The sequence below is a fragment of the Gigantopelta aegis genome, chromosome 3 (genome assembly GCF_016097555.1).
Source record: "Gigantopelta aegis isolate Gae_Host chromosome 3, Gae_host_genome, whole genome shotgun sequence".
Taxonomy (NCBI): domain Eukaryota; kingdom Metazoa; phylum Mollusca; class Gastropoda; order Neomphalida; family Peltospiridae; genus Gigantopelta; species Gigantopelta aegis.
The window spans coordinates 91,899,296-92,187,653 of NC_054701.1; the positions used below are offsets into that span (position 1 = coordinate 91,899,296).

The 288,358-nt window shown below is 38.3% G+C and overlaps 9 protein-coding genes across 13 annotated transcripts in view; 3 read left to right on the top strand and 6 right to left on the bottom strand.

The window, feature by feature from the left end:
* Nucleotides 1–63,446, bottom strand: part of LOC121369343 (E3 ubiquitin-protein ligase ZNRF3-like) — a 66,420-nt gene extending 2,974 nt beyond the window's left edge. The window contains exons 1-9 of the mRNA XM_041494342.1: nucleotides 63,007–63,446; nucleotides 29,755–29,880; nucleotides 12,072–12,146; nucleotides 10,777–10,926; nucleotides 9,813–9,899; nucleotides 9,209–9,235; nucleotides 1,069–1,239; nucleotides 771–873; nucleotides 1–445 (exon numbers count right to left, since the gene is read on the bottom strand). The exon at nucleotides 1–445 is cut by the window's left edge and continues 1,412 nt beyond it. Of these exons, the coding sequence (XP_041350276.1) occupies nucleotides 1–445; nucleotides 771–873; nucleotides 1,069–1,239; nucleotides 9,209–9,235; nucleotides 9,813–9,899; nucleotides 10,777–10,926; nucleotides 12,072–12,146; nucleotides 29,755–29,880; nucleotides 63,007–63,198 (1,376 nt within the window). The 5' untranslated portion in view covers nucleotides 63,199–63,446. The remainder of the gene's footprint in view (nucleotides 446–770; nucleotides 874–1,068; nucleotides 1,240–9,208; nucleotides 9,236–9,812; nucleotides 9,900–10,776; nucleotides 10,927–12,071; nucleotides 12,147–29,754; nucleotides 29,881–63,006) is intronic.
* A 20,398-nt stretch (nucleotides 63,447–83,844) lies between these two features.
* On the bottom strand, nucleotides 83,845–142,365 carry LOC121369344 (notchless protein homolog 1-like). Of its 2 annotated transcripts, none has more exons than XM_041494343.1 (13): nucleotides 142,237–142,365; nucleotides 135,044–135,197; nucleotides 132,298–132,518; nucleotides 127,274–127,353; nucleotides 125,980–126,154; nucleotides 125,273–125,309; nucleotides 123,048–123,203; nucleotides 118,994–119,129; nucleotides 107,461–107,507; nucleotides 100,343–100,545; nucleotides 97,757–97,916; nucleotides 94,710–94,780; nucleotides 83,845–84,093 (listed from the first exon to the last, which is right to left on the bottom strand). In XM_041494343.1, the coding sequence occupies exons 1-13, from the start codon at nucleotides 142,284–142,286 to the stop codon at nucleotides 84,081–84,083; spliced, it is 1,503 nt and encodes a 500-aa protein (XP_041350277.1). In that variant the 5' UTR covers nucleotides 142,287–142,365; the 3' UTR covers nucleotides 83,845–84,080. The 2 variants fall into 2 exon arrangements, with proteins under 2 accessions (XP_041350277.1, XP_041350278.1); XM_041494344.1 differs by lacking the exon at nucleotides 142,237–142,365 and adding an exon at nucleotides 139,395–139,519.
* Nucleotides 142,259–156,004, top strand: LOC121369345. Of its 3 annotated transcripts, XM_041494347.1 has the most exons (5): nucleotides 142,259–142,384; nucleotides 145,939–147,419; nucleotides 150,475–150,560; nucleotides 153,388–153,589; nucleotides 155,817–156,004. In XM_041494347.1, exon 2 carries the CDS (start codon nucleotides 145,960–145,962, stop codon nucleotides 147,415–147,417), a length of 1,458 nt encoding a protein of 485 aa, XP_041350281.1. In that variant the 5' UTR covers nucleotides 142,259–142,384; nucleotides 145,939–145,959; the 3' UTR covers nucleotides 147,418–147,419; nucleotides 150,475–150,560; nucleotides 153,388–153,589; nucleotides 155,817–156,004. The 3 variants fall into 3 exon arrangements, with proteins under 3 accessions (XP_041350281.1, XP_041350279.1, XP_041350280.1); XM_041494345.1 differs by lacking the exon at nucleotides 150,475–150,560; XM_041494346.1 differs by lacking the exons at nucleotides 142,259–142,384; nucleotides 150,475–150,560 and adding an exon at nucleotides 142,393–142,413.
* Nucleotides 153,100–155,930, top strand: LOC121368935 (galectin-3-like). The gene is made up of 3 exons (XM_041493699.1): nucleotides 153,100–153,179; nucleotides 153,388–153,589; nucleotides 155,817–155,930. Exons 1-3 carry the CDS (start codon nucleotides 153,100–153,102, stop codon nucleotides 155,928–155,930), a joined length of 396 nt encoding a protein of 131 aa, XP_041349633.1.
* A 20,108-nt stretch (nucleotides 156,005–176,112) lies between the features above and the next one.
* On the bottom strand, nucleotides 176,113–185,511 carry LOC121369346 (60S ribosomal protein L23a-like). The gene is made up of 5 exons (XM_041494349.1): nucleotides 185,356–185,511; nucleotides 179,447–179,645; nucleotides 178,643–178,819; nucleotides 177,957–178,026; nucleotides 176,113–176,155 (listed from the first exon to the last, which is right to left on the bottom strand). Exons 1-5 carry the CDS (start codon nucleotides 185,384–185,386, stop codon nucleotides 176,141–176,143), a joined length of 492 nt encoding a protein of 163 aa, XP_041350283.1. The 5' UTR covers nucleotides 185,387–185,511; the 3' UTR covers nucleotides 176,113–176,140.
* Nucleotides 185,512–188,738: 3,227 nt separating this feature from the next.
* Nucleotides 188,739–210,183, top strand: LOC121369347 (ras-related protein Rab-34-like). 2 transcript variants are annotated; one of them, XM_041494350.1, is made up of 9 exons: nucleotides 188,739–189,316; nucleotides 198,353–198,481; nucleotides 199,048–199,139; nucleotides 199,714–199,779; nucleotides 201,368–201,469; nucleotides 203,297–203,361; nucleotides 203,965–204,183; nucleotides 204,550–204,663; nucleotides 205,721–210,183. In XM_041494350.1, the coding sequence occupies exons 2-9, from the start codon at nucleotides 198,416–198,418 to the stop codon at nucleotides 205,786–205,788; spliced, it is 792 nt and encodes a 263-aa protein (XP_041350284.1). In that variant the 5' UTR covers nucleotides 188,739–189,316; nucleotides 198,353–198,415; the 3' UTR covers nucleotides 205,789–210,183. The 2 variants fall into 2 exon arrangements, with proteins under 2 accessions (XP_041350284.1, XP_041350285.1); XM_041494351.1 differs by lacking the exon at nucleotides 188,739–189,316 and adding an exon at nucleotides 190,278–190,296.
* A 3,954-nt stretch (nucleotides 210,184–214,137) lies between these two features.
* On the bottom strand, nucleotides 214,138–236,153 carry LOC121369348. The gene is made up of 11 exons (XM_041494352.1): nucleotides 235,763–236,153; nucleotides 225,541–225,666; nucleotides 224,207–224,350; nucleotides 223,358–223,540; nucleotides 221,509–221,712; nucleotides 218,413–218,577; nucleotides 217,657–217,723; nucleotides 217,111–217,423; nucleotides 216,426–216,543; nucleotides 215,270–215,355; nucleotides 214,138–214,449 (listed from the first exon to the last, which is right to left on the bottom strand). Exons 4-11 carry the CDS (start codon nucleotides 223,470–223,472, stop codon nucleotides 214,411–214,413), a joined length of 1,107 nt encoding a protein of 368 aa, XP_041350286.1. The 5' UTR covers nucleotides 223,473–223,540; nucleotides 224,207–224,350; nucleotides 225,541–225,666; nucleotides 235,763–236,153; the 3' UTR covers nucleotides 214,138–214,410.
* Nucleotides 230,757–231,922, bottom strand: LOC121368936. Its single transcript, XM_041493700.1, has 2 exons — nucleotides 231,723–231,922; nucleotides 230,757–231,123 (listed from the first exon to the last, which is right to left on the bottom strand). Exons 1-2 carry the CDS (start codon nucleotides 231,920–231,922, stop codon nucleotides 230,757–230,759), a joined length of 567 nt encoding a protein of 188 aa, XP_041349634.1.
* Nucleotides 236,154–237,866: 1,713 nt separating the features above from the next.
* LOC121368938 (notch homolog 2 N-terminal-like protein C) lies at nucleotides 237,867–244,380 on the bottom strand. Its single transcript, XM_041493701.1, has 7 exons — nucleotides 244,197–244,380; nucleotides 243,695–243,808; nucleotides 242,115–242,222; nucleotides 240,932–241,042; nucleotides 240,473–240,598; nucleotides 238,749–238,874; nucleotides 237,867–238,021 (listed from the first exon to the last, which is right to left on the bottom strand). Exons 1-7 carry the CDS (start codon nucleotides 244,378–244,380, stop codon nucleotides 237,867–237,869), a joined length of 924 nt encoding a protein of 307 aa, XP_041349635.1.
* Between the last annotated feature and the right edge of the window lie 43,978 nt (nucleotides 244,381–288,358).

A 288,358-nucleotide genomic window follows, 5' to 3' on the forward strand; every position in this document is an offset into this window, starting at 1 on the left:
CATCGCGTTGTCTCCTCATATATGTTGGAGGGTGCGGCTTGAGAAAGCTGCTGCTGCGAGAATCCCGAGTGCATGTATGAGTTTACGGGTCGATGTAGAAACACGGACCGCGTCACGTTGTGTTCACAGTCCACGTTCTGGTAGTATTGGTCCGTGAGGGGTGGGCGACATGCGGAGCTGGAAATCTCCCTCAGGCAAGAGCTACATGAGGAGGGAGATGACCCAACCGTTCCCTGGCATGAGGGACATGTTTCTATCACAGGACCATGGAAATGCATTGAAGAATAGTCTCCGTGGGAACAAGGAATGGACAGGTAACTCCCATGAGTGCTCTGTCCACCACCAGGTGGCAGCACAGAATATCCTGTGGCTTGTTGCTGCACTGCTGGGCTTCTGTTTGTATTCCTTTCAAGTGGAGTGCTGCTTGCAGGTATTTCAATCTGAGCTGGAATAAATAAAATAATAGCCATTTAGTAATGTTGTTTTACATTTAAAACCAAATTAGCCATCCAAAACTAATACCAATTGGCAGGATATAACTCTAATCTTAACCTTGGGAGTTTCGGCTACTGCTGTCCAGTGTGCTATCTCAACAGGCAAAGTTAAACCTTTTAAACAAGTGAATGACCATTTAGTAACAAACAGTAATCTCTAATAACCTATGGTTATTTAGAGCAGCACATACTGGAAATTATTAGAACTACATGTATAGAGTATTAAAATAACAAATATATTACAAAACTTTTTTGTTTTTCTAAAGATGGTCTTACCTGTTATATTCACCTTACACAGAGGACATGTTCCCTTGGAAACCAGCCAAGGGTCGACACACACCCTGTGGAACTCATGGTTACATGGCAAGACTCGCAGAATCTGAAATAAAATACACTCAGATTAAAATAAAATACACTCAGATTAAGAAAATCAATACAGTACTATAATACGATGATAATGAAAAACATTGTGATCAGTAAAACAGTGATTAGGAGTAATCATGATAAATACTAGACATTTGGTCTCAAATATTTTGTGCCATGGAGACTGATAATGAGAGGTGTATGAGTTTACCTGGCCCTCGTTGTAGCCCTCGAGACATATTGCACAACTCTCCGACACAGAACTGTGGTGACTCAGCTCTGAGGTGGATGTGTGGAGGTGGTGGTGTTTAGACATAGCTGACATGTACTTTCTCGTCTCCAGCTTCGATATCGCATTCTTTGCTAGATTGGACACCGACAACTAAAAACAAATAACATATATAAAATAAATTCAAAAACATTACATTCCATTGGAGATGTTGTTAAAGATGGAATAAAACAAACAGTGATAAAATGTGGCAAGTTCCCTCTGAAAACTAGGTCAATATATCTAACATTTGTCATTGAATAGCCAGGGATTAATTAATCAACTTGCTCCTGTGGTGTCATCTTATTTTCATCCAGTTACAATTCCAATGCACTACTTGATGTGGGATATCCATAGTTTTAGATGTTTTATTACACATATATGACCCAGGAAAGAAGCAAGTAGCTATCATGAGACCAGAGCATGTTATCCAGTGTTTGTTTTGTTTAACGACACCACTAGAGCACATTGATTTATTAATCATCAGCTATTGGATGTCAAACATTTGGTAATTTTGACATATAGTCTTAAGAGTGGAAACCCGCTACATTTTTCCATTAGCAGCAAGGATCTTTTATATGCACATACCACAGCTTTTGACCAATCAGTTTAATGGATCACTAAAGGTGGTTCGATCATGTGATGTAAGCACTTCAGGCGAGCACTCAACTGACTGGGCTAAATCCCACCCCTGGTGAAGACTGCCGCATACATGCATTATGTGAAAACCACTACCTTGGTGTTCATCAGCAGTGTGTACCAGAGAAAAAACCACTACCTTGGTGTTCAGCAGCAGTGTGTACCAGAGAAAAAAACACTACCTTGGTGTTCAACAACAGTGTGTACAAGAGAAAAAACCACTACCTTGGTGTTCAGCAGCAGTGTGTACAAGAGAAAAAACCACTACCTTGGTGTTCAGCAGCAGTGTGTACCAGAGAAAAAACCACTACCTTGGTGTTCAGCAGCAGTGCGTACAAGAGAAAAAACCACTACCTTGGTGTTCAACAGCAGTGCGTACAAGAGAAAAACCCACTACCTTGGTGTTCAACAGCAGTGTGTACCAGAGAAAAACCCACTACCTTGGTGTTCAGCAGCAGTGTGTACCAGAGAAAAAACCACTACCCTGGTGTTCAACAGCAGTGTGCACCAGAGAGAAAACCACTACCTTGGTGTTCAACAGCAGTGTGCACCAGAGAAAAAAAACACTACCTTGGTGTTCAACAGCAGTGTGCACAAGAGAAAACCACTACCTTGGTGTTCAACAGCAGTGTGCACAAGAGAAAACCACTACCCTGGTGTTCAACAGCAGTGTGCACCAGAGAGAAAACCACTACCTTGGTGTTCAACAGCAGTGTGCACCAGAGAAAAAAAACACTACCCTGGTGTTCAACAGCAGTGTGCACCAGAGAAAAAACCCACTACCCTGGTGTTCAACAGCAGTGTGCATAAGAGAAAAAACACTACCTTGGTGTTCAACAGCAGTGTGTACAAGAGAAAAAAACACTACCTTGGTGTTCAGCAGCAGTGCGTACAAGAGAAAAAACCACTACCTTGGTGTTCAACAGCAGTGCATACAAGAGAAAAAAACACTACCTTGGTGTTCAACAGCAGTGCGTACAAGAGAAAAAACCACTACCTTGGTGTTCAGCAACAGTGTGTACAAGAGAAAAAACCACTACCTTGGTGTTCAGCAGCAGTGTGTACCAGAGAAAAAACCACTACCTTGGTGTTCAACAGCAGTGCGTACAAGAGAAAAAACCACTACCTTGGTGTTCAGCAGCAGTGCGTACAAGAGAAAAAACCACTACCTTGGTGTTCAGCAGCAGTGCGTACAAGAGAAAAAACCACTACCTTGGTGTTCAACAGCAGTGTGTACAAGAGAAAAACCACTACCTTGGTGTTCAACAGCAGTGTGTACAAGAGAAAAAACCACTACCTTGGTGTTCAACAGCAGTGTGCACAAGAGAAAAAACCACTACCTTGGTGTTCAGCAGCAGTGCGTACAAGAGAAAAAACCACTACCTTGGTGTTCAACAGCAGTGTGTACAAGAGAAAAACCACTACCTTGGTGTTCAACAGCAGTGTGTACAAGAGAAAAAAACAAACACTTGACTGCTTTTGTGTAGACGAGAAAAATCAAACCTTTTCATGAACAAACAGAACACTGGTTCAGAAAGTTTTAGCATGCATGTGCTTAATCTGTATTCATTTGCTAACAATATATATCCATTATGCATGTAATGTGTTTACAAATATATGTATTTTAAAAAAGCAAGGTTTTATTTTCATGCTTGACCTGGAGCCAATTTCACTAAACATCATAAATTTACGTTTACGTGTAAAACTTACACCTGTCGTACGTCTACCTCTACGTCTACGTCTACCACTACGTGTACGTCTACCTCTACGTGTACGTTTACTCCATTTCACGAAGCCGGTCGTAGAAATACTACTAACTTACTTTGCACGTAAATCTACGTCTGTTTTCTTTTGCAGCTCATTTAGCATAAATTTGACATCTAAAGCCAATTATTAATAAATCAATGTGCTCTAGTACTGTCGTTCAACAAAACAAACTTATAACTTTTAAAAGAAAGAACGAATAAACTTGATAAAGTTTGGAAACCACCGTTTCCGGTATACCAACACAATGGTTGTACTGTACCAAATAAATTCGTATAGGCGACAAATTTAACCTATGTAGTTAAAAACACTATATTATGGGTCAATTCCCTATATTTGCTTTGGGAGTGTGTTTGTGTGTGTGTGTGGGGGGTGGGGGGTGGGGGGTGGGGGGCGCACTGATGGATCGGGTACAAACTCTATATCAGATTTTGGGTTACAATGGTAAAAATTAATCTGATAAAAAAAAGTCTCACAAGTGTGTGTGTGTGGGGGGGGGGGGGGGGGGTGGAGACGTACCCCCAGGCCCCTTCCGGTTCCTACTAGCCTGATTTGGACAAGTCGATATGCACTTTATAAAAAATAAATATAAAAATTATGGTAATTTCAATTCATGTTTTCCAACAAAGTAGTAGATATACTGCAAAAAGGGTCTGCATTTTTAAAACAGGCATGTCCACCCCATGGGTCCGCAACTCCAATGTTCCCAAGTCATAAACGAGTTTATTATTTGTGTAGGCAAAATGCAAGATGACGTTTGGGTGCAGTGGTCTAGCGTGGGTTGCCAGCGCCCGGGGCAAGGCAAGTATTGCGCCCCCTAACCAGTGCACCGTTAGCACTCCCAGAGTCCCTTCCACCAGTCCAGAATTTTGCGCCCAGGGCAATCGCTACGCCACTGTTCGGGTGTATTTTGGGTGGGTTTCTTTTTTTGTTTTCATCCCAATCAAAATAATAGTCAGTTGACCAAGCAGTCATTTGTGCATGGATATATCTTTTATTTCTAAATTGTAGAGAAAATATGATGTTGAATTTTAAAAAGATGAAAGTAAAACATGGTATAGTGCGTCAAATATAAGTTTTAAAATAATACATTTGATAGCAGGGGCGGATCTAGACATTTGTAAAGGGGAGAGGGTGTCACAGAATTGTAATAGGAGCAAGTTGAGTTTGTGCAAGGCAAATGAGCCGAGGTCCGAAATATTCATAATGAAGACAAGAAGAGACGCATTTTCAGGACAGTTTACCACACCCCCATGTCCAGACCACAGTACAGCCCTGCGTTTAATGGAAGCTGGTACAGGCAATAGGTACTGGGGAAAAATATCGTCTGGGTTTTTTTGCTGCATACATTTGCGTCTTAATAGAACACTGTCAGCCTATTTGAAATTAAAAAACAAAATTGCTTTTGTTTAACAATACCACTAAAACACATTGATTTATTATGTCAAACATTTGGTAATTCTGACAAGTAGTTGTTAGAGGAAACCCGCTTCCTAATGCAGCAAGGGATCTTTTATATCCGCTTTCTCACAGACAGGAAAGCACATACCACTGCCTTTGACCAGCTGTGAATGCAATGGTTGGAACCAGAAAAAAAAAATCAGTTGAATGGATCCACCAAGGTGGTTCAATCCTGTGACACTGGTACCTCAACCGACTGAGTTAAATCCCGCCCTAAGTGGATCAAATGATACAGGTAACAAAACTGACTATCACTGGATTAATAAAGGGAGTTAATTTGTTAAACACTTTACAAAAACCATAAGTATGACCATTTTATGAATTATCGAAGTGAATGTAGCAATTTATGTGTGCCACTAGTTGTGGCCGAGGGCATTGTTAGATTTACGTCTAACTTTTACACGTTTACACTTCTTTGTGAAATGCTCTTCAGTCGTAGATTTACGTTTACGTGCAAAACGTAGCTTATGATGTTTAGTGAAATTGGCTCCTGACCGTTAACACTTTACCCCTAGTTCCATGGACTGGCCTGAATATCAAATGTCTAAAATTTTAGCCTAGTGGTAAAGCACTCACTTCATGCACGGTCTGTCTAGGATCAATCCCAGTCAGTGGGTCCATTGGGCTATTTCTTGTTCAGGCCAGTGCACTACAACTGGTATATCATAGGCCGTAGTATGTGCTATCCTGTCTGTGGGAAAATGCATATAAAAGATCCCTTGCTACTAATGGAAAAATGTAGCAGGTATCCACTCTAAAACTATGTCAGTTATCAAATGTCTGACATCCACCAGCCGATGATTAATTAATCAATGTGTTCTGGTGGAGTTGTTAAACAAAACAAACTTTAACAGTCTGCACCATGAGCCAAATGAAGGTGAGCTGAAGATCACTCTCATGGAATGGTGCTAGGCGAGAAATCTCATGAACTTTACAACTTTAACAGTCTGCACCATGAGCCAAATGAAGGTGAGCTGAAGATCACTCTCATGGAATGGTGCTAGGCGAGAAATCTCATGAACTTTCAAACTTTAACAGTCTGCACCATGAGCCAAGTGAAGGTGAGCTGAAGATCACTCATGGAATGGTGCTAGGCGAGAAATCTCATGAACTTTCAAACTTTAACAGTCTGCACCATTAGCCAAGTGAAGGTGAGCTGAAGATCACTCTCATGGAATGGTGCTAGGCGAGAAATCTCATGAACTTTCAAACTTTAACAGTCTACACCATGAGCCAAGTGAAGGTGAGCTGAAGATCACTCTCATGGAATGGTGCTAAGCGAGAAATCTCATGAACTTTCAAACTTTAACAGTCTGCACCATGAGCCAAATGAAGGTGAGCTGAAGATCACTCTCATGGAATGGTGCTAGGCGAGAAATCTCATGAAGTTTCAAACTTTAACAGTCTGCACCATGAGCCAAATGAAGGTGAGCTGAAGATTACTCTCATGGAATGGTGCCAGGCGAGAAATCTCATGAACTTTCAAACTTTAACAGTCTCTATGAGCCAAATGAAGGTGAGCTGAAGATCACTCTCATGGAATGGTGCTAGGCGAGAAATCTCATGAACTTTCAAACTTTAACAGTCTGCACCATGAGCCAAATGAAGGTGTGTTGAAGATCACTCTCATGGAATGGTGTTAGGCGAGAAATCTCATGAACTTTCAAACTTTAACAGTCTGCACCATGAGCCAAATGAAGGTGTGCTGAAAATCACTCATGGAATGGTGCTAGGCGAGAAATCTCATGAACTTTCAAACTTTAACAGTCTGCACCATGAGCCAAGTGAAGGTGAGCTGAAGATCACTCTCATGGAATGGTGCTAGGCGAGAAATCTCATGAACTTTCAAACTTTAACAGTCTGCACCATGAGCCAAGTGAAGGTGAGCTGAAGATCACTCATGGAATGGTGCTAGGCGAGAAATCTCATGAACTTTCAAACTTTAACAGTCTGCACCATGAGCCAAGTGAAGGTGAGCTGAAGATCACTCATGGAATGGTGCTAGGCGAGAAATCTCATGAACTTTCAAACTTTAACAGTCTGCACCATGAGCCAAGTGAAGGTGAGCTGAAGATCACTCTCATGGAATGGTGCTAGGCGAGAAATCTCATGAACTTTCAAACTTTAACAGTCTACACCATGAGCCAAGTGAAGGTGAGCTGAAGATCACTCTCATGGAATGGTGCTAAGCGAGAAATCTCATGAACTTTCAAACTTTAACAGTCTACACCATGAGCCAAGTGAAGGTGAGCTGAAGATCACTCTCATGGAATGGTGCTAGGCGAGAAATCTCATGAACTTTCAAACTTTAACAGTCTGCACCATGAGCCAAATGAAGGTGAGCTGAAGATTACTCTCATGGAATGGTGCCAGGCGAGAAATCTCATGAACTTTCAAACTTTAACCGTCTCTATGAGCCAAATGAAGGTGAGCTGAAGATCACTCTCATGGAATGGTGCTAGGTGAGAAATCTCATGAACTTTCAAACTTTAACAGTCTGCACCATGAGCCAAATGAAGGTGAGCTGAAGATCACTCTCATGGAATGGTGCTAGGCGAGAAATCTCATGAACTTTCAGACTTTAACAGTCTGCACCATGAGCCAAATGAAGGTGAGCTGAAGATCACTCTCATGGCATGGTGCTAGGCGAGAAATCTCATGAACTTTCAAACTTTAACAGTCTGCATCATGAGCCAAATGAAGGTGAGCTGAAGATCACTCTCATGGAATGGTGCTAGGCGAGAAATCTCATGAACTTTCAAACTTTAACAGTCTGCACCATGAGCCAAATAAAGGTGAGCTGAAGATCACTCTCATGGAATGGTGCCAGGCGAGAAATCTCATGAACTTTCAAACTTTAACAGTCTGCACCATGAGCCAAATGAAGGTGAGCTGAAGATCACTCTCATGGAATGGTGCTAGGCGAGAAATCTCATGAACTTTCAAACTTTAACAGTCTGCACCATGAGCCAAATGAAGGTGTGTTGAAGATCACTCATGGAATGGTGCTAGGCGAGAAATCTCATGAACTTTCAAACTTTAACAGTCTGCACCATGAGCCAAATGAAGGTGAGCTGAAGATCACTCTCATGGAATGGTGCTAGGCGAGAAATCTCATGAACTTTCAAACTTTAACAGTCTGCACCATGAGCCAAATGAAGGTGAGCTGAAGATCACTCTCATGGAATGGTGCTAGGCGAGAAATCTCATGAACTTTCAAACTTTAAAAGTCTGCACCATGAGCCAAATAAAGGTGAGCTGAAGATCACTCTCATGGAATGGTGCTAGGTGAGAAATCTCATGAACTTTCAAACTTTAACAGTCTGCACCATGAGCCAAATGAAGGTGAGCTGAAGATCACTCTCATGGAATGGTGCTAGGCGAGAAATCTCATGAACTTTCAGACTTTAACAGTCTGCACCATGAGCCAAATGAAGGTGAGCTGAAGATCACTCTCATGGCATGGTGCTAGGCGAGAAATCTCATGAACTTTCAAACTTTAACAGTCTGCACCATGAGCCAAATGAAGGTGAGCTGAAGATCACTCTCATGGAATGGTGCTAGGCGAGATCTTCCACTCACCCAAAATGTTCGGGGTGGGATATAGCCAGTGGTAAAGTGCTCGCTTGATGCACGGTCGATCAACGATCGATTCCCATCAGTGGACCTATTAGGTTATTTCTCATTTGAGCCAGTGCTCCACAACTGGTGTAACAAAGGCCATGGTATGTACTATCCTGTCTATTGGATGGTGCATATAAAAGATCCCTTGTTGCTAATCGAAAAAAGTAGCACATGAAGTGGCAACAGCGGGTTTCCTCTCACAATATTTGTGTGGTTCTTAACAATATGTAGATACCATATAAATGTAAATAAAATTTGTCGAGTGCATCGTTAAATAAAACATTTCCTTCATTTCTTAAATGTTCCCGGAGAGTGTGGAAGTGACTTGCTTTATAAACATCACATCTTATACACCCAGACAGAACTTAAATGTTCAAGGAGAGTGTGGAAGTGACTTGCTTTATAAACATCACATCTTATACACCCAGACAGAACTTAAATGTTCCCGGAGAGTGTGGAAGTGACTTGCTTTATAAACATCACATCTTATACACCCAGACAGAACTTAAATACCAGCAGCCATTCTGCAGAAATGGCTAGGATTTGTTAGTCTGCCATTTGGTATTTTATTTTGATTATTCAAATTAATTCTCACCTGTCGATTTCTACTTCGCCACTTCACCTGAAACACACACAAAATTGGATGACATTATTATGAAGATGAACGACCAAATAAGTTCAGTAAAGTATATTTGTTTCCTGACAGGAATGGACTTTGTTTACAGTAAACCCTCTAACAGAAAACAAATTAACCACTGTCCAACCATTAAAATGCTTAGGTAAACTTCAATCAATACAGATTAACAATTAGATGAAAGAGTCAAATGTCATCTAATATACTGAAATGAAATCTAGGAATCACTTCAATAAACTGAAATCTGAATCAGCTGGGTCCAAGTTCATACGGTTTTAGATTCCAGACTCCAGTGTTTAATGACATCACATGCATGCAATTTGTATGGCATTGCCATCATGTTGAAATCTCAAGTCCTCATTAAAGATTTAAGTTTAGACTTCTTAAATATGTTGGTCTAAAAGAAGTCATCATCTACCTGTGGTTTCAAATGTGGATAACACCATTAGACATGAATATAACATTATTTTTCATTGTCCATCCATGGAGAGAGAATATGTTAGCATGTTAAAACTACCTTTAACTGTGAAAAAAAATAGAGAGTAAAATAATGTTGAAATTTTACCTTCAATATTACGAAGACACAGATCAAACAAAATAGTATAAAGACTGCAACAAAAATACCCATGTTGAAATATTCCTTCCGACTAATCTGAAAAAATAAATTAAAAGAAAAAACCCCATTTAAAGCAAATAATAAACAATTCAATATACATACAGATATTTCAAAACATTTAAAGCAAATAATAAACAATTCAATACACATACAGATATTTCAAAACATTTAAAGCAAATAATAAACAATTCAATACACATACAGATATTTCAAAACATTTAAAGCAAATAATAAACAATTCAATACACATACAGATATTTCAAAACATTTAAAGCGAATAATAAACAATTCAATACACATACAGATATTTCAAAACATTTAAAGCAAATAATAAACAATTCAATACACATACAGATATTTCAAAACATTTAAAGCAAATAATAAACAATTCAATACACATACAGATATTTCAAAACATTTTATCTATTGTAATTTACTTTTAATTCTTTTTTTTTAAACCAGGCTTTATATGAAGCAATCTTCTAAGCTGTACTGTTTTCACCAGTTAAGTAATCATGTGCAGCAAACCAGAATAGTTTCAAACAGAAAACGGATCTTGTGGTAGGTAGTAAATACATATCACATAGTGATAATTCATGTGTAGAAGATTGATTTAAAGAAATCCTATTAGCTACTCCATGGTGATGCCAAAGTCACACCAACCAATGAAATGAACACTGTAAATAAATTGTAATTAGAAAACACGTAATGTTTTAAACCTGATTTTTGCAATGTGTAAGAAATATAATTCTCTACACTTGTGCCTATGAGATACCATTTATCTAGTCACTTGTGTAAAAGCTCATTGGATTCCTTTTGAAACCACTCGTAAAATAAATGGTACCAAAGAGCCACTCACATAGTATTTTCTGTGAATGCAGCATGGAGTTTATGGAAGTGAATATCTTCTTACCTCAACATTATCCTGAGAGTTTTCCTGTGGACTATAAATAATACGTATCCGAGCTTCTTTCTGTGTGTTGACGATCTTCATCAGCTTGGCAGCATCCCGACCTCGGATGATAACAACGGGTCTTCCAAGAGAATCCATCGCATCCGACAACTACGGAGTGACACGTGTAGTTAGAGATATTACTACAAACAGCTTGCAATCCATCAATATATATCAACACGGAATAAGACAATATGGTCAATTGATCTCAAAACATCAAATATTTTAGGGCTGTCTATTCATTTGGTCTCAGATTCAGCTGAAATGTGGTGCTAATTTTTCGGTCATCCACATGAATAAACCCGAAATTTGGACTCTATACTTCATGTAGATGACAAGACGAAAAGTTTTTGTTTTGTTTAATGACACCACTAGAGCACATTGATTTATTAAGCATCAGCTATTGGATGTCAATCATTTGGTAATTTTGAGGAAACCTACATTTTTCCATTAGTTTTTTTATATGCCACAGACAGGATAGCACATATCACAACCTTTGATATAGCAGTTGTGCACTGGCTGGAATGAGAAATAGTCCAATGGGCCATCGACGATGGGAAGCACTCAACAACTGAACTACATCCCACTGAGTACGACAATAGGATCAATCCATCCGAAAACATCAAATATTTTAGGGTTGCCTATTCCTATTCATTTGGTATCAGATTCACTTGAAATTTGGTGCTAATATTCCTGTCATTCACATGAATAAACTTGAAATCTGGGCTCTGCACTTCATGTAGATGACAGGTGGAATATTTGGAACAAATTTCAAGTGAATGTGAAACCGAAGTGTGTGGGGCATTTCTTGTTTTGAAATGGACTGACACAATCGTGAAAATTATTACAATAACTCTGAAGATAAATGGTATTTAATGGCCACTCATGTAGTATTCTTTGTGTGACAGACATTCTGAAGTGACCATCCCAGCCCATGGTCATAGCATGCGAGGAGTGAAGATTTGACAGGTGGCTCGTCATGGACTAGAGAAAGAAACCAGAAGCTGTAAGGTAGTAAGAATGGGAGAGGAGGATGAGGAATGGACATCAGTGGAGAGAGAACAAGATATAGTGGAATCATCATCATTTTACAAATATCACTGAAACAAAGATTAACGTTTAAAATTTAGAATGTGGTGTGACTGAAATAACCGTTTCACCATTGAAGCAGGTAGAATCGTGATTATTACTTTTGTATATAAGCAAAGATTAATATTTGCAAAATGCTGAAGATGGAGCTACTGAAATGACTTTACCATTGTAGCAGCATGCAGGTTGTCTGAGATGTCGAACACAACCGCGGTGGCGCCTCGCTGCACAGCACGTCTTGCCTGGAAGAGAGAATTTCTTATTAATAATTATAGGATATTAAATAGGCTTCCATTTCGTATATTTATGTTACAAGCTTTAGTGCGTGACAATGAACATTATTTCACAAAGGTCATAAACATGATACAAAATGGTAGTGAGTTTAATATCCTATTTATTACCTATAATCTATCTTAATTAATACCATTCCTGTAAGGTGGTAATGCATGAATTGATGACGTCATTGTGTGATGTCGAAGTGTTATGTCCCACTTAACGTTCTAGTGGGACGTATCATTTTGATACCTACTAAGATATTTTTAACCATATGGGCAATGATACACACAATGTCACCTGTATTCTGGGTCTGTACTTTCAGAAATTTAAAGTTCAGATTCTTCAAAACAACGAAAACTTTATTAAAGCCTCAGTCTAATCTTTAACATTTATAATCAAAGGGCTGTACACCAGGTTGTTTGGGCGTTTTAATATGCAGAATAAATAAATAAAAATTCTTTTAATCATTTGTTTTCACATTTCTATGAATAATTATAGATACACGTGTAATTATACAGATATATACTCAAACTGTCTGTAGTTTCTTACAAACATGTTGGCATTTTATGATAATACGGGTAAACACTCACCAATGGCAGACAAACATTGTTAAATAACGCAAGTGTGTGGGAACCATATGAAGATAGGTACGAGTCTATATTCATAATCGAGCCATTTAGGAGCCATTAATTAGAACAGCAGTGTGTACACTATCAAATAAACGTAAATGGGAGACCACTGGCCAAAGCTTCAGAGACTTTTGTCTTTACACCAAAGGGAAATCTTACTGTACTAAGTACAAGAGAATAGACATGGGGTTGGGAATAAAACCTACAAATCCATCAAAGGAGATTGGTCCGGCAACCCACTGCATCTCAGGCAGGCATTCCACCCTGAGCTACATCCTACCCCAGAGATACTTAAGTGTGTTCAAACTAACAAATTCTTTCGGCATGTTTGGAAATATATAAATCAACACCAACATTGCTTAAGTTGATCAACACCATCTATTTATAGTAATATAATTATTAATATTATGAGTTTTCTTACATGACCACCGTGGATGTTTCAGTGTACATCTGAAGTGTGACCTGCATAGAATAACCATGACAAATTTCATGTTCATATATTACAATTTGCCTGATTCCCCATTAAAACATTCCATGTTCTGCCCTAATAATTTGAATAAATATGCACCATTTGCACAGGAGACTATAAATAAAAGACACAGCCAAACAATACAGCCTGGTTAAAACAATCTATCAATTACATCAAACTAAACCATCAAGCCATTGAGACCCAGTCAAAGCTGACAGCACTCAGACGAGGGGAGGTAACTTGACCTTGTTTTAGTGTGTGATCAAAGAGAATTATTCATTTAATGGGTGTCCACGTTTAAACAAGCCCCGGCACTCTTTTATCGACAGTTCCCGGGACACACACTGGCTGTGCACTGAATCGGCAGATCAACAGCTATTTTGGTGAACAATAAACACGGCCTGCGTGTATTGTCACTGTATTAAAGTGGGCCCTCTTGTCTGTCCAAACACAATACACATTCTGCGGTTTCCCGTGTGCTCCGTAAATACAGCAAGCTCAGGTTGTTCCATTGAGTCGCCGGGCTCCGATAGTGGGCTTTTATACAGGGATACAAACCTGTGTGCTTAACCCTTATCTTGGTCATCTTAATAGCATGTGTGCTTGCCGTACAGAGAGGCCAAACAACCTCTCAAAATATTAGCTAATAGCCCCACTGACAACGAGTGTGTGTGTAAGCGGTGCATACCACGCATATCTGTGTGCTACATGGTGTTGTCGTGGTATAGTACTTGCTCACTCACTAATTCACTCATTCAGCAACCGTTGAGATGTGTGTACAGTTTCACTCATTAAGAAAGCCATGGTAACATTGTCATAACCCAATCAAGTCAAACTTAACACAAGACTTTAGGGCAACCCCTGCAATCAACAAAATGTCCACAGCAAAAAAACCCAACATCATGGAATTGAAAACAAATTGAATATAGTCCAAGGCAATGAGAATTAAAAACTGCATGGCAAATTTCCATGTCACTGCCAACTGCTGTGACCAACTGCAGGGGTTGTAGGGTATGTCTTTGAGACACAAAATTATCTGCGAGTTATTATGTAAGGAAATAAGTTTGCAACTTGGGACTGGGAAGTAAATAATAAAGCACTGATTGTTTAAAACCAACTACTTGCACAGAAGTGTATCTACATGAATGTAACTAGTGACATTACTAAACATATATATGTTTATATTCATCAAGCTGTTATTGTGATACAAGCAGTTGTTTACTGTTAGTCTAACAGTGTGTGTTATTGAAGGACATGTTCCGTTATGATGATGGAATGTTAGAAATGGACTCGTTATTATTTCACCTTGTTTTAATCCTGTAAGTACCACTCTCAACACGGTTCAGTAGTGGACATATTTCTACAAGTTTATTCCACTACACCTATTCCCATCATTCTATAACAATAATTTTTGTAAATAACTTCACTTTGGTTTGACATAAAAAGAAAATTAATAGTGTTTTGGAAATAACAAATACTATTTGTATGTGCAAATCAATCGGCTCAGAAATAAATAACTTGTAGTAAATTCCACAGTATGAAAAAAGGCATTCGCTGTGGAACGGACAGTAGTTTTTCATTTCTTACATCACCTTCATTATATATATCATTTTCTACCTACTGTTTTCCTACTAGGTTTATTATATACTCATAACCTTCAATGACCTACTGTTACCACTATACCTACTAGTTTTACTATACCCATAACCTTCAATACACTGACATATACCACTACACCTACTAGTTTTACTATACCCATAACCTTTAATACACTGACATATACCACTACACCTACTAGTTTTAGTACTTTTACTATACCCATAACCTTCAATACACCGACATGTACCACTACACCTACTAGTTTTAGTACTTTTACTATACCCATAACCTTCAATACACTGACATATACCACTACACCTACTAGTTTTACTATACCCATAACCTTCAATGACCTACTGTTACCACTACACCTACTAGTTTTACTATACCCATAACCTTCAATACACTGACATATACCACTACACCTACTAGTTTTACTATACCCATAACCTTCAATACACCGACATGTACCACTAAACCTACTAGTTTTACTATACCCATAACCTTCAATACACTGACATATACCACTACACCTACTAGTTTTACTATACCCATAACCTTCAATGACCTACTGTTACCACTATACCTACTAGTTTTACTATACCCATAACCTTCAATACACTGACATATACCACTACACCTACTAGTTTTACTATACCCATAACCTTCAATACACCCACATGTACCACTAAACCTACTAGTTTTACTATACCCATAACCTTCAATACACTGACATATACCACTACACCTACTAGTTTTACTATACCCATAACCTTCAATACACCCACATGTACCACTAAACCTACTAGTTTTACTATACCCATAACCTTCAATACACCGACATGTACCACTACACCTACTAGTTTTACTATACCCATAACCTTCAATACACCGACATGTACCACTACACCTACTAGTTTTACTATACCCATAACCTTCAATACACCCACATGTACCACTACACCTACTAGTTTTACTATACCCATAACCTTCAATACACTGACATATACCACTAAACCTACTAGTTTTACTATACCCATAACCTTCAATGACCTACTGTTACCACTATACCTACTAGTTTTACTATACCCATAACCTTCAATACACTGACATATACCACTACACCTACTAGTTTTACTATACCCATAACCTTCAATACACCCACATGTACCACTAAACCTACTAGTTTTACTATACCCATAACCTTCAATACACCGACATGTACCACTACACCTACTAGTTTTACTATACCCATAACCTTCAATACACCGACATGTACCACTACACCTACTAGTTTTACTATACCCATAACCTTCAATACACCGACATGTACCACTACACCTACTAGTTTTACTATACCCATAACCTTCAATACACCCACATGTACCACTACACCTACTAGTTTTACTATACCCATAACCTTCAATACACCGACATGTACCACTACACCTACTAGTTTTACTATACCCATAACCTTCAATACACCGACATGTACCACTACACCTACTAGTTTTACTATACCCATAACCTTCAATACACCCACATGTACTACTACACCTACTAGTTTTACTATACCCATAACCTTCAATGACTTACTGTTACCACTACACCTACTAGTTTTACTATACCCATAACCTTCAATACACCGACATGTACTACTACACCTACTAGTTTTACTATACCCATAACCTTCAATACACCGACATGTACTACTACACCTACTAGTTTTACTATACCCATAACCTTCAATACACCGACATGTACCACTACACCTACTAGTTTTACTATACCCATAACCTTCAATACACCGACATGTACCACTAAACCTACTAGTTTTACTATACCCATAACCTTCAATGACCTACTGTTACCACTATACCTACTAGTTTTACTATACCCATAACCTTCAATACACTGACATATACCACTACACCTACTAGTTTTACTATACCCATAACCTTCAATGACCTACTGTTACCACTATACCTACTAGTTTTACTATACCCATAACCTTCAATGACCTACTGTTACCACTACACCTACTAGTTTTACTATACCCATAACCTTCAATGACCTACTGTTACCACTAAACCTACTAGTTTTACTATACCCATAACCTTCAATGACCTACTGTTACCACTAAACCTACTAGTTTTACTATACCCATAACCTTCAATGACCTACTGTTACCACTAAACCTACTAGTTTTACTATACCCATAACCTTCAATGACCTACTGTTACCACTAAACCTACTAGTTTTACTATACCCATAACCTTCAATGACCTACTGTTACCACTATACCTACTAGTTTTACTATACCCATAACCTTCAATGACCTACTGTTACCACTATACCTACTAGTTTTACTATACCCATAACCTTCAATACACTGACATATACCACTACACCTACTAGTTTTACTATACCCATAACCTTCAATACACCCACATGTACCACTACACCTACTAGTTTTACTATACCCATAACCTTCAATACACCGACATGTACCACTAAACCTACTAGTTTTAGTACTTTTACTATACCCATAACCTTCAATACACCGACATGTACCACTAAACCTACTAGTTTTACTATACCCATAACCTTCAATACACCCACATGTACCACTACACCTACTAGTTTTACTATACCCATAACCTTCAATACACCCACATGTACCACTACACCTACTAGTTTTACTATACCCATAACCTTCAATACACCGACATGTACCACTACACCTACTAGTTTTACTATACCCATAACCTTCAATACACCGACATGTACCACTAAACCTACTAGTTTTACTATACCCATAACCTTCAATACACCGACATGTACTACTACACCTACTAGTTTTACTATACCCATAACCTTCAATACACCGACATGTACTACTACACCTACTAGTTTTACTATACCCATAACCTTCAATACACCGACATGTACTACTACACCTACTAGTTTTACTATACCCATAACCTTCAATACACCGACATGTACCACTACACCTACTAGTTTTACTATACCCATAACCTTCAATACACCGACATGTACCACTAAACCTACTAGTTTTACTATACCCATAACCTTCAATGACCTACTGTTACCACTATACCTACTAGTTTTACTATACCCATAACCTTCAATACACTGACATATACCACTACACCTACTAGTTTTACTATACCCATAACCTTCAATACACCGACATGTACCACTAAACCTACTAGTTTTACTATACCCATAACCTTCAATACACTGACATATACCACTACACCTACTAGTTTTACTATACCCATAACCTTCAATACACCCACATGTACCACTAAACCTACTAGTTTTACTATACCCATAACCTTCAATACACCCACATGTACCACTACACCTACTAGTTTTACTATACCCATAACCTTCAATACACCCACATGTACCACTACACCTACTAGTTTTACTATACCCATAACCTTCAATACACCCACATGTACCACTACACCTACTAGTTTTACTATACCCATAACCTTCAATACACCGACATGTACCACTACACCTACTAGTTTTACTATACCCATAACCTTCAATACACCGACATGTACCACTACACCTACTAGTTTTACTATACCTATAACCTTCAATACACCGACATGTACTACTACACCTACTAGTTTTACTATACCCATAACCTTCAATACACCGACATGTACTACTACACCTACTAGTTTTACTATACCCATAACCTTCAATACACCGACATGTACCACTACACCTACTAGTTTTACTATACCCATAACCTTCAATACACCGACATGTACCACTAAACCTACTAGTTTTACTATACCCATAACCTTCAATGACCTACTGTTACCACTATACCTACTAGTTTTACTATACCCATAACCTTCAATACACTGACATATACCACTACACCTACTAGTTTTACTATACCCATAACCTTCAATACACCGACATGTACCACTAAACCTACTAGTTTTACTATACCCATAACCTTCAATACACTGACATATACCACTACACTTACTAGTTTTACTATACCCATAACCTTCAATACACCCACATGTACCACTAAACCTACTAGTTTTACTATACCCATAACCTTCAATACACCGACATGTACCACTACACCTACTAGTTTTACTATACCCATAACCTTCAATACACCCACATGTACCACTACACCTACTAGTTTTACTATACCCATAACCTTCAATACACCCACATGTACCACTACACCTACTAGTTTTACTATACCCATAACCTTCAATACACTGACATATACCACTAAACCTACTAGTTTTACTATACCCATAACCTTCAATACACCGACATGTACCACTACACCTACTAGTTTTACTATACCCATAACCTTCAATACACCCACATGTACCACTACACCTACTAGTTTTACTATACCCATAACCTTCAATACACTGACATATACCACTAAACCTACTAGTTTTACTATACCCATAACCTTCAATACACCGACATGTACCACTACACCTACTAGTTTTACTATACCCATAACCTTCAATACACCGACATGTACCACTAAACCTACTAGTTTTACTATACCCATAACCTTCAATACACCGACATGTACCACTAAACCTACTAGTTTTAGTACTTTTACTATACCCATAACCTTCAATACACTGACATATACCACTATACCTACTAGTTTTACTATACCCATAACCTTCAATACACCGACATGTACCACTACACCTACTAGTTTTAGTACTTTTACTATACCCATAACCTTCAATACACTGACATATACCACTACACCTACTAGTTTTACTATACCCATAACCTTCAATACACCGACATGTACCACTACACCTACTAGTTTTACAATACCCATAACCTTCAATACACCGACATGTACCACTAAACCTACTAGTTTTACTATACCCATAACCTTCAATACACCGACATGTACCACTAAACCTACTAGTTTTACTATACCCATAACCTTCAATACACCGACATGTACCACTACATCTACTAGTTTTACTATACCCATAACCTTCAATACACCGACATGTACCACTAAACCTACTAGTTTTACTATACCCATAACCTTCAATACACCGACATGTACCACTAAACCTACTAGTTTTACTATACCCATAACCTTCAATACACCGACATGTACCACTACATCTACTAGTTTTACTATACCCATAACCTTCAATGACCTACTGTTACCACTATACCTACTAGTTTTACTATACCCATAACCTTCAATACACTGACATGTACTACTACACCTACTAGTTTTACTATACCCATAACCTTCAATACACTGACATGTACCACTAAACCTACTAGTTTGACTATACCCATAACCTTCAATACACTGACATGTACTACTACACCTACTAGTTTTACTATACCCATAACCTTCAATACACTGACATGTACCACTAAACCTACTAGTTTTACTATACCCATAACCTTCAATACACTGACATGTACTACTACACCTACTAGTTTTACTATACCCATAACCTTCAATACACCGACATGTACCACTAAACCTACTAGTTTTACTATACCCATAACCTTCAATACACCGACATATACCACTACACATACTAGTTTTACTATACCCATAACCTTCAGTGACCTACAGTTACCACTATACCTACTAGTTTTACTATTTACTGTTTTCATTAAACCACTTTTCTCAATATACACACTATTTTCACTATACCTAATGTTTTAAAAAATATACCCACCATTTTTACCACACATTAGCGATATTTCTAGTGAATTGAAAATTGATTAGCAATTACTGTTTAGTGTTTTTTTAAAGGTGTAGTGATAACTGAAACTAACTTGTGTATACTGGACAAAATGTTCCCTGCACCCACCACCTTCAATATACCCTATGGTCTCACCATATCCTACTTTGTTTCAGTGTATCCACCATTTTGATTATATACCTGCTAGTTTCCCCACATCTACCACTTCATTTTGACAACACAAACTGTTTTCACTACAGCATCAAAAACAATTTTCTTACAGCAAGCAGCATTCCTGGGACATGATGCAGCTATGTTCATTACAAGAAGATCAAAGTGACGGTTTTGTCATAAATTATCAAGTTGCCTCTTTGATTACACATCTCACTCGGCACACATAACTTAACAAGTGTGTGGTACGCTCGATATGCAACGGCCACCGCGATCAAAGCAACGCGTGCAGTATGAGAGTAGATAAAAGCAGCAGCCAAGCTGGCCACTGACAGGGTACCAAAACTAACTAATGTAACGTGTACCATGGTAAACTTCACTGTGATTCATCACCACAGCACAAGTCAAATAACATTAGCAGGGATTGGGGGCTGACCCAATATTTAACTGGAACCTACTGACAGAAATACTCTTAAAACTATGGTGCATTAACAAAATATATTTTACTGGTGGAATATATAGCAGTATTTCATATACAAGGTGTTAATGAATAGTAAACCATCAAACCATCATACAAGAGTTGCCATCATCAGCAATTATTTGTCACATTGTTTTTCTAAAAACCTAATGGTACATCTCTTCAAGGTCTTATCCATACAGAACTGGAGTGTCACACCTCTTACTAAACACTAAATATGACACCTGTCCTGGGCTCACGTTAAAGTTTGTTTTGTTTGATAATACCACTAAAACACATTGATTAATTAATCATCGGCTATTGGATGTCAAACATTTGGTAATTCTGACAAGTAGTCATCTGAGGAAACCCTCTACACATTTCCTAATGCAGCAAAGGATGTTTTAGATGCATTTTCCGACAGACAGGAAAGTACATACCATGGCCTTTGATCAGTTGTGGTGCACTGGTTGGAATGAGAGAAAAAACAAATCAGTTGAATGGTGGACCCATCCAAGGTGGTTCAATGCTGTGATGCAAGCACCTCAACCAAATGAGCCAAATCCCACCCCACTACCACCAAGATTTTAACTTCACTTGAAAATAAGCTATCAATATCACCATCATCATCATTGTCACCACCACCACCAAGATTTCAACTTCACTTGAAAATAAGCTGTCAATAACACCATCATCATCATCATCATCATCATCATCATCATCATCACCAACACCACCACCAAGATTTCAACTCATCTTTTTATTACAGCATTTAGAAATGTTGTTAAAAACTCCCTACTTGGAACATGTACTCATTTACACTTATTTTCTGTACATTACAATGGGAGACACAAGGAAGACAGCATTGGCAGGTTTAGTGTATGGTTTAGTGTACAGAACTTCTACATGAATGTATGGAAAAATTACAGTTTATTAGTTTAACGACTCCACTAGAGCATATTAATTGGCTATCGGATGTCAAACATTTGGTAATTGTAAGATGTAGTCTACTGAGGAAGCCACAACAGTTTTGTCAAGGGATCTTTTACTTGCACCTTCCCACAAGTTTGGAACAGATCCAAACCTCAAAATATCTTTCACTTAATGTGTAGAAAATAGAAATTATCTTAATAAAAGCTAAAGGTTATAGTGGAAAATAGTTATCGTTCTGACCATTCAGCAGTAGTTTTAAATATAAAGTTAATTCAAATAAAAAACCGTCCAGGACTTTGGAAGTTTAATAATTCATTACTTAGAGATACAGAATATTGTAAGATGGTAAAAGAAACCATATCAAAAATAATACGGCAGTATGCCGTCCCTATATATAATTATGAAATCTTAGATTCTATACCAAAAGATGAAATTCAGTTTTCCATAGATAGTCAACTTTTCTTGGAAATGTTACTGATGGAAATAAGAGGCAAAACTATATCATTTTCAGTTTTTAAGAAAAAAAATCGTGATGAACTGGAAACAAAATTATGTGATGAAATTAAATTATTAGAAGATGAAAAGATGATTGATTTAGAACAGATTGAATCTAAAAAGTTTGAATTACAAAAGCTAAAAAAACAAAAAATTAAAGGACATTATATAAGGTCAAGAACAAAATGGATTGAAGAGGGCGAAAAACCAACAAAATATTTTTGTAATTTAGAATCTAGAAACTATTTTAGTAAACTAATTTCGAAAATAAAACTAGAAAATGGAACAATAGTTAAAGATCAGGAAGAAATCCTAAAAGAAACTAAAGCTTTTTACCAAAACCTCTACTCAACTCCACCCGGACAAAATGATAATGATATTATGGAAACACTTGCAAATTATAATTTTAATATCCTGACAAATGAAGATGCAGAAACATTAGAGGGGGAAATAATACACTCGGAAGTATTAACGTGTCTTAAAAATATGAAAAATGATAAGAGTCCTGGTTCGGATGGGTTTACTGCCGAATTTTTCAAATTGTGCTGAATAGATCTTGGTCATTTTATTGTTCAATCTATCAATTACAGTTATGCTAAGAACGAAATGTCTAATGTTCAAAAATTAGGAATCATAACATGTATCCCGAAACCAAACAAACCTAAAGAATTTCAAAAAAACTGGCGATCAATAACTCTCCTAAACTGTACATATAAACTGGCTTCAGGTTGTATTGCAAATCGAATAAAAAGGGTTCTTGATAAAATAATAGACTCAGACCAAACAGGCTTTATTAAAGGAAGGTACATTGGTGAAAACATTAGATTAATTTATGATATTATGCATTATACCGAAGAACAAGATATTCCTGGTTTACTATTATTAATCGATTTCGAAAAAGCTTTTGATTCAATATCGTGGTCATTTATCAATAAAGCCTTAGACATTTTTAACTTCAAAACATCAATGAAAGCCTGGATTAAAACACTATATAGTACAGAGTTCGACAAATCCACTAGCCCGACGCCCGTGGCTAGTGGTTTTTAAGTTCGGGCTAGTGAGAAACGCAAAACCACTAATTCTACCACTCTAATGACATGCGTGTTTTGATTGGTTAGACATGTCACGTGGTAGTTAATCTCGCACATGTGTTTTAGGCTAAGAACTTGGAAATCGCCAATCGCGACGACAGGTTAATCTCAATCAAGTAAACCCCAGTCATGCTTTGAATTTCAGTGTTTGTTTTATTTACCTATTGTTTTATAATTTAACATTTCGCTGACATGTGGTTATCAGCAATCAGGAAAACAATTTATTTTAATGGTAACCGCATATGCAATGACTCGGCTTGGCCTATTACGTATAGCGGTTTGAATAATATGTCACAGCTGCCGATACAAGAGAATACCTTTTTTGTTCATCAATTAACAACGGATTAGATGTCGCCGTTATATTCTTTTGATATCGGTCTGACACGGGATAATGCCCTGTATTTGAGCAATTGGCATCACCGTTCCTGGCGACATAAATAGAAGGCCCTAAATATATAGCCAACTACCAAATACACTGAACCATCTGTCGTACCTTAATTTAAATTTAATTATTTTGATAGTGGGTTTAGATACCAACCAAGAGTTTGCTCAATTATTTTTCGCCGGGGAAGACGGGACAATGACGATGGATCTCACTTGACAAAAGACCAAACGTACGACACGACAAAAAACTGAAAGTTACAACATGATTTAAGTGTTTGTTTTAGTTTACTGTTATACTCGTAAATGTGTAATGTTACAACAATTATATAAAAATCCAGTTATAACTGATCAGGAATTTGGGCTAGTGCTTTATCTTGGTGGGCTAGTGGTTTTCACAAACCCACTAGCCCTGTGGCTAGTGACTTTTCAAAATATTTGTCATACTCTGTAGTAACTCGGTATCTAGAGTAATTCAGAATGGATTTCTTTCAGAGCCATTTAAACTAGAAAGGGGCTATAGACAAGGCGATCCTTTGTCTCCTTATATATTTATTTTATGTGCTGAAATCCTCGCTATCATAGTAAACAACTCCAATAATATAAAAGGTATCACTATAGATGGTGAAAAATATTTAATATCGCAGTATGCAGACGACACAAGTTTTATTTTAGACGGCTCTCCTGCGTCCCTGCAGGGTGTTCCATCTATCCTAGATTATTATGCACAAATATCTGGCCTAAAAATTAACTACACCAAATCAAAAGCTATTTGGATAGGTAGCAAGAAATTTTCAAATGAAGTTTACCATCACACTCGATGGAAACTAGAATGGGGCAGTACACAGTTTAACCTTCTCGGTATTAACTTTTCCATTAACCTAGAAGAAATTATTGATTTAAATTATAATCTCAAGATTATCGAAATACAAAAATTAATGAAGCTATGGTCTATCAGAAAACTTACTGTTTTAGGAAGAATTACAGTCCTGAAAACGTTAATAGTTCCTAAACTAACATACCTACTGAAAACATTACCAAATCCAAGCGAACGTTTGCTAAAACATATAAATACATTATTTTTCCAATTTATTTGGAATAGCGGCCGTGAACAACTGAAAAGAAAGTTAATAATGCAAGACTATAAAAATGGTGGCATCAAAATGATAAACATAAATAATTTTATGACCGCTTTGAAAAGTTCGTGGATCCGATGGATATTTTTAAATAACTCAAAATGGACTATTTTGTTCGAAGCTTCTACAAATATATCAACACGTGATTTAATTATATATGGCGACTATTTTCTATACTGTAAAAAAAGTTCAACAAAAAATACATTTTGGAGAGACACATTGGTTAGTTGGTTAAGGATACAAGAAAAACAAATTCCAGTAAACGTAGATGATATTCTCCAGATCAATATTTGGTTCAACAGTAAAATATGTATAGATAAAAAGCCATTTATACTAAAACAATATAGCTCAAAAGGTATTATCTTTATTAACGATTTGTTGAAAGAAAAAGGAGACTTTCTAACATACGAACAGTTCATAGAGAAATACGACATAATTACCAATTTTCTGGAATATGCTTCATTGGTCAGTGCTATAAAATCATTCATTTACAACCTAGATAATTTAAATGATGACGTTTTTATAGCATTACAAAATCCTGTTCTTCCATATAACTTAAAGGTTTTGTTCAAAGATCAGAAAGGTTGCAAACATATATATGATTTACTGAACACTCAAACCACCATTCCAAAATCACAAATAAAATATTCTAAGGAAGGATATATCTATGATATATATGATTGGGAAAAATATTACATTCTACCCTTTAGATCTATCTGTCAAAAGCACAACATTATCTTGGTTTCAGTATAAAATCATACACCGAATTCTTACAACTAACAAATTTCTAAATATGATTAATTATATTGATTCCAATGCCTGTAGTTTTTGCAACAAATCACCTGAAACCATACAACACCTTCTATTTGAATGTAGTTTAGTACATTCTCTGTGGAAAGCAATAGAAGAATGGATAAGAAATGAAACTGGAATTAATATCACTCTAAGCAGAGACATAGTTATGTTAGGCATGATCAACAACGAAAAAGGTGATTTTGTAAATTGGCTGACTATCAACATAAAATATTATATTTACAGTATGAAAATACAAAAAAGAAATTTACATGTCAATGCCACGAAAAATATTCTACAAAATAATTTTGAAATAGAAAAATATATTTATTACAAAAATTGCAACTATGAAGAATTTTATAAGCAATGGACACCCTATAAAACACTCTTTGAAAGAATGTTTTAATAAAAAATAATGCTTTGAAAGTTCACTTGGAAATAGAGTACTAATTAAAATGTCATTCTCTAATACTCTCTCAATATCCCCACAACTTCTTTATACTCATCTACTGCTCTCTCTCTCTCTCTCTCTCTCTCTCTCTCTCTCTCTCTCTCTCTCTCTCTCTCTCTCTCTCTCTCTCTCTCTCTCTCTCTCTCTCTCTCTCTCTCTCTCTCTCTCTCCCCCTCCCTCCGTCCCCCCCCTTTCCGTCTTATAAATACCACAGAAAGCATTAACATATTTAAATAGCATATTTTGTTTAGATACTATTGTTTAAATATGTACTTTGTAAGGCAGTGACCACGGCTCCCCAACCTGTTCACTGTCTATGTTCTGGGGGCAATAAATCTTTTAAAATAAAAAAATAAAAAAATAAAAATAAATAATAATAATAATAATAATAATAAAAAAATAAAAAAAAAAATAAAAAAGCTAGAGATCCCATTTTTCTAGATATATGGCCATTTATCAGGGATTACAATGACCTTGCATTAAAAAACAAAAACAAATCTGGAAAACGTAAAAGGGTCTTGAAAAACAAGAGACATATTATGAGCTGTTCATCAATGATGAAATCTCACTAGTTTTTAAATGTAGACGCATAGCACAAGTTCTTTATTAAAGAATAAGAAATGCTAAGTTTCCTGGTGACATTTCAAAAACCTGGCAGCTTTTAGACAGTGATAAAGTTTCACTTCAAAGAACTGGAGGAGGGGAGAACATAATGAGTGTTTTATTTGACCTGTGGTGACCATCATAGCATGTTGACCAGGTAGTGCAGTAAACTCTGGGGCAATGAGCGGCTACATCGTGATGGAGTGTACTGGGGCAGCAACAAGACGTAACTAATTTAAAGTCTCCGTCACACAGATACACACCGACGGTCAGTGGCCGGAGAGACACCTGGTTGCTGTGGTGACGTAGTAATCCACCTACAACATGATGTCCGATTCACGCGGCTCAGCACACTGCTAAAGACGTACAGGTGACCTACCAGTAATATGTAGGCAATTTTCTAAACGAAACAAAACTAATCATTTTGAATATTCGAAGTATTTTGTAAATATGTAAACCAAAACATTTTTTAGCAGTAAACCCATTTAATATTGTTGAAATGGCATGTTTTCGTAGATTCCTATTAACATCATTTAGCAGGAGCCCAGGGGGAGAGGGAAGGAGCACCCATAAATAAGGGAAAGAAGTACCCTTTAAGTTTAAAGGTGCCATTTTTGTCCACCAGCCCTGAATTATTTTAACAGCACTCATTATTATGTTTAGCTACATATATACTACTCAAAAGAATTTAAGGGTCAAAAATTTATAACCAAATAAGTTTCAGAGTGTATTACATTGATGATGTAAACTACACCAAAAATTTAATTTATTGTTCCATATTTACAAAAAACCACAAATAAACGTCACTGTATACAAGAAAGTCACATGACATGCTGTCAAAGTTGAAGGTTGTCAAAGATGGATTTTACACATTAGAACATTCGTTTAATAGTGTGTGAATCCACCCCTGGTGCGAATACACTCGACACATCGTTGCCTCATGCTGTTGATCAGATGTCTGAAGAACTCTTGGGGAATGGCCTGCCACTCTGCCATAAGAAGTTGACCCAGATCATGAAGGTTGGCCGGAGGAGCATGGTTATCCCGAACTCTCCTGCCTAATTCGTCCCAGGCGTTCTCTATTGGGGCCAAGTCAGGCGAATATGCTGGCCAATCCATCCTGGCGATACCTTGTTGTCTGAGAAAGTCCGTTACCACCCTGGCGCGGTGGGGTCTGGCATTGTCATCCTGCAGAACTTCCCCGCCGCCAATCTGCTGAAGGCCTGGGAGAACCAACGGCCGGATAATCTTATTCAGATAGCGGATTCCATTCAGATTGCCATCCACCACATAGAGGGGGGTCCTGTGGTGGATAGAGATGCCGCACCACACCATGACGCTGCCACCACCGAACCGGTGACGTTGTCTAACGTTAACGTCAGCTAAGCGCTCCCCAGGACGTCTGTAGACACGAACCCGACCGTCGTTGAACTGGAAACTAAACCTGGACTCATCAGTGAACATCACTCGACCCCACTGAACACATTGCCACTGCAGATGAAGTGTGCACCAGTGACGTCTTGCCGTTCTGTGACGTGGTAGGAGTGGTGGTCGAACAGCCTGGCGATGGCAGCGTAGATTATTGGCTCTCAGACGATTGCGTATGGTTTGATCAGACACTCGAGTTCCAGTCGCAGTCCGCAGATTGTCACGTAATCGGCGTGCAGTGGTTGTGCGTTGACGTAGAGCCATATTGGTGATGTAGCGGTCCTCTCTATTTGTAGTGCTTCGGGGTCTTCCTGAACGTGGACGATTTCGAACAGAATTCGTTGCTTGGTACCGTTGCCACAGTCGGCCAACGACACTCTGACTGACACCAAGTCTCAGAGCAATATTTCTTTGCGTATTGCCATCCTGAAGCCAAGCAATAGCCCTTCCTCGATCTTCGATAGTCAGTTGACGATGTACCATTGTCGAATTTGGAGTGTGCACCGTACACGAACGCAAGCTCCAATTCTACGGAAATTCAGCATTGGGAACATGGAATACACATGCAAAGCGTGCAAATGAAGCGCTTTGTGAAAAAGCAAGTTATGGGCACTTAGCAGACCTTTCGCTTTCACCCTAATTTACGTGCAAATGTAAGCATGTTTTTGCCATTAGAACTAGTCGACAGTGTCAATGACAGTGGATTTTAATTCATTTATGGGTTGCTTAGACCCACTTTCGTCAAAATGGAACAATACCATGCGTGACATTATGGTCTAGCTAATATAATTGACATTCAGAAAATAATGTCGAAAATATCGTCTGACCCTTAAATTCTTTTGAGTAGTATAGATACATCATACAGTCTTGATTACACAGCAGTGTTAGACAAATGTCTGATAAAGTCCCAAGCCCTCACAGAAGCCTTTGCTAGTGTCCTATGTGCATTGTAGTAATACAGATGAACATATCCACTAGCTCAGACCAAAATCTCACTGGCCGGGACCGATAGCTGGTGGATTTGTCGAACCCTGCAGCGTAATGCTACAAATATTGCAGATCAAATCCATTCTACTTTGTGAAAATAATTGTACACAGTGTTAGTTGAAATGTGATAAAAATCTGAACAAATGACAAGTGTGAGATTGAAGAAGACGACATGTACCTTTCCAAACACGGACAGACAGGGCTCCGGTTCAAGGTCGGGTCGCTCGAGTTTAACCACTCCAACCCAGCCGTAGTCGTACAGCTCATCGTAGTCGTTGTTATTGCACAGACCAAGAGGGTGAAGCTGAAACAAAACACACTTGTTTAATTCAAACATACATGATGTAGGTGATTATAACTGTGGTATTTGACATGTATGTACATGATAATAAATAACAAATATGCTAAAGGCCCATCTAAATACTATCTGCATGTAGTATACATGCACATACACATTACGGAAAAGGCCCAAGCACCCCCTACCATTGGTTAATTTATGTATCAACACATCCAAACTATTTTACATTAATATTATGCGTTCCCTCTACTTACAGGTACACCTAACATGTATATCACATATTATGCAGCATACAAAACAGGCCAGTATTATTAGGCTGAATTGGGAGATGTGAGTTACATACACTGACCAATGAATGAATGAATCAATGAATGAATGAATGCTTAACGACACCCCAACACAAAAATACACATCGGCTATTGGGTGTCTCAAATGGTAAGTATATGAACATATTATTTATATATATTTATGTAAAACCACACTGACCAATGAAAAAAATCTGGGGGAGGGGGTTTGTGTGTTTTTTGGTGGGGAGTGTATAGAAAAAGTTATACTCATACTCATACTCATATTAATAATTATTGATACAGAAGTTAGTGTGGGTTTAAAAGCTTAATGATTTGTTTTTATATGAGTTTTAATTATTCATTATAGAGTTACACCCAGTTCATTGGTCTCCTTGGACCCAGAAGGACTACAAGTGATTATAATTGCATAATCATTGTAAAGTCTTAACAAAGTATTATATATAGAGGATTCGTCATGAGTATTTTTTAATATGGAAAATATCAACCAAGTCTATGTTAATCGGTATTTGTCGAGGCTCTGCCGAGACAAATACCGATTAAGTAGACGAGGTTGATATTTTAAATATTAAAAAACATGAGTAGCGAATTCTATTTATTCTATAACACTTCTAAAATAACATTTTAATTAAACATTTTTAGAAAATCACAGTACTAAAGTCGCCACCATTGATAATATGACGTCATCACGATTAGCACAGATTAGTTTGACGTCACGCATTTTAAACAAATCTTTGAAAACATTACGCTCAGGTACACGGGTCTTGTTGGCTTGTAAGCAAATGACCCATCCACTGCAACACATTACCTAGAGATCTTGCAAATTTGCATACCATTATTAATCGGGTTAATAAAGTAAATTATCACATGGGTTTATGACATGGATATCATTGGTAAGTTATAGGATAAATTTACATTATTACACATTTATTCATCAGGACAAATATTTTAACTCTTTTTTTTTTTTTTTTTTTTTTTTTTTTTACAATGTTATAGTTTCAATAAATATACAGTGCTGTCCGGTGTATCGGCGCACATAAGCATTCAAGGATCATTTTCTATGTGAACACTGTGAAATACTTAATAAAATGTGTCTCTCACCAACGAAGAAGTGCATAATCTGAAATGCACTACAGATTGTTTTATGTCTGTAGTATATACTACTCAAAAGAATTTAAGGGTCAGACGGTATTTTCGACATTATTTTCTGAATGTCAATTATATTAGCTAGACCATAATGTCACGCATGGTATTGTTCCATTTTGACGAAAGTGGGTCTAAAGCAACCCATAAATGAATTACAATCCACTGTCATTGACACTGTCGACTAGTTCTAATGGCGAAAACATGCTTACATTTGCATGTAAATTAGGGTGAAAGCGAAAGGTCTGCTAAGTGCCCATAACTTGCTTTTTCACAAAGCGCTTCATTTGCACGCTTTGCATGTGTATTCCATGTTCCCAATGCTGAATTTCCGTATAATTGGAGCTTACATTCGTGTACGGTGCACACTCCAAATTCGACAATGGTACGACTTCAACTGACTATCGAAGATCGAGGAAGGGCTATTGCTTGGCTTCAGGATGGCAATACACAAAGAAATGTTGCTCTGAGACTTGGTGTCAGTCAGAGTGTCGTTGGCCGACTGTGGCAACGGTACCAAGCAATGAATTCTGTTTGAAATCATCCACGTTCGGGAAGACCCCGAAGCACTACAAATAGAGAGGACCGCTACATCACCAATATGGCTCTACGTCAACGCACAACCACTGCACGCCGATTACGTGACAATCTGCGGACTGTGACTGGAACTGTGTCTGATCAAACCATACGCAATCGTCTGAGAGCCAATAATCTATGCTGCCGTCGCCAGGCTGTTCGACCACCACTCCTACCACGTCACAGAACGGCCAGACGTCACTGGTGCACGCTTCATCTGCGGTGGCAACGTGTTCAGTGGGGTCGAGTGATGTTCACTGATGAGTCCAGGTTTAGTCTCCAGTTCAACGACGGTCGGGTTCGTGTCTACAGACGTCCTGGGGAGCGCTTCGCTGACGTTAACGTTAGACGTCACCGGTTCGGTGGTGGCAGCGTCATGGTGTGGGGCAGCATCTCTATCCACAACAGGACCCCCCTCTATGTGATGGATGGCAATCTGAATGGAATCCGCTATCTGAATGAGATTATCCGGCCGTTGGTTTTCCCAGGCCTTCAGCAGATTGGCGGCGGGGCAGTTCTGCAGGATGACAATGCCAGACCCCACCGCGCCAGGGTGGTAACAGACTTTCTCAGACAACAAGGTATCGCCAGGATGGATTGGCCAGCATATTCGCCTGACTTGGCCCCAATAGAGAGCGCCTGGGACGAATTAGGCAGGAGAGTTCGGGATAACCATGCCCCTCCGGCCAACCTTCATGATCTGGGTCAACTTCTTATGGCAGAGTGGCAGGCCATTCCCCAAGAGTTCTTCAGACGTCTGATCAACAGCATGAGGCAACGATGTGCCGAGTGTATTCGCGCCAGGGGTGGATTCACACACTATTAAACGAATGTTCTAATGTGTAAAATCCATGTTTGACAACCTTCAACTTTGACAGCATGTCATGTGACTTTCTTGTATACAGTGACGTTTATTTGTGGTTTTTTGTAAATATGGAACAATAAATAAAAATGTTGGTGTAGTTTACATCATCAATCTAATACACTCTGAAACTTATTTGGTTATAAATTTTTGACCCTTAAATTCTTTTGAGTAGTATAAATAAACATTTTAAAATGGTGCATAAATATAGGCACCCCCTTGTATCCAAGCGCAGTAGATGTGGATCGTTGACTCCGCTATTTATAGACCGCCCATGACCTCACTTTTAGCCCATAAATGCTACACTATTGTCCCAGAATTATTTTAGTACATTTTTGTTTTGTCTTGTTAAAAATATTACCGGTACTATGAAAATGAACGATCACACATGACCCATCTCAAGATCAGTTTCGGAATCGTTTTCTTGAGTGGCACAGTACTGCAGATGCACACATGTTCATTGTCATGCATGGCTAAGATGCCTACATGAATTTTATTTTTTCTCGGGTAGATTGTGCACACACGTGGATCTTATTTCGCTTTTATTTTTTTATAACAATGCAACAATTGTGAACTGGAATGACTGTCAATTAAGGTGTAAAATTTTCGTTTTATTTGCATTTGTTTACGTTTTCCTTTTCAGTTTAAATAAAAATAACAAAACAAAAATAATTACATTTATACTGTTTACTATCATTTTAAAAATGCGGGAAAGGTGTTTTTAGACTGGTTTTAATATTCTTAATATCAATAAGGCTGACCTACTTCGCGTTTATATACACAAAACCAGGTGAATGATTTATTTTGAAATTATGATATAATTATTGATAATTCTTTTTTCTTTTTTTAAATTGCACCCATAACAATAAATATGTTGATACTTGATTAACCATTGAAAAAGGAATTGAACTTTAATTTGTTAAAAACACCGACACGGTGACAACTTCCTAAGCATACTTAAGCAAAATACTAAGTGCGCCGAATCACCGGACGCGCCGATACACCGGACACGGTTGTATGTTAAAAACTAACAATGAATTTATGGCTGAAAAACAAATCTGCTTCACTACCGCAGCTGTCTCCAAATCAAGTCGGTAACACAGCAAACAATTTGTTTTAAACATTAGCCTTGCTGGAATGCCATAATTGTTTAAAATAATATCGAATGTAAAACATTTACAATGAACGTTAAGTGATATTATCCATTTGAGTGCTGGGTATAGACTCATAAAAGCGCTATCAATGGAAAGGGAGTTATTGTATACAAACGGACCGGTGAACCCACAATGCACCCAAGCACCTGGGCAGCCCGTCGTTCATTCCCACATTCGGTGGATGCAGGCACAGGTAATCAACTAGTCGTAACCGCTATACACGTACCTGTTTTCACTGGGACCCACTGTTACCGGCGCTGGGCCAGCTTTAACACAATAAAGATTAAACTCAGAATTAATAAAGTTAATAACCAGTTGAATGTTTCGGTTTACACTGTACATGGCGATTCACTGAACCAGTACGCGATGCACCATTGCATGGACGGCTGTAAATCACGCAATTACATTCAAAAGTGTTTTTGTTGTTTGGGGTTGGCTTTTTTTTGCCCATCAGTGACGTGACACTGAAACTACATCTAAATGGGTTAGCTAGGGTTTCGGTGAATTCCTCACCGTTCAATGATAAGTTGATATGCACAAAGGTTAAGCGACTCTGTGGCTTTGAACAAAGCGTGCATGGCTGACATGTTGAATGTTTTACAGGTAAATTATACTTTGATGTTCTGTTTGGGTCGGGGGTCACACGATAGAAACTGCAGGTGTTTAAGCAAGGACGTGGTGTGCCAAGTACAACTGGTGTTGGCTGGCTAAAATAATTGTCACACCAAGAAATGTATGATTTGTAGGTTAAGTCCAAGGCCATAAAACAAATTACAAGTACTTGTAAATGGCTTTATTGGCAAAAGGAAAAAAAAACTTATTAAAAAGCGGTCATGTCCAGGACAGTGGGTTCACAGTTAGATGATTACAGTTAGTTAAATATAAGTTGGTATAGTGGATTAACGGTTAGTTAAATATAAGTGGGTATAGTGGATTAACGGTTAGATGGTTACGGTTAGTTAAATATAAGTGGGTGGATTAACGGTTAGATGGTTACGGTTAGTTAAATATAAGTGGGTGGATTAACGGTTAGATGGTTACGGTTAGTTAAATATAAGTGGGTGGATTAACGGTTAGATGGTTACAGTTAGTTAAATATAAGTGGGTGGATTAACGGTTAGATGGTTACAGTTAGTTAAATATAAGTGGGTATAGTGGATTAACGGTTAGATGGTTACAATTAGTTAAATATAAGTGGGTATAGTGGATTAACGGTTAGATGGTTACAGTTAGTTAAATATAAGTGGGTATAGTGGATTTGGACCATTCAGCAATTATGTAACACAAAATTTAGCATTTTTTATTTCTCCAACTCCCCCCCCCCCCCCATCCCTGCCACAAAAAAAAAAGTAGAAACATTTGGGCAAACTGAGCTTGCCTGAAACAGTTTCACCATATATTTTCATCATTCTACTTACAATGTGTGTTGTAATTCAAGTAAAAATGAGTAGCGATTTATTTGGAACACTGTAAATAGCCAAGCCTCAAATTTGACAAATTAAAGAGCAAGGCCATTGGGAATACTACTCGGAGTAGACTCTTGGAGATTTTTGGAGGATATTATGGTCAGAAGACAGGGCAACAAGGGAAACTTCAACAAATGTCTTAATACATGTATAACACATCAGCATCTATTCAAAATAAGAAGTGTGAACCGTTTCGTGTTCTCATAATAAAACAACTTACTGGAGATGTGTTTGAGTATGGCGACTAATTATTAAAATGCAAACTAAGGCATGGCCAGTTTGGCCATAAGACTCTTTTTAGTTTTCAGGGCATTGGACCATATGACTTGGGCACTGCTGCCATTTGCCACATGGCCACCATTAAATTCGATTCCTAATATAGCTGTTTGGTCGTGAATAAATGACTGTTATCCAGATTCAGGAATTTTCATTTAATTCTGCCAAAAACCAACCTCCCCCTCACAAAAATGGAAGCACCTATACCTATGTAAATGACTGGCTTGTGGTGGAGACTATGTTGACCAAGCAGTAAGGTGAGTGAGTACCAATGTACCAGCCGGCTGCAGTCATCAATAAAGAAGAATGTGTCCTCACTAGGGTAAACACTGCCTGGACTCCATGTCACGCACAGGACACACACACAGTGGCCCACGTACTGACAGATCACAGCACCACAGCCTAGCCACATACACACACAGTGGCCCACGTACTGACAGATCACAGCCTAGCCACACACACACATACACACACAGTGGCCCACATACTGACAGATCACAGCACCACAGCCTAGCCACATACACACACAGTGGCCCATGTACTGACAGATCACAGCACCACAGCCTAGCCACATACACACACAGTGGCCCACGTGCTGACAGATCACAGCACCACAGCCTAGCCACACACACACACAGTGGCCCACGTACTGACAGATCACAGCACCACAGCCTAGCTACACACACACACAGTGGCCCACGTACTGACAGATCACAGCACCACAGCCTAGCATTAACACAACCAAGTTACATGTACAGTACCTCAACTTAGCTGTGCCCATATACATACACTCTTTACAGTAACAACCAAACCACAAATGTTCTGATGCCAAAAGGTTACCATGTGACAATAAAGTCAAGAATGTTTGTTTTGATACCAGAAGGTTACCATATGACATTTTTGTCCTGCTTACAAGGAGGTTACCATATGACAATAAAGTTAAAAATGCTTGATATGACACTAGAAGGTCACCACGTGACAATGAAGTCAAGAATGGTTGTTCTGAGACCAGAAGTTTACAACGTGACAATGAAGTCAAAAATGGTTGTCCTGCTTACAAGGAGGTTACCATATGACAATAAAGTCAAGAATGGTTGATATGACACTAGAAGGTCACCACATGACAATGAAGTCAAGAATGGTTGTTCTGAGACCAGAAGGTTACCACGTGACAATGAAGTCAAGAATGGTTGTTCTGCTTACAAGGGGGCTACCATATGACAATAAAGTAAAAAATGCTTGATATGACACTAGAAGGTCACCACAAGCATCACATCTAGTAAATATAATTGGAATTATAAATTTGATACATGTGTCATAACCTACAAATGTATATGTTACTGGTGACAGTACATATTTGCACTAACCTGTAAATAGTTTGCCAGACACTATATTTATTTCACTGCCTGTATTTTGCAATAACCTGTAAATGGTTTACCGGATATGCTTATTTCAATGACTGTATTTTGCACTAACCTGTAAATGGTTTACCAGATATTATGTTTATTTTGAAAACTGCCTGTATTTTGCAGTAACCTGTAAATGGTTTACCAGACATTATGTTAATTTCAAAACCTGTATTTTGAGTAACCTGTAAATGGTTTGCCAGACATTATGTTATTTCAAAACCTGTATGTTGCACTAACCTGTAAATGGTTTGCCAGACATTATGTTATTTCAAAACCTGTATGTTGCACTAACCTGTAAATGGTTTGCCAGACATTATGTTACTTTCAAAACCTGTATGTTGCACTAACCTGTAAATGGTTTACCAGACATTATGTTCTTTCAAAACCTGTATGTTGCACTAACCTGTAAATGGTTTACCAGACATTATGTTACTTTCAAAACCTGTATGTTGCACTAACCTGTAAATGGTTTACCAGACATTATGTTACTTTCAAAACCTGTATGTTGCACTAACCTGTAAATGGTTTATCATACATTATGTTACTTTCAAAACCTGTATGTTGCACTAACCTGTAAATGGTTTATCAGACATTATGTTACTTTCAAAACCTGTATGTTGCACTAACCTGTAAATGGTTTACCAGACATTATGTTACTTTCAAAACCTGTATGTTGCACTAACCTGTAAATGGTTTACCAGACATTATGTTACTTTCAATGACTATTTTGCAGTAACCTGTAAATGGTTTTACCAGACAATATCTTTATTGTGATGCCTATAAACAAGTCATAACTTATAGGTTACCAGGTCTGTATTTTATGGCAGTATGTACATGGGTTGCCAGAAACAATGCTTACTTTAATGCCTGAAGACGCTAAGGTATGCACAATGCCATGCCTACTGAAAGATCAACAACCTGGTAGGTTAAGTGCACCAAGTCCCCCCCCCCCCCCCCCCCCCACCCAACCCACAGCCCTGCCAGGAGCTGAGAGAGAAGAGATAATGACCAGTGAGCAGGTTAAATCCCTGGCACATCAAAGCGGACTTAATCTGTGACGTGGAATTACTAGCACACTCATATTACAAGTGTAAACTGCTCTATGGGCTGTACAACAGCACATCAATCACCCACAGCCCATCTCAAACAATGAGAGAACACAGACTGATGGGACAAGTGGCGCAGTGAGCAGATTACACCGCAGTATTAAACACGCAACTTCTCTCATCAGAGAGTACGGCTTATAAACTCAGAGAGTCATGCAGCACAGAAGTGGTGAACTGAGACTATAAAGTGTCCATGTACATATGATTCTAAAGGTTTTGTATTTGAAATCACATTGTCGCCAAATCTGTAAAGAAAACAATTAAAATAGCATAGGCACATGTAGATAGTATACTCAGTATGTGAAGGATGAACATTTGACCAAAATATATATTTGTCTAAACTTAGCAACTGAATCTGAACTGAAAATACTAGCATGATTTTAGGTCAACAGTATGATGTGGATTTACAAACATTAAAAGTTTAAAGTTTGTTTTGTTTAATAACACCACTAAAGCACATCGATTAGTCACCAGCTATTGGATGTCAAACATTAAAAGTTTAAAGTTTGTTTTGTTTAATAACACCACTAAAGCACATCGATTAGTCACCAGCTATTGGATGTCAAACATTTGGTAACTCTGACATAGAGTCTTAGAGAGGAAACCCACTGCATTTTCAATTTAATTTAGTAGCAAGGGATCTTTTATATGCACATTCCCACAAATGGGAAAGCACATACAACAGCCTTTGACCAGCTGTGCTGCACTGATTGGAACAAGAAAAAACCCAACCAGTTAAATGGATCCACCGAGGTGGTTCGATCCTATGACGCAAGCACCTCAGGCGAACACTCAACTGACTGATCATCTAAATCCTGCCCTCTTACAAACATTATTATGTACATGTTCACGAATATGCTAACTGTACTTTAAATCATAAACTATTAGCAATCTTAAAACTTAGCAAAATCCAAAAATGTGACATATTAATGAAATAAAACATTAGTGAGGTCAGCGTATCAGACATTAAAACAAAAATTATGCTCAAGATGTAGGGTCGATGTGTGGATATATTTCTTCTTCTTTTTTTTTCTTTTTTTCTTTTTTTTATATTATGCAGCTTTCAGACATTTTCTGATATACAGTATTTGAAATGAGGTTACAATGTGCTCTTAAATATAGATCCTAGAGTGTCTTTGAATCTGAAATGGGGCTTCAAATTCTGTTATGGTTTAATTCTCTGTCATCAAATTAACATACACGTAACTAGTGAAATATATTTCTGAGAAAGCTAATTCTGTAATAATAAAGCATGTTCAACAAGGCTATAATTATTTTGTTGTGCTTTCTTTCCTGAAGATGTCAATTTGGCCCACACACTTTAAAACTAACATTGCCAAACTGCTAACAATAAGTTTGTCCAATTGAACCTAGATTTAATCTGAGAATAAAACTTTTAACTCTACATTCAATATTTAGAAATGTTTACTTGGGCTAAAACAAAGGAAATTATAGACACAAATATTCAAGGTCAATTTGTTCACCTAGTATATCTAGCTATATAGTCTGTGCATGGAAAAGTACTGTACACAGATCTGTGGTGATGTTAACATTCTCAGGCCATGTTAAGTTGTGTGGATGTTACATTATGTGTACTTTTAAGTTCTGTGGCTGTGTTACTTTCTGTGTACTGTTGAGTTATGTGACTTTTAAATTCTGTGGTAATGTTACGCTCTATGGCTTAATTCTATTTCTGTGGCTCTGTTAAGTTATATGTTGTAATTTGTTAAATTCTGAGAGTGTAAGTTATGTGAAAATGTTATATTCTGTGGTTGAATTAAATTATGTGATAATGTTATGTTCTGTGGCCATGTTAAGTTTTATGGTAATGTTGTGTGGCAGTATGTTCTGTGATACTGTTGACTTATAAAACAAATGACACAGTAGCATAGCTCTTCCCACAGGCAGTGCCTACACCATGTGGCTGGATACGCGAAGAATGGGCACAACAATATCAGTTTCTCCTGGCTCACAGGTTATGAATAAGAGCGGAGTAAATGTGATCAGTGGCCAAGATATCGGTTACTGCTTCAAAGAGACCCACAAAGCAACAGCACCTCATTATCACACGAGTTATCTCATTGGTGTCTGCCGACCAGCCCACCGTAGCTGGAGAAATAATTCATTTGATTTTATTTCTAACCATGGCGTGAGACCTGAGACTATGCAGCATGTAGATAATAATACACATTTATATATATATATATATATATACCTGAGCAGGTGTAGCTGTTGTTAAAGGAATGACATGGGACCTATGTTAAAGGCATACAGTACAAATGTACACATAAATAAAGCCTAACTAGGGGTGTACATTTAGTTTGAGGGAAAGTTAATGAATGTTTGTTTTAATGACATCTCAGCACTTTTTAAACAAAGGATATGTGGCGTCTAAAATAAGATTACTGTGACACTTGGTGTAGAATATTTTACAACAAGAGTGAGTTAAAGTTTGTTTTGTTTTACAACACCACACGAGCATATTGATTTATTAATCATTGGCTATTGGATGTCAAATATAATTTGGTAATTTTGACATATAGTTTTAGAGATGAAACCTGTTACATTTTTCCATTAGTAGCAAGGGATCTGTAATATGCACCATCCCACAGACAGGACAGCACACACCACAGCCATTGTTGTGCACTGGCTGGAATGAAAAATAGCCCGATGGGCCCACCTAGTGTGGGGACTGATTTTAGACGGACTGCACATAAAATGAGCACATTACAATTGGGCTACATCCCATCCCTAACAGTAGAAAGAAATGTTTTATTTAACGACGCACTCAACACATTTTATTTACGGTTATATGGCTTCAGACATATGGTTAAGGACCACACAGATTTTGAGATAAAACCCGCTGTCACCACTACATGGGCTACTCTTTCTGATTAGCAGCAAGGGATCTTTTATTTGCACTTCCCACAGGCAGGATAGCACAAACCATGGCCTTTGTTGAACCAGTTATGGATCACTGGTCAGTGATAGTGGTTTACACCTACCCATTGAGCCTTGCGGAGCCCTCACTCAGGGTTTGGAGTCGGTATCTGGATTAAAAAGCCCATGCCTCGACTGGGATCCAAACCCAGTACCTACAAGCCTGTAGACCGATGGCCTAACCATGACACTACCAAGGCCGGTCCTTAACAGTAGAAAGCGGATGTCGGGTGACGTCATCTATGAAAAGAGCTGAGTTTTTACTCTTCATTGACAACAAAAAACAAAAAAACTTTGACAATTAGTTGGACCAATATATTTTACTTTTAAACGTCATCACCTTATTTCTGGGTTATTAGTAGAATGAACAGACAGGGTACTGCTAATACAATACATGTCTCCTAGTTTTGTAATTCCTTAGCTCAAATGCCATCCATGTAACTATAAAAATGGATAAATCGCCTTGAAAATCAAACGTAAAATCTGTTAGAAAAATTTGAAAAGCTATAAAAAGTCTGGAAAAAATATGTGTGACAGACAGACAGAAGGATGGAGACAAAACCGATACTGCCCTCTGGTAGGTAGGGGACTTATTAATTAATAGGTGGATGAACTAACGAATGAACGAAGAACGAACGAACAAGCATTCAGAGAATACTGCTAAAGCAATACTGATACATGTCCCCTATCGACCCCAACAAATGTTTATATCTCCTACGTTCAAGGGCCATAACTCTGTCAAAAATGGGTAAATGGCCATGAAAGTCAAACTTGATCTGTAACGGTACATGATCGAGCTATACACAATGTGAGAGCAATATCTCAAGACATTATAAAAAGAAAACATCCAGAAAACTACATGTATAAGTGGGACAGACACACAGACACACAGACAGACAGACAGAGATGAAACCTGTAGTCTTCACTAGTTGGACTGGCAGGGGACTAATGAGATCAGGAACCTTTTAATGCTTTGGAACAAGCCCTTCCTTGAATAAGCCATTTAAACTCAACCAACCTTGTCTGGCACAAAAGATCGGGAGCATCAAAGCTGCTAGAACTAACCACAGTTATTTCTTTGTACCGTTATCTCAGTGTTATCATCCCATAACCCTACCGATAAACACAGAGATATATACAACAAGACTCAAAGATAAATACATTTCTCAACAGATATCGCCGATCAATAATAATACACAGCATTGTGCATAGTAGAAAATAGTGCAAATCTGTCTATACATAGTACAGACCTGTGAGCAGCTAGTGTCTTCTAGTTGTCACTAGTCTACAGCTATGTGGGGTCACCATCTTCTAGTTGTCACGAGTCTACAGCTATGTGGGGCCACCCTCTTCTAGTTGTCACTAGCCTACAGCTATGTGGGGTCACCTTCTTCTAGTTGCCACTAGTCTACAGCTATGTGGGGCCACCCTCTTCTAGTTGTCACTAGTCTACAGCTATGTGGGGTTACCATCTTCTAGTTGTCACTAGTCTACAGCTATGTGGGATCATCCTCTTCTAGTTGTCACTAGTCTACAGCTATGTGGAGACACCCTCTTTTAGTTGCCACTAGTCTAGTTATGTGGGGCCACCCTAGTCTAGTTGCCACTAGTCTACAGCTATGTGGAGACACCCTTTTTAGTTGTCACTAGTCTACAGCTATCTGGGGTCACCCTCTTTTTTTTGCCACTAGTCTACAGTTATGTGGGGCCACCCTAGTCTAGTTGCCACTAGTCTACAGCTATGTGGAGACACCTTCTTTTAGTTGCCACTAGTCTACAGCTATGTGGTGGGACCACCCTCTTCTAGTTATCACTAGTCTACAGTTATGTGGGGTCACCCTCTTTTAGTTGTCACTAGTCTACAGTTATGTGGGGCCACCCTCTTCTAGTTGTCACTAGTCTACAGCTATGTGGGATCACCCTCTTCTAGTTGTCACTAGTCTACAGCTATGTGGGGTCACCATCTTCTAGTTTTCACTAGTCTACAGCTATGTGGGGTCACCATCTTCTAGTTTTCACTAGTCTACAGTCATGTGGGGCCACTCTCTTCTAGTTTTCACTAGTCTACAGTTATGTGGGGCCACCCTCTTCTAGTTGTCACTAGTCTACAGTTATGTGGGGTCACCATCTTCTAGTTGTCACTAGTCTACAGTTATGTGGGGCCACCCTCTTCTAGTTTTCACTAGTCTACAGCTATGTGGGGTCACCATCTTCTAGTTGTCTCTAGTCTACAGTCATGTGGGGCCACTCTCTTCTAGTTTTCACTAGTCTACAGTTATGTGGGGCCACCCTCTTCTAGTTGTCACTAGTCTACAGTTATGTGGGGTCACCATCTTCTAGTTGTCACTAGTCTACAGCTATGCAGGGTCACCATCTTCTAGTTTTCACTAGTCTACAGTCATGTGGGGCCACTCTCTTCTAGTTTTCACTAGTCTACAGTTATGTGGGGCCACCCTCTTCTAGTTGTCACTAGTCTACAGTTATGTGGGGTCACCATCTTCTAGTTGTCACTAGTCTACAGTTATGTGGGGCCACCCTCTTCTAGTTTTCACTAGTCTACAGCTATGTGGGGTCACCATCTTCTAGTTGTCACTAGTCTACAGTCATGTGGGGCCACTCTCTTCTAGTTTTCACTAGTCTACAGTTATGTGGGGCCACCCTCTTCTAGTTGTCACTAGTCTACAGTTATGTGGGGTCACCATCTTCTAGTTGTCACTAGTCTACAGCTATGCAGGGTCACCCTCTTCTAGTTGTCACTAGTCTACAGCTATGTGGGGTCACCCTCTTCTAGTTGTCACTAGTCTACAGCTATGTGGGGTCACCATCTTCTAGTTTTCACTAGTCTACAGTTATGTGGGGTCACCCTCTTCTAGTTGTCACTAGTCTACAGCTATGTGGGGTCACCATCTTCTAGTTGTCACTAGTCTACAGTTATGTGGGGCCACTCTCTTCTAGTTTTCACTAGTCTACAGTTATGTGGGGCCACTCTCTTCTAGTTTTCACTAGTCTACAGTTATGTGGGGCCACCCTCTTCTAGTTGTCACTAGTCTACAGCTATGTGGGGTCACCATCTTCTAGTTTTCACTAGTCTACAGTTATGTGGGGCCACTCTCTTCTAGTTGTCACTAGTCTACAGTTATGTGGGGCCACCCTCTTCTAGTTGTCACTAGTCTATAGGCCACCATCTTTCAACTGTCAATATAGCTGTATGGGACCATCATCTTTTAACTGTTGGTAGTATTCAGTTAAGTGGGGCAAACACTTTTTTTACCATAAAAAATACAACTATTTATAGTGCTAAAAAGTCCATATATACAAGTGTGTGTAAACTTGTGAAGTTAACAAAAAGAAGAGAGCTAAAAATAAGACAAACCCTGAAAGGAATGCACTGATGCACAAAGAACATATATCATTCAGCACTGTATCTACTGCAAGCAGCTGATCAAATGATTGCCAGTTGTTTGATGGTGTCAGTGAATGTACTCTGTGCACAATAACACCATCCTCCATTCAGAGCAGATTCAGTTACGAAGAATGTGTAAAGTAAACATGTTATCCAAACAGTTATTTTATCAACTTATTCCATGCCTTCATGAATGTGCAGGGTGGGCTACAGCAACAAGGGTGAGAGGAAGCGATGATAAGGGGTGGGTGTGTAGTAATTTGTTCATTGACAAGCTGTGGACGTTCAGCGGTTTCATTGACAGTCCGATAGTCACGGTGCGCCGATACACATGATGGCATAAGATGAAAAGCCAACAGAATATTAGATAAGTTACAGGATTAACCTTTCACTGTAACAGAGAAACCACACAGCTGAAAGGCAGATGATTCACATACATCTGTGTGTGTGTGTGTGTGTGTGTATCCAGATGTGAAACTCAAAAACACAGCAATAAAGTTAGAGGTACTCGTAATAATATATATCTGTTCTTTCATGCATGCCGCCATCAACAAATACTATACATGATTCACAAAATTCTAACTGGCCTCTCTAATCAAATCAAAAATATTTGTAGCTACAGAACTCTTTAAGACCAATATTACAGAGTACACTAAATGAAACTGATATCATCAATTTTATTAAAGATAAGATGCAAATAGAAAAATACATACATACAGAATTCGACGACAATTGGGAACCATGGTTAAAAGTTCTAGAAGAGGTCACAATGCAGACACTTAATACTTTTGTTATGTGTATAATTTTAAGTATGATGCCAGTTTGAAGTATATCTATAACTTCATTTTAAGTTTTCTCTTTTCAATCTTCTTTTTATTTCCACTTCTGTCACTGCTCCTTTTTTATATATTAGTATATTGTTTGCTATGTACTTTGTAAGGTAGTGAATTCAGGGCCCCAACCCTTACACTATCATAACATATTTCTGGGGCAATAAACTATTTATTAAAAAAATTATAATAATAAAAAAAAAATATATATATTAACACACAGGCAGGAATCTACAATGTTTTAATGGGGAGAGGTACCTAACAATAAAGTACCACACTACCATACTTTGGATGTATTGATAGACCAAACTCAAAGGCAAAATAAGTTACTCATCTAAAAAAAATGGGAACCCCCATTTAAATCTGTCTAGGTAGGTATTAGGTTTATGGTTATTTTGACATCAAGATAATGTAATATAAGGATACCTGCTGCCATCACAAGCTATTCTGACAGAACTGCAGCAAGAAATCCTTTATCACAGGCGTATAAATATATAAAATCCATCACTGATGCTACAAAGTGGGATCACATGCCCCCACCCCCCACCCCACCCACCCCCTCCCCCTTTCCTATGCCATAGTTTATATGTACTTTTCCATAGACAAAACAGCATATACCATAATGTTAAATATAGCTGTCATGGAGTACTGATTTGATGCATGCAAATCCTGGATCCACCAAGAATGATCTTGAAAACCTACGGTTCTACCACTGAACTACATTCCCAAGGGTTAAATCTCAAAGGAACAACATGACACAACTACACTGCTACTGGCTTTAGGAATTAGAGGTGCTCAGTGCCATTATATACAGATGCCCCTCATAAAACCCTTCTAAAGCTCCACCCTTTATAAAAACCCTATATACAGATGCCCCTCATAAAACCTTATATACAGATGCACCTCATAAAACCCTTCTAAATTTCCGCCCCTCATAAAACCTTATATACAGATACCCCTCATATAACCCTTCTAAACCTCCACCCTTTATAAAAACCCTATATACAGATGCCCCTCATAAAACCCTTCTAAACCTCCACCCTTTATAAAAACCCTATATACAGATTCCCCTCATAAAACCCTTCTAAACCTCCACCCTTTATAAAAACCCTATATATAGATTCCCCTCATAAAACCTTATATACAGATGCCCCTCATAAAACCTTATATACAGATGCACCTCATAAAACCCTTCTAAATTTCCGCCCCTCATAAAACCTTATATACAGATGCCCCTCATATAACCCTTCTAAACCTCCACCCTTTATAAAAACCCTATATACAGATGCCCCTCATAAAACCCTTCTAAACTTCTGCCCTTTATAAAAACCCTATATACAGATGCCCCTCATAAAACCCTTCTAAACCTCCACCCTTTATAAAAACCCTATATACAGATGCCCCTTACAAAACACTAAATGTAAACATCCACCCCCTATAAAACCCTATATACAGATGCCCCTTACAAAACCCTAAATGTAAACATCCACCCCTATAAAACCCTATATACAGATGCCCCTTACAAAACCCTAAAAGTAAACATCCACCCCCTATAAAACCCTATATACAGATGCCCCTTACAAAACCCTAAATGTAAACATCCACCCCCTATAAAACCCTATATACAGATGCCCCTCATAAAACCCTTCTAAACTTCTGCCCTTTATAAAAACCCTATATACAGATGCCCCTCATAAAACCCTTCTAAACCTCCACCCTTTATAAAAACCCTATATACAGATTCCCCTCATAAAACCCTTCTAAACCTCCACCCTTTATAAAAACCCTATATACAGATGCCCCTTACAAAACCCTAAAAGTAAACATCCACCCCCTATAAAACCCTATATACAGATGCCCCTTACAAAACCCTAAATGTAAACATCCACCCCCTATAAAACCCTATATACAGATGCCCCTCATAAAACCCTTCTAAACTTCTGCCCTTTATAAAAACCCTATATACAGATGCCCCTCATAAAACCCTTCTAAACCTCCACCCTTTATAAAAACCCTATATACAGATGCCCCTCATAAAACCCTTCTAAACCTCCACCCTTTATAAAAACCCTATATACAGATGCCCCTCATAAAATCCTTCTAAACCTCCACCCTTTATAAAAACCCTATATACAGATGCCCCTCATAAAACCCTTCTAAACCTCCACCCTTTATAAAAACCCTATATACAGATGCCCCTCATAAAACCCTTCTAAACCTCCACCCTTTATAAAAACCCTATATACAGATGCCCCTTACAAAACCCTAAATGTAAACATCCACCCCCTATAAAACCCTATATACAGATGCCCCTTATAAAACACTTCTAAACAGCCACCTCTTAAAAAACCAGTCTATGCTAATACAAAACTCACGATATTACATTCATAGATTTCATCTGTATGATTACATGCATTTATTTTCATCAAAAGGTTACAGAGTATACAACCAGCGGCAGTTGTACCCATACATTTTCAAAATTGGCTATAAAACGTCATTACTTGTAGGTAAAGATTCACAACTCTGGCAGAATGGCTTACACCTACCCTACAACCCCATCTGTAGCATGACTGGTTTCTGAAATAGCCACCCCACACTCACCCCACTGTGTAGCAGGTTTCTGAAATAGCCACCCCACATTCACCCTACTGTGTAGCATGACAGGTTGCACCTCACATTCACCCCACTGTGTAGCATGACAGGTTGCACCTCACATTCACCCCACTGTGTAGCAGGACAGGTTTCTGAAATAGCCACCTCACATTCACCCCACTGTGTAGCATGACAGGTTTCTGAAATAGCCACCCCACATTCACCCCACTGTAGCATGACAGGTTTCTGAAATAGCCATCCCACATTCACCCCACTGTAGCACGACAGGTTTCTGAAATAGCCACCCCATATTCACCCCACTGTGTAGCAGGACAGGTTTCTGAAATAGCCACCCCACATTCACCCCACTGTAGCACGACAGGTTTCTGAAATAGCCACCCCACATTCACCCCACTGTGTAGCACGACAGGTTTCTGAAATAGCCACCTCATATTCACCCCACTGTAGCACGACAGGTTTCTGAAATAGCCACCTCACATTCACCCCACTGTGTAGATTGACTGGTTTCTGAAATAGCCACCTCACATTCACCCCACTGTGTAGCACGACAGGTTTCTGAAATAGCCATCCCACACTCACCCCACTGTGTAGCATGACTGGTTTCTGAAATAGCCACCTCACATTCACCCCACTGTGTAGCACGACAGGTTTCTGAAATAGCCACCTCACATTCACCCCACTGTGTAGCAGGACAGGTTTCTGAAATAGCCACCTCACATTCACCCCACTGTGTAGCATGACTGGTTTCTGAAATAGCCACCTCACATTCACCCCACTGTGTAGATTGACTGGTTTCTGAAATAGCCACCTCACACTCACCCCACTGTGTAGATTGACTGGTTTCTGAAATAGCCACCTCACATTCACCCCACTGTGTAGCATGACTGGTTTCTGAAATAGCCACCCCACTGTGTAGCATGACTGGTTTCTGAAATAGCCATCCCACATTCACCCCACTGTGTAGCACGACAGGTTTCTGAAATAGCCATCCCATAGCCACCCCACATTCACCCCACTGTGTAGCACGACAGGTTTCTGAAATAGCCACCTCACATTCACCCTACTGTAGCAGGACAGGTTTCTGAAATAGCCACCCCACACTCACCCCACAGTGTAGCAGGACAGGTTTCTGAAATAGCCACCCCACATTCACCCCACTGTGTAGCATGACTGGTTTCTGGAATAGCCATCCCACATTCACACCACTGTGTAGCACGACAGGTTTCTGAAATAGCCATCCCATAGCCACCCCACTGTGTAGCAGGACAGGTTTCTGGAATAGCCATCCCACATTCACACCACTGTGTAGCATGACTGGTTTCTGAAATAGCCACCCCACTGTGTAGCATGACTGGTTTCTGAAATAGCCATCCCACATTCACCCCACTGTGTAGCACGACAGGTTTCTGAAATAGCCATCCCATAGCCACCCCACTGTGTAGCACGACAGGTTTCTGAAATAGCCATCCCACATTCACCCCACTGTGTAACATGCCTGGTTTCTGAAATAGCCATCCCACATTTACCCCACCGTGTAGACTGACAGGCATTCACCCCACTGTGTAGAATGACAAATTTGTGAATCAGTCACCCCACACTTTAGAATGACAGTTTTTAAAATCAAACTTACCTTCTTGACATATGCTGTCCAAACTGTTACTTCTAGATGATGTAAGCCATTCCAAATGCTCGTAATAACAGATAAACCAAGATGAAAAAAAAATCTTTTAAAGAACTTCCAAATATAATATAAGACATGCAACTAATAGATGTTTTGAAGATCTAGGTCACCACTTTTTTTAAAATCCATTTTTATTTTCCACATCGCATTTCTTTTGTCACTTGGAAATTTTTATTTTTTTAAATTTTAAAACCACCCATCCATTTTCATTAAGCCACACATTAATTAATGCATTACCTGTATTACGTTATTAGCCAACATGAAGGTTTTATTATTATTAAGATATATACAGAGCCGGTTTATCTTAGTAGCACTTGTAGCACGTGCTACGGGCCCCATGCTTCAGGGGACCCCGCGGTGAGGTGTACATTTATTTTACTCAGGTCATTTTTTCCTCTCCCCAAGGGGGTTACAAAATATTATATCCTGGGAATGGGGACTCACTGTTATTTGTGTAAGAGGCCCCGCGGATCCTTAAACTGGCTCTGTATATATATCACTAGTTTATGTGTACAAAATGAAAGAAAAAGAATGTTTAATAACACATGTGACACTTATTTCATTTTAATGACAGTTGATCTAGGGTGCGTTATACATCCCAACACCACCACATAGACTACTATAGCGGAGTTCTTATTTTAATTAAATTCACATAAGCTACGTTGTTCATTTGTTGATTACTGGAAACAGAGTACAGTACAGAGGTACTTCTCTTCTAGTTCCCAAACATGAGGTTTGTTTTGGTTGTGGTCTTTATTCCATTAGGGAGCAGTACATAGCCATGTGGTAAAGTACCCTACTGATGCGCAGTCAGTTTTGGATTGATCCCTGTCGGTGGGCCCAGCCAGCATGCCATGGTTTGTATATCAAAAGCTGTGGTATTTGCTGTCTTGTCTGTGGGGTGGTGCATATAAAATATCCCTTGCTACTAATGGAGAAATGTAGCGGGTTTCCTTTCTATGACTACAAGTAAGAATTACCAAATGTTTGACATCCAATAGCTGATGATAAATAAATAAATGTGCTCTAGTGATGTCGTTAAACAAACAAACTTCTTTTATTATTCCATAAGATCTAAAAATTAAAAAGATATATAGCATACCATTTTTAATTATTTTTTTAACAAAGAGAACACTATAGATTTAATTTCCCTAAAGGATAAATTGTAATATGCATTTGTATTATTGTTGGTTAGTTACTGCCAACTGATGACGTGATGGTCAATCACAAATGTTTGTCTAATTCACAACACTATAGATTATACAACAAGATATCTCCTGTATGTATTATTGTTGGTTAGTTACTGCCAACTGATGACGTGATGGTCAATCACAAATGTTTGTCTAATTCACAACACTATAGATTATACAACAAGATATCTCCTGTATGTATTATTGTTGGTTAGTTACTGCCAACTGATGACGTGATGGTCAATCACAAATGTTTGTCTAATTCACAACACTATAGATTATACAACAAGATATCTCCTGTATGTATTTTCCTACAGATGACACAGCACATGCCAAGGACTCTGATAAATACCTCGACCCAGCCAGTGCACCACAACTGGTATACAAAAGGCTGTGGTATGTGCTATCCTGTCTATGGGATGGTGCATATAAAAGATCCCTTGCTGCTAATCGAAAAGAGTAGCCCCAGTGATGTCATTAAAAATAAAAATAGCAGGTGAAAATCAAATTATAGGTGGCCATTAATCAACAAAAAGTCGACGAGCATTGTTTATTGGAAGTTCAATTAATGACATCCCTGAGCCCATGAAGTGGCGACAGGGAGTTTCCTCCCTCAATATGTGTGTGGTCCTTAACCATATGTCTGACGCCATATAACTGTAAATAAAATGTGTTGAGTGCACCATTAAATAAAAGATTTCCTTCCTGATATATACCAGTTGTAAAGCATTGGTTGGCATAGGAAATAACTGATGCATAACAACATGTAAACCTGGTACCACACAAATAAAAATGTGATCAGACAATTTAATCCTGCTCCATATATTTGATAAATAAATCTGTATGATAACATATACTTAAATAAGTTGTCTTTTCACAGGATCACAGCAGGCTAAAACCTGCCATGTTGAATGTTTTATTGTACACAATTTAGCAAAACATCTATTATACACAGAAAGCAAAACACAGATTTATATGTGTGGGAAGAAATTAAACATGAACACAAACAGATCCATTACAACTTCAAACGGAATACAACTCAATTGAGACTGTAAAACACATCCGCTAAAAAAAAAGCAGCAACAACACTTAAAGACACATTGAAAGCATCAGAGCAGAACAATATCAAATTGTCTATGAAGATAAAACTATACAAGTGTTGGCAAAGAAAATTAAATATTTACAACATTCAACTGAGCGGGACTATTTGGGCACCTGGTAAATGGAATGGGCCAGTCAAGTGTGTGGGTATGGCTTTGACAAGCAGTGGCCCATACCGAGAGGAGAGTCAATGGCGGACCATTAGAGTGAGAGTCTAACAAGAGTGCTGGCATCACCAACTCAATGCCTGTACGCAGCATTAACTACCACTTTATAGAGAGGGCCCATCAAAAAGAACACGGTAAATGACGATCAAAAGAATCAAGTCAGAATGGAGATGAGAACGCTGATAAAGTCGGTACAAAATGGAGAGATAATTTACAAATACTTACGAGTTCAAAGAGAAATAATCTGTCTACACTTCACACATGGGGAACGAGGACGGTGGTTGGAGCTACACACAGAGCTTAGTGAAACGATGATACCACGATACTGCTATCCTGATCACCAATCAAAGGTTTCTCTTACACACATGCATATTCATACACACGCATAGCATATTCACACAGGAATATAAGAAGTTATTTCAAGGTTGGAATACAGCCGTTTTTGGTGTATTAAATTGGTCTTAATAAGGGGTTTGTTTAATCAATTTTCCAGTAATAGAGAAGGAAAAGCAATATCTTTGGTCTCATAATATAGATGCATCTCTCAATCCACCCCCCATATACCTGGGTATGGACCTGGTAAACATACACACCAGGATTCCCTTTTACAAACTATCTTAGCACTGAAATCATCGTAAGTGCTGAACTTCCTTATACACTTAATTAAAGAAGGTGATTTTAGTGCTACGATCCAATCATAAAATGGGGTCCAGGGCCTAATTCACAGTGCTCCCATTGGTTTTCATAAGCAACATCACATCATTTAAAGTTGAAAGTATTTTTGTGTTGGACCCTGAGATCGCAAAGTTAGTTTTGTTTAACAACACCACTGGAGCACATTGATTAATTAATCATCAGCTAATGGATGTCAAACATTTGGTAATTCTGACTCGAAGTCATCAGAGGAAACCCACATTTTTTTTAATGCAGCAAGGGATCTTTTATAAGCACATTCCCACAGACAGGAAAACACATACAACGGCCTTTGTCCAGTTGTGGTACACTGGTTCTGAGATCGTAAAGATGCAAGAGTTTAGAGAATTAGGCCCCAGGCTAACAAGATGAGATACATGCATGGAGAGTCTTTGATACACTGTTCTTCATAAATCACAAATTAATGCTGAAACACTTGCAATGTTCAGGTAAAAAAAAAGTAAAATCCCCGGGTAATGAAGTCTGAACAACATATGGCCTGATGACATCAACGACACATGGCCTGATGACATCAACGACACATGGCCTGATGACATCAACGACACATGGCCTGATGACATCAACGACACATGGCCTGATGACATCAACGACACATGGCCTGATGACATCAACAACATATGGCCTGATGACATCAACAGGCATTAAAGGTGCAGACCCTAGTTTCAACTCGTAAACATGGACACTAAGTTTAGTTAATCTACAAAGCTGCAAGACACTTGAATAAAGTTACAACAGAGTGAAACAAGAGTCTGTGGCGTTAAAACTGGAAAATATCCTTAAAAAATAGACTAGAACTTGAATCAATAACCGCTATTTCTCAGACGCATGTGTATTTTTAAAAATATGAAAAATGCACTTTGTGATATTTGAAACAACAGGATGACCAGAAACACTTCGGTTCTTCGGAAATAGATAATCTAAACAATAAAATATAAGTAATGTTTGATTTTAGTGATCATAAACGGCTCTAATAGTGAAAAATATGCTGTAGTGTTTAAAAACTAGTGTATGTCTCTTTAATACACAGCAGGATTAAACACAGTTAGTTTGTTTGTTTGTTTAACGACACCACTAGAGCACACTGATTTATTAATCATCGACTATTGGATGTCAAACATTTGGTAATTTTGACATATACAAATGTAGTCTTAGAGACGAAACCCGCTTTTCCCCCATTAGTAGCAAGGGATCTTTTATATGCACCATCCCACAAGCAGGATAGCACATACCACGACCTTTGATATACCAGTCGTGGTGCACTGGCTGTGATGAGAAATAGTCCAATGGACCCACTGACGGGGATTGATCCTAAATGACTGCACATCAGGCATGCGCTTTACCACTGATTCCTAAACACAGATACTACAAAAATATAATTCTTGCAAGATTGTAATTACATGTGCACTATATAGTTGTTCATACAGGTCTGTGCCTATTTACAAATGATATTTCTTGTGATTAAAAGTAATTAATTTTTTAAGTTAAAAAATTATGTAAATGAATAATGTCTTATATACATAATTAATTTACACCTAAATTAAATTCTTAATACTTGTTCAAGTCTTTGTAATGCACATGATAAAAAGAAATATGGGATCACATCAACAGTAAGTTGGCAAACTTGTGCCCAATCCTTTCGTTATTTATAAAATAAAACATGTTTTTAATCAACCAACACTAACAACAAAACTCTCATCAGAAAATGTCAGAAAGTCATGGAGAACAAGACGTAGCCCAGTGGTAAAGCGCTCGCTTGATGCACTTTTGGTTTGGGATCGATCCCAGTCAGTGTATCCACTGGGCTGTTTCTCGCACCAGCCAGTGCACTATGACTGGTATGTCGATGGGATGGTGCATATAAAAGATCCCTTGCTACTAATGGAAAAATGTAGGAGGTTTCCTCTCTAAGACTATAAGTCAAAATTACCAAATGTTTAACACCCAATAATCGATGATTAATAAATCAATGTGCTCCAGTGGTGTCGTTAAACAAAACAAACTTTAACCGTATTATTGACATTCAGTCCCACATCACATCTTTTATTTTATATAGACATTATGATGCTAATATTAGTGATTGAAATTTGGCCAACAATAACACGTTCCCGTATTTGTTTATAGTCCAGAATATTCAATATTTAACTTAAAATAGTTAATTTACCTTCATCTTAAAACCTACATTTTAACACTTTTAGGGTGGTGATAATACCAAAACTCACTAGAAAGTACTAACACTATTTAAATTATTTTCCGTGATCTTTTACAAGCATGAACATGTGTATTTGAAAATTCCACTGAACGTTACATAATAATAGTATGTAATACTTTTCACACACATAATATACAATGCTGTACTTGTTTACATGGACATGTCCTCGATGTATCAGGCTTACCTACAGGTATGTGGCAACAAGTTTTAATTGGCCAATACCTGTTCCACATGCTCCTAAAGAGAGTGGCGACATCTAAAGCGTAAAGCCGCTAATCAAGTCCGAGATGAACGTAGCTCACACTCATTCCCTGATCTGAGCTGCCAGTCTTTTCATTCTCTACCTGCCCCCGGGGGCCGCCCTCAATGGCTGCCTGGCCAGGTAAATTCCATGTCGGCTGATGGCAACAGTAATCAAAGGTAGGTTCAGAAAGCTTACCTGGTGGGTCCATATCCTTTAATACTCACTAATAATAAACACCTGCTCCTGTCAAGCAATGCTTTGAACCTCTCTACAGAATGGTGATTCGCCAGATGTGTAAGGGAATAACTGTGATGTTAAAAGCATGATTACAATGCCATTCATCATGTGTTTTGTAGCCTTGTGTGCACAGACAAACATGTGTATCTGTTTCTTCAGGTTCTACATCTTGCTGTTGAATATGAACATGCTGATACACATTCTGTCCAGATGGCCTACAGCAGTGTAAAACACAGAATAAACATCAAAACATTACTTGCAGAGTACCACATTTTGGACCAAATTGTTTGCCTCCTACATACATTTCTGCAGATATTTTAAGAACAGAAAGAGTTCCTTTGATATCTGACTAGTCCTACAATCACAATTAAAAGCATCATAGACTTTCTGAATATTTTACAATAAATATGAAATAAACGTCTTCCTCCAAAATACAAACTTGCTAAAGTGGCCACCTGTATTGAGCAGCCATCTGTGTTAAGCAGACACCTGTTAACAGACTACCAGAAATATGATAGACCCTTAATTGTACTGATGCACTTTGGGTATGTTTATTGTCTGTCAAGAACACTGAATGTGTGCACATAACCATGCGTAACTAAAATTAATGCTGTTACTTTTACTAAGCACTCACTGTGTTAATTGTGAACACACACACACACGTGCGCACACACACACACACACACAAAAAACACACTTATTTACACACATACACACACTTATTTACACAGACACAAACACACACACACAGACACACTTATTTACATACACAATTTACACACACACACATGCATCTGTATCCACTGAATACATGGTGAAAACAAAGCTACGTGTAAGAGCTTGAATGCTGATGTGATTGGGTCTAAGATCATAATTTACCTAATGAAAATGAAATGTTAATTACATACATGTACAACTAATGTTGAACATACATGTACTTCACACATAAGCACTTTGTAAAGTACATTACATGTATAACTAATGTTGAACATATTTCACACTGTTAAATACTTTGTATTACAGGTACAACTTATGAGGAATATACATACATGTGCTGTTACAATGTTAAATAATTTGTATTACATAGATATACAAAAAAAAATAAAAAATTCACACATAAATATATTTAAATATATTGTATTACAAATACAATATGTTGAACAAATTTTAAACAGCTAAATACTTGGTATTTTTTTATGTTTTTTTATTGTCCCAGAACACATCTGTAATGTGAGGGTTGGGGCCCCGAATTCATTATGTACAGAAACATAGTGGTACACAGTGCACACACACACACACACACACCCACTCACTCACACACTCACTCACTCACTCACTCACACACTCACTCACTCACTCACTCACACACTCACTCACTCACTCACACTCTCACACTCACCAGCAACACACCTACACACACAAACTCTCACACACACACACACACACACACACACACACCAGCAACACACCTACACACACACAGACTCACTCACACTCACACACACCAGCAACACACCTACACTCACACACACACCAGCAACACACCTACACTCACAGACACACACACACTCACTCACACTCACACACACACACCAGCAACACACCTACACTGACACACACACTCACACACACACACACACACACATACTCACTCACACACACTCACTCACACACCAGCAACACACCTACACAAACACACTCACACACACACACACACTCACTCACACAGACTCACACACACACACAGACACACAGACTCACTCACACACATAGACTCACTCACACACACACACAGACTCACACACACACACACAGACTCACTCACACTCACAATCAGTAGAAAGAAAAATAAATAGATTTAAAAAAAAAAAAAAAGTACATACACACACACTCACAGGTACCTTCAGTGGGGAAATAAACCAAGTAAAACTAGTTAGTAAAAAGTGAAGGGGGAAAATGGTAGGAACTAGAAAGACATGAGAAAATAGAAGAAAAAAGAATAACAGAGAAAAGTTTTCCGCACTAGAAACATCCATTTTAAAAAAAAAAAATTAAAAGGCTAGCCACGGTCCCCAGCTGTCATCAAATTCTTTAAAAAGACAGTTTTTATAGAAAATGTATTTTTCAATATGCAATTTGTCATTTAATATATTTTTAAGGGCTTCAATACTTAATTTGGTATTTTTAATTTTCATTCTATATATATAGTATTTTACATTAATAATTAGCCAGTTAAAAAATATATTAAATACTTGGTATTTATATATGTTATTTATTATACTTGTATGATGTTATGTTATGCCAACATACAACTGGGAACAAAAATCAAGTAGCATTACAGGTTATGAAACGCGTATCTGTATCTGTGAGGTACATGATGTAGGTCATGGGACAGGTGAAATACTACAGATACCTATCTAACAACACACAAAGACCTGTCAGTGTCTCAACACTGCCTTTGTGTCGGCCCTTTCATCATCACCTTATGACCCAACACTGATGAACAGCGTTGTACACACACATATTCATATAGGTACAGGTAATGTATGTGTCTTATGTACAGTGTTGTACACACATTCATGTAGGTACAGGTAATATATGTGTCTTATGTACAGTGTTGTACACACATTCATGTAGGTACAGGTAATGTATGTGTCTTATGTACAGTGTTGTACACACACGCGTTTATACAGGTACAGGTAATGTATGTGTCTTATGTAGTGTTGTACACACATGTTTATATAGGTACAGGTAATGTATGTGTCTTATGTACAGTGTTGTACACACACATGTTCATGTAAGTAGAGGTAATGTATGTGTCTTATGTACAGTGTTGTACACACACATGTTCATATAGGTAGAGGTAATGTATGTGTCTTATGTACAGTGTTGTACACACACATGTTCATATAGGTAGAGGTAATGTATGTGTCTTATGTACAGTGTTGTACACACACATGTTCATATAGGTAGAGGTAATGTATGTGTCTTATGTAGTGTTGTACACACATGTTTATATAGGTACAGGTAATGTATGTGTCTTATGTACAGTGTTGTACACACACATGTTCATGTAAGTAGAGGTAATGTACGTGTCTTATGTACAGTGTTGTACACACATGTTCATATAGGTACAGGTAATGTATGTGTCTTATGTACAGTATTGTACACACGTTCATGTAGGTACAGGTAATGTATGTGTCTTATGTACAGTGTAGTACACACACATGTTCATATAGGTACAGGTAATGTATGTGTCTTATGTACAGTGTTGTACATACACACATTCATATAGGTACAGGTAATGTATGTGTCTTATGTACAGTGTTGTACACACATGTTCATATAGGTACAGGTAATGTATGTGTCTTATGTACAGTGTTGTACACACATTCAGTGTTGTACACACACGCGTTTATATAGGTACAGGTAATGTATGTGTCTTATGTAGTGTTGTACACACATGTTCATATAGGTAGAGGTAATGTATGTGTCTTATGTACAGTATTGTACACACACATGTTCATATAGGTACAGGTAATGTATGTGTCTTATGTACAGTGTTGTACATACACACATTCATATAGGTACAGGTAATGTATGTGTCTTATGTACAGTGTTGTACACACATGTTCATATAGGTACAGGTAATGTATGTGTCTTATGTACAGTGTTGTACACACATTCAGTGTTGTACACACACGCGTTTATATAGGTACAGGTAATGTATGTGTCTTATGTAGTGTTGTACACACATGTTCATATAGGTACAGGTAATGTATGTGTCTTATGTACAGTATTGTACACACGTTCATGTAGGTACAGGTAATGTATGTGTCTTATGTACAGTGTAGTACACACACATGTTCATATAGGTACAGGTAATGTATGTGTCTTATGTACAGTGTTGTACATACACACATTCATATAGGTACAGGTAATGTATGTGTCTGATGTACAGTGTTGTACACACACATGTTCATGTAGGTACAGGCAATGTATGTGTCTTATGTACAGTGTTGTACACACGTTCATATAGGTAGAGGTAATGTATGTGTCTTATGCACAGTGTTGTACACGCGTTCATGTAGGTACAGGTAATGTATGTGTCTTATGTACAGTGTTGTACACACACACATTCATATAGGTACAGGTAATGTATGTGTCTTATGTACAGTGTTGTACACACATGTTCATGTAGGTACAGGTAATGTATGTGTCTTATGTACAGTGTTGTACACACACACATTCATATAGGTACAGGTAATGTATGTGTCTTATGTACAGTGTTGTACACACATGTTCATGTAGGTACAGGTAATGTATGTGTCTTATGTACAGTGCTGTACACATGTTCATATAGGTAGAGGTACTGTATGTGTCGTACGTACAGTGTTGTACATATGTTCATATATGAACAAGTAATGTATATGTCGTATGTACAGTGTTATACACGTTCATGTGGGTACAGGTAATGCATGTGTCCAATGACTGTACAGAAAATTTGTTTTGTTTAACAAGACCACTAGAGCAAATTGATTTATTAATTATCAGCTATTGGATGTCAAACATTTGGTAATTTTGACATGTAGTCTTTGAGAGAAAACCTGCTACATTTTGCCATTGGAAGCAAGGGATCTTTTATATGCAGAACAGCACATACTATGACCTTTGATATAATCTGCCACAATCGATTTTCACAGTAAATCTTTAATACATACATGTAATTGTTCCTACTTTATGAATGATGAAACTGATGTAAATATGCTAGGATTTGGATTTGATTTTATGTGTACATGTAAAAGCCAACTAAAGGAGGAAGGAAATGTTTTACTGAACGACGCATTCAACAAATGTTATTTATGGTTATATTATTGCCTTTTACATATGGTTAAGGACCACACAGATATTGAGAGAGGAAACCCGCTGTCGCCACTTCATGGGCTACTCTTTTTCAATTAGCAGCAAGGGATCTTTTATATGCACCATCCCACAGACAAGACAGCAAATACCACGACCTTTGATACACCAGTCGTGGCGCACTGGTTGGACCTACTGAAGGAAATGAATATGATTGAATGGATATGTAAATTTAGCAGTTTGTACGGTCTTTCCCAGTAAACAAAACAATAAAAAGATTTTTTTTAAATCATTTAACGACACATTCATTCATTCAACTTCTTTTTGTGCTTATATCCAATTAAGGTTCAAGCATGCTGCCCATGGCAAACTCAGCTATCTGGGCTGTCTGTTGAGGACAGTGAGTTAGTTGTTAAATAGTTTGTGAGAAAGAAGAGGGGTGTATTGGTCTTACACCTAACCATTGAGTCATTAAAACTCGCTTTGGGTGGGAGCCGTTACCGGGCTGTGAACCCAGTACATACCAGCCTTATGTCCGATGGCTCAACCACAACACCACCAAGGCTGGTTAAATTAACAATACACTCAACATATTTTTATTTATGGTTATATTGCATCACTGACATATATGGTTTAGGACCTGAGATTATTAGAGAAGAAACCCACTGCTGTCCCTCCACGATCTCCTCTTTTTGATTAGCAGCAAGGGATCTTTGATATGCACCATCCAACAGACAGGATAGTGCTTACCACCATCTTTGTTACACCATTTGTTTAGTAGTAGTAGTCATAGAGTACTGGACAGAACATAAAATGTCCCAATGGGATCAGTGACAGGGATCAATCCTAGACCAGTCATGTATCAGGCTCATGATAATACGGTCAGAGTTCTAATAATCTAAGTATTTCTTCTTAAAGGTGCTATGTCAAAGTTTCAATAATGGTGGTCCTCTCCAATAACATTTATTAACTTTTGCTTTGAAACAACGTTTATACCTTCAGCTATATGCCTATAAAACTAAATGATTCCATTTACTAGTTTAAAAAAAAAACTATTTTAGGGTAGAATCTTGTGAGTGTGTCACATGCATTAAGTAGTGACATCACTGATTTGTGTGTACACATTCAACACACTAAGTTTACCCAGCATTTTTTGTGGTCAACTGATAAAAGAATTAAAGTTGGTGGCCATGCTATATTTAGCCACAAATTATTCGGGAAACCCCTCGTCGTCCAGTGCAAAGACTTTTTAAAATTATTATTATAGAGTTAATTATGGATAATGGAAAGATTATACATGGGATCGATTAATTTGTAGTTATTTATAACAAATAAATGTGAAAATAACGAAATAGGTTAGTTTCAACTTTGACATAACACCTTTAAGTTTATATAATTTTAACCAACTGTATACTATAACTGAAAGTTGATTGGTTGGTGTAAACCAATTATAACTGATGATAAGTGATGAAATTTCAAGATTCCAAACACTAATTACATACACCTTTCATATATAGATACCTGAGTTGCATGTACATGTAAGCTGTGATTAGCAGTTAAAGCTCACTCTGAGCAGGAACCATTACAGGGGTGCGAACACACAAAGTACCAAACATTACCTTAAAGTTGACGACTTAGCCTTTACACCATCGAGCTAGTTTCACACTTCACTAGCCATAGGCATTGTTCACATCCAATTACATCCGATTCTATGGCTTGCTTTTAAGTAATTCATTTATTGTTCACTCTGGGAAGTTGTCGCTATAGATTTTCCCATTTTTGTTTTTAAAATCATCTTGTAAATCAAATTTATTGGCTTTAAATGTTTTAATAGCATGTATTTAAAGATATAAATCTAAAATTACATTATAAACAGAAATTAATACTTATTTATTTGTGGAAGACACAAATTCAACATTGATAAATGATAGTTCAAATCATTAATAGTACTAATAAATAGTCTTGCAAATACACATTCTTGAAGAGAACACAACATCAAAGCTTTTGATTTATCAACCATGATATACTAGTTTTATTTATTCACTTCTTTTTAAACTAATGGCTCACACAGATGAAAGCCCACTGTTTCAATACAACATCAAGGTCTACAGACCACAGCTTTTCATATACTGTCATGATCACGATCCTGGTGCACTAGTTGGGGGTTAACTGTAATTTACCTGTGGGGGATCGAACTTGTGATCTCTTGCACCTGGTGCTAATAATCTGTTATTATTAGTTCCCTAAATCCTACTCAAATAATCCTAATTAGCTAAATCTCATGTGTGGTAATCCTAAACTGTCAACTTTGTAAAACTTCACACAACGGACATGAAGTGCAACTTGTGAGGTACCGGATAAAACATATATTTAATATATAATGTTTATTTACTGTGTGTTATTGTTGAAGATATTCACCACGTTTCACGGCCAGTGTTATTGTTTACATACACCGGGGGATTCTGTCGAGGCGTTCACACGGGCCGCAAACGTTGACCGAATTCTCCCGACCATTCGTCGACTTAAAAAAAACTTTTGCTTCTCTTGTTTTAATGAGAAAAAAAATGTTAAAATTACATCACCACACAAAAAATAAACCCCAATCCAAGCTGACCGGTGCACGGAGATATTGCATTGTTAACTTACCTGAATTATTCGACCTTCTGCACTGATGGTGGTGCCCGCAGTGGAGAATTCGCCCGTTAACTTGTAAGTGTGGGTAGTGTATTCGCCATTCTCGCCAGACTCATACAGCACTATCTCGAGTATCCCAAACTCCTGCTTTGCCATGACCGACGATAACAGAACAGTACATAGTATCGCCACTCCACTTCTCATTTTGCTACATGTTCCTCGCGCCTTCGAGGCCACATATTCCCCTTACTGTTATGCACGGGACTTTTCACAACATACCAACTCCCTCGCATGCATATCTACTCTAGATCATTGTCAGAATGGCGGCGTGCATCAAAGGACTAAAGTGTTTGTCACGTGACCCGAAGGGTTTCCCCGCCTACAGAGCACGTTGTTTTGTAGTTTTTGTGAACCCATTCAGACCCGAGAGAGAGACTTCTACGACTGTTACAGTGTTACTTTCTCTAAACACTGATTCTCGCTGTTATGAATGAGAGAGAAAAAAGTCCTCTTGTTGACTACATGGTCTACAGTAGCATTATGACCCACTTGTAAAATAAAGATGATAGATAAATATTGACACACCTGGTGATTTTCTGCCAGCGCGTATATACCACTCAAAGATTTGCGTAAAGTGACGTACCGACAAAACGGGACATTGTATACACATAAACATGCTTTGTTTCGGTACTTTTCAAATATTTCTTGACTATATATATATATATATTTTTAAATGTGCAGTTTAAAAGTAAAACACTGTCAAGAAATATTTTAGGGATGGGACCATGGGCAATACGGCAGATGGTCTAACAACCTAAAAAGAGCACTTTAATGTAACAATAATAATAATAATAATAATTATATAATATTATTATTATTATTATTATTACAATCAACATTTTAAAAACAGGCCGTATGAATCGGTGGGGGGGGGGAGGGTCAAAGTTGAGGACGAACATGTGCGTGTTTTCTTTTCTTTTTTTGTCCTACTCCATAAATATATACTACTTAAAAGAATTTAAGGGTCAAAATTTTATAACCAAATAAGTTTCAGAGTGTATTAGATTGATGATGTAAATACACCAATTTTTATTTTTATTGTTCCATATTTACAAAAAACCACAAATAAACGTCACTGTATACAAGAAAGTCACATGACATGCTGTCAAAGTTGAAGGTTGTCAAACATGGATTTTACACATTAGAACATTCGTTTAATAGTGTGTGAATCCACCCCTGGCGCGAATACACTCGGCACATCGTTGCCTCATGCTGTTGATCAGACGTCTGAAGAACTCTTGGGGAATGGCCTGCTACTCTGCCATAAGAAGTTAACCCAGATCATGAAGGTTGGCCGGAGGGGCATGGTTATCCCGAACTCTCCTGCCTAATTCGTCCCAGGCGTGCTCTATTGGGGCCAAGTCAGGCGAATATGCTGGCCAATCCATCCTGGCGATACCTTGTTGTCTGAGAAAGTCCGTTACCACCCTGGCGCGGTGGGGTCTGGCATTGTCATCCTGCAGAACTTCCCCGCCGCCAATCTGCTGAAGACCTGGGAGAACCAACGGCCGGATAATCTCATTCAGATAGCGGATTCCATTCAGATTGCCATCCACCACATAGAGAAGGGTCCTGTGGTGGATAGAGATGCCGCCCCACACCATGACGCTGCCACCACCGAACCGGTGACGTTGTCAAACGTTAACGTCAGCAAAGCGCTCCCCAGGACGTCTGTAGACACGAACCCGACCGTCGTTGAACTGGAGACTAAACCTGGACTCATAAGTGAACATCACTCGACCCCACTGAACACGTTGCCACCGCAGATGAAGCGTGCACCAGTGACGTCTGGCCGTTCTGTGACGTGGTAGGAGTGGTGGTCGAACAGCCTGGCGACGGCAGCGTAGATTATTAGCTCTCAAGACGATTGCGTATGGTTTGATCAGACACTCGAGTTCCAGTCGCAGTCCGCAGATTGTCACGTAATCGGCGTGCAGTGGTTGTGCGTTAACGTAGAGCCATATTGGTGATGTAGCGATCCTCTCTATTTGTAGTGCTTCGGGGTCTTCCCGAACGTGGACGATTTCGAACAGAATGTGTTGCTTGGTACCGTTGCCACAGTCGGCCAACGACACTCTGACTGACACCAAGTCTCAGAGCAACATTTCTTTGCGTATTGCCATCCTGAAGCCAAGCAATAGCCCTTCCTCGATCTTCGATAGTCAGTTGAAGTCGTACCATTGTCGAATTTGGAGTGTGCACCGTACACGAACGCAAGCTCCAATTATACGGAAATTCAGCATTGGGAACATGGAATACACGTGCAAAGCGTGCAAATGAAGCGCTTTGTGAAAAAGCAAGTTATGGGCACTTAGCAGACCTTTCGCTTTCACCCTAATTTACGTGCAAATGTAAGCATGTTTTCGCCATTAGAACTAGTCGACAGTGTCAATGACAGTGGATTTTAATTCATTTATGGGTTGCTTAGACCCACTTTCGTCAAAATGGAACAATACCATGCGTGACATTATGGTCTAGCTAATATAATTGACATTCAGAAAATAATGTCGAAAATATCGTCTGACCCTTAAATTCTTTTGAGTAGTAGATTAAAAAGTGGCTTTGGTCACATCACTAGTGGTTGTGCCCCCATCCCTCCAGATATCGTTCCTACGGGCCAGCTGAAAGGAAGGGGTACTTTTTATGGGGGACGGGGCGCCCTGGTCCCCTTCCTTGGACCCGCCCTCGCATACTACGATCAGTTGGATTGAATTATAACTGAATTAGCATTTTTAAGTAGTCTTTCGTGTGGGTATATATTTATTTATATAGATCGAATATTTCTATATTTGTATATCCTATACACATTAGTTTTCCTATATCAACTACTTTATTAACGCAACTGGTTTGTTTTTATATATCTAGCTTTATATAGCCTCCATGTAATTACCTTTTCTGCACCAAGTCAAAATATGCCGAAGTCCACTGTAAACGCACCAACCAATGTTCAGTTGTTGTTATCGTATGTCTAAGTTTTTTTTTAAAGCAAACAGTAACACTGAGGTGAGAGAAGGAGAGAAAAAGCAGGTCTCTGATCAGACCAAAGTTCCACAATTGATGTGGTGATGCGGCTTTTTTCTTCTTCGTTTATCTCAATTTTGTTTTTAAAAGCATGGATTGCACAGAAAAGGAAATTAAAGGGCATATTTAAATTGAAATCAGAATGCACGTCCTAGTTCATGCGCGATAAAAATAATATATATATATACTCTTCAAAAAAAGAAACGCAAAAGCGTACAAATGGGTTATAACTCCGATTTTATGTTTCCTACCGGTTCATGCTTTGTGAATATAAGGTCATTGCATGTCCCAAACACATTCCCACGGTTACATTCGATAAAACGCAGCTACTGTACAATAAAGTTCCAAAATGTGAATATTCGCAAAAACGCAGCCACGTGCAAACCATGTCACCACTGCACGTGCGTTGTCTGCACGTGCAACATGAACACCGACAGTATAAAAGTGCAGGGTGTTCGCTTGCCTGGCCTCTGTATCTGGCCGACAGTTGACAATCCAGGACATGCCACGTCTCAGTGAACCGCAGAGAAACAATGCCATCGGCCGACTAGACGCAGGCGAATCCAGAACGGCCGTTGCCAGGGCATTCCATGTGTCCCCAAGCACCATCTCCAGACTGTGGGACCGTTACCAGCAACATGGATCAACACGTGACCTCCCTAGATCCGGTCGACCACGGGTCACTACCCCCGGGCAGGACCGCTACATCCGGGTACGCCACCTTCGGGAACGATTGACTACTGCCACCTCCACAGCCGCAGCAATACCAGGTTTGCGCAGGATATCCGACCAGACCGTACGGAACCGCCTACGTGAGGTAGGAATTCGTGCCAGACGTCCAGTTCGAGGTGTCATCTTAACACCACAACACCGTCGACTCCGACTGCAGTGGTGCCAGATTCATCGACAATGGCCTCAACTGCGATGGAGACAGGTGTGGTTCAGTGACGAGTCCCGATTTCTGCTCCGACGTCATGATGGAAGATGTCGCGTGTATAGGCGTCGTGGTGAACTGCGTGCAGGAAGTGGACAGATTCGGCGGGGGTAGTGTCATGGTGTGGGCAGCCATCTCACACACTGGCAGAACTGACCTGGTCCACGTGCAGGGCAACCTGAATGCACAGGGCTACATTGACCAGATCCTCCGGCCACACATCGTTCCAGTTATGGCCAACGCCAACGCAGTGTTCCAACATGACAACGCCAGGCCTCACACAGCACGTCTCACAACGGCTTTCCTACAGAACAACAACATTAATGTCCTTCCTTGGCCATCGATATCACCGGATTTGAATCCAATTGAGCATCTATGGGACGAGTTGGACCGACGCCTCCGACAGCGACAACCACAGCCCCAGACCCTGCCCGAGCTGGCAGCAGCCTTGCAGGCCGAGTGGGCCACCATCCCCCGGGACGTCATCCGTACTCTGGTTGCTTCAATGGGCAGGCGGTGCCAGGCAGTTGTCAACACACGCGGAGGCCACACCCGGTATTGACTCCAGATGACCTTGACCTTGGTGGTGTGTCCTATCACTTACTCACAATGGACTAGAGTGAATTGTGAACAATCCTGCAACATTTGGTAATTATCGGACTCACCATTCAATAATTAAATCAATTCTCCAAATGTTACGACAATGTGGTTTTGCGTTTCTTCTTTTGAAGAGTATATATTGACGCGCTTGGGTCAAAATTGACGCGCGCGCTGATCAGAGACCAGAAATTTATTTTGTTTGGCCTAACACTTAAACACAAACTGATGCGTTTTGAATGGAGTTCAGTATAATATTAAAAGTAAATAAACCACATATACAATTAATTTGTACACATGCATGTTGTTCTCTCTCTGTCTGTCTCTCTCTCTCTGTCTGTCTCTCTCTCTCTGTCTCTCTCTCTCTCTCTCTCTCTCTCTCTCTCTCTCTCTCTCTCTCTCTTTTTTCTCTCTCTCTCTGCGTGTATGAACCAGTTACAGGACTAAAAGACGAGTTGAGAATCTGAGACACGTCTCTATTGCCGCCAGTGTTCAATCAACCTTTAACAGTGTCCTTAAACGTTCGTACCGATCTGCTGTCCACCTGTGGCCGTGTTTGAAACTGTAACCCTTGTGACCGAGTTTAATCCTGCAGCATGGAAACAAAGTGGGTCTCGGCAGACAGTGATCCGGACACTTCCAAGAGAACGCTTATTTGTATGTACAAGATGCTTTTGTCCTCGTACCGTAAAACGCCTTGTTTTTTCGCAACATACATAAAGTTAAAGTTTGTAATTGGTTTTGATAAATAACAACATCACTAAAACACATTGATTTATTAATCATCGGCTATTGGATGTCAAACATTTGGTAATTTTGACATACAACTGCTTAAATGGAAGTTGTATATTAGCGGTATTTGCTTATTAAAATATGTGGAAAACATGTTTTGTTTTGTCAATAGAAGGGGACCCCCTCAACTTCCTGGATCCGCGCCTGAATATTTTCGGCTTTTACAGGTTGTTTTTTTTAAATCGTTAACGTACGCATTTTTTTTTTTACAGCTTCTTGCTTACAGTACTTATCAAATTTGATAAATTCCAAATGTTTCTAGTCGTCCTGATATATATATATATATATATATATATATATATATATAGAGAGAGAGAGAGAGAGAGAGAGAGAGAGAGAGAGAGAGAGAGAGAGAGAGAGAGAGAGAGAGAGAGAGAGAGAGAGAGAGAGAGAGGTTATTACCAATGTTTTTCGGTATCGTCAATATCATATATTAGGAATAAAAATTGTATTATGCGAGCCTCTGGAAGATAATTGCAGTTGAACCTGTTAAGCAACCACCCAAGTCGTGCTGGGGTGTCGTTAAACATTCATTCATTCATTCATACATTCATTCGGCCACCAAAGGGTTCTGGGAGTATTAAAAAGTGGCCTTTTAATACGGGTAGCCGCTAGAGCAGGTTTGATTGTCAAGTACCTTTTTACAATACAGACATGACAGCACATACCACGGTAGTAATCATTAGCCTGAGGCACTGGATGGGAGAGGAAAACCGAATGGACCACGGATCCTACAAATCTTAATAATCACATATACATGTATATATGTACGCCGTACTTAAACACTATTTTCATATATTTACCATTTGTTACACCCAATGGCCGTTGTGCATTTTTGTGCTGGGGTGTCGTTAAACATTTATTCATTCATTCCGTACTTAAATTATTGCTGGGTATTGCGCTCGGGTGCCGTAAAACTTTGAATTCATTCATGCATTCATTAAATCAATCACTCACTCATTCTATTACAACGGACTCAAAGATGTGTATATGTTATTTTAGTTCATTATTAATGTATAAATATGGTAGGCCTGGTTTGTGTTTTGTAGGTCCAACTAATGAGCTACTCTCGGCCTACTAAATTCCAAACCTAAAATTGCGCCTAATTTCCTTCATCAAAAATGCGCACCCATTCCTACGGGACATTCCAGATTCCACAGCACCATACCAGGGCCGTAGCTAGGATTTTTTGTTGGGGGGGGGGGGGGGGGGGGCAACTGAGTAGTTAATAGTCTAAAACTCCGTAAACAGTTAAGAAGAGAATTTTCTTTAGGTTTCTATAATGCTTTCCGGATTTTTTCGGGGGGGGGGGGGGGGGGGGGGGGGGGGCCTTGCGCCTTGCGCCCAGGACAGGCGTGCGCTACAACAGCTTGCTCTGAACATGCACGTTAAACAATTTAGTCCTGGTCCTTGTTTCGCAATAGTAAACCATGTAATATGCTGTATGGTGCCAGAGCCAAATTGCAACTTTAAAGGTAAGGTCAACTCAAACAAGAGCCTTACTATGTGTTGGAAAGATGCATACCCGGACCACCAACACATACTGACACTTTAGCAAATGAAAAACGCGTAATTTTAGAGTTAATAAAAAAATCATGATTACTCCTGCTAACTGGGGGCAGCCATTTTGTTTCGTTTTTGTGACGTCCGGTGGGATACTAGTAGCTTGGGGCGAAGTGACGTCAGCTCCTGACCATATCCTGTATGTACAGTGTAAACAAAAGCAGTAATTTTCGACAAGGCGCTTCTCTTTGATCAACCTGACTTGTAAAACAGCATAAATGACGTAATATTATAATAAACTATTTAACTAAATATATTTCAAGTTGCATTAACGGACCAAAATGGGGTTATAGTATTTTTCTCTGTTAAATAATCCAAAGGAAAAATGTACAAAATTAGGCCTAATGATATGCTACGTTGGAGCAAAAACGACAACCCACGATACCCAAGTGATAATTTTCTTTTCTTTGGAACTACGTAATTGGTCAGTTCTGTGGTTTTAGATGGAAAAGTCTACTTAATCAATAGTTTTACAGAACTATTTACAGTAATAAACCATGTCCATTACCATTTTAGGGGCGATAGGTAATATTCCACAATACCGGTATGTATTTTTGTGTCTAGACAGCCAGCGTCAATTAATTGGCTCGTCTAGTTACCAATCAAATACACACCTGCCAATCAGGAATCACAGGTAGAAGCAACTACCAGCATAGACCAATTAACTAAGAAAACACTCCGTGTATCATTTCAGTACGTAGGTTAATGCATGGGCAAAACATTGTTAATTGGTTCGACTTGTTGTGTAGCCACTTTGATAATGGTATTTTATTTTGTATTGAAAACTAACATATATAGTGCTGGATATACTTATTGCTGGCTTACTGGGATGTGTATTATTACAGAACATTGCAATGTATGACTATTTATCATCCCGCAAAAACCAGGTAGATTGTGTTTCTCTAGTTCTAAGGCTCATTCCTGACGTTACGCGTTTATTATGTAACCACCAGCTCGCCAGAGGGCGTACTCACTGAGATGGTACAAAATGGCTGCGCCCGTTATATATAATAGCCGTCACATTTAACCGTTTTATTAATTAACTATACGATTATACGTGTTGATATTAAGCAATAATGTGCATTATATATCGCTGAATATGCATACCAGGCCAAATGCCTTGATTGTCCTCTCCTTTAACTATACGATTATACGTGTTGATATTAAGCAATAATGTGCATTATATATCGCTGAATATGCATACCAGGCAAAATGCCTTGATTGTCCTCTCCTTTAACTATACGATTATACGTGTTGATATTAAGCAATAATGTGCATTATATATCGCTGAATATGCATACCAGGCCAAATGCCTTGATTGTCCTCTCCTTTAACTATACGATTATACGTGTTGATATTAAGCAATAATGTACATTATATATCGCTGAATATGCATACCAGGCCAAATGCCTTGATTGTCCTCTCCTTTAACTATACGATTATACGTGTTGATATTAAGCAATAATGTACATTATATATCGCTGAATATGCATACCAGGCCAAATGCCTTGATTGTCCTCTCCTTTAACTATACGATTATACGTGTTGATATTAAGCAATAATGTACATTATATATCGCTGAATATGCATACCAGGCCAAATGCCTTGATTGTCCTCTCCTTTAAAGGGACAGACCTTAGTTCAACCCATGAAAATGCAGAGTAAATTTAGTTAATCTATAAACATGTGACACATTTTTATAAAGTTACAACTGAGTGAAACATGAGTCTGTGACTTTGAAATGGTGAAATACCCTCTACAAATAGACTAAAACTCCACTCCATAACAGTTACATCTCAGACGCACGTGCGTTTTTAAAAATGTGAGAAATGCATTTTGTGATATTAAAAACACCAGGATGACCAAAACCACTTTGAATGTATGGAAATGGCTAATCTAAACAATAAAATCTATGTAAAGTATGATTTCAGTTATCAAAAAACGGCTCTAATTGTAAAAAATGCCTTAGTGTTTAAAAACTAGGGTATGTCCCTTTAATCAAATTCACACACCAATCGTATTTCCCTACTTCGACGTTTGACGACGAGGCGGAATTGAGCTCAGTTGGTCGATTAATGTGCTTGCATCGTAGGATCGAATCACTCCAGTTAGATAGATAACAATTTAACGTGTCCATATACCACTAGGGTTTCGAACACGCCCATCCAGAGTCCGACCTCCGATAAGATCGGTGGCCTGACTCGGGATGAGGGGAGGATAGAGTTGAAAATGGGCAGAATTTTGAAGATAGCTATTAGTAAAAAAAAGTTAATAGAATTAAAAAAAAAAAAAAAAAAAAAAAAAGTTACAAGCCAAAAATAACAAGAATTGACTGCTCGGCCGAATATTTATATAATTTGGAGCATTTTAGATGGACAGTCCAAAAATAAATAAGAGAAAGGAGAGACTATTTAATAATATTAAAAAAAAGAGAATAATTTCGACATATAATTTTGAACGGAGGTCTAAAAGTTTAAAGTCCAATCTAAATGGTCCGGGCCGGGGGGGAGGGGGGGGGGGGGGGGACGTGTGAGTTTACGGTGGGCGGAATTTGGAATACGAATTTAGTAGTTAGGTCAAAGACCTAAAGCCAAAATGAGCTCATTCATACAACTCATGTCTGGACAAAAATTTAAGTCCAAAGAACAAAATTAAACTGCTCGACCGAAAGGGTTTTAAGGTGATTTGAGCAATTTAGACGGGCTGCCAAAATAAAGTGCGTCGGACTGTTTACAAAAAAAAAAAAAAAAAAAAAAAAAAAAAATTAAAGTCCAACTGAACCCTTGGAACGGTTGGCGACTACGGGGACGAGATGAAGTGCTTAGCGTTGAACTGTGGCACCAGTTTCCTCTAACGGTGGGCTAGCAAGGTCTTAGCTAGCTCGACGTAATGGGCGCCGGCGATGATCTTCAGTACTCTGTGGCCCCTGCGTGTGCTGTAATCTCACCGTGGTGCAGGGGTGTAACATTCTCTTTTAGAATGGCCAATACAGCACAAAATTGAAGTTTTGAGTAAAATTCAGTATCCGTAAAATTCTGTGATATTTGTGTTTTTGCACAGTTCTTTACACTGATTTTATTTATATCTTGAATTTTTATATTGATCATCACCTTGTTTGTTTCCATTACCATAGTTTGACACCCAATAGCCGATGTATTTTTCGTGCTGGGGTGTCGTTAAACATTCATTCATTCATTCATTCATTCAGTACTCTGTGGATGGTGTAGTTGTCCATGTCTTCGAAGAGTATTCCCTGTCTTCAGAGATCATCTCGGCGCGACGTCACCACAAGTCCAAACTTCCCGTCTTGTAGTTCCATGGCGTGGATGGCACACTCAACTCCGTCAGGAAACTTAAAGTTGCCCTCAAGAATGCCTCCCGGCAGTGAGCTGGTGTCCGAGGTGTCCCCGACCAAGTATCTAGCGTACTGGCCCTTGATCTTGGAGATGGTTAGGCTCCAGGCGGCGTCCCTGCCCCGGGCGGTCGCGGAAGGCCGGGCCTTGGCTGGCTGGTCACTACTCGGTGGGGTGGCGGCCTTCCGCTTCGCAGCAGCGCCATCCATAGGGGTCTTGGCGGAGCCCCCCGGGGGGTGGGAGACTCGACGCCGACCGCCTCGAAGGGGTTGGAACGGGAGACGTACGCCGTGGAGTTTCGCAGATCGCCGTGTCCAACTGCGGCGTCGACTGGTCCACTGGCTCAGTCTGTTCAGAGTTATCTGCGTCGGCTGGCACTGGTTAGTCGGGTCCCGGGGGTGGGGGCGGCGACGCAGACAGGACCGCCGCTGGCGGTTGAGCCGCCAGTTTAGGTCCCCCCTGAACCATCCCTGGTGCAGGTTTCCTCTTCCTCCTTCCTCTTTCCTTCCTCTTCGTCGTGTTTGTTACCGCGTCGCCATACACCAAAGTCACGGTTGCCAGTGAACCATGACTGGTATATTAAAGGCCGTGGTATGTGCTGTCCTGTCTGTGGAAAAGTGCACAAAGTGGCCATAAAAGATCCCTTGCTACTAATATAAAATGTAACCAGTTTTCTCTAAGACTATATGTCAGAATTATCAATGTTTGACATCCACTAGACGATGATTAATAAATCAATGTGTTCTAGTGATGTTGTTACACAAAACAAACTTTTAACTTTTTTGGCGTTTAACGAAACATTTTTTTGTTTGTTGGAGATAACCTTCATTTATCGTCAGTATTCAAGTGTTGACATTTTAAAAATTGTAATATCCCATCTGACACCGGTGACAATGTCCTTTGATGTTCGCCGCCGCTCAATCAAACAGGTGACAGTAATGCCAGCGCTTATTGTAAGAAGTCCTTAGGATAATAGACGCCAATAAAGCTACAAGTTGATGGAGTTGCCATACTCCAGATACTTCCTTTAAACTACCTAGTAAAAAGGCCCCCTCGTTTTGCCATGCGACCGGCATTGAGGAAAGCGATATATCAAAGGGAGATTTTTTACCTGAGGGGGAAAGCTACGTGTCCAGCATGTTTTATTGAAATCTTTGAAGTTCTGATTTCCACAATGTATGTTTTGCCGTGTCTGATGAAGACGGCGCAGGGTAGAAAGGATTGACCGTGTGTCGGAGCTGTTTTCATCTCCGTGTTATTGAGCCGACGTCTTTTGAACTGATTTAATTTGACATCTTCATTACATCTTTAACAGACGGCTTGGCACACACTGTTTAAGTCTCATCGAACAAAGTAATGCTTTGAAGAAAGAACAAAAAAATAGGAGGAAAAGAAGATGAAAACGAGCATCATAAAAAAGGTTTAAGTGTTGTCCTGTCGAAATTATGCACAGGTAAAAAAAAAAAAAAAAAAAAAAAAAAAAAAAAACCTAACACACACACATAAATAAATAAATGTTAAATATAATAATAAACTAACAAATAATAAAAGAAAATAAATAAAAAAGTAAATAGGCTAAATATACCTTCCTTTTATGCGTTAAAAATGTGTTGATGGGTTATAAGGAGTCTGTCTTGGTATGTGGTGGTGGTCTGTCTTGTACTCTACCGGTTGTTCCGTAATTACGGAGGGCTCGGGTTATATGGAGTCTGTCTTGGTGTCTGGTGGTGGTCTGTCTTGTACTCTACCGGTGGTTCCGTAATTACGGAGGGTTCGGGTTATAAGGAGTCTGTCTTGGTGTCTGGTGGTGGTCTGTCTTGCACTCTACCGGTTGTTCTGTATCGCTCCCATGGTCTGTTAATGACTGACTGACTGTGTTTGTCCAGCCTGGAGCATCCCTATGACTCTCCCCTGCGCGTGCTGTAACCTCGCCGTGGTGCAGGGGTGTAACATTCTCTTTGAGAATGGCCAATACAACACAAATTGAAATTTTGAGTAAAAGTCAGTATCTATCTGTGATATTTGTATTTTTGCACAGTTCTTTACACTGTTTTTATTTAAATCTTGAATTTTTATATTGATGTTGATCATCACCTTATTTGTTTGCATTACCATAGTTTGACACCCAATAGCCGATGTATTTTTTCGTGCTGGGGTGTCGTTAAACATTCATTCATTCCCTATGACTCTAGGACGTTCATCCAATGTCAGTCGGCGCATTGTTACAATTCTGCAAGTGACTGAGCAATCACAATGCCCACAACCTTTTATGCTCAAAATGTGCACGTGCAGCATATTTTAAGCGGTTGAAGTACAAATTGAGATACTGGTGAAAATCCATTCCTACCCCCTTTTGTATTCGATTGCGAAGGAAATAAACACAATTGGTGACTTGAAACATTACATCACATGTTTATGATCGATAATGATTTGGCTACACTGTGTTTAAATTGTATATAAATATCCTAAGTATAATAACATGTTAATGTTAAAATATTTCAATATCCCCTACTTTTTGTGAGCAGTATATAACACTATGATCAGTGGCGTAGGCAGGATTTTGTAGGGGGGGGGGGGGGGGGGGGGGGACCTGGCTGCCAAGTAAACAATGATATCGAGTACGCCATTGATCACACCTGGGGGGGTCATGGCCCCCCCCCCCCCCCCCACCGGCTACGCCACTGACTATGATTAACTATAATTAACATTTAACAGCGTTGATATAACTAAAAGTAAAAACGTATCGCACTATGATTACGGTACAAATTCAATGTATCCGTAATTCGCATGCGTATACCTATATAGGGCCGACGTAATTTATAATGCGTAGAATGATCGGATACGTCTATGCATACTTTCTAGTCTTCGGTCCGAACATTCGATTATTAGCTCGGTAATTGGCTATTCGAAATATTCGAATAGCCGTAGCTAGGATTTTATTTATTTATTTTTATTTATTATTATTATTATTATTATTAATAATTTTATTTAATTTTTTTTTTTTTTTTTTTTTTTTTTTGGGGGGGGGGGGGCAACTGAGTAGTTAAGTCTAAAACTCCTTTTCTTTTAAGTTTCTATAATGCTTTCCGAAATGGGGAATATCTTCACTTATCTTTATTTGTCAATTTCAAATCCTATAAAAAAGAATTTAAACTAATATCTGCGATCAATTCACATAACAGTTGTTTTTCGAATACTATAAACTTTTCTAGGGCCAACTTTATATATTAATTTTTATTCAAAACGAAATTTTAATTCGAAAACTATTTGACGAGATTATCGTACCAAAGTACTGTATATCTAAATTGCTTACGTCAAATGTAAGATTACGCGGAGTCATACAGTCACATTACAGTGTGCACATTGTTTTTTCGGTTCATACTTGCATGAACCAAAAAATAATTGCGGTCAATTCTTAAATGTAACAATATTATAGAACTAATACTAGCGTGTTTAAAATGAAAGACACGCTATTTTCGTGTAATGCACCATTATTGAAAAACCTAGCTTTATTATTATTATTATTATTTAATTTAGTCTTGTGAACTTGTGAAATCAATGTTTCTTCATCGCACCTTCTAGCTATTTTGATTACCTACCCGGCGTTCATTGTTATCGATAGATATTCATTAATTGTTGACGTCTGTTTTTGTCATGTAGTTAACCATGCATTTGCATTCTCCTCTTGTTACATATTAGTGTAAGGAATCCGAGTGTTGTGAAATAAATCCACCCGAATCCGTTCAGTCAGCAGTTCAAAGTGCGTCTCGAAATCATTTAGAGCTGTGCACAACCCGGTACCGGCTTCAACCCAGAGCGAGTTCTTAAGTGCTCAATTGATAGGTGTAAGGCCACTACATCCTCTTCTCTCTCACTAACCAACTAACAACTAACCCACTGTCCTGGACAGACAGCCCAGATAGCTGAGGTGTGTGCCCAAGATAGCGTGCTTGAACCGTAATTGGATATAAGTACGAAAATAAGTTGAAATGAAATGTCAGAATACAAAAAAAACAACAAAATGTTAAGTGTTCTGGTGGTTGTCTATACGAGTTCCTGGCGCACATTTGTTTTGATCATACTGGTTTAGTGTTTTTGATATTTTGATATTTATAATTCGGTTTTTATAATTTTGAGAAGTCAAAATATATAGCTAGATTAGCTTACCAGTCACTGTTGCATTATGATTTTTATTAGGGTTTTTTTTTTTTTGTCGTAACTTGCTTTTTGGGGGTTATTAAAAGTGTATTACACAATTCAAACTATAAAATAATCCCTTAATATGATTAGTCAGTTGTTGTTCAGTTTGTATTCGAATATTCGCTCGTCATTTTTATCGAATATTCGAATATCATTTTCAGGTCGAATACCGAGCACTAATATTTAGGATGCATAAATGGAATCTATACATATCTGTTTCCTAAAATTTTTAACTCTTAAACCGCGGTCAATGCATCAATTTGCAGAGTTTATTTTTTCTCATTTGTATTACCCACTAACATTTATTTGAAATAATTATGGGTATGCTGCATGTTTTTCATGACAGTTCGTGTTTTATATGCATAATGGTTATAAAAAAAATGAAATATAAAACAAAATCTTCATTATACAATTATTTATATATGCACACGCGCGTTAACTTTATTACTGTTATACATTTTAAGATAATGATTCTAGGAACTCCAGCCTTGACAATGTCAATAATCTGAGGCAAGTTTAAAAAAAAACGAAACCCCCCACCACCCCCACCTAAAAACAACGAATCCCCCCAAACCCGATAGTCCGGTTTGTTCTGTAGACCGTGGTCCAGACGTGCTTGTCTGCAGCGGAAATGGGGGGTTGACATTGAGCGTGTTTGACCTTGGAGTGCCCGACTCTGAAAACATTGACAGACGACATGTCTATATTGACGACCCGAAACGTGAATGGATTCCAGTTCCCATTCACCAGCCTTGGTAATATCTGATGAGTAATACAAGAGGGACCTTGAAAACCGTCGATACATGAAAGTTCTGCTGACGACTTCAAGAACAGAGCACATAACGGTAAAAGTATTACCGTAGAAGAATAAAAACAAAAAAGTTATGTTTTGAATGGTTCCAGTTGGAATTTATAAGATTTTTATTTCTTCAATAATATTGCATTTAGATAAACAGAAAACAATATTTAGAAGGATTCTTTTACTAATTCTGTTGCTGCAAAAAGGAATCGTGAATTGCCTTAGGGAAAACAGAGATTTTTCATGAATTGTTTTGGTGCAAACAGGAATCCTTCGTAAATTGTCTTAGGGCAAAAAGGAATCTTTCGTAAAAAAAAATTATGATAAAAAATTAATCATTCGCGAATTGTCTTGGGGCAAAAATTTATCTTTCGTGAATTGTTTTAGGGCAAAAAGTAAATCTTTCGTGAATTGTTTCAGAGCCAAAAGGAATCTTTCGTGAATTGTTTTGGGTTCAAAATAAAAGAAAATATTTCGTAATATTTTATGAGAAAAGGGAATCTTTAAGGAATTATTTTTGGGCAAAGATGAATATTTAGTGAACTGTTTTAGTGCAAAGCAATCGTTTTCAACTACAGTACTGAAGCCTGTTTCTAGCTGGCAGATATATGGCCAACTAGATGGAGATAAAGAGAACGTATTGCGTGTCTGCTAGAGAGATATATACAACTGTCTGAGGTTATCCTTGGCGAGTATCAAACACAAAACTTGTATTTTGAGGGATGGGATACTTGCTAATAAGAAAACGGATATAACAATTTATCGTATTCCATAACACCGTCCATGTTCGTGCGTTTTGGAATTGTTGAACGGTCTCACATGAAAACAGAAAAAAAAAAAGGAAAACATTTTTAAAAAAATTTTTTATCTGGTGTACGATATACTATTTACAGACTTATGAACAAAAATAGTTTTCACGTATGCGATCTCCTTTGTTAGCTGACAAGTTCAATGTTTTAAAGACTTGAAGTCAGAGTGCATCAAGTATATAGGTTATCAACAATAATTCAGAATGCTGGTGGGTTTTGTTTTTTTCGGGGTTTTTTTTCTACATTTTTAGCATTCTTTGATGGTTTTCTTTCGAACTCGTTTTCCCACATTTTTCAAAGTGAAACGGTTGATATTCTTAAAAATGCGAATATCTTCATCAGTAAATATTTCGAAGTTGTTAAGAGCAGAGCAGTTACCTGAAACATCACACCAAGCCAAGTTATCGGATTATATTCCGAAAGTCTGGCTACTGGTAGATGCCAGCTTCGGTGGCGTCTTGGTTAAGCCATCGGACATAAGGCTGGTAGGTACAGGGTTCGTAGCTCGGTACCGGCTCCCACCCAGAGCAAGTTTTAATGACTCAGTTGATAGGTATAAGGATGATCAGACGCCGATGGAGAATGGGGACGAATAAAGGAATGTCGACTCAAGAGCACACAACGACAGTGTTAAGTATTATTTCACATACTGGGTGTCAGCTGTATCCATAGGCGTACGCGCTCCCATTTTGTTTTAAGGTAAACTGGTTTTTGCCCGAATTAAACGAAAATGCCCGAATCTGGTCAACAACATTTATTCATATTATTAGCATTAGTGCAAAACAGCTATATAGAGTTTCAAACGAATCACTACTATACGACGCATTTTTACATGGATTACAACTAGTTTTGCGGGTAGAATGATGGTAATACGTGGTACAAAGGTTACTCTTCGATTAATTAGCAGCAATGGAACTTTTATATGCACCATCTCACAGACAGGATAGTACATATCACGGCCTTTGTTACACCAGTCGTGGAGCACTAGCTGCAACGAAAAATAATCCAATGGACCCACCGACGGGGATCGATCCTAGCTCACACAGAGAAGTGTTTTTGCCAACATGTAACCCAGTGGAAAAGCGCTCGCCTGATGCGCGGTCGGTCTAGGATCGATCCCAGTCTCTGAGCCCATTTCTCGTTGCAACCAGTGCACCACGACTGGTATATCAAAGGCTGTGGTATATGCTATCCTGTCTGAGATGGTGCACATAAAATATCTTATAACCACCGAGTTTCCACTTTAAGACTGTCAGAATTACCTGACATCCAATAGTAGATGATAAATAATGTGCTATAGTGGTGTCGTCAAACAAAACACTTTCTTTTTCTTGCCAACTTCTTGGCCAATAAAATAAGCAACAGTTTAAGCTTTTAATCAAGATAAAAAAAAAGAAGACTAGTGCAACACTGTATGCCTGCGTTTTCTTTTACCGTGTAATGGCAGATGACAAGAGCCTCTTAACACTATACTATTACGGTGTTTTGATCTGGGCCCCGTTCAACGAAGCGTTCTTAGCGCAAAACTACCTCATCTTAGGGCTAAGATCGTTGATCTGAATTTTTGTTGTTGACCACCCCCTAATTACTTTAAACCTGGTACAACCCTGTAACCAGTTATGAATTTCAAACACTGCAAGAGACCGATATTTCACCGGCATGTTAGCTTCCTTAACAGGTATCCCTAAGAGATTTTTTTTTTTTTTTTTTATCAGTCTAAACTATTGGGACTTAAAAACAATTCTAGGAAGCCGTCTATGTATGCGATGAATTCAAGTGGGGGGGGGGGGGGGGGGGGGGGGGGGGGGGAGAAAGAGAGGAGTCGAATGCTCGGCGAGGAGCGGTTCAAATATTGACGAACCCTGCTCCATATTGATGAGGCGGACACATCAAAGGCGACACGGCGAGGCGAGATGGGCGTGATTGGCGATCTGGCCGTCAGGTACCTGGTGTCGCTCACTGTTAGATCACCAAATTTGTTTTCAACATGCCACATCGATCGTCCCCAATCGAACATTACGTGAGGAGCCATGTCACGACGTGTTTGACGTTTTCCCCGGATAAGAATAGTTTGTAACCTTCCATCGAACGAGCAACTATTCGCCAACAAAGAATTTGATTGTTGGAAGCATCACACCTCGGGTGTAAACGGGCCATCATTATCTGGTGGTATTTATAATTAATTGCAGAGTGGGCGTGGCGATCTATTCTGTACATTGTGTAACACTGATGGTTCCGCCTATTTTAATCAGTCAGATAGAATTTTGAATGAAAGAATACGTACACATTTTGCAGTGACAACGTGAATCAAACAGCCTAATAATATACATTGTAGTTTTAAAGCGAATTTAATTTGCTCCCCATTACTCCAATTCAAGTCGCCAACTATACTCGGACAAAGAAGTTTAGTAATTTGATAAAAAGTTTTTTTTAATAAAAACTTGTGACTTTCAAAGTGAAAATGGACAGTGGATTTAATTGATGCATCATTTGTTAGTATTTATAAGTAACACCAACAGGAGATTTTGAATACAAAATGAAATGCGTAACTCTCACGTCATTGAATACAGCTTGTATGTTAAAGTAAAATGCAATAGTACCAAATTGCTAAACTATACTCTTCAAAAAAAGAAACGCAAAAGGCAAAAGGGTACAAATGGGTTATAACTCCGATTTTATGTTTCCTACCGGTTCATGCTTTGTGAATATAAGGTCATTGCATGTCCCAAACACATTCCCACGGTTACATTCGATAAAACGCAGCTACTGTACAATAAAGTTCCAAAATGTGAATATTCGCAAAAACGCAGCCACGTGCAAACCATGTCACCACTGCACGTGCGTTGTCTGCACGTGCAACATGAACACCGACAGTATAAAAGTGCAGGGTGTTCGCTTGCCTGGCCTCTGTATCTGGCCGACAGTTGACAATCCAGGACATGCCACGTCTCAGTGAACCGCAGAGAAACAATGCCATCGGCCGACTAGACGCAGGCGAATCCAGAACGGCCGTTGCCAGGGCATTCCATGTGTCCCCAAGCACCATCTCCAGACTGTGGGACCGTTACCAGCAACATGGATCAACACGTGACCTCCCTAGATCCGGTCGACCACGGGTCACTACCCCCGGGCAGGACCGCTACATCCGGGTACGCCACCTTCGGGAACGATGGACTACTGCCACCTCCACAGCCGCAGCAATACCAGGTTTGCGCAGGATATCCGACCAGACCGTACGGAACCGCCTACGTGAGGTAGGAATTCGTGCCAGACGTCCAGTTCGAGGTGTCATCTTAACACCACAACACCGTCGACTCCGACTGCAGTGGTGCCAGATTCATCGACAATGGCCAACTGCGATGGAGACAGGTGTGGTTCAGTGACGAGTCCCGATTTCTGCTCCGACGTCATGATGGAAGATGTCGCGTGATTAGGCGTCGTGGTGAACGTTATGCGGCAAACTGCGTGCAGGAAGTGGACAGATTCGACGGGGGTAGTGTCATGGTGTGGGCAGCCATCTCACACACTGGCAGAACTGACCTGGTCCACGTGCAGGGCAACCTGAATGCACAGGGCTACATTGACCAGATCCTCCGGCCACACATCGTTCCAGTTATGGCCAACGCCAACGCAGTGTTCCAACATGACAACGCCAGGCCTCACACAGCACGTCTCACAACGGCTTTCCTACAGAACAACAACATTAATGTCCTTCCTTGGCCATCGATATCACCGGATTTGAACCCAATTGAGCATCTATGGGACGAGTTGGACCGACGCCTCCGACAGCGACAACCACAGCCCCAGACCCTGCCCGAGCTGGCAGCAGCCTTGCAGGCCGAGTGGGCCACCATCCCCCGGGACGTCATCCGTACTCTGGTTGCTTCAATGGGCAGGCGGTGCCAGGCAGTTGTCAACACACGCGGAGGCCACACCCGGTATTGACTCCAGATGACCTTGACCTTGGTGGTGTGTCCTATCACTTACTCACAATGGACTAGAGTGAATTGTGAACAATCCTGCAACATTTGGTAATTATCGGACTCACCATTCAATAATTAAATCAATTCTCCAAATGTTACGACAATGTGGTTTTGCGTTTCTTCTTTTGAAGAGTATACTTTGTCTAAGTATAAACTATCGTTGTACTAAACCAGATTTTGATGTAAACAGCAACCTTCTACTAGTACTTCTAGCGTTGTACTAAAACAGACTGCAAGCAACAAACTTCCTGTAAATCTTCTACTACTAGCGTTGTACTAAAACAGACTGCAAGCAACAACCTTCCTGTAAATCTTCTACTACTAGCGTTGTACTACAGCAGAATTGCACTCTACTCCATTCAACATGCTCAATTGGATGTACTCGATAGTTATTTCAATACATAATTCTGAGTGAGCTGTGAAACACTATATAATTATTGGCCTATTACTATTTGGTGAATATTCAGATATCTCTCCCAAAGCTATAGCTTTTGTATAGCAACCTCTAGTGATACCAAAATGTCACCTCTAAACTGTAAAAGGCATTTGGGAGTGGGGGGTGTCAGATCAATTGTATAGCCCTTACATTTTGGATGTAGACTGACCTAAAAACTAATAACTGGATCACCATTAAACAGTTGAAATCAATCAGATAAATATTACAAACCAGAGGCATAAAATTAATTACACTGACATCAATAGAAGATTTTGAAACAAGAATTTGAGAAGCCCACATAAATATGAGAAATGCAATGTATTAAAAAATTTTTTTTATGTTTTATACATGAAGCTAATGTGTAAAATGACACATAGCAAGGTTGTGTATTTTCTTGATGCCTAGTCATTATGTGATCACAGTATGAACACGTGTTCTGTTTATACGACCATTCATCAGGATCGCCAGCTGTATTTTCTTGATGTCTAGTCTTTAGGTGATCACAGTATGAACACTTGTTCTGTTTGTACGACCATTCATCAGGATCGCCAGCTGGAAATAAATAGGAAAAAATATACCATTATTAGTTAATGACATAAAACTGGGAAAAAATCATTTGTGGGATGTCAGTGGGGGAAGAGGGTGAAACATTAATTAAAAACTATCTACTACTCTAAAGGGTCTGTGCCAGTGTGTCCTTTAATCAAAACTGTAAGGCCGTAGCTAGGAAGGGGGAGGGAGGGAGGGCACATGAATTCTGTGCATACCTAAAACGGTTAAGAAGTTAGACAGTTCTAATAATTAAAATTCTTCTATGTTCATATAATTGTAACTGATTGTGTAATAGAAAGTTGATAGCTTGTTGCAAACTGATATCAAATGATGATCAGTGAAAAATTCCAACCACTTCCAAATTCTAAGTGAGATTATTAATACTGAAGTCCATTATTTTTGCTATGTTACAATGTATACCGAAGCATGCAATCATGATCAGTCCCGTCTAGCCACAGAGCTAAATGTGGAACCACTGAGCTAAATGCAGACCTTCAGCCCCATCTAGCCACAGAGCTAAATGTGGACCTTCATCCCCATCTAGCCACAGAGCTAAACATGGACCTTCAGCCCCGTCTAGCCACAAAGCTAAACGTGGACCTTCAGCCCCATCTAGCCAGAGCTAAACGTGGACCTTCAGCCCCGTCTAGCCACAGAGCTAAACGTGGACCTTCAGCCCCATCTAGCCAGAGCTAAACGTGGACCTTCAGCCCCGTCTAGCCAGAGCTAAATGTGGACCTTCAGCCCCGTCTAGCCACAGAGCTAAACGTGGACCTTCAGCCCCGTCTAGCCAGAGCTAAATGTGGACCTTCATCCAGTCTAGCCACAGAGCTAAATGTGGACCTTCAGCCCCGTCTAGCCACAGAGCTAAATGTGGACCTTCAGCCCCGTCTAGCCACAGAGCTAAATGTGGACCTTCATCCCCGTCTAGCCACAGAGCTAAACGTGGACCTTCAGCCCCGTCTAGCCACAGAGCTAAATGTGGACCTTCATCCCCGTCTAGCCAGAGCTAAATGTGGACCTTCATCCCCGTCTAGCCACAGAGCTAAACGTGGACCTTCAGCCCCGTCTAGCCACAGAGCTAAACATGGACCTTCAGCCCCGTCTAGCCACAGAGCTAAACATGGACCTTCAGCCCCGTCTAGCCAGAGCTAAACGTGGACCTTCAGCCCCGTCTAGCCACAGAGCTAAATGTGGACCTACAGAACTAAACGTGGACCTTCAGCCCCGTCTAGCCACAGAGCTAAACATGGACCTTCAGCCCCGTCTAGCCACAGAGCTAAACGTGGACCTTCAGCCCCGTCTAGCCACAGAGTTAAACGTGGACCTTCAGCCCCGTCTAGCCACAGAGCTAAACGTGGACCTTCAGCCCCGTCTAGCCACAGAGCTAAACGTGGACCTTCAGCCCCATAGAGCCACAGAGCTAAATGTGGACCTTCAGCCCCATAGCTAAATGTGGACCTTCAGCCCCATAGCTAAATGTGGACCTTCAGCCCCATAGAGCCACAGAGCTAAATGTGGACCTTCAGCCCCATAGAGCCACAGAGCTAAATGTGGACCTTCAGCCCCGTCTAGCCACAGAACTAAATGTGGACCTTCAGCCCCGTCTAGCCACAGAGCTAAATGTGGACCTTCAGCCCCGTCTAGCCACAGAACTAAATGTGGACCTTCAGCCCCGTCTAGCCACAGAACTAAATGTGGACCTTCAGCCCCGTCTAGCCACAGAGCTAAATGTGGACCTTCAGCCCCATAGAGCCACAGAGCTAAATGTGGACCTTCAGCCCCATAGAGCCACACAGCTAAATGTGGACCTTCAGCCCCGTCTAGCCACAGAGCTAAATGTGGACCTTCAGCCCCATAGAGCCACAGAGCTAAATGTGGACCTTCAGCCCCGTCTAGCCACAGAGCTAAATGTGGACCTTCAGCCCCATAGAGCCACAGAGCTAAACGTGGACCTTCAGCCCCGTCTAGCCACAGAACTAAATGTGGACCTTCAGCCCCATAGAGGCACAGAGCTAAATGTGGACCTTCCTATCAAGCAAGTAATGGCTTGTCATGCTGATTAGCAAGAGGATTCATTTCACAACTTATATATGGAAGAAACACCAAGAAACGTGTGTTTATATGTTATTTGTCGATATATAAAATCAAGAATGTTTTATTTATGTCATGTAAAGTATCAGATTGTTAAATACTGACAGCACAATCAATGATAATCTGAAACGTAAATTATTTTGGAAACGGTTCTTTAGGATGCAAAACATGTTATCAGATGGTGCTCTTGGAGAAATGGTAGATGTTACATAACTGAAGAGATTGGCATCAGAGACTGGTGCACCTGACTATTTATTTGAGAAGGAAACCGGTCTGCGTGTGTCTGGTAGAGACTGGTTTTCTTTATTAGTCAGCTGCACGTGGGTGGCCAGTAGGGAGATGATCCTAACAAGAATATAGTGTTGCATCACTGTGATGGCTGCCACATGAGAATGTTCTCTAACTTCACCACACAAGAGTTCTGCTGTATCTAAATGTTTTCTTTTACTTACAGATTTATACCTGAAATCTGAATAAAAGATATAGTACTATAGAAGGTGGATGCAGTGTGTGTGTGGGTAATATAACCATCAAAATGTTTGCTTCTAGTTAAAGATTTATACCTGAAATCTGAATAAAAGAGGGATGGTGCACATAAAAGATCGATTGCTACTAATGAAAAAATGTAGCAGGTTTCCTCTCTGACTGTCAAAATTACCATGTTTGACATCCAATAGCTGATGATTAATAAATCAATGTGCTCTAGTGGTGTCATTAAACAAAACAAACAAATAAAAGATGGTAGAACTGCAGATGGTGTGTGTGTATCTGTGTGCGAGTGTGTATCTGTGTGTGTGTGTGTGTGTGTATGTGTATCTGTCTGTGTGTGTGTGTGTGTGTGTGTGTGTGATCGTGATTGTGTGCATGTGTATGTGTGTGTGTGTGTGTGTGCATGTGTGTGTGTGTGCATGTGTGTGTGTGGTAATAACCATCCATTGTGACATATTTACACCTACAATCTGAATAAACTACAGCAGTGTAAAAGACGTTTGTTTCAGTCTGAGATGCTGGACATCATGACACACGGTTGTTGAGATACTATTAATGATTTAAACTCTAGACAAAGACTATGACTTTATTGGTTGGAGTTGATATCCATTGGATAAAAAATAGCCAGCAGGATTTAACTCAGGGGCTTGTGTCGCAGGATCGAACCACCTCAGTGGATCCATTCAACTGATTGGGTTGTTTTCTCGTTCAAACCAGTGCACCACAACTGTCTGTGGGAAAGTGCATATAAAAGATCCCTTGCTGCATGAGAAAAAATGTAGAGGGTTTCCTCTCAGAGGTGTCAGAATTACCAAATGTCTGACATCCAATAGTCAATGATTAATTAATCAGTGCTCTAGTGGTGTTGTTAAACAAAACAAAACAAACAAACTGGATACAAATTTTTTTATATTGGTTGACAGGATAATATTTGGGTTTTATATCTGCTGCAAGCTACTGGTTTAAAATGGCTGCAGACAGGCTCCAAGTTGTCAATGATGAGCATTTTGCCTGTGTCAAACACAGAAGCTTAATGTAGTCTGAACCAGGGTGGGTGGTGGGTGGGGGTGGGTAGACACTTTTGTCCAAAAACTATTTCTGGATACCTACATGTCTACTACTGCACTGTAAACAAATGTTTTAACCTCAGAACCCCTCCTGCCTACAGGTATATGCCCTGAAAGACATTAAAATGGCCACAGCTAACAGATTCGTTAGTCCTGTAGTCCCATGAAAAATGCAGTACACAATATTTTATGTGCACTTCCCATAGCCAGGCTGGTACAAAGCAAGGCCTTTGATGTACCAGTTGTGAGGCACCACCCACAAAATCATTATAAAATGCCATCAGCAATTAAAGGTCATCCATGTACAAAAAGTAGTTTTTGGTGCATTGTGATTATTTAGTAATGGTTGGGCATTAGCACTAATTAACCACAGCTGTATAATTACGGGAGAACTGTAACAAAGAATGGCTGGCTTGCGTAATAAAGCTGAAAACTCCGCCGGTATTTGACACAAACCTTCTACTTAGACAAATGCACTGGATGACCCTTAAAATTACAACAGAATAATACAAAATATGTTTTTAAATGTATTATGAATCATAAATCACAAGGCAAAATGTGATACATACTAAAATATATTAAATGCTCTTTTAATTTAATGCTATTTTGTTCTTCTGACATGTTTATTGTTTTACTGTAAAAAATGTTTAAAGATTACCTGGTAATAGGATCTAATAAAATAAAATAAAAGATCCAAGAATTTAATGGATGAAATACTTCACGTAACACTCGTAACTGCACTGGCATAGGAACCTGTGTGTGTGTGTGTGTGTGTGTGTGTGTGTGTGTGTGTGTGTGGAGGAGACAAGGTGGGATGTGCCCCCCTTTTCTTGATTTAGTAGCAGCAGCAATGGTTTATATATATTTATATTTGCTCCCCCCAACCCCCCACACTTATTGGCACCTTCCTACGTCACTGAACTGTATCTATAGACCTGTGGGTAATACATTTACGAGTGACACCAAATAAGTTTATGTTTGACAAAGCACTTAATCGGACAAATTCTTGTTGGTTTTTAAATTTATGTTCATCACAATGCACATTTAAAACATTGAACAACAGAAGAAAAAAAAAATGGACATAATAGCTAAAAGTAAACATTGAATTAAATAAACGCTATTAATTAAAGATTTAAAACAAAACAATTAAAATGCACTGATATATACTCCAATAGATGCAACCACAAACCAAGTTTCACTGGATTTATAGCTTGTGAAAAAATAGAGCTAAACACAAAACATGAACGTTGAGCTAAACACAAAACATGAACGTTTGAGCTAAACACACAAACTGAAAAGTTGAGCTAAACATAAAAACTGAACGTTTGAGCTAAACACAAAAACTGAACGTTTGAGCTAAACACAAAAACTGAACATTTAAGCTAAACACAAAAACTGAACGTTTAAGCTAAACACAAAAACTGAACGTTTAACCTAAGCTAAACATAAAAACTGAACGTTTAACCTAAACACAAAAACTGAACGTTTGAGCTAAACACAAAAACTGAACGTTTGAGCTAAACACAAAAACTGAACGTTTGAGCTAAACACAAAAACTGAACGTTTAACCTAAACACAAAAACTGAACGTTTGAGCTAAACGCAAAACTGAACGTTTGAGCTAAACGCAAAAACTGAACGTTTGAGCTAAACGCAAAAACTGAACGTTTAACCTAAGCTAAACATAAAAACTGAACGTTTAACCTAAACACAAAAACTGAACGTTTGAGCTAAACACAAAAACTGAACGTTTCACCTAAACACAAAAACTGAACGTTTGAACTAAACATAAAAACTGAACGTTTAAGCTAAACACAAAAACTGAACGTTTAACCTAAGCTAAACATAAAAACTGAACGTTTAACCTAAACACAAAAACTGAACGTTTGAGCTAAACACAAAAACTGAACGTTTAACCTAAACACAAAAACTGAACGTTTGAGCTAAACACAAAAACTGAACGTTTAACCTAAACACAAAAACGGAACGTTTGAGCTAAACACAAAAACTGAACGTTTAACCTAAACACAAAAACTGAACGTTTGAGCTAAACACAAAAACTGAACGTTTAACCTAAACACAAAAACTGAACGTTTGAGCTAAACGCAAAAACTGAACGTTTGAACTAAACGCAAAAACTGAACGTTTGAGCTAAACGCAAAAACTGAACGTTTGAGCTAAACACAAAAACTGAACGTTTGAACTAAACACAAAAACTGAACGTTTGAACTAAACACAAAAACTGAACGTTTGAGCTAAACACAAAAACTGAACGTTTGAGCTAAACACAAAAACTGAACGTTTGAATGTAACACAAAAACTGAACGTTTCAGCTAAACACAAAAACTGAACATTTAAGCTAAACGCAAAAACTGAACGTTTGAGCTAAACGCAAAAACTGAACGTTTGAGCTAAACGCAAAAACTGCTGCTGCTGCCACAGTTCTATTGATGTATAGTTATCTCAACTTTTGACTTCGTCAAGGTGAGTCAAAAACTATTAACATTTATTATTTTATGTACAACTATTTGAAAGTATTACATTATAATACATGTATTCAACAGCAGTCAGTATGTTTTAAATTTAATTATAAGGACAAAAATCATCCACAAACTTATATGAGAACGGCTTTGCCGATTCACAGTTTGCAGATGATTTTATATTGGTTTATGCCCCGATGAATGTAAAAGAAATAACAGACAATCCTTAATTAAGTAAATTACTAATCTTTAGTATTGTGTTCGTTTGTACATTATGAAAATTCACGGTCTTTGTTGCGTGTGTGATAGACACACATGTACAGATGTAGGCTGGGGACTCATGAGTCAGTTATAATCTGAGTTCCCTCTACTTGAGCAGCATGCACACAACAAGAAAATAAATTATTAAAATATTTTTCTGAATATCCATTTTTCATGACAGCTAAAAACCATCTAAGGCCCTCTCACGTCGCACACCTGTTTTAGTTAGCACTTAACACATAGTTACAAACAATGGCTACCTCAACATGCATGTCATACAATAACATCAGCCTAATGAATATTTAACCAGCTCAGTTGAATAGCACTGGTATGAGATATTATAATTATTGTAAACACATCACACTGAACTATTCTACAATGCCTTATCACACAAGTTAGATGATCCTGCTTTATATTCAAGGATCAAAGAGTTATTTCCCTTGCTAACAGAGGTTCTAAGTTGCATAAAATAATAAAAGATAAAAAACCCAACACCTTCCGATCTTGTTATGGGAACAGTTCCTGATTTTAATCAGAGGCCTTGCCCATAGTAAGCATGGCTGAACCATCAGGATATAATCATATTAATACGTAACAAACAGACCGACCGACAGACCGACCGACAGACAGACAGACAAACAATGTGAAACTGGACTTGTAAACTAAGACTTGTAAACTTGTTTGTGGTTCTGCAAAGCAAGTTTCAAACCTTGATGGACAGTCATTTAGACTAGTGGTTCTGCAAAGCGAGTTTCAAACCTTGATGGACGGTCATTTAGACTAGTGGTTCTGCAAAGCGAGTTTCAAACCTTGATGGACGGTCATTTAGACTAGTGGTTCTGCAAAGCGAGTTTCAAACCTTGATGGACAGTCATTTAGACTAGTGGTTCTGCAAAGCGAGTTTCAAACCTTGATGGAGTCATTTAGACTAGTGGTTCTGCAAAGCGAGTTTCAAACCTTGATGGACTGTCATTTAGACTAGTGGTTCTACAAAGCGAGTTTCAAACCTTGATGGACGGTCATTTAGACTAGTGGTTCTGCAAAGCGAGTTTCAAACCTTGATGGACGGTCATTTAGACTAGTGGTTCTGCAAAGCGAGTTTCAAACCTTGATGGAGTCATTTAGACTAGTGGTTCTGCAAAGCGAGTTTCAAACCTTGATGGACTGTCATTTAGACTAGTGGTTCTGCAAAGCGAGTTTCAAACCTTGATGGACGGTCATTTAGACTAGTGGTTCTGCAAAGCGAGTTTCAAACCTTGATGGACGGTCATTTAGACTAGTGGTTCTGCAAAGCGAGTTTCAAACCTTGATGGACGGTCATTTAGACTAGTGGTTCTGCAAAGCGAGTTTCAAACCTTGATGGACGGTCATTTAGACTAGTGGTTCTGCAAAGCGAGTTTCAAACCTTGATGGACGGTCATTTAGACTAGTGGTTCTGCAAAGCGAGTTTCAAACCTTGATGGACGGTCATTTAGACTAGTGGTTCTGCAAAGCGAGTTTCAAACCTTGATGGACTGTCATTTAGACTAGTGGTTCTGCAAAGCGAGTTTCAAACCTTGATGGACGGTCATTTAGACTAGTGGTTCTGCAAAGCGAGTTTCAAACCTTGATGGACGGTCATTTAGACTAGTGGTTCTGCAAAGCGAGTTTCAAACCTTGATGGACGGTCATTTAGACTAGTGGTTCTGCAAAGCGAGTTTCAAACCTTGATGGACGGTCATTTAGACTAGTGGTTCTGCAAAGCGAGTTTCAAACCTTGATGGACGGTCATTTAGACTAGTGGTTCTACAAAGCGAGTTTTGATGGACAGTCATTTAGACTAGTGGTTCTGCAAAGCGAGTTTCAAACTTTGATGGACAGTCATTTAAACTTGGTTAAAGTGATGCTATGACCCCATTGGCATCCTAAACAACGAGGTAATCTATCAGAACAGTCCACCAGATTTCACTTGATCTCAAAACGTAAACCATCAATATAAGCACTAACGGATTGATTTTAAGTGGAGATCAAAATCTGACTGACAATAAGAAATCCAAATTACTGTTGATCCTTTCTCAAACCTAGTTTTAAAGTTCTATGAATTGTGTCTGACCGCTCCATGAGAAATCGACCCAAAAACTTAGTGTAATAGTTTATAGTGGGCAAGAATATTATACCAAGAGACTGTGTGGCAATTGCATGGTATAAATCCTGCGTACTATAAACTATAAACAAATAGCATGGCAAAACAACTGGTATATGGTTCTGTCTAATAATTACATACCACCTTTGTATATTATGATTAACAAAAGTTTCATTAAAGCTTCATCTGAAAAGCTGGTTGAATTTTATGGAATTGACAGAACATTAGTGTTCTGGCTAGGAACATGACATCATTCCTGGCTAGGAACATGACATCATTCTTAGTTAGAGACGTGACGTCATTTGGGTGTGACGTCATTTGGGTGTGACGTCATTTGGGTGTGACGTCATTTGGGAGAACACGTACTACACATGCTAGATTTTGTAATGCACATATGTTCAATAAAAGATATTTTTATTGCACTCTCAAAATTATCTTTATTATTACAGTAAGAGTAAATGGGTATGAAGTAAAACGTGTCACATTTTCAGTATTTTGTCTTTATTATTACAGTAAGATTAAATGGGAATGAAGTAAAATGTGTCACTCACATTTTCAGTATTTTGTCTTTATTACATACCCATTAAATACAAGAATACAAGAATTGAATACAATTGAAGAACTATACCTAACTTCTATACGCTACTATTTATAGCACATGGTTACCGGGAATGCCCTTCGCGATATGTAAACAAAGTTTGTGCTTGGTTTGTTTAAAATGTTATTTTGTGGAAAATTTGAACTGAAAACAGACGAAAACGGTGACAAATATTTACAATTTAATGAGCGCGATACCAAAACTTGAGATGGGAACACTACTAACCAACGAGCTTTTAATCCATGATAGTTAAGGTCAACGACAGTCACTTTTTGGACCCTTGTTTTGGCTTCGTTACATCATACACAATTCTTATTCTTTTTCAATAAATAAAACATCTCCAACCGTAATTTTGTGATATGATATATTTGGCAAAAGGTACGTTTTATTTCTTTCATCTTTAAAAACTTCAAATTAATATTTTGTCCAGAATTATGAAAAAACTAGAAAAAAGTACCGACTTGTAAACAACGTTGTCTGCTTGTTATAGGAATTTGACGGGTCAAGGTTAGTAGACTAGTTTTTATTTTAATGTGGTGCAGCATTGTAATAATACAGCTAATTTTGAATTTAAATGACGTCAGTATTCCAATGACGTCACTTTGCATCTCCTTACAATAACCATAAACTGGGTACATGACGTTTCCTTTTTGAAAAAATTCCAATGTAAAATTGCTATTGAATTTTTTTTTTTTTTTTAACATTACTAATGCACCTGGATGTCTTTGAACAAAATCTTGTGATTAAAAAAATTGCACCTTTTACGAAATATGGATTTCTAGTGAAATTACGGTAAGATATGCTATATTTATTGTGTATGAAGCCAAAACAAGGGTGCGAAAATTGACTGTCGTCGACTTTAGCAACAATGCCGTCTCCTCACGTAGAAAACTTGAATGAACTGTTAACCGGATTATTCACTGGAGCGATGATTTATGGAGGCACATTTAATATAAACTTAAACTTTTCAGCAATGAATAATTCCATGAACATCAATAAAAGAAAACACACCGATGACGACTCAAGACACTGAGTGAACAATTCTTGACCTTTTTCTTTGTGATAAAACTGGCACGCTGAAGGTTTTCTGATGTATTATAAGCAAATTAAATATTATATTGTTCGTGAATTTTAGCTATTACATTGTCTTTAAAAGGCATTTCAAACAATATCATTAAAATTATAGGTAACCTTTCACTCGTTCTTTCTTATTTCTCTTTATTGTTTAAATAGAACTATATTCCTATGTGTAATAATTGGTGGTTCTTCGGTCTGCGTAGTAACACAGCTGACCTAGTTGTGTAAATTTAGAAATCCCCGTGATACAATTTCTAAATTATTATTTGGAAAAGAAATTCCAATTTAGGGTATGTAATAAATACAAAACTACATATATGTAGTTTTCTGATTTCTGTATTCAGAAATCAGAAAACCACATATATGTACTTTTGTCTATTTATTACTGCAGTAAGATTAAATGGGTATGAAGTAAAACATGTCACTCACATTTTCAGTATTTTGTCTTTTCCCCCGCTCACAACTTTCTGGCCGTCCGGACTCCAGTCCACTGCGTAAACCTAAACAAAGAAAAATGTCACATAATTCTTCTGTCCGAGACATGCCTTTCTTCATCTCTAGTTAAATCTGCTCATATAGCCACATGTATTTAGCAGCCAACTTTGTTAAGAGGCCACATTTTATTCTACTACAGTATATGTATAAAGTGACCTGTCTTAAAGGGACACACCCTATTTACGGCTAGTTGTTAACCATTACGGCGTTGTTTTTCGCTATTAAACCCATTTTTTCACAAATAAAATTGCACTTTACTTACCATTTATTATTTAGAATATACATTTCCATTCACCTGAAGTGTTTTTTGGTAATCTTGGTAATCCTGGTTTTTGTAATACCACAAAATTTATTTTTCTTATTTCTTAAAAACGCACACGTTTGAGAAAAAAAACCATTGAGCAGACAAGGTCTAATCTATTTTTAGACGGGATATTTCCAATTCAATGTCACAGACGTTGGTATACCACGTGACCATTATCATTTTGGTTTGGTTTGTTTTCTCGTGCACGGTTCGCGCAATCAACATCCGATTTGTTGTTGTTCATGTATGAGATTTTTCTTCACAGTTCGTGAACATTTTCAGTAACAATAAAGTTCAGACAAGTAAGTGTCTCAATACAAAACGTTACAAACCCTTAAAACCAATAATTTTGCTAAGTCTTACGATATCTGGAGAGGGGATACAACCATGACAGAACAGTTGGAACATGTCCAGGAGAGGTGAAAAGAACGCACCCCAAGTCTGTGCGCACTCTGTGAAATTTGTCGTGACGTAGGCATTGCTGTGCTTCGAGTGACATCTACCGGTGACATCAGAATACTAACTTTCAAAATTATTTCAAGCAATTGGGACATGGGGATTCCCATGGTATTTATCGATATAAACCCGGCTTTTTCACTCCATTTGATAGAAACGTGATCTAAGTGTGTTACAGGTTTGTAGATTAACCAAATTATAATTTATTTTCCTTAGATGGCTGTTTAACACATGTTTGACTGTACTCTACATTATCCTTGCATGTTGTATATGTAGGGGATAATATCTCTGTGTTTCCTTCTTAACTATAAGGATTTAGCACAAAACTTTGATAAATCCAAACATGTTGTGATAAATCCTTATAGCAGAGATATTATCCATATTCTAATACTACACCTATTAGGAGTATCTGTAAGCAATTTTATTGTGTTTTTATTAAAGAAATCCCACAAATTTTAAAAACCTAATTATCTATTCTCCTTACTTACGATATTCAATGAAAATGCTTGCAGTAAGTAAAAGTATAACATAATTTTTGTTTCTTTCCTTTAGTATTGTAGTCTGTATTTTGAACATGATTTATTGTAATACAGGATACACTAAAATATATTTTCGTTTGCTGTTAATTTTTATTGCAAAACATATGCATATGATTGGACTTTATATTTGTGAAGTGGTGTTTCAAAATCATATATAATTATTTCAAGCAATTTGCCTGGATTCATATTGAACAAGAACCACGTTGATGGGGTAGGTCTACAAGTTTATAACTTTTACTAACATATTTTCACTTATTGTTTTTATAAATACATAAAATAATATTAATTTATGAAATTGTATGTATTGTTTTTTGGAGTTATTTTAAAGCAGTTAATGTTGTTTAAAATTGCATTTACAAAATCGATAGTCATTTACATCTTGACTTCGTTATCAATTTTATTGTCTCAAAATCTATATTCTAAACAAAATGGTGTACATCAGATGGTGATACAATTATTTCTGATTAACCTGCTTGTGACATTTTGGGAACATAGACTAGAATAGCAGGCAATAATACACATGATCAGATTGACTGCTGCAATCGATCAGGGACAGGACCTTACTTGGGGAGGGTGGGTGTTCATTGTTGCTAACGAAGTGTTAAAAATTACAATGGCACAAATAATAACAAAATAAGAACAATAACATCATTTTCATCTGAAGTTAGTAATATTTAAATTTTTATTTATAACAATGTTTAAATATAATGGAAGATGCAGAATTAATAAACTTCTAAGTGAGAGTATATCGGATGAGTTCTTGGAATTTTGTCATCGTGATAAATCCTGGTTGCCCATGACAGCTTACATGTACATCTATCATCCGATTTATTATGAAAATTAACCAATGGGGAAAAAGGCTTATATGGCAGTTGTATTAGAATTGTCATTATATTCATGTTATATATCATTCTGATAAGTATTGCATGAGAAGTTCACTATGTATGAACAGTATATATAATATGTATGAACAGCATGTATACTATTTTGCTTTTACAAAGAAACTGGTATTGAGAATGTACAGCAGTGATTGTGTTTCAATGTATAACTAACAATTATAGCCTGAAATAAAATAAATATTCCATTCAGAATGTGGTTTTGTTATTTTTCAGATATTTCATACCCTTATGATACAAATTTTATCATAAAAAAATCAAAACCTAGGAACATTCAAAACATTAAAAATCAGTGCAGTATGTAAAATGTTTCTCTTTTTCTGATATACACATTTCATATTCGATGAGACATTTGTGATGTAACATTTCTTATACTTAATAAATACACAAATTACAACAATTTTATTACTTATTGGTCATAGTTTAGAGATAAACATGTGCAACTATGACCAAGTAGATTCAGGTCTTATAGTTTCTGACAACTAGAGCTAAATCTAGAAACATAATACAAGATAAATGCATACGTTTTCAATAATTGTTTTTTGATAAAACAAGATTTAAAAATAATTTTTAATGTTAGGTTTTGTACAAGTGAGGAGGGGTCATGAACCCCTCCATCCACTCCAATCTAACACCCCGCCATACAAAAGAAACCTCATTCCATGACATGCAGCAGTAAATCACCGTGTAAACAAGCCTACTGGAAAACTATGTGTGGGACAGACAGACGGACGGACGGATGGATGGATGGAGGTGAAACCTATAGTCCCCTCCAGAAGAGCTTACCTCATCAGCATGTCCAGGTAGATCAAACATGAGTTTCTTCTTATGTACATCCCACACTTTGAGTGTGGAATCAGAGCTCCCGCTACAAATTAGGCGACTGTCGGCTGACCACGAAACCTGATACACACGATTCACGTGACCGCGCAGTGTGGCAAGGAACCTTCAATATATAATTATATAACAATCAACGAAATAACGGTTCATGTGACCACGCAGTGTGGCAAGGAACCTTCAATATATAATTATATAACAATCAGCGAAATAACGGTTCATGTGACCACGCAGTGTGGCAAGGAACCTTCAATATATAATTATATAACAATCAGCGAAATAACGATTCACGTGACCGCGCAGTGTGGCAAACAACCTTAAATATATAATTATATAACAATCAGCGAAATAACGATTCATGTGACCACGCAGTGTGGCAAACAACCTTAAATATATAATTATATAACAATCAGCGAAATAACGGTTCATGTGACCACGCAGTGTGGCAAACAACCTTAAATATATAATTATATAACAATCAGCGAAATAACGGTTCATGTGACCACGCAGTGTGGCAAGGAACCTTAAATATATAATTATATAACAATCAGCGAAATAACGGTTCATGTGACCACGCAGTGTGGCAAGGAACCTTCAATATATAATTATATAACAATCAGCGAAATAACGGTTCATGTGACCACGCAGTGTGGCAAGGAACCTTCAATATATAATTATATAACAATCAGCGAAATAACGGTTCATGTGACCACGCAGTGTGGCAAACAACCTTCAATATATAATTATATAACAATCAGCGAAATAACGGTTCATGTGACCACGCAGTGTGTCAAGGAACCTTCAATATATAATTATATAACAATCAGCGAAATAACGGTTCATGTGACCACGCAGTGTGGCAAGGAACCTTCAATATATAATTATATAACAATCAGCGAAATAACGATTCACATGACCGCGCAGTGTGGCAAACAACCTTAAATATATAATTATATAACAATCAGTGAAATAACGATTCATGTGACCACGCAGTGTGGCAAACAACCTTAAATATATAATTATATAACAATCAGCGAAATAACGGTTCATGTGACCACGCAGTGTGGCAAACAACCTTAAATATATAATTATATAACAATCAGCGAAATAACGATTCACATGACCGCGCAGTGTGGCAAACAACCTTAAATATATAATTATATAACAATCAGCGAAATAACGATTCATGTGACCACGCAGTGTGGCAAGGAACCTTAAATATATAATTATATAACAATCAGCGAAATAACGATTCACATGACCGCGCAGTGTGGCATATTTATATAAAATTATTGGTGAAATAACAAAAACACCTAAAAGATCCCAATAAAAAATATTACTTTTGTTGTTGTAAAAATAATGTCAATAGTTGGTTGCATCGTTTAAACTAATAACTCAATGTACTTCTACCCACAGCACATGGTTAAATCAGTGGCTATTCGAAGACTGTGATGCCGACAATGCTGTGTTCTTATTCAGCACAAACCATGGCCATAGAGGATTGGTTGATATAGCACATAGGGAATACTAAATGATTTCACGTGTAATACTCTTGATAGTACAACAAGTTTTTTTCCAATCATACATCACGAAAGCATAAACATATTCAAGGCTAAATTTGTTTAATTAAAATATAAATTTTGTTAAGTTATGCTGCAACATTAATTATAAAAATTGACAGCAAGTTTTTTTCCAATACAAAAATATGAATCAAAAGAACCATGCGCACACTTTTTGTTTTGCATGAAGATCTATACAGAGTTGTACTGTGTGACACAGTTGATCACCTGATTAGAGGTCATGACCTCTCAAAAGGCATATTACACAATGTGAAGAGATGATAAATATCACATGCCATTAGGTATCTCTTCCACTGCGGAGTAATAAATACAGATTTCTCTTCTTAACATAAATACAATTATCTGATTTCCCTATTCGAGTCACTTTAACTTACAGTGTTTATCTTTTCGCCCTGCAGCACTCACCTGAAATCCCGCCCTCCCCCTCAAATCTCTAACGACACGACACACATACAATTTGTATGGCATTGCCGTGACGTAACCGTCTCAGACCCGTTCACAGTGTCTACACAACTTTTACAAGCACCAGGCCTGGTGTCATATGAAAGAAAGACATGTTTTATTTAACAATGCACTCAGCACATTTTATTTACGGTTCTATGGTGTCAGACATATGGTTAAGGACCACACAGATATTGAGAGAGGAAACCCGCTGTCGCCACTTCATGGGCTACTCTTACCGATTAGCAGCAAGGGATCTTTTATATGCACCATCCCACAAACAGGATAGTACATACCACGGCCTTTGATATACCAGTCGTGGTGCACTGTCTGGAACGAGAAATAGCCCAATGGGCCCATTGGTTTCATATGAAGACCATGTATCAAAATAACCATACATGAAGACAACAAATAGCCACAACGAAAAATCTGCCTTTAAAGACTTCTAGTTTTTAAGTTCTTTTTGTTTTATAAGATATACATCACACATTTGAGACCAACTATAAGGACATACTTTCCAGTCCTGCCATCCCACAGTTTGACGGACTTGTCAAACGAGGCGCTGGCGATCAGTCTGGTGTCAGGAGAAAACCGCACTTCGTTTATCAACTGTTGGTGTCCGGTCATACGACAGATCGGTTTCTTGTCCTCCTCCGGTTTCCATAGAAACAGAGTGAAGTCGTCGGACCCAGACACCAGTATTTCTGGTCCAGGACCCTGAGAGGAACCAGAAGGAATATAAAATGAAAAATACAGTTGGAAACTTAACAGACATTTTATATATTCATATAAATGAGCACCTAAATAAAGCACTCACTTAATCTGTTTTTGATACTATACTTAACAATTATCTTACTAGTAAATAAATAGAGATTATTATACAAGTTTGTGTGTCGTACCGGTTTTTACGAAACGAGTGTTAGGATTATTGTATTACCTGAGCGAGAGCGAGGGTAATACATGAATCCTGACACGAGTTTCGTAAAATCAGTACGATTCACACACAACGGTAATAATTTCTTTATTATCCACATTATACTAAATATTATTTTCATGAATTGCAAGCTTGGACCATGTCAAAATGTTCAGACATAACTAAAAAGAGATGATGAAACAACATCATGTCATTTTGATATATAGTTACACTGGGGAAACCACATTAAGTTATGACGTCGCTTCACAAAATTACGTCATTCGTTGTGCACATGAAATCATTACGACACACGTGGGACATACTGGTTATATTTCCCTGAATATCTTGAACTATGTGGATAATAAAACAAAGTTATTACATAAAAAATAAACATACAGATGAAGTGTTTTTAAAATCCAAATAACCTAATATTTATTCATATTTTTCTAGAGCACTATGATTGGCCCTGCAACTGACTGCACATCAGGTGATTGACCCTGTAACTGACTACACATCAGCTGATTGACCCTGCAACTCACTGCACCTCATGTGATTGGCCCTACACTTCAGATGATTGGCCTTGCAACTCAGATGATTGACCCGGCAACTCAGGTGATTGCTCTAACACCGAGCTACATCCTGCCCCTTCACCTTAATACTGACTCCAACCACACTGAGTTTTAACGGATCAGTGGGGAGGTGTAAGACCACAATACTGACTCCAACCACACTGAGTTTTAACGGATCAGTGGGGAGGTGTAAGACCACAATACTGACTCCAACCACACTGAGTTTTAACGGGTCAGTGGGGAGGTGTAAGACCACAATACTGACTCCAACCACACTGAGTTTTAACGGATCAGTGGGGAGGTGTAAGACCACAATACCGACTTTTCTCTCTCAAAACACTGAACATTAAACCCTGTCCTGAACAGACAGCCAAGATAGCTGATTGCCCATGACAATTGTAATTGAATATAAGCATGGAAATCAGTTAAAATAAAAGAAAGAAGATATACTACTTAGAATGATGTTCTCATTATGCAAATCATATGTCTGTGAGATGGTGCATATAAAAGAAAGAAGATATACTACTTAGAATGATGTTCTCATTATGCAAATCATATGTCTGTGTAACAAAACGATAAAATCGGAAACTGAAATATTTGAAATACGGAGCTATAGTGCGTGGTGAAGTCTGATTGGCTATAACAAAGTTGTCAGATGCCATGCTTTTGAAGTAAAAGTCACTCCGAATTTCAGTTGTTGTATTTTCACTTTCCAGGTTAGTAAAACACAATGTACAGAAGACCTACACGTCCCACACCTAGGCAAAAACACAGTTTATGTAAATATATGTATAACAAGTTGACAAGTCCAGTTAATTTGATGTTTTGTTAATAAATGGTTATCGCGAACGATGAGTCGCATGACCTTGGGGGTTGGTAAGTTATGTAGGATTATATTAGTACATCTAAGTTTATGGTTTAGGGAAAATGATTTGTTGCTCCAAAATACTTTATTAATATGATACAGTGTAATTGTTGGATATTAAATATTGTATGTTTGTACTCGATTTAAAACAAGGGAAAGTAACTTGATGAATACATGTAATTGCCTTGACTGATAGCGTATTGTGTAGGTCGATCGGTCTATATGATTGGTCAAGAATTACAGTCTAGCGTTATCAAGGGAAGTAATTTTAATGTTCGGAAGGGAAATAGAAATTTCAGTCTAGCGTTATTAAGGGAAGTAATTCTACTGTTTACATTTTAATGGTTCTATTCAGAAACTGAAGTGTGGTTTCAGTATTTAGTTATTTGAATTAATTGATCAAATAGGTTTGCGACTAAATGTCTATTCATTAGGTAAGCTGGAGTTAATTGATTAAGAGTTAACCCCATATGGGTTAAAGTGGAGATTGAATATGTAGTTTAATGTCATGATTTTGTTAATTAAGAGTTAACCCCATATGGGCTAAAGTGAAGATTGATATTGTTGACAGAATGACTGTTGTTTATGGTCATGATAAGGTATCAAGTCCTATTGTGGAAATTGATTGTTTAGTCATCCAAGTGCGAGTGCACTATAATAAGAATACAGGTTAGATGCGTTAACCAAGCTTAGTAAATATTAGTGTTGAGGTCATATTAATGTTGATGTTGTAGTGCCTTGTGCATATTTATGTAACATAAATTGACATTGATGAAAAGTTATCAGATGCCATGCTTTTGAAGTAAAAGTCACTCCGAATTTCAGTTGTTGTATTTTCACTTTCCAGCTTTCCAGGTGACTGGTATAATCGAAACCTTACATCTGTGAGATGGTGCATATAAAAGAAAGAAGATATACTACTTAGAATGATGTTCTCATTATGCAAATCATATGTCTGTGAGATGGTGCATATAAAAGAAAGAAGATATACTACTTAGAATGATGTTCTCATTATGCAAATCATATGTCTGTGAGATGGTGCATATAAAAGAAAGAAGATATACTACTTAGAATGATGTTCTCATTATGCAAATCATATGTCTGTGAGATGGTGCATATAAAAGAAAGAAGATATACTACTTAGAATGATGTTCTCATTATGCAATGTGTCACATCGACTTGTTGCATGCGATTTGTCAGTCCTACAATCACTGATACAGTGACATATAGTAGAAAATTTAATCATGTGTGTGGGAAGACGTTATGTCATAAGATTCAATGACGTCAAACAGAGCTCGACAGTTTAAAAATATTTTGTGGGAAATAAGTGCATAAAGTTTTCCACTGAAAAAGAAAATTAAATGTACACAATTTAATGTAACAAAACAATTATTGACCACATTTGGACATTGTCCGTTGTCCGACCATGAAATCCAGACATTTTGACATGTTTATAGATAAACAAAAAAACTGAGCAGTTGAACTTTAATGTGATTTGATTGGCTGAGAGCTTATGATTTGTCCTGAGAAACATGACATTTTAAAATCGTTACAACTCTGACACGATTTGTCGTTTAAGATTAATGTCATGATGATCCAGGTGTTCTCATAGTACGATTCAATATATGTGACAAGTCGGTGCGACAAATTACATAATGAGTATGCCCATAAGGCATTATTAGTTCAGTGTCTACTTCCATGGTCATTAGGACCTGTAAATTAATGGTGAGTACATGTATATGTTCTGTAATGTGACTGCTTAACGAACACTGTTTTTGGTCGGCACATGTTTTCAGGGGTCATTACATATTGTGCAGTATAAATGACAGTGGGACAGGGACCATTCTTATTACAGAGAGGAGCCCACTCTTATCTATGGTACCATGGAAAGAGTTCGTTTACCCTTGTCAAAGGTAATACCGGGGAGACAGGTTAATAAATTGAAAGTGTGTATATCTATGACTGGTCTGTGGTCCTCATTCTGATCTGTGGGGCTCAGGCAGAATGTTTGTCCCCCATGGTACCGTGGGGACACTGATAGCCCAATACAATCGGTTTTCAGTACATCTCCTGGATCCTGAAAAAATGTGGTATGTAGCTGTGGCCATATTATTCCAAAACAATTACAGTGTTTTCTATTATTATGTTTTTATATTTGATAATCTCAATCTTATCATTAATGGTGAGTACATGTATGTTTTATAATGTGACTGGTTAACAAACATGCTAAACATTTCTGGTGGTAAAATCACCGATATACCGGTCGCAAATTTTCTGGCAGAAAAGCGAAGAACAGGGTTGTTTTGTAATGACGTCATAAATACAATTTTTGTAGTGTTCATATTACGTACACAAGTAGTTAAATACTGAGAAGTTTTTATGTCAGAAATGAACATATTATTCTTTATTAGCCGTTATCTAATCATGAGAGCAGATTAAATATGTCAAATTACACATCTTTGTTCGAGCCGCTAACTGTCCGACCACCCATTGTCTGTTAATGGGCTGCCTAATGATGTCACTAGCTGGTCACGTTTATAGGCTTATTCTTACTACAAATGTGACAATTTCCTATTTAAAATCAACCAGCAAACAGTTTTATTAGAATAAGGATAACCCTACTGTGTTTTCCGATTTACGTACGTATATCGGTGGTTTTACAGTAGCAAATTTACCGTTTTAAAACTAAATTTGCGACAGTAAAACCACCGATATACGTCCGCAAATCGGAAAACACAGTAGGGTTATCCCCTAATTGTTTTCTGGGCATTAAACAGACATTCTAATTCAACACATTTGTAAGAACTAATCTGATTGGATCCCTGCTAAAAATTTCAGGTGGTAAAATCACTGATATACTGGTCGCAAGTTTTCTGGCAGAAATACGTCATAGGTTAAGCGAGGAACAGGGTTGTTTTGTAATGACGTCATAAAGACAATTTCTGTATCATTCATATTACGTACAGTCATTAAATACTGAGAAGTTTTTATGTCAGAAATGAACATATTATTCTTTATTAGTCGTTATCTAATCATGAGAGCAGATTAAATACATCAAATTACACATCTATGTTTGTTTATGGTTATATGGCATCAGACATATGGTTAAGGACCACACAGATATTGAGAGGAAACCCACGGTCGCCAATTCATGGGCTACTCTTTTTGATTAGCAGCAAGGGATCTTTTATATGCACCATCCCACAGACAGGATAGTACATACCATGGCCTTTGATATACCAGTCGTGGTGCACTGGCTGGAATGAGAAATCGCCCAATGGGCCCACCGATAGGGATCGATCCCAGACTGACCACACATCCAGCGAGTGCTTTACCACTGGGCTACGTCCCATCCTGGCAGAGGACAAGGAAGTGAAGAAAACTCATGGACGACGGTACAGTGCTGTACACCACCAGCTCGTATTGACCATGGATGACGGTACAGTGCTGTACACCACCAGCTCGTATTGACCATGGATGACGGTACAGTGCTGTACACCACCAGCTCCTATTGACCATGGACGACGGTACAGTGCTGTACACCACCAGCTCCTATTGGCCATGGACGACGGTACAGTGCTGTACACCACCAGCTCCTATTGGCCATGGACGACGGTACAGTGCTGTACACTACCAGCTCCTATTGACCATGGATGACGGTACAGTGCTGTACACTACCAGCTCGTATTGACCATGGATGACGGTACAGTGCTGTACACCACCAGCTCGTATTGACCATGGATGACGGTACAGTGCTGTACACCACCAGCTCGTATTGACCATGGATGACGGTACAGTGCTGTACACCACCAGCTCGTATTGACCATGGATGACGGTACAGTGCTGTACACCACCAGCTCCTATTGACCATGGATGACGGTACAGTGCTGTACACCACCAGCTCCTATTGACCATGGACGACGGTACAGTGCTGTACACCACCAGCTCCTATTGACCATGGATGACGGTACAGTGCTGTACACCACCAGCTCCTATTGACCATGGACGACGGTACAGTGCTGTACACCACCAGCTCCTATTGACCATGGACGACGGTACAGTGCTGTACACCACCAGCTCGTATTGGCCATGGACGACGGTACAGTGCTGTACACCACCAGCTCCTATTGACCATGGACGACGGTACAGTGCTGTACACCACCAGCTCGTATTGACCATGGATGACGGTACAGTGCTGTACACCACCAGCTCCTATTGACCATGGATGACGGTACAGTGCTGTACACCACCAGCTCCTATTGACCATGGACGACGGTACAGTGCTGTACACTACCAGCTCGTATTGGCCATGGACGACGGTACAGTGCTGTACACCACCAGCTCGTATTGGCCATGGACGACGGTAGTGCTGTACACCACCAGCTCGTATTGGCCATGGACGACGGTACAGTGCTGTACACCACCACGTACCACCATGGCGATGGTACAGTGCTGTACACCACCAGCTCGTATTGGACCATGGGACGGTACAGTGCTGTACACCACCAGCTTGTATTGGCCATGGACGACGGTACAGTGCTGTACACCACCAGCTCGTATTGACCATGGACGACGATACAGTGCTGTACACCACCAGCTCCTATTGGCCATGGATGACGGTACAGTGCTGTACACCACCAGCTCGTATTGACCATGGATGACGGTACAGTGCTGTACACCACCAGCTCGTATTGACCATGGATGACGGTACAGTGCTGTACACCACCAGATGGCCATGGATGACGGTACAGTGCTGTACACCACCACCGTATTGACCATGGATGACGGTACAGTGCTGTACACCACCAGCTCGTATTGACCATGGATGACGGTACAGTGCTGTACACCACCAGCTCGTATTGACCATGGACGATGATACAGTGCTGTACACCACCAGCTCGTATTGACCATGGATGACGGTACAGTACTGTACACCACATCACCAGCTCATATCGACCATGGATGACGGTACAGTACTGTACACCACCAGCTCATATTAACTAATCATCTCCAAGATATGAAATTAAATCCTGAATGGATGGATGGACAGACGGATGGACAGACAAAATGGATGGATGGACGGGATGGATGGATAGGATGGATGGTGGAATGGATAAATGGATGGGATGGATACTATTTCTATAATATTCCATTTTACTTTGAGAAGGTTTTGGGGGATCACAATGCACATGCTTGTGTGTACATAAAGTAAAACTAATGATTTGACACATAGCAAGTATCAAGATGTACAATAAACAACAATATCACACACAAACACAACTAACCTTGGCTGTGTTGTATCTTTCCAAAGCTTTCTTTGACAGTTCACTGGCTGCAAGTGTCAAATATCAATTTATATTAATACCTCATCTCATGGGATAACATTTTCTAATATTGCTACCAAACAGGTTTAAAAGTTTAATTTTTTTTTATACTGGTAAGAACAAGTGTAAAAACCTGCATTAATATTCACATGACAAAGTCAACTTGAATTAACTTCATATGACCAACTAATATGCATATGACCGCCCCCCCCCCCCCCCCCCCCGATACAAAAAGCACTTTATTCTGTTAAGAACCAGTATGATAACTTGAATTCCTATGACCATGTCAAAACTCTAGTCAGTATTTATAACAGAAAATGAAAAGTAATTAATATTAATAAAACAATACAAAATCTTTAATTAACATTTATATACTTTATGGCAAAATTTTATATTTATATAACACTAAAGTGACTTAACAGTGTGAAAACTTCAATTAATATTTATATGAAATTTTAAACAATTTAATTAATATTTATTTCACTAAAATCCTCAATTTATAGGACAGTGTAAAAATTTCACTAAAATCCTCAATTAATAGGACAGTGTAAAAACTATTTAATATTATATGATTGTGGCAAGTTCCCATAGTTATTACAATGAAAACTGTTGACCAATACATATATAAATATGAAAAATTCAATTAATATCTTCATGACAATTTCAAAACTGTCCAGGTGTGTGTGCAGGGTAAGGATTCAAAACCCAATCATGCTCAAGCAAATTTTCTTCTTTTTTCAATACATTATCCTGGGAGACATGTTTTGACCCCCACCCCACCCCCTGATAAACTTCGCTCACTAATCTAGAACTGCCCCAGCTAAAATTTCTGTCCACGAACCTTCTGACAGTATGAAACCTTTTATTTATATGACAATGTGAAACGGTTAATTAACTGATTAATAAAAACAAGTAAAAATATGACCACTGATATTTGTAACATAAGTATGGTGGTTGTACATGTATTTCCGTGGCTTACCTGTCACACACACACACAACTGATTAGATTACTGATTTAAAACACTTCTGACCTCACAGTACACGATAAATCAGCCAGCATAAATATTAGAGCACATTTTTAACCACTCGATTACCACAAAGCAAAATCAAACCTAAGTAAACAGTCACTGTGGACAGACGGTGATCGAATCGCCTGTTTCAGTCCGTCAAGCCACAAACAATTCCGCTCACTTTTATCTGTCCAAGTTGGTAATATTACCACACAGTGACTTGTATGTACATAGCTATTTGTTATGATCACAGCTTTGAGCTGTTTCACATAAAATTGTGAATACAGCTCCTTAATCGGCTATAGAACTTCTCAAGTTAAACTAACTCAGGTAAGATGGCTTCATTTATTTGGTTTTGTTAGTTTTTTATCACTATGCTGCTTCATGTCAAGTATTTTACTGTAAGAGGGTAATAACTTGTTCAAGTGAGAAATTCGTATCAAATCTGATCTGTAAGCATTAAAATTGAATAAAAACATTTTTATAAGTGATGTTGATAAAATATAAGAGTAGTTAACAAGAGAATGATCTGAAAACCGTATATCCTACAGGTGAAGATGTGAAGTAAACACAGAACTAATCTCTGCGTTATGTAATAACGTTTGGCAACACTCGCAATGAGCTAGTTTACATTGCTGTACACTAATCTGTTTTAACAATGGAATAGAAAACAGCATTCACCATGTCGATAAACCATATTTAACCATATTAACACCCACATATTACATGTAATTATAAATTATGTATAGGAGTACTAATCTGACAAATTAATATTCAGGGACCTTATTTAACCCAATTAACATTAACATACCATAAAGTCTGCATTAAGTGTTAATCTGACAAATTCAATATCCAGGGACCTTATTTAACCCAATTAACATTTACATATCATAAAGTCTGCATTAAGTGTTAATCTGACAAATTCAATATATCACAAGATAGCATATATACCTCAACTTTTGATAGACTAATCAATGGTTAGAATGGGAAATATCCCATTATGACCTCCCAGATGGACTGATCTTATGTCCTATAAAACTTAATGCAGAAGTGTTACTACTTCCATGTCTTGGTGAAAACTCTTCAGGCAAATTCAGAGATTTGCCCATGAAAGGCATGCTTGAACAGTTTTCCCAAAGCTAAACCCATGTTTCTACTCCAGTGGTCTCTTAATGTATTCGCAGTTTTAGCTCTGGGTGAGCAGAACATTTCGCCAAATTATCTTTTAAACTTCAAAAACCCAATTTATTTTTCCAATAAAATACCAAAATTACACTAAATTTGTTTATCAAATAAAAATAAAATTTGCCAATTGTTTTTAAAGTTGACAACTGGTGAATGTGGTGAGCGGCAGAGATAGCCTTGATTTGTGCACAGTTCATCATGGTAAATAAGACAAATGTTTTAAGCCTTACCCTACCAAACGGTTTACTGATCTTCTGTGCTAATTCACTTATTATTTAAAAATAATAATAATTTGTGTTCAAGTATTTTTCACTATAGTTAATTATTATTATTATTTTTTAATGTTTTTTACTAATATTTTTTTAAATCAGGGCTAGCTCTAGCACTCGCCAAATTCACCAACTGTGAATTTTAAAAACAATTGGGTGAATTTTATTTTAATTTGGCAAAAGAATTTCCTGTATTAATTGATATTTTGTAACAAAATAACTTGGTATCTATAAATATTGGAAGTTTAATAGAGAATATGGCGAAATGTTCTGCTGACCCAGAGCTAGCCCTGAAGATATAGTACATGTCAATGGACACTGACACTGTCAGCACTGAACAATAATACTAGGCTGTGTTCCGCCAGTGACCTACATGAATATCTTTATTTACCCAACACCCAGAGACAGGCTGATAAGGCTGGACTATACCAAATAGAATCTCAAAGGTGACAATGTTAGTGTATGTGGCTAAAAATACTACATAAAATATATTAAATTTGTCATAAAATCTTATCTTAAAATTCCATAAAAACTATTAAAAATACTATATTCAATATATGACTGAATATTACAACACTTTCCCCAAAGTATTAACTGATGAAAGTGGAACCGTTACTGGCTTGTTTTTGATATAATGGGATGTGTCTACCACATCCATAGTTCAGCACAAAATTATAGTATTTAGTTTTACAGGAACCACTACCACATACATTTTACAAGTACAAAGATATTTGACACAGTGGTACTGGTTGAGTACAAAGATATTTGACACAGTGGTACTGGTTGAGTACAAAGATATTTGACACAGTGGTACTGGATGAAATAAAATTATATACAGTGTCACATTTATCACCAATGGTAGAACAGGTAAAATATATTAACTGCGCTATCAAAAGAACATGAATATAACAACACCACACACTTCAGCACATGATAAATTAGATGAAGTAAGAGAAATCAATGTTCATTTTTGAAAACCACACTTGCACAGCACCAGCCCATAATCACTCCAGAAAAACAAAACAAGAACAGCAATGATCCCTCCCCAACATTGACCCCTCCCCCCCCCCCCCCCCAAAAAAAAAGAACGTAACATAATCATTCTGAATTTGAAGTGTAATCTAAAATACATGAAAGCTTTTATATAATATATTTTGATAATAGGTGGGTTTGTTTAAAGGCAGTTAATGAGTCAGTCTTGAAACTAACCAATCAACAAATCAATCACAATTATTTATTTTGCAGAAATCAAGCCAGTATTAAACAATGGCAGCTAAACGGTCCAACATGAAAATATTTTCTGTTGAGGAAAATGGGCATGGATCTCAGCAGAAAAGAAACAACATGCACCATTCAGACTCCATAGACGGACTGTCACAAAAGATACATGAACAGCTTCGCCGACATCGATACCTGCAGGTTTTATTCTTTATCATCATTCTGGGTATCGACACAGTAGACCTTGTTGCTGACTGGCTGTTCTACACGGACGTGAGCATCGCTGAACAGGGGCTGGTGTACGGGGTTCCCGACCAGAAAGCCGTAACGGCCCTGCTCTTCTTTTCCATCATCGGTTCGCTGACTTTCATCTTTGAAACGGCCAACCTCGGGAAGGAGATCTTCACTGGATATCCGTGGCTCAACACGGACCTGGTTTCTGCGGTGACGATGTGGGTGGAGGATATCCCACAGATAGCGATAAACGTCTACATCGCGCTGTGCCGCGAGGACCCCATCAGCGTCTTCCAGCTAACCAAGGCCGCAGTCGTCATCCTCGGCATCGTCATCAGAATCGTCATCTCATCTGTGAGGTACTGCAGCCATGACAGTCTCGTCGAGCTCAAACAGCGCAACCCGGAGTCGCAACGCCACGTTACCTACCGCGTCTTCATCATGATGGGCCTCATCTTCAACATGGCTGGGGCCGTCGCCATCTTCATCTTCACGCAGACAAGCAGGGACCTCAGCGGGAAGGTCATCTTCGAGGTCCCCGACACCATCTTTGAAGACCGTTTCCACGACGCCAGGTACTTCCACAATGTGAGTGTGTACTTCCACCACCCGACGTTTGACTACACTGATGACACACCGAATGACACCAACAGCCACTGGATGCGACTCATCACCATCAACAGCATTCGAAACCTCCCCGAGAAGGAAATAATGTTTGATTACGAGTTTCAGGATCTGCCGAATGAACTGAAGATGATTCTGTGGGAGAACGACGGGGGGAAGAACTGGCAGGCGCAGGAGTGCTACACGCTTGACAAATCCACCAAGATCATCGCACCCACCACACCATGTGGCGCAGCCTTCGTGTCGGCTCCCCCAGACACCTCCATCATCTTCCAGTTTTCATTCACGCCTCCCGACAGAGTGTTTAGAAAACTTGTCTTTGGTGACATCTCATTCAACGTGAAAATCAACGAAAACGGCACGTGCCGATCTATTAGCGATGATCAGGTGGCACATTACTTACAAACAGGATCCAACATCCCTGTGGTGGTGCATTACTACCGCACCAACGTCAGTGAGGCCAACCACATCATCAATGAAGGCGGGGCGGTGCGGTTCTACGAGAACGAGAGAGATCTGATTGACATCAAGGAGGTGTGGCAGACCGGCTGGATGAACTGCGAAACCAAGGGCAGCCTCGCCCCCCACTACGACACAAAGATTAACCCCCCATGTAACACAACACAGCTTACACCGTAACGGTAAACTACACAGTGTCTTCTACAAAATCAGTGTATAGGAAACCATTTTCTAAACAAATTACAATATCAGTTTACCGTTTCTCAATGAATATGTAAATGCAGTGAAGATGTGATTTTATTGACTAGTGCTACCTACCTAATTGAATGCAACCACACTCTATAATGTAAAAACCATTGCACCATGTCACAACATGGTAACATCTTAATCAGGGCTAGTTCTGGGGGAGCAAAACATTTGGCAAAATTACCTAAAAAAAGAAGAAGCAAAACCACGGTTATTTCCCAACAAAATACCAATGGTTACATTAAATTTGTTTTGCCAATTAAAATAAAATTCACCAGTTGTTCCCACAATTCGCAATAGGAAAATTTGGCGAGTGGCAGAGCTAGCCCTGTTAATACAGACTTTGCCCGTTGGCCAATCCCTAACATACAAAAGCATTAATGATTAGTCTGAAAACCCCCGCAAAAAATCACCTTACAGCAGATAATGTGTAATGGATTCCACCAACTTACAACAAAACAATACAAACAAAACTACACCATAGTAAACAGAAACATTTGCTGAACCAGTTAATGCTTGTGAAGATTTAATGTCTGCGTGACTACTCACTAAACAACCGAGTACAATAACTTGTTCTACTGGTGACACGTTTATAGTGTTTGTCTCATGAACAACAGATTACTACTGTCAGTTAGTGTTAGGAAGTGGTTACAATGTTTCCAGTGATCATCAGAAAGAATTGTGTTTACTATAACAAACCTATTTAATTTTATCCTAATAAATTATAAATGGGTGGGAGCCAGAGACACAGAGGAAATTGCCCAACGACCGTTGAAAGTAGGAGTAGAAAACAGGGAGGCCCTGCATCCCCAACTCTGAAAGTTATATATTGTACCAACCCCTCAGCTGGATGGTGAATTAATATATGGTTTCCCCTCAAAACATCTTCCAACTTCTATGCTAATGCTTTCATTGTAATGGCATTCTGATGTCTGAAGGGCTAAGCAGTCCAGATGGCAATGTCAAAATAGTTATTTTTCTTAGACTACACAAATAATATTTCTAAACCACCAACACCAACATTCCCACCAAGAACAAGCCAATGCTACCATAGTTCAGGCCTACTGCTGTTGTGGACGTTTCTGATGGTGTGGATGTTTTCTTCAAAAGTCAGCCAAGATCAAGTATTTGTCAATGTCAGAGTTTTCTTCTTCATAGTGCTTATGGATTTACAGTCTACACATTAATAATCCATATTATAAAACACTTGTGCTACATACAAAAACTTCATTAAAACTAATGTTTTTATACTTATTTATTTAAGTGTATTTAATTTTACACGTTAGTGTGGAGGTTGAATTGTTCACTTTCATCTTGTCGTACAATGTACAAGCAGTGCTTATTTATGTCTATTGTGCATGTAATATGTTACTTGTTCAGTCTTATAACATACTAGCTAAAATGTGATGATTTTTTAAAAATAAAAGTTTAATTGTACAAATTCACATCATTGGACAAATGCTTCTAAGAACCACATCAGTCTTGTGATTTTCCACGGATATGCTGGATAAAAGTTGATATCAGGGATGGGAATTTGTGAACTGTAAAAAAGAGGAAAGCTAGAGAGACCACCGAAATTCTTGAAATCCTAGGTTAAAATCTGTGCCATCTGACACATTTTGGAGGAAAAGACGAATAAAATGCGAGGAAACACAATGTTCCATGAGAGGAAAACCGCTGATCCGAAGATAATTCACACCCCTGTGATACAGAGAATAAACGGTAATCTCCTCAAGATATCAGCTTTACACTGTGGTTAAAATGGTGAATAAGATACTTTATTTTTTAAACTCTAAGTGACGAAAATATATATTAATTTTATCATGTTACTAAACTCAAGTTACATTTTGTTACAATGCTTTATTTGTATATACAGTGAAACCTCAGTAAACTGGAATTCCCTTAAAACCAGACGTTTTACTGAGTCTTTTTAAAAACCAGTACAAAACTTAACCTCTTTAAAGCGATTTCTCTTAATACTGGACATTTTAAATTGGTCTCAAGAGTGTCTGGTTTAGAGGGGTTTCACTGTACTGTGTTAAAACTTAAAATGTGAAAACTATGTAAGCAAACTGAGTCAGACTTATGTGAAACATGTAAATGTTATTCTTTTGGTCATATTGTGCTCCAATATTGTCATTAAATCAAACAATTTTTTATTTATTTTTTGTAATTGGAAAGATATATGCTGTATCCACCTCCCACCTGTAGTTTGTGTTCAATGATATGTGACAGAATGAAGCAGTATGCAATATCAGATATATGCCACAGAGCTCATATCCTAGATAAACATTAATCTAAATCTGTATTCTAAAAACAAGGATTCTGAGAGTGCTGCTAAAGTAATACATGTCCACTACTTGAGCCAATACATTTTTGTATCTTCTCAGTTTAACTCTTTTACCACGACAGGCCGGTATACCGGCTTGTGATACCAGTGCCTCTCACCACGACAGGCCGGTTTAGCGGCTTGTAACACCTGTTCATATTTGGCGCCGAGTGACGCGTCAATATTATAATTAGACAAAATCTCGCGCGACCATAGCTGCCATGTGACACACTGTAATGGCTGCGCCCATGTTCTAGCGAATTTTGAATGCGTTTTTCCAAGTTTATACTGATATTCTGACTGTAATTAAACATGAACCGAGGTGACGAAATTTCGTCTGTTGAAAACAATGGTTGCGATTCAGATGACGGGTTTTCCGATGATGAAATGTGGGATATTATGGACTTTGGTGCATTTGATTTAATCGAAATTGGCGATCGTGAACGAAATGTCATTAAACATGGCAATTTAGAAGAAAATGATACCGATGACGAGTTACAAGATGACTTGCCACTGTTTTACCACGCGCCTGAGTTTACCTGGACACATGAGCCATATTCGGTTACCTGCAGATCAACGTTTACTAAAAATCCGGGGCCCGTAAAAGTGTTTGACGTCAACACAAACGCCATAGAGTACTTTTCGCTATTTTATTCCAATACAGTGTATGGAAAAATTGTGTAATTTACCAACATGAATGCCAAAAAAAAAAGCGTGATACAGATCCTGCTAACAACAAAGGTGTGTGGTATGATATTTCTGTTGATGAAATGAAAGCTTAATTTTGCAAAAGCATTGTAAATATATATTTTAAAATTATAACTGGAATGTTAATTAATTAATTATCCAACAAGAAAAACATTTGTACTGTTTTTTTTTTTTTAAATTACCAGTCCTACCTACTCAAATAGGCGAGTAATATGCATAGTTTACCTGTAATTACCAGATTTATACCTGTTGAATCTAACATTTTTAAAGTATTATTTTTTTATCTAGACAGCCGTCCATTCACCTTTCTGGAAATGTATAGCCTATAACTAGAATTAATGATAAAACAAGTAGTTTTATCCTTTAACAAACATGATCATAAATCTGCTATTTAAACTCAGTGTGCAGGGAAGGTCAAGACTGTAAAACTTAGTGGTGAAAGAGTTAAGGGTCAAAACTTTGTAAAAAATGAATAAATCACCATAAAAGCCAAACTTGATCTGTAACAGTACATCATAAAGCTTTTCACAAAATTTCAGCTCAATATCTTGATGCATTGTGAAAAAACCCATTCAGAAAACTCTGTGTGGAACAGATGGATGGATACAAAACCTCTAGTCCCATCCGGTTGGATCTGTAGTGGACTAATAATAACTGTTGGGAATTAACGGGAGTGCCACTTGATTGAGCTACAGTAACACAGGATTCACCTGTGTCTGAGATATCTCTGTGAACAATGGCTGCATTGGCGTTGGTCAAACATATTTTAAACAATAATTATTCTTGGTTGGGATACAGGCAGATATTCACTAATCTACACTTCCACCAGATTCACCTGTCTCCAAGACATCCCTGTGAACAATGGTTACTTTGGTGGAGTCACAAATATTATAATCTATTGTTGGTAGGGATACAGGCAGATATTTCACTGAGCATAGACACTATCACCGGACTGACCTGTCTCCAAGATATCCCTGTGAACAATGGTTACATTGGTGGAGTCACAAATATTATAATCTATTGTTGGTAGCGATACAGGCAGATATTTCACTGAGCATAGACACTACCTCCGGACTGACCTGTCTCCAAGATATCCCTGTGAACTATGGTTACATTGGTGGAGTCACAAATATTATAATCTATTGTTGGTAGCGATACAGGCAGATATTTCACTGAGCATAGACACTACCACCGGAATGACCTGTCTCCAAGATATCCCTGTGAACTATGGTTACATTGGTGGAGTCACAAATATTATAATCTATTGTTGGTAGGGATACAGGCAGATATTTCACTGAGCATAGACACTACCACCGGAATGACCTGTCTCCAAGATATCCCTGTGAACTATGGTTACATTGGTGGAGTCACAAATATTATAATCTATTGTTGGTAGTGATACAGGCAGATATTTCACTGAGCATAGACACTACCACCTGAGCATAGAATGACCTGTCTCCAAGATATCCCTGTGAACTATGGTTACATTGGTGGAGTCACAAATATCATAATCTATTGTTGGTAGGGATACAGGCAGATATTTCACTGAGCATAGACACTACCTCCGGACTGACCTGTCTCCAAGATATCCCTGTGAACAATGGTTACATTGGTGGAGTCACAAATATTATAATCTATTGTTGGTAGCGATACAGGCAGATATTTCACTGAGCATAGACACTACCTCCGGACTGACCTGTCTCCAAGATATCCCTGTGAACTATGGTTACATTGGTGGAGTCACAAATATCTATAATCTATTGTTGGTATGGTTACATTGGTGGAGTCACAAATATTATAATCTATTGTTGGTAGCGATACAGGCAGATATTTCACTGAGCATAGACACTACCTCCGGACTGACCTGTCTCCAAGATATCCCTGTGAACTATGGTTACATTGGTGGAGTCACAAATATTATAATCTATTGTTGGTAGCGATACAGGCAGATATTTCACTGAGCATAGACACTACCACCGGAATGACCTGTCTCCAAGATATCCCTGTGAACTATGGTTACATTGGTGGAGTCACAAATATTATATCTATTGTTGGTAGCGATACAGGCAGATATTTCACTGAGCATAGACACTACCACCGGAATGACCTGTCTCCAAGATATCCCTGTGAACTATGGTTACATTGGTGGAGTCACAAATATTATAATCTATTGTTGGTAGCGATACAGGCAGATATTTCACTGAGCATAGACACTACCTCCGGACTGACCTGTCTCCAAGATATCCCTGTGAACTATGGTTACATTGGTGGAGTCACAAATATTATAATCTATTGTTGGTAGCGATACAGGCAGATATTTCACTGAGCATAGACACTACCACCGGAATGACCTGTCTCCAAGATATCCCTGTGAACAATGGTTACATTGGTGGAGTCACAAATATTATAATCTATTGTTGGTAGCGATACAGGCAGATATTTCACTGAGCATAGACACTACCACCGGAATGACCTGTCTCCAAGATATCCCTGTGAACTATGGTTACATTGGTGGAGTCACAAATATTATAATCTATTGTTGGTAGCGATACAGGCAGATATTTCACTGAGCATAGACACTACCTCCGGACTGACCTGTCTCCAAGATATCCCTGTGAACTATGGTTACATTGGTGGAGTCACAAATATTATAATCTATTGTTGGTAGCGATACAGGCAGATATTTCACTGAGCATAGACACTACACTACCATCCCCGGAATGACCTGTCTCACCAAGATATCCCTGTGAACAATGGTTACATTGGTGGAGTCACAAATATTATAATCTATTGTTGGTAGCGATACAGGCAGATATTTCACTGAGCATAGACACTACCTCCGGACTGACCTGTCTCCAAGATATCCCTGTGAACTATGGTTACATTGGTGGAGTCACAAATATTATAATCTATTGTTGGTAGCGATACAGGCAGATATTTCACTGAGCATAGACACTACCACCGGAATGACCTGTCTCCAAGATATCCCTGTGAACAATGGTTACATTGGTGGAGTCACAAATATTATAATCTATTGTTGGTAGCGATACAGGCAGATATTTCACTGAGCATAGACACTACCTCCGGAATGACCTGTCTCCAAGATATCCCTGTGAACTATGGTTACATTGGTGGAGTCACAAATATTATAATCTATTATTGGTTGGGTACCAGGCAGATATTTCACTGAGCTACATTCCCACCGGACTGACCTGTCTCTGAGATTTCCTTGTGAACTATGGTGGCATGGGCAGGGTCAAACGCTCCTGTTCGCATCACATAGTCTGTATTCAAAGCCATGGTGTTGACCCAATGACCATGACCTTGCAATGTCCTACACAACACACCCTGAAAAACAAGTGTTAAAGATGATGAGTCAACATACAAAATAATATGGGGGGTTTTCTAAACCAGTTTTTGAACAGGATGAACATAAAATATACCTAGCATGGAGCTGTATATGACGTTAAAAATCAAATCCATGTAGATTCAATTTCAGTTAGATCTAAGAGTTGAAGATGATTAAGCATTCACATAAAGAATAGCAGTATTTCAACTACATGTTTCTTAATGGAAGTAGCAGTTTATAACACACACACAAATAAACAGCAGAGTGTTTCAACTATATGTTAATATTTCTTAATGAAAGTAGTATTTTATAAGACACAAAGAAACAGCAGTTACTCTTAAGAAATGTGGTTTACATCGGACACAGATACTGTTGAAAATACATGTGAACATTTTTAAATTATTTTTTCCGGACTGTATTTGAAAAGCAGGGCTAGCTCTGGGCTAGCAGAAACCCAGTTATATTCTCACAAAATATAATTTATTTCATGAAATTATTTCGCCAAATTAAAATAAAATCTGTTAATTGCTTTTGAAATTCACAATTGGTGAGTGCCAGAGCTAGCCCTGTAAAAGTGAGAGAAATAAACTATTCAGTCGACTGTTAGTAGGCCAAATTCAATTATTAATTTTAAAAACCATAAGCAAATTTTAATTTGGCTAAATAATTTCATGTAATAATTGATATTTTGTTAGAAAATACCTGGGATTCTGCAAAACAAGTTTTAACGAAATAGATAATTTGGCAAAATGTTCTAGTCAGCAAGCCCAGCTGCTAGCATTAATTCAAAACTCTGTTCTGATACAGGAAATGTATTCCCAAACATTTCAAAGATGCAAGAATGAGTTCACTATGTATTCCCATTCTCAAATCCCACTCTACCTCGCCTGGTGGTGTGATGAGAACAAATTCTTTGATGTTCACAAATGCCATGACAATTCACACCTGGTGTGACATACGACGATCACAGATGGCTACTTACGTCTTGTGCTCTCCACACCTGGTGTGACATGCGACGATCACAGATGGCTACTTACGTCTTGTGCTCTCCACACCTGGTGTGACATGCGACATCACAGATGGCTACTTACGTCTTGTGCTCTCCACACCTGGTGTGACATGCGACGATCACAGATGCAGGGAACAATATTTCACGAGAACCGCCGTTCTGTTCGCGTGTCGGTTATGCAGAATTAAATTTACGCGAACCGCAAATTGGTTACGTCATGACCTGTAAACGTTCAGAAACTAAAACTTGCAAACTTCACGATTACAGGAAGTTTATTCATCCAGACATACTACTACTAGTACTAGTATTCCGACAAATTTTTTAGGCTGAATTTTAGATACTCGATGCGCAGCAAACCAGTAAACAACATTATATTGCATCAGTTGTAACTTGCGACCAGTCTAAACTTTTGTTTAAAGTTTTAAAGAAATGTGCTCAGACCGCTAGGGATGGCTAAATTATCTCCTGCTATTTTATCTCTTAAAGGTATATATGTAGATATAATATTAGATTGGCTATAATTTTGCATATATTAAAAACAGTTTTAACGTAAACAGGAATCCAAAAGTGTCACAAAAATTGAAAAATACTCTAACATCGCAAAATGAGCTTTAAAAAAATATAAAACATTTGGAACGTCACTGTAGTATAGACGTACCATCGATAAAGTGAAAGTAGCATAGCCAACGCAAACGGCAAAACGGAATCCCTCCAAATGATTATGTATATATTTCAAAGGCGTAGTAGCGCCCATTACGAACATTACACATGTGCCTAATGCAAAAACAAAATCCGGGAATAGGTCGAGGCTGTCTGTAATTGTTCTATAAACTATCCTCTTAAAAATGACTCGAAAAAAGATTACAAAAAAGAAAAAAAAAAGCCTCCGAAAAGGCTCAGATCTACAAGGGTCCTGATTTTCAACTTTTTCACAGGGGGAGGCTCCCCGAATATCTCCGCTCGGGCTAAGAAAATTTCTGGCTACGCCCATATATTTTGTTTCAGTACTGGGGCTGATATTCAGTTCTTTTATAATATTGTTAACTTTAGCAAGCATTAAAGGTAGGGTCAACTCAAAACAAGAGTCTTTATGTGTTGGAAAGATGCATACCCGGACCACCAACACATACTGACACTTTAACAAATGAAAAACGCGTAATTTTAGAATTAATAAAAAAAAGAAAAAGATTATTCCTGCTAACTGGGGGTAGCCATTTTGTTTCGTTTTTGAAACGTCCGGTGGTATAGCTTGGGGCGAAGTGACGTCAGCTCCGTCCATCTGCTCTATACACTGTAAACAAACGCTCTAATTTACTACAAGGCGCTTCGCTTTCATCAACCTGACTTGTAAAACAACATGAATGACTTGATTGTATAATAAACTATTTAACTAAATATATTTCAATTTGCATCAATAGAACGAAATCAAGTTATAGTATTTTTCTTTTTTGAAAAATCAAAAAAAAGAAAAAAAAGAAGCATATTATTAGGCCTATAGGTAGGGTACGTTCGAGCAAAAATGACCACTCAAGATACTCAAGTGATACTTTTCTTTTCTTTAAGACGACGTAATTGGTCAGTTTTGTGATTTTAGATGGAGAAGTCTACTTAAGCAATGGTTTTACAGAATTACTTACAGTAATAATGCAGAGCAGCTGGTAATGTCCATTACGAATAGAGGGGTATCCGTGCGGTTATAACACAATACCCTGTGATCTTAAAAGAGACACGTCTTTTTAGTGCGTCTAGACACAGTGTCTGGGGACCGTCTAAATATACACCTGCCAATCAGGAACCACAGGTACTGGCCACGGAAAGAAAAGACAAATTAACTAAGAAAACACTCCGATTATTATTTCAGTACATGGGTTAATTTATGTACAAAACATAATAGTTATTTCAACACTTTGACAATGGTGGTTTATTTTGTATTGAAAAATAATATATAATTGTTACTGGCTTACTGGGATGGCTATTATTACAGAAGTTCCTGAGAACATTGCGATGCATCCGCAAAAATCAGGTATGTTTTGTTTCTTCAGTTCAAAGACTAATTCCTGACGTGACACGTTAGGTATTACGTAACCACCAGCTCGCCAGAGGGCGTATTCATTAGGATGGTACAAAATGGCTGCGCCCATTATATATAATAGTCGTAACATTTAACCGTTTTATTAATTAACTATAAGATTATACTTGTTGATATTAAGCAATAATGTGCATTATATATCGCTGAATATGCATACCAGGCCAAATACCTTAATTGTCCACTCCTTTGAAGCCATTTTTGGGGGGGGGTCAAATGTTTTCTTTTGTATTTGTTTTAACTTTATGTTTCAGCTAAAAACTATGTATTTAAAATATAATTTCAACGTAATTTTGAGGTAACCGATCAGGTAACTCACGGGTTTCACAAATATAATTCACGTAACCGAACAACTGGTTACCTAGGTAAAAACCACGTGAACCGACTTCCGGTTCCCTCAGGTTTCGAAATATTGTCCCCTGCAGATGGCTACTTACGTCTTGTGCTCTCCACACCTGGTGTGAAATGCGATGATCACAGATGGCTACTTACGCCGTGTGCTCTCCACACCTGGTGTGACATGCGACGATCACAGATGGCTACTTACGTCTTGTGCTCTCCACACCTGGTGTGACATGCGACGATCACAGATGGCTACTTACGTCTTGTGCTCTCCACACCTGGTGTGACATGCGACGATCACAGATGGCTACTTACGTGTTGTGCTCTCCACACCTGGTGTGACATGCGACGATCACAGATGACTACTTACATGTTGTGCTCTCCACACCTGGTGTGATATGCAACGATCACAGATGGCTACTTACGTCTTGTGCTCTCCACACCTGGTGTGACATGCGATGATCACAGATGGCTACTTACGTCTTGTGCTCTCCACACTTTGATGGTTCTGTCTTGTGACGAGCTGTACAGGAGATTATTGCCGCCCCACTTGAGACATGACACCGACTGTAGATGACCGGACAATGTCATGTGGCACTGACTCAACACTGTATCCCAGATCTTTAGTGTTGCATCCTGCAATGTTACAAATATACTCAGAGAAAGAAATAAGGGAACACTTGGTATTGAAGGTCAAATTATGGTCATTATCAGCGTCGTATCAATGTCAGTTGTGTTAGATTGAATGTCAGTAGTGTTAGATTGAATGTCAGTAGTGTTGGACTGCATGTAAGTAGTGTTAGACAGAATGCCAGTCGTGTTACACTGAATGCCAGTAGTGTCAGACTGGATGTCAGTAGTGTTAGACTGAATGTCAGTAGTGTTGGACTGAATGTCAGTAGTGATGGACTGAATGTAAGCAGTGTTAGACTGAATGTCAGCAGTGATGGACTGCATGTAAGTAGTGTTGGACTGAATGTCAGTAGTGTTGGACTGCATGTAAGTAGTGTTAGACTGAATGTCAGTAGTGTTAGACTGAATGTCAGACTGAATGTCGGTCATGTTAGACTTAATGTCAGTAACACAGTTAATATGGATGAGTCTTTACTGTAGTCAATGTTTTCTGTTAAGTGTTATCCCTTATTTCTATTCACCACTATACTTAAATCACACAAACGAAGTGGGGCACTGGTTGGGATGATACAAGTCTACCCACATCAGGTGAGTGATCTAACACTGAACTATAGCTAACCCACACCACATTTCCAGTGAATTCTCTAACACAGATATATTGCTGTGTGTAGTGTCATATTAAGTAAACATCACCCAATCCAACATTTCCAGTGAATTCTGTAACACAGGTATACTAGTGTGTCATATCAAGTAAACATCATACCAACACTAATTTCCAGTGAATTCTCTAACACAGGTATACTGGTGTGTGTAGTGTCATATCAAGTAAACATACCAACACTAATTTCCAGTGAATTCTGTAACACGGGTATATTGGTGTGTGTAGTGTCATATCAAGTAAACATCATACCAACACTAATTTCCAGTGAATTCTCTAACACAGGTATATTGGTGTGTGTAGTGTCATATCAAGTAAACATCATACCAACACTAATTTCCAGTGAATTCTGTAACACAGGCATATTGGTGTGTGTAGTGTCCTATCAAGTAAACATCATACCAACACTAATTTCCAGTGAATTCTGTAACAGGTATATTGGTGTGTGTAGTGTCATATCAAGTAAACATTATACCAACACTAATTTCCAGTGAATTCTCTAATACAGGTATATTGGTCAGTGCAAGCTTTAGATCTCACTAATTTGGGTGCAACAGGGTTTTTTCTCTCATTCTCAGGTATATAGGACAGAGCTACCTCATGGAAGAAAGCCATGTAAGAAATTTCTATCCTACATGGGACATCACGTGCACTCGTTTAACATGACGTTGTTGGTAACATATGATGTCATATTAGTGTGAGATGGTGACGTGAGGTCATTAGACACAGTTTTAAATTAATATTTTGTTATTAAAACCTTCATTATAAAAGCCATCCTGTTAATTTGTAGTGTTAAATTTTATTTAACTCATGAAACAGACCCGGCAAATATGATAGTGTAGTTTATTTATGCTAAAATGGTCAAATAAAAAAAGTTACTTGTTCAGCCATCTTTGTCTGTTCCTGTAAAATAATGGTTTATTTATCGAATGAATGAGAGAAAAAGACTTTGATCATATGCGTTCATGTGGGATAGAAAAAGTACAAGCCTCGTCCCAGGTCGAAGTTTCCACCACCTCGGGTGTACTTTTTGGATCCCACATGACCACATATGATGGAGTCCCAGGTCGAAGTTTCCAGCCACCTCGGGTGTACTTTTTGGATCCCACATGACCACATATGATGGAGTCTTATAGTCTTTTATGAATAAAACAATGAGGTGTTTTTTTTAGTGCAGTAATGTTCTGAAGATTTACAAATACACAAAAATGCACGTCAAGTTTGTTTAATCTGGGCGTGATTATTAGTGGCACGACATTTTTGCCTTGACTTTAGTGCAATCTAAAGTCCTGAAGTGTTCTGTCATATCAAGAAAACATCATTCACTAGTAATACTGTTATTTGAAATTTGATTACAAACAGTTCCAAAACAGTTTTGTTCTGATGTACAAAGTACAAATTGATGAGTACAAACCTTTGAGGAACTTGCCAAGTACCTACATTCTGGATCCCTGCAATCACAAGAGTTCATTAACAAAACAAACACACAGTCAGCTAACATTACAAAAACAAGCTTTCATTGGTCTAACTACATGTAAACAAACTGTGAAATAGCATTACAAAAACAAAATGCACTGTGATATAGCATTATAAAACCAGAAGTTTTGTGAAAAAAAAGCATCCAAACTGATTTATAACCAGTAATCACACAGTATCACTGCCAGATATAAAGGCAATACATATATTTTAATGAAAGCTGATACAAAAATGTAGCTATGTGGTGGTATAATGTAATTTAACATGAGATTAAAAATCTATTACGGCCTCACAATAAACTTTAAAACAGACATATACAGTACATGTTATCTCAGTGAACATTTAAAAATAATAAAATGTAATAACTTTGTTTTTAAATATAGGAAAGAAAATGTTGATGAGACATATATATATAGAGAGAGAGAGAGAGAGAGAGAGAGAGAGAGAGAGAGAGAGAGAGAGAGAGAGAGAGAGAGAGAGAGAGAGAGAGAGAGAGAGAGACAGAGAGACACAGAGAGAGAGAGAGAGAGAGAGAGAGAGAGAGAGAGAGAGAGAGAGAGAGAGAGAGAGAGAGAGAGAGAGAGAGAGAGAGAGAGAGAGAGAGAGAGGAAACAAGAGAGATGAAAACATAACAAAAAACCTTACAAATGTAGAGGTTTCCATGACAACCAGGTGATCCACTGTTTATGACCAATCAGAGTGCTCCCTATTTGTTTGCCCGATCCAGGATCCCAAATACAGATGTGACTATTCTTGCATCCTGACGCCAGCTTCCTGCCATCTGGTGACCAACTGATACTTAGGATCCAGTGTTTGTGACCTGAAGAATAAAACACAAATACTCACATACATGTATAAAGCTTTGCATAAACATGACTAGTTTATGAAAGTTACCTTTGGTAATATGCATGCTTTATAGAAAACTAAGGTTTCTTCATATTCTCTATTTAGAAACAGGAAACATTTAAACCAAAATTATTTAATAATTGGAAGATAAAATGCTGGTAAGTTGCAGAACAGATCTATTGATCAGAAAATTAAAAACAAAAGTTAATATAATCCAACGTAACACCTCTAAACCAGACACCCATGGGGCCAAGTATTAGTCTGGTTTTAAGGTTCTGTTATTTATTTTGTACTGATATTTTTGTAAAGGAACCACGGAAACGTCTGGTTTTGAGGGATTTCTGGTTTACAGAGGGTGCGGAGTATGAGGGGATACTGGTTTACAGAGGGTGCGTTTTGGAGGGGATACTGGTTTACAGAGGGTGCTGTTTGGAGGGCATACTGGTTTACAGAGGGTGCAGTTTTCAGTAATTTCACTGTATACCTATTATAGAGAAAAAGCCAACAGGAAAGTAAAAGGCAACACTGATTACCTTTACAGGTGTACTGAGGTGTTTCTGTGTTGATATCGTAGAACAACACTGATTACCTTTACAGGTGTACTGAGGTGTTTCTGTGTTAATATCGTAGAACAAAACTGATTACGGTTACAGGTGTACTGAGGTGTTTCGGTGTTGATATCGTAGAACAACACTGATTACCGTTACAGGTGTACTGAGGTGTTTCTGTGTTGATATCGTAGAACAACACTGATTACCTTTACAGGTGTACTGAGGTGTTTCTGTGTTGATATCGTAGAACAACACTGATTAGGGTTACAGGTGTACTGAGGTGTTTCTGTGTTGATATCGTAGAACAACACTGATTACCTTTACAGGTGTACTGAGGTGTTTCTGTGTTGATATCGTAGAACAACACTGATTAGGGTTACAGGTGTACTGAGGTGTTTCTGTGTTGATATCGTAGAACAACACTGATTACCGTTACAGGTGTACTGAGGTGTTTCTGTGTTGATATCGTAGAACAACACTGATTACCTTTACAGGTGTATGGAGGTGTTTCTGTGTTGACATCCCAGAACAACACTGATTACCTTTGCAGGTGTACTGAGGTGTTTCTGTGTTGACATCCCAGAATCTGACAGTTGTATCACCCGAACCACTGGCCAAATATCTGGAAGAAGAATGAGTTTAAACCAATAATGAATGAATGAATGTTTTAACAACACCCCAGCATGAAAAACACATCTGCTACTGGTTGTCAAACTACAGTAAATGCAAATATGAAGTGATGAACAACATCAATATAAAAATTCAAGAGGTAAATTAAACCACATTGTAAAGAACTTTGCAAAAAATGCAAATATCACAGAGAGATAAAATTACAATTTATAATATACTACTCAAAAGAATTTAAGGGTCAGACGATATTTTCGACATTATTTTCTGAATGTCAATTATATTAGCTAGACCATAATGTCACGCATGGTATTGTTCCATTTTGACGAAAGTGGGTCTAAGCAACCCATAAATGAATTAAAATCCACTGTCATTGACACTGTCGACTAGTTCTAATGGCGAAAACATGCTTACATTTGCACGTAAATTAGGGCGAAAGCGAAAGGTCTGCTAAGTGCCCATAACTTGCTTTTTCACAAAGCGCTTCATTTGCACGCTTTGCATGTGTATTCCATGTTCCCAATGCTGAATTTCCGTATAATTGGAGGTTGCGTTCGTGTACGGTGCACACTCTGAATTCGACAATGGTACGACGTCAACTGACTATCGAAGATCGAGGAAGGGCTATTGCTTGGCTTCAGGATGGCAATACGCAAAGAAATGTTGCTCTGAGACTTGGTGTCAGTCAGAGTGTCGTTGGCCGACTGTGGCAACGGTACCTAGCAACGAATTCTGTTCGAAATCGTCCACTTTCGGGAAGACCCTGAAGCACTACAAATAGAGAGGACTGCTACATCACCAATATGGCTCTACGTCAACGCACAACCACTGCACGCCGTTTTACGTGACAATCTGCGGACTGTGACTGGAACTCGAGTGTCTGATCAAACCATACGCAATCGTCTGAGAGCCAATAATCTATGCTGCCGTCGCCAGGCTGTTCGACCACCACTCCTACCACGTCACAGAACAGCCAGACGTCACTGGTGCACACTTCATCTGCGGTGGCAACGTGTTCAGTGGGGTCGAGTGATGTTCACTGATGAGTCCAGGTTGAGTCTCCAGTTCAACGACGGTCGGGTTCATGTCTACAGACGTCCTGGGGAGCGCTTCGCTGACGTTAACGTTTGACAACGTCACCGGTTCGGTGGTGGCAGCGTCATGGTGTGGGATGGCATCTCTATCCACCACAGGACCCCCCTCTATGTGGTGGATGGCAATCTGAATGGAATCCGCTATCTGAATGAGATTATCCGGCCGTTGGTTCTCCCAGGCCTTCAGCAGATTGGCGGCGGGGCAGTTCTGCAGGATGACAATGCCAGACCCCACCGCGCCAGGGTGGTAACGGACTTTCTCAGACAACACAGTATCGCCAGGATGGATTGGCCAGCATATTCGCCTGACTTGGCCCCAATAGAGCACGCCTGGGACGAATTAGGCAGGAGAGTTCGGGATAACCATGCCCCTCCGGCCAACCTTCATGATCTGGGTCAACTTCTTATAGCAGAGTGGCAGGCCATTCCCCAAGAGTTCTTCAGACGTCTGATCAACAGCATGAGGCAACGATGTGTCGAGTGTATTCGCGCCAGGGGTGGATTCACACACTATTAAACGAATGTTCTAATGTGTAAAATCCATGTTTGACAACCTTCAACTTTGACAGCATGTCATGTGACTTTCTTGTATACAGTGACGTTTATTTGAGGGTTTTTTTAAATATGGAACAATAAATTAAATTTTTGGTGTAGTTTACATCATCAATCTAATACACTCTGAAACTTATTTGGTTATAAATTTTTGACCCTTAAATTCTTTTGAGTAGTATAAAATTCAGTATCACAAAGAAATCGCAACAAAAGTTCAGGATGAAATCGGAATGATTCCATCACATTTCTTCTATCAAATACAGTAGAGACTGGTCTAATGACTACCTGTCCATAAAGGCCACCATAAATCCTGCCCAATGAATATCCTTCTTTATTTTAACTGTATATAACGGCCACCTGTTCAATGTCCAAAATTGACAGTTAAAACTTGCCAAAATGGTCACAAGATATATACATGTATTGACCTGCACCAGACACAATATAAAGTTATTGTTTTACTTAAGTTGAAACAGAACAGATACATGCTCCAGTGCATCATTAATTGTATTTACATTTTATATCTGTACATAAGCGTAATGCTGGAGTAAAACCTCAAATTCGGGCAAAAATTATAGAGATATTCGTGGAAAATGTACTAACCTGAAACCTTTTTGCCATGTATTTTCATCATTCTACCCTCAAATTTAGTTGTAATCCATGTCAAGATGTACTAACCTGAAACCTTTTTGCCATGTATTTTCATCATTCTACCCTCAAATTTAGTTGTAATCCATGTCAAGATGTACTAACCTGAAACCTTTTTGCCATGTATTTTCATCATTCTACCCTCAAATTTAGTTGTAATCCATGTCAAGATGTACTAACCTGAAACCTTTTTGCCATGTATTTTCATCATTCTACCCTCAAATTTAGCTGTAATCCATGTCAAGATGTACTAACCTGAAACCTTTTTGCCATGTATTTTCATCATTCTACCCTCAAATTTAGTTGTCAAAATGCATAATGATTCATTTGCAATCCTATATAGCTGTTTGGTAGTAATGCTGATATGAATGTTATTATCCAGATTCAGGCATTTTTGTTTAATTCCTGCAAAAGCCAGCCTGCCCCCTATAAAAATGGAAGCCTGTACTTTACAAGGTGACTTGTCGTTGGTTGAAGTAATGCTTGCAATGAACTCACATATATATTTAAAGCAGTTTTGACAATCTGCCACCATGTTTGTTCAGACATTACACATTGACAAACTGACCCTTTTGTTAATGTATGATTTCTAACCTGCAACCTTTTGCGTGTCATGCATTAATTTAACAGGTAACAGAATGCAGAGGAAAGCAAACAAAGATAAATGACTTTCTTTTTAAAAGTGTGTAATAGAATGAGTTTCAACAAAACATTACATTAATGCTTTCAATAACATTTTTATGTAATAACAATGTTTTTTTCTCTCTCTCTCTATTATTTTATGTTGTTTTGATGACTGTTGACACTTTATGCATTCCAGTTTTTATAATAAATTATTTTATATGTGCTTTCCTTTACCTGTATATAACAGCCACCTGTCCATAATGGCTACTTTTGCCAGGTCCCTTGAGTGACCGTTATATACAGGTTCGACAGTATATCTTTTCTAGTTTCCTTCAGATGACTGCACTTAAAGCAATAACAACACTTTTCACAGATCAATATGGTCATGTGAAGGTGCGAATGCCTCGAGTCTCACAGACTTGCAGTCACATTTCATGTGCATAAATTAATATAAGATTTTCGTTTAATATAAGGAAGAAGAAGGAAAATAATGAGTGAAATGGGATAGGATGATTGATTGCAGGGTTGCAGAAACTACTCGCCTGCTCGGCAAATGAAACTACCAGTCCGACGGGATATCTTTTTCTGACTCACTGACTGACTTTGGGTGGTGGGGGTGGGGATAGTGTGCATTGAATCCATGACTCTGCATTGGCCATGCCAGAATTCCAAACCATTCAAACAAATGCATGTAGTGCATTGACAATAGACCACTTTGGAGTTCCGAAATACGCGAGCACGACATTCATGAAACATAGCCAGTCAAAGGTGAATACTTCCTACAAATGGCTTGTTTATGTTGATAGTATGTTGCCGGTGTGTTTTCAATACATTGTTCTGTTAAGTACTTGCAGGATGTCACTTGAATTTTGTAAATCAATATGAAAGAAGTGTGGAAAAACATCATCTTTACCAGAATATTTAAAATATATTGATTTATCAATATCAATGTTTGGGTCTTAATTTCATTTATCACATGATGTTAATCACTTACCAAATGTCCTGATTAATGTTTTGTCAATATATTATAATATTGTTAAACAATAATATTGTTCTTTAAGCTGTCAGACTAGTAGAAATCCTGGCGGGCTAGTAAATTTTTGTTGGTTCTGATCCGGCAGGCTAGTGAAATATTTTCCATCTTTGCACCCCTGGATTGGTATGGTAAAATAAAATTATGATTTAGCAGACCTCGCCATATAAGTGGAGCCATCACTCTCACCCCCCCCCCCCCCCCCCCACCATCCCTTCACTTCAAGGGGGGTAATTCTATATAGTATAAATATGGTAGTATACAGGTCCATTGCCATATTAGCCCATTGCTAATGTTTTACGAAAAGTGGCTACAGCATTGTCTTTGGCTAAAAAAATATTCCTTAAATTAACCACGTTTTAATTCTTTTCAAGGAAATAACTCAACATACCTAAAAACTGGCTAAATCAAAATTGGATACAGTGTGACCCATGGGTAAATTTAACGGCTCCCCATACTTCAATTTAAGGGAGCAATTATTATCAATTAATCACTCCCCTCAATACTTATGGGATGTTGAGGTCTGTAAAGTTTAAATATATAAAAAAGAAAGTTTAAAAAGTTTGTTTTGTTTAATGACACCACTAAAGCACATTGATTAACTAATCATCAGCTACTGGATATCAAACATTTGGTAATTTTGACATACAGTTTTAAAGAGGAAACCTGCTACTTTATTCCATTAGTAGGAAGGGATCTTTTATATGCACCGTCCAACAGACAGGGTAACACATACTACGTCCTTTGATATACCAGTCGTGGTGCACTGGCTGGAACGAGAAATAGCTCAACAGGCCCACTGATGGGAATCGATCCCAAACCGACTGCGCATCCAGTGAGTGCTTTACCATGAGGCTACATCTAACCCCCATAGTCATTAGAGGAAACCCGCTATATTTTTCCTAATGCCAGGGATACCACAGCCTTTGACCAGTTGTGGTGCACTGGTTGGAACGAAAACAAAGAAATATATATAAAAACGATGACCCACCTTCCATCTGGACTGAACGCGACGGCGATAACGGCCTCAGCGTGGCCCTCAATGGAGCTGGTGCAGCGCGTGACGGCACGGACGCGGAACACGGCTTGCGGCTGGTAGACGATGTCCAACACGCGTTCCGTGTCCTCCACACTCTCCGAACCCAGCGCGCCAACCAGACTCGCTTCGATCTCAGTGTCGTTCACAAAGAACGAGTATGGAGTCGTCTCCTCCTGCACACAGACACAATGTACGTCACGTGTGTTCAATACAATATCCAGTCTAATATTCAGTTTTGTTCGGGTGTTTTAACAACACTGCTAGAGCCATTGATTAATGATCAATGATTAATTAATTACAGTACATGTGGCAGCACTAGTGCAAATTTTATAAAACATCATAAGTTTATATACACATTGTATTTATTTGTTTGTTTGTTTGTGTTGGTTAATGACGCCACTAGAGCATGTTGATTTATTAATCATCGGCTATCAAATATTTATAAATTTTGAAATATAGTAGCAAGGGATATTTTATATGCACTATCCCACAGACGACATCACATACCACAACTTTTGATATACCAGTCGTCGTGCACAAATAGCAAAATGGGCCCACTGACAAGAATCAATCCAAGACCGACCATCAGAAGAATGTTTTACCACTGGGCTACGTCCCGCCCCTCTAATATTCATATTCAACATCATATATATTGTAATATGCGGGTTCAATAATAGCCATTCAATTTCTAGATATCCTCTTCAATATATCCATTTTAGAAATCCTGTTTAATATATCTATTTTAACATTGCAGTTCAATACAGTATTCACTGTAATATTTGAGTTCAATGGAATATCCATTCTAATATTCTTATTCAATATAATATCCATTCTAGTACTCCTATTCAAAATAAAGCACCACATTATCTCCCCTGAATTGTCTGAAACACACATATTTTCTGCTACAGGCAGGTATTCCTTTCTGAACACAAAACAGAATATTACCTCCCCTCAACTGACAACAACCCATCAAAGATTGGGAAAACCACCAAACAGAATTTAATGAATACAAGCAGATAAAACTCGGTGACAAGACAAGGGTAAACTAAGTAGCCACCGAATCAAGTCTCTTTCAGCCCAAAATTCCAATTAATAAAATATCTGTTTTATATCTGAGACAAAGCACAATATTACCTCCCTTTAACACTCAACAAACACCTAGAAGTAATCACTACAAAACATTCCGTATGGTGTTTACATTTCCTCGTGGATGTTTGGGATTCTAAACTAATGGCCACTTTGCTCCTCTCCACCCACCGAAACACAGTCTTCACCATGAGCAGAATAAAGGCAAACTGAAGATCACTCTCATGAAATGAAGGAAGGGAGGAAATGTTTTATTTTACGACGCACTCAACACATTTTATTTACGGTTATATGGCATCAGACATATGGATAAGGACCACACAGATACTGAGAGAGGAAACCTGCTGTCACCACTTCATGGGCTACTCTATTTGATTAGCAGCAAGGGATCTTTTATATGCACCATCCCACAAACAGGGTAGTACATACCACAGCCTTTGATATGCCAGTCGTGGTGCACTGGCTGGGATGAGAAATAGCTCAATGGGCCCACCGACGGGGATCGATCCAAGACCAACCGCGCATCAAGTGAGCAATTTACCACTAGGCTACGTCTCACCCCTTATGAAATGGAAGTAAAGTAAAGTAAAGTTTGTTTTATTTAACGACGCCACTAGAGCACATTGATTTTTTTATCTTATCATCGGCTATTGGACGTCAAACATATGGTCATTCTGACACCCGCTGTCGCCACATAGGCTACTCTTTTATGGTATCTGGATTAAAAAGCCCATGCCTAGACTGTGATCAGAACCCAGTACCTACCAGCCTGTAGACCGATGCCGGTCTCATGAAATGGTGTTAGCCAATTAAACTCATAAAGTTTTAAATCATATGTATTAAACATCTTAATGCAAGGCAATCAATTTGCTGCTCTCCCAAAACTTTCTAGGAGAGTGTGGAGGGGAGCAGGAGTGATCACTCACCTTCCTGGCAAACACTAAAAAGCCTTGATTCATCCTTGAACACCATTACATGTAATTACAAATAATACACACATTTAAAAAAAACCCAAAAAGCTGAAATATTAAATAATGTTAAAATATTTAAAAATATATAAATTTATGCACGTGTTGTAAAATATAAAAAAGTTGACAGTTTTTACATTCAAGGTGAGAATTTTGTCATTCAAATTAGTAATAAACTAAAACATAGCTTTTGGAGAACGATGCCGAATATTGGTCCAACAAACCAAGATGATAAACCTCTTTCATGGCTCACTCTGCCCATGGCCAAATTAGCCAATTTCTACTTTTTATACAAATTGGCTACAACATTAATTTAATAGTAGATAGCTAACAAAAATGTTTTAAATTAGCCATTTTTTAAAACATTTCAAGAAAATACCCCGACATATCTGAAAATTAGTGAAAACTAAATTATCGTCAGTGTGAGCCCTGCTCCAAGTAAATACAGTGAAACCTGTCTAAACCGGACCCTGATAAACTGGAATCCTGTCAAATTTTATTGTCCTGAATTATCCAACTTCTAAAACACGACCCTCTAAAAAGCAGATCGTTGCTGTATGGGATAAATATTAAGTCCCGCCATGATCCGGTGTAGACAGATTTCTCTGTGTTTAGTCATTCTTCTAGGATGTGCTATATCTCACTTTCTGAAGGATTGCATTGCAGATGAGCTGTAGCTTGTCAACAGTGATGTTAATCGGAAGGTCAAAGGGTGTGCCGGCCACTTCTCCACTCTCACTCTTAAACTGAGCCAGCAAACGCTTCCCAGTCTCATCGCTGGGCACTTCTTCAAGAGCACTGTAAATAACACACACAAAGAAAGAAACTATTTATCTAACAAAGCACTCAACACATTTTAATTATCGATGCACAGCAGTGGACTACAGTTGGGGCGGGATGTAGCCCAGTGGTAAAGCACTCGCTCGATGAGCAGTCGGTCTGTGATCGATCCCCGTCAGTGGGCCAATTGGGCTATTTCTCGTTCCAGCCAATGCACCACGACTGGTATATAAAAGGCTGTGGTATGTACTTCCCTGTCTGTGGGATGGTGCATATAAAAGAACCCTTGCTGCTAATCAAAAAGAGTAGCCCATAAAGAGGCGACAGCGGGTTTCCTTCCTCAATATTTGTGTGGTCGATAACCATATGTCCGACACCATAAAACCGTAAATAAAATGTGTTGAGTGTGTTGTTAAATAAAACATTTTTCTTTCTTTCTTGGACTATAGTTAACTTTAAGGATCACAAAGATAATCAAAGAGAAGTCACATTGCCGCTACTAAATGAGCTACTCTTTTGGATTAGCAGCGAGGGATCTTTTAAATATACTTTCCCACAGTCAGGACGGCACATACTATGGTTTTTGCTATACCAGTTGTGGAGCACTGGTTGGGACAGGGAAAAACTGAATCAAAGAACGGGTCCACTGAAGGAATTGAATCCTTCCATCGACGCACCTGAGATGAGTGCTCTATCCACTGAGCCAGATCCCGCCCCTAGAACAAGACAGGACTGTTCAACATTCATGTGCATCGCTACCTGCTGAGCCAGACCCTGCCCCTAGAACAAGACAGGACTGTTCAACATTCATGTGCATCTCTACCCACTGAGCCAGACCCCGCCCCTAGAACAAGACAGGACTGTTCAACATTCATGTTCATCTCTACCCACTGAGCCAGACACCGCCCCTAGAACAAGACAGGACTGTTCAACATTCATGTGCATTGCTACCCACTGAGCCAGACCCCACCCCTAGAACAAGACAGGACTGTTCAACATTCATGTGCATCTCTACCCACTGAGCCAGACCCCGCCCCTACAACAAGACAGGACTGTTCAACATTCATGTGCATCTCTACCCACTGAGCCAGACACCGCCCCTAGAACAAGACAGGACTGTTCAACATTCATGTGCATCTCTACCCACTGAGCCAGACCCCGCCTCTAGAACAAGACAGGACTGTTCAACATTCATGTGCATCTCTACCCACTGAGCCATACCCCGCCCCTAGAACAAGACAGGACTGTTCAACATTCATGTGCATCTCTACCCACTGAGCCAGACCCCGCCCCTACAACAAGACAGGACTGTTCAACATTCATGTTCATCTCTACCCACTGAGCCAGACACTGCACACTGAGACAGACCCCGCCCCTAGAACAAGACAGGACTGTTCAACATTCATGTTCATCTCTACCCACTGAGCCAGACCCCGCCTCTAGAACAAGACAGGACTGTTCAACATTCATGTGCATCTCTACCCACTGAGCCAGACAGGACTGTCCAACATTCATGTGCATCTCTACCCACTGAGCCAGACACCGCCCACTGAGCCAGACCCCGCCCCTGGAACAAGACAGGACTGTTCAACATTCATGTTCATCTCTACCCACTGAGCCAGACCCCGCCCCTAGAACAAGACAGGACTGTTCAACATTCATGTGCATCGCTACCCACTGAGCCAGACCCCGCCCCTAGAACAAGACAGGACTGTTCAACATTCATGTTCATCTCTACCCGCTGAGCCAGACCCCGCCCCTAGAACAAGACAGGACTGTTCAACATTCATGTGCATCGCTACCTGCTGAGCCAGACCCCGCCCCTAGAACAAGACAGGACTGTTCAACATTCATGTGCATCGCTACCCGCTGAGCCAGACCCCGCCCCTAGAACAAGACAGGACTGTTCAACATTCATGTGCATCTCTACCCACTGAGCCAGACCCCGCCCTTACAACAAGACAGGACTGTTCAACATTCATGTGCATCATTACCACAGTCTTTCTCATACCAGTTGTGCAAATCTGGACGGAAAGAAAAATCTCTGACTTGTCTATATCCAATGAAAGCTAAACCTGTCACTCATCGCACACACAAACATAACCACAGTCTTTGCCAGAAAAATCAAGGCAAGCTGCAGATAAACCCTCCTTAAATGATACCAGTTGATTAAATTTCAAATTAAATTTGTTACATTTTTATTGCAAGGCAACCAATTTGCAGCTTTCCTAACACCTTCAAGGTGAGTAGAGGGGAGAGTGTGATCACTCGCCTTTTTTGGCGGAGAAAGCATGCATACACACAGCTCAAAAACGCAACCACCATACACACAGCTCAAACACGCAACCACCATACACACAGCTCAAACATGCAACCACCATACACACAGCTCAAACAAACACGCAACCACCATACACACAGCTCAAACACGCAACCACCATACACACAGCTCAAACACCATACACACAGCTCAAACACGCAACCACCATACACACAGCTCAAACACGCAACCACCATACACACAGCTCAAACACGCAACCACCATACACACAGCTCAAACACACAACCACCATACACACAGCTCAAACACACAACCACCATACACACAGCTCAAACACACAACCACCATACACACACTTTGAAGCTGCAAATTTGTTAATAATCTCAACTGGTTTCCATACAGTGGATAATGTGAATGTATATTTATAAGCGATTTGAGACGAAACTATATACAAATATATGTAAATAGATCCTCTTGAACATTCAAGATGCGTCAGTAACAACAATGGATCAATCAAATACTTATTATCAGGGCTTAACTTAAGAATTTCTCACCCACAGCAAATTGAAAAAAACCCCAAACATGGTCGTGGGTGAAACAGCCCACCAATGACTATTTTGAGACTGCCTAAGTGACTTTTCAGCAAATAAACATGACTGAAAGATTGTTTTACTGTATGAATTCTATTTCAAACATACAAAATTACATTGAGCAATAAAACTCAAAGAACAGCAAGAAGAATTCTAGTTTCTACAAGTAGTACATGTACTAGCGTGAAGGGATGTAGAATGTCAAGAAAAGTATTGACAATACTACCCAATACCACTACTAACTATTATATTATCACGCAAGAAACCCTAAACCTGGATATTAGTTACACGTTTGCGGCAAATTGTATAACCCAGAAGCAAACAATGTTTGGTCTTAATTGGTGAAACGACAAACTGACGCCTTTCCACTAAGGGCCTAAGTAAATAATTTATTAAAAAATATCTTTAAAAAATATCTTTAGACTTGCCCGCTCAAAAACTGCATCTAATAAACTGGTAATGTAAATATATAATATCTAATGACTAAAGGTCTTGTACCAGATTTGGCAGACACTTCAAAAATTTATTTTTATTTTTCTCACTCCTGTCGTAATTGTTTGAGGTTTTTTAAATGGTTTTTTTAAATGTTTTCTGATCACAGTAATGTGATAAAAATTGTACATAATTATCATCAAAATTAGAATTAGATTTTTTTTTTTATACTTACCTCTTGTTTTTTATCTTATAAAAATTATTTGTATTATAGAAGGGTCAACGAAGGGAGGTAAGTCAACGTACTGGAGTCTCACACTATGTTTTTGTTAGTATTGTTACCCCAATCCAATACCGCAACATGATTTAACCAACATTATTTTTGTTTCTTTCTTTGGCAATAAATACTAGACTAGCACACACACACACACGCAAACAATTAATTTAAACATGAACTTGTGGGTTATGTAACTGCCCTCCTCTCTCACATTTTGTAACCACCTCAGCATGATTTCGACCCATACCACCTTTCAATGGTTAGGGTTAGTTTTAAGGTTAGGCTTAGTCTTAGATCCTTTGATATAGAGGGGGGGGGGGGGGGGGGGGGCATGAGTTCGACCCGTATCTCCCTTTAGATGGTTTTAGGTTTTGGATTAGTCTTTAGAGCCTTGATATAGAGGGGTAGGGGTCGAACTCTTTCCCTACGTTCCGGCCCCGCAAATGACATAACTGTCGAATTTCAATCTTTCAAACCCACACCACCTGGTAGGGACACTTATAATCTGTTTTGTTTTCGTTAGCCAACGTTCCTTCAAAATATTTTGTGGCAGAAAGCGGGATCACCGACATGACTAACATAATTTCAACAACCCGTTCATAAATACTTATTATGCTGTTGAACAAGCATTATACCTCATTATGATTTCAACTTAAAAACTAAATTCTAAAACACCCATCAAATAAACTTCTTTAACACGTGCGTATATTTTCGTCTTTCATTTTGTTACACTGGTTTTTTAATATATATCTATTCTAGTTATATTTCACAACATACAGCGGAACACACAGTCTAAATAATAAATTGAACCAGTTTACAAATAAATCTATGTACCAAATGTCTCTGTTCCAAGCCAGTTCGCACCCAGTTTGACCGGTTCGTCCCAGGTGTGATTCCGCTCTCAGTTAGTTCGATCCCTACGAATTGTCAGTTCGCCCACAACTATTGGTCAGTTCACCCCCTAATATTAGGTCAGGTAATGATTAAATATGATTTCGGCGGAAGTTGTTTGTTCGTTTTGTTATTGTTACCGGTATTTTTTAAAATGTTTGTATGCAAGGGCGTCATTGTGTTGGTATGTGAGTACTGTGGGTACGCGCGCGCGCGCGCGTGAGAGAGTGTATGTATGCTTGTGTGTGTGCACAAGTATGTGTGTGTGTGCGTGTTGGTTTTCCTGAACTAAATGTTTTAAAATGTATTGTGTGTAACTAACCCTAGCCTAACCCTAACCCAACACCTAACACATGTCAAACATAAATAGTTGTATTGTCCAAGTTTAACATGCTGTCTAGATCAAAGTAACAAAGGTATTCCCTTATTTTTGATTCATGGATTACTTTGCATTAGTTTGTAAACTTGAATCAGCTCATCAGTGGAGATGGTTTTAAGGATCGACATATTCAACCAGATAAGAAATTATGACCCAACCTTAAGTGCAAGCCCTCCTTATAATCTACTGAACGTTTTTATACAGATAGTTTGGTGTTGTCTGTACCTAACAGCAATATCACTCAACTCGTGCACTCTTATCCTCAGTCTTAGTAAAGGGTGGTGTTATTTTGCTAATTATGTTAATTTTTAAAAATCAAATACTTCCCTAAGAACATGGAAGTAATTTATCTGAGTGCAAACTACCACTGTTTGATCACTTTGCCGATGCTCACCCACCCCCAGAAAATACCCAATGAAAGTTAAAACGTGTTCGAACCACGGGCGTTCGGGTCGTGGTTCGAGTTGATGGATGTTTAGTTAGAACCACACCATGGAACTAATCATACCCTGTGTTATATACAACGCCACTGGGTATGAGTGGTATTAACCAAACATCCATAAACTTCAAACGGGACGGGGTACAGTCTAGGGCATCTTCATAAATCAAGGCTAATATTCGTTCCTCGTATTCAGCCTTGATACATGTAGTCAAGATTACTGATATCCACTACTAGCGCCCTCTATTGGAAGAAAATTTGTAACACCGATTATGTCCCTTACACGATGACATCGCTGACCAATCACAGCATCGGTAACATGTGACAATCTTGAAAGCAATATCAAAAATTAACCGCCGGACGCTGACGTTGCCATCTTTGTTTACAATAACAAGGGAATCTATAAGGAGCGTTGCGATTCGTTGCAATCAGATCTCATCGCTTCCAATGAAATATAAACATTTTGTGGCACGATTTCTTGACGACATGTATCAAGGCTGAATACGAGGAACGAATATTAGCCTTGATTTATGAAGATGGGTCTAGGGTTACAGGGGAAGGTTGGGTATCTAATTTTGACATGCTTGTTATGGTAAGTTTATTGGTCCGTTTGGATGAATGGTAGCAAAGGTCATACTCGTGTGTTTGAGAGGGGAGGGTGCTTAGATAGGGAAGTCATTATATTTTAATAAAACGTCTTCTAGGAGGCGCGGCTGATCCCTATGAGTCAATGACCACCGACCGACTTTCTTGACGTCATCAATGATTTGACGTCACATGATTGTTTGGAAGCTTGGTGACGTTTTTTGTTTTCATTCTTTTTCGTATTCTTCGTGTGTGCGTGTGCGTGTTTGTTTGTGAGTGTGTGTGTTTGTGTGTATGTGTGTGTTTGTATGTGTGTTTGTGTGTGTGTTTGGATGAGTGTTTGTGTGTGTGTGTTTGTATGTGTGTGTATGTGTATGCCTGTGTCTGTTGTGTGTGTGTACGCGATTGTATGTGTGTGTGTATGTTTGTCTCTGTGTGTATGTATGTGTGTGTCTGTGTGTGTGTTTGATTGAAACATATTTTATTGCATATACGGTACAAATGGATTGGGCACAAGTTGTCCAACTTACGAGGCCCTCTCATAAGGCTAATTTGTGTGTGTGTGTGTGTGTGTGTTTGTATGTGCGTGTGTGTGTATGTGCGTGTGTGTTTGTATGTGTGTGTTTGTGTGTGTGTGTATGTGTGTTTGTGTGTGTGTTTATGTGTGTGTGTGTATGTGTGTGTGTATGTATGTATATGTGTGTGTGTGTGTGTGTGTGTGTGTTACCTCTGGTATTCATAATGGTACGAAACGGAGAGTCGGATGGGCTACTACTTAATATATGCTGGCTAGATGGTCATTCAAAGGTATTTTGTCACACCATGGATATTTACATAAAGTTAGACACTGTCTGCTGTGTATATAAGCATCAATACTGGAATCGACAGTGACACATGTCCGACTGTATGCGACTGAATGTAGATGTTCAAAGGGAGCTCATCCAGTATGCATCTCGATACATTTAAGTCATGGTAATGGGAAAGCTACTCCGTCTCTTGACATGGACCCAGCACTCGATGTCCGGCTATGTCTTGAGATTGGAAGTTAAGTTGGCTATGCTCATTCAAAGGTGTTTTCTCTTACAACGTGATTCAAATGGAAATGCTATCCCATAGCACACAAGACATCCCACGATAGCTCATATAATGTAACACAGGTCATATAATGTAACAAAGGTCATACTCGTGTGTTTGAGTAGTCGAGAGGAGAAGGTGCTTAGAAATGGAACTCATTTCCTTTCAACAAAACGTCCTCAAGCTGGCGCTGCTGAACCCCATGGACACTGACCGACTTTGTTGACGTCATGATGTGACGTCACATGACTGTTAAGGTAAGTATATGGAACAGTTTGGAAACTTGGTGAGTTTTTCATTTAGTCCTGGCTTTGGGAGGTAGTTCGCATACATTTCTCTTTTAGAGAGTTAACTTAAATTTTCTTGTTCTATACGCCAAGGTCTTCAGAAAACGTTTGGGTAACACTTCCAGGTTAAGTAAGTTTTCTCAGCAGAGCACATTTATGATTTTTGGTTGGCCGCCAAAAGGCTAAAATGATGATATTGGAGTTTCATGCAATAAATAATTATTTGACACCCTTAAATGATTCATTTTGATTTATTTCAATTAGTTTTGTGTTACTAACTATATTTTAGCATTATTAATGGTCATAAACCTAGGTATGGAGTATAAAATTACCTTATTTCACTGATTCGGACAAAACAGTGGGAAAAATTCAGGCAAAGCAAGAAGAAGAACTTGGTAGTTTTTATCTGGGTAAAATTTCGGGCAAATCAGCCCCTGCAGCCCCCCTAAATCAAAGAGTCCCCATACGCCCATGTCTACGAGGTCTTCAATATAGCAGAAACTACAATTAAACAATTTTGCTTCATGCAGGTTCCTTTGTTTTGAGTTTGCCAGATTAGTTAGAAATTCTGAATCATGTACACGACAGCTTTGTTAAGGGGAATGCTAAATGACGAATTCAAACAAATATTGTTTTATGGGAGAGTTGCAAAAGTTACAATCAAGTATTAATGCAGTATTAAAAAAGAAACGAAACAAAGTGCACCTCAGCTTTTGCGGGAGGGTTCGGACGAACCCCCCGAACCCCCCTTAAATACGGGCCTGGGTGGAAGTGTAGCATTTGGGTTAAATCCCTCAAATCAGAAAGACAACAATGCTGGGTAGGATTCGGTTTATTTGGCAACCGTCAAATAAAGGTCCTTGGCTGTGGGCTATGGACCGAACTGGTTGCCGAGTATTAATGACAATTCCTCATCCTGTGTAACCGTCGCAGAAAAGATGAAAAAATAATCAAGAAATAGTTGAGAATTATGTCGTGTGTTGATGGCTTGCTGTTCAATGTGAATGTGGCACGGACTAGCCGTGACCAATGTCACATGACACCAGAATAAAATATCATTGGCTAAACTCCAATTTGACCGGAAAGAAAGGTTAGGGTGTTGTCTAATAGGGTATTCTCTACGACGAATATCCTAAAAACAAACGAAATAACCCATTAATAAAATATTATAAAATAAGTAGCAAATAAAATAAAACATATATACATACAGTGTTATATATTTTTACCCCGTTACAGAAGGACAGGTAAAATATATACTCTGTCAAAAAAGAAACGCATAGATGATAGGGAAAGAAGAAAAGTGTTTGATTTTACAAAATATAGTTTTTTTGTGTAATATGTTGCTGAATGACCATGTTTGTTAATGTTCCTAGAATGGGACAGCATGCCCAAATGCACCCTTAGAACAAATTTAACACACGTTGTGCGACAATTGCAGGAAATCGGCGTGAAATGGTCAGATTTTGGCGAATGCACGTGAAACTCGGGGAAAAGATTGGGGTAGTGATGGGTATTTAAAGCAGAAATACTCGCAATGATGCCTCATTTCCACTTCAACGTACACAAGTTACAAGATGCCAAGACTAAGCTTGCCGAATCAAAACATTGCAATAGGCCGCCTCCAGTTAGGTGAATCGCAATCATCAGTCGCACGCCACATGAACGTCCATCAAAGCACCATTTCACGTCTCTGGGACAGGTACCAGCAGTTTCAGTCAGCCGAAGACCGGCTCAGAAGTGGAAGAACTCGCATAACAACTGCAGCACAAGATCGCTACATCCGGGTTCTGCACTTGCGTCACCGAACTGCCACAGCAACGAACACTGCTGGACGAATACCTGGTTTGAGAAGGGTGTCTGCACAAACCATTGAGGAACCGACTTCGAGAAGCTGGTTTACGGGTTAGGAGACCGTATGTTGGCCCCGTCCTGCGACGTCAACATCAACATTTACGTGTTCGCTGGTGCACGAATGTACAGGGGTGGAATGTGGGAAACTGGCGGCGAGTATGGTTCAGCGACGAGTCATGTTTCCTTCTACAGCGACGTGATGGACGACAACGTGTTTACAGACGCCGCAATGAACGTTTTGCCAACAACTACGTCGCTCATGTTGACAGATTCGGTGGATGGAGAGTAATGATGTGGAGAGCCATCTCATACACCGGCAGAAGTGAACTTGTGTTCGTACAAGGCAACCTGATAGCTGTACGCTACCGGGATGAAATTCTTCGCCGTCACATGCTTCCCATTTTGGATCGACAGAGAGAACTCTTTCAGCAGGACAGTGCCAGGCCGCATACGGCACTTGTAACAATGGATTTCCTACAGATCTCAACCCCACTGAACATCTATAGGACGACATGCACTGTAGGAAGAATGGGCTAGGATTCCACGTGCCCGGATTCAGAGACTCATTCAGTCTATGCCAAGGAGATGTCGTGCAGTGATTGCTGCTGCTGGTGGCCACACAAGATACTAATTTCAGCTGCTGCTGGTGGCCACACAAGATACTGATTTCAGCGCCATCGTGCGACACTGTTTGGTGACAAAAACGCCTCCAGTCCATAGCATGAACATTGTCACATACTCGTGTCAAATTTAACTGTGATACGATCATAAATAACGAAATTATGCTACTTTGTATTAAAGAGATAATTCCATGAATATTTCGCTTATGCGTTTCTTTTTTGACAGAGTATATTAACTGCGCTATCATAATAACTTGAACACACTTCACACTTCGGCACATGATAAATTAAATGAAGTAAAAGAAATTAATTTTCAACTTTTAAAAACTACTCTCGCAAAGCAACAGCTCCACCACCCCTCAAGAAAAAAGAAAAAAAAAAGAAAAGAAAAAGCCCCAAACAAAAACCCCAATAAAAACAGAACAAAAAACCCAACAACCAACAAACAAAACAAAACATTGATCCCTCCCTAATACAAACCCCTTCCCCAAAAACAAAATCCCCCCCGTAACATGCCCATTCTGGATTTGAAAAGTAATCTAAAATCCATGAGAGATTTTATTTATTTTGAAGTGTTAAAGGGACATTCCTGAGTTTGCTGCAATTTTAAAGATGGTATCGACTAACAGAGACTTTTTAACGATTGTAATTACATATCAAATATATTTTTTCTGCATAATATATTACTAGGTGTATATTAAGCGTGTTTCTGATCGTTGTAATATTTGTACTACGTTAAATTTAATTTTATTTTCTAAAAAAAATAATTTCCTACGTACGAAATTATTTGAAGACAAAATCCAGTTTGGGCTTCATACAAATATTGAGATGATCAGAAATACATTGAATATAGAGACACTGATATTCTAAACAAGAAAATATATTTAATATGTAAGTTTAATCGTAGAAATATTTTATTAGTCGGAAACATCTTACAATGCAGCAAACTCAGGAATGTCCCTTTAACAATGTATTTTGGGGTGCTTTGATAGTCAGTAGGTGAGTCAGTCTTGAAACCAACCAATCAACCAATCAGAATTATTTATTTTGCAGAAATCAAACCAATATTAAACAATGACAGCTAAACGGTCCAACATAAACATATTTTCTGTTGAGAACAAAGTGCATGGATCTCAGCAGACGTCGAAATCACGACAGGAAGGAAACCACATACACCATTCAGACGGACTGCCAGACAAGATACACGAACAGCTTCGCCGACATCGATACATGCAGGTTTTATTCTTTATCATCATTCTGGGTATCGACACAATGGATTTTGTTGCTGACTGGCTGTTCTACACGAACGTCAGAATCGCTGAACAGGGGCTGGTGTACGGAGTTCCCGACCAGAAAGCCGTAACGGCCCTGTTCTTCTTTTCCATCATCGGTTCGCTGACTTTCTTCTTTGAAACGACCAACCTCGGAATGGCGACCTTCACCGGGCATTCGTGGCTACACATGGACCTGGTTTGCGCAGTGACAATGTGGGTGGAGGATATCCCGCAGATAATGATAAACGTCTACATCTCGCTGTGCCGCGAGGACCCCATCAGCGTCTTCCAACTGACCAAGGCCGCGGTCGTCATCCTCGGCATCGTTATCCGAATCGTCATCTTATCTGTCAAGTACTGTAGCCACGACAGTCTCGTCGAGCTCAAACAGCGCAACCCGGAGTCGCGACGCCACGTTACCTACCGCGTCTTCATCATGATAGGACTCGTCTTCAAAATGGCTGGGGCCGTCACCATCTTCATCCTCACGCAGACGAGCAGGGACCTCAGCGGGAAGGTCATCTTTGAGGTCCCCGACACCATCTTCAAGGCCCGTTACCACGACGCCAGGTACTTCCACAACGTGAGCGTGTACTTACACCACCCGACGTTCGACTACACCGATGACACACCGAACGACACCAACAGCCACTGGATGCGACTCATCACCATCAACAGCATTCGGAACCTGCCCGAGAAGGAAATGATGTTCGACTATGAGTTTCAGGATCTGCCGAATGAACTGAAGATGATTCTGTGGGAGAACGACGGGGGGAGTAGCTGGCAGGCGCAGGAGTGCTACACGCTTGACAAATCCACCAGGATCATCACACCCACCACACCATGTGGCGCGGCCTTCGTGTCGGCTCCCCCAGACACCTCCATCATCTTCCAGTTTTCATTCACGCCTCCCGACAGAGTGTTCCAAAAACTCATCTTCGGTGACATAACGTTCAACGTTAAAATTAACGAAAACGGCACATGCCGATCTATCAGCAAAAACCAGCTGGGGCATTACTCACAGACGGGATCCAACATCCCCGTGGTGGTGCACTACTACCGGACCAACGTCAGTGAGGCCAACCACATCGTCAACGAAGGCGGCGCGGTGCGGTTCTACGAGAACGAGAGAGATCTGATTGACATCAAGGAGGTGTGGCAGAATGGCTGGATGGACTGCGTAACAAAGGGCAGTCACGGCCCCCACTACGACGTACAGATTAACCCCCCTTGCAGCACAACACAGCTTACACCTTAACGGTAAACTACACAATGTCTTCTACAAAATCAGTGTATGGGAAAACGTTTTCTAAACAAATTACATTCTCACTTTAACGTTTCTCAACAAATATGTAAATGCAGTGAAGATGTGATTTTAGTGACTAGTGCTACCTACTTAAACAACAGTGTCTTCTACAAATTCGTGAATAGAAAAACGTTTTCTAAACAAATTACAATCTCAGTTTATCGTTTCTCAACAAATTTTTGATGCGGTGAAGATGTGATTTTATTACCCATATGGGCTCAAATATACGGGGTAATATTTTTTCGATCTCTGCACAGTGTGCAGATTGCTTCTACAGCCACTGATTGGCTGGCTTAAAAATCACGATGTTTGGTTGGTTGCTTGTCATGGCCGGAACTTCACTTTCATTCATATAATGTTTCCATTCATGAGTTAGATTACACATACGTTATACGATATACAAAGATTTACAAAAACAAATGGACTCACTTGTTTCGTAAACATGAAATGGTATATTTTCATAAGCAGCGGCTTTAGTAATATATAAAAATCATTATTTTCAAATGCAAATACAGTCGTATTATTTTTGTACTGTAAACATTTGGCTGTATAAAGAACGCCGTTATGCTATGACGTCACTTACATTAGACTGCAGAGGAATTTTTGTAGACTGCAGAGGAATTTTTACATTAAAAATCAGTTAAAATTGACAATGGGTAATAAAGAGAATAACCAACTCGCTACGAGGAGTTACGAATTATCTGTCCCTCGTGAATGAATGTTGTAAAACCCTCGCCAAAGGTTCGGGTTTACAACATTCATTCACTCGGGATAGATAATTCATAATTCCTCGTAGCTCGTTAGTTATTCTCTAAATAGTAACTATAGTCCTGTTCAGTTGTTTAGACCTTAAGTTTTTTTTTGCATATGTTATGTTTAATTCCTATCCAATCCTTGTTTTCTGTACATTTGCATGAAAACAAACCCAAACTCCGACAGGTTTTATATACAATTCATCATCTAAAACTCTGTGTGTTTCGAATACAGGTTCGTTCTCCTATAAATAACTACGGCTACAACAGCTTGCTCTGAATGTGTACGTAAAGACATATGACATGACATGACATTTGTATGTATGTATGTATGTATGTATACATGTAAATATATCACCAGAAATGGGGCGATTACTTGACAAAAGTAATCGATTACGATTACTTTAGAATGTCACGATCACGATTACGAGTACGATTACAAGACAATTGAAAGTAATCGATTACGATTGCGAATACATTGTCTAGCAACCATGATTACAATCATGATTACATTTACACAAATCTACACAAATAATGAAATGATGTTACCACCATGAAGTTATGCACTTTATTTTACAACCGTACCGATTTCATTCATTGAAAGACATAATGGATAATTTTGGATTATTTAACCACCACTACCCACCCATCCACCACCCCCTTATTCAATATTTCTGGATCCGAAATTATATTTTTTATTGGTATCTATGCCACAAATAATTAATTTCACTTGTAGAATGTTAGAAATTCCATTTCAGGACATGTAGTTTTTGAGAATTGTAGGGGGGGGGGGGGGGGGGGCATATCCCCGGGTCCTCTACAAGTGTTGTGTTTACATATTCAGTGTATAATATATATACAAAAATATACATCGCGAAAAAGCATTATTAAAATGTTGCATTTACCCGCATTTGTAATGGTGAATTTTACTTGTAGAATGCAGGAAATTGCATTTCCGGACATCTACTTTTCACCATTTTCAGGAGGAGCGTTCCTCCGAACTGTCCTAGAATTCACGTAAACGGTACCATGGTAGTCAAACCAGTCAGTTAAAGGTTTAATTGAACACATATTATTAATATTCGGGCATTATTTGATCAGACCACACAGACTGTCAATTGTTCATAGAAGGTAATTATTTTTGAACCTGACAGTCGTGTTCACAATACCGGTATTCAACGTACAGCATATTACCGGTACATACACCATTAGTCTCTACTTCACCACCATTGTTCACGAACGTAACCCAGTGGTAAAGCTTGATGCGCGCTCGCTTTCGGATTGATCCCCGTCGATGGGTTCATTGGGATATGTCTCGTTCCAGCCAGTGCACCACGACTGGTACATCAAAGGTCGTGGTATGTATTATCCTGTCTTTGGTATGGTGCTTATAAAAGATCCCTTGCTAATAATGGAAAAATGTAGAGGGTTTTACACTCTAAGACTATAGGTAAAACGTACCAGATGCTTGACATCCAATAACCGATGATTAATAAATCAATGTGCTCTAGTTGTGTCGTTAAATAAAACAAACTGCCTGCCCCGTCTCGTACGCTTATGCGGATTTCTTGAGTTAGCCCCACTAGCCCTGATTCCACTAGCCCTGGTTCCACTAGCCCCAGATTGTCCGTCATATTGGCTGTTACTGCCACCGGTTGTCATCCCCATTATAAACAAACTAAATCAAATAAGTAATTACAAAAATGAATATAGTTAAATAAATGTTTTATTCGATAGTGTTTATGGTAAAGGTTACCTCCGCCATAACGCACAGCGAGGAGCATTTATCTTCGATAGTGTTTATGGTAAAGGTTACCTCCGCCATAACGCACAGCGAGCATTTATCTGTATAGTCACATTTGCAACATTCATATATAGAGGTCCCTACTAATTATGTATTGACAGTAATAGTGATATTAAAACAACACATGTTTATAGATAAAGGAATTGTACGAAATGGATTAACGCACAGCGAGCATATTAAAACAACACATGTTTATAGATAAAGGAATTGTACGAAGAGGATTAAGTAAGTACTCCACGTTTTCAATTGAGGCATTAAAAGGGTATCTCATCTATTGTGTCTACCAGTAAAACAAGACATGTTTATTTATTAATAGTTTATATGTACAGGGGAGTAGTTTAAAGAAATGGAACATCATTTTTCAGGGCTAGTGGTACCAGGGCTAGTGAAATCAGGGATAGTGGGATGATACCGATTTGTTTTATGTGTATTTATTTATTTGTTTACTTACAGAAAACAAATTTCATAGCTAATCTACCAGAACCTATGAGTGACGGTTGGAAAATGATATTGAATGGATTGGTTTATGTAGACAACGTGTAAGATATCTGTGTCAAAATTACACACACCACACAGGCACACGCACAGACACACACGCACAAGCACACACACAGACACACACGCACAAGCACACACGCACAGCGCACATACATACACACACATACACACAAAGAGTGACAGAATGAGTGGATAAATTAGGACGCGAGATTTAGCGAGGCAGTCATATGTCACCGCTAAAATACCTCAGCCGTTTGTTGTTGTTTTTGCTTTTTTTTTTCGTTTTTTTGGGCGGGGGGGGGGGGGGGGGGGGGGGGAATGTGGGGAATTGTTTTGGGTTTATTAATAATAATAATAATAATAATTTTGGGTTTATTAATAATAATAATAATAATAATACCAACAACAACATTATTATTATTATTATTATTATTATTATTATTTGTTGTTGTTGTTGTTGTTTTGTGCCTAACATCAGGTGAATGCAATTGTGCCATTCACAACGATGGTGCCAGCCACACTTTACGTGGTGACTTACAACACCTCACTGGCAGTGATAGTAATGTTTAACAACGATGGTGCCAGCCACACTTTACGTGGTAACTTACAACACGTCACTGGCAGTGATAGTGATGTTTAACAACGATTGTGCCATTCACATTTTACGTGGTGACTTACAGCACGTCACTGGCAGTGATAGTAATGTTTAACAACGATGGTGCCAGGCACACTTTACGTGGTGACTTAGAACACGTCACTGGCAGTGATAGTAATGTTTAACAACGGTGGTGCCAGCCACACTTTACGTGGTGACTTACAACACGTCACTGGCAGTGATAGTAATGTTTAACAACGATGGTGCCAGCCACACTTTACGTGGTAACTTACAACACGTCACTGGCAGTGATAGTGATGTTTAACAACGATTGTGCCATTCACATTTTACGTGGTGACTTACAGCACGTCACTGGCAGTGATCGTAATGTTTAACAACGATGGTGCCAGCCACACTTTGCACGTCACTGGCAGTGATAGTGATGTTTAACAACGATTGTCCCAGCCACACTTTGCACGTCACTGGCAGTGATAATGATGTTTAACAACGATGGTGCCAGCCACACTTTGCACGTCACTGGCAGTGATAGTGATGTTTAACAACGATGGTGCCAGCCACACTTTACGTAGTGACTTACAACACGTCACTGGCAGTGATAGTAATGTTTAACAACGGTGGTGCCAGCCACACTTTACGTGGTGACTTACAACACGTCACTGGCAGTGATAGTAATGTTTAACAACGATGGTGCCAGCCACACTTTACGTAGTGACTAACAACACGTCACTGGCAGTGATAGTAATGTTTAACAACGATGGTGCCAGCCACACTTTACGTGGTGACTTACAACACGTCACTGGCAGTGATAGTGATGTTTAACAACGATTGTGCCATTCACATTTTACGTGGTGACTTACAGCACGTCACTGGCAGTGATAGTAATGTTTAACAACGATGGTGCCAGGCACACTTTACGTGGTGACTTAGAACACGTCACTGGCAGTAATAGTAATGTTTAACAACGATGGTGCCAGCCACACTTTGCACGTCACTGGTAGTGATAGTGATGTTTAACAACGATTGTCCCAGCCACACTTTGCATGTCACTGGCAGTGATAGTGATGTTTAACAACGATGGTGCCAGCCACACTTTGCACGTCACTGGCAGTGATAGTGATGTTTAACAACGATTGTCCCAGCCACACTTTGCACGTCACTGGCAGTGATAATGATGTTTAACAATGATGGTGCCAGCCACACTTTACGTGGTGACTTACAACACGTCACTGGCAGTAATAGTAATGTTTAACAACGATGGTGCCAGCCACACTTTGCACGTCACTGGCAGTGATAGTGATGTTTAACAACGATTGTCCCAGCCACACTTTGCACGTCACTGGCAGTGATAGTGATGTTTAACAACGATGGTGCCAGCCACACTTTGCACGTCACTGGCAGTGATAGTGATGTTTAACAACGATTGTCCCAGCCACACTTTGCACGTCACTGGCAGTGATAATGATGTTTAACAACGATGGTGCCAGCCACACTTTACGTGGTGACTTACAACACGTCACTGGCAGTGATAGTAATGTTTAACAACGGTGGTGCCAGCCACACTTTACGTGGTGACTTACAACACGTCACTGGCAGTGATAGTAATGTTTAACAACGATGGTGCCAGCCACACTTTACGTAGTGACTAACAACACGTCACTGGCAGTGATAGTAATGTTTAACAACGATGGTGCCAGCCACACTTTACGTGGTGACTTACAACACGTCACTGGCAGTGATAGTGATGTTTAACAACGATTGTGCCATTCACATTTTACGTGGTGACTTACAACACGTCACTGGCAGTGATAGTAATGTTTAACAACGATGGTGCCAGGCACACTTTACGTGGTGACTTAGAACACGTCACTGGCAGTGATAGTAATGTTTAACAACGATGGTGCCAGCCACATTTTACGTGGTGACTTACAGCACGTCACTGGCAGTGATAGTAATATTTAACAACGATGGTGCCAGCCACACATCACGTGGTGACTTACAGCACGTCACTGGCACTGATAGTAATGTTTAACAACGATGGTGCCAGGTGACTTACAATACGTGGTGACTTACAGCACGTCACTGGCAGTGATAGTAATGTTTAACAACGATGGTGCCAGCCACACTTTACGTGGTGACTTACAGCACGTCACTGGCAGTGATAGTCATGTTTAACGACGATGGTGCCAGTGATAGTGATGTTTAACAACGTTCACTATGATACAACGTGTTATATGTTGTTTTTGTATTTCCAGGTTTGTTTTAAGGTTAACACATGCGAAGAATATTCACATGACCATGGGGGTGAGGTTCAACAACCATGACATGAAACGCCAAGTTGTCTTTAACTCGTATATGAATGACCGATGGAATCGCACCGTTGAGACTGACACATTTCCCTTTGAATTAAGGAAGCCGTACAGACTTGAGATACAGCTGGATGGAGATGTGTTTAAGGTACACATATATTCTTGGAACAGTACATTCTGAATGATCTCCCCCCACAAACCCCACCTACCCACATTGTACATGTTTGTCCTTTTCCCACCATCTGGTTTTTTCTCCTTCTCTGTACCTCTCTCTCTCTCTGTCTTTCTTTTTGCACATCTGTTTACCCATCCCTCTCATCTGTCTGCCCCCCCCTCTCTGTCTATACCTGTTTCTCCCCCCTCTCTCTCTGTATATACCTCTGTCTCACCCCTTCTCTCTCTGTCTATACCTCTGTCTCTCTCCCCTCTCTCTCTCTCTCTCTCTCTCTCTCTCTCTCTCTCTCTGTCTATACCTCTGTCTCTCTCTGTCTATACCTCTGTCTCTCCCCCCTCTCTCTCTGCTGTCTATACCTCTGTCTCTCTCTCCCCCCTCTTTCTCTCTCTTCTCTCTCTCTCTCTCTCCCCTCTCTCTCTCTCTCTCTCTCTCTCTCTCTCTCTCTCTCTCTCTCTCTCTCTCTCTCTCTCTCCCCCTTCTCTCTCTGTGTCTATACCTCTGTCTCTCTCTCCCCTTCTCTCTCTCTGTCTATACCTCTGTCTCTCTCTCCCCCTCTCTCTCTCTCTCTCTGTCTATACCTCTGTCTCTCTCCCCCTTCTCTCTGTCTATACCTCTGTCTCTCTCTCTCCCCCTCTCTCTCTCTGTCTATACCTCTGTCTCTCTCTCTCCCTCCTCTCTCTCTCTCTCTCTCTGTCTATACCTCTGTCTCTCTCCCCCCTCTCTCTGTCTATACCTCTGTCTCTCTCTTCCCCTCTCTCTCTCTATGTATATACCTCTGTCTGTCTCTCCCCCCTCTCTCTTTCTCTGTCTATACCTCTGTCTCTCTCTCCCTCTGTCTATACCTCTGTCTCTCTCTACCCCCTCTCTATCTCTCTCTCGGTTTATACCTTTGCCTCTCTCCCCCCCCCTCTCTCTCTGTCTATACCTCTGTCTCTCCCCCTCTCTCTCTCTGTCTATACCTCTGTCTCTCTCTCCCCCCTCTCTCTCTGTCTATACCTCTGTCTCTCTCTCTCTCTCCCCTCTCTCTCTCTCTGTCTATACCTCTGTCTCTCTCTCCCCCACTCTCTCTCTCTCTGTCTATACCTCTCTCTCTCTCCCCCCTCTCTCTCTATCTCGGTCTATACCTTTGTCTCTCCCCCCCTCTCTCTCTCTCTCTCTATACCTCTGTCTCTCTCTCCCCCTCTCTCTCTCTCGGTCTATACCTCTGTCTCTCTCTCCCCCTCTCTCTATCTATACCTCTGTCTCTCTCCCCCCTCTCTGTCTATACCTCTATCTCTCTCTCCCCCTCTCTCTCTCTGTCTATACCTCTGTCTCTCTCCCCCCCCCCTCTCTCTCTCTCTCTCTCTCTGTCTATACCTCTGTCTCTCTCCCCCTCTCTCTCTCTCTCTTTGAAGAACTGGTTTATTTGATACATCACTGAGTTATTACTATTATTATTACTACTACTATTACTACTACTACTACTACTACTACTACTACTACTACTACTACTACTACTACTACTACTACTACTACTGCTACTACTACTACTACTACCATAAGTTGGGGTCTTTTACATGTATGTCCAATGAGTATCGTATACGTCCCGTGGGAGCGATTTTAAACAAACATTCAACCTGCGTCATTGTAGATGTGCAACATGATGCGCGGATTAAACATCAGCCTTGTTGCTGATTTTTAATGTATATTATATAATTTTGGAATTATTCAACAAACTGATTTGTGCAAAATACACAGATTATATTTATTTGAGTGTTGAGATTATATATTATACACTATTTAACACGCGGTGTTTTTCTTTAATAATGATAAAATAAATATTCAGAAAAAGACAAGAGACATAGATAGACTAGACTACGAAACGAGTTTCGTATCCGCTTTATCTTTAGGGAACACCAGAATACGTCACAGTATTATACTAGTGTTTGCAGCTACCGAACGCAGAGTCCACTAATTTCCACAATTAGTGATAGTGAGAATTTTGATTTGTTTAAAAAAAAAATAAGATTCAATTTTTTTTTTTAATTGCCACTTCAGCTCCGACGCCTATGAACAAAGAAACAAAAATTAGACAAATATAGCAAGTTAGTAGGCCTCGTATCACCATGGCCGATGTGTATTTGTGTGATGGGGTGTCGTTAAACATTCACTCATTCATTCGTATCACAATACAATAATGTACGTATCTGTTTACTTCCAGGTTAGCGCCAATAACGTTGATACCTACGACTTCCCAGTGAAGTCACCTGAAAAGATAACAGAAGTCAAAATCCTCTTTGACACCACCATTACAAAACTAGCATTCGAATACTAAACCGACGAACTCGCGGATATTCCAGACTAAACACCCCAATAATTATGTTTAAATAAAACACACTTGTGTTTAAATATAGTTTCACTGTTTTGTTTCAACTGGTATTATTAGCCATGTGATGCATTTGTGGGAACATGCTTGTAGAGTTTTAGAGGCCAGGCCCGCAAACCAGGTTAGAATCTTGTAAATGATTTTTAATCAACATACACTAAATATATTAAACGAAAACAAAAACACAAGCATACACTAAATAATTTATTATAATACAAGCACAAACATTTCTATGTACATCCATATTTTAACATTCAACGAGAACCTGGTTAATTGTATATAGGTAGGCTTTTGATAAATTAACGGGGTACCCGGCGTGTCCGGTGTTGCCTGAAAAGAGAAAAAAAACACACCCAAAAACAAAAAAAACAAACAAAAAACATACGAGCATAAAACGCACACAAAACGCGCGCGCGCACACACACACACGCACACACACAGACACACTCGTGTTGCTAGATCGAGTGCGCAAACGAATGTTTCGAACAGACTTTAATCCACAGAATACCTGCATCATCCAACATTTAATGTAAAATATGTACGTACTAAAAACAATAGACGATCTTGTTTTCCCAGGCGCGTATGCAGAGATGGTGGATTTGGGGATCGAAAGCCACTCTTCTCAATACGAATTGTCTTTTTACGTTCACTATGACGTCTGTCTAGTAGTGTCTTTGCTATGAGGGAGTTTTTATTCTCAATATTTTATCTCTTACTATGGACAAAATTACCAAATTCACTGTTTCCGGAGCACAACGCCAAACGTGTTGAAGATAACTTCACGACATAGTTTGAGGTCTAGTGGTGTCTTTTGCATCCATTTTTAGCTAAAATGTGACATCACTTAGTGCGAAGGTTATTGTTTTAAGTGAATGGCCATGTGAAGACCAGGGCGCTACTTGCTGTCATAGCAGCAAAGGGAAATACTATATTAAAAACCATCTAAATCGGACACCCTCGGGACGGGACCAAGTAAAATGTTCGGTTTTAAGAGATACGAGGTTTAGATAGGTTAAGTTCTGTACAAATTTTTAAAAACCACTACACCAGTATTCATAAAGACTGCTGGTCGCCGACGACAAACCACTAGAACTTGTATTTAACGACGCATTCAACACATTTTATTTACGGTTATATGGCGTCAGACATATGGTTAAGTACCACACAGGTATTGAGAGAAGAAACCCGCTGTCGCCACTTCATGGGCTACTCTTTTCGATTAGCAGCAAGGGATCTTTTATATGCACCATCCCACAGGCATGGTAGTACATACCACGGCCTTTGATATGCCAGTCGTGGTGTACTGGCTGGAACGAGAAATAGCCCAGTGGGCCCACCGACAGAGATCGATCTCACACCGACCGCGCATCAAGCGAGCGCTGTACCACTGGGCTACGTCCCACCCACTGCTGTAGTGGTTAAGCCATCTGATTTAAGGCTGGTACGTAAACTAGTTGGTAGTGGCAGTCCTCTTTTGTGTCATCTCCAATGGAGAATCTCCTCGGGAGCGGCTGTCCTCTTTGTAGCGGTGCACGGATGACATCTCCAATGGAGAATCTCCTCGGGAGAGGCTGTCCTCTTTGTAGCGGTGCACGGATGACATCTCCAATGGAGAATCTCCTCGGGAGCGGCTGTCCTCTTTGTACCGGTGCACGGATGACATCCAAAATTTCCCGCAAAAGATTAGGTCCACTTTTTTTTTTCTTTTTTTTTTTTAATATTGCACTAATACTTGATTGTAACTTTTGCAACTCTCCCATAAAACAATATTTGCTTTGTCTTCGTCATTTAGCAATCCCCCTTAACAAAGTGCAGTGTACATAATTAAGAATTTCTAACTAATCGGGTAAAATCAAAACAAAGGAACCTACATAATTATAGCAAAATTATTTAATAGTATTTTCTGCTATATTGATGACTTCGTATACTTCGATAATATTACATGACAATGCCAGCAGTTCACCTTCCAACGCTTTATCAACCAAATTTAGAAATAAAAGGTTAACAACAGAAAATGAAATGCATATTATTAGGCCTATTGGTAGAATACGTTCGAGCAAAAACGACCACTCACGACACCCAAATGATAATTTTCTTTTCTTTGGGACTACGTAATTGGTCAGTTTTGTGATTTTAGATGGGAAAGTCTACTTAATCAAGGGTTTTACAGATTTACTTACAGTAATAAAGCAGGACGGCTGATAATGCCCATTACGATTTGAGGGGTGTTCGCGCGGTTATCACACAATACCCTGTAATATTAATAAAAGAGGCACGTCTTTTTAGTGTGTCTAGACACAGTGTCTGGGGACCGTCTAAGTATATACCTGCCAATCAGGAACCACAGGTGCAGGCCAAGAAAACACTCCGATTATTATTTCAGTACGTGGGTTAATTTATGTACAAAACATAAGACAGTTATTTCAACACTTTGACAATGGTGGTTTATTTTGTATTGAAAAATAATATATACCTGGTGCTGGCTTACTGGGATGGATATTATTACAGAACATTGCGATGCATCCGCAAAAATCAGGTATGTTTTGTTTCTTCAGTTCGAAGACTAATTCCTGACGTGACACGTTAGGTATTACGTAACCACCAGCTCGCCAGAGGGCGTATTCACTGGGATAGTACAAAATGGCTGCGCCCGTTATATATACTGATGGAATGAAATAAAGGATAACACAGATAGCAACAAGAAATAATGACTGCATCAAAAATCAATTCATACTGTCAGAAGTTGACTGGGAATATATAGGCAGCACATTCAACACTACAGACATTCAATCCCAAATTACGACTTGGTATGAAATACAGACATTACTACGCTAGATGTGATTTAAATTCGGTCTACAATTTGATGTTCCCTAATTTCTTTCCATCAGTATATAATAGCCGTCACATTTAAGCGTTTTATTAATTAACTATACGATTATACTTCTTGATATGAAGCAATAATGTGCATTATATATCGTTGACTATTCATACCAGGCCAAATGCCTTAATTGTCCCCTCCTTTAACAGGGAGTGCGTATGTATACTATTACTACCAAACACCTATATAGAGTTGCAAACGAATCACTGCGCATTTATATATGATTACAACTACTTTTGCCCGAATATCTCCATAATGTTTTACAGTTACCCCCCCCCCCCACCTGCCTGCTGTCTAGTAAGCGTATACACGTACCTTTTTTGTTACAAACGTTATAATAAGCAATTGTCAATACCCTTAACTCCTCTTGTGTGCTAGAATTTCATTATGTTAAAAAAAAAGAAATAATAATAATAATAATCGTAATAACAAAAATTACAATCTATAAAATAGTCAAAAAATCATTGTTTTAAAATATTCTATTTTAAATTCCAGATGCCAGGAAAATGCGTTTTACACTTTCAGCGATATCAAATTTTCAGGGGAGCATGCCCATGGACCCTCACACCCCACCCCATACATAGCTCGAGCGCTTCACCCTTTCAGGCAACTTCATATCCAAAAGGCCTCAGCGAATACCCAATCAGCTCCGATTAAAATGCTGAATATTTATAAGATATTTAACAAAACGGGAGTGGGTTGCGTCAATGTAGTTAAAATGTTTAGGTTTTTAAAAACGAAATGCCGTATTTTGGCTCCTCAATTAAAAGAACAAAATATTACACGACTGAAGACATGAATATGCTAATTAATCCGACATGTATGTCGTTAATTTGAATTTTGACTGACAGCAGATACGTCGGACTATATCCTAATGAGAATGGAACAATTAAAAAACAAACAAAAAAACACACAAAAACACACAAAAAACCCCACCCAGAAAATAAACAATATCAGACAAATAGTAAATGATCAGAATAGTACTAACAAACCAGATATCTTATACAGATGCCATTTTCATTTCTTCTAGTTGTTCTTCTTCCTCTTTTCATCAATTCCATCTTCTAAGTCTGCAATAAATCCTAATACATATACGAAAATGGAGCTATATCAAGCACCACAACAGGAATAATGCAATACAACGAAACCAATAAAAGAAACAAGACATAACAAAACAAACTAGCAAATCCATGAATGCAAAAATAATGAACAAACTGTAAGAGAAAGTAATTTAAAATAAACTGAGAACAAAGCAAACTGTACCAAAAAACAATAATGAGAATTGAACAAGCTAACAGTAAAAAGTAACGTTTGTTTTATTTAACGACGCCACTAGAGCACATTGATTTTTTTTATCTTATCATCGGCTATTGGACATCAAACATATGGTACCCGCTGTCGCTACATAGGCTACTCTTTTACGACAGGCAGCAAGGGATCTTTTATTTGCGCTTCCCACAGGCAGGATAGTACAAACCATGGCCTTTGTTGAACCAGTTATGGATCACTGGTCGGTGCAAGTAGTTTACACCAACCCATTGATCCTTGCGGAGCACTCAGGGTTTGGAGTCTGTATCTGGATTAAAAAGCCCATGCCACGACTGGGATCCGAACACAGTACCTACCAGCCTGTAGACAGATGACCTAACCACGACACCACCGAGGCCGGTACAAGCTAACAGATAAACAGTAATAAGAACTGAACGAACTAAGACAAATTAACAATGTGAACTGAACACATTAAAAGAAACCAATGATGTAATTTTAGAACTGAACAAATTAACAGAAATCAATAATGAGAACCAAACAAATGATCAGAAGTGAACAATGCGAAGTGAGCATGTTGTGACAGAAACTACTTATGAGAACTGAATTAAGTTAACTAGCAAAAACCAGTGAAGCGAACTGAACAAAATGACAGAAACCAATTACGAAAATTTAATATATATATATATATATATATACCGAGGCTTCGTTAATCTGTATTTGTCGAGCCTTTGGCGAGACAAATACAGATTAAGAGGCCGAGGTTGATATTTACCATATTAAAAAATACGAGTGACGAATTCTATTTATCATATCACTGTCAATTTTGTTTATTTTTCACTTAAATGATTAATAAACAAAACCCCAACGCTCGGACGTAACAATTTGTTATGACGTATGAATACATGTACATGTCAATCACTCAGCTGATAATCGGTTTGTCAATACACCTTGAAGGTTATCTATGCTTTCTGAAACTAGGTTAAAAGCGGACAGAACGATTGTAGCTATTTAAACAATTTAATACTAATTTAACAGTTTTATATATAAACAATGAAATTATAATAAAATAATTGACAATAGCCAAATTTTTCAAAATAACTTTTCGCGGCATTTTGCTGAATACTACGTCATTGTCAGACATAGGCGTATCTACGTCACTGACCTATTTAAGGGCTTCATCAAGTTCAGTCGCCGTCGGAATCACTGTCAAAAATGATTCTTCGTTGTTTTATGGGGACAACAGGACTTTTAGGCTGAGCCAGATTTATTACGATGTTACCCCCACTGACATTGCCTCCAAACATGGTGTTCACACCGCCGGAAATATTGATGATCTGTGTTTGTTTCGAATTTAAAAGTGTTGTCGGATTTCCTTCGAAGACGAACACGCGGGAACCAAACTTGAGGATTCACAAGATGTAGATATCGCGGACAGAATGTGCGACAGTTCTTTGTGTTGGTCGTGATTTATATAATTTGCGTAATAATGTAATTTGCATACTTATGTTCTAAATATTTGCATACTTATGTCTCAAAATATGTGATTTATGTAATGGGCGTGCCCAATGCTATTCCTTAGTATATATATATATATATATATATATATATATATATATATATATATATATATATATATGTATATTGTTTTAATAAAAAACAGAGAAGAAAACTGAACAAACTGTAAGGTCAATGACTAACGACATGTGAACAAATACTCGATAGAAAGAAATAATCAGAACTGAACTGTAACAAACATTAATAATTAAAACTGAAGAAACTGGCAAAAACCAATATTCAGTCTCACAGAGACGGACATAATGTCACAGTCGATTCTAGTTTGATGCTTATAAATAATAAGTATACAGTGCCTAACTTTATGTAAATGCCTAATGGGATATTTAAGTTATTACGGGATGTCTATTGCACACTTGCATAGCTTTTACATTTAATTCACATAAGTACATAAGAAAATACGTCTGGTACAGGTATGAATATCAGAGGTAAATCAAAAGCACGTGTGACTTCCCGCGTTATCGGCGTGTGTGTGTGTGTGGGGGGGGGGGGGGGGGGGGGGGGGGGGGGTCGTAACCCAGTGGTAAAGCGCCCACGGTTGGTCTGGGATCGATCCCGTCAGTGGTCCTCTCGTTCCAGCCAGTGGACCACGACTGGTATAACAAAGGCCGTGGTGTGTGCTATCATGTCTGGGATGGTGCATATAAATGATGCCTTGTTGCTAATGTAACGGGTTTCCTCTCTAAGATAACGTCAAAATTACCAAATGTTTGACATCCAATAGCCGATGATTAATAAATCAATGTGCTCTAGTGGTGTCGTTAAACAAAACATTTTTTTTTATTACCCAAGCAGTCAGTCACAAGTCTATCATGGCTGAATTACTTTCTGATGCATTCCATACCGTTGTATCCAGGGCGGTTATGAAGGTGGAGCAACCCCTTCACGTCTGACATGCCTCCATAATTATTTCTTTCTTTAGGAGATGTTTCGTGGGAAGATTGGCATACACAATATTGAAGCAAGTTAGTGTATTTTTTAATAATGTAGGTGCCCTTTTTCAAGTTGTATACCCTACCCAGAAACATCCTGTATCTGCCCTTGGGTGGACTTAACGGTCGTGGAAAAGTGCTTGTTTTTACCCGTTGAATTTGAAACATAACTGCCGTGTTGTCATATTAAAGTGCACGCAAGCAGTTACGGGAGATTCGAATATCACGTAATTTTACGTGTACTTCAGTCTTCACGGGCATACGTTGACTCGCGACTGCTTCGTGAATACCTCACTAGTCGTTATGTGGTGCTTAATTAAGGGGAGCTTACGTCCACGTAAACAACTACGTACGCCTTGTGAATAAGACCTCTGGTTCCAAGACAACTTTAGTCACATGCAAAGCATATTTCAATATCAGAGGGTAAGTTATTAATTCGACATTTAATTGAGAACGGGCAATGCAAACATGCATTCTAGCAACGTCAGTTTCATAGTTAAGAAAAGGGAGGAGGAGGGTGCTGTTCGCTTTACCACTGGCTTACGACACTCCACCCCACCCACGCCGATAACGCGGTATATCACACGTGCTTTTAATTACTTCCGATATCCATACGGGTACCAGATAAACTGGACGAGTTTTCCAAAAATGTGAAAGCGTGAAGCATTTTTTGGTAGAAGTAACTGCTTTAGCTATTTTACATAATATCGAGTATGCTGAATCTAAAAATGGTTGTTACCAAGCTGAATTTTCAGTTATTTGGTTGGTACAACATAAAAAACACGATGGCCACCACCATTCACATTATTTTGATAATATGGTGTATGTGTATGTGGCCTTTTATTTTCAACATTTTAGGGCCATAATCAAATGGAACCATCGCCTGTGAGTATATAATCAATGTAACATTTTGAAGACAATAACCTTAGTTTAGGAGGACTACCACTGGTGGTACATGTTTGTAACCTAGTTTCTGCTAATATAGCTTTTTTGACCACATTAATTATTTTGAGGTATCCCAGTGTTTGTAATGACTCATAATATGTACCGTACCACAAAGGTCAGGGAAATACCAGAATTGAATTTATAAAAATGCTAAACCAGTGGCAGTCCTCATCCATTGAACACAGTAGTACGGAGGTGTATGGAAGTATAATCACACATTAGTGAACTGTATACAGTCATCACTGCGTGTTGGTGGTCTTCACACATCCATGCGTTTTCAGATGGTTATTGGAAAACACATCAGTGGGTCAAAGCTCGTAGAAGCAGGAGTTGAAAGTGGCATTGTTGGTCCTAATACAACTGAGCAGGTCCTGAATGGAAACGCATACAACAAATCTACAAGGGCCCACAAAATAACCCTGCAAGCACTGTGGACACCACTCATGCCAAGTCTTCTGGCATTCTTTCAGCAATCTGATATAGGGCTACATGATGAAATATCAAATGCCTCAATGAACCTTGATGATGTCGACACTCTTATAACATTGTTGAAGAGTCCGAAATTTAATGAACTGTTCGATGTGTTTATTAAGCACAAAACAGAAGACTATGTAAATTTCACTTTCTGGTGAAGCTACATAGAAATGGTCTCAATTCTTCTGATGTTCACTCGGGCCCAGCGTGATGGACTGTGGGATCTCCACTTTCACAGTTTCCATATTTCATGATATATGATTGTTACAATTATGGCAGATGGGGTATGGTCTGTCTGGTAGGGATGCGCCAACTTCCTCAGGAAGTGTTGGATGAATTGCAATAGGGATACCTTGTTATCAAGCGATCATGTCGGAAGGTTTAACGAGGTAGACCATGCTCATGCTCATGAGTGGTTGAACGGTACAGGGAAGAGGTATAGTGGGGATAACCAAGACAATTTCTGCGCTTAGGGCCGTCCATAATTTTCAACATTTTCACGAGCGTACAAACCGTACACTTTTGACCCCCCCCCCCCCTAAAAGTGTACATCCCCAAATGAAAGATGTTGAGCGACATTTTTCATTAAAAAAAAAAAATGTACGCTGGCCCCTTAACCCCCCCCCCCCCCCCCCCCCCCCCCCGGGTACGGTTTGTACGCTCGTAAAAATTTTGAAAATTATGGACAGCCCCTTAACAGATGGGCACTTTCATACAACTACCGGTCTTAACTTGCTGCTGACACGCATGCAATGCTGCAGGTAAGCCACGAAGACAGTCTTATAGATGATGAGGCAAAGGCAGGGAGACTGAAACGTGATATCTTCAAAACATTGCTACAAAAGATCTTACCACTGATGCAATTCAGGAGTCGCCTTTGAATGCATCAATACTTGGAAAGCAACAAGTTGAGTGTTTTGTCAAAGAGAGACTGGTGGCGACCAATGGAAACACACCAACAATTCCATTCCATAATACAATATGAAAGTAACAATGCTTCTACCTATAAACATTGTATGAAGAAGTGAGAGACAATAATGATATGACCCCCCCCCCCCCCCCCCACCTTGTTGACCCTCCCCCCCCCCCCCCAAAAAAAAAAAAAAAAAAAAAAAAAACCCCAACCTGCTAAAAGCTGACAGTAGTGTTCTTCAATATTTTACAGAATGTGTCGAAGCACGTGTTGTTGAACTGGCACAGTCTACCCTGGCCGACTTGCTTACATCAGATATTGATTTCCCACAAACCCTCAATCTTGGAGGAATATCATCATGTCTAGTAATAGACGGACAGGCACTTGATGCAGCTCTTGGCAAGCCTGCTGGAGCAAAAACATTTGGTGATTTTGTAAATATCTTCTCAATATCAGTGTTGCATATGGGGTCACCATACAAGCGAATAGATGTTGTTTTTGACAGGTATTGGCAAGAATCCAATAAAACTGGCACTAGAAAGCGACGCACCAAGACCACTTTCCCAATTTGTCGTGTCATTGAAGGCTATGTGCCTCTTCCCTTTAGTTGGCAAAACTTCCTAAGTTTGCTTGATGACAAGACTAATTTGGCAAGATTTTTTTTTATTTTATCAGAATAGCTCATTACAAATACACCACCAGATAAAACGATTATCGTTGCAGGAGGGTTTTCTGATAAACGAACTGCAGCAATGTTTTTGTAGTTGCAAGGGATATAGATATTCCTTCACTGCTTGTGTCACATTTTAGTTGTTTTTCATGCCAAAAACTTTGGATGATGTCGGGCGTAGCAAATAAGTGAAACTATATTTCCATCAAGGACATTTTCAACCAGTTACCTACTGAAACAGTAGCATTTCTCCTGCCTTTTCGTGCACTCACTGGATGTGACACTACTTCTTTGATATGCAACCACACAAAGCGATCTGCCTGGAAAACTACATCCTTCGTGCTGACTTAAGTAAGGGAGAACTAACAGAGACGAGAAGACTGCCACAACAGAGAAAATTGTGTGTATGGTGTACAACGTGGACCAAATTGACTCTGTAGAGATGGCTCGCTGTATTCTGTTCTCCAAAGCAGGAAAACCAAACTATGACATGCTTGTCGATTTCACATTATGTGTATGCACTATCAGACCCGTATCTAGAAGCAGGCCCACTACCCAGGACCAGATCTACCTAAACGAGAAGAGATGGGATGGGAAGGGCAGGGATGGATGCTACAGCCAATCCTAATGACACTAGCTGTAATGCCAGAAGCCTGTCAGGAAGTCATTTACTGTTCACGTCAAACTGCATGCAGAACTCTACTGTATATGTCGGAAAGCCAAACTATTCTGCAAGTAGTAAGGGGGCCTATAAGGGGTCATGACCTACTTTCCGTGACCTTGACCTTGATGACGTCACGGCCTTGTGCCGTGACCTCGTCCTACTGGCCCTGACCTACTTAGACTGGCCTTGACCTTGATGACGTCACGGACTACTGACCTTGATGACGTCACGGACTACTGGCCTACTGTGCCGTGTGCAACGTCCTACTGACCCGGCCTCGACCTACTTAGACTGACCTTGACCTACTTAGCCCGGCCCCGATCCGTCGTACTTAGCAACGCCCGTGCTATCCTGTCTGTGAGAAGTGCAGGGGGGTTTTCCTCTCTAAAACTGTGAAAAGTATGTTTGACATCCAATAGCTGATGATTCATAAATCAAGGTGCTCTAGTGGTGTCGTTAAACAAAACCACTTCTAAGGACTCTGCCCGACGCGAGGTAGTGTGTTTAATTTTAGCGCACTGAATGTTGAATGGTTATCACTGCTTACATCCTATTTTATTGTTGGTGGCAATACTGAACTAGAAGTTACATTCTTAAAGACGTGAAATAAGAAATGATTTAAATAGGTGTAAAATAGAATTCTCGTTCTACGCTATCTGATAGCGCATTCACAAGATTATTATGAACTGACCTATTTCGTCACTTCATTCCGCGCTTCGCCGCTCGCACATATAATGGTTTAAATGACAGGCTTTGTTAACATGCGTGAAGTAGTCAGCTGCGAACGACTTCGCGTCCAGCGCTGAGGGTACGTCGTTCGTATCTCATATGGGGAAATTATATTTTTTCTATTATTTTTAAAACAAAATAATAATTTATAGTTTGTTTTTATTTTACTTATTTACTTACTTATTTATTTGTTTATTTATTTATTATGTTACGAGGGTTTTTTTCAAGCAGCCTCTAATAACCCAGTGGGGACGGGACGTAGCTCAGTGTTCCCTTGATGTAGGTCGGTCTGGGATATATCCAGCCAATGCTCCACAACTGGTATACCAAAGACCGTCGTATGTACTATCTTGTCTGTGGAATGGTGTAGGATCCCTTGTTGCTAATAAAAAAAGAGTAGCCCATGAAGTTGCGACAGCGGGTTTCCTCAATCAATATCTGTGTGGCCCTTAACCATGTCCGTATAACCATAAATAAAATATGTTGAGTAAATAAAACATTTCTTTCCTCGTAAAATAAAGATTAATTGAACACAAATATTTTATTTTGTTTTAGCCATAGAGAAAGAAAGACATATTTGTCTCGAAGAAAGGAATGTTTGTCTCGAAGAAAGGCATATGTGTTAAGGAGAAGAAAGGAATGTTTGTTAAGGGAAGAAAGGAATGTGTGTGTGTGTGTGTGTGTGTGTGTGTGTGTGTGTGTGTGTGTGTGAAATATCCCCAGCCCATTGTTTTGAAGAAAGAACGCGTGACTGCAACTCAACGCTCCGACCTAAACTATGATCTTTTAGCTGCATTTTAAGCACAAGTATTTCCCTAGAGTGCAAGCCTTTTTACAGGGCTTTTTAATTACCAAATGGGTAAATACAGTGGTCGATCTAGGATCGATCCCCGTCGGTGGCCCATTAAGCTATAGCCAACTAGTGTATTATGTCTGGTATATCAAAGATCGTGGTATGTTCTGTCTTGTACACACATCTCTTGCTACTATAAAGTAGCGGTAGAAATATCCAATCACAAATCTAGTCATAGAGTAAAAAACACAAAAAACAAACACAATGTTTTGGTTTTTCATTTATTTCTAAATTACAAATCACTGACACATATATAAAATGGACACACACTGGGTTACATCGAGAGGCCTTAAGGGCGACATGTCAATAATATGAGTGTTCATTTCTCTTTATCTTCGTCCTCCTCATCAGTATCATCATCATCGGCATCGTCGTCGTCTACTTCATCCAAATATTCGTCAATCCAGGAACGATACTGATTTAATATAGAACGAATCTGTGGTCTGACATCTCGGTTAGGATTCACAGACTGTAGAAATTTCCTCGTGTTGGGGCCTTTGTCAAAGTAATGCATATAGGTCAGAAAGCGAGAGTACGCGTCTTTAAATAACTTCCATTGTAAAGTCTTCATGTTTCTTTCGATGGCATCTTGGGACATGTTTTTTTCTTCGTAGCGTTTTCTCTTGCTTTCGAGATAGTCGTGATTGATGTCGAATTCACGTTCCACCATGAGACGAATGCCTTGGTTTTCCAGGTCGGGCGACAGCTCTTCTTCTTTTTCAGTTCCCTCTTCGCACGTTTTAAATCGCAGATGTCGCTGCAAGTTGCTACCGTCTTTAAAGACCAGACCACACGTATCGCAAGACTGAATCCTCTTGACTTTTTTCAGATAGGGTTCCACCTCATCTTCTTCTTCGTCGTCACTTTCGTAGGCGGGTATGCCTGGTAGTTTTCTTTTGAATGCGTTTCTTTGCATGGTTTGCATGTAGAGCTCTTTCTTCGTCGGTGGCTGCAACTCTTCTGAGACATTCGCCGTTACGTTCGTGCTTTTATACCATTCGGACGGCCCCGTCTCTAAACCATTAGGTCGAAGGCGCCAATGTTCGGGCGTGGTCGGTTTCAAGTCCACCAACAGATATCCGTAGGGCCTGTGGGTAGCTTCCTCAAACCGCTGCATGAAATGACGAGTATTTCCAGGATACGTCTGCTGTGTCAAGGTTAGGACTTGCTGCTTGTCGATGGGGTTGTTGAACAGTGCCAGGTAATGACAGTTTCTTCTCTGTGTAGGGTCCTTGCTGTGATACAGGTTCTGGTTGATGGCAATCACAGAGAGGTTTCTGTGGTGACTTCCTTCCGTGAACAGGTCGGTGATGCGAGGGTCTTTTCCAGCTGTAGACATCAGGTCGTCCAACACGATGAGATTTCTGACTCTCGAATCCAAATAACGATCCTTTTCCAAATTCTCGGGTATGCCTTGAACAAATTTCACTCGAGCAACCATTTTGATCGTATCATAGAGGGGTTGCCATCGTTTGTAGAGCCAGATGATGCGCTGGGGAGGCGGCTGGATTTTACCATCCCTTAGCAGTTTGTACAACAAAAATGTCTTTCCACACGACGTGGGTCCCGACACGATCATGGTGAACGGATGTAACAATCTTAGGGGCTGCTGCTGCTGCTGCTGCTGTTGTTGCTGCTGCTGCTGTGGTGGTGGTGGCTGCTGCTGCTGCTGTGGTGGTGGCTGCTGCTGTTGCTGCTGCTGTGGTGGTGGCTGCTGCTGCTGTGGTGGTGGTGGCTGCTGCTGCTGTTGTTGTTGTTGCTGCTGCTGCTGCTGCTGCTGCTGCTGGGAAGACTTATTTTCAGATTCCAAGAGTCCATGTTTATTTCGTACGTGCCGAGTTGGGTCGTGGGTCCAAACATATTTTTTTTCGCAAATATGACACTGATTCATGTTGTTGACTGTTGAAGTGTTCGACGTGAACTGGCGATGTTGAAACTGCCATGCCCCCTTTTATAGCCTTCTCAGAAATGCTTGTGCCGTTTTTGCCCAGTCTGCTCTCGTCGTTTCTGTTCCACGCCACTCTGTTCTCGTTTCCGTTTCAGATCGGCCTTTGCTTGCTCTACCACCTGCTGCGTTGGGGAGACCATGACAACACTGGGTGCCGGGTGTTTGTTCTGTTCTTCTTTTTCTTTTTTCCACGTGGGATCGTAAAGTTCTAGACATCGATCCACACTGTACATGATCTGACTTTGCCCACCACGTTGAATTTCGAAGTGGGGTTGAAGTTTGCCTTGTGCCTGCAGTTTGTACAAACGGGTCCATTTGTCCACATCGGGAACGTACAGCTTGTACTGGTCTGACATGTTGCTCCTCTGAAGGTTCTATCTCAAATGATGATGGTTTGTGACAGACATCCTATTTATAGAGATCCTGCATATCTCCAGCTATCCGTGACCACTGACCATACGGTTTTTGCTTTCATCTGATCCAGGTGACTGTCGTCCAAAATGAAGGCTAACAAAGGGGTGTTTTGTTTCAATATACGTTTTCTAGTTCTATTCATCACGGCAGGTGATACGAGCATTTTCATCATGTTCAGATATTCATTGTTAGACTGTAAAAATCGACGTTTCTGTCCTGCTCCGACGTGAATACGTCCGTCCAGCAACCCTTGAACGATCTCCACCAAGGCCAACATTTGTTCTTCATTCATATCATTCAGTAATCCCAGAGTCATATGGTAATCGTGAATATTCGTCATCAGTTTTAAATAATTGTAATGTTTTAGAACGTTATGTTTCAAAACCAAAACGGCTGCGGCTTTATATGTAGTGTCACCGTCACTGGTCCCGTGATAAATGAGGCTGGATTGCCATCTGCGTCCTGTATATAGATGTCCACGATCTGCACATCTTCCAGTCTCAGGGGTACGTAATGATAGTTTGGAAACACAAAAGATCTTTCCTTTTTATTCCCCATCAAACAGATGCGTCTCAGAAAGGGCTCCTTTCTTTCTCCAACGTGTGAGCTGTAGCAGATGTTGGAACACACGTAAATGTCATGGCTGTCTGATTTTCTCGAAACTTCCCAGTTCTGAATGGTGATTTCGGTGGCTGCTACCACCCACTTTTTTCCGAAATGTAGTCTGTCATATAGATCGACTCTAAAAGACCAGTGCGTGTTGTCAGGAAAGTAAGACGTGCTGTCTGTACTTCGAATGGTAATGTACTTATCCATGGTGCTTATTCGTTTTGATCTTGGTATTTGGCAGCAAATAACCCAAGCTACTGCTGAGTAGTGCTGTCCACAAGTTAGAATTACCTTGATGAAGAGATAAGTTGATGATACACGTAATCACCACCACGTATATGATGATGATGTGAGACCACGGATTCGTTCTAAATTAAATCAGTATCGTTCCTGGATCGATGAATATTTGGATGAACAAGACGACGACGATACCGACGATGATGATACTGATGAGGACGACGATGATGAAGAGAAATGAACACTCATATTATTGACATGTCGCCCTTAAGGCCTCTCGATGTAACCCAGTGTGTGCCCATTTTATATATGTGTCGGTGATTTGTAATTTAAAAATAAATGAAAAACCAAACCATTGCGTTTGTTTTTTGTGTTTTTTACTCTATGACTAGATTTGTGATTGGATATTTCTACCGCTACTTTATAGTAGCAAAAGCTGTGTGTACAAGACAGAACATACCACGATCTTTGATATACCAGGCATAATACACTGGTTGTACTGGCTTGTACAAAATACTTGTGTTTAAAATGCAGCTAAAAGATCATAGTTTAGGTCGGAGCGTTGAGTTGCAGTCACGCGTTCTTTCTTCAAAGCAATGGGCTGGGGATGTTTCACACACACACACACACACACACCTTTCTTCCTTTAACAAACATTCCTTTCTTCTCCTTAACGCATATGCCTTTCTTCTTAACAAACATTCCTTTCTTCAAGACAAATATGTCTTTCTTTCCCTATGACTAAAGCAAAATAAAATATTTGTATTCAATTAATCTTTATTTTACGAGGAAGGAAATGTTTTATTTACTCAACATATTTTATTTATGGTTATACGGACATACGGACCACACAGATATTGATTGAGAAAACCCGCTGTCGCAACTTCATGGGCTACTCTTTTTTTATTAGCAGCAAGGGATCCTACACCATTCCACAGACAAGATAGTACATACGACGGTCTTTGGTATACCAGTTGTGGAGCATTGGCTGGATATATCCCAGACCGACCCACATCAAGGGAACACTGAGCTACGTCCCGTCCCCACAGGGTTATTAGAGGCTGCTTGAAAAAAAACCTCGTAACATAATAAATAAATAAACAAATAAATAAGTAAGTAAATAAGTAAAATAAAAACAAACTATAAATTATTATTTTGTTTTAAAAATAATAGAAAAAATATAATTTCCCCATATGAGATACGAACGACGTACCCTCAGCGCTGGACGCGAAGTCGTTCGCAGCTGACTACTTCACGCATGTTAACAAAACCTGTCATTTAAACCATTATATGTGCGAGCGGCGAAGCGCGGAATGAAGTGACGAAATAGGTCAGTTCATAATAATCTTGTGAATGCGCTATCAGCGTAGAACGAGAATTCTATTTTACACCTATTTAAATCATTTCTTATTTCACGTCTTTAAGAATGTAACTTCTAGTTCAGTATTGCCACCAACAATAAAATAGGATGTAAGCAGTGATAACCATTCAACATTCAGTGCGCTAAAATTAAACACACTACCTCGCGTCGGGCAGAGTCCTTAGAAGTGGTTTTGTTTAACGACACCACTAGAACACCTTGATTTATGAATCATCAGCTATTGGATGTCAAACATACTTTTCAGTTTTAGAGAGGAAAACCCCCCTACACTTCTCACAGACAGGATAGCACGGGCGTTGCTAAGTACGACGGATCGGGGCCGGGCTAAGTAGGTCAAAGTCAGTCTAAGTAGGTCGGGGCCGGGTCAGTAGGACGTTGCACACGGCACAGTAGTCCGTGACGTCATCAAGGTCAATCTAAGTAGGTCAGGGCCAGTAGGACGAGGGCACAAGGCCGTGACGTCATCAAGGTCAAGGTCACGGAAAGTAGGTCATGACCCCATATAGGCCCCCTTACTACTTCTGCACTGCACTATGCAGATGCAGTAAAAAAAAATATCTTATTAAAATAATTGTGTAAATGGTAATCCAGAATAACTCTATATCTGGGCACATCAAGACAAATATAACTATGGTGTAGGCAATGTATATGACTAAACATGACATCTGTATTTACCAGTTAGAGAAGTCTTATAACTACCGTCTTAAAATCTGGAACAAACACTGTCGAGTTAAAAACTTGGCAAACGTAGCTTTCTACAATACAAGAAAACTACATTTTGAATTTCATTAATTAGGGAGTTAAAATCACAAAAGAAAGTTTGGTAACAAGCAGATTCATCATTAGCACACCAAAGTTATATAGAATCTACCAAAAGATGCGTAATGTTTCATTTCTCTAGGAGACTTTTTAGAAAATTCGTCGTCGAAGACGGGTAGTTGGGAGTGTGTGAACTAAGCTGGTTGTTCATTTAAGGGTATTTTCTTATACTCCGCAATTGAAATGTAAAAGCTATGCCAGTGTGCAATAGACATCCACTTAAATGTCGCATCAAAAAAAAGAAATAAATGTGTTTTATTTAACGACGCACTCAACACATTTTATTTACGGTTATATGGCGTCAGACATATGGTTAAGGACCACACAGATATTTTTAGAGGAAACCCGCTGTCGCCACTACATGGGCTACTCTTCCGATTAGCAGCAAGGGATCTTTTATTTGCGCTTCCCACAGGCAGGATAACACAAACCATAGCCTTCGTTGAACCAGTTATGGATCACTGGTCGGTGCAGGTGGTTTACACCTACCCATTGAGCCTTGCGGAGCACTCACTCAGGGTTTGGAATGTCGCATCAGGCACTGTATACTTATTATTTATAAACATCAAACTAGAATCGATTGGGACATTATGGTCTCTTTGACTGAATGTAGATGTACATGTCTCAAAGGGAGGTCATCCAGTATCCATCTCGATACATTTAAGTCATGGTAATGGGAAAGCTACCCAGTCTCTTGACATGGACCCAGCCCTCAGTGTCCACAAATGTCTTGAGATAGGAATGAGATAAGCTAGCTCGACTCATTCAAGGGCATTTTCTCATAAAACGTGATTCAAATACAAATGCTATGCCATAGCACAAAAGACATCCCGTGAAAGCATAGCTATCCTACAAGGCATTTACATAAGAAATATGCGTCTAATTCGCGAAACCGACTTCAAATGAGCTGTATCCATTGATTTCAGTTTATTGAACCCTAAACAAAGTTCTAGTTTATATATATAAAAAAAAGAAGAAAAAAGTTTATACATGTCGTCTTGCAAGTTTCTGTTCAGTTCAGATTAATGTTACATTTATTCAGTTCTGTAAAAATGCAGTAGACGGCCTTTCTTGGCAGATGCATGGATTCACCGTTGGGACCTAGGATATTTTCATGTGTGGTGTTCTTGCGTGAAATTATAAACATGTTGAAAATGTCATATTCCCAATAAACAGTTTATGCTGCTGGACGCATGTTGCTCATTCCCGTGATAACGTTGATGCCGTTCACATGCACCTCTTCAGTAACAAACCACTATAAAATACTGAAAGGCAAGGGTAAAGACAAACGCAAGGCGTGTGCTACAACAGCTTGTTCTGCACGTGCACGTTAAAACATGTGACCTGACGTAACAGGATTACTTTCTGTTAACGTTTTATTTCCAATGTCCGTTGATATGGCCCATATCTATTTTCTTTAATGTGCAGTAATGCATGAAAAGTAGTTCAGTGACCTAGTTATAGTATGCAACACACCCATCCTATATGAATTGATGAAGATCTGGCTCGGATAAGGATTTCCTTTAATGTCCAGTAATGCAAAGATAAGTTAGTTTCACTTTAAATTGTTCAACGACAACACTAGAGCATCAGCAATTGGATGTCAACATTTGATTAATTGTCCGAGGAAACACACATTTTCCCCATCAGTAGCAAGATATCTTTTATACACACCATCCCGGACAGGATACCACATACCAGCCTTTGATATTCCACTTGTGATGCACTGGCTGGAATGAGAAATAGCCTAATGGGCTGACCTATGAGAATCGATCCTAGACCGACCATGCATCAGGCAAGCACTTTACCACTTGGCTACTCATCCCGCCCCATCTAGGTAAGGGGACTTTAAAGGGACACACCCTAGTTACGTTTATTTGTTAACCATTACGGCGTTGTTTTTCGCTATTAAACCCCATTTTTCACAAATAAAATTGCACTTTACTTACATTTTATTATTTAGAATACACATTTCCATTCACCTTAATTGCTTTTTGGTAATCCTGATCTTTGTAAAACCACGAAATGCATTTTTTCACAAAACGTGTCGAGAAAACGTTAAGCAAGCGAGGTCCAATCTATTTTTAATGTCACAGACGTTGGTATATCACGTGACCGTTATCATTTTGGTTCGGTTTGTTTTCTCGTGCACGGTTCGCGCAATAAACATCCGATTTGTTGTTCATTTGTGAGATTTTTCTTCACAGTTCGTTAACATTTTCAGTAACAATAAAGTTCAGACAAGCAAGGGTCTCAATACAAAACGTTACAAACCCTTAAAACCAATAATTTTGCTAAGTCTTACAATATCTGAAGAGGGGATACAACCAGGAAAGAACAGTTGGAACATGTCCAGGAGAGGTGAAACGAACGCACCCCAAGTCTGTGAAATTTGTCGTGACGTAGGCATTGTTGTGCTTTTACCGGTGACATCAGAATACTAACTTTCAAAATTATTTCAAGCAATTGGGGCATGGGGATTCCCATGGTATTTATCGATATAAAACCTGCTTTTTTCACTCCATTTGATAAAAACGTGATCTAAGTGTGTTACAGGTTTGTAGATTAACTAAATTATAATTTATTTTCGCTGGATGGAACTAGGGTGTGCGGCTTTAAACAGTAGAGCAATATACAATTTCCAAGAATATACCCACGTATATCTCTCCAGTATTTTATTCGATCTTGATTACGAAATATATGATGTTTACTTCGCAAGCTTTGTTTCACTGATCGCAGACCATCACTACCAAACAAGTCATAATGAACAAAGTAGAGAAACAGGAAAACAGCAGTAAAAAAAAACAACTAAAAAACTACTGGATAAATGTTAGTTTTTTTATTTTCTTCGTTTAGATGATACCAATCTGAAAAATAAGAAAAATTTAATTACATAAAATATATGCTATAAAGAATTACAAAAATATTTGGCTGCTGAACATGAGCAATGATACGTTTTGCTACCCAGTCAAGTCAGAGATTTCTTTTGGACAAAAACAATGTTTTTAGTATTAGCACTTTAATCAACAGTTAAAAAATTTAAGTTACTTTAGTTTAACATCATCATCTAATTAAAATTAGCTCCACTATTACATGTGGATCTAACAGCACTCTGTTGGAGCTCATGTCCAGTTGACCTTTCACTCGACCAATCAAAACCGTACTTGCAAAATCATGCCAGTGATTTGAAAAGAATTTGAAAACATTCGGGATTATGCCGAGGGTATACAAAATAATTCGGGTGAATTACGAAGTATGCCAGAAACTAACTGCAATATAAAATTTTATATAAAATTGTTTCGACACGAAAAAATCCCAACCGTGATGGCATAGCCATAAAATCTGTTTATACTAGTATACAATCCAAAGTTTATTATTGTACTTCCCACCCTGTTTTTTCAATGTTGAAATTGACCATCAAGTTCGCCGATTGCATAAATAGTCTCGACCGATATTTTTAGAATTTGTATGCTCCCGAATAACGCTATAAAAGGCAAAGTGTAATTTGTCGATATTTAAATTGTTATTTATAGTTGAAATGTCACCTGGACATGGGAGTCCACACAATGCTGTTAGATCTACTGGCCAGACCCAATACAGCTAATTTTAATCAGATTGCACTAGAGCACATTAATTCAAAAGTTGTAAAATACTTGGTTAATTAGAGGTGTCCACAAGAATTATTCCAGGGACAGGTAAGGTGTGTTGACATAAAATATACACAAATATAGATTCCCAAAAAAATCTGGTTCCGATTGGGATGCTCCTGAGGTACCAACCGAATTGCCACGACTTTAAAAAAAAAAAAAAAACTACTATTCCCCCCCCCCCCTTAAATTATGAACATAATATAATATATTACAATTATTGAATACTGACAGACAAAACACAAAACCTATAATCCCCTCCGGTTGGACTGGTATGCCATTATGGGACTAAAACTAAGAAACCTTCATCCTAGAAGTAGCTGACAGGTCAGTGGAACATGTTTTAAAGAGCAATTGCACACAAAGTGAAAAATAAACATGTCACCAGGGACCAGTTACTTTTTGGCATTACTCACACGAGTACAACATTACAAACCTTGTTAGCTACATCCAATGTGGCATTACTCACACAAGACAAATAACACAAACCTTGTTAGCTACATCCACTGTGGCATTACTCACACGAGTACAAGAACACAAACCTTGTTAGCTACATCCAATGTGGCAGAGAAACATGACAAATCTTGTTAGCTACACCTAATGTGGCATTACTCACATGAGTACAATACAAACCATGATAGCTACATTTACTGTGGCATTACTCACATGAATACAAGACAAACCATGATAGCTACATCCAATGTGGCATTACTCACATGAATACAACAAGACAAACTTTGATTGCTACATCCAATGTGGCATTACATGAATACAAGACAAACCTTGTTAGCTACATCTATTGTGGCATTACTCACAGGAATACAAGAAAAAACCTTGTTAGCTACATCTATTGTGGCATTACTCACAGGAACAAAACAAGCCAAACATTACTCACATGAGTACAATAATACAAACCTTGTTGGCTACATCCAATGTGGCATTACTCACATGAGTACAATAATACAAACCTTGTTGGCTACATCCAATGTGGCATTACTCACATTAGTACAATAATACAAACCTTGTTAGCTACATCCAATGCATCGTAGTCGGAGGCGAGTCTCACATAGGCCTTTTTCTCACCATCGGGTCTAAAAAAAGAAGGGTACACTAAATTGTCTTCAGTTTGCAAACAATACAAGAAGTTATGACAGAAACCATGTCCTTGGTTTTATCAATGCATTTTAAAAAACCCAAATTAAACAATTTAAAAAACAAATGATTAATTTCTCTTTTTAATTCGAGATGAACATTCTAAGTGCAAACATAAACAAAGTTTCATTGGTCGTGGACATATAGTTGGTGAGAAATGGAGCTAAAGGCAAAACTTGCAGCTATAGCTGCCTCTGGAAAAGGCAAGACAAATGCTGGTGTGATAAATGATCACCAAGCAGTTAATACATTGAAATAAAATATTTCAGTTTCATATGGTATAAAACATTAACAGGTTACAGTAATTTAATACTATAATAATGCAGCATCAAATGTAATCTGTGATTTTAGGCCACTAATTACCATCACTAATAGTATAGTGCTTTAATCTGGCCTCTTAATACATACATATACCCCTCTCAATAGTGTACAATTCCTCCTGGTATGTAGGGAAGGCATGTTGACCACAGACACACATTAATCTTATGAACCAATGACGTGACGGTTTTTCCTGGAAACATCTATGATTTATTGCTACTGTTAATTCTCTCTTACCTGATGAGTGTGTTCACTTTGGCCACCTCAATATCATAAAGTTTTTTCACAGCATGTTTAATGAGGGGTTTGTTAGCTCGCTTGTCAACAATAAACACCAGTGTGTTGTTGTCTTCTATCTTCTTCATAGCAGACTCTGTTGTCAAGGGATATTTGACAATCTTGTACTTGTCTAACCTGAGAACAAAAATTCAAATGTAAACAAACATATCAGTATTAATATAATAATGATTAGGCACCAATGTACATGGGATTATATTGAAGATGCATATTTTAACAAATAAGTAAATGAAAAATAGAAAGAAATTAATTAATATTAATAGATACATACTAATTATCAAAACCTGATTTTAATAGTACAATGCATATGGCATCAATTTCCTTTAGAAACGGTGCCTACTAAATGAAATAACAGATGTTACTAAATGCGACCACACATACTAGGAGTGCCTTGTATGAGAATAGAAGATTGCAACCAGACAATATGACGATTTCATCAGTTGCTATGCACTCGCATGTTTGCAAGGTGTCAAAAAGTGGGTGGATGGGGGTGGGGGGCATACAAACACACACACATATATATATATAAATATATAAAAACACATGCCCCAGTTTCCTATGCCAGTGCCTCATATTATACGAGGTGTCTCCTTGATGAAGTTTATCCCAATGCTTATAGCTTAAAATTAACAAAGCCATTTTATTTTATATTAACATCTTGCCGGATTTGAAGAATTAAATGGCTCCTTCTAAACACCAAAATACACCAACTGCTGTGTTCCGACACAATCATTGTCTTTTTACCTATCTCTCTTGGGGACACTCTTTCGTGGGTATTTTGGGGCCCTTCTCAGCTTCAACGTTTTGGGTCTTCTGAAGTGAACAGAGGTACGGATTTTCCTGTTTCTCTTGTCATGCACCCCACGCAATACAGCCTTTTTAGCCTTCAAAGCCTTCTCCTTTATCGTCTTTGTCGCTGGTTCTGGTGCCTTCGTGGCAGGCTCTGCGAATGTCAGATAATAGATTAAAGGACAAGGAGAAAAAAAAAGGTATATAAATTTAACTATCTTCTTATTTGTCACAATATTAGGCCTTGTCATTTAAAATAAGCAGGCAGGCTAAAAAAACAGCCAGCCTAAATAAGCTTTTCAGGATCTAGGCGGGTTGTTTGTAACCCGACTGAAAACAATCCATTTTGGGTGGGCCTTACTGTTTCTGCTAGAAAATTGTGTTTGGGGTATGGCACTATAGAACTGAATGCTACCAGTCAACAGAACATGGTTAAGTTCAGGGTTAGGGTAAAAAAAAAATCATACAGTATTAAGTCATTAATTTTGTTAATATGTTAACTTAAAAAAAATAAAACATGCAATGTTGTTGGGTTTGTTTGTTGTTGTTGAGGGGTTTTTTTTGGGGGGGGGGGGGTATTTGCGCCATACCCGTTTTACCCTCAGGCAGAAATCCTGTTAGTAGTGTGATTTAACATTGTGATTTCAAAAAAATATATATTTATTTCGGTTAATATTTTACATTGGGATTGGTCAACTGTATTAGCCTATATAAAGACATTTCTCTACATTATATACAATGTTTAATATTATTACAATTTATGTTACAAAAAATGTAAACATTATGTGTTAAATTTTCTAACAGTTAAGTACATTTGAGAACACACAGTTTACAGAATATCAACTATCACATTGGTGAAGTCATGATAGCTGTCAAGTGTCCATTCTTCTTGTCAGCTTATACAAAAATGTAGCAAACATTGATTTTCAGATGCGTTGTTCATGTAGCTAGGACATCACCAGGGTTGAAAATTAACACGAAAACCATGGTCGCCAGCAGGGCCAGTTGAAGAACTTTTTTACTGGCCCTTCTCAAATTCAACTAACCTTCCATTATGACATTGAAATTTAACTGCACAGCCAAAATCGAAACTATGTTCCTTGTGCTCACCGTATATAGTCCTGTTTGCTTCAACGGTTAAGCGATGACATGGTATTTAACTTCATAATGAATAATTCAGACTACATTTTAGCACAAATATACAGTCGACCTTCGATAACTCAAACTTCGATCTTTCGTAAACGTCGATCTCTCGAAGTGAAACGGCGGTCCCGGCCGAACTGCTATACAAACTAGTAATAACAGACTTCGAACACTCAAACTTCGAACATTCGAAAAACTCTCTCTCTCAAAGTAATTTTGTGGTCCCACCATAAAAAAATAAGGGATATTGCACTTCCAAATCTCGAAGTTTGTGGAGTGACTGAGCCTTTTAACTGTACCGGATATACTTTAAAGAAAAATGAATTGTCACCCAAGCCAAGCGTGAGTGTCCTGACTGGTCTCGGCTATCAATGATACACGCGGTAATTACAGAATAATAGATCGCCGACTATGCAGAACGAAATGATCCTACATGCCTGCATTGGGTTGTCGGTGTTTGTAGACGGCAGCGGGCCTCATTACACAAAGTACGGATAGTCTTGTAATCTTCAAAGAACTGTTGTAATAACAATTAACGCCGTTTGTTTTTTCTCTTAAACGAGTGCAAAAAAGTACATAACCTAGTGCTATTTGGCATACAGCGTTTTGATTTGTTATGTTATGTCTCACTATGTTAGTGAGGGTTTTTAAAATGATTTTTGTGATTTACAATAATTTTGCTATTTATATTGTGTATTTTTTATTTGGTAAACAAACGTACTTAGTGCTAATCGACATTCAGTATTTTAATTTATTACGTTACGTTCCGCCTTGTTTTGACATTTGAAAAATATATCAACTTTAATTTATCGCTTACTTCCGGTTATATGTAAGTACGTGCTTTCAGTTTTCGTTTTTTTTTTTTTACTTTACTGTCAATTAATACAATAAAAGTACATAGAGATGTACGTCAAATTGATCGAATTTATCTCGTTTCTGTTAATATTTACTTAGTTTTATCATATACACAGAAGAAATGTGCTAACATCCGATATCAACGAAATGATAATACTGCAATGCAGTTTCACTTTGAGGTCTGCTGTACAAATTTCGAACACTCGAACTCCCTGAAACTTGAACTATTTCGTTGTCCCCTTCAACTTCGAGTTAACGAAGTTTGACTAATACTTTAATTTAATCTCTGCCGTATATTTCTGGTAGATGTGTGTGAATACATGTATAATATATATGTGTATGCATATAGGTATTTATGTATGTGGGTATCTGTATGAATATACGTCATATAAGAGCAATTATGCATGCAGTAACTTTTCCTTCTTTCGTTCCTTATTTCTTTTCTTTTCTCTCACTTTTCTTTTTTTTTAAATTTAAGTCAATGCCCTAGAAGAGTTTAAAGTAATATTTCTTCGTACTAGATATGTCTATGTAATTACCTGTATACGTTGTTATTAATATATACTCTTCAAAAGAAGAAACGCAAAACCACATTGTTGTAACATTTGGAGAATTGATTTAATTATTGAATGGTGAGTCCGATAATTACCAAATGTTGCAGGATTGTTCACAATTCACTCTAGTCCATTTGAGTAAGTGATAGGACACACCACCAAGGTCAAGGTCATCTCGAGTCAATACCGGGTGTGGCCTCCGCGTGTGTTGACAACTGCCTGGCACCGCCTGCCCATTGAAGCAACCAGAGTACGGATGACGTCCCGGGGGATGGTGGCCCACTCGGCCTGCAAGGCTGCTGCCAGCTCGGGCAGGGTCTGGGGCTGTGGTTGTCGCTGTCGGTCCAACTCGTCCCATAGATGCTCAATTGGGTTCAAATCCGGTGATATTGATGGCCAAGGAAGGACATTAATGTTGTTGTTCTGTAGGAAAGCCGTTGTCATGTTGGAACACTGCGTTGGCGTTGGCCATAACTGGAACGATGTGTGGCCGGAGGATCTGGTCAATGTAGCCCTGTGCATTCAGGTTGCCCTGCACGTGGACCAGGTCAGTTCTGCCAGTGTGTGAGATGGCTGCCCACACCATGACACTACCCCCGCCGAATCTGTCCACTTCCTGCACGCAGTTTGCCGCATAACGTTCACCACGACGCCTATACACGCGACATCTTCCATCATGACGTCGGAGCAGAAATCGGGACTCGTCACTGAACCACACCTGTCTCCATCGCAGTTGAGGCCATTGTCGATGAATCTGGCACCACTGCAGTCGGAGTCGACGGTGTTGTGGTGTTAAGATGACACCTCGAACTGGACGTCTGGCACGAATTCCTACCTCACGTAGGCGGTTCCGTACGGTCTGGTCGGATATCCTGCGCAAACCTGGTATTGCTGCGGCTGTGGAGGTGGCAGTAGTCAATCGTTCCCGAAGGTGGCGTACCCGGATGTAGCGGTCCTGCCCGGGGGTAGTGACCCGTGGTTGACCGGATCTAGGGAGGTCACGTGTTGATCCATGTTGCTGGTAACGGTCCCCCAGTCTGGAGATGGTGCTTGGGGACACATGGAATGCCCTGGCAATGGCCGTTCTGGATTCGCCTGCGTCTAGTCGGCTGATGGCATTGTTTCTCTGCGGTTCACTGAGACGTGGCATGTCCTGGATTGTCAACTGTCGGCCAGATACAGAGGCCAGGCAAGCGAACACCCTGCACTTTTATACTGTCGGTGTTCATGTTGCACGTGCAGACAACGCACGTGCAGTGGTGACATGGTTTACACGTGGCTGCGTTTTTGCGAATATTCACATTTTGGAATTTTATTGTACAGTAGCTGCGTTTTATCAAATGTAACCGTGGGAATGTGTTTGGGACATGCAATGACCTTATATTCACAAAGCATGAACCGGTAGGAAACATAAAATCGGAGTTATAACCCATTTGTACCCTTTTGCATTTCTTTTTTTGAAGAGTATATATACTATGTATTGTAGTGATTTAGGGACCTAACACTACATATTCTTCTGGAACAATAAAGATTTAAAAAAAAATAAAAAATAAAAATAAAAATATGTTACAAGTTTTAAAAAAAAAAATTGAAAAAGAAATCCAGTATAAATAAACATTTTTTTTACAAAGTACCATTAAATTATAGATTAAATCTAATTTTTAATATAGGAGTGAAAACAATGTTAGAACACCAAAGACATGTAGCTTGACTTGCATTCTCTCTAAAAGTAAGATAATGCAGTACAGAGAATCTAAAGGTATATTGTAGCAATGGTGCATGCTTTAATAAACTAGTCAGTGGCAGTCCTCTTTGTGGTGATATCAGGAGGATAAAATAAACTTTGTGGCAATGTAAGGTGTCAAATTTCCAGTAAACAATGTCCTCAGGAGTGGCTGTCCTCTTATAACCCAGGCACTAGATAGAGCTCCATTTTTATTTTTCGCTTAAACAATGAAAGTCGTCATGTACTGGTGAAGTTAAGTAACAGTATTTTCTAGTTCGTACTCGGTCTAATGCTATGCCGTAACAATATCTCCCCCTACTCATACCCAGTCTAATGCTACACTGGAGCAATATTGGCATAGCACCAGACTGGGAACCGCTAAGTCGATATTGTTTTTGTTGGAAGTTTCCTCCCTTCAAAATTTATTTGAGATATTGATTCCACATCTGCAGAAAGTTGATATGGTTTATCATTAGTAATGTCAGAAACACTTATAGATTACTGCTAAATATTAATTGATATATTAAATAGATGCAGCAAATATTTTTGCAGATTCCTTTTGATTGTGATTTTCACGAATTGCAGTGTGACATTAGATTGGGAATGAGAACAGTGTCGTCCAAGTTTGTTACAATGTTATTTATGAATTTCATTTAAGTGGGATACTAAATTCTCAGGTGGAATACCAGATTTTAAAATGTTAGTATCCAACTGGGATACTACCCAAAATGTTTAATCTCGAATACTGAAATGACCATTAGACTGCATTGTGCAGAGATACGGCACTGATAATATATTACGGTTTTGTGGATATTCCATCAATTGTCTTAAAACCTGTATCAGAAAGGAAGATTTAAAATATGCAATTTGATGGCAATTTGTAAAGAATTTGTTTTTTAATTTACCCTGCACTCCCCACCAAAAAAAAAAAGACAAAACAATTAGAGATGGCATGGGTTTAAAACTTAATAAATTAATATGCAGGGCTTCTAGAATGTTTATAAAATGCACTAGCCATGAGATCAGTGATTTAAAACATTTACTATAAACGATTAAAAATTTACTAGCCCTACTTTACTTTACTGAATACGTTATAATCAGATATGTCACCTAAAGAGGGAGATAGAGATTAAAATACACTAACATGATACTAATATTTACAAAATAAGACTTAAATGCTGCATTTGACAAAAAAAAATTCACTAGCTGTCGGGCATGGCAGTAGTTATTTACTAGCCCAACATTGAATATCATGGGAGTGGGACTACCATAATTTAGAAACCCTGCAATATGGTTTTTTATATGAATGTTATCTTATTCATTATGAAGTTACATGCCAATTCATCGGTTCCCTTTTGACGCAAACGGACAATAGCCTAAAAATGGAAATGTTCTGCCTCAGTAAAATGTAATGTATGCGTGTGTATTTCACTATTTGTGTGTGTTTTGTTATATTAGTGCAAAATGTGTTGGTTACAAATGAAACTGAACCTGTAATCTGAGGAGGTGTATAATTTATTCATTTTAATCTAAAAATATTAATTCAACGGCGATTCGTAATTTCCTTTTCATGGTTTTTCACTCACTCGCTGCTGCTGCCTTCTTCTTTGGAGCCATGTTGCCGTAAAAAGGAAGTGCGGGGTTTCCACGTGTTCCTAGCAAGGGGGTCTATTTCCGTTTGACTGTCGTTTTATCTTTGAAAACTGTCAAAATCAGTCTAGCGGTCACATGGTTTATACTGTTTACTGCAAACAAATCGAATGGGGAGCAGGTCAACTCGCCCCAAAACTAAGTCGCCCCCTACCAACACGTCCCAGCGGTTGGTCAACTAGCCCCATACTGTTTAGTCAATTCATATCATTACCGTTTTATCAATTAAATATACCAATATTTTCAAACAATAATGTGCATTAAATATTGTTCAATATACACACAAGTCGGAGTCCAAAAGCCTTGCCTGATCATTCCTTAAATAAAAGGATACTTGTGCGAGGCTTTTGGACTAGTATGCATATTCAATGATATATAATGCACATTATTGCTTAATATCAACAAGAAGGCCTAGTAAGTTGTGTAACTTGTGCCTAATCCATTTATTGTTCTTTAAAAAGCAATAAAATATGTTTCAATCAATCAACAAGTATATTATTATATTTAATTAATAAAACGTTTAAATGTGACGACTGTTATGTATAACGGGCGCATTGGACATTATGTTATTATGTTTTATATATGATTGGGAATATTGATTATTGTCTGATGTCAATCTTGTTTAGGATAGCACTTATACAGGCTCTGCCTGTTGTGCAATCCTTTTAACTGTTTTTCGGATCAGTAAAATATCTCAAAACAGTAAAACAAATATAACGGGCTAAGACATTTTGTACCATCCCAGTGAATATGCCATCTGGCGTATTACTTTGGTTACATAATATTTAATGCGTCACGTCAGGAATTGTTTTTAAAACTTAAGAAACAAGCGTACCTGTTTTTTGCACAATGTTCTGTAATAATATCTATCCCAGTAAGCCAGCAATAAGTATATATTATTTTACAATACAGAATAAACCACTATTGTCAGTGTCGAAATAACTGTATCATGTTTTGTCCATGCAATGACCTACGCACATAAATGATAAACGGAGTGTTTTCTTAGTTAATTGGTCTATACCGGTACTTTCAGTGGCCTCCACCTGTGATTCCTGATTAGCAGGTGTATATTTGTAGGTAGACAAACCATTAATTACCGCAGTATAGACACAAAATTGCCTAAACAAATACAAGCGATATTTTTAAACCACCACATACAGGGTATTGGGATATACCTGCCATACCTAAAATGGTAAGGGACTGTATCAGCCGTCATGCTTTATTACTGTAAATCATTCTGTAAAACTCTTGATAAAGTAGACTTTCCCATCTAAAACCACAGAACTGACCAATTACGTAGTCCCAAAGAAAAGAACATTATCACTTCGGTATCGTGAGTGATTGTTTTTGCTCCAAAGTAGCCTACCAATAGGCCTAATAGTATGCATTTTTTTCTTTGGATTTTTTTTAAGAGATAAAAATACCACAACCCCATTTCGTTCTATTAATGCAATTTAAATATATTTAGTTAATCGGTATTTGTCTGGACAGAGCGTCGATAAATACCGATTAACATAGACTCGGTTGATATTTTCGATATTAATAAACACTCATGACAAATCCTCTACTTATCATATAATATTTATTTTGATGTGTGTGTCAAAATAAATTTAAAAAACAAAACAAACACTGCTTTTATGCTGTAGTCGATTCGTTTTCTATATACTGGTATGAAATGACTAGAGTCCGGCGATTTCGCCACCGGTCGATCTCGCAGTAATGTTAGTAATATAAACATTTTAAATAATAAAATTCCTCTATAGTTAGATATATATAGTACGGCGATTTCGCCCAGCAGTATATGGACCGGTGGCGAGATCGCCCTACTTCGATCGACCGGTGGCGAGATCGCCCTACTTCAAATGACTAGGGTACGAAATGATTTCAGTTTTGTTTGACGTAAGACGAAAAGTAAAAGTGTTTGGAAATAACAAACAATAACAGCAACAACAACAACTATTTTAGTGTCCAATTTAGAAAACAATCAGCTCAGAAATAAGTATTTTGTAGACGCATGAAAAAAAGGCGTTCCCCGTTCTATCGAAGTATGGCGATCTCGCCCCGTGTCGATCTCGCCCTGGCGAAGTCGCCCCGGGCGAGTTCGCCAGGACTTATTTTCATCGTTAGGCGAAGTTATCATACATATTAGACTTGCTAGAAGACATATATTACAACATGTATTATAGTATATATCTACTGTCATTATCAGCATGTTTTTGTGCCAAAACTACAGGGTTATACCTCGTATACTACTAGTTTTGTGTTGGGACACGCTGTGGCGAGATCGCCATATTTACTTCCGTGTTGCATGTCTGTTTAGCGAAGTCGCCAGTACATTATAACTCAACAATATTCAAGTTACAAGCTGTTTTATGTTTACTTCATTAAGTAAATACATGTGCAGTAGTCATATTTTGATTTTCTTGTTGTAAAATGTAATACATTGGTAGTTTACATTTCTGACGATTTCACTTGCAAGCCGGGGCGAGATCGCCAGGATTTTCCAACGGAGCCTGGCGATCTCGCCCCGTGTCGATCTTGTTTTTTCTTGTTTAAGTTTACAGTTTACAGTTTATTATAATAAATACACGTAAAGTACACATTTATGGTTTGTTTCATCATGTAATGTAACATGCAGGTAGAGCTGGACTTGAATACTGTGCACACTGTAATCGGGGGTAATGGTGAACAGTTAATCAGTCAATCAAAATTAATCAAGTAATTATAGCATTAATTCAGTAAATTGTGAACGGTACATTTATTTATTTGCTGTAATGAAATAAACGAATATGCATCACTCAATAAAATCATAGTGATTTGGCACAGCTTGTTGAAGTGGAATGGACAGAACTAATAATTACGAATATATCACATTATACAAGAAAACAAACAAGTAAGTACTGTTTATGTATTTATTATTAAAAAATTGCACATTACACAATAAAAACAAAACAATAAATGAATGTTGTCTTGTTCATATATTTATTATACCAAATTGAACATCAAAGTGTGCACTTATGACAAATAGTTGCGTAGTAACGTGTGACAACTTCACCAACATAAAAATGCTACACTGAGAAAATCCTGGCGATCTCGCCACAGCCTGAACAAGTGAAATAATAAGAAATGTAAACTTAATTTTTTTTACATTACATGATGAAACAAACCATAAATGTGTACTTTACGTGTATTTATTATAATAAACTGTAAACTGTAAACTTAAACAAGAAAAAAAACAAGATCGACACGGGGCGAGATCGCCAGGCTCCGTTGGAAAATCCTGGCGATCTCGCCCCGGCTTGCAAGTGAGTTGGTGAAATCGTCAGAAATGTAAACTACCAATGTATTACATTTTACAACAAGAAAATCAAAACATGACTACTGCACATGTATTTACTTAATGAAGTAAACATAAAACAGCTTGTAACTTGAATATTGTTGAGTTATAATGTACTGGCGACTTCGCTAAACAGACATGCAACACGGAAGTAAATATGGCGATCTCGCCACAGCGTGTCCCAACACAAAACTAGTAGTATACGAGGTATAACCCTGTAGTTTTGGCACAAAAACATGCTGATAATGACAGTAGATATATACTATAATATATGTTGTAATATATGTCTTCTAGCAAGTCTAATATGTATGATAACTTCGCCTAACGAGTAAAATAAGTCCTGGCGAAGTCGCCCCGGGCGAATTCGCCAGGGCGTGGTCGACACGGGGCGAGATCGCCAGGCTCCGTTCTATCGATCCCTTATTGTCGTTTGCGATTATTAATTAGATCTATTATTTCCGGTTTGTCTACCTCTTATTTCCTGTTCCGGTTGAATTCCATGTGTCTGTCAACATTAAAGTTTTGAAAACCGCATATTGTTTATGATAGCTAGAGCTACGGTAAGTTCATAAATAAAATGGTATAACATATCGTAGCATAATAGTTTAAAATTTCTCGGGCTAGACTTCAGGACAAAATGGCGAGCAAAAGTATACTTTTAGTGCATTAAAGCCGCACACCCTAGTTGAAGTGTAGTTCCATCCAGCGAAAATAAATTATAATTTGGTTAATCTACAAACCTGTAACACACTTAGATCACGTTTTTATCAAATGGAGTGAAAAAGCAGGTTTTATATCGATAAATACCATGGGAATCCCCATGTCCCAATTGCTTGAAATAATTTTGAAAGTTAGTATTCTGATGTCACCGCCGCCGGTAGATGTCACTCGAAGGCTTTCCAGATGGTTCGTCCTCTGGACGTTTCGTCCACCGTACAATTCGTCCACCCACCTCAGACAATTCGTCCACTCGATTACAACATTTAGACCAATAAATCTAAAATGTTATTTTTTACAATGGTCAGTTATTTTCGTTTTGTGGTAAACTACTAGTATATGAAACAAATTAATTTTTACTGGCATTATCAACTTGTTATTGTCTGTCTGTGTCCATTATAGTACTTTATTGATATGCTGTTGTTCAAATTTCTCTTCAACTACACCTATAATTCTGACATACTATTTAGAAAACAAAGCTAGTAACTAAACTAAAATCTCGTCATTTATGTCAAAAATACCATAACGTGATGTCATTTGAGATCCGCTACCAGGTTCCAGCTAAGTTCTAAATTTAACTATAAAAATTATAATGGACGAATTGTCCAAGAACAATTTTTGGTTGTGGACGAATCGTCTCGAGTTCAACAGTGGACGAATCGTCTGTGGACGAAATGTCCAGAGGACGAATCATCTGCATCCCGCTCGAAGCACAACAATGCCTACGTCACGACAAATTTCACTGACTTGGGGTGCGTTCCTTTCACCTTTTCTGGACATGTTCCAACTGTTCTGTCCTGGTTGTATCCCCTCTCCAGATATTGTAAGACTTAGCAAAATTATTGGTTTTAAGGGTTTGTAACGTTTTGTATTGAGACACTTACTTGTCTGAAGTTTATTGTTACTGAAAATGTTCATGAACTGGGCAATTCCACGGTAACGGAATTACGAGTTGGAGAGATATTTCAGGCATTAAACTCAGCTAGTCCACATAAGAAAAATTATCATAATGATGTAACTATGTGATACACTAGTACTGCACTAGTGCTTGTCATGGGCAGAAGTGAGACTCCCTACTGCAAAGTGTAGTGCATGAGTACTTAATTAAAGTTTGGTAACGGAATTACATAAAAACGGACACCATTTTTACTGGCACTGCAAAACATCTACAAACTCTGTGAAGTATGATGAAATAATTATTTATCTTCATGATGGAATGATCTCCTAATGACTTGTGATTAACAAAATAGAAATTATATTCCAAATTATCTTTTCATAATTTTGTTGTACAACATTGAATGCCGGTAACGGAATTACACAGTTCGGTAACGGAATTACCACTCTGAATTTACTTTTGAAAAACAATATTTATTTACTTTAAATTTGATTTGCAAATATGTTGTATAATTTTATAAGTTAAATAATAATTCAGTATACTTGTTTTAAGCATTCATACTAATATTTCAAATGATAACTACTTTCAATATCGGTAAAATGTACACGTACATGTATATGAGTGGAGATTTAAACTAGCACTAAACTGTGTACATATTACATAGTAAATGTTTAAAATGTTTGACAGCAATTGAAAAAAATTCTTGAACAGTGACATTGTTAATAACAAAAGAATTACACCAGGTCAGAGGAACACAGGCCAATTAAAATTATATAAACTGACCGTCAAACATCTAGATTGTATTACGGTAAGTGAAAGATATTATGCCTAATAATAAAATTCCTCATCTATTTGAGGTTATGATAACATACATGACAACATTCAAAATACCAGTATTTTCTTTTTTGGCCAACCAAACATGCTATCTTTCCATTTTAAGCATTTTACTCAGATTAGATTTTCTTGTAAAGACGGCATTAACACTATAAAACAGTTGCTTTCTTTTTGTCCATTATATACATTTAAAAGCATAATGTTGGTAATTAGAATGATACTTTCCATTTTCTGGATATCCTGTCATTTAAATATAAATTATTAAATTCATGTACAGTCAATAAATGCCTTTGGATAAAGTAAAATTAAAGTTTGCTTCAAGTAAATATGTTATGTTACATTTCCACTTTCTGGACCCTATATACGTTTAAAGATCTATACAGAGCTTGAAATAGTGGCCTGTAAAAAGTGAAAAGAAAAAGAAAGAAATGTTTTATTTAACGACGCACTCAACACATTTTATTTACGGTTATATGGCGTCAGACATATGGTTAAGGACCACACAGATTTTGAGAGGAAACCCGCTGTCGCCACTACATGGGCTACTCTTCCGATTAGCAGCAAGGGATCTTTTATTTGCACTTCCCACAGGCAGGATAGCACAAACCATGGCCTTTGTTGAACCAGTTATGGATCACTAGTCGGTGCAAGTGGTTTACACCTACCCATTGAGCCTTGCGGAGCACTCACTCTGGGTTTGGAGTCGGTATCTGGATTAAAAATCCCATGCCTCGACTGGGATACGAACCCAGTACCTACCAGCCTGTAGACTGATGGCCTAATCACGACGCCACTGAGGCCGGTTAAAGTGAAAAGAAGTCTAATTTTAAATCTTGCAAGTGAAATAAACATTCACCTGCTAAAATTAACTAAAAATTGCGTCACTTTTCAAAAAACAGATGTACGTACGATCATTTCATCTTCTATTTAGCTGAGGCCGAGCTCATAATTATGTTACATTATAATTTTATAATGCTCTAAACTACATATCAGAGGTCCTAATTTTCCACACATTGTCCCAAACCCTACATTCACCTTGTGCTGTCTTATTTCCATTTTTGTTTCACAGCAGGCCATATTTTACTTCATATTTCGAGCCCCGATATAATTCTAGTAGGTTTCCATTATAACTTGAATTTTGTCATGGATTTGCAGAAGTTTAGTCATCATAATGAAGCTTTTAAGTAGTACTGTTTGGTTAAAGTGTATCAGATTTCCTTAATTTCTATATTGTTAATGGATGACATTTATATTTGCTATGGGTGTTCCGCAAATGCATTTGGAGCCACTACTAGTACTATTACCATATGGATTTTTAAAAAAGATTTTGTATATCTTCCTATTGTTACATCACTTGATGTATTGGTGTATATGGATAAGAGTGTAGCATTTTAGTGCTATGTAGATTTATATTAAAGTGTTTCTTGACACTATATACCAAAGACGGTAACGGAATTACAAACCTATGGTAACGGAATTACATATATGTTTACAGCTATATAATTTTACTAATAATGTATGAATTTGAAAGTAAATGTGTCTGATTATGTCCATTAACATATACTCAGAGAATATGAGTTGATTCCTTGATTACATATATGAATAATACAATCTAACTTTTTGTTTGTTTTCGGTAACGGAATTACAAACTGATTCTATGTTTTCTAATTTCCCCTAAATCTTAATTTTTTTTTTTTTTCATTAAAGTGGATTATGAAGTGTAGTACTTTGTTAGTGGTAAAACAAAAACACTAATAAAAAGAATATTACCTTCAATTACATGGCTGCTGTACATAAATTCATAGTGTGTATTACGGAAATGTCATATTTTTAGTGTGACGGTATCCTCATAAAATAGCTAAAGTCAAACACATCCATTTATTTTACAATATTTTACTTATCAGATTTGGATTCTCCAGACAATTTTACATTAAAAACAATCTTAATATATAAGGAATAACATGATTTGATTTTTTCACTCCATGTCCACTTTAGCGTGGAATTGCCCAACTGTGAAGAAAAATCTCACAAATGAACGACAACAAATCGTATGTTGATTGCGCAAACCGTGCACGAGAAAACAGACCGAACCAAAATGATAATGGTCACATGGTATACCAACGTCTGTGACATTTACACAGGAAGATTTCCTCTAAAAATAGATTGGACCTCGCTTGCTTAACGTTTTTTTCTCGAGTGCTCGCAGAATTTTAAGAAATACAAAAAATGCATTTCGTGGTTTTACAAACATCAGGATTACCAGGATTACCAAAAAGCACTTCAGGTGAATGGAAATGTGTCTTCTAAATAATAAAATGTAAGTAAAGTGCAATTTTATTTGTGAAAAAATGGGTTTAATAGCGAAAAACAACGCAGTAATGGTTAACAACTAGCCGTAACTACGGCGTGTCCCTTTAATTCAGAGTTTTTTCAATAAAAGTGTTATCGACCAGTTTTATACGTATATTCACAATCAAGATGTGTTGTTTTAACAACGGTTTTGTGAATTAAGGCCATGAGAATGAAAGTTATAGATTTGCGTCCACTGCCTGCATGCCGTGAAAGGTACCGCTGAAAATTTTCATTATTTACAAAAAAATTTCACTATTTGCACAAAAAAGGCACTTAATGATCGTGAAGGATCATGACTGCCTCGACCACATAGAGAAGCTGTACTGTGCTTGTGGATATGAGCCCTGCTGTATACAGTGTGAAGAATACCTCCATGGTGTCGAAGATGAAGCAGATACCTATCCTCAGTGCGAGGACTGCCTTGATCCACCAATCCAAAGGAGACACTGAATCATATAGGCCCTAGCTAGCTAGTTAGAGCTCAATTGAAATGAAATAAAAAAATTTCAATAGTTTATATTCCACCTTCAAACATGTCAAAGACTTCATTTGGACTTGAATCTACTATGGAAATAATAGATCAATAAAATAATGAAAAATGAAAAAAAAGCCTCATGTGTTTTTAAAATTGTTTGGACGCAAATCTATAACTTTCATTCTCTTGGCCTAAGTTAACGTTGTTTGTTTGTTTCAAGACGTAATGTAATGTCATTAACGTGCGCAGACTAAGGTGACATGAGTGTATATAAAACAAACTAATTTTTACTGGCATTATCAACTTGTTATTGTCTGTCTGTGTCCATTATAGTACAATATTGATATGTTGTTATTCAAATTGCTCTTCAACTACACCTATAATTCTGACATACCATTTAGAAAACAAAGCTAGTAACTAAACTAAAATCTCATCATTTATGTAAAAAATACCATAACGTGATGTAATTTGAGATAACCAACCAATAAACAACGATATTATGTCCATTCGGCTACCAGATTCCAGCTAAGTTCTAAATTTAACTATAAAAATTATAATGGACGAATTGTCCAAGAACAATTTTTGGTTGTGGATGAATCGTCTCGAGTTCAACAGTGGACGCATTTTTAGTGGACGAATCATCTGCATCCCGAGTACATTCATGTCACCTTAGTCTGTGCGGCACAAAAGTCTGCACACATCATTTACGTTACATTACACCTTGAAATAAGTGTTGGGGGTATATTTGTAAACAAAACGTTAATTTAATACATAAAACAATGGTTAAAACAACACATCTTGATTGTGAATATATACTGACACACAATGAAAATGCAAAACAGATATTTTTCAATACTTTGTTGTGATTAATAAAAAAAATATTTATTGGACTTAAAATAACAATTTATGAGAGGAGCCATTGATTGGTACTTTTGTCTGGGTTTTAATCCTGGTTTTGTTCTCGTTACACATACAATAGCAAAAACACAAAATGGTGTGAAATGCGTTCACTACATGCTCAATCATGCTGCATGCAATGCACGTGAAATGCCAGTATGTGGACAAATAAGAGTCACGTAACAGTGTGATATTCCTTGTCACATTAAGAATGCCACGACACATAGAAGAACAAAGGGAGCTAGCGTTGGGCATGGTTCAAGGTGGGACTTCGCAAAGCCAAGTTGCTAGGACCTTCAGAGTCCATCCATCAACTATTGGATGACTTGTTGAATGTCATCAACAGACCGGGAGTGTCCATGATCGACCTCGACCTGGTCAACATCCCGTTACGACCCCACGCCAAGATCGGCAGATTTGACGACACAACCTCTGTGACTGGTTCAGAACTTTGACGATGACAGCAAGCAACACGGTAGGACGTCATGGAAGGCCTATCCATCCGATGACAGTCATCCGTCGACCCAGAACGGCTGGACTCATCAGATGCAGACGCCCGTACAACGGTAACATCATGACACCGCGACATTGTGCTGCATGTCTACAGTTACCTCTCCAGAATGGTAATCATCCACCAGCCTTTTACCGGAGCATTGTTTTCTCAGATGAGTCCCGTTTCTTTGTCTCCTTTGTCGATGGAAGAGCACGTGTGTACAGGAGACTCCATGAACGGTACGCTGACAGATGTGTGAGGGAACGTGGTCGGTTTGGCAGCAGTTGTCTGATGGTATGGGGGGCAATCAACTGTGATTTCAGGAGTGATCTCATCATTGTCCACGATGCCCTTACAGCCCAGCGTTATGTTGACGTTATTCTAAGACCAATTTTCCAGCCACTTCTGTGCCGTCACCGAAGACCAGGAGGTCCCCTTCTCTTTCAACAAGACAATGCCCATCCACATAATGCAAGAATTACCCAGGCATTCCTGCAACAAGCCGGTATCACCGTTATGAACTGGCCCACCGTTTCTCTGGATTTGAACCCAATTGAACACATGGTGTATGAGTTAGGATGTCACTGCCAGCCACCACGGCGTAACGTCGCTGAGTTTGCACAGGCATTGCAGGAGGAGTGGAGGAACATTCCTGTGGCTTATTTGAGATGTTTGTGCCAATCCTTTCCCCGTCGTCTTCACGCATGCTCTTGGGCCAATGGTGGACACACCAGATACTGACCTTGATATGGGGGGGTTGAACTTTTCGATTACGAATGCAACTCGATTACTGATGATAACTGGCCATGTTTCCATGTGAATGTATCTCATGAATACCAGTCATTAATGTCATATTACATTATCCATCAATTCATTAATAGTTTGTCGTTATTTGCAATGAAAAGTTGTTTTTGCATTTTCATTGTGTGTCAGTATATGTATAAAACTGATAGATAACAATTTGATTGAAAAAACAACAACTCTGAATTAATGGACTAAAAGTATACCTTTGCCAGCCTCGATCAATGTTTTTTGTATCACCTGTCAACACGTCACATGTCTGTCAACGCTGTAATGATCAACCTTGTATATCAACTTACACAAGTTTACATAGACATTTCAATACATACCTTATTGTAATTTATGAATCCATAAATGAAATAAATGTTTTATTTTATCTGTTAATGTAAACATCCAAGCATAGTTTGAATTTTCCTCTGAGTGACATAATGCAAAATGGCTGCACACAGATTTTGAAGCCTGCACTTACAGTATGGCATATTTTAGCTATAGTCTGTTTGAAAATTATCATTGATTGTCCTATATGTCTAACAGACACTATTTGTGCTCATTTATACAGTTAATAACAAACAACCTTTGTTGAATAATAATCAAAATTTTTGACATTGGCTTTTTATATATTGTCATTTTGTGTTGTCCAAACTAAGGATCATGGAACACCATTTATATTTATGCCATTTGCATAATCTAATTTTTTCTGAAACAGACTATAACAGGAAGTGTTTGTTGTTTAGAATGTACAAAACGTCAGATTTATTATTTGTTTGCTATTTCTGTAAATATTAGCGACGGAAGTGTTGTTTTAATGTTTGCTGCGCAGACTTATGTGCCATCATGCAGGCCAGTAAATACAGAGGGGTCCCACTAAAAATGCACTCATTACTTGAGTTTAAAAACATTAAAATTAAAATAACTTTCAGTAGTAACACGTTTATAATTCCATTGTACTGTGGCGGTGAAACAAATATTTTTAAAGAAAGATTTTAACTTAAAAATACATGTATAACACAAATGCTTAGGTACACAGACATAGGTGCCACCAGTGTACTCTGACTGTAAGAGAGCTAGATGGACATTTGACAGTTATACGCTCTCATTACAGTCAGAGACCAAGCTATGTAATTTTCTTTCAATCGCTGCCCACCAAAGAGTAGTCAGAGATTCCCGCTCCAATACCACAACAATCCTATGTTTGACGTCAAATACATTTACATCAATAATTTTTAAGTTTCTTGAATAAAAAATCCAAATATTAATCACTGATACACACACTACAGAAAGAAACCCGACAGCACCCACATTCAGCTAAGCTTTGGTAAACTTCGGACAGCAGAATTCTAAGTTCGCTGACCTATATCGTGACGTAGCGACACATGATCGCCCACTCAGTCATTTCATCTTCCAGGGGCTGTCTCATACGATAAGATGACAAGTGCCAAAAAAAGGTTTGTTTTGTTTAACAACACCACTAGAGCACTGATGCATTAATCATCGGCTATTGGATGTCAAATATTTGATAATTTTATCATAGTGTTAGAGAGGAAACCCGCTACAGTTTACCATTAGTAGCAAGGGATCTTTTATATACACCATCCCACAGACAGGATAGCACATACCATCGAGTGGTACACACACCAAGCAGGCATACACTCGTAGATAAAATACTTTTTCTTACCTTGAGAAAACATGAATGTAATATTGTTTCTTTGTGTGTGTATCACTTGTCGCTTTGGTGATTGTCCGCAGCCCAGTGATAAAGTGCTCACTTGATGCGTGGTCAGTCTGGGATCGATCCCCATCGGTGGGTCCATTGCGCTATTTCTCACTCCACCCAGTGCACCATGACTGGTAGGCTGTGGTATGTGCTATCCTGTCTGTGGCATGGTGCATATAAAAGATCCCTTGCTACTAATTAATGGAAAAATTTAGCGGGTTTTTGGTCTATGGTAGAAGTACCGGTAGTATGTGTGGTGTCCATGTTTTTTCTCTCTTGGATGGTTAGTGGCAGTATCACAGTAACCAGATGTTACACACCTAATACATGTAGTTCAGAGTGTTTAGCTGCTGTTACACATACATGTACTTGTCTTCTTGTTTGATGGTGGTCTAATGTATATGTATTTTATTTGCAGCTGACGTGAATGCTTTCTGCATGATGTGACAGAGTTGTCCCTGTGACATATTTCACCAATCTGATGTCTGCAGGCAGAATCATGCTGTCCAATGTTGCCAAGGACCGCGTCGTCTCAAAATTTCCTCAGGTTAGTAAATCAAAATCATGCTGTTGAACACTGTTACGGGCCAACTGATGTCAAAATGTCCTCAGGTTATTAAATCATAATCATGCTGCCAAACCTTGTTACGGACCAACTCCTCTCAAAATTATCTCAGTTTAATTCATCAGAATTATGCTGTTAAACATTGTTACGGATAACATGAATTCAAAATATTCTCAGGTCAGTAAATCATAGATTCTAAAAACTGTTTATATACTCTTTAGTGGTAATTAATGGGTTGAGGCAAATGTTCCTTTGCCACCAAGTTCCTATGTACATTTACCTCACAAAAAATTAACCACTACACTCATCATTGATGGAATCCTGTAACCTGCCATATTGAACATTGTAATTAAAGTTGTATACTGTTATAAGTTTAAAAAGTAGTATAGGTACATTACAATACATACTGTAGCTAAGCTTCAAACTAAAAATGGCTTAGTTACATAAATTGATACGATTTTGAACAATTTAATTTTGATTTTGAATCTAGTGGGTTATACATGTTGTATGTGTTTCTCGAGCACAGTTTGACATGTCTGCTTTTTCAGGCTTTTCATCCTGATGCCACTCCGTACCCCAAGATCAACTTCCACCCAAAAGTGAAAGCAGCCGCTGCTGAAAATAGGACCGGAAGAGTTGGGTAAGAATATTTTCAACATAAAGATTGCAGTAAGGTTGTCTCCCCTCATTGGTATATTTCCAGTTATAATGAACCCTGCACAACAGCTATATTAAGACCTAATGTTTTGATTTTGAGAGACCTGCATGCCTGTCAGTTCAGTGTGAGAAATACCACATTCATTTTTTGTTTACAAACTGCACTTTTTTGATAGAATAATCAACAAATGATTCAAAGATAATTAACATTGAACATATTAAAATACAACATGATATGATACAACATGGTATGATAATGTAACGTGCGCAGTAGAAACACAATCGTGCACCTTAAAAATGAAGGTCTGCCTTTATCTGTGAAAAAGAATTCATTATTAATAATTTTATTTTAAAATACTAACATGCTTAGGGTTGTCAACATTTCTTAGACACTTAATTATGTTTAGGAGTGTGATTCCTTCCTTTCCTCTGTAACACTGGTTATTCTGAGGAGTGCAATTTTCCATCTTCTACATTTGAAGAGAGTGATGGTTCACTCTCCTGAGCCTTTTAAAAACATAACATATATTTATAATTGTAAACATTTTAAATTTCAGCTTAAAGATCTCTAAGGCTGTGTTTGTAGGTGATGTCGCGGTAGGAAAAACCAGTTTAGTGAACAGGTACATTTGTGGTTTTCATTAAATAGATTTTTAATAGCCATGCATTGAGTAATGTTTAATGTTAGTGATATGTACAATTTCATGTGGGAAAGTGCATTCATTTGTACATCATTTCTAATACAAATAAATTGATATCAACATTAATTTATATCACAGATTAACATTTAATAAATAAAATAAAAATTTATTATTAATTTTCAAAATTAAATATTAAAATGTCATATTTTCCCACTATTCTACTCATTTCACAGTTCACCATTCACCATATTCATCACAATCATCACCATTCACTAATCATCATTATCATCGTCCAGTGTTCGAGATTAATGGTATTCCAATATCCCGGGGATACCAGAATTTAATTTTGGATACCAGACTTCAATAACCCAGTATCAGATACCATATAATGTATTTGTTTTTTTTAATCCTGCATTTTAATTTTTTGCTGAAACAATGAAAGTCGTCATTTACTGGTGAAATATAACAGTATTTTCAAGCTCGTACCCAGTCTAATGCTATGCCATAACAATGTCTCCCCCAACTCATACCCAATCTAATGCTACACTGGAGCAATAGCGGCATAGCGATAGACTGGAAACCACTAAGTTGCTATTGTTTTTATTGAATGCTTCCTCTCTTCAAATGTTATTTGAGATATTGATTCCACATCTGCAGAAAATTGATACAGGTAGGTTTATCATTAGTAATGTCAGAAACATTTATAGATTACTGATAAATATTAATTTATGTCAGTATTACTCAAAAATAGATGCAGCAAATGTTTTTGCCGATTCTGTTTGATTGCGAATTTCACGAATTTCGTGATATCAATTGCGGTGTAGCAATAGACTGGGAACGAGAACAGTGTCGTCCATGTTTGTTACAATGTTATTTATGAATTTCATTTAAGTGGGATACTATATTCTCAGGTGGGATACCAGATTTTGAAATGTTAGTATCCAACTGGGATACTGCCCCAAATTTTTAATCTCAAAAACTGGCATCAACATTCACAGATGACCATCAACATTATAATCCTCTTCATTCTTCACCTTTCATGATCATCCTTATTTTTATCATCTGCTACTTAAATTAACTGAAGTACAACATATTGTAATCAAAATAATGACACAGCTTATCCAAGTCATCATTTAACATTTTACAGTTACCTGTTTTTAAACAATGTCAATATTAAGCAAGTTTTCTCACATTTCTTTAACAATGATGCTACATACAACACTATGAATGACACCACTAATACCAAATAAAATATAATTTACTTACAGTTGTGATCAAGGCAGAATAATACAGAATGAAAAATTGTACAATATTTCCACACAATGCAGAGCCATCTCTGACACTTGCCAAATTCATCCAAGTGTAAATTTTTAAAACAGATGACAAACTTTATTTTAATTTGGCACCACTGTTTAAAACGTGCTGTATATGTTAACAGTTTAGTCTGGTTTATGCCTTGTATCAGAACAAACAATAGTTTAGATTTGTCTTATTTTTCAATTAAAAAACAAGTTAAGCCCCTTTGTTGCTTTGCCTTGTTGTTAGCACCAATATATTTCTATATTTGCAGATTTTCTCATGACGTCTTTGACCGCGACTACAAGGCAACAATTGGAGTAGATTTTGAAGTAGAGAAATTTCTTATTCTTGATACTCCGTTTACATTACAGATGTAAGACAGTTAATTCATCTTTTGTTCACATGTTTTTAATATTTGCATATTTTGTTTGATATATTTGGCTGTAACTACAATCTCACTATAATAGAAGCTTTGGAGTAGAGACTTTCTTCATTCTTGACTGTAAATTACAGATGTAAGCAAGTTAATATATGTATCTAATACTTCTACATAATAATACACATACATATTTGTCTGATATAATGCATTTCAGATTCCTGCAATATTGATATCAACACCAAATAATTACTAAATATTTAAGTAAGCTGACTAATTTTCAAATCATTTCACATAAACATGGTGCTTTTATAAAAGTTAATATTCTGTATCTGCTGTTGGCAGTTTGTAACTAAGTTAATGGTATATTTATAAGTGACAGTTGGAAGCTGGTTGGAACTTCAAGAAAGAGCCCAGGTGATTTTGATGATCAGAATTTGCATAAGTCGGACGATAGCAAAGATATGGAAAATACAATTTAAGCTGGACGTCCAAAATTAGGAGCAATTTGACAAATTTGATCAGAAAATCCATAGCCAAATTTAAGTAACATTGAACTAAACAATTAAGTTTTAAACTGGCTATACACATATAAATACACACTGTTTTTAATTAGGTTTTTGGCGAATTGGAAATGACATTCGACAAATTCAACTTTAAATCTCATTTGATGACTTGGTGAATGACCGCGTAAACCCTGCTATCTGTAGTTGAGACTTCGTGCTCTGGATTTGATGACTTGGTGAATGACCGCGTAAACCCTGCTATCTGTAGTTGAGACTTTGTGCTCTGGATTTGATGACTTGGTGAATGACCGCGTAAACCCTGCTATCTGTAGTTGAGACTTCGTGCTCTGGATTTGATGACTTGGTGAATGACCACGTAAACCCTGCTATCTATAGTTGAGACTTTGTGCTCTGGATTTGATGACTTGGTGAATGACCGCGTAAACCCTGCTATCTGTAGTTGAGACTTTGTGCTCTGGATTTGATGACTTGGTGAATGACCACGTAAACCCTGCTATCTGTAGTTGAGACTTTGTGCTCTGGATTTGATGACTTGGTGAATGAACGCGTAAACCCTGCTATCTATAGTTGAGACTTTGTGCTCTGGATTTGATGACTTGGTGAATGACCGCGTAAACCCTGCTATCTGTAGTTGAGACTTCGTGCTCTGGATTTGATGACTTGGTGAATGACCGCATAAACCCTGCTATCTGTAGTTGAGACTTCGTGCTCTGGATTTGATGACTTGGTGAATGACCGCGTAAACCCTGCTATCTGTAGTTGAGACTTCGTGCTCTGGATTTGATGACTTGGTGAATGACCACGTAAACCCTGCTATCTATAGTTGAGACTTTGTGCTCTGGATTTGATGACTTGGTGAATGACCGCGTAAACCCTGCTATCTGTAGTTGAGACTTCGTGCTCTGGATTTGATGACTTGGTGAATGACCGCATAAACCCTGCTATCTGTAGTTGAGACTTCGTGCTCTGGATTTGATGACTTGGTGAATGACTGCGTAAACCCTGCTATCTGTAGTTGAGACTTCGTGCTCTGGATTTGATGACTTGGTGAATGACCGCGTAAACCCTGCTATCTGTAGTTGAGACTTCGTGCTCTGGATTTGATGACTTGGTGAATGACCGCGTAAACCCTGCTACCTATAGTTGAGACTTCGTGCTCTGGATTTGATGACTTGGTGAATGACCGCGTAAACCCTGCTATCTGTAGTTGAGACTTCGTGCTCTGGATTTGATGTCCTATGGGCACTGCTGTGTTTGTTGTTTAATCATTACCATGTTGTCATTACTTTGATTACAGATGGGATACAGCTGGGCAGGAAAGATTTAAGTGTATTGCGGCATCGTACTACAGAGGTGCTAATGGTAAGACAACACTTTAGTAAGATTAGGAAATAGTCCACTAGAATAGTTGTTTGCTTGGTTCAGCTGAACAAGGGTTAATTATCTGTTATCAACTTGTAACAAGTAATAAAATGGTTGCATGTTATGATGGAATCTTATAGTCAACAAATGATATTCAACAACATACATGTACTTGATTAGTAAACTGATCCCCCCACTCCATCTTATAATATTATAAAAGTGAAGGAATGAATATGTGCAGTGCAAATTGATGTTAATATCAGTACAACTTTGCATTTGTGTCTTAAATCAAATTTGCTTAAAATATGAAAAATAGGCGCACAGTTGATTTTCTTCAGATTAATGGAGGTGCTTGCAAGAGTAGAAACTGTTTTAAATATACTTGGTCAACTAGTCCTGCGCTCACAAGCCGCTCATTAACCTGTTTTATGGTGCTAAGTGCTAAATGAGCATATTAGGGTTAAATAAACCTATTTTGGTTAAATAAACGTATTAGGGTTAAATGAATGTATTACACAGTGCTACATCCTGCCCTATACTAGGTACTGAGTGTGGCACTGGAAAACAGTGTGACACGTTTTTCTATTTCTCATTTTCTTCCAGGTGTGTTTGTTGTGTTTGATCTGTCGGATGTGAGCACCCTGGAGCATGCCGCCCAGTGGATGGAAGAGGCGTGTCAGAGTGCTGATGATCCAATCAGGTGTCTTGTTGGAACGAAAAAGGACTTGATATCGCCCTCTACTTACAATGACATTGAAGCTCGTGCCTTGGCCATAGCCAATCAGCTTGGAGCCGAGTTCTGGGCTGTCTCTTCTAAAACAGGTACAGGGTAGGATAAAGTACATTTGAAGTTCTTAGAAAAACACGTACCAGACCTAAACATGAACAAAATATATTGAGGGGAGTTATTAACTGCACCTCTAAAGTCTATGATTATGGAGAGCCATTTAAGAAATTATTAACCGAGGTTCTTCAAAAACAGGTACAAAGTAGTTTAAGGACATCTCATGCATGTTCAGGACGTCCAAGTGGTTGCACGCTAGACCAGTTTTTGCTTCTAGTGTTAAATGAATATAATAGGATAGTATGTTGTGGAAACCATTCAAATTATTTATGAATGTACATCCTGCTCCACATGACATTGCAGGGCTCACACTGGAAGTTAATATTTTTTCCTTCTGTTGTTAGGTGAAAATGTTAGAGATTTTTTCTTTCGAGCTGTGTCGCTGATATTTGATGCATCTTTGTTGAAGGAAGTTGAAACGACAACCTCAACTAAACAAATTGGAAACAGCTTAATACGTAAGTTTGAATGAGGATTTAATGCAAAGTCGGTTGTTCAAGTTGATGTGATTACTATATAGTTGAATGTGTTATGACCAGTAATTTGAAAATGTTATTTTTTATTTTATTTATTATTTCATACATAAAGTTGGCAATAGGCCTGTGAATGCTTCTCCACAATATATAATACGATCAGTGGTAGACTTTCTACATCATTGACATAACTTAATATACAGTTTTGCATCAGTGTGGTAAATTTGTTCTTTTTATAGAACATTTGCTTTATTATTAAATTACTTTGTGGATAACTTGCAAAAATGAAATGCTTATGTTAATTTGAGATGTGTATAATTCAGAGTGAAGTATCTGAGGAAGTCTTTCTTACCACAAAGCTTAAATTGGTTGTTATGTATGATTCTTAATACATTGTGTGGTTGTTTAGTTCCCTACCAGTCCAACCGGAGGGCACTATAGTTTTCATCTCCATCTGTCTGTCTGTAAGTCTATCAGTCCATCTATTCCACACATCTCCATCTGTCTGTCTGTAAGTCTATCAGTCCATCTATTCCACACATCTCCATCTGTCTGTAAGTCTATCAGTTCATCTATTCCACACATCTCCATCTGTCTGTCTGTAAGTCTATCAGTCCATCTATTCCACACATCTCCATCTGTCTGTCTGTAAGTCTATCAGTCCATCTATTCCACACATCACCATCTGTCTGTCTGTAAGTCTATCAGTTCATCTATTCCACACATCTCCATCTGTCTGTCTGTAAGTCTATCAGTCCATCTATTCCACACATCTCCATCTGTCTGTCTGTAAGTCTATCAGTTCATCTATTCCACACATATATTTTTTGAGATTGTTTTGATAATGTCTTGAAATATTGACTGAAATTGTGTGTATAGCTTTATCATATACTGTTACAGATCAAGTTTAACTTTGGCAATTGGCCCATTTATCACAGAGTTATGGCCCTTGAAGTAATGAAATTTGAAAATGTGTTTGGCCCGGTAGGGAACATGTATTGCTTTAGCAGTACTCTCACAATGCTTGTTTTGCATCTTGCAGAAGTTCAGCGAACAAACACAGACCTTTATGAACAACAGAAGAAGAAGAAACTAAAATGCTGTGAATAAAAACAACTGACAGCCAATCAAATTGGACTTTACATAATCAAACATGAGTCAGAGGTTGTGATTAGTCAGTGTTGAAAGTACTTTTAGTCAAAGGCCTTATGTTTTTGTTTGACTGGAAATTCATTTGATTAATATATACTTGTGTGTTTACATCAAGTAAAAATATATGACAAGCTTATTTGTTTTTCTCTGTAAACATGTATTTATAATCTTACAAAAGTTCATTCAAGAAGTATCTTTTACAAAACAACTAAGAGTTAAAACCTGAAATCAAACATGGATAAATCAAACTTTATTTTGTTCTTTTCATTCCACATTAAGGCAAATACTTATATATATTATGAATAATAAATAAGGAGGTTGGTGATAGTTTTGTTGTCTAATGTAATATCTAAATCCATTTTTTTCATAGTAACTTAATTTTATATAGCCAGATATACATGGTAATAATCATGTATATTGGTATCGGATGAGTGTAATTTTTTTTTTTTTTAAAGCATTAAAGACGTGTATTTGAAAATAGTATGTACATAACTGTATGGTGGTCTGTATTCTATGTGGTGGACATATCTACACTAGTCAAATTCACTGTGTTCAAATTTGCTGGGTTCTTGCTGCACAAGATATTTCCATCACAGCTTATCTATAATATGTTTTAAGTATAATAATATAAGACTCCATCATATGTGGTCTTGTGGGATACAAAAAGTACACCTGAGGTGGTGGAAACCTCAGGTGGAAAAGTAACTTCTTTATTTAACCATATTATCATTAAAAAAACCCACACTATCACATTTGCCGTGTTTGTTTCATGTGTTAAATATAATTTAACACTATAAATTGACAAGTTAGTTTTTATAATGAATGTTTTAATAACAAAATATTTATCTAAAACTTTACTAATGACGTAATACTACCCCCCCATGTTAAACACAATGACATCTGGATGTAAGTCCTTTCTAGGGATAAATCAAATAAAACGTACATTTTTATCAAGGAGTAAATCAATGTCCTTTATTATTTTAGGATGTGCTTAATTAATTTGTCTGTGTGTAAATTATTTTCACCCTGTATTCACAGAGAAACTAAATAATAAGTTGAAAATGTATGATATTGAGTTGGTTATGACATTAAAATGCCAGGTGCTTAGCTGTGGATATATTGCATTGTCAGTTTGTCTGTTCTTCTGTATGATCGTCCATAAATAAGTCCATCCATCCATCAGTCCATCCAATTGTGTAACTGGAGGCATTTATGTTGCATGATGATGTTTGTAGTTTGAAATATTATCTCTGTCAGCTTGTATGTTTACATTACTTGTTACTTTCAGTATAAAATTGCTGTTGGAGGTGGTTTTTTGTTTGTATTATGAATGCATCTATGTTTTAAAACAATATTGTAATGTAAATGGGGTTTTTCCACTTATTAAAAATGGATCTGAAGTGAAGTTATGGTAAGATGTAAGATATTTACTGTGTATGAAGCCACAATGATGGTGCCAGAATTTCCTGTAATTAACTGTATGTATTTTTATTTTGCTTACATAATGTTGTTAATACTTGATTATATTTGTGTTATAGTCGATTTGCGCCTAATGGGAACTAATGAATTGGCATGTAACTATAATGAATTATGCTAAAACCTGTATAACAAAAAATATTATTAAGATTTAAAAACATATCAACTCTCGTAATATGTTATACTAAAATTTCAATGCAAATAAAATTAAAAACCAAAACAAATTACTATCAATACAAATCAAATAAATGCAGTCAGTTGTACATACAGTTTTACGTTTAACAATACCACTAGAGCACATTGATTTATTAATCGTCAGCATTGTGGTGTCGAACATTTGGTAATTTTGACGAATTGACTTACAGAGGAAACCCGCTACATTTTTCCATTAGTAGCAAGGGATCTTTTGATATACCAGTTGTGGTGCACTGGCTGGAGCAAGCGCTTTACCACTGGCTACTTCCCGCCCCTGCCAGTTACACATGCTGTTCTACTAGTTTTTGTATACTGCATGTCAATTACTAGTAACAATCCAGGTATACACAACTTTTATATCAAAGGCTGTGGTATGTGTTATCCTGTCTGTAGGATGGTTAAAAGATACCTTGCTACTAGTTAAAAACTCTAGTGGGTTTCCTCTCTATGACTGTAAAAATTACCATATGTTTGACATCCAATAGCCGATGATTAATAAATCAATGTGCACTAGAGGTGTCGATAAAGAAAACAAACTTTAACAATTTAGTTGCAATTGCTTGCATTGGCTGTTCACCATTTTGCTTTCATCCTTGTATTAAAACTGAGATTTATTCCATACAATTTAATGGTAATTAGTAAAAAAAAACCTTTTTAAATTTACATTGGAATATTAGGTAAAAAATGTTATGAGACTTGGTATTTTCAAAATGTAATAATATGTTTTCCATGACAAATCATTGATTCCCTTTTAGTGGAAACAGACTATAAAATTAAAATATATTTTAGAGTTGAATACCACAAGGTTATCTGATGTGCTAGTCAGATAAATTGAAACCACATTTTGTATGGTCTGTGTTATTTAAATTTTTAGTTTTACTTAATATATTTTCCCTACCCTCAACCCCCATCATCTAACAGGATTGTGCTGCTTATGTATATTCACACATTTCTTAGTGGAAATAGGTTTTCTTTGAAGTGTGGAAATGATAATCAAACAAATACATGTTTTGTTATTTATCCTATAATTTTCCCAATGGAAGTTTTCTTTTGTATACTAATGAGTTTTGAACTTGCCCATTATGTAATTACTTGTAGTTATTTGGTAAATATAGGTAATGTGGAGCTTTGTAAGTATCTAGCATTTATATTATAGGTGATTATGAATGAACACTTTGTAAACATAAGAATTGATGTGTGACTAACTGAGATATCAGATACTCGTGCAGTAATGTGGAATTAAGTAACTGTATAGTGCTGAATGTTTCATTATTACCCACCTGGTGAACGTCTGGCTGTCATACAAATTTCGTACATACCGCCAGGCGCGTATTGGTCGCTAAATAACATTTCGGTAAACAATTTTATCTTCCCCCGTCTTAACTCTGTGCGCTCACATGTCTCATTACGTTGGAAGTAACTGACAGATTTTACATTATTTGAAGGTGGGTAATAAACAAAATACCACACTCATTTTAGGTAGATATCATTTTTACCAAACTCATGGACTTCACTTGTTTCGTATAAATGATATCTAGCGAAAACATTTGTAGCATTCTACATTTCTTTACTATCCCAAACTATGTCCATATTTATTTTATGCATATCTTTACGTATATACTTTTATTTAAAAAGCCTTTTATAGATGTTGAATACTAAACAACACATCTGTGTCCTCTGCTGTGATTGATACTGGTGCCTAACTGTCCAACTCAACATTCCTGGCTTAAGGTCTTCTTTTATCATTGTCTCTCTCTCTATGTGATAATCTCCCTTGTACAGAACTGTCTGTTATTTAGTACATAATCCTTTTCTAATGTGAGAACATGATTTGTCAATGTCACATGAAATCCATTATTTTTCTGTCCTGTCCTACAAAATATTTTGAAAAAAGTCTGCTGCCAACTGTGTTTGTAGAAGCCATCTCATTCTCTTGATTGTTTCATATATAGTTGTCAACAACAGTCTATTTCAATACATGCACTGGGGGTCTGACTCAGGACAGGGGCTAGGGCTCTAGAAACCAGTAACTGGAAAGAACTAAAACTGGTAGTCATATTAGGTGAACATATGAAATATTTATGGAAAAAACAGACCTCACAGTTATAAATAAATATTGGGCCATTGATCCAGAATTCATGTTGACTCGTGATTTCCTGATTTAAGTAACAGAAATCCTATAATAACTGGAAACCTTGTTTGTAAAGGACGTATCTAATCAGTGAATTAAGATGTTTTCATGTTGATTGGTCTCTTGTGATCGGTTGTGTTCTTATTTTCTGTTAATCCATGACATCCCTCCGTCCATCAAGGTGTAACTTGTGTAACGTTATCAATATTAAAACTGAAGGTGCATAATTAAGACAAGAAGTGTGTAACAGTGAAACCCCTCTAAACCGGACACCCACAGGACCAAGTAAAATACCCAGTTTTAAAGGTTATCCAAGTTTTTGTTCTCAAGGACAGTGAAAAACGTCCGGTTTTAAGAGAATTCTGGTTTACAGAGGGTCCGGTCAGGAGGGGTTTCTCTGTAGTTAAAATGAAGGTCACAATTTCTTATCGTTTGATATACAAAGTCTGGAATTATCTTAGTTTATTGTAAAGATATTTGCAAATTTATTCGTCATATAGGTACTGTTCTTATTTTATTTCATAATATTTTATAATATATATTTATTATTTTCTTTGTGTTTGTGTTTTTTCTTTCTTAATTTACAAGTTTATATTGGTATGTATGTGACAACCTATAGTAAACTGAATGTTAAAAGCACAGAGCTGAATTATTAGGCAATGTAAAATATTTCTACACATCATAAGCACTTCAGTGTACTAATATGTACAGTACAGTGGCTGTGTCCAGTAAAAGAAAGAACACACATGTGCACACATACACACATGTCAACACACATAGATACATGTCAACACACACACATACATGTCAACACACATAGGTACATGTCAACACACATACATACATGTCAACACACACATACATACATGTCAACATACACACATACATGTCAACACAGATACATACATGTCTACACACTTACATACATGTCAACACATGCATACATGTCAACACAGATGCATGTCAACACACATACATACATGTCAACACACAAACATACATGTCAACACAAATACATACATGTCAACACAGATACATGTCAACACATATACATACATGTCAATACACATTCATACATGTCAACACAGATACATACATGTCAATACACATACATACATGTCAACACACATACATACATGTCAACACAGATACATACATGTCAACACAGATACATACATGTCAACATACATACATACATGTCTACACACATACATACATGTCAACACATGCATACATGTCAACACAGATGCATGTCAACACACAAACATACATGTCAATACACATACATACATGTCAACACACATACATACATGTCAACACAGATACATACATGCCAACACATATACATACATGTCAACACAGATACATACATGTCAACACACATACATACATGTCAACACCGATACATACATGTATGTCAGTACACATACATACATGTCAATACACATACATGGCAGTACACATACATACATACATACATGTCAATACACATACATACATGTCAACACAGATACATACATGTCAATACACATACATGTCAACACAGATGTCAACACACATACATTCATGTCGATACTCGTACATACATGTCAATACTTGTACATATATGTCAACACAGATACATACATGTTTGTCAATACACATACATACATGTTAATACACATACATACATGTCAATACACATACATGTTAATACTCGTACATACATGTCAACACAGATACATACATGTATGTCAATACACATACATACATGTCAACACAGATACATACATGTATGCTAATACACATACATGTCAATACACATACATACATGTCAACACAGATACATACATGTATGTCAATACACATACATGTCAATACACATACATACATGTCAACACAGATACATACATGTATGTTAATACACATACATACATGTATGTCAATACACATACATACATGTCAATACTCGTACATACATGTCAATACACAAATATATACTACTGAAAACAAGTTAAGGGTCAGTACATATCTCACATGTGCAACTGTATTTTACAATAATACCATCGTAATGAAAGCGACAGTATTTTCACTGTTAAATTAGCATACACTATGTCTGTCACTAATAAACCAATGCCGCAAACACTATTCGATGCCAATATTTTTGGCACCAATGGTCTTGCAAAAATGAACAAAATAGCGAAAAATTACCGTACATTGTATCGATTAGATGAAGCTATTCTCTTTGTATAGAAGTTTAATTTTACTGAACATGAAACACGTGCAAATGTTGTTGCACGTGCATAGTTTTCAGTCGACATACAGTTAACATGTTAGCTTGGTACAAGTTTAAAAATCGGTATGCTTCGCAGGAATATGACATTAGAAGATAGGGGTAGGGATCTCGCCTGGCTTCAAGATGGACATTCGCAAAGAAATGTTGCACAAAGACTTAATGTTAGCCAAAGTGTCATTGGGCGGTTATGGCAGCGTTTTCAAGCCACACATTCTCTACAGACACATCCCCGTTCTGGCCGGCCAAGATCAACAACAAATCGACAAGATCGATACGTTGTCAATATTGCCATACCACAACGTACTGCCACGGCAAGAAGATTAAGAGATAATCTTCGAACTGCTACTGGTACCCAAGTGTCCGGTCAAACCATTCGTAACCGTCTAAGAGAACAAAACTTGCGTAGTAGACGACAAGCAGTTCGCCCACCCCTTCTGCCACGCCATCGAGCTGTACATCGCGAGTGGTGTACACGTTATCGTCGCTGGACACGTCAACAGTGGAATAAGGTTCTTTTTACTGATGAGTCACGGTTTACAGTACAGTTCAATGATGCCAGGATAAGAGTCTATCGTCGACCAGGTGAAAGGTTTGCCGACGTCAACGTTCGACAACGTCACAGATATGGGGGTGGTAGCGTAATGATCTGGGCAGGAATTTCTTTTCACCATAGGACTCCCCTTTACGTTGTGATGGGAAATCTGACTGGTATTCGATACAGAGATGAAATTCTTCATCCTTTGGTAATCCATAGACCCAAACTCCGTCCTACAGGATGACAATGCGCGGCCACATACAGCCAAGGTGGCAACAGAGTTCTTACAGCAGCAAGGGGTCATACGTATGGATTGGTCAGCATATTCCCCTGACTTGGCACCAGTAGAGTATGCTTGGAACGAGTTGAGAAGAAGACTGCGTGACAATTATGTCCCTGCTAACAATCTCCAAGAATTGGCACAGAACCTCCAAGCAGAATGGCACAAATTCCCACAGGCCTTCTTCCAAAGGTTGGTCAGCAGCATGCGACGTCGTTGTACTAAATGTCTTCGAGCAAGAGGTGGTTTTACTCATTACTGAAATTGACCTCACTTCTGTGACTTTTGTTTTTCAACCTGTTCATTATTAACGAGTTCGAATGCCTTGAGCTTCTGCAAGTGCCGTTTGCCACAAGCAGGATAAAGACGATATCTTAAGACAGTAACCAGTTATGTTATTTATACTGCAATCCACTAAAAATAGTCTTGAAACGGATTTTAAAAATCAAAACAATCAACTGGAAAGTAAAAAATAAGTAACTTTAAACAATACAACATTCCTTCGCTGATCATAACGTGTAAAAGTAGTTCCATTCCGAAAAGCTATATTTTTGGTCAGTGATTTACAGGTATAAATCTCATGGCCATCTCAGTAGTGTTCTGAGCACCGTTCTAACGCTCAGACACATTTACAGGTATAAATCTCATGGCCATCTCAGTAGTGTTCTGAGCACCGTTCTAACGCTCAGACACATTTACAGGTATAAATCTCATGGCCATCTCAGTAGTGTTCTGAGCACCGTTCTAACGCTCGGACACATTTACAGGTATAAATCTCATGGCCATCTCAGTAGTGTTCTGAGCACCGTTCTAATGCTCAGACACATTTGAAGTCATCTCTTGACAATACATATAGTGATTGCAGGATAAATACAAATATGGATATGAAGTTGGCGTTTACAAGTTTGCAGTTGAATCGGTGAATTATTTTCAAGTTTTATATACTTTTCAATATTTATGCAATATTTCTTTCTTTTTGTGTGCAAGAATGACCCAAACCCACTTTGTAAAGGTGGTGATTGTACACATATTACAGTAACACTTACAGGAATGTTTGAAAGTATTTTTTTCCTGTAAAACGTGGTATTCTAGTGTTGCACCCTCACAGATTCAATCTTGAGTGCATCAAAAATCAACTTTTGATATTAATTTTGATGCAATGCCATTTATACTAATATTCTAATACAAAATGTATTCAAGAGCTTATGCAAGCTTTTAAAAAAGTTTTATTCTGAACACTTCAAAAGTTATCGTAAGCAACATGTAATATAATTTAAATTGATACCATTCAGTGTAAGCCATGGCATTTTATCCATTGGTCCATTTACACACAACTTAATATATTGGAATATATACATTAAATTTAATCACATTAGCGTTATTTTAAAGTAAAACAAAACTCCACACCAACTAGCAAGTTGTTCAGTGTTGCAATTGCAACCTTTATTAAATAAGTTTCCATGCTTGTTAGGAATTGTTGGAATCCAGCAAGTGGTATGATACATCACAGTGGAATACAGTTTGTCCACAGTTATTTTATAGTTGTCCTGTATTCTGCTAACACACTGCTATGTCTGGGAAAAGCACCAAGTCTACAGACACCGCACTGAGATTTTAATTTAATGGCAAGATAAAGAGTCTTCGTCATGGGTCTGTAGTGTGGTCTGAATTGTTTAACAATCGGGCGATTACAACTCAGCTGGTGCACACCTGTCCCAGACACGAACCTAGAACAAAAATAAGCATATTATTAATACATTTACTACTGTACATATAAACTGAATCATAGCCAAATGGAGGTGGGTATTCAAGTAAGGACAAAGGACCAAAGTCTCATCATGAGGCCTACCACCATGTAGGTAGCCAAAACCTGAACGATTCGTGACACCTAGAACTTTAACTGGACTGAGGATGCCATCAGTCTGCCTCTGAAATTAATTGGTCTTATGATGGGTGTAAACTAATTTCATCACAAATTCCTCATATCCAATTATTTTTCTTGCCTACTTAAATGTTTACTATTATTTACAGTAACATATATAAACAATGGCCATGATGCGCAGCAACAAAACAAATGATTTACAGGTATACATCTCATGGCCATCTCAGTAGTGTTCTGAGCAGCATTCTAACTCTCAGACACATTTGAATTTTTACGTTTGCATATTAAACACCCTTGCTGGTAAGTAATAATTACACTGTAGCAACATCACGAATCTTGTATTATTGAGTCCCAGTATCACATTTGGCATATTCTAAGTAAACAACGTGCTTCCAAATATCTGGTGACATTATTCTGTTAAGACTTGCAACACCAACACGACATATTAGCTGAGAAGCATCTACTTGAACACATTTCTGTGACTATGTCTATATTTCATGTGTTTATGAATCGAGAAATATTATAATAGTTATTTAAAGCCTATATTATTCATGAAAATATACCAGATATTTCTAATCACATTTAATTTATACTGAAGCCATCACTATTGCTGAGTACTGTGTAATTTGGGCTGAAAGCCAAAAGATGTCTGATGAAAACCTTACCCAGTCTACATATCCTAGGAAGTCCTCGATGCTAGCAGATCCATGGGCTCCAACTTGAAGTGCACACGCCCGTGTGCCGATTGGACCTGGAACAGCAAACAGGGATTAGTGTTCTTTGGTTTCATTCAGATTAATACTTTATTAAAGTGGAGTGTCAACCTTTGTGAGATCTGATGTCGTTAAATGTTAATGTTTGGTAGACATAGTAAATGTTGCTTTTGGTTTAATAACAAAAATAAGCGCACAACGGAAAATAGGAAAACATTTTCGTCAAAAGAGGGGCTTGAAGGCAACATATACTTTCTATGTAATATTCTCAGACGAAAACTATTTCACCCTATGAGAAAGGCATGATGGCAAACCAGTTAGCGCACGCACCATAGCATTTTTCAGGCTGTCAACATTGTCTGATTTTGTGGACATAATGGCAAAAAAAAGGAGGTCAGTCATTTCACTTGCCATCGGTGCCATTGTAAAATTCAAACCCTGGATCTGGGAATCGACCACATGTTTACAGACCTAACCTAACCTCCATACAGAATAACGTCGACCAACAGAAGTGACCAGAAGACCAAACACTGGTGTGCTGTTTGTAGGATTGTTTTCTTTTGAAGTAACTTAGACTATCTTGAAACATGTTTAGTTAGCTGGGACCAAACTCTGTAATTCTTTTTCAATTCCTTTTTTATTCTAATGTAAGAGCTTAAAAAACAAAATTATTGCATGCAATTTCATTAATGATCATAACTAGTGTCTAGACATTGCATTATTTGTTTAATCCTTTATTAATGAATTAATTATCATCAAAATATTTACAGTGAATATTCACTGAGGTGCTTTCCATGACCTTGGCACCATTAGACATTTTATTTGACCTTTTCACATTTGTTTTATTACATGTGATGAAGTTCAGTGAATCCCCTCAAAACCGGATCCTCTGTAAACCGGAATTCCATTATAATCAGACATTTTTCACAGTATATTTTCAAATATCAATACAGAAGAAAACCTTTCTAAACTGGCTATATACTTTAAAACCAGACGTTTTACTTCGTTCCATGGGTGTCCAGTTTGGAAATGTTTCTCAGTACTACTGAATATATTTTGAGTCATATATGAATTATGTTAAAAAATATTTAAAGTAGTGCATGTATACCATCAATAACGAGCTCATCAGTATTCTGTCGACCTCCATTTCCCTTGATGTAGCCGATGTACGAGTATCCACGGGCGCTCTGCCGTATGTACCTCAGTTCTATTTCTATCCATTCATTCTGAAATTCAAACAATGGAAACAGGGAACACCTTTAGAATACTATAGAATTGACTACAATGTATTTAGTTTTGAGCCGATATTTGTTTAAACTGCACACAAAAATAGTATTTTCTTTTTGTTATTTCCAAAAACCTTTTACTTTTTTCTTACGTCAAAACAGATATTATTTACAGAAAACATTTTTATAGGAGGATGGGATGGACTACAGTATCTACTGATGTATTATTGTAAAACATGTCACACATTTGGTTGAATGTTGAATATTCACATTCTGATAAAATGTGTACTTACAGGGTATTACATGTATAATGAATAGCTTTTTCACATTATAGCAGCAAAATCACTTTATTGTCTATAGTTTTCACAATTTTTGAAAAATAGTCTGCAAAATTTCAAGTAGACCTTTAAATCTGTATTGTACTGATTTTGTTTATGTTGATGTTAATGCATGTAATATAGGGCCTTATTACTAGCTTTGTCAAACTGTCAGTAAAAATATAATACTGATTTGTTTCACATTAGCTACCTCCGAACACTGAGCTGAATTTTTTTAATTTATAATTACCTGACTTGCACTGTAGTTAATCTCTTGTGTTTTCTTTTGATCAGAATACTCTGACCGGATGTTGAATATAATTTTATTAGTTGTCATGGTAATGGAGAGAGATGCTGTTTTATTGCAGTCTGCGTTTGAGATGATAGCATATTCCTTGCCGGCCTCCAGTTGCCCGGGTTGGACGCGTAACCTAAGCACAGTGTTATTGTGGCTGAATCCCGAATTGGCGAATCTCCACCAGATAACTCTTCCAGATCCCGTGAATTCTCCAGCTTTGTCGTCTACACCAGACACGCTGTCTGTGAGTGCAACACCTTCGTAACTGTACACATTCAACGAAGAAACTTAATTTCATTTATATTCATATTTTTATAGTTTGAAATATAATTATTTAATTTACAAATTAAATATTTTATTGTATAAATTTATTGCATGAATTAAATAAAATAATGAATGAATGAATGAATTAATAAATTAATTAATTAAGTAATCAATTAAATGAGAAGCTAGTTAATTAAGGAAACGCTGTTGATAATTGATAAGAAAACATCTAACCTTGCTGATTTCTGAATCGTATTGAATGTGAGCTCCTCATCAGGTTCTGTAGCAGCTGAACTGCAGTCTGTAAAACACCAACATTGTATTAAACTTTACATTGTATTAAACCAAACAAACATTGTATTACACTTTACATGTATTAAACCATACAAACATTGTATTAAACTTTACATTATATTAAAACATACAAACATTGTATTAAACTATACAAACATATTAAACCATACAAACATTGTATTAAACTATACAAACATATTAAACCATACAAATATTGTATTAAACCATACAGACATTGTATTAAATTGATGTCTGTAATATATAAATATTGTACTAAACTGATGTCTGTAATATACAAAACTTGTATTAAACTACCATCTGTAATATATACAAATTGTATTAAACTACCATCTGTAACATAGAAACTTGGTATTAAATTAATTTCTGAGATATAAAACATGTACTAAATTGATGTCTGTAATATACAACTATCATAAATTACATGTAAATTGATATCTGTAATATACATTTATTAAATTAATGTCTGTAATATACAAACATGTATTAAATTTATGTCTGTAATAATACAACTATCATGTATTAAACTGATATTTGTAATATACATGTACTTAGTTAAGGAATAAAATGTATCATAAAACTTAATTAAGAAATAAAATGTCTTAAAACTTAATTAAGAAATATAATGTCATAAAACTTAATTAAAAACTAAAATGTATCATAAGTCAATGTGTGTACCATAATTTTGTTGTTCTGGGTCGTGAACGCAGACACAGAGAGAAACGTTGAACATGGTTCGTGGTCCACATTCCTTTCTAACGAAACCATCTTGGCCATCAATCGTGGCAGGTTCCAGGTACGCATGTTTGTCATCCTGAACGTCCTTTAGATGGCAAAATGGAGCTGAAGACAAATAGTTTATTATTAAACTACATAGAAAAATTAACCTCATTGTGTTAATATTACTCTTATTTGTTTTAAATAGTAATAAAATAACATGTATGTGGCAAAGTGGTTTTGTATATTATGGATAGTGATGATGTGGTTACGGTAGGTAGACTGACTATAGATGATCAAAGCATGGGGATCTGGAGTGCTAAACAGAGTCTGCGAGGTGGTATCAGTATATGAGTATGATTCTCCATGTGATGAGGTATATTGTTGTGGCCGCGTCCCAAGGATATCAACAAAGTCCAGAGAATACAAATAACATCCACAGATGACAAAGACGAAGTGTTCCAGTTTTCAGAATTATAAATTTATTTAAAGGTGATGAGTAAATGAAAATAAAGTTAATGTTCACAGGTAAGTTTCCAACATATAGATAGATAGATCTCTTCCTTTCAGATATAGTTATATTAAACCAGTGAGGACTGCATCTCCAATAAATGTAAACAGCTTGCAGTTGCTTATAAATATTGCTTCCATAAAACAAGTTAATTAAATAAAGATGGTAAAGTTAATAAAATTTGACTTTAAAAATATAAGTAAAAGTTATTCCAGTGTCAATTTAAATGTATGCAATGTAATAAAGTTGGAAAGTTGGACAAGGGGACATGTCTTTAATATTTGTTTGTCAGACCGCGAACAAGTGAGAGAACAACCGTTGACGTCCATTGACGTCAGCCTTTTATACTTTTTCTTAAGTACCACGTGACGTCATAACAGCCAATCAGAAATTACGTCACGCTAGGAAGAGATCTACCTTTACAAAATAAATATCATTTCATTTAATAATTACGTTATGCACACAATTGCTCAATAAATAAAGTAATTGCTTTTTGGTCCAGCTTCCGTTTGCAGTTTACAGTTTGTAAATGCACACTCTAAATCCTAAGAAACTTCAACTTTTGTAAATACGTCCGTTTAGCCCATAGCAAAAGCATTACCAACTTGAAATAATTAATTCTGCGAATTTCTAAAGTGCATAAAGATAAAACTAACATTTCTTAATTGCTTTTTTAGTCTAGAATTTGCGTAAAACACTTTTACAGAAAAAGCCTTAAGAATATTTATAAAATCGACATTATTAACCAGGCACAAAACACGCTCATTTTGCATAGCAAATACATTGGGAATTCAAGCTAATAATACAAACAAATTCTAATGTGCATAAATATGAGACTATTATTACACAATTGCTTTTCTGGTCTAATTTCAATATAAAATAGTTTTAATGAAAAAGCCTTTGGGATTATTGTGAAAACGACATTATTCACTAGGCACAAAGACACGCTAAAGTGCATTGCAAAATACATTGGGAATTCGGGTTAATAATACAAACAAATTCTAATGTGCATAAATACTATCACTACACAATTGCTTTTTTGGTCTAATTTCAATATAAAATAGTTTTAATGAAAAAGCCTTTGGGAATATTATAAAAACAGCATGTTTATACTGTTGTTTACAAACATTGTGTACTGATATATCGGACCTTAGCAACCAGTATGTGTAAACAGGTTCTCAGCGTACAAGGATATAGTTCCTAAAAGCACTACTATTACAGTACACAGTTTTACAGTTATTACCTCACTTAATTAATAAAATGATTCGCCATAATGTACAAACAATATTAGGATACGTTTAACTAAGAAAATAGCTAATCGATCGTACAAATTTTGGAGGAAAATAAACTTTACTGAAGGGCAAGGTCAATCCCGGCAGCCATGTCAAAATAGTCGATCAAACGGAAATTTATCCCAGGTTTATTTATGAGCCCATGGAATGTTTTCAGTGTGTAAGTACACACACTTTGCAGTTATGGAAATATTTACATCAGTAATATTAATGTCAACGTTGTGTCATAGTTTTTATATGCACAGGAATTTGGGAATTAAATAAAGTCGAAGATCGCAAGACCAAAACACGGACGTCAAACATTAAATTAATACATTTAGCGATCGTAATATACTAATATCCCATAAATAAATTACGGCAACTATTTACAAACATAATTGCTTACACTATAAACAAATTATTATGAAATACAACTAAATGTAGCTCGCGTTGTGCATCCAAACGATCACTAATAACAATAGTTACACAATTTCGTTTTTGCCTATAGTGCGCGACACGACAAACGGCACTATAAGAATTTCATTAAACAATAACTATAATAAATGGCATAGTTCCAGACATTACAGAATACAAGCAAATATGCAAATAATTACTACTAAATGTAAAAATAAATATTGTGTTTTGTCCAATATTAAAATTACTTGAGAAAGGTCCACGTCACAGCAGTTACGAAAATTGTTGGGGCAGCCATGACAATATGTATGATCCTGTAGGCAATGGTGTGTATGGTAGTTATGGATCTGTTTATGTTCTTCTAGGTGGCCATGTGTGTATTATCCCCTAGGTGATGATAAATGGTCCTCAAAGTGATGATATATTTATGGTTCTTTTGGTAATGATGTATGTATGATCCTCTAGATTATGTGCGTATTGTCCTCAAAATGATGATATATGTATGGTTCTCTAGGTGATGAGATATGTATGTTCCTCTAGGTGGTAATGTGTATACCTCAAGGTGATGCTGTGTGCATGGTCCTCTAGGTGAGAAGATATGTATCTTCCTCTAGGTGGTAATGTATAGACCTCTAGGTGATGATATATGTATGGTCTTCTATGTGATGAGACATATATGGTCCTCTAGGTGGTAATGTATAGACCTCTAGGTGATGGGGGTGTATGGTCCTCTAGGTGATGATGTATAGTCCTATAGGTGATGCTGTATTGTTCTCAGGTTGATGTGTGTATTGACCTGTAACATACACATGGAGGACATGTATATGATACTCACACGTAGGACATGTATATGATACTCACATGTAGATCGACATTGGTTCTCTTTCCCATTACATGTCATGATACAGTTAGGATCCACTTCACATTTGCTCGTCTGGGAGTTGAACCCCTGGCCCTCCGGACAGCAACCCTCTTCAATGGTCTGCCCAGCAGAACACACCCAGTATTTCTGACAGTCATGGTTATGGACATAGAATGCACCTGAACTTAGGGAGGCACAAGCATCTGTAGAAGACAAGACAGGTAAAAAGGGATTCACAGGCTTGTTAATGATTTTTGGTTTTGGCCAACAAGCACGGTATGTAGTGAAATATTATGATTACCAGTTAAATCAATGTGTTGAAACACTTAAATGTCATGTGACCTAAGCCTGATACAGTTTTTTAAATGTTTCTTTAAAAATAAATAAAAATATCCTTAATACTATATTAATGTGTTGTGTTTAAAAGTATAAAAAACCCAACGTTTTTTAATGTGAGAAATTTAACATCAGCTTCCAAGAGTAACATGAATCTTACACTATTTGGACAAAATTTGTGCATGAAAAATTAGGAATAAATTTGATCTTCCCACTCTTTTGAAGGATTGCAAGATTTTAAAAAGTTGATTAATGATGTATAGTTCTTCCCAACAGGGAATGCCATTTTCCTGTTGTGGTATATACTACAACATATTTATTTCTGAGCCGATTGTTTTCTAAATTGCACACAAAAACAGCATGCTTTTTTTTTCCTTTATTTCCAAAACACTTTTATTTTTCTTCTTACGTCAAATCAAACTGAAATTATTTACAAAAAACATTATTCATGGAGGCTGGGAAGGACGATAAATTGCTTCACAAATTGTTGCAAAGTTACCCACTGTTAGCTTCAAAGAATGCAAAGCTGACAGTGCTTGTCGTTAATATCTTATTTTCAGTGTAGAATCTGAGTTTTTGTGTATGAGAAGAGTTCTAATATCTTATTCTCAGTGTAAAATTTGAGTTTTTGTCTATGAGAAGAGTTCTAATATCTTATTCTCGGTGTAAAATCAGACTATATCTTATTTTCGGTGTACACTCTGTGTGGTTGTCCATGAGAAGATTTCTAATGTCTTATTCTTGGTGTAAAATCAGACTATGTGAAGAGTTCTACTATCTTATTCTCGATGTAAAATCAGACTATGTGAAGAGTTCCAATATCTTATTCTCGGTGTAAAATCAGACTATGTGAAGAGTTCTAATATCTTATTCTCGGTGTAAAATCAGACTATATGAAGAGTTCTAATGTCTTATTCTCGGTGTAAAATCAGACTATGTGAAGAGTTCTAATATCTTATTCTCGGTGTAAAATCAGACTATGTGAAGAGTTCTAATGTATTATTCTCGGTGTACAATTTGTGCGATTGTCTATGAGAAGATTTCTAATGTCTCATTCTTGGTGTAAAATCAGACTATGTGAAGAGTTCTAATATCTTATTCTCGGTGTACAATCTGTGTGATTGACTATGAGAAGATTTCTAATGTCTTATTCTTGGTGTAAAATCAGACTATGTGAAGAGTTCTAATGTCTTATTCTCGGTGTAAAATCAGACTATGTGAAGATTTCTAATGTCTTATTCTTGGTGTAAAATCAGACTATGTGAAGAGTTCTAATATCTTATTCTCGGTGTACAATCTGTATGGTTGTCTATGAGAAGATTTCTAATGTCTTATTCTTGGTGTAAAATCAGACTATGTGAAGAGTTCTAATGTCTTATTCTCGGTGTAAAATCAGACTATGTGAAGAGTTCTAATATCTTATTCTCGGTGTACAATCTGTATGATTGTCTATGAGAAGATTTCTAATGTCTTGTTCTTGGTGTAAAATCAGACTATGTGAAGAGTCCTAACCGTCTGAGCATGTGGTCAGCTTCGGGTGGTCGCATGCCTTCTTGTTCTGGTTCCACAGAGTGCCTGGAGCGCAGTCCCGGACGTAGTATGTACTGATGTCGCACTGTACGTACATGTCGCAACGACCCTTCACTGGAACGTAGCCCACACCGTTGATGCGGGTGCAGTTGTCACACACATTCGCTACAAAGAAATCAAAGAAAAGTCAATAATGAAAGAAAGAAAGAAAGAAAGAAGTGTTTTATTTAACGACGCACTCAACACATTTTATTTACGGTTATATGGCGTCAGACATATGGTTAAGGACCACACAGATTTTGAGAGGAAACCCGCTGTCGCCACTACATGGGCTACTCTTCCAAATGGCAGCAAGGGATCTTTTATTTGCGCGTCCCACAGGCAGGATAGCACAAACCATGGCCTTTGTTGAACCAGTTATGGATCATTGGTCGGTGCAAGTGGTTTACACCTACCCATTGAGCCTTGCGGAGCACTCACTCAGGGTTTGGAAACGGTATCTGGATTAATAATCCCATGCCTCGACTGGGATCCGAACCCAGTACCTACCAGCCTGTAGATCGATGGCCTGCCACGACGCCACCGAGGCCGGTCTCAATAATGAAGGAATATTAGTTTACGTCATATTATATGGGGTTATAATCTGTGTTTTAATAGCACAACCTGCAATTTACAAAGACATTCTATACATAGAAAGTTTTAAAAAGCTTCATAAATCATCTCCAATGTGTACTCGTGCATTATTCTCTACATATAATAATTTGGATATACACATACCAACTAGTCCAATAGTTAGGTAAGTGAGTAAAGTACAAAATATAAAATACATACGTTCCACGACAATTTCACACCGTGGTCCTCCAAAGCCAGCCGAACATCGACAAACACATTTATTTGTACATGAATCCCTAAAAGCTTTCTGGCCATTCAAACATGGGTTGTCTGCCCCTGTGCACTCTTCTGTCGGAGGAGTATCTAAAATAGATAAACTCTCTTTAAATTGCAAGTTGTTATACATTTTCTTCAGTATTTTGTTTTTGTTAATCATACATTTTGGCTTTAATGAGGTGAAGATTATCTCGAGTTTTCAGCCTTAAGTCATATTTTAACGATTACAATTACATATTAAGTGAATGCATTTTGTTGTTTAGAATATCAGTGTGTGTATATATCATACAAAATTAAATTTGATATACTATTTTAATGAAATGTCAATTTGTACATTAAATGTATGGGATGTTTGACTAAAATGTCATAACTGAATAATACAAATACTATGCACACAGAAGATCTCTAGTACTTGTAACTGTTGATAACGTCTTCGCAGATATTGTATGGTGTTCAGAGGAACAATATCGAACACCACAACGTCTTCGCAGATATTGTATGGTGTTCAGAGGAACAATATCGAACACCACAACGTCTTCGCAGATATTGTGTGGTGTTCAGAGGAACACTATCGAACACCACAACGTCTAGCAACAATGTTGTGTGCCAATCCAGCTTCAAGCATACCAATCGTTCGAAGACGTTCATTTCTTGAGAGGTGTGACATCACGTTGATGACAATCAGATATTACCAAACGAGTTTTTCTGAGTGATGAGAAGCCATATATAATCGTTTTGCGGTCCAGCGATAGAGAAAATGCTGTCAAACAGGAGCACTTGACCCGAAATGGGCATACGGCAACTGCCAAGCTATGTGCATAAAGCGTGAACAGCATGTACAATTGACAGAACACCTCTGGAATATCAAAGGGAATGATTACCCAATAATTTTCTAAAAGTTCCATGACCAGATTTCAAGTAAATGCAATTCTGTTCTCATTCATTTGGTGCACATATATATATATATATATATATATATATATATATATATATATATATATATATATATATATACCATAGTCAGTAATGTATTAGACTTGCTATGACACTATTCAGATATTTCTTAGATGTTTTCAATATAATAATTTTAACTTCTAAAATTCGTAAATCCACTACTAAATTGTGTGCGTGCGTGTGTGTGTGGATAACAGCAAATTAGTCTGATATATCTGCTTTCAAACTAACTATCAAATTCAGTTTGATGACAGATATATTGCACTAACAGCAAACTCACGTTAGATGGATGGTTTATGGTGCAGTAATATATAAATATATACCCCTGTCTTTTATGTTGCAGTATGTTCCGGAGTAACCAGTATCACACGAGCACACACAGGTACTCCCGGATAGCGTTGCTGTTCCATGGTTATTACAGTCCGCGCGAGTACACTGCTTGACGTCTGCTGAAAATTCAAATGTTAACTCAATTGTTATTTTGGTGTTGAATAAACCAAATTGAATAACTAGTTAAGAAAGAAAGAAATATTTTATTTAACGACGCACCCAACACGTTTATTTACAGTTCTGTGGCATGAAGATATATGGTTAAGGACCACATAGATAAGGAAATAGGAAACCCGCTGGTGCCATGGACTGTTCTTTTCAATTAGCATCTTTCAATATCGTATAGTGACTATAGTTTTAGACTTTGCTACATGGCGTTTCACAAATTCCAAAACGAACTCCACAGAAATATACGAATACGGGAATTGATTCGGCCAGTTTTGGCATTATACTTAGAAAAAAAGTCTCCCGAAATATTCCTCCCCATTTCGAATTCTATGAATCACCAATTCTTTCATTTTCATACACTAAAACTATAGTGTCTAAAATTTGCAATTATGGACGTGTTCTGCAGAGTTTTAACTTGAGTAGTCACAACATTTCACCCACTGCCTGTGGCTGTTAAATTTCATGGTTCTTCTATCAAACAGAAGGACATTTCATAATAGATGATCTTTCAATCTTTGAAAATCACAACCTCTGGCACTTATTCCAGTATGGTCCCAAATATCGCATAAGACGAAACATCAATTGGGACTATAACTTTAAAATAATTATTGATTCTGTTGAACAGTGGGCCAAGTGTGAGAGTGAACCTGTCGAATGCCCATCGAATGGGTCAAGTCAACACGCGATATTGTTATTGGGAGAAACTACGAAAGAAGACAAATTATAACAGTGAGTATAGTGTTCTGTCTACATATAGGAACACATTTTGATATTCAAACATAAAATTTATTCATGTTGAATAACACGTGTAATGTAAACATGGAGGCAACGCTACTTGGGCGAATGTTCCATTTACTCCTCCACGCATGCGTGTATCATAGGAGTACCGGGACATACCACAATGTTCACTATAAGTTCTAAGACACTACTTTCCTCCCCAACTTGAACAGGAAATTGTCAAAGAAAAATACACAATGCACTCATAAGAAAGTAAAACAGTTCTCAAACGTTTCTGTAACTTGGCACACAATTCAAAAACTTGGATTTAAATTTCACACATGGTTTACTTTTGTCATCATGTATTTATCAAACAACCATATAATATGCGCATTGTTGACAGCGTAAGCATCAAGTCAAATGATAGTATTTCAGGTGTGTTGGAAGTCAACGGTTGCATACTGGCATCTCGGTGTGGACCGGGGCAGTTGTAGACATGGTCGGCATAGGTGAATCAAACTTCGAAGGGGTCCTCGGCTGCTTGGGCAGAGTGACAGGGGACCTGGACTGCTCTGGAGTGGGTTGAGAAGTTGATGACATTGATGTCTCAATGGTGTTGTTATCTTCATCCTCCTCTTCCTCATCACTTAGAAAGAGTTGTGTACCGTTGATAGGTTTAAAATGCGATGAGTTGCGAGTGATTTGCCTCTCACCAAGTTGTGCAGTGATCATGGTGCCTTTCTTGTGGGCGATAACATAAGGCAGATGAGAATATGGAGTTGACAGCTTGTTTATCCTCTTCTGCTTCATTAGGACCTGGCCATACATCTGGTTGTCGTGTGTGTCGTTTAGCGTCAGCATAGCTGGTCATCTTGCACTTGCTGATATGGTCATTTTCAGTAATGCGGCTGTGGACAGATCTCTGTGTCTGACTTGTAATAGGAGAATCAGGCAGACCAGTTTTCATCTTGTGGCCAGTCAGTGCTTCAAAAGTAGATACTTTGGTGGAGGTGTGCGGTGTACCTCGAAAGAGACATAGGAAAATGGGAAGCTGTAACTCTCAAGCAATGTTGTCGGCGACTGATGCACGGATTGTCGTGTTCAGTGTAGGCATGAAACGTTCAGCCTCTCCACTCGCTTCTGGCCAGAGGGGCGTAATCTTCCTGTGATTGATCCCAAAACTGGACATAATGCTTGTAAATTCATCACTGTTAAACGGAGACCCATTATCCATTTTAACTGTTGTTGGGATTCCTTGGCGCAAGTAGATCACTTCCAACTTTGGTAGTACTGCTTTGGCAGAGGTGGATGGGACGATTTCAACCTCGGGTAATCGACTATACTCATCAAATCGCCTGGTGGAAACGGACCAACGAAGTGAATGGCAAGTGAACTCCATGGTTCCATTGGCAAGGGAGTTGGTTAAAGAGGTTCACGTTGGGCAGGCCCTGGACGTGATGCTTGGCAGGGAATGCAGGATTTGACAGCGTCTTCCACAAACATGTCAATTCCGTGGAACCAGACCTTCTCTCTGATGCACTGCTTGGTCTCAACAATCCCTTGGTGTGCTTGATGTGCTATTGCAATGACTTTCTGTTGCAAAGTTGCCGGGATAACCAGACGATTTCCCCAGAGAACCAAACCATCATGGACAGATAGTTCTTCTCTGAACCTGGTGAAATTTTCTCTGGGACTTTCCAATGGCCAGTTTGGATTACCAACATCAAACTTTGGAGTGTTTGATTTTGCTTTAGAGCATTCTTTACTTCTTCAGTTGTCATTGATTTGGGTATGACAGTTCTCATAACATATGCAATGTATGCTTCACCAGCATTCTCGCGGTTTAGTATAGTCTGAGGGTGATGGATGATGTAGTCTGCTGGATTTAGGTCATCTATTCCTGGAGCATAGACTAGTGTAATCTCATAGGACATAAGACGTAAGTGCCATCTTTCCATACGGGCTGTAGTTGGCTTTTGGCTGTTCATGATTCCCAGTAGTGGCTTGTGATCAGTGATCACTACGAAGCGGGAGCCAAAGAGGTACAGATGGAAGTGTTCTACTCCATAGACAACTGCCATGAGTGCTCTGTCTGTTTAGGAGTAACGCTGTTCAGTGGCAGTTAGAGCATGACTGGTGTAACAAATTCTCTTTCCGTTTTGGGTCAGACTTGCTTCAAGATCAACAGGACTTGCATCGACCAAAACTGTGGTTTCTTCTTTAGGATTGAAGTAAGCCATGACAGGCGTTTGCGTCAGAGATTTTTTCAACTTGTCGAAAGCTTGCTGATCTGTTTCTGACCATTTCCATGCGATGTCCTGTCTGGTGAGCTTCCTGAGATTGTGTCTTGCCATGGACAATAATGTCATCAGATAGGTTTCGAGCACCTGGAATGTTGTTGAATATTTCCGCGATTGCGTTTTGGAATATTTCTGCAGCAGCATTGACTCCGAACAATAGGCATTTGTACCAACGAAGACCGACATGCGTAGTGATATAACGACTCACTTCATCCAGTTCTAGTTGATGTTATGCGTTATAGGCCAGTCAATCTACGACTTGACCCACCACAAATTACAAGATTTTTAAAGTGACTTTTTTTTTAAAGCTGGTGGTGTAAGAATCCGTGTCGACATGAGACGTTTGACAATCTCTTTGCTGACCTGAACGGCTCAACTGTTTTTAGTAAACTAGACCTGACTAATAGGCCAGTCAATCTAAAACAAAAAATGGCCTAACCCACCACAAATTGCAAGATTTTAAAAGTATTTTTTAAAACCTTGAACCCACCTAAGTAACGTAGTAAAATTCTACTCAAAAATAATGAGTGGAACATTGTTTATTTTCAGTTTCTAAATGTATCATTGTGTACCTTTTTGTAATAGATTTGACCATATTTATAAAACATGCTTAATAACAACCCTTATGGTATTTGGTATTTAAAAAATGGAAACTCATTTGACTTTACATAATTCATGGGTGCTGAATCCAAAAATGTTGCCAACTGATCTTTTGATTATTTATCTTTAAAAATTCAAGATGGCCACCAAATATATACAAAAACTAAAAATATAATATCCAGGATTTTATATGGGGTACATTTGTAATATTATAGGCTATCTTTTATTTCTTTTGTATCAGATAATTAATATTTGATACAACTGTGATATTTATATTCCAAGATGGCTGCCATGTGAGTATTTAATCCCAAAATGTAATATCTGCTTTTAATTGGGGTACATTTATTATATTAGTGATTTTTTTATGTGAATTAATTGATATAGTTGTTATTCTAATGTCTTATCAATAATATCTTACCACATCAGATTCTTAAAGAGATTTAGTGAAGCAAGTGATGAATACAATGTCAGACACTCAGAGATATAGTGGTGGCAAATGATGCAGATTAAAAACTTAATTTACTGTAGTCCTTAGAATAAAATAATCATATTTAAGAGTCCCATCATTATATTACAAAGTCTTTGGAGAGCAATTGCAGTGACCCAAGCAGGGGAATTAGCTAATGCAAGACGTGTTTGGTAAAAGCGTTTGTAAAAACATTCTCTTCGCACATGCATTGCTGGGTTGCGACACAACATCAAGATTGTTTGGGATTGGAAAAGGGCTTGGGCTGAAACTTTTAACATTCCTTGAACCAGCCATTGTTTTTGGCAAACTAGACTCGACACCATCTGAAATCATCACAGCAGTTGTTTGCCTTAACAAAGGCAGATCATCAGATACTTTGGATCAACTAAGATTAGTAAGGTTTCAAAAAAGTTAGCTCAAACTGGATCCTCTTGAATGGGGTTGGAAAATATCAGACTTGGCCGCAGCACCAGAGTCTCTTTTTAAACTTGTGAGGTGTTCTTGCAAAGAGGGTTGTGCCAACAAGCGCTGCAGTTGTCGCAGTATTGGTTTGCCTTGCATGATGGCATGCAGTGATTGTAGAGGCATTTGTGCAAATAGTGATGATCTGATGGAAGATTGATTGGTAACTGACTTTGTAATATAATGATGTGAAAAATACCACACTGGGACTATGAGTACTTTATTGTAAGGACTATTGTTCTACAGTAAATAAAGTTTTTAATCTACATCACTTGCCACCATTAAATCTCTGAGTATCTGACATTGAAATCATCACATGCTTCACTAAAATGTGGTCAAATCTACTACAAAAAGGTACACAATGATACATTTAGAAACTGAAAATAAACAATGTTCCACTCATTATTTTTGAGTAGAATTTTACTATGTTACTTAGGTGGGTCCAAGGTTTAAAAAACCCCGTCACTTTAAAAATCTTGCAACTTGTGGTGGGTTAGGCCATTTTTTGTTTTAGATTGACTGGCCTATTAGTCAGGTCTAGTTTACTAAAAACAGTTGAGCCGTTCAGGTCAGCAAAGAGATTGTCAAACGTTGGGACAGGGTGTCTTTCTCTCCATATGGCTTTGTTGGGTTCTCTCATGTCGACACAGATTCTTACACCACCAGCTTTCTTACAGACGACTACAAGTGGGCTCGTCCATGGTGTAGGGCCTTCTACCTTTTCAATGACATCCATCTTCTTGAGTCGATCGAGTTCCTTCTCGACATCTTTGCAGACATGAAATAGGATGTGTCGATGTCTCTGCAATACTTGTGGTACAGATGCATCAATATGTAACTTGATTTTGATGTCCTTGATCCTACCCATGGTTACATCAAACAAAGCAGGGAACTCACCAGGGATGGTTTTTGGACCAGTTTGAAGGGAGAAATGGATCAGGTGTATCCTGTGGGCTGTTTCACCACTCAGAAGGTTGCTGGAGGTGTTTGATTCTAATACATAAAACGTTGCTGGAGTTTTGCTCGACTCATAGCTTATTTCTGAATCAAAGAAACCTTACACTTGAAGAGGATTTTTAGAGCCAACTACATATAACTTTGGCACTGAAGACTGAAGCCTGGGTTTGTTGGCGAATGTGTTGTATGCAGAGTGACCTATGATATTAACAGAAGCACCAGTATCAATCACAAAGTCAATGTAAAAGTTCACAGTTCATAATGTATGATGTGATCTTTGGCGAGTTGTCTATCTTGCCAGTGATGAAGAATACGTGCTCTTCATCATCAGACACAGATGATGAAAAATCGATACGTCTTACATGGGTATAGACATGCAGACACGTGCATAGTGTCCTATTTTTTGCACAGTTCGATCAAGTCTTGCCTCTGGCTGGGCAGTCGTTCTTGGAATGAGGTTGAAATCCACAGTAGTGACAAGAATTAGTTGGTGTGTGCTCACCAGAAAAACGATTGGGACGACCACGACGGCTGGAACCACCTCGACGATAAGTGTTGACTCGATGACTGGGACCACGGATAGTCGGTTCTATTTGCGCACACGATGTCCATTGTGAAGACAGTGACCACCGGAATGATTGGAACCACGCGAGTGATGATATCATTGTCCTCGACCACCACGATGATGTTCATTGTTAACATTATAGGCACGGGCATCACTGGCGATAGCATTAGCAGCAGCAGTAGGATTCTCAAGGATTTTCAGAAAGTTCCATACTGCGAGCTTCATCTAGCACTTGCCTGAGAGTTAAATTGTCCTTCAGAGCTTTCCTGCACACTCTGGTAGATGTGCAGCCTTGTATGATTTGTCCAAGAATCTCTTTGTCGACATCATGAAAATCACAAAGGACTGCCATGCCTCGCAGACGGGTGTGGAAAGCATCAATGGTCTCACCTTCCTTCTGGTGTGTTTGCCTAAACTTAAATGTTTCGTAAGAAATGTTCTTTTTGGGAGTGAAATACTCATCTAGGGACTTCTTTAGCACTTTATATTCCCTAGGAACAGGGTTGTCTCCGTCAGTCCCTTTCTGGTCATCGGTCATTGAGTCAAAATATCGTCGCCTGCATAGTGGAGTAGCAGGTTTTTTTTTTCTGGCATCATTTGCAATGTCAAGTGCACATAGTAGATTTTCAAATTGTGTTACCCATCTATGCCATCTAGTGCCGGCTGTTGTCTCTTCCCCATACACAACGAATTTTTAAAAGGCGGTAGCGATGCCATAACATTTTCACAAATTAGTGCTGGCTGTACTTTTAGAAAAAAAACCCCAGTTCCTTTGCTCGTCGTCAGATATAGTGTTCTGTCTACATATAGGAACATGTTTTGGTATTTAAACATAAGATTTATTCATGTTGAATAACGCATGTGTAACCTAAACATGGAGGCAACGCTACATGGGCAAATGTTCCGTTTTACTTCTCTATGCATGCGTGTATCATAGGAGTACCGGGACAGACCACAATATTCACTATAAGTTCCAAGACACTACATTCAGGAAGACAATTTTGTCACGGCTATCTATGACAGAAAGTATGGCTACTCTACACAAACAGTTTGTGATAGTGCCCACTGACAAAGCACCAAATAACATAACCATCATATGTAAAAACAATTATATTGTCTCTTAAATGAACTTGGGGTTGGTAGTTCAAGTAGTGCTACATATAAGGCTACTATGTTATTTGAAGAAGAAACATGCAAAAATCATGAATCTTTTCTTATGCACATTTGGCTTGACTTTAAAATCTGAAAACATGTCATTCCTCTTGTGAACTGGATCCCAAAACTTCATAAGAATCCATACAAGGAATGGTTCATTGCGAGGTCCAGCAAATTCACCACCAAATCCTCGTCTCGAAGACTGACCACTATCCTGGCCACTATCAAGGATGGTTTTACTAGATATTGTCGAAAAGTCTTCGAGGCAAGTGTATTAATGATACGTGAATTATCAAGAATTCCACAGATTTAATTGAAATCATTTACTGTTAGTCCAGAACAAAGTTCACTAATATTAAAGCATTTGATTTTTCAATAATATACAGAACAATATATTCCTTAATCAATGGGGCATTTGTTACAAAGAACGGTGAACGAAGATATGTTATAGTTACATCATCTATTTCTATTTGGTGAAACTCTTGCAGATTTATATTTTTTTCCCCATCGTTTTAGATGAAGTGACATATTTGACAGCTGAGGTGGCAGTTCTCATGACGGGTGCCACCGTTAGGGCAGGATATGCTCGTGTTTCGCGAACACCTGATATCATCACTGTTATGACAGTGATTCATGAGTGATTGTCACCACGGCTGTACTTATTCTAATGAGCTCTATCCGGTACTAGTTTTGATTGGGTAAACTCGACTGGGAGTGGCAGTCCTTTTTGTGGCAATGCAAGAAGGAAGGAAGGAAGGAAATGCTTTATTTAATGACGCACTCAACACATTCTATTTATGGTTATATGGCGTCGGACATATGGTTAAGGAACACACAGATATTGAGAGAGGAAACCCGTTGTCGCCACTTCATGGGCTACTCTTTTCGATTAACAGCAAGGGATCTTTTATATGCACCATCCCACAGACAGGATACCGCCCCCCCCCCCCCCCCCCCCCCCCCCCGGCCTTTGATATACCAGTCGTGGTTACTGGCTGGAGCGATAAATAGGCAATGCAAGAGGAATGAAATCTCCAGTAAAGAATCTTTTCGGAAGTGGCTGACCTCCTATAGATGAGGCACTAGATAGAGACTCATGGAATCGTCAACTATTTTGCCAAATGTACATTTGACTCTACATTGTTACACCAGTTGTGGAGCACTGGGTGAAGCAAGAAATAGCCCAATGGGTCCACCGATGATTGATACGGATGGTTCCAGATAACTATACATACATTTTTTGCCCAGATAAAACTTTTTTGTTTTACACCCAACACACTCACTCGCATTTATCACCAATCACAGGCCGTGTGATGTTAACTTCTCTATCAAAAAGTTGGGTGCCCCTTAAACTTTGACCCAGTCGGAAGTTATTTGATTTAGTACTACCTATATATATATATATATATATATATATATATATATATATATATATATATAGTGGGGTGGGGGTCAGGACACACTCTATGGGGAGCTAAGTACAATTTCTGGGTTTATATCTATAAAGGGATGTGAATTTTTAGCTTTTAAACTAATTTCAGCTTTTTTTGGTGTAGAAAGATTTTACAAAGTAAACTGCATGGATGTGTTCTAAAATGAATGAATGAATGAATGTTTAACGACACCCCAGCACAAAAATACACATCGGCTATTGGGTGTCACAAATGGTTGATGATGACTGTGATATAAAATGCTGAAAACTACCTTTATTTAGGTGCCACAATAATATATTTTTTAAAGCTCTCAGTATACGTTGCTAAAGTAGCCACCTGTCTTAAGAGGACACCTCACTATTCTTATTCTTCCAGTGGCTAGTGTAGTGAGCTGTATTCTCCATCCAACTGCCTTTGAAAGACACTTCCTCACATAGTCTGAAGTGCTTTTTAAAACACATTTAACTGTATGTAAAACAATTTCAAAAATACTTATAATGTAGAATGCTGGTGGAATACAACATCTAGTTTAAATGTGATTCTTTAGTTTGAAGAATCTGTAAACACTTTTAAACAGTGTAATTTATTATACTCATCACTTCATATTCAGGGATCCACTTACACAAAATGCATATATTTCAGTGTTTACAACATGCAAATGTATCATAGTGTTATACTTATGGTTTACTTAGTGGACCATGCCTCCTGTTCTAAACATTTCCCCCTTTTAACAAACATAGTCTTAGACGAGGACAGCTATCAGGTGGCAAATGACGACAAAACGCAATATATTCGTTAACTCTTGAACAGTGAAATGCTTGATACACCAAAATGGAACCAAGTCAAAGATTATCTCATCCAAGAAACATAACTCAGCATTTTAAAAGAATTTAGCAATGTAGTTTTTTTAGCACTAAATACACGATATCTTAATCTGCCACTACTAATATACTATTAAAAGGAAAAGTTTAATTTTAAAACAAATATATATATATTTTGTAACTCCTCTACCTACAGGTTTCAAACCTAGTGCCTGTTTATCCTTGGTTACAAATACAGCCACAGTTAGGTTGAGATCTATTACTATTGTCTTGGTAGCTGTATTAGTAGATTACTTCGTTGAGAGAAACGGGCACTGCTCCCCCCCCCCCCCCCCAAAGTCTGAAGATAATGCACCTAAATTGAACCAAGTCAAAATTATCTCGTGCAAGAAACAAATCCGTATTTTAAAAGAAATTAGCAATGTTGTTTAGAACTAAATGCCCCCCCCCCCCCCCCCCCCAAAGTCTGAAGATAATGCACTGCCTCCCTTCCTCCCAGTTGGAAATGAAATAAATATAAAACTGCTCACTAGTTGCCTTCATCTTCTGATGTCTGTGAAGGACATACCTGTTTGACACTGGTTGCCAGAGAAGCCTCTATAACAATTACATCGACAGTTCGGCGGAGATCCAGTAACGGCGCCTTGGTAGTTGCAGTAGTTGGCGGCACATCTTGGTATAGGAGTAGTTATTGCTGTGGAACACAAACATCAGCTTTAAATATCATTCTTTAGTTTCAGGAATTTTTAAATACTTCTAGATAGTGTGTAATTCATCACTTCTTGTTGAGTGTTCCACTTAACACATGCTTACATTTAAGTGTTTACAACATGTATATGTATTATAGTGTGATAATTATGGTTTACTTGGTGGACAATGCCTCCTGTTCTAGACATTTCCCCCTGTCAACAAACATAGTCTTAGACGAGGACTGCTATTCACTGACAAATGGTGACATTGAACAGAGAAATACTTGATACACCCAAATGGAACCAAGTCAAAATTATCTCATGCAAGAAACATAAATCCGGATTTTAAAAGAAATTAGCAATGTAGTTTAGAACTAAATGCATGATCTCTCAATCTGACACTACTGATATACTATTAAAAGGAAAGTTTGATTTGAATTTAAAAAATATATTTTACGTAACTGCTATCTACAGGTTTCACATCTAGTGCCTGTTTATCCTTGGTTACAAATACAGCCACAGTTAGGTGGAGATCTATTACTATTGTTTTGGTAGCTGCATTAGTAGATTACTTCGTTGACAGAAACGAGCACTGCCCCCACCCAAAGTCTGAAGATAATGCACTGCCTCCCCTCATGCCAGTTGGAAATGAAATAAATATAAAACTGCTCACTAGTTGCCTTCATCTTCTGATGTCTGTGAAGGACATACCTGTTTGACACTGGTTGCCAGAGAAGCCTCTATAACAATTACACCGACAGTTCGGCGGAGATCCAGTAACGGCGCCTTGGTAGTTGCAGTAGTTGGCGGCACATGTTGGTGTAGGGGTAGTTATTGCTGTGGAACACAAACATCTAGTATAAATGTGATTCTTTAATGTCAAGAATCTTTAAACACTGTAGAAAGTGTAATTTATTATACTCATCACTTCTTGTTGAGGGTTCCACTTAACAAATGCTTTACATTTCAGTGTTTACAACATGTAACTGTATTATAGTGTAATGATTATAGTTTACTTGGTGGACAATGCCTCCTGTTCTAGACATTTCCCCCTGTCAACAAACATAGTCTTAGACGATGACTGCTATCCAGTGACAAATGATGACATTGAACAGAGAAATACTTGATACACCTAAATTGAACCAAGTCAAAATTATCTCATGCAAGAAACATAAATCCGGATTTTAAAAGAAATTAGCAATGTTGTTTAGAACTAAATGCCCCCCCCCCCCCCCCCCCCCCCCCCCCCCCCCCCCCCACCCCAAAGTCTGAAGATAATGCACTGCCTCCCTTCCTCCCAGTTGGAAATGAAATAAATATAAAACGGCTCACTAGTTGCCTTCATCTTCTGATGTCTGTGAAGGACATACCTGTTTGACACTGGTTGCCAGAGAAGCCTCTATAACAATTACATCGACAGTTCGGCGGAGATCCAGTAACGGCGCCTTGGTAGTTGCAGTAGTTGGCGGCACATGTTGGTGTAGGGGTAGTTATTGCTGTGGAACACAAACATCTAGTATAAATGTAATTCTTTAATGTCAAGAATCTTTAAACACTGTAGAAAGTGTAATTTATTATACTCATCACTTCTTGTTGAGGGTTCCACTTAACAAATGCTTACATTTCAGTGTTTACAACATGTAAATGTATTATAGTGTAATGATTATAGTTTACTTGGTGGACAATGCCTCCTGTTCTAGACATTTCCCCCTGTCAACAAACATAGTCTTAGACGATGACTGCTATCCAGTGACAAATGATGACATTGAACAGAGAAATACTTGATACACCTAAATTGAACCAAGTCAAAATTATCTCATGCAAGAAACATAAATCCGGATTTTAAAAGAAATTAACAATGTTGTTTAGAACTAAATGCCCCCCCCCCCCCCCCCCCCCCACCCCAAAGTCTGAAGATAATGCACTGCCTCCCTTCCTCCCAGTTGGAAATGAAATAAATATAAAACGGCTCACTAGTTGCCTTCATCTTCTGATGTCTGTGAAGGACATACCTGTTTGACACTGGTTGCCAGAGAAGCCTCTATAACAATTACATCGACAGTTCGGCGGAGATCCAGTAACGGCGCCTTGGTAGTTGCAGTAGTTGGCGGCACATGTTGGTGTAGGGGTAGTTATTGCTGTGGAACACAAACATCTAGTATAAATGTAATTCTTTAATGTCAAGAATCTTTAAACACTGTAGAAAGTGTAATTTATTATACTCATCACTTCTTGTTGAGGGTTCCACTTAACAAATGCTTTACATTTCAGTGTTTACAACATGTAAATGTATTATAGTGTAATGATTATAGTTTACTTGGTGGACAATGCCTCCTGTTCTAGACATTTCCCCCTGTCAACAAACATAGTCTTAGACGATGACTGCTATCCAGTGAAAAATGATGACATTGAACAGAGAAATACTTGATACACCCAAATAGAACCAAGTCGAAATTATCTCATGCAAGAAATATAAATCCGGATTTTAAAAGAAATTAGCAATGTTGTTTAGAACTAAATGCATGATCTCTCAATCTGACACTACTGATATACTATTAAAAGGAAAAGTTTAATTTCAATTAAAAATGTTTTTTTGCGTAACTACTACCTACAGGTTTCACATCTAGTGCCTGTTTATCCTTGGTTACAAATACAGCCACAGTAAGGTGGAGATTTATTACTATTGTCTTGGTAGCTGCATTAGTAGATTACTTCGTTGAGAGAAACGGACACTGCTCCCCCCCCCCCCCCCCCCCCCAAAGTCTGAAGACAATGCACTGCCTCCCTTCCTCCCAGTTGGAAATGAAATAAATATAAAACTGCTCACTAGTTGCCTTCATCTTCTGATGTCTGTGAAGGACATACCTGTTTGACACTGGTTGCCAGAGAAGCCTCTATAACAATTACATCGACAGTTCGGCGGAGATCCAGTAACGGTGCCTTGGTAGTTGCAGTAGTTGGCGGCACATCTTGGTATAGGAGTAGTTGGTACTGTGAACATTAAATACTAATTTTATGAGTGATGTTTGGACAATTTCAACCATTTCAAGTTGTTTTTCCACCTAATTGTATTGTTGAAAATGTCCAACAACTAAGTAAGTTTTGGATTTTTTTTAAAGTAGATGAATTAAGAACAGAAGTTTAATACAGCATTTTTCTTTCACAGGTATAGTTAGTATGTTTCCTGCATTATTTGTTTATTGGTTTCTTCTGGTTTTCTTCTGTTTTTGTTTTACGTATAATGTCAATAAAGAACTGAACTGTATTATCACTGTGACTTTCTTGTTTTACTTTATAATTTCTATGTAGAGGATATCCCTACTGTGTTTTCCGATTTGCGGACATAGATAGGTCTTTACTATTGCAGATTAAAGCATGGCTGCCCTGATACTGTTCTAGACTCCATTCTCCATATTTACCCTTATGATTATTAAACATACTGGATATTATTAAATATATTGCATATTATTAAACATATTGTATAGTATTAAACATGGTATATTAAGTTTTAAATATACTGTATATTATTCAGTATATTGTACATTATTAAAAATATTGTATATTATTAAATATATTGTGTATTAATTATTAAATGTAATATATATTATTAAACATATTGTATATTATTAAATACATTGTCTATTAATTATAAAATATACTATTAAATATAATGTACATTATTAAATTTATTGTATATTTTTAAATATAATTAATATTTTAAAATATATTGTATATTACTAAATATATTATATACCAGTACTATTATTAAATATAAGATATATTATTAAATATTTTATATACTAGTAAATATATTGTTTATTATTAAATATATTAAAATTAAATTTCCATTATATGTTACAATTTAATGCTTAGTCATAGCAACACGAGTTTGTTCATTTCTGTATGAACATAAACATGATGGTGTAATTATACATATTATCTGTAATTTATTTTGGGTTCATCGGGTTATGAAAAACACCATGACAAACGTTTGTGTAAGCGGCTTAGCTGATTCTCAGTTTGTGCAAGCTTTTCTTCGTTAATACCCTTAATGAATTCTTAAGTGTATTATTATATATTTTGTATATTATTAAATACAGTACATATTATTAAATATACTGTACATTATTAAATGTACTGCATATTATTAAATATATTGTATATTATTAAATGTATTATGTATTATTAAATATAATTTATTATGTATTATTAAATATATTATATATTATTAAATATATTGTATAGTATTATATGTATTGTGTATTATTAAATATATTATATATTATTAAATATATTGTATATCATTAAATATATTGTGTATTATTAAATATATTGAATATTGCTAGGAAGCATAACACCGACTCTGCCTGAATGTAAACTAAATTATTTGAAAACGGTGGAATTTTCATTTGACAGTATTGTAAGAACATTTTATTGAAAGTGTGTGGGTGGCACTTCCCCTTCCATTATGCAATGTCTTCCCTATGCATAGCTGAAAATCAAATTAATATATAACTAATTAATAAATGAATAAATTAATATATAACTAATTAATTAATATATAACTCCGATTTCTGTGAAAAACATACCTATTTGACACTGGTTGCCAGAATAGCCTCCATAACAATTACATCTGCAGTTAGGTGGAGATCCAGACACAGCGCCGTTGTAGTTGCAGTAGTCCACGGCACATGTTGGTGTCGGAGTAGTTGGTGCTGTGAACATTAAACACTAATATTAATTACATTTCAAGTTGTCCTAACTAGTCTAAAATAAGTGGGGTGTTGGTACCTTAACACTGGGCTACGTCCCGCCCCGATATTATTATGAAGGCTAAAAAGCTGTGTAACTAAAATGATAGTTTTCACTAAAAAGCTGTGTAACTAAAATGATAGTTTTCACTAAAAAGGAAATTTTTCATATTTTGTGGTGTGTGCAACTAGTCTCCCAACTATCTGTGTTATTAATATTTTGTGGGTATTTTTTTAGATTATGTCAGAAAAGAAGAATTTTTGAACTTTTTTATTTGAAGTAAAGAAGTGACATACCATTTTGACAGCGATCACCACTATAGCCGACGTTACAGTCACAGACACACTTGCTCGTCTTGCTGTCAAATCGCGACGTGCCGCGGTAACTGCAGTCAGCCGGAGAACACACTGAAATATAGACACAGTATAAGACGATAGATACTGGAACCAGCTACAAATACTGGTCTAACAAAGACCTGCGTATAAAGAACTACATTTCTAAATATAGCACACTGAAATATAGACACAGTATAAGACGATAGATACTGGAACCTGCTACAAATACTGGTCTAACAAAGACCTGCGTACAAAGAATGATTTGTATTACAACTACCTGTCTATACAGAAGCCACTGTAGTTTTAGTGAATCTTATAGTAGTTTATGAAACAATGTGTATTACGAGCTACTAGCTATATTGACCCGCTCTGTGGCTGTGTCCACAACCCGTATCTCCTGGGTGATTCTCCGGTGTTGATTACGATTTCGAGTCGTCAACGTCATTAGTCATCTGTTGTCCACATTTGGGCAGATGTAAAGGATTACATATGTCAAACTATTTTCATACATATTTTGCCCCACTACTGGTATATCAAAAGCCATGGTATGTGCTATTCTGTCTGTGGGATGGTACATATAAAATATCCCTTGCTACTAGTTGAAAAATGTAGCGGGTTTTCTCTCTAAGACTATATGTCAGATTTACCAAATGTTTGACATCCAATAGCCGATGATTAATAAATCAATATGCTCTAGTGGTGTCGTTAAAGAAAACACACTTTCATACACCCGTATCTAACAGATCGTGCGGAATTTGTCAGGTCCATTAACTTTACGGAATACATCTGTCGTCCATGTATTACAATTCCAACATTTCTCAGCAGGTTGTCAAGGGTCATTGTGACATAGTGTTACACTACAAAGAATACTTCATATAGCAACACTACAGTGAATACTTTATACAACAACCACTTGTCAATAGAAGACATCTTATATAACAGCCACATGTCTGCATAAATCAATTTTTTTATAACAATCACTTCTTTGGAAAGAACACTTTGTTTAACAACTACCTGTCTACAGAGTATATCTTATATAACAAACACCTGTAAAATACATCATGAACAACATTAACGACAAATACATCAACGAAAGAGACAATTATTAATCGTATATAGAATGAAATGCCAAGATGTATCTTACCCTTTTGGTCACAGAGTTGTCCGGACCAGCCAGCGTTACACATGCACTTGCAGTTGTCTGTTGTGGACGATGGTCTGCCGTTGACGCAGTTCAAAGGGCACGGTCGCACTGCAATCAGTAAAAACATGCTTTGTTAGTTAGTACTTAATAAATGCCAAGTAATTTGAGCTATTGCTTGTGAAAAGCTGTGGTATGCGCGAACCTATCAACCTAGCTCACACTATGGACGATGGTTTTGGTTGCATACACTACTGTCTATTAGTGTTGGTATTATCCCTTATGTCATTCCATCAGTATACATGTATATATAAAACAGAAACTCCACTAGGAACATTCATTTATTCAGTTCAACTTATTTTCGTGCTTATCACTAGGAACACTACTCACTATTAACAAGGGGAGGTTAGCGAGACGTAGCCCAGTGGTAGAGTGCTCGCTTAATGCATGGTCGGTTTGGGATCGATCCCCGTCAGTGGGCCCATTGGACTATTTCTTGCTCCAGCCAGTGCACCACGACTGGTACATCAAAGGCTGTGGTATGTGCTATCCTGTCTATGGGATGGTGTATATAAAAGATCCCTTGCTACTAATCGAAAAGAATAGCCCATGAAGTGGTAACAGCGGGTTTCCTACCTCAGTATCTGTGTGGTTCTTAACCACATGTCTGACAGCATATAACCGTAAATAAAATGTGTTGGATACGTCGTTAAATAAACCATTTCCTTCCTTCCTATTGACAATGCCATCAACTACCTTGATATGACGTACAAGTTTGCATGTTGACATTTAAAATATAATTGAAAACCCAGTTGCTGCGAGTGGTTCAAATGCTACAATAGACCCAAACTCAGTGGATTTCCTCAATGACAACATATATGTAAAATTTGGGGATATGGCATATATACAGGAACTAGGAATCTGTCCTGTGCTAGTTTTGATTTAGTAAACTAGTCTGAGAGTGACAGTCCTCTTAATGGCGGTCAAAAGGGTGTATCGTCCAGTAATGGATATCTTTGGGAGTGGCTGTCTTCCTACAGATGAGGCACTAGGATAGAGATTTAAGGAATCAAAAACTATTTTGCAAAATGCCCATTTAACTTTGCATTGTGCAGAGATACGGTCTTGGTTTTGTTGTTCAGACCAAGTGCACACATGTGAGTTCTGTGTTGGACAGTGTATATTCCAGTTATTTGAAAACCTATTTTATATAATATATTGTAGTATTACCTTAATGTGTGAATGCTTGCTCGAAATTGGGATTTTGGGGCACCATTTTTATTTATGCACATTAGAAGTAATCAAACCATATTTAATATATTTCAATCTATTCTATAACGCCGAAACCTATATTTCAGCATTTTAAATCACACAGATGTCAAGATATGAATAAATGTCATTGAAAAACGGCCATTTTGAAATTATGCAAATTAGAAAGGGATGCATTCTTTTTTTCCAGCTTGGTACTCCTTTTTTGTGGAGGGTGGGGTTGGGGGGTGGAATTAAAAACCTTATTTCCAAAATTCATACTTTCTACGGCTTGGAACATACAAATAATTAAGGTATATCACAAATGTTACTACCTTCTCGTTGACAGAGGTTGTTGATGAGTTGCTCGCCAGCTCTACAGACACACGTACAGACACCACCGACTTCCGAAGTGAGCCCTCTCTGTTGAGTACAGTCCTTGTTACACACTGAAAACACAACCCAGTTATTGTCAGTAATCACCAGTTGTGTTCCTACTTATCCTCTGGTGTGTGCATCAGTATAGGTGTTTACCTGTAGGCACGGTATAGCTGAATACTTGTTAACATTAACAGAATATCATCATGTTACTGGATTAATATAAAGTGTAATTAAATCTGTTCTTTACATGCTAATACTAATAAGAACATTTAATGTTGAATAAGGTTCATTTAAAGCAGTAATTATAAGTCAAACACTGTTCCCTCCCCTCAATGTGCTGAGTGTCTAGTTGGTTTCTCAATGTATGTTTAAATGTTTATATGTTGGTTTTCCATGATACGTGTGTATGTAAAATACACGAAGATACTCAATGTTTATTTAAGAGTAATGACTCACGTTCACATCGTCGACCCGAGTATCCATTACGACAGTTACAAGAGCAGTCCCCAGTGGAGGTGGACATGACGCCACCATTCAGACACGGCTCACAGTTCATATCTACAAAAACAGTGTCATTCAGACACGGCTCACAGTTCATATCTACAAAAACAGTGTCATTCAGACACGGCTCACAGTTCATATCTACAAAAACAGTGTCTTTAAGCACTCACATCGAACCCCCCACCCCCCACCAAAAACACAAAAACACAAACAAACAAAACAAAAACAAATTAAAAATTATTTTGTTATAGGTAAAAATTATGATATTGACAATGTTATAACCACATACAATTTTCATTTCATTTCAACAAATGTTTGTGCTTAAATCCAATTACGGTTTAAGCACGCTATCCTGGGCACCCACCTCAGCTATCTGGACTGTCTGTCCAGGACACTGGGTTAGTTGCTATTGGTTAGTGATAGAAGAGGATGTAGTGGTATTAAAACTGGCTCTTGGTGGGAGTCGGTACTGGGCTGCGAACCCAGTACCTAGCAGCCTTATGTGCGATGGCATAACCATGACACCACCGAGGCTGGTTTGCACGTACAATCAATTTACATGGATAGTTTGAAAGCGACTACATGTATATTACATACTGTATCAGTACCCCTGGCAGGGCTGATAACAACAGCCAGGTGTAATAAGAAGTTTGTTTGTTTGTTTAACGACACCACTAAACCACATTGATTTATTAATCATCGGCTATTGGATGTCAAACACATGGTAATTCTGACTCCCGCTAAATGTTTCATAATGTAGCAAGGGATCTTTTATATGCACTTTGCCACAAACAGGAAAACACATACCACGGCCTTTGACAAGTTGTGGTGCACTGGTTGGAACGAGAAAAAACCCAGGTATAATAATGCAGCCTGGATCAATCAGTTTCATATAGTCTGTTTCACATTTGTGTGTTGATTCATGTCGTAATGTTTCATCTATCAATGGCAACTTATAATGTTTATTATATTTGTTATTTGTATTTAGTAACAGGTCATCATAACGCTAATAGTGTTAAAGGTTTTATTTCAGGGATTTTAATCAACTGTGTGTAATTATGAAACACATGGTGGGGTATTATTTTAGTTTTTAGGATGTGACAGAAGCGGTTTTCTCTCTTTCTCTCGAGCAAATGTCAAAATAACCTTGTTAGACATCAAATAGCAATACCGGTAGTTTAAAATGTGATGACATGTCATTAAATATATATTCATTTCATTGTTCAAACCATTCTCTAATGTCCTTATGAATGAATACATGTTTAATAGCACCCCAGCAATACATATACACCGACTGTTGGGTGTTAGACAAATATAAGTGAATAATGTCCTGACGAATACAATGTGTGGCTAATATTAATTATTTCTAATATGGAATGGAGTTCAGATGGTAAGATTTTAAAAGCAAATATGACCTGCACAGGTAGGACCTGTGAAGGCAGGTCGGCAGGAGCAGCCACACTGGTTGGTCGATACCTTAGTAACCCTGCCTCCACTCAAACACTGACCGTAATCAGCACAATCTGAATCACATTAAATGTAAACATCAGCACATTCTGAATCACATTAAATGTAAAGATCAGCACATTCTGAATCACATTAAATGTAAAGATCAGCACATTCTGAATCACATTAAATGTAAAGATCAGCACATTCTGAATCACATTAAATGTAAAGATAAGCACATTCTGAATCACTTTAAACAAACATCAACACAATTTGAACTAAATTAAATAACACAGAATAGCACAATGTAAACCACGTTAAATGTAAAGATCAGTACAATCTGAATGATATTAAATGTAAAGTAGCACAATGTGAACCACGTTAAATGTAAAGATTAGCACAATTTAAATCATAAGCAGTGCTTTTGCCTGGCGTCTATGGTCTGACCAGGTCAATAACCTGCACAGCATATCTTTGTATAGACAAGTGTTTGTTATACAGGGTACAGCCTTTACAGCAGCTACCCCTGTGTATGACAGACAAAACTATCCGACCGGACAGAATAAATGTAAACTATAAAAGATCGTGTTTGCTAACAAAATGTTATGCTCATTTTAAAATTCGGTGAAGTTAAAAATTAAATAAATGTGAAAAACCCAAACGAATAATAATTATATATACATACGTATATACGTACGTACGTACCTACCTGCTTACCTACCTACCTACCTACATACATACCTGCATACATGCATACATACATCCATCCATCCATCCATATACATTGTATATATATTATACACGCGCGCACGCGCGCACGCACGCACGCACACACACACACACACATACACACACACACACACACACACACACACACACACACACAATTAATGCAAAAATATAATACTGACAATTAATGCAAAAATATAATACTGACCATTGCATGTATCACCAGTCCAACCACTGTCACACCTACACAGACATGTCGTAGTGTCCAAAGTACCATGTTGACAGTTCTTTGTGCATTGGCGTTCTGAAAAAACGTACATGTATAATTAGTTGTAGTTGAACTAAAACCAAAAACCAAAAATGAACTTAAAAAACAAAACAAAAATAAAAAACCAACTTGATAATAGCTAGGTCGGGCTGAAAATTGAGCCGGGGTAGTCTGTGGAGTCATCTTCTATTATTAATATCAGTTCACTTTATTCATTGTAAAGTAATTTTCGTGCTTATATCCAATTAATGTTCAATCATGCTGTCCTGGGCACACACATACAACCTCACCTATATGGACTGTCTGTCCAGGACAGAAGTTGACTGTTAGTTGTTAGTCAAAGAGAAGTGTGTAGTGGTCTTACACTTAATTCAGTAACGTCATTGACCTGAGAGAAGTCTGTGTAGTGGTTTTACACCTACTTCAGTACGTCAGTTACCTACGAGAAGTCGTGTAGTGGTCTTACACCTTCCTACTTCAATACGTCAGTGACTTGAGAGAGTAGTCGGCGTAGTGATCTTACACCTTGCTACTTCAATACGTCAGTGACCCGAGAGAGTAGTCGGCGTAGTGATCTTACACCTTCTACTTCAATACGTCAGTGACCCGAGAGAGTAGTCGGTGTAGTGGTCTTACACCTTCTACTTCAGTACGTCAGTGACCCGAGAGAGTAGTCGGCGTAGTGATCTTACACCTTCTACTTCAGTACGTCAGTGACCCGAGAGAGTAGTCGGTGTAGTGGTCTTACACCTTCCTACTTCAATACGTCAGTGACCTGAGAGAGTAGTCGGTGTAGTGATCTTACACCTTCCTACTTCAATACGTCAGTGACCCGAGAGAGTAGTCGGTGTAGTGGTCTTACACCTTCTACTTCAGTACGTCATTGACCCGAGAGAGTAGTCGGTGTAGTGGTCTTACACCTTCTACTTCAGTACGTCAGTGACCCGAGAGAGTGGTCGGCGCAGTAGTCTTACACTTACTTCTGTACGTCAGTGACCCGAGAGAAGTCTGAGTAGTAGTCTTACAGTTACTTCAGTACGCCAATGACCCGAGAGAAGTCTGTGTATTAGTCTTACACTTACTTCAGTACATAAGTGACCCGAGAGAAGTCTGTGTAGTGGTCTTATACCTACTTCTCTACGTCAGTGACCTGAGAGAAATCTGTGTAGTGGTCTTACACTTTCCTACTTCAATACGTCAGTGACCCGAGAGAGAAGTCGGCGTAGTGATCTTACACCTTCTACTTCAGTACGTCAGTGACCGGAGCGTCCGAATTGTTTTTTGACTTGTTTTAAATTTAAATGAATATTTGTTTTAGACCCACCCGCTTGCAAAACATTCTCGATCCGGGCCTGGTATCAAATTAAAGTGACCACTAAGTTACCATGGACCTCGTCACTAACTGATCTATGGTTTTGTTAGGTATGAGTACGATCATACTCGTGCACCTCTGACAAGTTAGTCTGGGACATTACATAACACTCCTACTTCAACAGCCATTCACTCTTTTGCAATTTAGACATGAATAAATTGTTTTGTTTAACGACACCACTGGAACATATTGATTAATTAATCATCGGCTATTGGACGTCAAACATTTGGTAATTCTGACTCGTAGTCATCATGGAAACCCGCTACATTTTTCCTAATGCAGCAAGGGATCTTTTATATGCACTTTCCCACAGACAGGAAATCACATACCACGGCCTTTATCCAGTTGTGATGCACTGGTTGGAACGAGAAAACACCAAACAGCTGAATGGATCCACCGAGGTGGTTCGATCCTGCGACGCAAGCACCTCAAGCGAGCACTCAACCGACTGAGCTAAATCCCGCCCCTGAATTAAGACAGGAGTACGATCACACCCGTGCTCCCATCAAGTTAGCGCATTCCCTCATTTGCAAGAAAAGTAACATTAGTACAATTGTTTTGAATCGAATGGCAAAACATCTGAGAAATGACAGGGTATCGGTATAGGTTAAATAAATCAATATCACCAAGACCATGACGTTCCTCTCGGATTATTTTCAGAATTACCATGTTTCATTCGTCAACATTTTGAGGTGAGCAAGTTTAGTTCTTTAGCTCTAGTTTCCATGCATGTATCGTTACTTTACAGGAAGTAACTGGCGTCTATGATGATGGAAGTTAGAAGTTACGCGACCAGCGTGTGATGTTACAAGCAATAGATAATGTCGGTATCGCTACTTTACAAGAAGTAACTGGCGTCTATGATGATGGAAGTTAGAAGTTACGCGACCAGCGTGTGATGTTACAAGCAATAGATAATGTCGGTATCGCTACTTTACAAGAAGTAACTGGCGTCTATGATGATGGAAGTTAGAAGTTACGCGACCAGCGTGTGATGTTACAAGCAATAGATAATGTCGGTATCGCTACTTTACAAGAAGTAACTGGCGTCTATGATGATGGAAGTTAGAAGTTACGCGACCAGCGTGTGATGTTACAAGCAATAGATAATGTCGGTATCGCTACTTTACAAGAAGTAACTGGCGTCTATGATGATGGAAGTTAGAAGTTACGCGACCAGCGTGTGATGTTACAAGAAATAGATAGTGTCGGTATCGCTACTTTACAAGAAGTAACTGGCGTCTATGATGATGGAAGTTAGAAGTTACGCGACCAGCGTGTGATGTTACAAGCAATAGATAATGTCGGTATCGTTACTTTACAAGAAGTAACTGGCGTCTATGATGATGGAAGTTAGAAGTTACGCGACCAGCGTGTGATGTTACAAGCAATAGATAATGTCGGTATCGTTACTTTACAAGAAGTAACTGGCGTCTATGATGATGGAAGTTAGAAGTTACGCGACCAGCGTGTGATGTTACAAGAAATAGATAGTGTCGGTATCGTTACTTTACAAGAAGTAACTGGCGTCTATGATGATGGAAGTTAGAAGTTACGCGACCAACGTGTGATGTTACAAGCAATAGATAATGTCTGTATAATTATGAAAGAAAGCCGGGACATAGCTCAGTGATAAAAAGCTCGCCTGATGCGCGGTTAGTCTAGGATCGATCCCTGTTGGTGGAGCCGGTGCTCCACTGTACTGTACTGTCAGAGGGATATTGCATACAAACGATCCCTTGCTACTAATCGAAAAGAGTAGCCTGTGTGGCCCTTTACCATGTCCAACGCCATCCAACAGTAATTAAAATGTGTTTAATGCATCGTTAAATATAACATTCCCTACTTCTACCCAATAATGTTAGTAATTTGTCGAATTTCTTCAGCAAATTTGTAGCCAAAGTCTATAGTCCGTCCCATAGGGAACGCCTTTTTTCATACTATGACATTTACTACAAGTTATTTATTTCTGAGCCGATTGATTTGTAAATTGCATACAAAAATAGTTTTTTGTTATTTCCACAACACTTTTACTTTACTTCTTACATCAAACCAAACTGAAATTATTTACAAAAACATTTTAATAGAATGATGGGACGGACTATATTTTCAATTAGTCAACAAACTTGAACAAACTAGGGCTCTCTAGATTATTACATTTAATATAATTTTATTCGATTTTCGAATTAGCTTTTTGGTTAATTAGCTTTTTGATTAATTAGCTTTCTGATTAATTAGCTTTTTGATTAATTAGCTTTTTGGTCAAGTTGCATTTAGTGATTTGGCGTGTTAAATAACTTTTCTCTGTTTTATGTACGTGTTAGATATTCTGCCTGAGACACTGTATGTATTTAGAATGAAACGTGAAAGAATCAACCAAAAAACACCGCAAAAACCAACCACAATAAAAGAAAAACAACAACAAAATAACAACAAAATAACAACTACAGCAGCAACAAACAAAACGAAGGAAAGAAAGGAAATGTTTTTATTTAATGACGCACTCAACACATTTTATTTACGGTTATATGGCGTCAGACACATGGTTAAGGACCATACATATATTGAGAGAGGAAACCCGCTGTCGCCACTGCATGGGCTACTCTTTTCGATTAGCAGCAAGGGATCTTTTATATGCACCTTCCCATAGACAGTATAGCACATACCACGGCCTTTGGCTGGAGTGAGAAATAGCCCAATGGGCCCACTGACGGGGATCGATCCCAAACCGACCGCGCATCAAGCAAGCGCTTTACCACTGGGCTACACAAAACAAAACAGAAAAAAAAAAAAGAAAAAAAAAGAAGACTTTCCACCATTTGTGTTTTCACCACAACTTTGAGGAAAGTTCACCAATGACCCAAGCAAAAGTGTTTAGTGGTGTCATCGACTGTTCTGAATTTTGGTATACTCACTCACTTACTCACTCACTCACTTACTCACACACATAAATATACACAAACAAAAAACAAACATACATCTCATGTTATTTAACTAGGATGGTTTGTTTTGTTTCTAAACGGCAGCTAAAATTGGTTCATAAACATCAACCTAAAGTGACCACTTACAAAGTAGCTCTTCACTAACCTGTGATCTGACAAAACTCTCCAGAGTAACGTGGAAGACAGCTACATCCACACTGTCCTGTGGACACCTCGTGTGGTCTTCCACCGTTCTGACACGGCGTTCTGCTGCAGTCACGCACTGTAACAGTCAGGATTGCGTAGTCAGAACAGACATAGGCAGACAACAAATACACACACACACACACACACACACACACAGAGAGAGAGAGAGAGAGAGAGAGAGAGAGAGAGAGAGAGAGAGAGAGAGAGAGAGAGAGAGAGAGAGAGAGAGAGAGAGAGAGAGTGAGTGACTGATTTTGACATGATAATAATAATAATATCAAAAGCAAATCATATTCCCTACCTGGCCCCACACATCTCATAACGCCAAGGACTATAACTCTGTCATAGATAAATTCAACATTTGACAGAGTGATGATCTTTGAATAAATTCCCATGAAATTCAAACTTGTTCTTAATTGTATGATAAACCTATGCAAAAATGTTAATGTAAAAAAATAGTCCAGCAAATGGACAGACAGTCGAAGGACGAATAATAATAATAATAATAATAATAATAATAAAGTAGTATTGAAAGTGGACACTGATTTTCTTGATTGATACATGATATCTTTAGCTTTATATTCATAGGCGTACGAATTCCCTTTTTTTTTTTTTTTTTTGGGGGGGGGGGGGGGGGGGGGGGGGAGGGGGGTGTTAAGTTTTGCCCGAATAAACAAAAATGCTTTAATCTGTATAACAACATTGATCCATATTGACATTACTACAAAACAGCTATATAGGGTTCCAAACGAATCCCTACGCATTTTTACATACATACCGGCCTCGGTAGTGTCGTGGTTAAGCCATCGGACATAAGGCTGATAGGTACAGGGTTCGCAGCCCAGTACCGGCTCCTACCCAGAGCGAGTTTTAACGACTCAATTCGTAAGTGTAAGGCCACTACACCCTCCTCCTCACTCACCACTAACCACCAACAATTAATCCAGCCCAGGCAGCTGTGGTGTGTGTCCAGAACAGCATGCTTGAACCGTAATTGGATATAAGCACGAAGATAAGTTGAAATGAAATGAAATGACCTAAATTACAACTGACAGTGTGAGTAAAATGATGGAAATTAGGCGCGTGTGCAGGGCTGAAGGTTATGGCATCAAACTCGTCCTCTGCTCAAGTATATTTTCTAAAAAAAAACATTCAGTATATTTACGTGGAAGCATGACTCGGCCCCCTATAAATTTTGAGATCATTTGCTCAAGCACTGGGAAAGGGAAGGGGGGGGGGGGGGCGGCAGATGACCCCCTCCCAATTCCCGTCTCATATGCTAAAATGTTTTAAGAACTTACTCTCGCAGAACAGCCCCATCCACCCAGCTGGACAGGTGCACGTGCATGTATCGTTTTGCAGTTCACTTCGCCCTCCGTTCTGGCACGTGTTTGGGCAGGTAATATCTGAAAAGAGTTTTCAGTGTGAAAATACACAGTATACAACATGTACTTAGTTATAACGTACAGCATGGTGAAAATATATAGATATGTACAACATGTCTTCATTATAAGAAGTATACAACATGTACTTAGTTATAACGTACAGCATGGTGAAAATATATAGATATGTACAACATGTCTTCATTATAAGAAGTATACAACATGTACTTAGTTATAACGTACAGCATGGTGAAAATATATAGATATGTACAACATGTCTTCATTATAAGAAGTATACAACATGTACTTAGTTATAACGTACAGTATGGTGAAAATATATAGATATGTACAACATGCTCTTCATTATAAGAAGTATACAACATGTACTTAGTTATAACGTACAGCATGGTGAAAATATATATATATATGTACAACATGTCTTCATTATAAGAAATACACTACATGTACTTAGTTATAACGTACAGCATGGTGAAAATATATAGATATGTACAACATGTCTTCATTATCAGAAGTATACAACATGTACTTAGTTATAACGTACAGCATGGTGAACATATATAGATATCTACAACATGCTCTTCATTATCAGAAGTATACAACATGTACTTAGTTATAACGTACAGCATGGTGAAAATATATAGATATGTACAACATGTCTTCATTATAAGAAGTATACAACATGTACTTAGTTATAACGTACAGCATGGTGAAAATATATATATATGTACAACATGTCTTCATTATAAGAAGTATACAACATGTATTTAGTTATAACGTACAGCATGGTGAAAATATATAGATATGTACAACCTGCTCTTCATTATAAGAAGTATACAACATGTACTTAGTTATAACATACAGCATGGTGAAAATATATAGATATGTACAACCGGTCCCATATTTAACAGAAATTTATCTAGTTGGATGTCTCTCGATTATTTAGTTTCCCCATTAGTGCCCGGTAGTACAAACAAAGAATACACTATGTGTACTTCTTTTCAATTTGAACATGTACGTCATACATGATAAAAACACTCATAAAGTAAACAACCTGTGTAGTGAACATATCTGGTCTTTCGGAATCTGTGCAGTCCATGCCTGTCCAAAGTGTAGTCCAAGGTGGTTAATAAAACCCACCCATGTGCCATCCATGATTGTCCAGCGTGTAGTCCAAGGTGGTTAAAACCCAACCACGTGCAGTCGATGCCTGTCCAGAGAGTAGTCCAAGGTGGTTAAAACCCAACCACGTGGAGTCCATGCCTGTCCAGAGAGTAGTCCAAGGTGGTTAAAACCCAACCACGTGCAGTCGATGCCTGTCCAGAGAGTAGTCCAAGGTGGTTAAAACCCACCCACGTGGAGTCGACGCCTGTCCAACGTGTAGTCCAAGGTGCTTAAAACCCAACCACGTGGAGTCAATGCCTATCCAGAGAGTAGTCCAAGGTGGTTAAAACCCAACCACGTGGAGTCCATGCCTGTCCAGAGAGTAGTCCAAGGTGGTTAAAACCCACCCACGTGCAGTCAATGCCTGTCCAACGTGTAGTCCAAGGTGGTTAAAACCCACCCATGTGGAGTCGATGCCTGTTCAGAGAGTAGTCCAAGGTGGTTAAAACTCAACCACGTGGAGTCGACGCCTGTCCAGAGAGTAGTTCAAGGTGGTTAAAACCCACCCATGTGGAGTCGATGCCTGTCCAGAGAGTAGTCCAAGGTGGTTCAAAACCCAACCACGTGGAGTCGATGCCTGTCCAGAGAGTAGTCCAAGGTGGTTAAAACCCACCCATGTGGAGTCGATGCCTGTCCAGAGAGTAGTCCAAGGTGGTTAAAACCCAACCACGTGGAGTCGATGCCTGTCCAGAGAGTAGTCCAAGGTGGTTAAAACCCACCCATGTGGAGTCGATGCCTGTCCAGAGAGTAGTCCAAGGTGGTTAAAACCCAACCACGTGCAGTCGATGCCTGTCCAGAGAGTAGTTCAAGGTGGTTAAAACCCACCCATGTGGAGTCAATGCCTGTTCAGAGAGTAGTCCAAGGTGGTTAAAACTAAACCACGTGCAGTCGATGCCTGTCCAACGTGTAGTTCAAGGTGGTTAAAACCCACCCATGTGGAGTCAATGCCTGTCCAGAGAGTAGTCCAAGGTGGTTAAAACCCACCCATGTGGAGTCGATGCCTGTCCAACGTGTAGTCCAAGGTGGTTAAAACCCAACCACGTGCAGTCGATGCCTGTCCAGAGAGTAGTCCAAGGTGGTTAAAACCCAACCACGTGGAGTCGACGCCTGTCCAACGTGTAGTCCAAGGTGGTTAAAACCCAACCACGTGCAGTCGATACCTGTCTAGAGAGTAGTCCAAGGTGGTTAAAACCTACCCATGTGGAGTCTATGCCTGTCCAGAGAGTAGTCCAAGGTGGTTAAAACCCAACCACGTGCAGTCGATGCCTGTCCAACGTGTAGTCCAAGGTGGTTAAAACCCAACCACGTGCAGTCGATGCCTGTCTAGAGAGTAGTCCAAGGTGGTTAAAACCCACCCATGTGGAGTCAATGCCTGTCCAGAGAGTAGTCCAAGGTGGTTAAAACCCACCCATGTGGAGTCGATGCCTGTCCAACGTGTAGTCCAAGGTGGTTAAAACCTACCCATGTGGAGTCGATGCCTGTCCAGAGAGTAGTCCAAGGTGGTTAAACCCAACCACGTGGAGTCGACGCCTGTCCAGAGAGTAGTCCAAGGTGGTTAAAACCCAACCACGTGGAGTCGACGCCTGTCCAACGTGTAGTCCAAGGTGGTTAAAACCCAACCACGTGCAGTCGATGCCTGTCTAGAGAGTAGTCCAAGGTGGTTAAAACCTACCCATGTGGAGTCTATGCCTGTCCAGAGAGTAGTCCAAGGTGGTTAAAACCCAACCACGTGCAGTCGATGCCTGTCCAACGTGTAGTCCAAGGTGGTTAAAACCCAACCACGTGCAGTCGATGCCTGTCCAACGTGTAGTCCAAGGTGGTTAAAACCCAACCACGTGCAGTCGATGCCTGTCTAGAGAGTAGTCCAAGGTGGTTAAAACCCAACCACGTGCAGTCGATGCCTGTCTAGAGAGTAGTCCAAGGTGGTTAAAACCCACCCATGTGGAGTCAATGCCTGTCCAGAGAGTAGTCCAAGGTGGTTAAAACCCACCCATGTGGAGTCGATGCCTGTCCAACGTGTAGTCCAAGGTGGTTAAAACCTACCCATGTGGAGTCAATGCCTGTCCAGAGAGTAGTCCAAGGTGGTTAAAACCCAACCACGTGGAGTCGACGCCTGTCCAGAGAGTAGTCCAAGGTGGTTAAAACCCAACCACGTGGAGTCGACGCCTGTCCAACGTGTAGTCCAAGGTGGTTAAAACCCAACCACGTGCAGTCGATGCCTGTCTAGAGAGTAGTCCAAGGTGGTTAAAACCTACCCATGTGGAGTCTATGCCTGTCCAGAGAGTAGTCCAAGGTGGTTAAAACCCAACCACGTGCAGTCGATGCCTGTCCAACGTGTAGTCCAAGGTGGTTAAAACCCAACCACGTGCAGTCGATGCCTGTCTAGAGAGTAGTCCAAGGTGGTTAAAACCCAACCACGTGGAGTCAATGCCTGTCCAGAGAGTAGTCCAAGGTGGTTAAAACCTACCCATGTGGAGTCGATGCCTGTCTAGAGAGTAGTCCAAGGTGGTTAAAACCCAACCACGTGGAGTCAATGCCTGTCCAGAGAGTAGTCCAAGGTGGTTAAAACCTACCCATGTGGAGTCAATGCCTGTCCAGAGAGTAGTCCAAGGTGGTTAAAACCTACCCATGTGGAGTCAATGCCTGTCCAGAGAGTAGTCCAAGGTGGTTAAAACCCAACCACGTGGAGTCAATGCCTGTCCAGAGAGTAGTCCAAGGTGGTTACAAAACCTACCCATGTGGAGTCGAGTGTTGGCAAGATGAGACGCGTTTCGATTTGTGAAATAAACATGAAAGTTGAAATTCGTCTTTGAAATGACATAAAATGTATTGAAATCACTAAACGTATTTACTGTTGACTGTTCAATGTAGTGTATTCATTCATCGTAAAGGTAAACTACGGTCTTGAAATAGTTTTAATTTTATTTGTTAGGGTGGGTGGTGGTGAACAGAATTGCTACATCGGTTATCAACTAAATCCAATAGAGGTCAAATCCATCCAATCATTCGGTTGTCCGACTATTTTCTTTCCCTATAGCTAAGTCTTCTTTTTTCGAGGACGACGCACACTTCTTTATTTCTTCTGATGTGAGTTTAGGGAATTCGATATTTCATTCTATTTTTTTTATTTTTTTATGTAGAACTTTTAGAAAATAACCTCTGAACATGATGCTTTTTGACGTTCCAGGTCAGAGATAGTTTCAGCTATTTTCTCTATTAATAAAATGACTGTTAATACGTTAGTCGTTAATGTTAAATTAATAAATGATATTTATTGTTTAAAATTGTTTATATTAATGTATGAACGATTGTGAGGATTCACTCGTTCGGCTACTGACGGAAAAAGCCGAACCACATAATAGGGATTCCCCTTATTCCGTGTATTAATTTTCAGAAAAAAAGAGTTCTATTTTCTTTTTCATAGTACTTTATATTAATGAAATTATTATTTATCTTGGAATGATTAAAATTGAACATAATAATCATAGACGTAAGGGCTCCCATTTTTGTCGGGGGGACAGGTTGGTTTTTGCTCAAATTAAATGAAAATGCCCGAATATGGTTATTTATTCATATTAGCATTACTACCAAACAGCTATACTGGGTTGCAAACGAATCGCCACGCATTGTTACATGGATTACAACTAATTTTGAGGGTAAAATGATGGAAATACATGGTATAAACTTAAGGTATCAGGTTAGCACATTTTGCCCGAATGTTCGTATCTTTTTTGCCCTAATTTGTGATTTGCTCCAGCACTGGGGGAGGGGGCAATTGCCCCTCCCCCACTGTCTCGTACGCTTATGATGATAATTTTTGACGTTAATCCAAGTACTAACGTAAAATATTATCACGTTTAATATATAAATGAAAGTCGACTTTTTAAATCACGTTATATCGTTTGGACCAATCCAATCGTTTATAACAAAATAATATATAGAGACTGAATTTGTATATTTTCAAGATATGTAGTAAGTTATGATATTGTAAACTGGTTGACATACCACGTTGATCACACAGAGTACCAGTCCATCCTGTGTTACACCTGCACCTGCACGGGTTGGTCTCCAGGTAGCCGTTCACACACCCCAGCGAACACGTCTGAACTGTCGAGGCAAAACGTAAAGCATGTAATAATTATTTTCTCATGTCAGATACATGGGGGGTGGGGGTGGGGGTGGGGGGTGGGATGGAGTGGGGGGGATAATATTCCTGGAAACAAGACATAGCAATATATTGTTCTAGCGGTATTTATTACAATACAAAATTTAATATTTTCTATTTCAAAATCTTATCTTAACATTCATTATTTCCTTCCTTCTTTCCTTTCTTCTTTCTTTTTTCCCTCTAAACCTTTTTCTTTCTTTACTTCTAACTTCACTGTTAACCCCATATATTACATAATTATTGTATGTATCCATGTTTAATTATACTGTTGTAACGTACCATATGTAGTCATGTTTTGTTTATATTAGCACGACTGTAAGGTAGTGATATCAGGGCCCCCAACCCTGACACTACCGTATATGTTTATGAGTTAATAAATTATTTAAAATAAATAAATAAATAAATAAATAAAATAAATAATAAATAATAATAATAATAATAATAATAATAATAATATACAGACTGGATTTATATATTTTCAAGATATGTAGTAAGTTATGATATTGTAAACTGGTTGACATACCACGTTGATCACACAGAGTACCAGTCCATCCTGTGTTACACCTGCACCTGCACGGGTTGGTCTCCAGGTAGCCGTTCACACACCCCAGCGAACACGTCTGAACTGTCGAGGCAAAACGTAAAGCATGTAATAATTATTTTCTCATGTCAGATACATGGGGGTGGGGGGGGGGGGGGGGGGGGGTGGGGTGGGGGGTTGGGGTGGGGGTGGAGATGACGAGTGTGCACCCGTATATTCAAGCTGCCCAGAAAATCCTATTGATTAATGTGTGCACATATCTAATCTAATCTACCATGGTTCACATTATGATTACCTGGTGCACCTGACGTACATAGTGTACAAACCAATAGACAGTAACACGCATACACTGTGGCAGCCATGTTACCACGTACAAGGTCCAGTGTGTTAAAACATACTTTTAAGGTTTTTTCTTGAATGGTATCATGATGTAAAGTTTGTCTTGTTTAACGACCCCACTAGAACACATTGATTTATTAATCATCGGCTATTGGATGCCAAATAAAACATTTGGTAATTTTTTTATTAGTAGCATGGGATCTTTTATATACACCATCCCATATTCAGGAAGAACATACCACGGCGTTTGGTATTCCAGTTGTGGTGTATCAAGGGCCGTTCAATAACAACATGATGCACGGTGAAAGATGTCTCATTTATTACCCATATGGGCTCAAATAATCGGGGTAATATTTTTTCGATCTCTGCACAGTGTGCAGATTGCTTCTACAGTCACTGATTGGCTGGCTTTAAAAAGACAAGATTTGATTGGCAATTACATACTGCCGGGACTACTTTTTGTTCATTCATGATTCCATTCATCGGTCAAACTATTACTACGAACTTCAAATATTTTTTTACGATACGAACATTTACGGAATTAAAAATCAAAATATATGTACAAATGTTTAAAAGTGTTTTTATTTTATTATTTTGACTGGGTTTTTTTAAAACTATTCTTTGGTGGATACTGTTGGGTGTGCGCCGGTAACGGCGTGTATGAATATATTGTTATGGCTGGTAGAGCTTGTTAGTTGTTACAGCAGCGAGAACGTAAATATACTTTTAAAATCGTTAAAGATTGACAATGGGTAATAAAGAGAATAACCAACTCACTACGAGGAATTACGGATTATCTGTCCCTCGTGAATTAATGCTGTAAAACCCTCGCCAGAGGCTCGGGTTTACAACATTCATTAACTCGGGACAGATAATCCGTAATTCCTCGTAGCTCGTTAGTTATTCTCTAAGTAATGCATTACAAAATTATCGGGGACAGTTAAAGTTTGTTTTTGTTTAACGATACAACTAGAGCACATTGATTTATTAATCATCGGTTATTGGATGTCAAACAGTTTGGAAATTTTGACATATAATCATGGAGAGGAAACCAGCTATATTTCCAAATGGCCTTTGATAAACCAGTTGTGGTGCACTGGCTGGAAAGAGAAATAGCCCAATGGGCCTACCGACAGCAATCGATCCTACACCGACCACGCATCAAGCCAGCGTTTTACCACTAGTCTACAACCTGCTCCTCTCGAGAAGAGAGGCTGGTGTCTGTGAAGAGTCACGTTTTCTAAACAATGTCTGATTTTTATTCATAAAACAAAATGTAGCCAGTCATTGATATTTTGTTTTATAAAAAATTCAAACGGAAAATCCAATAATCCAATAATGTTGGACAAATTACGTCACAGTGACAGGCAAAGTATGTGTGTTTGCATGCGAGCGCGTGCATGTGTATGTGCGTGTGTGTGCGTGCGAAGGGGAGGGGGGGAGGGGTGTATCTAGGGGTGAAGAGGATATAAAAGAGGTCAATAACTTGAGAAATACCTGGTTGGTCACACAGATTCCCCGTGTATCCGGAATAGCAGATACACGTACAGTCATTCGTGTTGGTAGATAGTCTTCCATTCACACAGTTCTTCTGACAGCCATTCTCTACAATAGGGAAGAAACACGATCTAACGGTGAGTATTACCAATAGCTTTCTAATAGCTTTCTAATAGCTTTCTGATAGCTTTCTAGATTTCTATTTTAGTGATGATAGACGTTTTTATGCATGTATATTATAATGTGTATATTATAATGTTTACGGGAGTGGGTAACTGCCTCCTTGACCCCCACCCCATTCTTTACAGTGGCGGTTGTAGTACATATATATGTGGATATATTAAGAACTAACACTAGCTACAGTCTTAAATATATACTCACGGAAAAACGTTCCTGTGCATATATTGCACAATATATTTGTAGTTAACGGTATTGAAGGGAAAATCTAATCGTTCTCAAGACATTATTTATTGGCCATTGAACATTTAGATGCAATATGCACAATTGTGTTGTTTTCACTCGACTCACAAACTGTAATCAAATTTTGCTGTTGGTTTGAGACCATTTTATGTGGTGCTAGGGAATCCCCCCCCCCCCCCGAGTATATTACGGTTCTATAAGGTTAAATACATTTTAAAATATTACACATATCCTATGTTGTAAAATACGGGTACTTACGAATGGGTGTGTTACAGTCGGAACCGGTGTAACCTGCGAAGCAATTGCACCGACAAGGACTCTGCTGGAGGTTGCCTTGGTAACAAGGGATGGTGCAGCGCGGAGTAGCTGAAAAAACACAAAAACAATAGTTTGAAATTATTATTTGCATTATTAATAAATATTTTGGTAATTATAAGCATTTTTTAAAAGACAAAGGTGGCTGCAAATGTATATATGATACATTAAATACTAAAACAATAACCCCCAAAGCACAGTTAAAATATGCAAATGAGGGTTTTTGTATATGACTTACATGAATGGGAAACGTTTTATATTATACCTTTTTGTGACATGAAAGATACATCTTTAGCGTGGTTTCAGTATAGAATTTTGCACAGAATCTTGATGACTAATAAGTTTCTACATATGATCCGTTACATTGACTCTAATGTCTGTAGCTTTTGTAATCATTTCCACAAACATTACAGCATTTATTTTGTAAGTGTGATCACATTCTTAATATGTGGAAAGAAGTAAAATCATGGATACTATGTAAAACAGGAATTGAAATTAACTTCAGTAAATACATTATCATCTTTGGTATATCGAAAAATATATCGTTTTTAAAAATTGTAATTATGAAATATTCAATAAACAATGGACTCCTTGGCTGGACCTTTTTATTTGAATTAACATATGGCAAACGAAAAATAATGAAACAACTAGCTTGTTTGAAAATGGATTGAACCTTCCTAATTGGTTTTACATCAAATTCACAAATCTTTTTCTCTTGTTAAATTATACCATTTAATATTATTCCCATAGGCATGGATCAGTAATACAATGGATCAGTAATACAAAGTGTCCTATTCTCCATTTTGAAATTTAATATTTAAATTAAATTTTTCTTTCCTTCTATCTTTCTTTCTTCCTTTCAATCAATCAAACAAGCTGGTGCACTACAGCTTTTAACCAAGTATCGCCGCGTTGTGAACTAGTTCGTTATACTTCAACATTCAACACTTACTTCCGTCGCAGATTTTGGTGCTTAGGTCCTGGTCGTAGAGGTTGACGTACTTGTCAGCCATGAAGACGTTGCCGCTGTCGCCGGCCAGCTGAACGAGCGTGTTGCGGTCGACTTCGGACCCGATACCGACCACGAGGACGGTGCACCCGGCATTCCTAGCGTCCTGGGCCTCGTTCACAGCCAGGGTGACGTCAAGAGGGGGGCCGTCCGTGATCAGCACCAGCGTGCAGCCCTTCCCGCGGTTCGCTTGTTGTATCTGACTCACACCCTCCTTAATACCTGATAAAGCACACAAAAACAGTATACAGTATACCAATCACTAATCACATCTCATTCCCCCACCCACCTTTCATATTTCTCTGTCGCCATATTACACAACTGATAAACAGTGTGTCTGCCCCCACCCTACACCTCAATGGCGTTGAACTATTTTACAACGGTCCCAATTCAAATAGACTTAATGTACGATATTCGTACGAGGATTTTGACTACTGTACATCTCGAAATCGTAGTCTACGTCTAAAGGTTTGTAAAAACCGTCAGTTTACTAACGGTTTACTAAGTCTCATACCATAATACGACCTACATTTTGATTGTAAATCTTAAAACAAATATTAGAGGTGTCCTTATAGTCGCTATACGTATTCATATTTACATGTCTCACAGGAATCGAGGGGCAGGCAAGGGGTGACCTGTTGCACCCTCATTGCAGGATCATACCATTACAATTTGTGACCTGTTACATACCATATACCTCACCCGCATGCACACAACAACCAAAACAAACCAACAAACAAAACAACATTGACACACACAAAAAACCCCAACTAAACCGTTTAAAACAAATTTGCCATGAAATGTAAGAAAAGTTCAGAATCAAAATATTGTACCGTATGTTCTAAACTTAGTCCTCACATTAATATTGTTTAAAACAATTTATCGTTTCTGACACCGTCTATCCGCTTGAAAACAATATCGACTTTGTGTCCCATGTGTTGAGTACTACACTATAACCATATCATCAACTGTGAATGGTCTATAATGGGGTCACGTCGTTACCTCGGTTCGTGGAAGTCCCGCCTCCAGGGAAGTTCAAAGCGTCGATCTGTTTGACGAGTATGTCTTTGTCGGTGGTTGGCGCGATCTGACTGGCGATGTTGTCGGAAAACACCGTCACACCGATGGCGACGTCAACGCTGCCGTATCGCTTGATGGTTCTCTCCAGGTATCCCTTGATGACATCCTGTTGGTTGTTGCACAGACTGTCAGAGCCGTCGACGACGAACACGAAGTCAGCGCAGTCTGAAACATCAGTTGTTATTATTAACTTCGTCGTCATTATCATCATCGTCGTCGTCGTCGTTTTTTGTCATTGTTGACAATATCATCACCGTAATCATTATACATGTAAGTAGATATATTGTATAAATTGTAGATGAAATGCGTGAAGTTTGAGTTTCACATCTCATCGGCATCATCATCATCGTCGTCTTCGTCATCATCATAAGCATATATGTAATATCAAATATATGGGTTTAAACAAATCATAGTACTGCACTTATTAAAAATCACTCGACCTATAACGAGTTCATGCTTATTTCTCCAAAATCTCAACATTTGGAATACTCGATCTAGTATAAACATTCTATATAAAATTTGTATTGTTCAGTTTGTCAGCTACAGTTTCTAAACGTTTTTATAAAGCACTTTGTTTTGAGATTGACTACATAGTAGTGGTAAGTCATGATTTGAAACCTATGAATTAAAAATGTTTAAGACAAATAATTGCCTTGTGAAATAAAGCAAACCTATTATTTGTCATTCATCCATTCCCCTAACTAGTTTATCACCCATTCAACTAAATTCCATCCATCCATCCACCCACCCACCCAAATCCTATCAACTCCCAACTCCCAACCCAAAACGTTACATAGCTACTTAACTTCACAACCACCCGTCCATCGTTCCATCTATCTACCCCACCCCCCCCATCCTTCCGTCCATTCATATATCCATCGATCACACAGCTATCCATAAAAAACACCGCAGACCCACCCACCCGTCCTTCTGTCAGTCGCTATGTTTACTTACTCGACGAAGCTGGCAGTTCACCCAACACAGAGGCTGAAACAAAAAGTAGCACTTTAAATAAATACTAGATACAAAACAGTTATTTATGTATGCATTATAGAAATTAAATAAGGCTAATGGTAAGTCGGTTGGAATGAAAATCGTATATCGTATGTCCATCTGCACTATATATTACGATTGTTCCTATTTTAAAATATTGACATCTGAAGTTATATTAATATAACATACGTTTAAAAATAGTATGTATAGTCTTGTTACAGCTTTGTGAAAATCTTTCTTGATGTCGGTCTTGTACAAAAATAGTTTGTTGTTTCGTGGTAATGTTAATGAAAGAAAATAGCCATTACCATTGAAATGATTGCGGTGACTGCAATACCATATGTCCGTTTAACTGAAGATTGATATGCATCAATTGGAAACAAACATGGGCACTGTTTAAAGAGTCTGTCAGCCATTATTTCCGACTAGCAGAGTGTTTTTGATGACTAAAATTACATATTAAAATACATTTTCGTGTTCAGAATACCAGCGTCGGTAGTATACACAACGTGTTTGCTGTCGCGTGCTAATGTTTGCAGCAGTCATGTTTCATTGTACGTCGTAATATATATATAATGTTGTTGTTTTTCGTACGTGCGAAATTATTGGCAGGTAAAATCCGGTTTGGGTTAATACAAATATTAGGATGACAACAAACAGCTGATATCCTAAAGAAGAAAATATCTTTAATATGTAGTTGTAGTCACAAAAAGGCTCTGTTGGTTGCAATCATGATACAATGACAGGAAACAACTCAGGACTGCCCCTTTACACACAACTGAAACTTCCTCATACGGAAGTGATAATGGTGATTTTAAGATAGCATGCTTTGTACTTTAAGCAATACTTTATGTCCCCCCTCTTCCTCCTCCTATTAATCATCATCATCATCATCATCATCATCATCGTCATCATCATCATCGTCATCGCCACAACTACTACCACCACTACTATCACTTTGATCACAGATCACTGCTACATCCACGGTGCTATTATGATAAAGGTTTCACAGATCTCTTATGAGAGTGGCGGTCCTCTTAGGGACGAGTAATCACGACTTTGCATAATGTCCTTTCGACTCTGAATACGAGATACGGCAGAGATACGAGTTTGATCAGGGAATACGGTTTTGTCGTTCAGATTTACAAAAAAGGTAAACAAGCGTAGATATAGGATTTTCCCATGGGAGTGGGTGTAACATTAAATTTTTTAATGTAGTCTGCTGCCGGTGATAAATAAACTCCTTATACAAAGACAGTATTAATTTCATGACAACCTTATGAGTGACCTGGCCCTTTGGGCCTACGCCTAAAACTAGCGAACTCTCATCTATCCTAGTATTCTACAAAATATCCATTATTGGTGATATTTGTCTTATGAAACCGGCCTCGGTGGCGTCGTGGTTAGCCATCGGTCTACAGGCTGGTAGTTACTGGGTTCGAATCCCAGGCGAGGCATGGGTTTTTTAATCCAGATACCGACTCCAAACCCTGAGTGAGTGCTCCGCAAGGCTCAATGGGTAGGTGTAAACCACTTGCACCGACCAGTGATCCATAACTGGTTCAATAAAGGCCATGGTTTGTGCTATCCTGCCTGTGGGAAGCGCAAATAAAAGATCCCTTGCTGCCTGTCGTAAAAGAGTAGCCTATGTGGCGACAGCGGATTTTCTCTCAAAATCTGTGTGGTCCTTACTTAACCATATGTCTGACGCCATATAACCGTAAATAAAATGTGTTGAGTGCGTCGTTAAATAAAACATTTCTTTCTTGTCTTATGAAAGGATTCATTATCGCTATCATTTATATTATGAAAATATTCATTATTAATACCATTTGTCCTATGAAAGTATCATTACTGGTATTATTTGTCTTATGAAAGTATCATTACTGGTATTATTTGTCCTATGAAAGTATCATTACTGGTATTATTTGTCTTATGAAAGTATCATTACTGGTATTATTTGTCTTATGAAAGTAACATTACTGGTATTATTTGTCTTATGAAAGTATCATTACTGGTATTATTTGTCTTATGAAGTACAAACCTGGACAGGCGAGTATTTCCTTCCAGTTGTTGGGTACGTCGATGGACCGGATGTTGCTGGACATAGTCTCCGCCATCAGCTCCACGTTGGGCTTATACACGGAGACCGCCCGTATGTACATGTCCATCAGCACGGCCGACAGCGCCGCGTTCGTCGTGCCCTTCCTGTTGTTGACGCAGCCGTCGGACAGCGCGATGATGACGTTGCCCTCGTCGGTGTGCGTCTTGAGGACGTCCCTGGCGTGGACGAGCGCCTCGGTGATGTAGGTTCCCAGGCGCGGCTGCGGGAACGCCTGAATCTCCGTGTATAGGGTGTTCAGCTCGGTCGTCGTGCGGTCCTTCAGCGGGAACTCCATCGTGACGCCGTTGCTGTAGACGATGACGCCCACCTTGGAGAGGGGGAAGTCGGCGGTGAGAGACCTGATCTCCTGGACGACGTAGTCCAGTTCTTTCTTGTACATGTCGGCCGGGATGCTGTCCGAGCCGTCGATCAGGAAGTACACGTTCACCGGGCAGCGCGTCACTGCAATCAACACGTTATTACAATCAATACATCGGCTAGTACGTGTCAAACTATGATATATCAAGGTAAAATTAAAATACAGTGTAAAGAACTGAAAAAATTACAAATATCACAGATAGATAAAATTAAAATGTAAACAACACGTTATTAATTTCAGTAAATCCAATGTGTTTCTGATTCATTTCGGGGTGAAAGAAGGCAATGGCATGTAACCGATGGCTACATACAATTGCGAAGGGATTCCTCGGATTCTCTAACGTAAAAACTGAAAAAATAAAATAAAAATATAACGATCGCGAAATTTAGAGGGCCTCACTTAGATCCGTCACTTAAACACCAAAACACAGCAAAAAACAAATAAAAAACAACCCATCCTACACCCCCCCCCCCCCCAACATAACAACAACAAAAACTCCATACAGTATGAACTAATTAACGGAAACGTTTTGTGTCAATTATATACTTATGTATATGCAAAAATATGTTTCTTATTGTCCTGTATTTTCAGTAGATGTTACAAATGCTGGATAACAATTAGAACTATGTCTAAAGTGATAGTTTTCATAAACGCAAGTTAAACATTTAAATAATTCAGTAAAATCTGAAAAGAGAGCAATTTTATTTATTTAGTCAAATTATACGTATACGTAACACCTATCGTATATTCACCCTACCACCACGACCCAAACACGCTACACTGAAAAAGAGGTATTCTTATTTTTGCAAGACGCGATACAACTAGTCCTTGTTGGCCCTCCAAAGAGAACTGGTACTTATATTAACAATTAGTATCAGTGACCTTAATATTTCTAAAGTTGTTACCTTAAACTCCATCCATCTTGTGCGATTTATCTACACTAAAATTCGTTGTGAAAATGCACAGAGTTTAATTGGATACAAATAATATAAAACACCTTTGCATATAAAGAGTATAACATAGTAACCACAGGGTCTAAGATATGAACAGCTGCTTACCTTTAGTCTTGGAGGTCAGCTTGATTGAGCTGTGAAACATGCCGAAAGAGAAGTGTCTTGGCTGTGGAGTGACTTTGGCCTTATTGGCCATGTACTTGGCCCATCCCCGCACGGCATTACCCTTACCAAACCACGCCCTTCCTCCGAGCCCCAGCCCCACCACGGTTAGGAAGACACAGGCTGCGAGCCACCGGGACATCGCAAGTTAGTAACTGAAATAAAACAAAGATAACTATAATGTCTCATGGTAGCGAATAGTGGTTACATCTTTATTATCATTTCAAAACACTTGGTTTGCACAAAACTACATTTTCAAGTCAGTTTATTTTCTCGTCAACATCTGAAAAAGAATAGATCCGTTTAGTAAATTAGTAAATTGTAAAACAAGATAATTTGTGTATTTATGAAGTAACAATTTGGAATAGCAATATACAAAACAATGTTTTGACATTATATTTGAAATGCTTGAATGTAATAATAATACGCCTAAGAAACAGTTTGAATGTGAAAAGATTATTAGCAACGTCCCGTTGTTGCTCTGCCAAAACGTCATTTGTACTCTGGCTTGTGCAGATGCGAGTGTGAATGTGTTAATGGTTTTGTTATTCAGATTTGGCGTATTATAGTACAGTTCTGCAAAGACAAGATTTAACATGTAACTACACGTATATATAAAGACATGACTTGACAGTTATAGAAATGCTCGGATGTATGACGCTCAGATAAACGTTCTGACACAACAGAAAGGCACGGACGTGTAATACGATAACAACGATGCATTTATTTCGCACAAGTCCTGAGATTACCGTTCACACAGTGCTAAATGTTGCTTACAAAGATAAATTACATAAATACAACCATAATGTAGGCAGCCATCTTTATGGCTATATACAGGGCTACCGTGTATATAGCCTCGACCAATAAGAACTGGCTATCTACACGGCGATTTTTTTTTTTTTTTTTGGGGGGGGGGGGGGGTTGGGGGTGGAGTGGGGGTGCAGTCCAGTATAAGGCCATCACACCCATCTAAACGTTTCCGTGCACGGGTTGCATCTATATAATAATATTATGCACGCAAGTGTTCTTTCGAATATATTCTGGCTGGCCTTGTTTGAAGCTGTATCCCCTCTCTAGCAAAATCCTGCGTTTTGTACTGAAAATACTTAAAACGCAAATAATATATGTAAAGTTTGAACACAGTAATGCACAGTTTCAGAAAGGACAGTGTGAAGGCAGTAAGTAATCTATGCAAAGAGACGCTCTGTCCTAATAATAAAAGTATTTGGCGATTCCTCTAGCGTCAGGCTGTAAATCCTCTTAGTACGTGGTCGTCACAGATCCCAGTGTTGGCGTACGAGGGCAAATCGCCATGGAGATGTGTAAAGTTACCCAGGAGATGTGCCAGGCAAGGGCGGCTATCCAATCAAAAGGTATTCCGTAAGAGGCAACGCCAGTACAAACGTAGAATCGTGATGTGTATACTCCGGGCGTGAATCAAACGTCGCCAGCCGTCTACAGAGGGAACAAGCAGCATTTCACTTCAAGTGTGTTCTTTGTAAGTTAAACTAATCGCTATTCCGGGGGAAAAAAAATCAAGCTTGGTCTCTTGTTGACATCTTTCAATACACCCAACGTGTACAGAAAAAAACATTATAAGATAAAGAAAGAAGAAAAGAAAAGAGAACCAAAAAATGAAACACATACTTGTAATCCATTCTTCGCATACAATAGTTCTGGAATTTCGCATCCATTTATTTTCCAAGTTAATATTTACCTTTTCCTTTTTTTAAGATTTGTATTTAATGACAATCGTGAATAGGGAAACGTTCTCAGTCTACAGACATTTAAAGATCCAAGACTTATAGAAACAGTTTTAAACGTTAGTCAGATGTTTCAGTCAGTCTTATAAATTCTACATTTGCAAGAAAAAAGGTTTTAGATTCTAAATATCTAAGCCCACACAGTTCTATCTTATACTGATATTGGTAAAGTCTCGGGAGCACACCACATTCCACTCCAGTTGTCAGCAAATATAATTGTTATTCTAAGTAATAATGCATTTTAACCAGGGAAACTTCTATCTCCATTGGTTGTAACGTTCCATGCCCATGACGGTGTACGGACAAACTTTAAAGTTTGTTATGTTTAACAACACCATTAGAGCACACATATCTATTAATCATCGACTATTGGATGTCGTAATGTTTCCATTAATAGCAAGGGATCTTTTATATTCACTTTTCAGACAGGACAGCGAATACCACTGGTTTGTGTCGGGGAAAAAAACAATCGGAGAATGAAGGGATTTGATTTGACCCAGGCATCTCAGGACAATAGTCTACTGGACAATAACCCACCAGACGTAGCCTAGCGGTAAAGCGCTCGCTCGATGCGCGGTCGGTCTGGGATCGATCCCCGTCGGTAGGGCCATTGGGCTATTTCTCGTTCCAGCTAGTGCAACACGACTGGCATATCAAAGGCCGTGATGTCTGTGGGATGGTGCATATAAAATACCCATTGCTGCTAACTGAAAAGAGTAGCCCATAAAGTCAGCGGGTTTCCTCTCAATATATGTGTGGTCCATATGTGTGACGCCATATGACCGTAAATAAAATGTGTTGAGTGCGTTGTTAAATAAAACATTTCCTTCCTTCTTTTGAGGAAGTGGACAAAAGACCGTTGTCTGTTATAGTCTAGAGCAGAATGAAGAACACAAACTATGAGCACTACATTTATTTCACATAATGTAAAATAAAGTAATAAATTATACAGCAAAACTTTAAATACATTTATTTCAATCATTTGATCGACAATACCTAGTTGTTGTTTTTATAAATGCTGATGTAGTTTACTAGCTAAGTAGTGTCCAAAGAAATTTTTTATATTAATTTTGTTAGTAATTTTTGTAAATAAAATAATATTTAAAATCACTTGTGTGAATATGACGAATTTTATTTAGAAAACACCGTCATGTTTGCCACAGTATTGTTGCAATACATCAGACGTTTGAAATGAAATCAGATTCTGATGTAATTGTTAATCACTGTACAATCATACACATTCAATAGTTTAGTACTGTCAACGGTTTCACGCGGGGAAATGTAGCCAACAAACTAAAACATTTTAGTCTCTTTTTAAAAATAAAATGTCTGATATTGAAATGATGTTTATTTCATTATTTTGGCTATTTTTTTCTGAATTGATTCTAGAAATAATTATATACAATGGGTTTTAACAAGATTATTATGATCTGCAGCACTTATTTTTTATTGCTTAACATGAAAAACGTTTTTTGTTCAGGGATAATAAATAACATAGCAATACTCCATGTCCTAATGAGGACATTTTTATACGTTTTACTGTCGTTTTATGTGTACTCTGGGACGTGAACCTTAAACTTTGTTAAGTTGTTTACCTAAACGAGCTTTACATGTCGCGCAAGGTGTGAAACCAAACCAGACTTAAACTTTGGCATTCCTTTTGTATTTATTCTACCATCTGGTGATGCTAAACTCTCAGGACATATACTGTCACAAATGATGTCATGTTTGCACCCCCACCCACGTCAAGTGACGTAAACGTCCATCTCAGATAGTTGTTGCGGATACCTGAGTGTACGTTACAGACGAGATTGACTGTAGTACTAATTAATATTACGTAATTGTTTCTATGATCGTCTTATCTTACATATGAACGACAAAACTGTCACTGCAATCTCAACTCGTATATCTACACAAGACTGAATCGAAGGATTGTTTTGATAACGTTGTAGCTGCCCCCCTCCCCCCCCCCCACACACACAAGCGCGTGTGTACGGGTGGGTTTGGAGGGTCGACCTCTCCCCTGCTCACGCAAAGTTTTTTTTTCTTGGTTTGAATATATTTTCCTGGGAAGCTTGTCTTAATACCCTATGAACTTCGCTCGCCACAGTCTAGACCCGACCTGCTAACATTTCCGCACACACACACACACACACACACACACACACACACACACACACACACACCTGTCCGATAAAGTAGTCTTAACACTCAATGACTTGTGGACATATTTTACAAGTTGAACTCATCAGTCACCATCTTTAATTAAGCACATTTAACAAAACAAGCAATTATCATGACTAAGAACCCAGATAAACGAGAATCTTCAAACAACAAGTGAGGAAAAATGAACAAGGAAGTTCAAGTTTTAATTCAACGACACCACTACAGACAGTTGATTTATTAATCATCGGCTGTTGGACGTCAAACATTTGTTAATTTTGATACGTAGTCAGAGGAAAGGATCTCTTATATCCCACAGTCGTGTGGCACAAAAATAATAAAAAACTCAAGACCAAAACAGTCAGAGAATAAGTGCAACGAGGTGATTCGATCCTTCGACCTAGGTACCTAGGTACCTAAGGCGAGCGTTCTATTGATTTAACTAGATTCCAGTTTAAAAAAAAGAAGTTAACTAACTCAATAACAAAAAGTGATTCTCTCTAAGCTACTGAATTAATGTGTGTTATATGCAGGTGTATGTATATAATATGCATATGCATCTATTGCGTTGTAAATCATTTAAAATATCAAAAGTTTAAAATATCAAAAGTTTAAAATCATTAAGGAGTTTTCTAATTTTTAAATATATATTTATGAAAACATTTTATTTTCATTTATTTTAGGGATTTTGTTGAAACTATTCCATTTTATATCTATGATTTCCACGTATATATTATTTTTAGTGTTGAATTTTTATTTATTTTATTATTACATGTATTATTATTATTATTATTATTATTATTATACGTATTATTATACCAAAAGCGACATCTACTTGTTTATTGTGTCATCCATGTTACACTCGCCATTTACCATTATTTCCCATGTATTTATTTATTTATTTATCGCTATGTATAAATTTCACAACTCTGTAATGATATAATTTAATATAGTGATGGAACTTAGTATTCGAAAAAAGAAGAGAAAATGTTTAAATGTTAAGTTATTCTTTTTGTCAAAATGATAAAAACATTTCTGAAATTCGTGAGATCATGTCGTTAGATCCACAATATATTTGTTAGCAATACAACACATTATCATTGCTATTTTATATACAACAAAACAGCAGTTCTTACCTGTTATTCGTGTGCTTTAAGTTGTATATGTAAGTGTTTTAGTCGAAAGTTTGTATCCTTTTTGCCGCACAGTGTTTCTAGTAGAGCACACGACCGCTGGTGTACAGGGGATAGTTTTATACTACCCCGGATGGGTGCGGATCAGAGGTGGTAGTCTTCCTACTAAGGAACGGCGTCTGCGCATTAACGATTCACCATCGAGTTGTAACAGTCCCGCCTGTTTGCAAGTGAAATTCGGGGTCAGTGCTTAAACAAACCTCCAACAACGGGTATGTTGATATCGGAATACGGTTGGATTGGTCCCGTGGCAGTTTGCCACCATTTTCTTGGAATCAGAAAGGTCGTCGTGTAGATCCTATTAGAATTGATAATTTTAGAGAAACTGTTGCCCACACAAAGGTATCGAGGCGCAGAACAAACAGAGGCATGTTTGCGCTGTGTTTGCAGTTGTATAATTGCCACATCCTTTACGTACCTGTTGCGTTTGCAAATAACGAACACTTTTATGAGACAGAATGAGCTACAAGTTGTTTTGGTTCTCGGTTGGTGGACATCAGGGCTAAATGGTGTCGCACACCTCTGATCTTTCGGCCCATTGAACGGTCCAGATGTCCAACTGTCAACAGCAACTGAGTAGAAACTAGTTTAGTATTTAAATTTTGAATTGGGGACAAACTATTGGATTAATATATGTGTCTATGTCCGTCAGGGAAAACCGTTTTGTCCTGTACTTCTTGGTCTTTGTCCCAAAAACTATAACAATTACGTATCTATGTACATAACCGTGCCAAAGAGTACTAGTATTATGTCGATCAAATGATTGTAGCCAGAATGTATCAATGATTGCTGAATGGCGTCGGAAGCGGGTTTGTGGGAGGGGTACTGCCATCAATTCGAAAATAATGCAACTACCCAGTTAAAAATAAGACCACCCTCTCCAACCTCCAGCTTTTGCACCACGACTAGTATAACAAAGACCGTGGTATGTACTATTCTGTCTGTCCCTTGCTGCTAATCGAAAAGAGTAGCCCATGAAGTGGCGACAGCGGGTTTTCTCTCTATATATATCTGTGTGGTCTATAACCATATGTCTGACGCCATATAATCGTAAATAAACTGCGTTGAGTGCGTCGTTAAATAAAACATTTCCTTCCTTTCTTCCCCCTCTCCTACCAGTTACTTTAATCCCTCGACGCCTATTTTGCTGAAAGAATGGTATTATCAGCTATTCACAAAGCTCCCTTTTCCATACTGGTAAAATTAGTTGTAAGCATAGGCTGTAATGTTTTCCCGCAATCTGATTTTACTGTACTGAATGTTTGTCTAAAAGATTCCAGATAGTCTTCAGGTCTGCGACCACGATACGTATTTCCCACAACACGGGCTTTGAAACTGTTTTATGGAACTTAATAATCACAGGTATAAAGCGCTCGCTTAATGTGCAGTTGATTTAGGATTGATCCCCGTCGGTGGGCCCACTAGGCTATTTCTCGTTCCAGCCTGTGCACCACGACTGATATATCAAAGGCCGTGGTATGTATCATCCTGTCTGTGGGATGGTGCATATAATAGATCCCTTGCTACTAATAGAAAAATGTAGCGGGTTTGGTCTCGAAGAATATATGTGAAAATTACCAAATGTTTGACATCCAATAGTCGATGTTTAATACATCAATGTGCTCTAGTGGTGTCGTTAAACAAACCAAACTTCTTCTTCTTAATAGTCCTATACTAGTCTCTCCATGAACTGCGTATTTACCTAATCAAAACATGTGATCTAAGAATCCAGGAAAGACCTGTTGATGTTGTACGGCACGTCACAACGAATAAAACATGAGGTATTGGCTGTCAAATATCGATTAGCTCATGAATAAATTATGCAAATTATACTGAACACCATTGAAAACGCACCTCCCAATTTTCAGTTGTTATTGCTATAGTATGTGTGATGTTTCTATACAATATTCAGTAACTCTAACTCTTGTATACATGTTTGAGGGTTTGTTGTTACCGACCAGAAAACATACAATTGTATACACTCGGTTAAATGTTGTCGTTTTTTCTTGTCATATCTTTTTTACAATCACACATCTGACTGGTGCGTTTCCCCCGAGTGTCCATCCGTCTGTTAGTCAATACGATGGCATAAACATTTTGTTAAGTTTGGTTGACAACATTTCTGTTACGTGTTGGTAATGTTTTATGATGTTTATGCTACAGTTATTGCATTTAAATTAGGTTCAACTCATTAAAGGAATGACTGTTATATTTGGTGAATGTGTTCACTAAGCGCCTATCTCGGTACGCAGTATGGTGTTGATCATTAACATTAAAGGATATATATATATATATATATATATATATATATATATATATATATATATATGTGTGTGTATATATATGCCAGGACACTATTCTGGGTGGTATACATAGAACCAGCTTTCGTCTTCTTGACCTAAATATGATACATATCTGCACATAACACATGCCTCAAAATCCAGGCTGTGGTTGTTCCTTACAGTAAGTATGACGTCGCCGCTGCAGCTTGTCACATCGGGAAGCGAAAGGAATGTCGTAAGTCTTGGCGCTGTTAATGTCAGACCACGTCATCGCTGTATCCCGACACTCAACTACAAATCCACGCGTGCATTGTGAGTCTGCAGTTGAGTGTGACGTAGTGGCAGCTGGCGAGGTGTAGAAGGTGGAGAATGTCAGATCTCTTTGCGTTCGTAATGTCACGACACGTCACGGATGCACAACATGCACGGCTTCATTGTGATTTCGGTTTGCCACAGGCGTGACATAAACCGATGAAGTTAATCGGTGATCAGCTGGTATGAATCAAGGCTCTGCAGAAGTGCATGTCAGATTAACACGTAGCTGACCAACAGGTGCTAATACAGACGGCGGCGGCAGTGCCCTTTGCGACAGGTTTCACTTTAAAGTGCTGACGGTGATGTGACTTCAAGTTCTGGGAACATAGTGGTGTCGCTTAAAGTTGGACACTGATTCACGATTAATTGACTTAGAGAGAGAGAGAGAGAGAGAGAGAGAGAGAGAGAGAGAGAGAGAGAGAGAGAGAGAGAGAGAGAGAGAGAGAGAGAGAGAGAGAGAGAGAGAGAGAGTTATATATATATATATATATATATATATATATATACATACATGTGTATATATATATATATATATATATATATATATATATATATATATATATATATAGATAGATAGATAGATAGAGATAGATAGACAGATACTAGTAGATAGATAAACAGAGAGACAGATATATAGTGGGAGACAAAGATACACGGTAATAGAGTCATAGAAAGAGACGGACAACATGCTGTTGTACCACAAACGAGCGACAACAAGCGGCTAGAGCTTCAGCTAACCTAATATTAACATAATGGCGTGTACGTTAGGTTGCACTATACCAATTAATTTCCGGCTGGGTCGAAGTTCGAGGTGTACCGAACTTTTGATAGAGAAGTTAACACCACAAGTCCTGTGATTGGTTATAAATGTGAGTGTGTTGGTTGTAAAAAAAATTAGTTTCATCTGGGCTAAAAATGTATGCAATTTTATTTGATGTAGTACCACCGTGTCAAGTAGCCTTGTGCTTGGAACATGTATGGGGTACCTGTAAAAAAAAGTACTAACATTTTGTGCGAAACTAGGGGTGTTGCAGAAACATCTGGTTATACCGAAAATGAGCCATGAAAGGTACCATTTTCTGCAGTTAATACTTTGAGGTAGGGGTTGTATTACTGATATTTATGGGTCACAGTTTGGTTGATATATTGCATATAGTGTTTTTAAACACAAACGTTAACATGGTCGCCTATGGGATTTGAATTGGTATAGTCCAACCGTTAATGTAACTCTTGCTAGTGATAGCTGTGTTCTAGTCAGGGCGTCCTGATTCGACGAAAGCAGCAGTCAGATCAACAATGAGGTTGAGCTTTTATTAAAATGATGACCAGCGTACATTACCACACTGATCTTCTATATGAATGAATGAATGAATGAATGAATGAATGTTTAATGACACCCCAGCACGAAAAATACATCGGCTATTGGGTGTCAAACTATGGTAATGCAAACAAATAAAGTGATGATCAACATCAATATAAAAATTCAAGATTTAAATAAAAACAGTGTAAAGAACTATGCAAAAATACAAATATCACAGATAGATACTGACTTTTACTCAAGATACTGACTTTTACTCAAAATTTTAATTGTATCTCGAAGAAAACAAGGGGATTTGTGCTGTATTGGCCATTCTCAAAGAGAATGTTACACCCCTGCACCACGGTGAGGTTACAGCACACGCAGGGGACCTTCTATATGTGTCACAAACAAACACGTGACAACTCTCTATATCCAACGTACACCTAGGATAAGGAATATATTACAGGCAAGGTATGTAAGACGAATAACAATTTTCGCCACAAATTCAATATTATTGTTGGCTTATTTACAAGAGAGGCATTTCCTTGAACCGACCTATTAGAATTCATGTAGTTGTTACTTTATTTGCTCCTTCAGACACTCGAAATACCTCAGATCGTTGAGGGGAGAAACCTTCCAGTCATGTGACAACACGTACATGCATACACATGCAGCGCAGTGGGGAAAAAAAGAAGAAAAAAGAAGAAAAGATAAAGAGTGCAGCTTTCATGAGCAGCATACTGCTGAATAAAAGATGACTTTTGATTTTAAAACTCTGAGATTAATGGGCGAGTATTTGAGCAGTGACTTGGACTGTTCGCCCCACCTACCCCTGAACAGCTCTTGGTGGCGTGGTGGCAAGCCGAGACGTCGAGATTGCGTCGTGAAGAAGTCGCGAAATGACTTTGAGAAAGGACGACACACACACGCCGATCTGCAGATCAACATTGATTCAGCGGGAGAATAAAAAACCCGCCATCTTGGTGATTATTCACACAATGGTGTCGCAAATCACGCTTGTCGTGTTTGGGTTTCTTCCCTTAATTTTACTCACGTTTCGCCCGAGAGTCACGCCTACAGTTTATCTGTCACGAACTACTTTTTGATATTATTTGATTTGGGGAAAAACAAAGTATTTGTTGAAAGTGTTTTGCGATATATTTACAACAGTAAAATGTTTATACAAATTAGAACAGCATTGGTGATTATCTATATGAAAAGACATTTATGTCAAAGAAAATTTGTTAATGGGTATTCACGTGACACATAGCTGGAATACACCAAGGTTGTGTATTTAGCCCTATTAGATTTTCAAATTACGTCAACGATATTATTCTTTAGATAACTGTTTTTATCAGATTACTCAGAGAAAGTAATAATAAAGTAGATATTAATTTGAATCACATTTTACTGAAAATTCACATATAGGATCAATCAAAGGCTAGTGTCAAACACAGGGAAAAGATCCATATATAATATTATTTGCGAAAACTAATCTATATTGGCACACAAGTATTCGAAATGTACACTCATCAATTCTTGTTTAATTTATTTCCTTTGGAATTTCAGCGACTTAGTTCTTCAGGCCGAGAGGGCATAGCAAGGACAAATTAGACACGGCTGAAGTAAATTATCAGTGTGTGTGTGTGTGTGTGTGTGTGTGTGTGTGTGTGTGTGTGTGTGTGTGTGTAGGGGTAACTGAGATCGTAAGCGCAAAGCGCTATATTTTCTAAAAGGGTTCAGGGATATGCTCCCTTGGATCTTTCTTCTGAAATGCAATTTACAAGTAATGTCTTCTATGACAAATGCTGGTAAATGTCAATCAAATATTTTTATTTATAATTATTAAGGGAAGGGCCTAACACCCGATGTCGTCACTGTTTTGACAGTACTTCATGAATACATGTTCAAGTTTAATTTAAATTTATTAAACCAGTCATGGAGTGGCGGTCTTCCTATACACTTCCTAGGATGCAGCGACAAAAGTAGAATGTATCCTTTTGTGGAGTGGCAGTCCTCCAATTGACAGACATTGCACACACACGTACTCACACACACACACACACACACACACACACACACACACACACACACACACGCACATATACATGTATATATACTCTTCAAAAAAAGTAAGGGAACCTGAAATATTAATGTTAATATCAACTATTAGACCGAATATACGAATGCCCACTCGATGGATATAAACAGATTTTTGTTTTTAAATTACATTAGTTACACGATGCACTGTGACCCTGTAGGAGTTACGATCTATAAGCGCATGCGCATTCAATTCCAAAATTAATCCATTGCAGCTACAGGGTGAACCGGCTGACTTGACACATCTGTTTACGTTTAATTAACACCCATCCTCAAATGTATGATTTGACGCTGAAGAATTGGGGATTGCAGTACATAGCCAACGTTTACAGACGGCTTCACTGTCAAATACCCCCACTACAAACCTCCATCTCGCTGATTAGGTCAAGTCAACCTTGTATTTGCTCTAAGCGGCTTTCCTCAATAATGGATAAGGTTAATGCATACTTGAGTCATTTTTGCGATGTGTTATGCCCTGGACCCAGTCACTGTTAAGTGAAATATTTAGATACTGGAGTCTGGACTTACCTAATCCTGAGTGAATATCCAGGGCATGTGACATGTCAGACATTTCTCCTAATAATACAACAATACACGTTTATCCTATTAATATAACACACGTTTCTCGTATCAATACGAAAATACATGTTTATTAACCAGCAATAAGTCCGTATATGCACTTGCCCTTCGACAGGACAGAACATACCACAACCTTTGATGTACATCCCGAACCCCATCGCACCCGATTTACGGATGCTTCAAACGACAAAATTACAACACAAACGAACAAAAGAAAAACATGTTAAATGACTCCCCAGCACACTGCTGAGCCAACGGATGTCAGGCGTCAACATATAGATATTGGACCAGAGAATAAGAGAAGAAACCCGCTGCCTGGTGAAATTGACAGAGCACGCCCACTTATTAATGTGAATGTTTGTGTTGAAATGCACGCCTCAATCACCGTGTTTACCTGGGATACACACCATTCGACCTTTCTCTAAAAGATACCTGCAGAGAAACCACCTTTGACCTTTGATCTCACAGAATTACATTGTGATCTTTAAGCGAACTTCGTAAGTCCTAAAGGAAATCTTTTCACTTTGTAATGGATTCCGTATACACAGCAAATATCAACTATTAGTTCAGCTGCTCGATGAATAAAAAAGATATCCACCATCCATCCATCCATCCATCCATCCATCCATCGCCTTCATTCATTCGTCCATCTATCTGTCATTTTACCGTCAAAGTTAACTAGATCGGCAAAGATTCATACATGATGATTGTGCTGTCTAGGTTATTCAATACAAGGTGATTTTACCATATTTGACAATATCATGATAATGCGGCAAAAGACTATGTGAAAGGATATTGTCTCAAGTAACTCATATTATTATGACAATTTTGTTTTGTTTCATGACACCATTAGAGCACATTGATTTATTAATCGTCGGCTATTGGATGTAGTCTTAGAGAGGTAACCCGCCACATTTTCACATTTGTAGCCAGCGATCATTTATCTATAGCATCCTACAGGCAGGATAGCACATTGCACGGTCTATGATAAACCAGTCGTGGTGCACTCAGTGGAATAAGAAATAGTCCAAATGGGCTCACCGATTGGTATCGATCCCATACCGACCGCGCATCAGGCGAGCGGTTTACAAGTGGGCTGTCCCTCCCGATATTATAATGAAGGCTGAAGAGCGGTATAACTGAAATGATAGTGTACTCATTGACTCCCGGATATGGCTGTTTGGGTAATGTCCGGGTGTTCAGTGAAGTGTCAGTCGTGATGTGGTTCACAATGACGTCAGCCACGTGTCGCTGCTGACGTAGTTATTTGCTCTGATAAGTGTATTTAACAAAGTTTTAAAGTGGTTCGCCCTCAGTCAGAATTTACATTTAGGTTACTTTGCTCATTAAAAAAAGATTTGGAGTATTAGGAAGCACATGTTTAATAATGGTACCCATTGCATACGGTACGTTATGTCACCCGTGCTACACAGCAGGTGCCGTAACATCGCCCATGGCATACAACGGATACAGTATTTCAAATGATTCACTTTGAATCCCAATAGTTTTTGTGTATATTAAAATTAGCAATGTTTGGTGAAAATGTTAGGTCCACATTTACGAACTAGTTACTTTTATCATGAAAAATATACTAGTACACATTGCATATTAAAATATTCGTGTTTGTTTTGTTGTTCATTATATGTAAAGATAGATGGAAGAAAAATAATTTTGTCATTTAATAATAGTGACTACCATCCATTGCATATAACATATAATACCGCCCATTGCATATAACATATAATACCGCCCATTGCATATAACATATAATACCATCCATTGCATATAACATATAATACCGCCCATTGCATATAACATATAATACCGCCTATTGCATATAACATATAATACCAACCATTGCATATAACACATGATACCAACCATTGCATATAACACATGATACCATCCATTGCATATAACACATGATACCATCCATTGCATATAACACATGATACCGCCCATTGCATATAACACATGATACCGCCCATTGCATATAACACATGATACCGCCCATTGCGTATAACACATAATACCGCCCATTGCGTATAACACATAATACCGCCCATTGCGTATAACACATAATACCGCCCATTGCGTATAACACATAATACCGCCCATTGCGTATAACACATAATACCGCCCATTGCGTATAACACATAATACCGCCCATTGCGTATAACACATAATACCGCCCATTGCATATAACACATAATACCAACCATTGCATATAACAGATAATACCATCCATTGCATATAACACATACTACCAACCATTGCATATAACACATAATACCGCCCATTGCATATAACAGATAATACCGCCCATTGCATATAACACATAATACCGCCCATTGCATATAACAGATAATACCGCCCATTGCATATAACACATAATACCATCCATTGCATATAACACATAATACCAACCATTGCATATAACACATGATACCGCCCATTGCATATAACACATGATACCGCCCATTGCGTATAACACATGATACCGCCCATTGCGTATAACACATAATACCGCCCATTGCGTATAACACATAATACCGCCCATTGCGTATAACACATAATACCGCCCATTGCGTATAACACATAATACCGACCATTGCGTATAACACATAATACCGCCCATTGCGTATAACACATAATACCGCCCATTGCGTATAACACATAATACCGCCCATTGCGTATAACACATAATACCGCCCATTGCATATAACACATAATACCAACCATTGCATATAACAGATAATACCATCCATTGCATATAACACATAATACCAACCATTGCATATAACACATAATACCGCCCATTGCATATAACACATGATACCATCCATTGCATATAACACATGATACCGTCCATTGCATATAACACATGATACCATCCATTGCATATAACACATGATACCGCCCATTGCATATAACACATGATACCGCCCATTGCATATAACACATGATACCGCCCATTGCGTATAACACATGATACCGCCCATTGCGTATAACACATAATACCGCCCATTGCGTATAACACATAATAATTGCGTATAACACATAATACCGCCCATTGCATATAACACATAATACCAACCATTGCATATAACAGATAATACCATCCATTGCATATAACACATAATACCAACCATTGCATATAACACATAATACCGCCCATTGCATATAACAGATAATACCGCCCATTGCATATAACACATAATACCGCCCATTGCATATAACAGATAATACCGCCCATTGCATATAACACATAATACCATCCATTGCATATAACACATAATACCAACCATTGCATATAACACATGATACCGCCCATTGCATATAACACATGATACCGCCCATTGCATATAACACATAATACCGCCCATTGCGTATAACACATAATACCGACCATTGCGTATAACACATAATACCGCCCATTGCGTATAACACATAATACCGCCCATTGCGTATAACACATAATACCGCCCATTGCGTATAACACATAATACCGCCCATTGCGTATAACACATAATACCGCCCATTGCGTATAACACATAATACCGCCCATTGCGTATAACACATAATACCGCCCATTGCGTATAACACATAATACCATCCATTGCATATAACACATAATACCAACCATTGCATATAACACATAATACCGCCCATTGCATATAACACATAATACCGCCCATTGCATATAACACATAATACCGCCCATTGCATATAACAGATAATACCGCCCATTGCATATAACACATAATACCATCCATTGCATATAACACATAATACCAACCATTGCGTATAACACATGATACCGCCCATTGCATATAACACATGATACCGCCCATTGCATATAACACATAATACCGCCCATTGCATATAACACATAATACCGCCCATTGCGTATAACACATAATACCGCCCATTGCGTATAACACATAATACCGCCCATTGCGTATAACACATAATACCGCCCATTGCGTATAACACATAATACCGCCCATTGCGTATAACACATAATACCAACCATTGCGTATAACACATAATACCGCCCATTGCATATAACACATAATACCAACCATTGCATATAACACATAATACCAACCATTGCATATAACACATAATACCGCCCATTGCATATAACACATAATACCGCCCATTGCATATAACACATAATACCGCCCATTGCATATAACACATAATACCGCCCATTGCATATAACACATAATACCATCCATTGCATATAGCATATAATACCGCCCATTGCATATAACACATAATACCATCCATTGCATATAACATATACCATCATCCATTGTACACATCCATTCATCATCCATTGTGGTCCTGAGGCGGTGGCGGGTTTCCTCTCTTTCTGTCTATCGATAAAAATGTCGTTATCAAATAGCTGTAGTTTCTAATGTGCTAGCCACGTGTTTATAAAGTCTAGACTCGAGACTGTATTAGAATCTCGAGCCTGGACTCTAAACAAACGGTGCGTATAAAACTCTAATAGAGTCTCGAGTCTGTAAAATTTGAGACTGCTAGCCACCCAGGATCTAACATTGAGTCTGAAATATATGTCACAATACATCATAATTAACAAACATTTCTTATTATCATTAAATATCGGGTTTAATAAATAATGTTCAAAGCAACATATGTCACAAAATGTTTCCATAATGCGAAACAAAATATACAATTGACACAATACGTTAGGACTACTGCAGGCCTACTTCCTACTTTACTTTTCTATATAAACCCCTTCCTGGATGCATGGGTATTTATATATCCAATTAAAGAAATATGAATACATATACATGAATTATATTAAGTAAATGTTGAAATGTTCATTTGACTCGTTGGTTTGAAAGTTTCAATTTAGTTTTACATTTCTTTTAACGTCATGGATAAATATTTCACTTTGCTGGTGAAGTCATTGTGCTACTGACAAGTGTTATTATGTATAACGAACAATATAAGTAATATTTGTCACTGGAAGTCTTTTCAGCAGTTCTTAATTAGAAACAGACATGTTTCAATGCAGAGGATATTATTTTTTTTTATTTTAAAGGCCGCTTGTGTTAAATACAAATGAGACTCTATCAAGCTGATACTCGAAATATTATAAGCACAGTTACAATCTCAAACTCAATAGAATCTACAGTCCGTACCACAAGGAACGCTGTTTTTCATGCTCTGTAATTTACTACAAGTTATTTCTTTCTTAACCGATTGATTTGTAAATTGCACACAACAATAGTATGTTTGGCTTATTTTTCAAACACTTTTCTTCTTACGTCAAACCAAACTGAAATTATTTACAAAAAACATTTTTATAAAATAATGGGATGTACTATAGACTCGAGTTTGAGACTGGAGTCGAGGCCTGGTGCTTATAAAACTTTTAGAGTCTAAACTCGAGACTCTAATTGAGTCTGAGACAGTAACGACAAATTGTATGCGTGTGACGTCATTAAAAATTGAGTCTGGACGGGCCCTGACTCTAATAGAGTGTGAAATTGGAAACGTTTTATAAGCACGAGACAAGAGGTGTTGTTTAAAACATTCCTTCCCTTTCCAATGCGATTACAAATCAGTTAAAGGAAATGTTTTATTTAACGACGCACTCAACACATTTTATTTACGGTTATATAGCGTCAGACATATGGTTAAGGACCACACAGGTATATACAGAGGAAACCCGCTGTCGCCACTTCATGGGCTACTCTTTTCGAGCAGCAGCAAGGGATCTTTTATATGCACCATCCGACAGACAGGATAGTACATACCACGGCTTTATTACACCAGTTGTGGAGCACTGACTGGAACGAGAAATAGCCCTACGGTCTTACCAACGGGAATCGATCCTAGTTCGATCGCGCATCAGGCGAGCGCTGTACCACTGAGCTACATCCCGTCCCCAGTCAGTTAAAGCTAGCCACACGTATTTCCTACTACTGTTTAGTGAATGGAGGGTTTAGTACACGTATTTCCTACTACTGTTTAGTGAATGGAGGGTTTAGTACACGTATTTCCTACTACTGTTTAGTGAATGGAGGGTTTAGTACACGTATTTCCTACTACTGTTTAGTGAATGGAGGGTTTAGTACACGTATTTCCTACTACTGTTTAGTGAATGGAGGGTTTAGTACACGTATTTCCTACTACTGTTTAGTGAATGGAGGGTTTAGTACACGTATTTCCTACTACTATTTAGTGAATACTATATAGAGAATGGTGGGTTTAGTACACGTATTTCCTACTACTGTTTAGTGAATGGAGGGTTTAGTACACGTATTTCCTACTAATAGTGAATGGAGGGTTTAGTACACGTATTTCCTACTACTGTTTAGTGAATGGAGGGTTTAGTACACGTATTTCCTACTACTGTTTAGTGAATGGAGGGTTTAGTACACGTATTTCCTACTACTGTTTAGTGAATGGAGGGTTTAGTACACGTATTTCCTACTACTATTTAGTGAATGGAGGGAATAGTGATGGTGGGTTTAGTACACGTATTTCCTACTACTATATAGTGAATGGTGGGTTTAGTACACGTATTTCCTACTACTACATAGTAGTACACGTATTTCCTACTACTATATAGTGAATGGTGGGTTTAGTACACGTATTTCCTACTACTGTTTAGTGAATGGTGGGTTTAGTACACGTATTTCCTACTACTGTTTAGTGAATGGTGGGTTTAGTACACGTATTTCCTACTACTACATAGTGAATGGTGGGTTTAGTACACGTATTTCCTACTACTATATAGAGAATGGTGGGTTTAGTACACGTATTTCCTACTACTGTTTAGTGAATGGTGGGTTTAGTACACGTATTTCCTACTACTACATAGTGAATGGTGGGTTTAGTACACGTATGTCCTACTACTATATAGAGAATGGTGGGTTTAGTACACGTATTTCCTACTACTGTATAGTGAATGGTGGGTTTAGTACACGTATTTCCTACTACTGTTTAGTGAATGGAGGGTTTAGTACACGTATTTCCTACTACTGTTTAGTGAATGGAGGGTTTAGTACACGTATTTCCTACTACTATTTAGTGAATGGAGGGTTTAGTACACGTATTTCCTACTACTATTTAGTGAATGGTGGGTTTAGTACACGTATTTCCTACTACTATATAGTGAATGGTGGGTTTAGTACACGTATTTCCTACTACTGTTTAGTGAATGGTGGGTTTAGTACACGTATTTCCTACTACTGTTTAGTGAATGGTGGTTTTAGTACACGTATTTCCTACTACTATTTAGTGAATGGTGGGTTTAGTACACGTATTTCCTACTTCTGTTTAGTGAATGGTGGTTTTAGTGCACGTATTTCCTACTACTATTTAGTGAATGGTGCGTTTAGTACACGTATTTCCTACTACTGTTTAGTGAATGGTGGGTTTAGTACACGTATTTCCTACTACTGTTTAATGAATGGTGCTTTTAGTACACGTATTTCCTACTACTGTTTAGTGAATGGTGCTTTTAGTACACGTATTTCCTACTACTATTTAGTGAATGGTGCTTTTAGTACAGGTATTTCCTACTACTATATAGTGAATGATGGGTTTAGTAGACGTATTTCCTACTACTATTTAGTGAATGGTGGGTTTAGTACACGTATTTCCTACTACTATTTAGTGAATGGTGCTTTTAGTACACGTAACGTTTTAGTAAGTAAGGCTACTTACACATGTTGACCGTGTAACACGTGTAACCCATTCATCCTGTTTAAGTAGTCTTATTTAATGAAATAAAACACACACACATACAAACACACGCACGCACTTGCACAAACATACTCTCAGTCACACACACGCAAACAATGCACATACACAAACCCGCAAGCACCCACGCACACGCACACACACAAAGAAACTATAGCAGAATAAATCGTTACACATTTCATTATTAAATTAAAGGGACAGACCGACTGTATATAGGAGTCGTATCGCTATACAAGGCAGAGTGCAACGGATGTTGTTTTTTTTTACAAAGTCATGGCTTGAAAACAGAATCCGTACAAACAGGACGGTTCCCCGCCTCGTTCTCCGTATACGTTTATATCAGTCGATTATATTTCAGAGAAAACCCGTTTAAATGTCAAATTGTCGACTCACGGATGTTGATATAAATCAACCAATAGCATCAGCTCAACGCCTAATTAAATGCATGGAACGTATTGTTTTTAATGTGACGTTCACGAGTGTATTTAAACTGTCTAATTAACATGCATGACATGTGCACGTGCTATTTGTGTCAGTGTTATAGGGACAATTGAATGTAAACACGGACCGGGGAACCCACAAAGTAGTTCCTGTGTGTAACATTCCGCGAGGCGGTTATCTTATTTAAGTTTGGGGTAGGAATTCTGGGATGAGCACTCATCGAATTGGGAAAAGTCAAAAGTTCGTTTCAATGTGTTTGCTGAATCTGAACAGATTATCCCTTCAATTAAATGAAAGTAAATTAATGTCGCAGGGTCGACAAAGTATCAAGCTGTTTTCACGACAGTGCATGTCGGTCAATTCATTTCTGAGATGGGTACAACTTCACGTTCAAATTTGAATAAATAATGGAATTAGTAATATGTAATTTCATTGCTATAAGATAAGGTATAAAATCTATATTTTCAAATATGAATAAATAATGGAATTAGTAATATGTTATTTCATTGCTATAAGATAAGGTATAAAATCTATATTTTCAAATATGAATAAATAATGGAATTAGTAATGTGTTATTTCATTGCTATAAGATAAGGTATAAAATCTATATTTCCAAATATGAATAAATAATGGAATTAGTAATGTGTAATTTCATTGCTATAAGATAAGGTATAAAATCTATATTTTCAAATGATATCCCAGTGCTCAGTTTCAACCAGCAAATAGCGATATACTGTTACTCTAGGTTTGAATATATCGATT

What these genes read in the sequence shown, in the direction of transcription:
- LOC121369344 (XM_041494343.1), bottom strand. Translation starts at nt 142,286, where the DNA reads ATGAGTTCCATTTCTAAGCACCTTCTCCTCTCGACTACTCAAACACAC. An exon ending in TCGACTACTCAAACACACGA is followed by an intron (nt 135,198 to 142,236) that starts GTATGACCTTTG and finishes TGTTATTTACAG; the next exon opens with TGCTCTTGAAGAAGTGCCCA. An exon ending in ACCTCAGTACACCTGCAAAG is followed by an intron (nt 126,155 to 127,273) that starts GTAATCAGTGTT and finishes TTTATTCTTCAG; the next exon opens with GTCACAAACACTGGATCCTA.
- LOC121369345 (XM_041494347.1), top strand. Translation starts at nt 145,960, where the DNA reads ATGACAGCTAAACGGTCCAACATAAACATATTTTCTGTTGAGAACAAA.
- LOC121368935 (XM_041493699.1), top strand. Translation starts at nt 153,100, where the DNA reads ATGGTGCCAGCCACACATCACGTGGTGACTTACAGCACGTCACTGGCA. An exon ending in TTTAACAACGATGGTGCCAG is followed by an intron (nt 153,180 to 153,387) that starts GTGACTTACAAT and finishes TTGTATTTCCAG; the next exon opens with GTTTGTTTTAAGGTTAACAC. An exon ending in TGGATGGAGATGTGTTTAAG is followed by an intron (nt 153,590 to 155,816) that starts GTACACATATAT and finishes GTTTACTTCCAG; the next exon opens with GTTAGCGCCAATAACGTTGA.
- LOC121369346 (XM_041494349.1), bottom strand. Translation starts at nt 185,386, where the DNA reads ATGGCTCCAAAGAAGAAGGCAGCAGCAGCGA. An exon ending in GAAGAAGGCAGCAGCAGCGA is followed by an intron (nt 179,646 to 185,355) that starts GTGAGTGAAAAA and finishes TGACATTCGCAG; the next exon opens with AGCCTGCCACGAAGGCACCA. An exon ending in AAAGTGAACACACTCATCAG is followed by an intron (nt 178,027 to 178,642) that starts GTAAGAGAGAAT and finishes TTCTTTTTTTAG; the next exon opens with ACCCGATGGTGAGAAAAAGG.
- LOC121369347 (XM_041494350.1), top strand. Translation starts at nt 198,416, where the DNA reads ATGTCTGCAGGCAGAATCATGCTGTCCAATGTTGCCAAGGACCGCGTC. An exon ending in AAAACCAGTTTAGTGAACAG is followed by an intron (nt 199,780 to 201,367) that starts GTACATTTGTGG and finishes CTATATTTGCAG; the next exon opens with ATTTTCTCATGACGTCTTTG. An exon ending in ACTCCGTTTACATTACAGAT is followed by an intron (nt 201,470 to 203,296) that starts GTAAGACAGTTA and finishes CTTTGATTACAG; the next exon opens with ATGGGATACAGCTGGGCAGG.
- LOC121369348 (XM_041494352.1), bottom strand. Translation starts at nt 223,472, where the DNA reads ATGTACGTACAGTGCGACATCAGTACATACTACGTCCGGGACTGCGCT. An exon ending in ACGATTCAGAAATCAGCAAG is followed by an intron (nt 217,424 to 217,656) that starts GTTAGATGTTTT and finishes GAATGTGTACAG; the next exon opens with TTACGAAGGTGTTGCACTCA. An exon ending in TCCTAGGATATGTAGACTGG is followed by an intron (nt 214,450 to 215,269) that starts GTAAGGTTTTCA and finishes TTTTTGTTCTAG; the next exon opens with GTTCGTGTCTGGGACAGGTG.
- LOC121368936 (XM_041493700.1), bottom strand. Translation starts at nt 231,922, where the DNA reads ATGTTAACAATGAACATCATCGTGGTGGTCGAGGACAATGATATCATC. An exon ending in TCGTCCCAATCGTTTTTCTG is followed by an intron (nt 231,124 to 231,722) that starts GTGAGCACACAC and finishes AACCATGGGTAG; the next exon opens with GATCAAGGACATCAAAATCA.
- LOC121368938 (XM_041493701.1), bottom strand. Translation starts at nt 244,380, where the DNA reads ATGAACTGTGAGCCGTGTCTGAATGACACTGTTTTTGTAGATATGAAC. An exon ending in CTCGGGTCGACGATGTGAAC is followed by an intron (nt 243,809 to 244,196) that starts GTGAGTCATTAC and finishes TTGTGTTTTCAG; the next exon opens with TGTGTAACAAGGACTGTACT. An exon ending in ACAACTCTGTGACCAAAAGG is followed by an intron (nt 241,043 to 242,114) that starts GTAAGATACATC and finishes TCTATATTTCAG; the next exon opens with TGTGTTCTCCGGCTGACTGC.